The sequence below is a fragment of the Mobula hypostoma genome, chromosome 5 (assembly GCF_963921235.1).
Source record: "Mobula hypostoma chromosome 5, sMobHyp1.1, whole genome shotgun sequence".
In the NCBI taxonomy this organism is placed as follows: Eukaryota; Metazoa; Chordata; class Chondrichthyes; order Myliobatiformes; family Myliobatidae; genus Mobula; species Mobula hypostoma.
In genome coordinates, this window is record NC_086101.1 from 13,803,068 (window position 1) to 14,091,425 (window position 288,358).

At 43.7% G+C, this 288,358-nt stretch overlaps 2 protein-coding genes and 1 long non-coding RNA gene across 10 annotated transcripts; 2 read left to right on the top strand and 1 right to left on the bottom strand.

Moving 5' to 3' along the window:
• Positions 1 to 5,042: 5,042 nt before the first annotated feature.
• On the bottom strand, positions 5,043 to 44,408 carry nfkbil1 (nuclear factor of kappa light polypeptide gene enhancer in B-cells inhibitor-like 1). Of its 5 annotated transcripts, none has more exons than XM_063048067.1 (6): positions 44,276 to 44,379; positions 40,915 to 42,078; positions 35,152 to 35,438; positions 25,405 to 25,517; positions 15,862 to 16,018; positions 5,043 to 7,008 (listed from the first exon to the last, which is right to left on the bottom strand). In XM_063048067.1, exons 2-6 carry the CDS (start codon positions 40,971 to 40,973, stop codon positions 6,476 to 6,478), a joined length of 1,149 nt encoding a protein of 382 aa, XP_062904137.1. In that variant the 5' UTR covers positions 40,974 to 42,078; positions 44,276 to 44,379; the 3' UTR covers positions 5,043 to 6,475. The 5 variants fall into 5 exon arrangements, with proteins under 5 accessions (XP_062904137.1, XP_062904135.1, XP_062904136.1 ...); XM_063048065.1 differs by having other exon boundaries at positions 5,044 to 7,008; positions 15,862 to 16,021; XM_063048066.1 differs by having other exon boundaries at positions 5,044 to 7,008; positions 15,862 to 16,021; positions 40,915 to 41,601; positions 44,276 to 44,377.
• Positions 44,409 to 44,435: 27 nt separating this feature from the next.
• On the top strand, positions 44,436 to 121,486 carry csnk2b (casein kinase 2, beta polypeptide). 4 transcript variants are annotated; one of them, XM_063048071.1, is made up of 8 exons: positions 44,442 to 44,585; positions 79,757 to 79,858; positions 85,840 to 85,922; positions 90,897 to 90,999; positions 94,729 to 94,844; positions 100,408 to 100,483; positions 104,789 to 104,978; positions 120,232 to 121,486. In XM_063048071.1, the coding sequence occupies exons 2-8, from the start codon at positions 79,849 to 79,851 to the stop codon at positions 120,320 to 120,322; spliced, it is 669 nt and encodes a 222-aa protein (XP_062904141.1). In that variant the 5' UTR covers positions 44,442 to 44,585; positions 79,757 to 79,848; the 3' UTR covers positions 120,323 to 121,486. The 4 variants fall into 4 exon arrangements, with proteins under 4 accessions (XP_062904142.1, XP_062904141.1, XP_062904143.1 ...); XM_063048072.1 differs by lacking the exon at positions 79,757 to 79,858 and having other exon boundaries at positions 44,436 to 44,585; XM_063048073.1 differs by lacking the exons at positions 44,442 to 44,585; positions 79,757 to 79,858 and adding an exon at positions 45,328 to 45,471.
• A 45,471-nt stretch (positions 121,487 to 166,957) lies between these two features.
• Positions 166,958 to 175,262, top strand: LOC134346115 (uncharacterized). The gene is made up of 3 exons (XR_010017833.1): positions 166,958 to 167,067; positions 169,968 to 170,075; positions 172,352 to 175,262. It is a non-coding gene; the product is annotated as an uncharacterized LOC134346115 (long non-coding RNA).
• The last annotated feature ends 113,096 nt before the right edge of the window (positions 175,263 to 288,358 follow it).

The window sequence follows — 288,358 nt, forward strand, 5'->3', positions numbered from 1 at the left end:
GGACCGAAGGTGGACTAACCGCCCTGAAAAGGATGCAACATGTTCCCCCACCAGAGGTGCTACCCCTCCCTGACACCCCATACACTGAAGGTATACACACACAAAATGCTGGAGGAACTCATACATTATCTGTGAAGAGGTACAAGGAGCCAATGTTTCAGGCCTAGTCCCTCCATCAAGACTAGAAGGGGAGAAGCCAGAACTTCTTGAAAGTGGGTTCCCTCCCATATCCCAAAGACAGCTGGTAGCTAAACTGATGGTATAGAGATTTAAGTTCCAAAGGGCAGAGGTGGCAGGAGGAGAAATGTTTTAAACCAATAGATATCTGGATCTAGATATAGGATACAAATCCAATATTATTCTTCAAAATGGTACTGCATAAATACTTTACATGCAAAGGCCAGAAGAGCGAGGAGGTGACACTACCTTTGTAAGAGCCAGTGCAGTCTACATTGTCAGACTATCCACCTCCTGTGTCACATTACTGACCTCTTGAGGCTGTTAATACTGAAAATGGATGGGGTGGTCAGATCCAAATGAATAAATATATTGTCTGTTAAGATTCATATTCTCCTCTCTGTGCTTCCCCTATGACACCTTGCCTCTATTAATGAGGCTTTTGACTGCTTGCTGTGGGTGGTGGGAACAATAGGAAGGAGAGATGGTGGGGAAACAACACAATACACAGTGGTTCATGGGGTATGGGGGAAGAGGAGGACAAGAGGACTTAAAGTGTGTGGGGATACAACCTTACAGGGTGGTACAGTGATGCAGTGGTAGAGCTGCCTCACAGCTCCGGTGACCCAGGTTCTATCCTGACCTCACGTTCCACCTACGAAGTCTGTACATTCTTCTTGTGACTGTGTAAGTTTCCTCTCACATCCCAAGGACATGCAGTTTGGTAAGTAATTATCTGCTGTAAATTGTCTGTCGAATGTAAGTCAATGGTAGAGTCTGAGTGGTGGAGAGATGGAGAGAATGGGATTAGCCATTAATTCATCCAGCATGAAAACAAACCCTTCAGTCTAACATCCATGCCATCCGAGGTGTCTTCCTGGGCTGATTTTATTTGGCTCCTGCATTTGGCCTACATCTCTCCAAACTTTTCCTATCCATATACCCATTCAAATGTCTTTTAAACACGGTAAATGCACCCACCCAGCACCTGATTTAGTTTATACTTAGTGAATGGAAAATCCTCCAAAAAGTAGAGGATACAGTCCAGTCCAGTCCATTGCAAGTAAAGCCCTCCCCACCACTGAGCGCATCTACACAAAATGTTGTCATAGAAAAGCAGCATCTGTCATCAGGAACCCCCAACACCCAGGCTATGCTCTCTTCTCACTGCTGCCAACAGGAAGAAGGTAAAGGAACAGTTATTACCCTTCAACCATCAGGCTCTCGATTCAAAGGGGATAGATAGCTTAACTCAATTTCACTTGCCCCATCATTGAATATTCCCAGAACCTATGGACTCCCTTTCAAGATCTCTTCATCTCATGTCCTCTATATTGTTAATTAATTAATTATTATTCTTTCTTTTAGTACAGTATTTGCACATTTTGTTGTCCTTCGCACACTGGGTGAATGCCTAAGTTGGTGCAGTCTTTCTTTGATTCTATTATTGTTATTTTATTATGCATTTATTGAGTATGCCCACAAGAAAATTAATCTCAGGGTTGTATATGGTGACATATGCACTTTGTTAATAAATTTACTTTGAACTTATGAAATTTGAAATGGCTAAGGATTGATACAGACTGGGCCGGCAGCAGGGACTGTTTTCACTACTGTACAACTCCATAAAATTAATATATGAAGGTATCAACTTTACCTTAAAAGGGCGAACTGGAAAACCTGGAAGCCAAACAAGGAGGAAACCATCCATGGTTTCTGCAAGTTTTGCCAAGATCCTGAAGAAATACCAGATTAATACCATCCACAAATCTGTAATATGCTCAAGTCACAGCATCTATGGGTCAAAAATTACCTGGGACCGAGGACGGCTTGAACTTATAGGATTCCCAATGAATGCAGAGCAGCATATAATCAGCCTGGTGAGACTCATGGTGGAAATCTGCATTAAAAAGCACAGGTGGTGTATCCGTTTGGGTTAACCAGAGAAATCAGCAGTAGCAGAGCATTGCATTCACAGTGGTCATAGTATTGACTTGGCACAAAACTACTGTGCCAAGCCAGTGGCTTTTGGGACTGCCTTGTGAAGAAAGCCATTGAAATAAAATGACAGGAAAGTAATTTTAATAAAGACAAAGGTCTTGCTCCAAGAAAGAACTGGAATCCAATTATAAACAAGGTGGCACAGCGGAAACTTGATTGGATGAAAACTAACCAATCAGGCAGAATGGATGATGGGGGTATAAACACTACCGAACTAGATATGCTCAGGCATCATTCCCAATGAAGATGGCAGCGTTTGTCATCGAATGTCAGCTAAACTTACTACCTGTACCTGACTGGAAGTCTAAGAGTTTATCCGTCATGTACGCCAGGAAAGCACTAGATCCTTTTCCATACATTGTTTTGTAGATGGTATTAGACAAAAATACTGTGTGTGGTTCTTCTGCATAATCAGTTGAAAGTCCAATATAATTAAAGTGGAGCCAAAAAAAACAAGATGCTGTAGGAATTCAGTGGGTCAGGCAGCATCTGTGGAGGGAAATGGACAGTCAAGTCCCAAAAATCTTGGCTGTTCATTTCCATCCACAGATGCCGCCTAGCCAACTGAGTTTCTCCAGCATCCTAGGATTTTTTTTTTGCTCCAAATACCAGCATCTGCAGTCTCATGTCTCCACAATTAAAGTGGAACATGATTTATTGGCGGTTAATTCATGACTCTGGTTATAGATGAATAGGTGGGGCAGGGCAGATGGAGGAAAAATGGGATCATTTGGACTTCTCTATCAACCTTCATGCAATGAGATTCAAGCAGAATAGCGCACCCTTGCTTCTTAAGCACAGGGGCAATTGTGAAGCGAGATACAAGACTGCAAGTGCCAGAATCTGGATCTGCCAGAGGAACTCAGCGGATCAAGCAGCATCTGTGGAAGGAAAGGAATTGTCAACATTTTGGGTCAAATCCCTGCAACAGCACAGTCATGGAGGTTTTTGTTCAAACAAAGGTTTATTCACTAAAACACCATACAATAATCTGAGCTTCATAAACTATTTACATTTTCAAATTAAAATACGATTATTACTATCTACAAGCCCGGGGGGTCCACCTTTTTTGGAAATCCCCCATTGTGCCCACACATACCGTGTGCTCCTTCTCCAAGGTATGTACATAGCCCTAGAAGAAGGGCAACACTTGGCTGACTACTGCTTTTTGGACTGGTGAATGGCCAGCTTGACAAGGCTCAGGAGCAAACCAACCAGGAGATGTCTCAAGTGGCCTTCTCCCCTTTGTACTGGATGAATGTAATTCAGGAGTGTGGGGTTGCAGTGTAACCAAAAGTTGAGGAACAGCCCCATCAAATATTCAAATAGAGACTGCAATGTCTCAGATTCCATGTACACTTACTCATCCCGGCCAAGGAAAGGATAGATGGCTGAGAAGTCAGTAAACTGACTAAAAAATCTGTTGCATGGCACTGCTCTATACAACACTTTTCATCCCAGTCCACTATGTACAGGGAGAAAGACCCCTGCATAAAGAGACATCCACTGAGAACCTCTCTTATAAAGGGTTTTGACACTGATGATCAAAGGTTTAATGTAACTGCACAAGGGAACCAGGCAGGGCTGAAAAATTATCTTATGAGATGACTACCTATGATGTGAAATGTATTCACCAGAGAAATTCCACAGCAATGCCCAAAAAATGGAACAGAAAGGCAATGAAAAAGTACAGAAAGACTAGGGGAAAACACCCATATATCAGTTCCAAGCACAGGCTCAAAGGTTAATAAGAAAACTGAAAGGGTAGCTGATAAAGAAAGTTTAATTTCACTACGCACATTTCACAGGTCAATATCCTCTCCTCCCAATGAATCAGGGCGGACTCATGCTAATGTTGATCAGCACCTGCCAGCTTGTACTCCTCCTCCCACCTTCTAGCTTCTACTTTCTTCCTTCCCAGTCCCGATGTTGGGTCTCAGCCTAAACTATTGACTGTTTGTTCCCCTTCAGAGATGCTGCCTGACCTGCTGAGCTCTTCCAGGAATTTGTGTGTGTTACTCTGGATTTTCCAGCATCTGTAGGATCTCATGTTTCTCAAATACCTCCAGCTGCTCCTGACCGTTCTGAGCTGAGGGTCCTACTTCCCAAAGTCAAAAACAGATGCATCTTGTTTGTTGCCAGATCACAACTTATAAACAAGTTTCCCCAGCTCCGGGAGTTTGGACCATCACAGGGCAGCCTCAATGCTCCAGGTAAATAGACAGCGCTCTCTGGAGGAAGGATGTATATTTACAATGCACCTCTTGTGCAGTCAGGGTGACTGACATGCTTCACAGTGATTCAAATCCTGAAGGCAGCCACTGTTGTAACATGGGAAAATGCAAAGGCCAGTTCATGGCTAGCAAGCTCCCCCAAAGAGCAAAGTGAGAGTGCCCAGATAATCGCTTTTAGGGATGTTTGTAGATAGAGGGAGAACTATGGATTCAGAAAACTGGGGGTGGGATGACTGAAGGAAGAGAAAGTTATTAACATTCACCCAGTGGAATAGAACAGTACAGCACAGTACAGGCCCTTCCACCCACAATGTTGTGCCGACCCTTAAACCCTGCCTCCCATATAAACCCCCCCCCACCTTAAATTCCTCCATATACCTGTCCAGTGGTCTCTTAAATTTCACTGAAATAGCCCACCATCCAAACGATGGCACTCTACCCTCAGTCTATAGTTTGATCTGAAAATCCTGTAAAACCTAAAACCAAAAACCATCCATCACCCAATCAGTCAGAAGAGATATTGGAAGAGGTCCAAAACTGTACATCTCCCTGGGTTCTCAGACAATAAACAGGGACATTTATTTTCTACTGGATCACAAGAAACAAGAAATTCCCATTTCTCCCCCCCCCCCCACCCCCTGAGACTCTGGTACCATGAGCTTTCTCCCACCTTTCCAGGTAACAGCAGACTTTAGAGGTCAGAATGAACAAATCAGTCACATTCCAGAAAGAACCATGAAAGAAAATCCAAGGACCAAAAACTCATCAGAGGAAGGTGAAATTATTTTTTTCTTAATTGCATGACATCTCGTAACTAGGAAGAGGATGGTCAGAACTGTGGCGGTCTAGGATATGATAAGACATCATTTAATATCGAAGTACTGTCACCACACATCAGGACATATTTAGTAGTGATAGAGACAATACAGAAAATATTTATCGGGGGAACAAACAAACCTGCTTGTAGGAGATTTGACCAGTTTGAGTGGCATCTGTGGGGGAATAGAATTGTCAAAGCTGGAATTTGAAGACTTTTCCTCCACAGATGCTGTTTGGCCCATTGAATTCCTCCAGCAGACATCTTGTTGCTCCAGATTCCAGCACTGTTTGTCTCATGTCTCTGAGATCCATCACAAAGTTGCTTGGAATGGACAGCTTCAGTTAAAGGAAAACACTAGATAGGCTGGGTTTATACTCATAGCAATGGTGAAGGGTGAAGAATGACCTTATAGAGGTTTATAATATTATTAGGAGCATCGATAGGATGGATAGTCTTTAGCACAGGGCAGTGAAGACTATAACTAGAGGGCACAGTATTAAGGTGAGAGGGGAGAAATTTAAAAGATCTGAGGGGTAGATTTTTCCCATACAGAGGATGCTAAATATCTGACAAGAGGCCAGAACAGATGGTGGAAAGCACATGCAATTACAACAGTTAAAAGGCATTTGGACAAGTAGTCAAGCATATTGTCAGGAACAATGCAATGGAAAAAGCTTAGCTACATCACAGGTATGTGGGTTCAGATAAAACACAAACATAAATTGTACAAAACAGTAATAACTGTCCAAAACTAGTCCTTAGTGCAAAGAAACCACGATCAGACAAGTCCATGGTAGTGCAAGAGGCGCTCCATAGTGTTCTGTTGTTGAAGTTACGGTTTGGTTGTGCAGTTCAGTTCAAGAACCTGACGATTGTAGGAACAGAGCTGTTCCTGAAACTGGTGGGGTGACACTTCAGGCTTCTGTACCTCTGCCCGATGGCGACAGTGTGGCCCTCTAAGTGGGAGATCTTTGATAAATAATGCCACCTTCCTGAGGCAGCAGTTCCTGTCGATGATGGGGAGTGGGGGGAAGAGTTGGATAGGAAAGGAATGTAGGACTCAGGCGGCCTGAAAGTAGATAGGAACTCTGACATTGTCAAAATGGGCTGTTCATGTTCTGAACAATTTAATGACTAGGTTTGGCCCAATGAAACATGACATCCTTAGCTGATGAAAACACAACAGCGGCGAAGCTCCTGCTCCATGATGGAGATGGGGAATGGGAAGGGGGGGCTGATGGTTTTAGCGGATGCTGTCGGCTAGCCTGTTGAGAGCCTGTGAGAGGGCCATCACAGTGTCGAGGACCCGCTGTCGGTCGGCCTCCAGCAGCCGACCTCCGCACCTCTGTGCGAAGCGATCGGGGTGCCAGACCACCTGCTGCTGCCTCAGGTAGCGACGGAAGGTGCCTGGCTGGCTCCGGTCCACCCCGTGCAGGATCACCCCCACCATGTCGTCCACCGTGCCCCGCGGGTCGGGCCAGGGGATGTCGGAATAGGCGAGCAGGCTGCCCCCCACCCCACTGAACACCTCGGCGCAACCCTGCTCGTAGCGCTGCTTGCGGCTGCCTGCCAGCTCTTCTGCCTTTCGGGCGCCACGTTCCAGATACTGCCGGTGCTCCTCCTCCAGCCGCCGCTGTAGCCCCCCATCCTGCTCCATTTGGGGTCTCCTCCTCTGGCTTCCCTTTGCCTGGGCACGTTTCGCCGCATACTCTCTCGCCAGTCGGTCGGCCCACTCGTCATACGTCTGTGGCTCAGCATCTGGCAGGGAGTAATCCTCTTTATCAGAGAGGAAAAGACTGTTATTAAGTTTGTAGCGGACACTAACACATTGATAGTATATTATAAAATAGACTTTTGACCTCACAATCTAACTTGTTACGGCCTTGCACATTATCGTTTACCTGCACTCTGTAGCTTTTACACTTCATTCTGTTTTGTTATTGTTTTACCTTATTCCAGCTCAATGCACTGTGCAATGATTTGATCGGTACGAACTGAAGGTGGCCATTGGTATTTACAGCGGGAGCTTGATTAGCTATCTAAGTGGACCAAGAAATGGCAAGTGGGGTTTAATTTGCACAAGTGCTAGATGTTGTAATTTGGGAAGACAAATCTAGGTAGGGCTTTCACGGTGAACAGCAGAACCTTAGGGAGTGTTGCAGAACAGCTGCCTCCTACCAGGATGCTCTAAGTGGACACATTATTGGTTGATGGGAGGAAGCAGATGGGGTTGGTAGAAGTTTACTACTTTGGACTGGGGTCCCATGACCAGAATGGGCCCATTGTTGTTCAGCATATATGGTCAATCTGAATGAGCACATACAAGAAAAGGTTAACAAGTCTGCAGTGACAATTAAGGTAGGCAATGTTATTGACAGTGATGATGGTAATCAGGATTTAAAGTGGGATGATGATCAGCTGCGTAAGTGGGGTGAGGAATGGCAAGTCAGGTTTACTTCAGACCAGAGCGAGGTATTGTATTTTGGGATAACAAATGAGGGTAGGACATCCACAGTGAATAGCAGGGCCCTGGGGAGTGTTGTAGAACAGAGGGACCTAAAAGCACTGGTACATGATTCCCTGGAAGTGGTATTGCGGGCAGAAAGGGTAGTGAAAAGCTTTTGGCACTCTGGCCTTCATCACTCAGGCTGTCATATTGGTAGTTGTACAAGATGGTCCTAACACCACATTGGGAATATTGTGTTCCAGTTTGGTCATCTTGCTATTGGAAATATGCCATTAAGCTGGAAGAAATGCGAAGGACATTGCCAGAAATGGAGGGACTAAATGGAGGTTGAGCAAGTTACCTCCTTTCACATTGGAGCATCGGAGAATGAGAGGTGATTTATTTAAGGTGCATAATGTCATTAGGGACAATGTGCAGTCTTATTCCCACAGTTGAGAAATCAAGAACTAGAGGGTTATAGGTTTTAGATGAGAGGGGAGAGATTTAACAGGAATCTGAGGAGAAATATTTCATCCAGAGTGTTGTCAGTATTTAGAATAAGCTGCCAGAGGATGTTGTTGTGGTAGGTGCTGTACAGTAACGAGACATTTAAAAAGTACTTGGATAGGAAAGATTTAGAGGGTTATGGGCCAAGTGGGACTAGCTTAGATGGGAATCAGGTGGCCTGAGGGGCCTGTTTCTTTGCTGTTTGCCTCTATAGTTGAGAGTGAGAGAGTCCTACAGTATTGGAACAGGCCCCTTGGCCCAACTGGTCCATGTCAAGCAACATTTCCTCTTACTCTGTCCATTCCTTCCTGGTTTTCAGGGAGAAGCTTTCCGTAGTCACACCCATTGATATGTGGTACCCCTTCAACTCCAACACTATCCTGACTTGGATATATTCCTTCACTATTGCTGAGCCTGAACCCTGGAGCTCCCTCTACACCGGAACAATGCGGAAGCTCAGTCATTAGTTGCATTCTTGACTGAGATTTGGGTGGGAGAGGAATGTGTGTACACCTTAAGATACATGAGCAGAATTAGGCCCTTTGAATCATGATTGATTTACTTTTCAACCCCATTCTCCCACCTTCTGCCTGTCACCCTTAACACAAATACCAGGAGGGTGGAGCTTAGGCAAGATGGCGCTAAATGGCAATTCCTTTGCTTACATTATTGGAAACAGCTCTATTTCCATCTTTAATATCTCTATTTTTCCCTTTCAAGGTTCTTTTGAAGACCCTGACCTGGAGATACATACTGACTTTGGTTCTTCGCGGGAATGGGACCCGCTCTCAGGGTTTCATGACTGGCCGTTTTCCAACATGCCAAGGGTGTGGCCTAAGAGTTCGGCTCACCTTTGGAGGCCTAGGATCTTGGGGCTCTGGAGACGGGTGGATCAAAGGTTGGTGTCCCAACAGACCGGTGCGCTGTGGGAGCCAGGAGATCTTTGGCTGTGTGCCCAGAGACCTGAGATCTTCGGGCGCAGAGCTTGGAAAAAAGTGACGCAACGGACTTTTAACATCCTAAACCAGCTCCCCTCTCGCTGTGAAACGGAGACATCTCTTTCTCTCTTACTAGGGACAGAGCATGCCTGTGGTATGTTGAATACTGGGTGAACGCGTAGTCTTTGGAGTACTGCAAGTCTGTGTCTTTGCTGTATGCTTGAGTGCTCAGTGGCGGGTGCCGATGCTTTATTTTGCCGATGGGGGTGGGGGAGGAATCGTTGATTGCTGCTGTTTATGCGCGAGAGGGAGGGGAACTGGGGGGGGGGGTCTTTGAGATTCTAACATTTAACTGTCGTTCATTCTTTGGGGGCACTTCTGTTTTCATGGATAGTTGCAAAGAAAAAGCATTTCAGGATGTATACAGTATACATTTCTCTGACATTAAATGTACCTTTGAAACCTTTGAACCAAGACGCTAACGATTCCTATTTAATTATACCCAATGACTTGGACTCCACAGCCCTCAGTGGTACAGATGTCCCCCGCTTTTCGAACGTTCGCTTTACGAAACCTCACTGTTACGAATTAATTAGCATGTTTATTTCGACTTTTTTCTTAAAGATGTGCTGGGTGCGTCCCGGCTACCGCTGCACCCCTGTGTGCTTCGCGGCAATGTATCCGTCGGCAGCCCGGAGGGTGGGGGCCACTGCACCACCCCAATCTGCGATGACTCAGCCTAACACACCATCATCAGTGTGCTCGGCACTGTCCCGATTCCAGTAAGTGATACTAAACTGTACATACATTATTTCTACTTTATATCGGCTGTGTATTTTTACGCGTTATTTGGTATGATTTGGCAGCTTCATAGCTTAAAGGTTACTGGACAGGGTGTTTTTGCCAACAGCGCTTGCGTGAGATTTTCGCTATGGAGAACAGTGCCAGCAATGATTGTGGAAAAGTATTTCTACTTTATATAGGCTGTGTATTTATCATACCATTCCTGCTTTTAGTATATGTTACTGTTATTTTGGGTTTTATGTGTTATTTGGCATGATTTGGTAGGTTATTTTTGGGTCTGCGAATGCTCACAAAATTTTCCCATATAAATGGTAATTGCTTCTTCGCTTTACGACATTTCGGCTTACGAACCGTTTCATAGGAACACTCTACCTTCGGATGGCGGGGGAAACCTGTAATAGATTCCACAGACTCACCACCCTCTGGCTGAAGAAGCTTTAAAGAGCCATCCCTTTACACTGATGCTGTGCTCTCAGATTCCAGACTCTCCTACTGATGAAAGATTAGTAGTATAATAAAGACATCCTCTTAATGCCCACTCTACCCAGGACTTCAGTATTCATTGGGTTTTAATGAGATCCCTCACGTCGTCCTGAATTCTGTTGCGTATGGGCCTAGGGCAACAAACCTTGGGTGGAAATTCCACAAATGAATCTCATTCAGGCTAAGACACTCATTGCAAGTCCATCTCCACTGCGTTTCCCACTGAGGATGCCTGCCCTCTGCAGCCTGTTTCTAGGGAAACAGACCGAGACAAACTTTGACTGATGATAGAAAATCATCAACACATGTAGATAGGGTGGTAAAGGCGGCCAATGGCATTCTTGCCTTTGTTGCTCAGGATACTGAGTACAGGAATTGGGAAGTCGTGTTGAAAAATCTTGGCGAGGCCACACTTGGAGTATTGTGCGTAGTGTTTGGTTGCCCCATTACAGGATGAACGTGGAGGCTTTGGAGAGGGTGCAGAAGAGATTTACAACACCACTTCATGGATTCACAAACATAAGAATATCCGCAGATGCTGGAAATCCAATGCAACACATGTAAAATGCTGGAGAAAACCAGGTCATGCAGCATCTAGGAGAACAGCAAATCCTGTCCTGATGAAGGGTCTCGGCCCGAAACCTCAACTGTTTGCTCTTTTCCATAGACCTGCTGAGTTCCGACAGCATCTTGTGTGTCTGTTACTTCATGGATGAGCTAGTATTAACTTGTAATGAGAGGCTGGACAAACTTGTATTGTTTTTCTCTGGGGAATCAGAGGCTGACAAGAGGTTTATAAAATTATGAATGACATTGATAGGGTGGAGATAGGGTTTTCCCCCAGGGTTGGTAATACTAGAAGATATTGTTTAACAGTAAGGGAGGGATAGCTTAAGGAAGATGTGTAAGGCAATTTATTTTTAAAAAACAGAGAGTGGTCGTTACCTGGAATGCACTGCCAGGGATGACGTGGAATTAGGCATGATACTGGCATTTAAGAGACATTTAGACAGGCATGTGAACAGGGTGGATGAGAAGCAAACTTATCACGTGTAGCTTTACTTTAATTCGTCATCATAGGCGGCACAGATATCATAGGCCAAAGTGCCTGTTCCTGCACTGCACCACGCAACTTGGCGAAAAATGCTGACACTTACTGGCGTTCCTGTGTAGGATGACTGTAAGGGAATGTGAAGGACACATGGAAACTCAGTGCAGCCAACGCAAAGGCTCTGTAGTGGAAAGACTACAGTCACTCAGGGTTTGGGTCCTTTACAGCAGCCTCCCACATGATTCATAGGTTCATTGCTCAAACAGAAAATAGGCGTGGCATTGATTCACTCTAAAAGAATGGTAGCAACAAATGCAAGGGGCAGCATGTCCCAATAACAATCCCAACAATTATGAAGAGTGAGAAACAAATTGCTGGAGGAGCTCAACAGGTTGAGCAGCATTTCAGGAGGACAAGAAACAATCAACATTTTTGGGACTGACGAATTTCAACGCCCATTGTAAGTTGCTTCAAGTAGGTAGGTAGGTGGTGGAACCTGTGGGGAGATGATGGGAACGTGTCTACAAAAGTTTGCAAGGAATGGTATGAGGAAAACTCTATTTACCATATCTGGGCCTCACAATTTTCTGAAGCCCCTTATCAGGGGTGAATAAAAATAGATAAACTATGAGTAAAGTATATTATTGAAACCAAAAACATTGTCTGCGCCCATCCATTCCAATGGCCATAAGGTATCAACGAGCTCCAGTTTAGAATTAAGGTCAGTAACCAATTTCCCCCGGGATCAATAAAGTATGACTATGACTAAACAATTTGCAGTCAATATGCAACCAGGGAACACTGTGTTTGTTTCTGGTTGACTTATTAAGCAAGGGATCTGGAAACTTTATAGAGGGTGCAAAGGATATTCACCAGGATGCTGCCTGGATTAGAGAGCAAGTCTCCTGAGGAGCAGAATTACGCCATTCGGGCCATTAAGTCTGCTCCTGGGATCAGGGACAGGTAACTGCTCTCAATCCAGTCTTCGACCACCGGGTCAGATTGATAATTATTTTAAAAGTAATTCTGCATTTAAATGTGACTCATTACAATGACACACAATGTCAGCTGGCATGGTGTGTGCTGAAACTTTGTGTCACCCTTCATGCAATTACAGAATAAAGAGGAAGAATTAACCATTGAGTAATACATCATGGAAACAGGCCCTTCAGCTTAACTCATCCATGCCGTGTTGCCCAGTGAGTCATCTGCCCTTTGTACCTGATCCTTGTTCAAAAAACATCATGGGGGTTCATCTTCTACATCAGAGCTATTTTCCTGCACTATCCACATATCCCTTCATGGCTCGAAATCCGTTGGTTTCCATGTTGACTGAATACAAAGAATGAGCTGCCACAACTCTTCAAGTGCTAGACTGTATCCTGAATGACGAGATTGCTTGTGACAACAGTTAGGACAGCAGTTGGCAGGCAAGGCCTCCAATTCTACCCTCCACGATCTGAGATGAAGAAGTACTTTCCCCTAAATGATCCAAGGGTTCTCCCCTTCTCACCTGACAGCAAATTCCCCTTTCCCACAGGGCTGGAAACGAGGAAGGAATGCAAGACAGAGTCATGGAGGCAAACACAAGAGAGCACAAGTTATGAGCTATGATTCCCTGCCACCAGCAACATAAGGCAGGCTTGATGGACTCGCTTGTTTGATACCAGTCACATTCAACTGCTGGTAAATAGCAAGGTGGGGGACTTTCTGATGATGGGTAAGCCCCCTCGGTATTCTGGAAATGACTGCCTTGAACGCTTTCCTTTTGTGTATTGACACAGATTTCTCCTCAGCTTCTGCAGGTCCCTGAATTTTGAGGATACATTTTAAAAAGTTTGTAGAATTACCACCCTGACTAGGGGTTATGTTTGGACTTTCTGGGGAAAGTGTGAGTGTGCAATGGAACCGAATCATGCTTACAGTAAATTTCAAGGTTCTATCATGTCCGCACTTTGAACAGAGTAGCAGCTGGTAGAGCTGTTGCCTCACAGCTCCAGAGACCCAGCTCCAATCCCTGATGCTGACATTGACCCTCGTGGAGTTTGCACTTCCTCCTCGTAACTGTGTGTGTTTCCACTGGGGTCTCTGGCTTCCTCCCACACCCCAAGAATGTGTGGGTTGCTCACTGTAAAATTGTCGCTTGTTGAACCAGAGAACCCACAGCACAATACAGGCCATTCGGCCCACAAAGCTGTGCCGAACATGTCCTTACCTTAGATATTACCTAGGCTTGCCCGTAGCCCTCTATTTTCCTGAGCTCCATGTACCTGTCCAGGAGTCTCTTGAAAGACCCTATCATATCCGCCTCCACCACCGTCGCTGGCAGCCCATTCCATGTACTCACCACTCTCTGAGTAAAAAACTTAGCCCTGACATCTCATCTTAACCTACTTCCAAGCACCTTAAAACTGTGCCCTCTCGTGTAAGCCATTTCAGCCCTGGGGAAAAAGCCTCTGACCATCCACACGATCAACGCCTCTCATTATCTTATACACCTCTATCAGGTCACCTCTCATCCTCTGTCACCCCAAGGAGAAAAGGCCGAGTTCACTCAACCTATTCTCATAAAGCTTGCTCCCCAATCCAGACAACAATGTGTTGAGGAGAGGTGAATCTGGGGAAACGGATAGGCACGTGTGGACAATATGTCACAGGGAAAATAAAGTGATGAATGCTACTGCCAGCACAGACTTGATGGGCCCAAAGTACCTCTTCTTACAGAAAAAAAATGTAGAATTTGAGAGGATCAATAGGGTAGACTGCAGGAGATTTAATGAGAATCTCAAGGGGACCTTTGTCACCCAAACAGCTGCACGTACCGGGAATACAAAACAGTGTGCAAGTAGAGTTGCTGACACCACTTATCAAGTGTCCAGAGCAGGGGTTCCCGACCTTTCTTATGCCATGGACCTCTATCATTAAAGCAAGGGGTCTGTGGACCGCAGGTTGGGGACCCATGGTAGAGAAAATACTTGAATCATTTAAACATGAATGACTATAGGCAATGTGCTGGGAGATTTGATTAATATATCACCTCAGTTTTTCTCTCTTCTGATTGTTCACCCCTCTCTTTTTGCACAATTAATTTAATTTAATTTTCCTCTTTTACTTGTTATTGTAACTTATGGATTTTATTGTTATGTATTACTGCTGCAAAACAACAAATTTCACGACATACGCCAGAGATATTAAATCTGGCCAGTGTGGGTATGGTGGGACAAATGGCCAGTTTCTATGCAGTATGACGTGATGACTATGACTTTCACCAGTCCTGATGAAGAGTCTTGGCCCAAAACATTAACTGTATACTCTTTTCCATAGACGCTGCCCAGCCTGCTTAGTTCCTCCAGTATTTTGTGTGTGTGTTACTGTAAGTGTGTTGCACCCCAGTGTATTCCTTCCCCTCCTCTACTGCTGACCCAAGGTCCTACTGAGATCTGATACCATTCTCCTTGGAGCAGAGAAGGGTTTATGTTGGGTAGAGCAAATGGTAAATTACGGAGGAATACATAACCAGCAGATAGGGACATAGGTTGTTCACAAAAAGTTCAAGAGTGAAAGGTGGAACTGAATACAACAAGGAGTGTGTGAGCTGAGCAACACAAAAAGATAGTTAAACACAGGAAGAAGAAAAGGTGACAGTGATAGGGTGGGAAGAGGTTTGCATGAAATAAAATCACTAGCATATACTGGGCGAGCCTAATTGTCTGATATTGTGTTATAAATACTGTACATTTGCACAGCTTTAAGGTGTGCTAGCTGCCTGGAATAGGCTGCCAAGGGTGGCGATGGAAGCAGATACAATAAAATCATTAAAAGGCCTGGATAGAGTGGATGTAGACAACAAATTTCCAATAGTGGAGAATCTAAGACCAGAGGGCACAGCCTCAGAATAGAAGGCCATCCTTTTCAAACAAAGTTGAGAGGGAATTTCTTTAGTCTTAAGGTGGTGAATTGGTGGAATTCAATGCCACAGATGGGTGTGAAGGCCAAGTTACTGGGTATAATTAAAGCAGCGGTTGCAAGGTTTTTGATTAGTAAGGGTGTCAAAGGTTATGGAGAGAAGGCAGGAGAATGGGATGAAAAGGAAAAAATAAATCAGCCATGATGTAATGGCTGAGCAGACTTGATGGGCCAAATAGCCTAATTCTTCTCCAATGTCTTATGGCATTCAAGAGGCTCTTAGATAGGCATGTGAATTTGCAGGAAATGGAGGAATATGGACCATGTGCAGATAGAAGGGATTAGTTTAAGCTGACATTATGAGCTGCACTGTTCTATGTTCTGTTTGGCGCGTGGTGGAAACTGATGGTACATTCCTCCAGACCACACTCCATGGGCTCAGTCTAACATACTCCATTGTTCCATAGTCATTACCACAAATAATCTGCTCTCACCTTCGTAACGACCGCAGTTCTGGTAGAATTCATCCTCACATTCACCAAACAGCTTGCAATACCACTCCCTGTCAGCAATGTTCTTCTGTGTGTCAAAGGCCTGCTCTTCCGCCTGCACTGGATTGTCACTTGCCTCAACTACTTTTGTTCCAGGGTCCTGCTGAGAGGTTTGGAAAGTAGAAGTTTAGAAAGTAGAACTGTTGGGTGCAATAAGATTTGCTCCTTCAACAAACATTGATTATTTGTTAATACATATTGGAAAACCATAAGCAACAGCCTTACTTTTGCAGAGCAAACTAAGAGGTGCCACTGCCAGTTTTGTAGAATGGGCTCCTCCTGGTCTCATTGTATGGTCTGCTGTTAGATGTTTTACACAGAATAAATATTGGATAAGACACAGAGGAAGAGTAATTTACTTTCTTTACAGTTCTACTAATGTCACCATTTTCTTCACAGACACATCCCTCCCCACAATCTACAGCAGGCGCTGTCTCCAGAAGGCAACATCCATCATCACAGATCCCCACCAACCAGACCACGTTATCTTCTCACAGCTACCATTGGAAGCGTGAGGTCACACTCCACAAGGCATAAGAACAACGACACCCCTTCAACCATTCGGTTGTTGAACCACCGGACACAAACCTAATCACTACAGTCTGGCAATACTCAGACCACTTTGTACGTTATAATTTACACAGTACTGTGCAAAACTCATAGGCAAATATACAGTGGCATGCAAAAGTTTGGGCACCCCTGGTCAAAATTTCTGTTACTGTGAATAGCTAAGTAAAAGATGACCTGATTTCCAAAGGGCATAAAGTTAAAGATAACATATTTCTTTAATGTTTTAAGCAACATTACTTTTTTATTTCCATCTTTTACAGTTTCAAAATAACAAAAAAGGAAAAGGGCCCAAAGCAAAAGTTTGGGCACCCTGCAAGGCAGTACTTAGTAACACCCCCTTCGGCAAGTATCAGAGCTTGTAAGTGCTTTTTGTAGCCAGTTAAGAGTCTTTCAATTCTTGTTTGGGGGATTTTCACCCATTCTTCCTTGCAAAAGGCTTCTAGTTCTGTGAGATTCTTGGGCCATCTTGCATGCACTGCTCTTTTGAGGTCTATCCACAGATTTTCAATGATATTTAGGTCAGGGGACTGTGAGGACCATGTCAAAACCTTCAGCTTGCGCCTCGAGGTAGTCCATTGTGGATTTTGGGGTGTATTTAGGATCATTATCCTGTTGTAGAAGCCATCCTCTTTTCACCTTTGGCTTTTTTACAGACTGTATGATGTTTGCTTCCGGAATTTGCTGGTATTTAATTGAATTCATTCTTCCCTCTACCAGTGAAATGTTCCCCGTGCCACTGGCTGCAACACAAGCCCAAAGCATTATCGATCCACCCCCGTGCTTAATAGTTGGAGAGTTGTTCTTTTCATGAAATTCTGCACCCTTTTTTCTTCAAACATACCTTTGCTCATTGCAGCCAAAAAGTTCTATTTTAACTTCATCAGTCCACAGGACTTGTTTCCAAAATGCATCAGGCTTGTTTAGATTTTAACTGATGAAGTTAAAAAGCATTTACAAGCTGTGATAATTGCAAAAGGGGGTATTACTAAGTACTGCCATGCAGGGTGCCCAAACTTTTGTTTCAGGTCCTTCTTTTTTATTTTGAAACTGTAAAAGATGGAAATAAAATAGTTTTCTTGCTTAAAATAGTAAAGAAACGTGTCATCTTTAACTTTATGCCTTTTGGAAATCAGGTCATCTTTTACTCGCTTAGCTATTCACAGTAACAGAAATTTTGACCAGGGGTGCCCAAACTTTTGCATGCCACTGTATATAGCTCGGGAGTCTAAGACCTTTACTGAAGCAATTTTATGTGTTGCACTGTACTGCTGCCACAAAAAAAACCCAACAAATTTCATGACATGCGAATGATTCTTATATGGATCTCCTTTGTGGACTGAGAGTGGGAAGGGGACAGGGAGAATGAGAAGAGAGAGGGGAGGCAGTGGGAAGCACCAGAGGGACATTCTGTAATGACCAATGCACCAGTTGTTTGGAATCAATTGACCTTGCCTGGTATCTCAGGGCTGGGTGTATCTACACTGTGCCATCCCCCCCGGTCCGGCCACTTCTTCTCTACCAGCTGTCCCTCACCCCTCCCACAGTACTCTACCCTCACCATTCCCACCCGATTTACAAACACAAAACTGTGCAGAAGTCATGGCTGATCCTTTCTCCCCCTCCTCAACCCAATTCCTCATTCTCCTCATAACCTTTGATGCTATGTCCAATCAAGAACATACCAATCCCTGCCTTAAATACACCCAACGACTTGGCCGCCACAGCTGCCTGTGGTAACAAATTCCACAAATTCACCACACTCTGGCTAAAGAAATTTCTCTGCAACTCTGTCTTAAATGGATACCCCTCTATCCTTAATTTATGCCCTCTTGTCCTGGACTCTCCCACCATGGAAAATTCCTTTCCACATCTACCCTGTCTAGGCAACATTCAAAAGGTATTAATGAGATACTCACTCAACCTTCTAAATTCCAGCGAGTATAGATCCAGAGCCTTCAAATATTCCTTGTATGATAACCCTTTCATTCTGGGAATCATCCATGTGAACCGCCTTTGGATCCTCTTCAATGCCAGCACATCAGTTCTTTGATGAGGAGCTCAAAACTGTTCACAATGCTCAAGGTGAGGCCTTACCAGTGCCTTATAAAGCCTCAGCATCATCTTCCTGCTCTTGCATTCTGGACCTCTTGAAATGAATGCTAACATTGCATTTGCCTTCCTCACCAACAACTCTACCTGCAAGTCAACCTTTACGATATTCTGCATAAAACATAGAAACATAGAAAACCTGCAGCACAATATAGGCCCTTCGGCCCGCAAAGTTGTGTCATCATGTCCCCACCTTAGAAATTACTAGGCTTATGTACAGTCCTCTATTTTTCTAAGCTCCATGTACCTATCCAAAAGTCTCTTAAAAGACCCTATCGTATCTGCCTCCACCACCTTTGCCGGCAGCCCATTCCACGCACTCACCACTCTCTGAGTAAAAAACTTACCCCTGACATCTCTGTACCTACTCCCCAGCACCTTAAACCTGTGTCCTCTTGTGGTAACCATTTCAGCGCTGGAAAAAGCCTCTGACTATCCACACGATTAATGCTTCTCATCATCTTATACACCTCTATCTGGTCACATCTCGCCTTCCATCGCTCCAAGGAGAAAAGGCCGGGTTCACTCAACCTGTTTTCATAAGGCATGCTCCCCAATCCAGGCAACATCCTTGTAAATCTCCTCTGCATCCTTTCTATGGCGACCAGAACTGATCACAGTACTCCAAGCGGGGTCTGACCAGAGTCCTATATAGCCGTAACATTACCTCTCGGCTCTTAGACTCAATCCCACGCTTGATGAAGGCCAATGCACCGTATGCCTTCTTAACCACAGAGTCAACCTGCACAGCTGCTTTGAGCATCCTATGGACTCAGACCCCAAGATCCCTCTGATCCTCCACACTGCCAAGAGTCTTACCATTAATACGATATTCTGCCATCATATTTGACCTACCAAAATGAACCACTTCACACTTACCTGGGTTGAACTCCATCTGCCACTTCTCAGCCCAGCTTTGCAACCTATCAATGTCCCACTGGAAACTCTGACAGCCCTCCACACTAGCCACAACACCTCCAACCTTCGTGTCATCAGCAAACTTACTAACCCATTCCTCCACTTCCTCATCCAGGTTATTTATAAAAATCATGAAGAGCAAGGGTCCAGAACAGATCCCTGAGGCACACCACTGGTCATCGACCTCCGTACAGAATATGACCCGTCTACACCACTCTTTGCCTTCTGTGGGAAAGCCAGTTCTGGATCCATAAAGCAATGTCCCCTTGGATCACATGCCTCTTTACTTTCTCAATAAGCCTTGCATGGGGTACCTTATCAAATGTCTTACTGAAATCCATATACACTACACCTACTGCTCTTCCTTCATCAATGTGTTTAGTCACATCCTCAAAAAATTCTATCAGGCTCATAAGGCACGACCTGCCCTTGACAAAGCCATGCTGACTATTCCTAATCATATTATACCTCTCAGGATCTTCTCCATCAACTTACCAACCACTGAAGTAAGACTCACTGGTCTATAATTTCCTGGGCTATCTCTACTCCCTTTCTTGAATAAGGGAAAACATCTGCAACCCTTCAATCCTCTGGAAACTCTCCCGTCCCCATTGATGATTCAAAGATTACTGCCAGAGGCTCAGCAATCTCCTCCCTCGCCTCCTACAGTAGCCTGGGGTACATCTCATCCGGTCCCAGCAACTTATCCAACTTGATGCTTTCCAAAAGCTCCATCACATCCACTTTCTTAATATCTACGTGCTCAAGCTTTTCAGTCCGCTGCAAGTCATTACTATAATCACCAAGATCCTTTTCCATAGTGAGTACTGAAGTAAAGTATTCGTTAAGTACCTCTGCTATTTCCTTTGGTTCTATACACACTTTCCCACTGTCACACTTGATTGGTCCTATTCTTTCACCTCTTATCCTCTCACTCTTCACATACTTGTAGAATGCCTTGCGGTTTTCCTTAATCCTGTCCGCCAAGGCCTTCTCATGGCCCCTTCTGGCTCTGCTAATTTCCTTCTTAAGCTCCTTCCTGTTAGCCATATAATCTTCGAGATCTCTAACATTACCTAGCTCTCTGAATCTTTTGTAAGTTTTTCTTTTCTTCTTGACTAGATTTATTACAGCCTTTGTACACCACGGTTCCTGTACCCTACCATAACTTCCCTGTCTCATTGGAATGTACCTATGAAGAACTCCACAAAAATATCCCCTGAACATTTGCCACATTTCTTCCGTACTTTTCCCTGAGAACATCTGTTCCCAATTTCAGCTTCCAATTTCCAGTCTGATAGTCTCATAATTCCCCCTACTCCAATTAAACGCTTTTCTAACTTGCCTGTTCTTATCTCTCTCCAATGCTGTTGTAAAGGACATAGAATTATGATCACTATCACCAAAATGCTCTCCCACTGAGAGATCTGACACCTGACCAGGTTCATTTCCCAACACTAAATCAAGTACAGTCTTTCCTCTTGTAGGCTTATCTACCCATTGTGTCAAGAAACCTTGCTGAACACACCTGACAAACTCCATCCCATCTAAACCCCTTGCTCTAGGGAGATGCCAATCAATATTTGGGAAATTAAAATCTCCCATCACAACAACTCTGTTATTATTACACCTTTCCAGGATCTGTTTCCCTATCTGCTCCGCGATATCCCTGTTACTATTGGGCGGCCTATAAAAAACACCCAGTAACGTTATTGACCCCTTCCTGTTCCTAACTTCCACCCACAGAGACTCAGTAGACAATCCCTCCATGACGTCCACTTTTTTTGCAGCCGTGACTGCAAAAGGACTCTCAAGTTCCTTTGCTTCTGTGATTTTTGGGTTTTCTTCCTGTTTAGAAAATAGTCTGTACATTTATTTCTACTACCAAAGTGCATGACCATGCATTTTCCAACATGGTATTTCATTTGCCACTTTCCTGCTCATTCTCCTAATCTATCTAGTCCTTCTGCAGCCTACCTGTTTCCTCAACACTAAATGCTTATCCACAAATCTTTGTATCATCTGCAAACTTGGCAACAAAGATGATTCCATCAACTAAATCATTGATATACAGCATAAAAAGCAGTCCCAACACCAACCCCTGTGGAACACCACTCTCAGCCAACCAGACAAGTATCATTTTATTCCCACTCGCTGCTTCCTACTAATCAGCAAATGCTCTAAACATGTTAGTAACTTCCCTGTGCTACCATGGGCTCTTAACTTGGTAAGCAGCCTCATGTGTGATACCTTGTCAGATGCCTTCTGAAAATCCAAATATACAACATCCACTGCATCCCCTTGATCTATCCTACATAAAATCTCCTCAAAAAATTCCAACAGGTTTGTCAGGCAAAATTTTCCCTTAAAGAAACCATGCTAACTTTGTCTTATCTTGTCCTGTGTCAACAAGTACTCCATAACCTCACTCTTAACAACTGACTCCAACATCTTCCCAACCACTGAGGTTAAGCTAACTGGTCTATGATTTCCTTTCTGCTGTCTTTCTCCTTTCTTAAAGAGTGGAGTGACACTTGCAGTTTTCCAGTCCCTTGGCACCATGTCAGAGTACATTGATTTTTGAAAAGATCGTTGCTAATGCTTCCACAATCTTTCGTGCCACCTCTTTCATAACCCTAGGGTGAAGATCATCTGGTCCAGTGACTTATGTACCCTTAGGTCTTTCAGCTTTTTAAGCACTTCCTCTTATAATAGTAACTACACTCCCTTCTCTTCCATCATACACTACAACACCTGGCACACTGCTAGTGTCTTCCACAGTGAAGACTTGATACAAAATACTTACTTACTTCATCTAGCATCTCGCTGTCCTCATTACTATTTCTCCGGCCTCATTTTCTAGCAGTTCTATATCCACTCTCATCTCTCTCTCTCTATTTATTTATTTATACATACATACGTACTTGAAAAAGCTTTTACTATCCACTTTGACATTGTTTGCTATCTTACTTTCATATTTCATTTTTTCCCTTTCATTAATTTTTTGTTGCTCACTGTTGGTTTTTAAAAGCATCCCAATCCTCTACCTTCCCACTAATTTTTTCTTTGTTGTATGCCCTCTCTTTTGTTTTTACAGTAGCTTTGACTTCTGTTGTCAACCATGGTTGTTTTACTTTGCCATTTGAGTATTTCTTTGTTTTTCTGAATACATCTGTCCTGCATCTTCCTTATTTTTCCCAGAAACTCATGCCATTGCTGCTGTGCTGTCATCCCTGCCAGCAGCTCCTTCCAATTTACTTCGGCCAACTCCTCTCTCATACCATGGTAAATTCCTTTACACCACTGAAATACTACTTTCTCCCTATCAAATTTCAAGTTGAACTCAATCATATTGTAATCACTGCCTCCTAAGGGCTCTTTTACCTTAAGCTCCCTAATCACCTCCAATTCATTACATAACACCCAATTCAGTATAGCTGATCCCCTAGTATGCTCAATGACAAACTGCTCTAAAAAGCCATCCTGTAGGCATTGAACAAATTCACTCTTTTGGGATCCATTACCAACCTGATTTTCCCAATCGACCTGCGTGTTAAAATCTCCCAAGACTATCATAACATTGTCCTTTTGACATGCCTTTTCTTTTTCCTGTTGTAATCTGTGGTCCACATTCCAGCTAATGTTGGGAAGCCTGTAAATAACTGTCATCAGGGTCCTTTTACCCTTGCAGTTCCTTAACTCAACCCACAAGGATTCACCACCGATCCTATGTCACACTTTTCCACTGATTTGATACCATTCTTTACCAGCAGTGCCACGCCACCCCCTCTTCCTACCTTCTTATCCCTTCGATACAATGTGTAACCTTGGACATTCAGCTCCCAACTACAACCATCCTTCATCCACGATTCAGTGATGGCCACATCAAACCTGACAATCTGTAGTAGTGCAACAAGATCATTTACCTTATTCCTTATACTCTGTGCATAGAGATATAACATTTTGAGTGCTGTATTTGCTACTCTTTTTGATTTTGCATCCCTAATCCACTGATACTCACCTTTCTGGCTGCAATTTCGTCCTAACATCTGCCTGTCCTTTCTGACAGTCTGACCGCATCCCATTTTCGCTTTTTCACCATCCATCCCTTCATTCTGGTTCCCACCCACCCCCCATCAAATTGTTAAACCCTCCCCAACAGATCCAACACACCTGCCGGCAAGAATATTGGTCCCCCTCTAAGTCTTGTATGCCTTAGACTTTTGCACAGTAATGTAACTGAACAATGCTTTTTCTTGTGAATTCTGCTTATATGTTACTATGTGCCTGATGCTGCTACAAGGTTGTTCATTGCACCTATGCACATACGTGCTTGCGCATCTAACAATAAACTGAACTTCGACTTCAGAACTGTTTCATTGTATCTGGTCTGTGCTTTATTGTTGAATAAATCAATAGACAACAGACAATAGGTGCAGGAGTAGGCCCTTTGGCCCTTCGAGACAGCACCGCCATTCACTGTGATCATGGCTGATCATCCACAATCAGTATCCAGTTCCTGCTTTATCCCCATAACCTTTGATTCTGCTATCTTTAAGAGCTCTATCCATCTCTTTCTTGAAAGCACCTAGAGACTTGGCCTCCACAGCCTTCTGGGGCACAGCATTCCATATATCCACCACTCTCTGGGTGAAAAAGTTTTTCCTCAACTCCATTTTAAATGGCCTACCCTTTATTCTTAAACTGTGGCCTCTGGTTCTGGACTCACCCATCAGCGGGAACACGCTTCCTGCCTCCAGCGTGTCCAATCCCTTAATAATCTTATATGTTTCAGTAAGATCCCCTCACAGCCTTCTAAATTCCAGAGTATACAAGCCCAGTCGCTCCAATCTTTTGACATATGACAGTCCCACCATCCCGGGAATTAACCTTGTGAACCTACGCTGCACTCCTTCCATAGCAAGAATGTCCTTCTTCAAATTTGGAGACCAAAACTGCAGACAGTACTCCAGGTGTGGTCTCACCAGGGCCCTGGACAGCTGCAGAAGGACCTCTTTGCTCTTTTACTCAATTCCCCTTGTTATGAAGGCCAGCATGCCATTAGCTTTCTTCACTGCCTGCTGTACTTGCATGCTTGCTTTCAGTGACTGATGAACAAACGTTGTACAAGAACACCTAGATCTCGTCATACTTCCCCTTCTCCTAACTTGACTCCATTTAGATAATAATCTAAACGAACTTTCCTGTGTAAAATACCAAAGAAATGATTTGAAAATGATTTTAATCCCCTTGTGAAATTCCCCTTGTTAACTTTGATACTAAGGGAACTGTGGGATAAAGTGCACAGACAGAATGAAAGAAACACACAAAACTCAGCAAGTCAGGCAGAACCTAAAGAGGGAAATGGATAGTCGACATGTTGGGTCTTGATCTTGAAATGTTGACTGCTGAGGTGCCGAGACCCTCCTGCCGCATTCTGGGTGCTGCTCAGATTTCAGAAACTGCAGTCTCTCCTGTCACCATCAAAAGAACTGGGCTTCATAGTGGTACTTTATCGGACCCGCTGCCTCTTAGCTCCAGAAACCCAGGTTTAATTCTCATATCCAGTGCTGTCTGAATGGAGTTTGCACGTTGTCCCTTATACCATTTGGCATTCCTCAGGGTGTTCCAGCTTCATCTCACAAAATGTGCGGATTGGTGGGTAAATTACCCTTGCTGTGAAGGTGAGTGATTAGATCTGCCGGGGGGTGGGGGTAATTGATGGGGATGTGGGGAAAATAGAATCAGTGTAAAGACAATTACTTGATGGTTGGCATTGATGATGTCTGTTTTCATGCTGAATCCCTCTGAGAGAACTTCCATGTCCTAAGCTTCCAAATTCTGGTTAGCAAGTCTAGGGTAGCCCAGACCTTCAGAAACAGTAGTTACCTGATACGTCATCATTAATTTGAGTATTTCCCTTGGAGTGAGCCCATCCTCATTCAACACATCCATGGCAGCTGGGCAACACTTCCTTAAAGGCTCCACGAGATCCTCGTACACTGAGAAAGAACAAGACCATGTTACACCAGGCAGTAATACTCTTTCCTCTTTTACTGACACTGCTTCCGATCATTGCCAGATGTTGAAGGGTGTGAGAGAAGAGAAGTGAGTGCAGTAGCTATTACAAGGGAGAAGGTGCTCAAAAAGCTGAAAAACCTTTGGGTACATAAGTCATGCGAACCAGATGAACTGCACCCTAGGGTTATGAAAGAGGTAGCACTAGAGATTGTGGAAGCATTAGCAATGATCTTTCAAAAATCACTGGATTCTGGCATGGTGCCAGAGGATCGGAAAATTGCAAATGTCACTCCACTCTTTAAGAAAGGAAGAGGGCAGCAGAAAGGAAATTATAGATCAGTTAGCCTGACCTCAGTGGTTGGGAAGATGTTGTTGTCAATTGTTAAGGATGAGGTTATGGAGTATTTGATGACACAGGACAAGATAGGAAAAGTCAGCATTGTTTCCTTAAGGGAAAATCTTGCCTAATGAACCTGTTGGAATTCTTTGAGGAGATTACATGCAGGATAGATAAAGGGAGTGCAGTGGATGTTGTATATTTGGACTTTCAGAAAGCCTTTGACAAGGTGCCACACATGAGACTGCTTACCTAAGAGCCCATGGTATTACAAGAAAGTTACTGGCAAGGTTAGAACATTGGCTGATTGGTAAGAGGCAGAGACTGGGAAACAAATGATCCTTTTCTGGTTGGCTACCAGTGACTAGTGGTGTTCCGCAGGGATCGGTTTTGGGATTGCTTCTTTTTATGCTGTATATCAATGACTTAGACGATGGAATTATCTTTGTTGTCAAGTTTGCAGATGATACAAAGATTTGTGGAGGAGCACTTAGTGTTGAGGAAACAGGTAGGCTTCAGAAGGTCTTAGACAGATTAGGAGAATGGGCAAGAGAGTGGCAAATGAAATACAATGTTGTAAAATGCATGGTCATGCACTTTGGTAGTAGAAATAAATGTGCAGACTATTTTCGAGATGGGGAGAAAATCTAAAAATCTCAGATGCAAAGGCACTTGAGAATTCTTGTGCAGAACATCCTGAAAGGTTAATTTGCAGATAGAGTCAGTGGTGAGGAAGGCAAATGCAATGTCAGCATTCATTTCAAGAGGTCCAGAATACAAGAGCAGTGATGTGATGCTGAGGCTTTATAAGGCACTGCTGAGGCCTCACCTTGAGTATTGTGAACAGTTTTGGGCTCCTCATCTAAAAGACGTGCTGGCATTGGAGAGGGTTCAGAAGATATTCACAACGATGATTCCGAGCATGAAAGGACTATCACATGAGGAACGTTTAATAGCTGTGGTCTGTACCACTGGAATTTAATATGAGCGAGGATCTCATTGAAACCTTTCTAATGTTGAAAGGCCTAGACAGAGTACATGTGGAAAGATATTTTCCTATGGTGGGGGAGTCCATAACAAGAGGGCATAACTTTAGGATAGAAGGGCGTCCATTTAAAACAGTTGCGGAAATTTTTTTTAGCGAGAGGGTGGTGAATTTGTGGAATTTATTACCACAGGCAGCTGTGGAGGCCAGGTTGATGAGTGTATTTAAGATAGAGCATGATAGGTTCTTGATAGAACATGGCATCAAAGGTTATGGGGAGAAGGCCGGGGAGTGGGGCTGAGGAGAGGTAAAAAAGGATCAGCCATGATTGAATGGTGAAGCAGACTTGATGGGCCAAATAGCCTAATTCTGCTCCTATGATTATGGTCTAGACCCTATGGTGCAAGAGCAATACCTAGGACATGTGGATACATATTTGGATAGGAAAGAGTAGAGAGATGTGGGCCTAATGCAAGCAAGTGGGATTAATGTAGACAGACATCATGGTTGGCATGGGCGAGTTGAGCACATTTCTGTGCCCTGAATTAAGGCCATGTATCCTTAAAGCTTACAGAGTTCAATAGGTGTAACTTTTTTAAAAGCTCATTTAAAGTATGTTGGAGATTTAATAGGAGCAACATTGAATAATTGGGGAAATCTGTCGGTTCCACATTACCAAAACCCCAGGAATGCCAGATTGTCACAGTTGCCCTCTGCCATCAGATTTCTGAATGGACAATGAAGATATGTACATCACTACCTCTGTACAGTGGTGACAGAAAGTTTGTGAACTCTGTAGAATTTTTTTATTTTTGCATAAGCATGATCTAAAATGTGATCAGATCTTCATGCAAGTCCTAAAAAGAGAACCCAATTAAATAAAACAAGAAATATTATACTTGCTAATTTATTGATTGAAAAAACTGATCCATTATTACATGTATTTGTTGGAAAAAGTATGTGAACCTTTGCTTTCAGTTACTGATGTGACCCCTTGTCCAGCCATAACTTCAGCCAAACATTTCCAGTAACTGTTGATCAGTCCCGCACATTGGCTTGGAGGAATTTTAGGCCATTCCTCTCTACAAAACTGCTTCAACTCTGGGATGTTGGTGGGCTTCCTTGCATGAACTGTTTGCTTCAGGACCTTCAACAACATTTCTATAGGATTAAGGCCAGGACTTTGACATGGCCATTCCAAAACACAAATTTTCTTCTTTTTAAACCATTCTGTTGTTGATCTACTCTTGTCTTTCAGATCATTGTCTTGTTGCATTATCCAACTATTAATCTTCAGGTGATGGACTACTATCCTGACATTCTCCTGTAAAATGGTCTTAACACAATTTTAACATAGAACATGGAAATCTACAGCACATTACAGGCCCTTCAGTCCACAATGTTGTGCCAACCACGTAACCTACTACAGAAACTGCCTAGAATTTCCCTACCACATACCCTCTATTTTTCTAAGCTCCATGCACCTACCTAAGAGTCTCTTAAAAGACACCATCGCATCCGCATTATTTTGAATTTATTGTTTCCTCAACGACTGCAAGCTGTCCAGGACCTGGGACAGCAAAGCAGCCTCAAACCATGAAGCTCCTTCCACCAGGTTTTGGTGTTGGTTTGCAGTGCCCTTTTTCCACCAAACATAGCAATGTGCATTTCTGCCAGAAAGTTCAACTTTTCTCTCATCTGTCCACAGAACAATGACCCAAAGGTGTTGCAGAACATCTAGGTGGTCTTTTTGTAATGCTCTTTTTGGAGAGCAGTGAGTCCTCCGTGGTGTCTTTGCATGATCACCATTCTTGTTCAGTGTTTTTCTAATAAAGGACAGAAGAACAAAGACTAGCAAGTTCTAGAGCTTTCTGTAGGTCCTTTGCTGTTACCCTTCATTCTTTTTCACCTCCTTCAACATTGCACATCATGCTCTTGGTGTGGTCTTTGCAGGATGCCCACACCCTAGGGGGAGTAGCAACAATACTGAATTTCCTCCATTTGGAGACAATTCCCTTACTATGGACTGATGAACACTCAGGTCTTTAGAAATGCTTTTGCAGCCTTTTCCAGTTTCATGCATCTCTACAATTCCTCTTCTATGGTCCTCTGAAAGTTGTTTTGATCAAGGCATGGTGCACATGAACAGATCTTTCTTGGGAAGAGCAAGCTTTGTCAGTAACTTGACTTCTTTTAATAGGGCAGGACACCTTTACAACCCAGAGCTCAAATCTCATCTCATTGATTGCAACACCAGACTCCAATTAGCTTTTACAGAAGGCATTACCTCAGACGTTCACATACCCCACCCCCCACAAGAAATACATGTAATATTGGATAATTTTTCGCAATAAATAAATGAACAAGCATAATGTCTTTTGTGTTATTTATTTAATTGTGTACTCTTTATCTAGCTTTAGGACTTACGTAAAGATCCGATCACATTTAAAGTCACATTTAGGCAGAAATAGAGAAACTTCCACAAAGTTCACAAACTTTCTAGCACCACTGTATATAGTTTGCTAGTTTGTTATGTGCTGTGTCGTAGGCAATCGTGGTCCTTCCATGAGCGTGATTGTTATGCACAATTTTTTCTACAGAAATGCTTTGCCATTGCCTTCTTCTGGGCAGTGTTTTCACAAATCAGGTGACCCCAGCCATTATCAATACTCTTCAGACTGTCTGCCTGGCGTCAGTGGTCGCATAACCAGGATTTGTGCAGCAGCTGCTCATACAACCATACACCCTCTGCTCCCATGGCATCACATGACCATAATTGGGAGGCTAAGCAGGTGCTACACCTTGCCCAAGGGTGACCTGCAGGCTAATGGAGGAATTACACCTCCTTTGGTAGCAACGTATCTCCACTCTGGTCACCTAGATATTGTAATTTAGTTTTTTTTTCAAATTATGTATTGCACTGCACTGCTGCCACAAAACAACAAATTTCACAACATACCAGTGATATTCAACTTGATCCTCATTCTATTCCATTGCCCTCCTGATTTGACCTAGGTAATTGGGAGTAAAAGACTTTGTAGTGTCAGGAGGCAAGCTGGCTACCCCTTGACCTGATCTTGCGGTCAAAGTGATAGCTTTGGTTGATATGAGTTTCTGGACAATGCTAATGTCCAGTATGTTAAAGACAGGATATTGCCACGGCCATTTGCAATGCATTGGAGCAAGTAAACTAAAAACTTTCACCTCAAACCTCATCTGTGGAAAGGTTTGGCTTGTGGCTGGTCTGAGATCTGGGACATTGTCATCAAGAAGAATCTTGTGATTTCCAGTATCTGTAACTTTTCTGCATTTTGATTGCTTTTGTTAGGTTAAACTCTACTGTTAGAGTGAAACTCAAATCCTGACACAGATATAATATGGCTAGCCTGTTTCACATAACTGCATGGAGAGAGTTTTGCTCTGTGTCTAACCCATTCATCACTGCCCTGGGAGTGTTCAATGGGAGAGTGTAAAGAAAGAATTACTCTACAAATAAGGCTCTATTGTTTTGACTACTTTCAGTCTGGTATCCTCAGGAATCAATCTGGTGCAAATTACATGGTGTTGGTGTCTCTTATCCCTCTCTTCCCCACAAAGTTGATCTCTACAAACACAGTGCTCAGTTTGGTCAGTCCATAATCTAGTCTCTCTTTCCAGATTAAACATAGAACAGCACAGCACAGGAACAGGCCCTTTCGCCCACAACGTTGTGCCAAACCAGCTAAAAAGGTAAATCAACCCTTCCCCACAAAACTAATCTCTCTTACTTACACAATATCTACTTCCTTCCTCACATTCATTGCCAATCTAAAACACCTCTTGAAAGCCTCGAATGTATTTGCCTCTACCACCATAGCAGGCAATGCATTCCAGGCATCCATCACTACTCTGAGTAAAATACTTAACCCTCACATTGAAACCTTCTTTCAATCTACCCCCTCTCCTCTCACCTCCAATGCATGCCCTCTGGTATTAGACATTTCTACCTTGGGAAAAAGGTGCTGTCTACTTTATCTACGCCTCTCATACTCTTGTAAACCTCCATCAGATCTCCCCTGAGCCCCCACCACTCCAAAGAAAACAACCAAGTTTGTCCAATCTCTAGTTATAGCACATACCCTCTCATTCAGGCAGCATCTTGGTAAACCTCTTCTGCACACTTTCCAAAGCCTTATCTTTTCTATAGAGGTGTATGCAATACTCCAAATGTGGCCGAACCACAGTTTTATAAAGTTTCAACATAACCTGTTGACTTTTGAACTCAATGCCTTGACTAATAAAATCAAGCATTCCATAAGCCTTCTTAACCACCGTATTGATCTGTGTAGCCATTTTCCTAGAGCTATGAATTTGGACCCCAAGATCTCTTTGCCCAGCAATACTTACGTAAGGGACAATTTTACCTTGAATGAGTTCTAAAAATGGACATGAAGAAACATTCAGTTTCCTCTTTAGTCCCCATTACTAACACAGAGGACAGCAATGTTATGGGAGTGTGGTAGCAGAGCACAGGGGGAGCTTTTGTAGAGATGAATTCTTGATCTCCCAATTTTACCTCATTATTGGCCTTGCATTTTATTTGTTTACTTACAATGCACTTACTCTGTAGCTGCTACACCATATTTAACATTCTGTTTTCCCTTTACTACCTTGACCTACTTACGTTTGGCACAATCTGCCTGGATGGATGGTACATTGATGAAGTTTTTCCACTGTATCTCTGCATACAGTATGACAATAAGGAAGCAATTCCAATACTTTGTACTTAACCAATATTGTCCCTGCACCATCAGTCTTCAATGTACCAATGAAAGTTATCTCACTATTCTGCTCTCTTTTTGCACTTCTTATTTAAATTTAAAATATATTATAAACTATATCAATATATATTATGTATTGCACTCTACTGCCATGATAATAAACCTGATTCTGTCCCAAACAATGTAAAGGAGTAGGGGAAAGGGAGATTTACCCTGTACCTAACTCATGTTACCATGGCCTCCAACCAACAGCGCTCACCTCAGCACTGAACTGGCTCCATGGCTGTGGCCTGTAGACATCAGGCTGCAGTCCTGAACTAGCTTTGTGGATATGGACTCACGATCAGGGACTCTGTAGTTCATGTTCTGTATTTGTTTGTTTGCATGATTTGTTCTTTTTATTTATATGTTGGGTGTTTAACAGTCTTTGCCATGTGTTTTTTTAAAAAAAAGTAGGTTCTATTGCATTTCTTTGTTTTGTGGTTGCCTGCAAGAAGATGAATCTCAAGGTGTACATATTTTGATAATAAATGTCCTTTGAGCTGTGATGTTCTCTTTACACTGGAAGAGCTTGAAGGGACAACACAGAGGGAGATGCGCTCTGAATTTAACCTCTGCAATCCCTGCTTGGGAATATGTGATGGGACATTGTAGAGGGAGCTTCAATTGGTGTTCAATTCCTCCTGACAGTGGTTAAAATGGCAATAATCTTATCTTGATCTTTTAATCTACCTCACTGTGGCCCTTGAACTTTATCCACCTGAACTGCCTGTTCTCAGTAACTGTATCATCTTGCTCTGCATTCATCATAAATGGCTGTGGTGGCTCACTCCTAGAGAGCTCAATGCCTTTATTGCACACTTTGAAAGGGAGAATAAAACTACACCTGTGTGAATTCCTGCAGCATCTGGTGACCCTGTGATCACTGTCCTGAAGGCCAAATTTCAAACATTTTTTGAGAAAGTGAACCTTCAAAAGGTGGCAGGCCCTGATGGTGTACCTGGCAGGGCTCTGAAAACCTGTGCTAACCAACTGATGACTGCCATAGTCAGAGGTTCCCATATCTTTCCAAAGGGGGACAATCATACCAGTGCCCAGGAAGAGCAGGGTCAGCTGTCTCAATGACTATCACCCAGTGGCACTCACATCTACAACCAAGAAGTTGGTCATGGCTAGAATCAACTGCCAAAGTGCAGACATGGACCCACTGCAACTTGCCTATCACCACAATAGGTCTACAGTGGATACAATCTCACTGCCTCTCCATTGGCCTTGGATCACTTGGATAACATCATAGCTACATCGGGCTGCTGCTTACTGACTACAGCTCACTGTTCAACACAATCATACCCTCAGTTCTAATCAACAAGTACCAAAAACCTGGGCCTCTGTACCTCTGGACCTATGACTTCCTCACCAGATAACATAGTCTATGCAGATTAGAAATAATATCTCTTCCTCACTAACAATCAATGCTGGCACACCTCAATGATATGTGCCTGGCCCACTGCTCTACTTTCTCTACATCTACAACTGTGTGACTAGGCACAGCTCAAACGCTACCCATAAATTTGCCAACGACACAACTATCGCTGATGGAATTTCAGATGCTGACAAAGAAGCGTATGGCACGATCCATCAGCTGTTTGCGTGCTGTCGCAGCAGAACCTCGCACTCAACGACCGTAAGACCAAGAAATTGATTGTGAACTTCAGGAAGTCGAGGGAAGACATCATCTGTAAGTCCTCATCGATAGATCAAAAGTGGAAAGGGTGAGCAGCTTCAAGTTCCTGGGTGTCATCATCTCTGAGTACTTATCCTCGGGCCATGAGATTGATGCAATTAAAAAGAAGGCACAACAGTGGCTATATTTCATTAGGAGTTTTAGGAGATTTTATATATATCAATGGAAAAAAAGAAAAAAAAAACCCCAAAAAAAAACCCACCGTGCAACTAACTAAAAGCAAAGCAAAGCAATGGGCTAACTTGAAACCAAACAGAGTTAAACTTAAAATCACGTCCTCAATCCCGACCTCCATTAAAACAGTGAAGAGAAAACAAGAAGGGTAAATATTACATTAAATGAAAATATCGAATAAAAGGTCCCCAAATCTGTTCAAATTTAAATGAAGAATCATAAAGGTTACTTCTAATTTTCTCCAGATTCAAACATAAAATCGTCTGAGAAAACCAAAAAAAGGTAGTTGGAGCATTAAGCTCTTTCCAATGTTGTAAAATACATCTTTTCGCCATTAAAGTAAGAAATGCAATCATTCTACGGGCTGAAGGGGAAAGATTACTAGAAATTTTAGGTAGTCCAAAGATAGCAGTAATAGGGTGAGGAGAGATATCTATATTTAATACCTTAGAAATAATATTGAAAATATCTCTCCAAAAAGTTTCCAAAGTAGGGCAAGACCAAAACATATGAGTTAAAGAGGCTATCTGCCCCGAACATCTATCACAGAAAGGATTAATATGCGAGTAAAAACGCGCTAACTTATCTTTGGACATATGTGCTCTATGAACCACTTTAAATTGAATTAGGGAATGTTTAGCACAAATAGAGGAAGTATTAACTAGTATACTATTATGTTATCTTGGTTTCTTATGCTTAAATTACATTGTTTGTAGTATTTTCTTTTTGGTATTGTTATCTTTTGGAATTTTATTATACTTTAACATTGTATTAATGTTTATATGGCTTACCTTTTTTGTATACTTACTCAATAAAAAGATTTAAAAAGAAAGAAAGAAAGGAGTTTTAGGAGAACTGGTATGTCACCAAAGACTACGAATTTCTACAGATGTACCATGGAGAGCATTCTAACTGGTTGCATCACGATCTGGTATGGAGGGGCCACTGCACAGGATCAAAAAAAGCTGCAGAAAGTTGCAAACTGAGCCCCTTCAGGACATACGCCCGTGATATTAAACCTGGTTCTGATCCTGTTATCATGTTCACTACTCGATGTACTTACAGATGCAATGACCTATCTGGATGGCATGCAAACCTTTCACTGTAGCTCAGTACAAGACACAATAATTGGTGTTCATTTTGGTTTCTATTTGTCATAGTTTCCAAGATAGTGAAAAGCTCATCTTGGATACTGTTCATACAGATCAGAGCATTGAGCTGGAATGAGGTAAAACAATAACAAGGCAGAATAAAGATCATATCAAGGAAGATTGAGGCTGAGAGTTCATCTTACTGTACAAGAGGGCAACTTGAGAGTCAGATAGCAGTGGGATAGAGCCTGACGGTTTGGGCTTTGAGGCTTTCTATCTTCTGGTTGAGAGGAGTGAGGAGACGAAAGAATGCCCAGGGTGCATGGGTCTTTGCTTATGTTGTGTGCTTTACTGAAGCACGAGAAGTACAGACAGTCTATAGAAGTGAGGCCGGTTCCATGCCAATATCGTGCAATCCTACCCGTGGTCCATTTGAACGAAACATCAAATTCCACTGCCCACCCCCCACCCCCATATCTTTGATACCTCACCCTGGGCCTGACTCCCTCCTACTTCCACATTACCTCTCTTTCCCTTCCTCACCGCCTCCCTGGCTGCCAGGTGCAGCGGAGTATTTCCTCTCTGGTCTCGGATCATCGGGTCAGCTCCATGCCTCAGCAGCAGACGTGCAGCCGTGCCCTCCCTCCGCTTGCAGGCCACGTGCAGCGGGGTGCGGCCTTTCCGCCCGGTAAATGACACTGGCAGCAGCCGGTGCTTGCGGAGGTAGGACTTCAGCTTTGGGATGCTGCCCTCCTCCACGTAACGCAGCAACCTCTTCTGCTTCCGGGAAAACATGGCCATGGTCCGAACCCTGGCACGGTATAAAATCCATTGACAAATAAGCAACTGCTTGAAAAGTGTCCCAAATACAAGAGCAAATACAATTATTTGAAATGAAAGCATCATTCTGCAATGACACTGTGCACCCCAAATGGCCAGGATTAGTAAGTACTTAGTGTAGTAAGATAGACCATTTCATCCAATCAGTCCTGGTATTTATGCTCCATGTGCATCTCCTCTAAATGTCTTCTCTCCCACCCCCACCATCCCATTCCACCAACCCCTCTCATTAAGCTCCCCTTTAAACCTTCCTCAACATCTCCCTATGGGACTGAGTTCCACATTCTCAGCAGTCCTCCATTAAAATTCAAAGTAAAATTTATTATCAGAGTACATATATGTCACCACATAAAACCCTGAGATTCTTTATCCTGCAGGCATACTTAGCAATCTATAGAACAGTAACTGTAAACAGGACCAATAGATGACAAACTGCGCACATACAAAAACAAATAAATAGCAATAAATAACAAGAGCATGAAATAACAAAATAAAGAGTCCTTAAAGTGAGATCACTGGTTGTGGGAACACCAGAAATAGAATGAGTGTAGTTATCCCCTTTTGTTCAAGATGGTCGAGGGGTAGTTACTGTTCTTGAACCTAGTGGTGTGTGTCCTGAGACACCTGTACTTTCTACTGTAAACGTAACTTTGCTGGATCAAATAACGACAGCACAAAAAGATCATTACTTATCTCTTCACCCATTTATTTCTTCGAGCTCAGCTGGCGAGTGAACTTGGACCCGACATCAGGGAGAGAACCTTTCTCATTTCCCCGGCGGTTCTACAAGTTCACTGCCTGATGTCAGAATCATCAGAAGTTATAAGGCCACCGATACAAAAGAACAATCAGTTTGATAACCATTCCGGTCAAGTCAATGGACTATTGATACAGAGAACCATCAGTTTGATAACTATTCTGGCCAAGTCAATGGACTATTGATACAAAAGTACCACCAATTTGTTACACTCCAGCCACCTTAACTAAAGAAAAGAATGCCCTACCTGGTTTGCTGGAGCTACAACTTAATTACAAAGATAAGAACATCTGTCAAATTTATGCTTGAATTAAGAAAGGAATGTTCTAATTTCCATCAGGTACTGCTTTTTGTCAAAATCAAAAGGTGTGAAGAGCCCAGAGACATCTGATGTGGGTCTGAGTGAACTTTAACCCTTATCTTGCTCCAAAGAAAGTAGCTGAGAGACATTATTCAAACACACTGCAGTCACAGACATAGTCAATACTGAATCCATTGTTTACAGGAATCTGAGAATCCCCCATTCCCTTAAAACTTTATCACTACCTGATGGCAACAGTTAGAAAAGAGCTCGGCCTGGGTGGTGAGGATCTTTAGTGATGGATGCTACTTTTCTATAGCAACATTTCATGTAGGTGTGCTCAATGGCTGGGAGGACTTTACCCGTGATGTACTGGGTTAGATTCATTACCTTTTGTAGGTTTTTCCATTCAAAGACATTGGTGTTCCCATACCAGGCCATAACGCAGCCAGTCAATACACTTTCCACTACACATCTATAAAAGTTAGTCTTGGTTTTCGATGACCTGTTGAATCTCTGCAGACTCCAAAGGAAATAGAGGGACTGTCATACTTCTGTAATCCTCTCACCGGGCTCATAAACAAACTTGGCTTATTATCTAACAGCCACGTGACTCAGCAGTTCAAGTATAATGTGGAATATTTTGGATTGGAAACAAGAAACCTTAACGCAGAAGGAACTTAACCAATAAACGCAAGCACTAAAGTAACCAGGAATCAATAATGAAGAATTTGAAAATAGCAACTAATGGGGCTACACCTACAGTGACATCAATTGGAGATCCATTCCCATCGCTGTTTATAACGAGTTAGTGCATTCTCCATTTCCTCTGGCACTGCTAATCAGGATAGTATCACAGCTGCAGAAAAGGAGGTGGTCATGGAGGGATTGTCTACTGAGTCATTGTGGGTGGAAGTCAGAAACAGGAAGGGGACAATTACTCTATTGGGTGTTTTTTTTTATATAAAGTCCCCAATAGCAACAGGGATATCGAGGAGCAGATGGGGAGGCAGATTCTGAAGCAGTGCAATAATAATAGGGTTGTGATGGGTGATTTTAACTTTCCTAATATTGACTGGCATCTCCTGAGAGCAAGGGGTTTAGATGGGGTCTAGTTTATTAAGTGTGTTCAGGAAGGTTTCCTAACACAATATGTAGATAAGCCTACAAGAGTAGAGGCTGTTCTCGATTAGATTAGATTAGATTAGATTCAACTTTATTGTCAGTGTGCCGAGTAGATACAAAGCCAAAGAAATGCAGTTAGCATCTGACCAGAAATGCAAAGAATGGTGTTATTTACAAAATAACTGCGAATAAAAAGTAAGTGCTACAGCACACAAATATAAAAGGACTGAGACAATACTGCTTAGCACTGTGATGTGAGGTTCAACAGGGTCACAGCCTCAGGGAAGAAGCTCTTCCTGTGCCTGCTGGTGTGGGACTGGAGGCTCCTGTAGTGCCTACTGGATGGGAGGAGAGTAAAAAGTCCATGGTTAGGGTGAGATGCATCCTTGATAATGCTTTTCGCCCTGCCCAGGCAGGAGCTCAAGAATGAAATGAGGAGAGCTGGAAGGGGCCATGAGGAGGCCTTGGTGAGCAGGATTAAGGAAAACCCCAAGGCTTTTTACAAGTATGCGAAGAGCAAGAGGATGAGTCGCGTGAGAATAGGACCAATCAGGTGTATGGAGCTGCAGGACGGAGCGGAGGTACTTGATGAATACTGTGCTTCAGTATTCACCAGGGAAAAGGACCTTGGCAATTGTGGGGATGACTTACAGTGGACTGAAAGGCTTGAGTGTATAGAGATTAAGAAAGATGATGTGCTGGAGTTTTTGAAAGGTATTAAGTCAGATAAGTTGCCAGGACTGGACGAGATATACACCAGGCTACTTGGGAAGCGAGGGAGGAGATTGCTGAGCCTCTGCCGATGATGTTTGCATTATCAATAGGGACAGGAGAAGTACCAGAGGATTGGAAGGTTGCAAACGTTGTTCCCTTGTTCAAGAAAGGGAGTAGAGATAACCCACGAAACTACAGACCAGTGAGTCTTACTTCAGTGGTGGGCAAGGTGTTGGAGAAGATCCTGAGAGGCAGGATTTATGAGCATTTGGAGAGACAATCTGGTTTTGGGTAGGTGGGGTTTGTCAGCTTGGACAGCAGCCCACCTAGAAGGAAAACTCTTGATTTTAAACCTCTGCTGCCTTGCGGTCATACCCACCCACGGAAAGGGCTTCGGGATTAAACCCAGACGAAGAAATCTGGAGTCAGGGTCCCCAAGGCAGTTTGATGTTGTTTAAAACTTTACTCTGGCAGCCTCCGCGACGACACTGGTGCCAAGCTGTATCGGCGTTTGCCCTTCCCTTGGACTACATCAGTGACGTGGAGAGGGGGAACCCACTACATGGACAACAGCCGGTTCTTCAAATCTCGTCCAGGCTTGTGCCCTGGAGAGGACACAGTCCACTGGAGGCGCAAACCCATGATCCCCTGGGATCAACAGCTGCCAACAGTAATCTGATTGGGGATAGTCACCATGGCTTTGTCAAAGGCAGGTCAAGCCTTACGAACCTAACTGAAATCTTTGAGGATGTAACAAAACACATTGATGAAGGTAGAACAGTGGATGTAGTATATGTGGATTTTAGTAAGGCATTTGATAAGGTTCCCCATGCGAGGCTCATCCAGAAAGTGATGAGACATGGGATCCAAAGAGACTTTGCTTTGTGGATTCATAATTAGCTTGCATACAGAAGGTATAGCGTCGTTGCAGATGGTTCGTAATCTGCCTGGAGGACGGTGACCAGTGATGTTCTGTAGGGATCTGTTCCGGGACCCTTGCTCTTTGTGATTTTTATAAATGACATGGACGAAGAAGTAGAGGGGTGGGTTAGTAAGTTTGCTGATGACACAAAAGTTGGGGGTGTTGTGAATAGTCTGGAAGGTTGTCAGAAGTTACAGCACGACACTGATAGGATGCAGAGCTGGGCAGAGAAGTGGTACATAGGGTTCAACCCAGATGAGTGTGAAGTGGTTCATTTTAATAGGTCAAATTTGAAGATAAAATAAAATATTAATGCTCACCTCACTACAGGAAGGATGTGGATACGAGACAGAGAGACAGATTTAAAAGGATGTTGCCTGGATTGGAGAGCATGCCTTATGAGAACAGGTTAAGTGAACTTGGCTTTTTCCCCTTGGAGTAACGGAGGGTGAGAGGTGACCTGATAGAGGCGTATAAGATAATGAGAGGCATTGATTGTGTGGATGGCCAGAGGCTTTTTCCCAGGGCTTAAATGGCTAACATGAGGGGACACAGTTTTAAGGTGCTTGGAAGCAGGTACAAGGGGGATGTCAAGAGGTAAGTTTTTCCGCAGATAGTGGTGGGTGCATAGAATGCACTGCTGGTGAAGGTGGTAAAGGCGGATACGGTGGAGACTTTTAAGACACTCTTGGGTAGGTACATAGAGCTTAGAAAAATAGAGGGCTATGCAGTAGGGAAATCCTAGGCAATTTCTAGAGTAGGTTACATGATTGGCACAGCTTTGTGGGCCAAAGTGCGGTCGTTTTCGATGTTCTATGAATCTGGAGTAACACACGATACGCTGGAGAAACTCAGCAGTCAAGCAGTATCAATGGAGGGAAATAGGCAGACTAGATCAGGGATCCCCAACCTTTTCTGCACTGCAGACCGGTTTAATACTGACAATATTCTTGCGGACTGGCCGACCCGGGGGGGGGGGGTAGGGTTGCCAACGGACAAGAGTAGCACTCAAATACATTGTGTTTACCCTGTGAAAGACTACAATGACCATGAGGCCTTGCGCGGGCACCTGTGTGTGCATGCGCGACTTGCGCTTGCGTGTACCTGCCGATTTTTTTCTAAAAATCGTTTTTGGCGATTCTGCTCGGGGAGGGGTGTTAATCACAACTGGAATATAGGTAATAAGTGGCTAATACACTCAATTTCATTTCTAAAAGGGTTTATCTAACGAATTTAATATTAAACACACACTGTATATTTTCCTCGCATGAATATAGTGATAAGTCAATTATCAAGGGAGGACAGGGCTTGAAGTAAGTGTTGAACGAACTTCCAGTAGAAGTGGTAGAGGCAGGTTCGATATTATCATTTAAAGAAAAATTGGATAGGTATACGGACAGGAAAGGAATGGAGGGTTATGGGCTGAGTGCAGGTCGGTGGGACTAGGTGAGAGTAGCGTTCGGCACGGACTAGCAGGGCAGAGATGGCCCATTTCAGTGCTGTAATTGCTATATGGTTATATAAGTCACTTATAATCAATAGCATCATAACAATTTAAGTAACGTTTGGATATTAAACACACAGCACATATTTTCCACGCATGAACATATAAAATCATTGCAACACACCAATATCGTTGAATCAGTGGGAGCCCTGGGCTTGTTTCCCTGCAACAAGACGGTTCCATCGAGGGGTGATGGGAGACAGCGATACTCGAAGGGGGTTCCTATGTCCAGTCTATTCCGCAATTTAGTTTTCGTTGCATTTATTGCAGGGATATGCTGGAAATGGAAGCAACGTTTTCAGTGCTTTCATGCCTATCTCAGGATATTTAGCCTTGACTTTGATCCAGAATGCCGGCAGAGATGTTATGTCAAACATACTTTTCAGCCCGCCGTCATTTGCAAGCTCGTGGAGTTGATCTTCTTCCTGCGTTGACATGGATGATGCGCTGGTAATGACCGTGTGTGCGTTCAAGCTCAACAGTGGGTGTGACAGGGAATGAGGAAAGGTTTCCTCGCGGCCTGGTAGCGCATGCTTTGCGGCCCGGTGGTTGGGGACCGCTGGACTAGATGAAGGTTTTGACCTGAGAAGGCAATTGTTCTTTTCTTATGCAGACATAGCCTGACACTGAGCTCTCTCAGCAGAATGATGCAGTCCAAACTAAAAGGATTAATTTTTCTAATTGATGATGCTTTGTGACGATGCTGAATGCAGCCTATTTAGTGTTTCTAACATGTACTTTGTTTTTGTTTTAATACTTCCACTATCTGCACATTTCTTGAGCAACAAACAAGATGTGGGCCAGGCAGCATCTGTAGAGGGAAACGGGGAGACAATGTTTCCAGTCAGGATTCCTTCAAGCAAGGACATCACCAGATTCAAGAATAGCCACTCGTTTTCCACCATTCTGTTCTTGAACCAGCATGCAGAACCCCAGCCACTGCCTCAGTAAAGCAACACCAAGACCACTTGGCACTGCAATTGATTAGGTTTTTTGTTCCAATTGTGTTCTCACACATTTGTTTACATTTTACTTGTGATTGCTGCATATACAATGCTGCCAAAAGTAAGTTTTTCATTGCAGCTAGGCATCCGTGCACTTGTGCAGATGACCATAAACTCAATTTCGCATTGTATGCTGCTGCATATTCCAACACCAACAGTCCCTTGTGTCTCCCTCAGCAGATTTCTGCTTAGTTTACTCCGTTGGGAGCTGGCATGGACTTCAAAAGTCGTGAGACTACAGTTGCTGAAACTTGAAATCAGGAACTCTGCTGGTCGAGCAGCATCTACGGGAGAGGAAAGGCACTGTCAAACTCAAGGTGGACTTTGTTGGAATATGCACAAACACATGTGTACAGGTGCAATGAAAGACTTACTGGCGGTGGCATCACACATACGGATTGAGATATCAACATTCACTAGAAAACATTAATTTAAACTTAAACCATCTACAGTTCTTACAAGAGAGAACACAGTTAGAACAAAAACACAAAGTTATCAACATTGTGGGTCAAACTTCTGTAGATGCGTAGTGGGGAGTATATTGACTCACTGCTTCTTGGCCTGGTATGGAAACATCAATGCCCCAGAACGGGTAATCCTACAAAAGGTAGTGGATTCTGCCCAGTACAACATGGGTAAAGTCCTCTCTACCATTGATACATGGCTCTGGTGGAGGACTTTGTCAAATGGTGCAAGCTGAATCATTTGCAGCTCAACATCAGTACGACAAAGGAGAAGGTGATGGACTTTAGTAAGATTTAAGACTGCACTACTCCCTGATACTATTGATAGTGAGGACATGGATGTGGTGAGGACCTACAAGTATCGGGGGGTGCACCTGGATGACAGACTTGAGTGCAGCACCAACACCGAGGCCGTGCACAAGAAGGGCTAGAGGCACTTCTGCTTCCTGAGGAGACTGAGGAGTGTGCAGGTCTCTACTTCACGTTCTACCAGTCTGTTGTCGCCAGTAGAATTTCCCATGCGGTGGTGTGCTGGGGCACAAGTGATGCCAATCGGCTCAATAAACTGATTAGAAAGGCTGACGCTGTTATAGGAGTCAAACTGGATACTGGAGGCTGTGGTAGAACAAAGGACCCTACTGAAAAGCCTGGCAATTCTGGAGAATGTTTCTCACCCTCTGCATGCCACCTTGGCTGAACAAAGGAGTACTTTTAGAAATAGACTAAGACAACTCCCTAGCTCCAAAGAGCGCTGTATGAGGTCATTCTTACTCTCAGCCATTAGGCTCTATAATGAGTCAACCTATAGCCGGGGAAGTGATAACCCCCTCCTGTTAGACTGTTTGTGATAACTTATTTTTTTATTCTTCCTACTAATACTTATATATGTACACTTGCAATGCTACTGTAACACTACAATTTTCCTTTGTGATCAATAAAGTATCTATCATGAAACACTGTCATAGGGAAGCAGCATCCATCATCAGAGATCCTCACCACCCAGGTCATGTTCTCTTCTTGCTGCTGCCATTAGGTAGAAGGTACAGAAGCCTCAGGACTCACACCACCAGATTTAAGAACAGTTACTTCCCCTCAACCATCAGGCTCTTAAATAAAAGCAGATAACTATACTCTCTTGCCCCATCATTGAAATATTCCTACAACCAATAATCTCACTGTAAGGACTCTTCTTCTCATATTTTCGTTATTCATTGTTATTTATTTATATTCGCAGTTGCACAGTTTGTCTTCTGCGCTCTAGTTGATCTTTCATTGAACCCATTATGGATTTGCTGAGTATGCCCACAAGAATATCAGAACCGGAATCAGATTTAACATCACCAGCGTTGTGTCGTGAAATTTGTAACTCAGCGGCAGCAGTACAATGCGATACATGATAATATCGAAAAAAATGAAGTCAATTACAGATAGCATATATCTGCATATTACATTATAGAGCAAAAACAGAAATATTAAAAAAGTACAGTTCCGCCGAAGGGTTTCGGACCGAAACCTCGACTGTACTCTTTTCCTAGATGCTGCCTGGCCTGTTGAGTTCCTCCAGCAGTTCGTGTGTGTTGCTCGGATTTCCAGCATCTGCAGATGTTCTCGTTTGTAAAAAGGTGAGGTACAGTAGTGTACATGGGTTCAATGTCCATTTAGGAATCGGATGCGAAAGGGGAAGAAGCTGTTCTTGAATCGCTAAGTGTGTGCCTTCGGCTTCTATACCTCCTTCCTGATGGTAACAGTGAGAAGAGGACATATCCTGGGCGGTGGGAGCCCTTAATAATGGACGCCGCTGCTTGAAGAGGTCTTGGATATTCATGATGACGTATATGTACTTTGATAATAAAGTTTACTTTGAACTTTGAATCTTTACCAATTTATCTCCCCCCCCCCCCCAAAGATGCTGTTCGAGCCGCTGAGTTCCAGCAGTTTAGTACTGCAAGGACTCAACAGCCCAGTGGCTCCCCTCTAATGACTGAAGATGAGGAATATATTTAAAACAAACATCTACCTTAGTGTGTAGGGTCTTGGCGTTCACGAATTAAACCATCCCGAGATAGAAGGAGGTGCAATTATCTTCATCCGTCAATGAATCCCCATTGCTTCGAGCCTGCGGCCTCCTTACACCGGTTGCCAAGGTCGACGTCACTTCCTGCCCGGGGCCCGGAAATTGGGCCTGCCTGGAGTGGTGGGGAGGCAATCGCGCCGACCGTGGACTAAGGACAATCCGGGGAACAGCGGACCCTCTCAACGCATCCACACAGCGCGCATACACAAACATTGTCACGACTCCATTAAAAAAAAGCAGCGACTCGGAACTGGTAAATATTTTGTCTTCCAATTCTAGAAAAAATCTAAATGCATTCCACTAGCATGCCCATCTGATGGCCAGTGGTAGCCATTTAGATCGGAGAGCTGCGTTAGCCAAAGAAGGTAGAAGTGTTTTTCTGTTTTAGGAGGGGAAACTGAAAGAAGGAAATATTTGTACATGTTGATGAGGGGGATACCATTTGAGCTAGGCCGCGTTGCTACGGGGCATGGGGGGTGGGGGAAGCTGAGACGACCTAATATGAAGTGGGCTGTCCTTCCTTCCCGTTTAATCCTATCAGAAGATGAAGCTGAAGGCAGTTCAGACGCTGATGGTGAAGCACGTTGTCAATCAATGTTCGCGCGCTTCCGGCTCCGAAAGATTGGTTGACCCGTGTGGATCATCGCCGGTGCGTGGAGATTAAACGTTTTATTCGATTGCCAGTAATGATAACGAACGGGTTTTTGGTCACACAGACGTAACATTATTCATTATTTATGTTCTGGAAAGCCATTTCAGTCTATCTAGTTTTGTAAATGATTAAGTGGAAGGTGAAGGCGATGCTGCTTCTGCAAAGGAAGCTGGGAGGCTTGTAGTCTCGTGTTTAGACCGGCAAGCCTGGGTGCCATCACTGACGTCAGTTTTGGACTACAGATCCCAGCGGACCGAACGGTCAATCGCGAACAGGCGCAGTGACGGCTGAAGCCGCATTCCACCGCCTGTCCCTAATCCGTACAAGGCGAGCGGGGGCCACATTTGAAGCTGTTGCACTGTAGTTAATCCGACTCTTGTGTGCCAAAACAGCTTCCTGTCGCGTATAAATAGGACAATGTGTGGAATCTAGACGCTGATCATCTGCAGTCTGATATTGTTGGGGTTTCCTGCTGCCTTTTTGTCAGGTACCTGCTTTTCTGCACCGGTTTCATCAATTTCCGTTCCAGGTGTATTAATTACTTTTTTCCCCCGTGATTTTTGAAGGCGTGATACTGAGTACCCTTATATTGGACCATGTAACTAGAATAATTATTAGGAAAATCATGTTACAGATTGAGGTTAGGCGTAGGTTTTTCATTTCAAAGCAATTCAAGCCATTTTGTTAACACATGTATTTGATCATTTTGTAGTCTCCCTAGGGTAGAAAAATACTGCAAGCTGATAAACGATATCTGCAATTTTTTTTTTTGCAGTTTCGTTATTTGTGTGCATTCCATTAACTCTTGTTTAAATCTGAATTTTTAAATTTCAATTGCTTTAATTGTAAAATCAAATGGTACAACACGTCATTTGGTCTGTCATGAGTACATAAAGGAATAGTCTAATCCCTCTCTTATTTTTAAATCCATTTCAGGTCATGTTTTTTCTCATTTGCCTTTCTTTATTATCATTTCATCTTTCTCAGCACATGGCTTATAACAACTATCTTTATTCTATAGCAATTATTACAGAAACCTGTCAGATCTCCACTTAGATCCTGTATCTGTAGGGTGCCCGTGCAGCCGTGCCCTTCTTCCCAGGAATGTCTCTTGCACTCCATTTCACATTTTTGCTTCCTTCCTCAAGAGCAAAACATTCAGCACGTGGTGTAGTTGCTGAATTAATGCCCTCTTGTATTCTGTGCTCCTGTTGCAAAGCCCAGAGCTTAACTTGGAGGATAGTCAAGGGGATGAATTTCCCAGTTCTCTCCAGGTTACGTGTCCAACTTGTGGACTGCCATTGCAGGATACACCCTGAGCTAGTGTGCAGAGGACAGAATCAGCTTTATTATCACTACCATGCCAAGCAGTGCCATACTATGAACTGCGATTAGAAATAAATAAACAAGTGCGCGCGTATATATGCACGCACCGCACTCGCACCCTGAAAGAAGCTGTTCCTTACACATTGTGTGTACCTCCTCTCTGATTATAGTAATGAGAGGAGGACATGTCCTGGGTGGAGGGTGGATCATGCTTACCGCAGCAATGTACTCTATGTTGTCCATTTGGTACGCTCTCACACTTAGTGTCACGCCATACAAACATGTCCTACCCAGGCATAATACTGTAAGCTCCCACAGTGATGTACAGCCAGTCCCAGTGTGAAGGAGACCAGTACCAGTACTACCGTAAGGCCACAGTGCACATTGCAACCAGACTGACTCTCATGGGGATGCAGAGAAGTGTATCCCAGCATTGTAATGAAAAGTCACAAGAGGGGGACACACCCAGACATAGTGTCAGGAGGACACAGTCAGTCGTATTCCGGTGCTGTACTTTAAGATCACAGACCAGGACACACCAGACGCAACATCCTCAGGGCATACACCAGCCTTACCCTGGTACAGTGCTCTAAGTTCGTAGAGCGGAACATAAGCAGATCCAGTGACAGTGGGACATGCCGCAGACCTATCCCACATTGTACTCTCGGGTCCCAGAACAGTACATGGACCTAGTATCTTGGGTACAGGGATTGTGTACATCCATCTATTGATGCTTCTGGACACATCTTCAGTGATGTTCCTGGAATCATTGGGTGTTTTGGGTCTTTCAACATCATACAATCTCCTCCAGGTGACCCAGCCGGGGCTGATCAGACCCCAGCCTGTGTCCAGATGGCTAGCTACTTATGACTCCATGGCTCCCCTCTTTTGAGCCACAGCCATCTTGAGGCACTCTCTGCCGCAGCGGTGGTACTGCGGATGGCTCTCCTCTTCCTCTGCCCCTCAATGCCCAAATTGCTGAAGGCTCTAACTAAAGAATCCCCTACAACCAACCACAAGTCCTATTCCAACATTATACTCAAGTCACACAGTATGGCAGTACATAGGACTTGAGCATTTGGGAGAGGGGCAGAATGGATGGGGATTCACTTGCTACTGGTGCTGGGCTTCAGGTACCTTCTACCGAGTGGGTTCTAGGCACTCTGGATGTTTCACTTCCTCCCTCACTGAGTTGGTGGGGCTGACTTCAAGTTGTGAACATCACTTAAGAAGGTTCTTGGGAAACTGAAAGGTTCAAAGGAAGTTAAGTTACATAGACCTGATGGTATACATCCCAGATTTCTGAAAGAGATGGCGTTAGTAATGTTCATTTAAGAATCGCTAGATTCTGGAATGGTTCCGGAAGACTGGAAAATGTCGCTCCTCTCTTCAGGAAGGGAGAGAGGCAGAAGAAAGGAAACCATAGGCCAGTTAGTCTGACTTCAGTGGTTTTGCTGACGTTGGAGTAGATTATTAAAGATTGGGTCTCGGGGTACTTGGAGGCACATGATTTCCTCAAGGGGAGTTTCCAGCATGGATAAAGCAGTAGCTGATTGGCAGGAGGCCAGGAGTGGGAATAAAGGGAGTGTTTTCTGGCTGGCTGCCAGTGACTAGTGATGGGTCCATGTTTGGACCGATTCTTTTTGTTATACGCCAATGATTTGGATGATGGAATTGATGTCTTTGTTGCAAAGTTTGCAGACAATATTGTTGGAGGGGCAGGTAGGTTTAAGGAACTAGGCTACAGAAGGACAGACAGATTAGGAGAACGAGTATAGAAATGGCAGGTGGAATATAATGTTGGGAAGTGTATGGTCGTGCACTTTTGATAGAAGAAATAAAAGGGTGGTTTATTTTCTAAATGGAGAGAGAATTCAAACATCCTTGTGCAGGATTCCCTAAAGGTTAATTTGCAGGTTGTGCCTGTGGTGAGGAAGGCAAATGCAATGTTGGCATCCATTTGAAGAGCCCTAGAATATAAAATGAAGGATTTAATGTTGAGACCTTAAAGCACTGGCAAGGGCTCACTTGGAGTGTGTGAGCAGTTTTGGGCCCTTTGTCTAAGAAAAGCACTAACATTGCAGAGGGTTCAAAGGAGGTTCACAAAAATGATTGGGCCATTCAGTTGGCTTGTCATATGAAGAGCGTTTGATGACTGGTCCTGTATTCGCTGGAATTCAGAAGAATGAGGGGTGACCTCATTGAAACCTATCATATGGCGAAAGGCCTTGATAGAGTGGATGTGGAGCAGTTTCTCCTATGGAGGGAGAGTCTAAGACCAGAGGAGACAGCCTCAGAATTCGAGGGGCGTCCTTTTAGAACAGAGGGATTTATTTAGCCACAAAGTGGTGAATCTGGAATTCTTTGCTACAGGCAGTAGTGGAGACGGTTTTCATGTATATTTAAGGCAGAGGTTGATAGGTTCTTGATTGATCAGGGCATGAAAGGATACGGGGGAGATGGGGGCTAAGAGGTGAAATGGAGGAGCAGGCTCGATCGGCCAAATGGCTTAATTCTGCTCCTATATCTTATAGTCTTGTGGTCTTATTCTACAACATTGTTAAGGATTACATTGTTTGGGCAAGGTGAAGCCTTTCTTGATCGATTGAAAAGTAGAGCGAGCTCATAGTTGCTCCTTCATCTTTTTTTGTATATTCTTGTGATCTCAACTTGTCCTATCGTTTCCATTAACTCATACACTGATACACTTAGATTCATTTGCCTTGTGTTTCCTTCACATACCAATACCATCGTCCCGCAGAGACTAGTGGAGAAACTGTCGCTGCTTGGCCTTAGCACTGCCATGTGTCGCTGGACTCTGGATTTCTTGACAGGGAGACCACAGTCAGTCCGTGTTGGCAGGAACATCTCCATCACACTGAACACTGGATCCCCACAAAGCTGTGTGCTTAGCCCATTGCTGTTTACACTGCTAACACATGACTGTGCAGCCAGATTCAAGGAGAACTTGATTATTAAATTTGCAGATGATACCACAGTGGTGGGACTCATCAGCAAAAATGATGAAACAATGTACAGGGAGGAGGTCAAACACCTAGAGAGCTGGTGCAGGGATAACAACTTGATGCTTAATGTCACCAAAACCAAGGAGATGATCCTCGATTTCAGACGGTCTCAGCCTGAGCACACACCCCTCAGCATCAGTGGCTCCACAGTGGAGAGAGTGGAAAACATCAAATTCCTTGGGGTGCAGATCTCGGACAATCTCACCTGGTCCAGGAACACCACTGGGATTGTGAAACGGGCCCAGCAGAGATTGCACTTTCTGAGGAAGCTTAAACAAGCATCACTCCCCACTAACATCTTAACTACATTCTACAGAGGCGTAGTTGAGAGTGTGCTGACCTTTTGCATCACAACCTGGTACTCCAGCTGCAGTGCTGTCGACAAAAAAGCCTTGCAGAGGGTGGTTAGGGGAGCAGAGAAGGTTATTGGGGTCTCCCTACCTTCCGTCCAAGACCTCTCACACCCTCTCCATGAACTGTTCTTCTGCCATCAGGCAAACGTTACAGGAGCATCAAAACTAAAACCACAAGGCTACTAAACAGCTTCCTCCCACAGGCGGTCAGACTGCTAAATAGCTGCTCTACCTGACTCTGCTTTGGACACTTTTAACTTGCACTGGACACTTATAACTGATTTTAACTGACATGTGGCTGTTGTGTTTTACTATTTATTGTTATGTTTATTATTTAGTGTTGCGTTTGTTATGTTATGATTGCACTGCCCCTGAGAAACGCTGTCTCATTCTGCCCTGCAGAGCTGATGTACGGTTAGAATGACAAAGTTTTTTTTGAATCTTGAATCTTGAACATAATATTTCCTTTCATGGCTCTTCCTGTGACTGAGACTTGTCACTATTCACTACACACTGCATTTAGTTGTTTTGTGCACTCCTCATCTTCATCTGTCTCTCTTCCAGATGCCTTTAGGCTCAGACCCAGGGAATAATTGTCAAACACAGTTTACTTAAAATAACATACCACTTATTAGCAAGTTTGCATCGCTCAGTTGAACTACAGAGCCTGGGAAAATCTGCAACCCAAGGGAGCACCCCAGTACTGTCTGGGCTGCTGTTAGACAACAGTTATCACATACATACTTTGCTAAGGGTAGACAGAGAAGCTTTCTCATGCAATAGCCACCTCTTTATTCATACATTATTCTCACAGCACAACTTGTCAAGCTGCCAATAAGTCAGTTAGGTTTTAGCCCTTTTAATTCTGCATATAATTCCTCACCCACACCGAATCATTAATAATAGATGATGAGAACAGTACTGTGAAGCCTCTGCATTTTCCAACTCCTCACCAATTTTTGCTATAAAAGTGCCCTATCTAAATGCATCATGCTTTGGTTCAGCCTGGCAACTGCTCTGCTTGAGACAGCAAGAAACAGTCGCAGGGAAAGAAGCTGCCCTTCTGTGGACTGCCTACACTTGTGGTTGCCTCAGTAAAACTGCCAAGATAATCAAGTAACACCCCCCCCCCCACACACACACTCCATGAACAATTGGGCAGAAAATTCAAAGGCCCAAGTAAATGTATCGCCAGGTTGAAGGACTGCTTCTACCCTGCTGTCATAAGGCTACTGAACAATCACTAGTACATTAAGATGGACCTTTGACCTTCATCTACCTTGTTTCCGGCCTTTACACGCTGATTGCCTGCATTTCTCTGAAACTGACATATTATTCTCTCTTTCCTTGTGCTGTCTCAATGCACTGCTGTAATACGATCTATGTGAATAGCATACAAAACAATTTTGCACTGAACTTCATACATGTGACAATAATAAAATAATTTCTCCTGTCTGAAAAACTGATCAAGTTTGCTACTGAGACCATCCTTGCCATTGCTGCTCCTTTTGTTCCACTCTTCTATTTTGTGGTACTTTTGCAAATCTCCATGCACAATATCAAACCCATTTCCTTCTGCAGTCACCAAATCCACACACTAGCTTTCTCCACACTAAGTTGCAATTAGTTCCATCCCAGATTCTTTTTTGTGGCTTCCCTACCACTCAGGATAGGTGGACTGGCCTGTCGTTGCATAATATCTTTAACGAATGAGGGTACGCACTCAATGGCCACTTTATTAGGTACAGGAGTGGAAACTGGTGCAGTCTTTTGCTGCTGTAGGCCATCCACTTCGACGTGTTGTGTGTTCAGAATTGCTCTTTTTTTGAGTTACAGTCACCTTGAACCAGTCTGGTCATCGTCCTCTCATTGACATTGCGTTTTTGCCCACAAAAGTGTCCCTTACACCATTCTCTAAACTCTAGAGATCTGTGCGTGAAAATCCCAGGAGATCAGCAGTTTCTGAGATGCTCAAACCACCCCATCTGGCACCAACAGTCATTCCACGGTCAAAGTCATTTTGATCACATTTCTTCCCCATTCTGATGTTGGTCCGAACAGCCACTGAACCTCATCACCATGTCGGTATGCTTTTACGTATTCAGTTGTTGCCACATGATTGACTGTTTAGTCATTTACATTAGAGCAGGTATATCTAATAAAGTGGCTAATTCACCAGGCCTCTAGGACCACAGGAGAAAGGGAAGATTGCCAGATGTATTCCTGCAGTTTCTACTTCCATATTTTACCTGCACATCTCTCTCTTTTTAACCTAAAACTTTCCTCAACTCCCTTCTCTTTAAACATTTGAAGTTTTGTACAGTTTTCGCCTCAGCCATACTATTTTCCATGAGAACATGAGACATAGCAGCAGAATTAGGCCACTTAGCCCATTGAGTCTGCTCTGCCATTTAATAATGGCTGATTTACTTTCCCTCACAACCTCATTCTCCTGCCTTCTCCCTATAACCTTTGACACCCTCACTAATCAAGAACCTTGATTACTTTTGGATAAATACATAGGTGGGAGGGATGTGGGAGACCATAGCTCAGTTGCACGTCGATGGGATTAGGCAGAATAATTGCTTGGCATGGACTAGATGGCCCAAAGGCTCCATTTCTATACTAGTGCTCCACGACTCTGACCTGTCACCCTCCCTTTTAAATATACCTAATAACTTGGCCTCCCAGCCATTTGTGGCAATGAATTCTGTAGATTCATCACATTCTGGCTAAAGAAGTTCTTCCTCATTTCTGTTCTAAAGGGATGTCTTTCTATTCTGAGGCTATGTACACCCTCTTGTCCTGGACTCCCCACTGTTGAAAACACAATCTCCATATTAACTCTTTCAGCCTTTAAATATTTGGTAGGTTTCTATGAGATTCCCCCCGCCCCCCACCATTCTTCTAAACTCCACCCAGAATCATTGAACGCTGCTTGTACATTAACCCCTTCAAACCCAAGATCATACTCATGAACTACCTCTGGATCCTCTCCGATGCCAGCACATCCTTCCTTAGATAAGCCCAAACTGTTCACAATACTATGTATGGTCTGCCCAGAGCCTCATAAAGCCTCAGCATTACAGTCTTGCTTTTGTATTCTAGTCTCTCAAAATGATTGCCAACATTGCTTTTGCTTTCTGTTCTACCGACTGAACCTGCAGGTGTTAACCTGTAGGGAATCCTGCACAAGGACTTCCAAGTCCCTTTGCACCTCTAATGTCTGAATTTAGAAAATGGTTTACGCCTTCATTCCTTCTAGTGCATTATCATACACTTCCCTACACTATCTTCCATCTGCGTCTTGGCCCATTCCCCCCATCTGTTGACTCCCTGCTTACTCAACACCACCTGTCTTTGTATCATTCACAAATGTGGCCACAAAGTCATCAATTCTGTCACTCAGATCATTAACATATAATGCAAAAATTAACCAACCTAACACAGACCCTGCAAACACTACTAGTCATTGCCAGCCAACCAGAGAAGGGCCCCTTTATTCCCATTCTTTGCCTCCTGTCGGTTATCCATTCTGTTACATCTTTCCTGTAATACCATTGGCTTCTACCTTGTTCGGCAGCCTCATGAGCAGCCTTCTAAAAATCCAACAAATTTGTCAGACAACATTCTCGCTTGAGGAAAGCATGCTGATTTCGGCCTATTTATCATGAACCTCAAAGTACCCTGAAACCTCGTCCTTGCTGGAAACACTCAGTAGGTCATATGGCATCTGTGGCGAGAGGAAGAGTTAATGCTTTGCAGTTGAAGACCCTTTGTCAAAATGGATGAAAGTGATCTCCTCGAAACAAGTGATGTTCTTAGAAGGATTGAAAGGTGCCTGGAAGCAGGTTCATGGTTTCAAAATACCATTCAGAACTGAGATAACGAAAATAAATTTCTTCACCAAAGGGTGGAGGGTCTTTAGAAGTCTTCTCCTCTCCCCCCAAAAAAAAGCTCTGTGATTACTGAGCGTGTTTAAACAAGAAAGTGAGGGCCCTTTAGATTTTAAGGGATAGTGTAGAAGAATGACATGTTATATCAACCTCAATTTTACTGACTGGGAGAACAGACAGGAGGAGTGGCATGGCTTACACCTGCTTTTTCTTATCTTCTTTTGGCTGGGAATTTTTCGTGCTGAATGAATTCATCAAACATCAGTCTGAATATAACAATAAAAAGGTTGCTGGTCCTCTATCCTGCTAGTTTTTAACTGGCCAGTTTCCAGAACCATGGCAAACTAGATTTGCAGGGGGATGGGAACCAGAGTGCCAGAGCTGACAGTGTGGCTGGGGTGAAAATAAATGTTGTTAAAAGTTCAAGCAAATCCGCTAATAGAAAGGTTGTGAATGGTGGTAAAAATCTGAGGTGTACATATTTCAATGCTAGGAGTATTGCGGGGAAGGCGGATGAGTTGAGGGCGTGGATTGACATGTGGAATTATGACGTTATAGCAATTAGTGAAAAACTTGGCTACAGGAGGGGCAGGACTGGCAGCTTAATATTCCAGGGTTCTGATGTTTCAGATGTGATCGAGGCAGAGGAATGAAAGGTGGGGGAGTAGCATTGCTTGTTAGGGAAAATATTACAGCAGTGCTCAGGCAGGACAGATTAGAGGGCTTGTCTACTGAGTCCTTATGGGTGGAGCTGAGAAACAGGAAAGGTATGGCCACAGTAGTGGGATTGTATTACAGACCACCCAATAGTCAACGAGAATTGGAAGAGCAAATCTGCAGGGAAATAGCAAGCAACTGCAGGAAACATAAAGTTGTGGTGGTAGGGGATTTTAATTTTCCATATATTGATTGGGACTCCCATACTGTTAGGGGTCTAGATGGTTTAGAGTTTGTAAAATGTGTTCAGGAAAGTTTTCCAAATCAATATATAGAGGGACCAACTAGAGGGGATGCAATATTGGATCTCCTGTTAGGAAACGAGTTAGGACAAGTGACGGAAGTCTGTGTAGGGGAGCACTTTGGTTCCAGTGATCATAACACCATTAGTTTCAACTTGATCATGGACAAGGATAGATCTGGTCCTAGGGTTGAGGTTCTTAACTGGAAGAAGGCCAAATTTGAAGAAATGAGAAAGGATCTAAAAAGCGTGGATTGGGACAGGTTGTTCTCTGGCATGGATGTGATCGGTGGGTGGGAATCCTTCAAAGGAGAAATTTTGAGAGTGCAGAATTTGTATGTTCCTGTCAGGATTAAAGGCAAAGTGAATAGGAATAAGGAACCTTGGTTCTCAAGGGATATTGCAACTCTGATAAAGAAGAAGAGGGAGTTGTATGACATGTACAGGAAACAGGGAGTAAATAAGGTGCTTGAGGAGTATAAGAAGTGCAAGAAAATACTTAAGAAGGAAATCAGGAGGGCTAAAAGAAGACATGAGGTTGCATTGGCAGTCAAAGTGAAGGATAATCCAAAGAGCTTTTACAGGTATATTAAGAGCAAAAGGATTGTAAGGGATAAAATTGGTCCTCTTGAAGATCAGAGTGGTTGCCTATGTGCGGAACCAAAGGAAATGGGGGAGATCTTAAATAGGTTTTTTGCGTCTGTATTTACTAAGGAAACTGGCATGAAGTCTATGGAATTAGGGGAAACAAGTAGTGAGATCACGGAAACTGTACAGCTCGAAAAGGAGGAGGTCCTTGCTGTCTTGAGGAAAATTAAAGTGGATAAATCCCTGGAACCTGACAGGGTGTTCCCTCGGACCTTGAAGGAAACTAGTGTTGAAATTGCAGGGGCCCTAGCAGACATATTTAAAATGTCGCTGTCTACAGGTGAGGTGCCGGAGGATTGGAGAGTGGCTCATGTTGTTCTGTTGTTTAAAAAAGGATCGAAAAGTAATCCGGGAAATTATAGGCCGGTAAGTTTAACGTCGGTAGTAGGTAAATTATTGGAGGGAGTACTAAGAGACAGAATCTACAAGCATTTGGATAGACGGGGACTTTTTAGGGAGAGTCAACATGGCTTTGTGCGTGGCAGGTCATGTTTGACCAATCTACTGGAGTTTTTCGAGGAGGTTACCAGGAAAGTGGATGAAGGGAAGGCAGTGGATATTGTCTACATGGACTTCAGTAAGGAGGTTAGTTAGGAAAATTCAGTCGCTAGGTATACATGGAGAGGTGGTAAATTGGATTAGACATTGGCTCAATGGAAGAAGCCAAAGTGTGGTAGTAGAGAATTGCTTCTCCGAGTGGAGGCCTGTGACTAGTGGTGTGCCACAGGGATCAGTGCTGGGTCCGTTGTTATTTGTCATCTACATCAATGATCTGGATGATAATGTGGTAAATTGGATCAGCAAATTTGCTGATGATACAAAGATTGGAGGTGTAGTAGACAGCAAGGAAGGTTTTCAGAGCCTGCAGAGGGACTTGGACCAGCTGGAAAAATGGCAGATGGAGTTTAATGCAGACAAGTGTGAGGTATTGCACGTTGGAAGGACAAACCAAGGTAGAACATACAGGGTTAATGGCACTGCACTGAGGAGTGCAGTGGAACAGGGATTTGGGAATACAGATACAAAATTCCCTAAAAGTGGCGTCACAGGTAGATAGGGTCGTAAAGAGAGCTTTTGGTACATTGGCCTTTATTAATCTAAGTATTGAGTATAAAAGCTGGAATGTTATGATGAGGTTGTATAAGGCATTGGTGAGGCCGAATCTGGAGTATTGTGTTCAGTTTTGGTCACCAAATTACAGGAACGATATAAATAAGGTTGAAAGAGTGCAGAGAAGGTTTACAAGGTCGTTGCTGGGACTTGAGAAACTCAGTTACAGAGAAAGGTTGAATAGGTTAGGACTTGATTCCCTGGAGCGTAGAAGAATGAGGGGAGATTTGATAGAGGTATATAAAATTATGATGGGTATAGATAGAGTGAATGCAAGCAGGCTTTTTCCACTGAGGCAAGGGGAGAAAAAAACCAGAGGACATGGGTTAAGGGTGAGGGGGGAAAAGTTTAAAGGGAACATTAGTGGGGGCTTCTTCACACAGAGAGTGGTGGGAGTATGGAATGAGCTGCCAGATGAGGTGGTAAATGCGGGTTCTTTATTAACATTTAAGAATAAATTGGACAGATACATGGATGGGAGGTGTATGTAGGGATATGGTCCAGGTGCAGGTCATTGGGACTAGGCAGAAAATGGTTCGGCACAGCTAAGAAGGGCCAAAAGGCCTGTTTCTGTGCTGTAGTTTCTATGGTTCTATGGTTTGCAAAGCTGTCCTACTCTTTGCCCTCAGTTTGGTTTGCTAAAGTATACATGTTAAAGTGGAATCTGAATAAAACTCGGGAGACCAACTTCTTATAGTTACAACAGTTTATTGCGCACCCTCCTGCAGGACTTTGAGACCCAGTTGTCAGAGGGAAGGCACGTAAGTACTGCCACCATCTGACAAGTGGGCCCCCTCTCTCTGGTTACAGCCATATATTTATACATTACGTTACCGTGGCAAGATATCATTTGAACTGGTATGCCCACCAAGTCTGTTGGTGAGAAACTTAGTTACACATAAGAGAGTCTGCTAGATCAAGGCTTAATTACAGATGGATGTGCTGTCCAGTCCTTATCAGTTATTCCCTTTGCTAGGCCCTGACTTAATTACAGATGGATGTTCATTCCGATCCTTATTAGTGAGTCCTCCCCTTCCCTACTCAAACGAGGGTACAGTGTACAATGTTCTCAAACTCTCAATGTCTCTCTGCAAACCAAGGGAGAATTAGTATAAGCCGGTTTTTGCTAACTGCTGAAGACAGAGTTTACTTCAGTTCAAAAATTCCTATTCAGTCCCAATTATTCTTTTAGCCAGAGGTTACATAGGTTCAAAATGATTTTTTAATATCCTCAATTCCTCATACATTTCTTCGCCTTTAAAGCAAAGAATTTCAGCTGTGCAGCTATTTTTTTGATAGTGTCGGCCCCCATTACGGCGACTGTCACATCAAGCTCCCTTTGATTAAAAATAATGGATAGCAGTGTTATATAACTTGAATTTTATGGTTGAAAAGATCACAACTTCTGAGCCAGCAGCATAATATTTCATGGACTGTCAATAATAAAGCATTTTTTCATTATTTCTTGTCTCATTCCATTTTGTAATCAGTGAAGGATGTCGCCAATATAATGCAGGGAACGGGGCAATCTGTTGCAGACAGCTGGTAGAAGTGTAACGATGGCAAGCTTGTGATGTTACTTCATGTATAGATTTATGAACAGGACTCAATTAAATCTCCAGTTGGGATCTTTTCTGTCTAGCTGAGAGTATTAATTTAACATCTCACTGGTAAGGCAGTGCCTTCCAAATCTCCATCTGAACATCATGGGATTATTAATATCGATGTTTGGGACCACAGTTTCAGGTGGAACCAAAATGTTTTCATTCCAGTGAGTCTACTGCCAACTGAATAGATAATACAAATTTGTAGTTGAAGGATGATATGTGAACAGTGTCATGTTGAAGGCAAACAGAAATCAGAGCAGAGGGAGTAGTTATGTTTTACAGTAGCAGAGTCTGCAGTGTGTGTTGGATTTATGGGCTTTCAAAGGCATTTTGACAGAATGCTATATGTTAATATAATTGGAAGCCATGGGATTGAAAAGCAACGTGGATGTTGGCACGCGTGGAAACTCTGAAAGGTAGCAAACAACAGGTAGATGAGTAACAGGCTTCAAATGGTTTAAGCTACATTGCACAGAACTTATCACTAGAACTGTACTGTGTTCTCCCAGGTGTACCGAGGAACATTAGTATGTACTAAATAAGGCAATGTAAGATTTGCAGATACTTCGGAGATCTGGAGCTGTACATATTCAAACCTAAGAATGTCATTGGTCAGTTAAACCATAGGGGTTCCCTGACTTGAAAATTGTTCAATTTTTCTCAACACATGGATGATAGAAAAATGGAAAGTAATGTGGGAGGGAAGGGTTATATTGAACTTAGAGTAGATGAAAAGTCAGCACAGCATTGTGGGTACAGTAATGTTCTCTTTTAATTTCCAGGCTGTGGAGTTCTGTTGAATTCTATCATCATGTTAAGCCTCAGCTGGAGTTCAACTCTGGTGTTCTTGAGCAAATAGGGCTGTCCTTGAAGTAGGCGCAGATGTCTACCTAAAAGAAATATCTCAAGGAATCTGGAAGTTTTCACTATCTATATTACTTGTTGCTAACATTACACTCTGTTTCTTATAAGAGTTTTGATGTGTAGCCATTGTTATAAATAATTTGCAGTGAGTTTATACTCAGCAATCCCTAAACCAGCAAAGGGATAATGACCTGAATACATTTTTGACATCATTGCAGTTCCAGCAGGATGGAATTGTTTTAATGGCACAAATAAAACAGCTAATATGTTTGGGGCCTTTTTTTAAAAAGAAAATACATAGAGTAAGTGATCGATTAGTTGAATGTTTGGAAGCAAATTTGCAAGAATTTTTTCCATACGGTAGTAGGATATATACTCTACCCAGCGACACAGAAGAAGCAGAGGTTTTGTGAGAGCCAGTGTAGACGAGTTCTTGTGCTGTTGGATTTCCCGATACTGGAGCAAGAGCACCACTCATTTGTCAGTAATAGAAAAGGTAAGGATTAGCTTCATTTGTCACATGCACATCAAAACATGTGGTGAAATGCATCTTTTGCGTCTCGACCAGCACACTCTGAGGATGTGCTGGGGACAGCCTGTAAGTGTGGCCATGCTTCCGGTGCCAGCAGAGCACGTCCACCCCCACGCCTGTACTACATGTGTTTGGAGTGTGGGAGGAAACTGGAAACCCACACAGTCCAGTCATGTGGAGAACTCCTTACAGACAGCAATAGGAATTGAAGTTCAGGTGCTGGCGCTGTAACGCCAATCGCCATGCTTCCATGGTGTGAGAGTTCAATGTTGCAGTCAATGTGTTTAAATGATGAAAAGGTTGGTTCATAATCTTAGTATTAATGCTGTCTACTGTAAATGTTGAAGCCAGTGATATTGGAAGGAACTTGTTGAGCTGGCAAGAACGAAAGGAGACAGGACGGGGATAATAGATAATCATTGGGATCTCACAAGGATCGGTGTTTAGGTTCCCAGTTATTCACCAGTGACATTGGAATAGATAGTTGAATAACACAATTTGCTAACCACTCAAAGATGGGTGGCATCGTGACAGTGTTGGTGGATGTATTAAATAAATTCGGATGAATAAAGTGGTGGGGAATGTAGGCAAATATGAGGCCATTCAGTTTGTGTCCAAGAAGACTTTTTTTTCAATGATGAAAATAAGGAATCAGTAGATATTCAGATAGACAAGTCAAAAAGACTTGAGGGTTCATTTGTGATTTGTGTACCACCTTGCAGCTGTAAGATCAGGGTTTGATTCCTGCCAATGTCCTGTGAGAAGTTCCTTGTCAGCGTCTGGGTTCCCTCCTGGTGCTCTTGTAAACGTAACTTTGCTGGATCAAATAACGACAGCACAAAAAGACTGTTACTTACCTTTTCACCCATTTATTTCTTCGAGCTCAGCCGGCGAGTGAACTTGGACCCGACATCAGGGAGAGAACCTTTCTCATTTCCCCGGTGGTTCTACAAGTTCACTGCCCGATGTCAGAATTGTCAGAAGTTATAAGGCCACCGATACAAAAGAACAATCAGTTTGATAACCATTCCGGCCAAGTCAATGGACTATTGATACAGAGACAATCAGTTTGATAACCTTTTTTAAAGAAAGGGGCTTCCCTTCCTCCACTATCAACTCTGCTCTTAACGCATCTCCCCCATTTCACATACATCTGCTCTCACTCCATCCTCCCGCCACCCGACTAGGAATAGGGTTCCCCTGGTCCTCACCTACCACCCCACCAGCCTCCGGGTCCAACATATTATTCTCCGTAACTTCTGCCACCTCCAACGAGATCCCACCACTAAGCACATCTTTCCCTCCCCCACCTCTCTCTGCTTTCCACAGGGATCGCTCCCTAGGCGACTCCCTTGTCCATTAGTCCCCCCCATCCCTCCCCACTGATCTCCCTCCTGGCACTTATCCATGTAAGTGGAACAAGTGCTACACATGCCCTTACACTTCCTCCCTCACCACCATTCAGGGCCCCAGACAGTCCTTCCAGGTGAGGCGACACTTCACCTGTGAGTCGGCTGGGGTGATATACTGCGTCCGGTGCTCCCGATGTGGCCTTTTATATATTGGCGAGACCCGACACAGACTGGGAGACCGCTTTGCTGAACACCTACGCTCTGTCTGCCAGAGAAAGCAGGATCTCCCAGTGGCCACACATCTTAATTCCACATCCCATTCCCATTCTGACATGTCTATCCATGGCCTCCTCTACTGTAAAGATGAAGCCACACTCAGGTTGGAGGAACAACACCTTATATTCCGTCTGGGTAGCCTCCAACCTGATGGCATGAACATCGACTTCTCTAACTTCCGCTAATGCCCCACCTCCCCCTCGTACCCCATCTGTTACTTATCTTTATACACACATTCTTTCTCTCACTCTCCTTTTTCTCCCTCTGTCCCTCTGAATATACCTCTTGCCCATCCTCTGGGTTCCCCCCCCGCCCCTGTCTTTCTTCCCGGACCTCCTGTCCGATGATCCTCTCGTATCCCTTTTGCCAATCAACTGTCCAGCTCTCGGCTCCATCCCTCCCCCTCCTGTCTTCTCCTATCATTTTGGATCTCCCCCTCCCCCTCCCACTTTCAAATCTCTTACTCACTCTTCCTTCAGTTAGTCCTGACGAAGGGTCTCGAGCTGAAACGTCGACTGCACCTCTTCCTAGAGATGCTGCCTGGCCTGCTGCGTTCACCAGCAACTTTGATGTGTGTTGCTTGAATTTCCAGCATCTGCAGAATTCCTGTTGTTTGTGTTTGATAACCATTCCGGCCAAGTCAATGGTCTATTGATACAGAGAACAATCTGTTTGATAACTATTCCGGTCAAGTCAATGGACTATTGATACAAAAGTACAATCAGTTTGTTGGACACTCCAGCCACCTTAACTAAAAAACGGAATGTCCTACCTGGTTTGCTGGAACCACAACTAATTACAAAGATAAGAACATCCGTCAAATTTATGCTTGAATTAAGAAAGGAATGTTCTGTCTGATTTCCATCAGGTACCGCTTTTGTCAAAATCAAAAGGTGTGAAAAGCCCAGAGACATCTGATGTGGATCTGGGTGAACTTTAACCCTTGCTCCAAAGAAAGCAGCTGTGAGACATTATTCAAACACACTGCAGTCACAGACTTCGTCAGTACTGAATCCATTGTTTACAGGAATCTGGGAATCCCCCATTCCTTTAAACTTTATCACTCTGGTTTCCCCTCACATTCCAAAGCTGTACAGTTAGGATTGGTAGGTTGTGGGTCATGCTATGTTGGCACCAGAAGTGTGGTGATACTGGGTGCTGCTCAGCGCAATGCTTGCTGATTTGTTTTGATGAAAATGGCATATTTCACTGTATGTTTCAATATATGTCAAAGGTTACAGGGCAAAGGCAGAAGAATGGGGTTGAGAGGGATAATAAGTTAGCCGTGGTGGAACGTTGAGCAAACCCGATGGACCGAATGGTGTAGTCTGCTCGTGTCTACCCCTGATCCAGGTGTACATGTGATGAATAAAGCGAATCTTTAACCAATATTGCATGAAATTGTATCTAAAGCAGGGGTTCCCAACCTTTTTTATGCCATCGAGCCCTACCATTAACCATGCAGTCTGCGGACCCCTGGTTGGGAACCCCTGACCTAAAGGAATAGCATTCAAGAGAATTGAAGTTTTAGTGCAGTTACAAAAAAGGCTGGTTAGACCACATTGGAGCACTGTGAACAGCTCTTGGCAATGCTGTCGTCAGAAGGATATGGTGACATGCAATGTAGGTTTTCTGGTGATGCTTGGATGCCAAAGGTTAAATTCCTTTGGAGATTGCAGAAAAGAAAGATTGTTTGCCATGGAATCTGGGTGGTTAAATGGCAGTCTGATATTGAGAAGCAATGTGATTAGTTAAAAGTAGCTGGGAGGAGGTACTGAAAAATTAGCCCACCTACCAGGAAACAGTTCTGGCTACAGAGAATACAGTGCAAGTTTTCATCAGGTCAGTTAATATTGAGGGAGCTCTGCATGAAATTTTTTAATCCTCTCTATGGCTAATGAGTACACTGGAGGATATTGTATCATTGTTTAAAATTGGGGGAAAGAATAAACAGTAATTAAAGGCTTGTTAGCGTTAACTTCAGGTCAGGCAAATTACTGGCATTAATTCTAAAAAGTAGTATTATAAACATAAACCTATTGGAAAGGAATTGATTATTCTGTACCTTTCCAATGGAACATTTATGTTTATAATACTACTTTTTAGAATTAATGCCAGTAATTTGCCTGACCTGAAGTTAACACTAACAAGCCTTTAATTACTCAGTTTAATCAATTGATTTCATCAAATTTGACTTACTGAACTTGTTTGAAGAAATGAGGGCTGGTGCAGTGAATGCATTTGGTGTGAATTTTAATGAAAGGCCTAGGTTGAGCAGTATCTATTTCCACTACCAGAAGGGTCAAAAACCAGGCCTCAGTGGTTTACAGAAATGGGCAGATTCATGGTGAGATGAGGACTGGATTTCTCATTTAGAAGGTGGTAGGGATCCTGAAATCTGCACAAAAGAGTGGTAGTGATAGAGGCCTTTTTCACATGGATGGTTGTGAAGGCCAGTCATTGGGTATCTTTAAAGTGGAGATTGATGGATTTGTAGTTAGTAAGGCTGTCAAAGGTTATAGGCTGGAGAATGGGGTTGAGAGGAATAATAAATCATCCATGATCAAATGGCAGAGCAAACTTGACGGGCTGAATAACCTAATTCTGCCCCTACGCCTTGTGGTTTTGTGTTTTAAAAAAAAAGAGAATTCCTGCTATATACTTTGGGTCTGCAACTTGGTTTGCAGTTCTTTCATAGGCCACGGATGTGATAGCTTGCTTTCTGGGTTGTTCTTTCATTTTTAAAACTTGTTTTTGTTGACCCAAGGCAAAAAAAACATGGGAAACATAGTCAGCAAAATGAAATTAGATCACATACTACCCTTGAATGACAAAGGTTGGAGGAACTAAATGATTTTCGGTTCCTGAAGCAGAATGTTTGAAATGCTATTAGTAGGTCTGTCCACAGAGCTTCCATAGATTAAATAGTTTGTAAGTGAAATGGTGGCATTTAAGGTAAAGAAATTTGCAGCACAGAAGCTGGTTATTCAGCCATGACTGTTTCTGCTCCACACCCTCCTCCCACCCTTCAAGCTTGCAGTTTGTCCTCTTGTGCATACAGCTGCCCTTTATGCTGTTAGCTGCAATTATTGCTTGCCATTTAGTGCCTTGGGGCTGACATCCTTGTACAAAAAAGGCAAATATAAACATTTTAAATTTTATCTCAAGTCAGCTTTTCAGTTTCTGAAGGGTAATGATCAATTTATTTTTCATCACTTTCAGTGTCTTGTTTAGTTTCGGTGTGTGTTAAGCGGCCTTGTTTACTGATTGCGATTCAGTAGTATTGTGGGAATAGCAGAGGTTTTGGTGGGCCAGTTAGCCTCTGTTCTCCATTTACAAGCTGCAGCTGCAGGCCTGTATCACAGCTGTGCATGTAGCAAGCAGAGGCTTGGAGTAAGGTGGGCAGCTTTTTAACCATCAGTTTCCCAAGGGTTTGTAAACTGTTTCCTTGTACATTAGCGGTGTACTTTGCTGCTTTTTCTTGTTCCTCTCTGTTCTAATAATGGTTGTTATACTACCTGTTACTGAGTGTAAATGCTGAATTTGGAGATACAGCATGGCCCAAAGAGCTGTGGTGCTCAGCAACTCACCTATTTAGCACTAACCTAGTCACAGGATAATTCACAACAACCAATTAACCTACTAACTGGTACGTCTTTGTGCTGTGGGAAGAAACGGGAACACGAGGGGAAACTCACTTGGTCACAGGGAGAAGGTGAAAGCTCCTTACAGATGCTGCCGGAATTGAACTCTGAATTCTGGTGCCCTGAGCTGTAATAGCATGCACTAACTATTATGTTACAGTGGCATCCAAACAACAAATTTCACAACATGTGTCAGTGATGAACTAGATTCTACTTCTGATTTTAATTAAATTCCCCAATTCCCATTGTGGGATTTGATCTCAGGTTGCCAGTTAGAATCTATGTAGTGCTTATCACATTCTGACATTCAGAACCCAATATTAAGTTAGTTCAGGCATCTTGGGTGTGGACAAATTTTCTGCAATGTCTCCAGCTGCTTTGAACCTCTCGAGTTCCTTCTTGAGCAGAATTAAATGCAAAATGCAGAAGTCCTTGTATTTTGTTTTTAAAAAGGCACCAGGCACGCTAATAAAAGATTGGTCTAGTTGTGGATAGCTGCGGTTTACAATTGGCTGAGAAGTGGTCGATACCTTCAATCAAGAAAAGTGTGAAGTGACTCACTTAAAAGGTGTTGTAGCGTGGATGAAATTACCGGAGAGAGAGTCACTGGTAGCACTGGTAGATACAAAGCAGCTTCTTTATTCGACACAACAAGGTACAGAAGGCATCTTACGGACGGAGACGCTTTCCGCAGAAATGTGGGCTCGATATTTATATGCTAAACATAAAGGCAATTGCTACTTAAAAAGTTACAGACAATGCTTCCTTTTGAAGTTACATACAAACATCACACCTTTGGATTTCATCCTTTCCTTCTGACACCAATATGTGTTGGTATCCACAATACATTTATTTGGCATTTTACTTGCTAACATAGAAGACAATTAATATTTATAATGTATAGATAAGACTGTCTTCGAAACTACAGCAACACACATCAAAGTTACTGGTGAACGCAGCAGGCCAGGCAGCATCTGTAGGAAGAGGTGCAGTCGACATTTCAGGCCGAGACCCTTCGAAACTACAGCATCAGGCACCAGAAGCATCTGGTATTTACACCTTTTAGGAAGCACATTGTGGTGGACTCAATCCATAGTCCTTTGTCAGTTAAAATAGAAGTCTGGTGGCCAAAGTCATTTAAGTGTTAACAAATCATCTACCCAAAAAGAAATCCACTCTAACAGAAGGGTTAAATTTGAAGGCAGAATACAGGGTTAATGGCAGGTTTCTTAGGAGTGTGGAGGAACAGAGGGATCTTGGGATCCATGTCCATAGATCCATCAGAGTTGCCACACATGTTGATAGGCTGGTTAAGAAGGCGAAGGTGTATTGGCATTTATTATTAGGGGACTGACTTCAAAAGCAGCGAGGGAATGTTGCAGCTCTGTAGAACCACACTTGGACTGTTCGGTGTTGGATGCCTCGTTATCGGAAGGATGTGGATGCTTCAGCGGGAGTGCAGTGGGATTTACCCGAAGGCTGCCTAGATTAGAGAGCATGTCTTAAGCGGATAGGCTGAGCAAGCTGGAGCTTTTCTCTTTGGAGCGAAAGAGGGATGAGAGCTGACTTGAGATAAGAGATGAACTTGATGATAAGACGTATAGATAGAGTTTACAGCTGTTGACTTTTACCCAGGGTGGAAATGGCTCAGACGAGAAGGCATAATTTTTAGGTCGTAGAACACTACAGTACAGAAACAGGTCCTTTGGCCCATCTAGTCTGCCAAACCATTAATCTGCTTAGTCCCATTGATCAGCACCCAGATGATAGCCCTCCATACACCTCCTATTCATGTACCTCTTCAAACTTCTCTTAATGTTGAAGTTGCATCCACAACTTGCACTGGCAGCTTATTCTACACTCCTCACCCTCTGAGAGAAGAAGTTCCCCCTCAACATTTCACCTTTTACACTGACCCATGGCTTACTGTTGTTATCTCACCCAACCTTAGTGGTAAAAGCCTGTTATCAAAACTCCCCTCAATCTTCTAAGTTCTCGGGAATAAAGTCCTACTCTATTCAACTTTTCCCTATAACTCAGGTCCTCGAATCCTGGCAACATCTTTATAAATTGTCTCTGTACTCTCAATCTTATTCACATTTTTATTGTAGGTAGGTGGCCAAAACTGGATGTGATACTCCTTATTAGGCCTCACCAAAGTCTTAGACAATTTCAACATAACATCCCAATCCCTGTATTCACTACTTTGATTTATGAAGACCAATGTGCCAGAAGCTTCCTTTATGACCCTATCGACCTGTGACACCACTTCCAAAGAATTGTGGACCTGTGCTTATCCTCTGCCTCGGAGTCAATTTGTCTCCATATTCTTGAATCCCTTGATACCCAGAAACTTGTCAACCTCTCTTTCAAATAGGCTGAGTAAATGAATCTCCATGGTCCTGTGAGCTACAGAATTGGAAAGTTTCACATCCTCTGAAGGTAGGAATTCTTCCTCCATCTCAGTCCTAAATGGCTGACCTATAATTCTGAGTTTGTTTCTCCGGGGTCTGGCTTTGAGGGAATATCGTTCATGTATACAATCTGTCAAGCCCTGAACAGCCCTGAGCTTTATTTCTCACACGTACATCGAAGCATACAGTGAAAGGTGTCGATTATGTCAGCGACCGCAGAGTCTAAGATGTGCTGGGGACAGCCTGCAAGTATTAACCTGCTTCCAGCACCGACATGGCATGCTCATAGCTCACTAGCTTTGGAATATGGGAGGAAACTGGAACACCTACCAGAAACCCATGGTCATGGGAGGACATACAAACTCCTTACAGACAGTGGCAAGAATTGAACCCCAATCTCTCAGCACTTTAAAGATTTAGGCTACCATAATGTCCCATTTATGCTCTGAGCAGCTCAGCTGAATGTGTTTCTAGAATCAAGATGTTTGTGCTGTTTGCTAATTTTGCATACGGCAGCTCTGGGTAGGACATCATTAATGCTAATCACTAATGCCCTGTAGCTCAGAACTATTGCCATGTAATGTGGCACTCAGCCAGTTTTAAACTGGTGGAAAGGCCAAAGTATTAATGAAATCAGGGTCAATAGTCTAGCAGGATATTATTTGCAATCTGGATGCCTGTGTGAAAAGCTACTTGATCAGCCTTGTTCCTCAGCAGGTGGTGATGAGACAAAGAATGCTGAAACAAATTGCTCTGTTTTCTTTGTACTGGAGTGAAAATTAAGTTTGCTCAGAGTTGCGTCAGCAGCAGAAATCGGGCATTGACTTTGTCACTTTATGAGTACATTTTAGTAGGTGGTTTCTGCAAGAGGACCACAACCTCATTCTGGTTTGGAGGCCTGCATGCCTCAGTGATCTGCAGTTGTTTGGAGTCTGGGCTTTACACTTTGACTCTTAGAGTCACTCATGCTGAACAGGTCAGAGGCAGACCAAGAGTGGTTCAGGGATTCAGATCAGGGCTAAGAACTCTGACTGGTAAAACAAATTTGTTACGGAAACAGCAATGAAGAATCCTCTTGCATCTGAGTGTGACAGTATTCTGAGTCTCCACCCGAGGCTTGCCTGGACCGGCAGTAGTGAAAACCAAGAGGAGGCTACTGTCACGATGAAGGAAGCCCTGAACACTGCCAGAGATGGAGGATCTTCATTGCTGCCCTAAATCCCAGCATAGTAGCAGACAGTAAGTTTAGTAGGTGTTTGGTAACTACAGATCAGTGATCAGAAGTTCAAAGCAACAAGGAGATATCCACAGTTTAAGTAGCAGTTAGCGTAATTGCTTTACAGGCCCAGTGATCGTCAATTTCCACCACAGAATCAATTTCTCCCCTTGACTGTGTGGGTTTCCTCCAGGTGCCCCACTTTCCTCATGTATTCCAAAGACGCATGGTTAGGGTTCATTGTTTGTTGTCGGCATGGTATGTTGGTGCTGGAAGTGTGGCAACCCTTGGAGACTGCCCTGCACAATCCTCACTGATTTGATTTAAACGAAACATTTCACTATGTTTTGATGTTTCTTTGTACTTGTGACAAATGAAGCCAATCTTTATAAGGGAACCATTTCAGAGAGCTATTGACATTGCTCAGCACCAGTTATCATGACATGGCAGATGGAGTTTAATGCAGACAAGTGTGAATTGTTGACAGGACAAACTAGGACACGGCATGGTGATTGGTAGGGTACTGAGGAGTGTACTGGAGTAGAGGGAGCTGGGAATACAGATTATAATTCCTTGAAAGTGGCGTTACAGGTCAGTAGGGTTGAAAAGAAAGCTTTTGGCACATTGATCTTTATAAATTAAAGTATTGAGTAAAAGAGTTGGGATGTTATGCAGAAGTTTAATCAGATTTGGTGGGGCCAAATTTGCAGTACAAGTGCAATTCTGGTCACCTAACTACAGGAAAGATGTAAATAAGATTGAAAGGGTGCGGGTCTTGCCGGGACTGGAGAACCTAATTTATAAGGATGCTGAGCTGACTTGAAGGGCTTGAGAGCGGCTTTGGGCTGGGTGATGAAATCTGGGCCCAGAGCAAGTCACTGGGCAGCAAGGTCTGGGCCTGAGGCCTTTCACAGCAGCGATGCCTGGGTCCTAGTGCTAAGTACAATGCGCTGTTTAGACATTTTAAATGCTGGCCCAGTTCAGAGGCGAGTGCTGAGTTTGCTTGCTTTCCGCAATGTTCACTCCTCTCTCCAGGCCGCCAGAACCCTTTTGCTGTCCGGTATTGGGTCAATTTAAATGCTGACCCAGATAGACCAAGAAGGCAGGGTGTCTGTCAGGATGAGAGTTGATTTTGCTTGTTCTCCGAAATGGTCATCTCTATGGCACTGAGGTTATGAAGACAGCCCTGGCTGCTGTGAGCTGTGCCTGTTAATATGCTGAACTGATAAGTGAAGCTTTGGGTCTGTACCAGTTTGGATCTGAGGATTCAATTTTGGTTCGGAATGCTGTTGTTCGTTTTGATTGCTTGTGTGACTTATATTTATTTTTTCTTTCTCTTACGTATGGAGTGTGGTCTTTTATTTTTTTTTCTTTAATTGTGTTCTTTCATGTTTCTTGCTTTGTGGCTACCTGTGAGCAAGCAAATCTCAGGGTTGTATAATTTATACTTTCTTTGATAATAAATGTATTTGGATCTTAAGTATGTGGATGAGATGGGTAATGAAGGACTATGTTCCAGAGGTAGATCAATGGGGCTAGGTAGAATAATAGTTTGGCTAGACAGGCTGAAGAGCCCATTTCTGTTATGTAGTGCTCTGACTTGAGGACATTACTGCAGTCAGCTGACTGCATCAATCACCTGTAAGCACTGTGACATTGCTACACTCCACTGCAAGCAGTTATGACCTCGTAATCAGTTGGTGACATCACTGCGGTCATCCAACACTGTGACATCATTCTAATCAATTGGTGATGCAAATGACTGCTCTTCTTTGCTGTTGGTAACTGCATAAGAGGAGGTTGCCGTTTTTTCACTTTCAATATCCAGGGATAGAACCATGGACTCTTCATTTCCAGCAGATGGTCACTTGCTCCCCAGTGAAAGACGCAGTGGGTATTTTTTAAAATATGAAAGTCAAATATGTATGAATGTTTGATTTATTGTTAAATTAAACATAAAGGCAAAATGGTCAGAACTTTTTCTTTATCATCTTGTGAGTCTGCACTTGTCAGGCTGTCTCCCAGCAGCCTGTTCCACAAATAAGAGCACGGCAGAGTGGTGTAGTGGTTAGCACAACCACTACACCACTCTGCTTTACGAGACCAGCAATCATTGATTGGGGTTTCATTTCCAGCTGCTTTCTGTATCAAACTTGCACATTCTGCCTGTGCCCACATGGGTTTCCTCTGGGTGCTTCAGTTTCCTTCCACGTTCCAAAGCAGTACAGGTTTGGTTTAGTAAGTCGTGGGCATGCTGTGTTTGTGCCAGAAGTGTGGTGAAGCTGGGACTGAGCTGGTCGTTGACATATTTCACAGTATGTTTTGATGTGCGTGCGACAAATAAAACCAGTCTTAATATCTGGCTCCCTGAGGCTTAAATTACAGCAAGTGCATGAGAACGCTGTCAAACAACACCTGATTGTTCCTTACTTCTGTATTACCAAGGCAAGGTTCCATGTTCACAACGGCAGTACAGTGGAACTATCTTCAAGGCAATCGCACTGAAGACCCACTGCTGTATTTTGAAGGGAAACCTGTAATGGGGTTATTCTTATTGTAACCCATTCCAGAAACTCATCATGACAATGATTTGATAAAGCAGTGTCATTGGATTCAGTTCATAAAGTACTACCCCACGTTGGGGAATTGCATTTGGTTTTATCACTGGCTAAATAGTGTGTGCTACTGTATTATTCTTTAAAGATTATTTGTAACTACAAGAGCTACATATAGAAAACAAAAAGCACCTGTTAACTCTGTATATCATTTATAGGGTTGAATAAAGTTTAAGGGAAAGGGGATTCTCAAGATTCCTGTAAACAATGAATTCAGTACTGACTATGTCTGTGACTGCAGTGTGTTTGAATAATGTCTCTCAGCTGCTTTCTTTGGAGCAACATAATTAAAGTTTGCCCAGATCCACATCAGATGTCTCTGGGCTTTTCACACCTTTTGATTTTGACAAAAAGCAGTACCTGATGGAAATTAGACAGAACATTCCTTTCTTAATTCAAGCATAAATTTGATGGAAGTTCTTATCTTTGTAATTAAGTTGTGGCTCCAGCAAACCAGGTAGGACATTCTTTTCTTTAATTAAGGTGGCTGGAGTGTAACAAATTGATTGTACTTATGTAACAATAGTCCATTGACTTGGCCGGAATAGTTATCAAACTGATTGTATCAATAGTCCATTGACTTGGAAGGAATGGTTATCAAACTGATTGTTCTCTGTATCAATAGTCCATTGACTTGGCCGGAATGGTTATCAAACTGATTATACTTTTGTATCGGTGGTCTTATAACTTCTGACAACTCTGACATCAGGCAGTGAACTTGTAGAACCGCCGGGGAGATGAGACAGGGTCTCTCCCTGATGTCGGGTCTAAGTTCACTCGCCGGTTGAACTCGAAGAAATAAACAGGTGAAAAGATAAGTAACGATCTTTTTGTGCTGTCGTTATTTGATCTAGCAAAGCTACGTTTACAGGGTCTCATTCTACAGCACTTCCTTCCACCAGAAGCCAAAAGAAATGCTTCTGCAGATAAGTTGACAAGCTAATGGGTGACTACAACTGTTCTTCGTTTCTCCTTTGGGATGTGGGTTGTCACAGCAAAGCCAACACGTAGACTCTGTTCCTAAATGCCCTTGAGAAGGTGATTCTGATTTACCAGGTGATCGACTGCAACCTCTCTGGTGAAGGTGCAGGAGTTCCAGGATTGGGACCCAGTGACAAGGAAGGAGCAAGTCGGGGAGGTGTGTCGCCACTTGGTGCTCTCAAGTTCCTGCTGGTCTTGTCTTTCTCTGTGGTACAATATAGATTGTTACAGCACAGTACAGGCCCATGAGCCCACAAAGTTGTGTTAACTTATAAACTTACTCCAAGATCAATCTAACCCTCCTCTCCTACATTACCCTCCATTTTCTTTCAACTATGTGCCTATCTAAGAGTTTAGTAAATTACTACCATCCCTGGCAGAACATCTGTTTATATACCTGTGTGTGTGATGTGTAGGAACCAGCGTTACGTTTTGTAAACAGTACATGCTATCGCCATGTTTAGGATGGTGACTGACCTGGCAATCGCATCGGCTGCTTCGATCAGGATGGTATTCAAAATCGAACATAGTACAGTGAAGGAACAGGCCCTTTGGCCCCCGGAGTTGTGCTGAACTAGTTACATTAGTGATCAATCCCTAATTTTTTTGTGGCGGGGGGAGGGTGTAGGAAGGGGTTTTGCTGTTGTCTGTCATGTTTTATGTTGGTCGTGTGTTGTTCTGAACATTGTGGGTATGCTATGTTGGTGCTAGAAGCTTAGCGACATACAGGCTGCCCCCAGTACATCTTCGGATGTGGTTGGTAACGTAAGATACGCATTTCACTATATTTTTCCATGTACAGCAGGGTAGAGTGCCACAGGTGTGTGGGACAGGTGGCAGAGAAGTACCAGGGGCAGGGTCATTTGATTCCAAACAATTAGTGGATTGATCATTACAGAATGTCTTTTTCGATATTTTTGGATTATGAGGACACGCAGTCCTCTTTTATTGTCATTTAATAATGCATGCATTAAGAAATGATACACTGTTTCTCCAGAATGATATCGCAGAAACACATGACAAACCGACTGGAAAAACTGACAAAAACCACATAATTATGACATATAGTTACAACAGTGCAAAGTAATACCATAATTTGATATAGAACAGACCATGGGCACGGTAAAAGTCTCAAAGTCTCTTGAAAGTCCCATCATCTCACGCAGATGGTAAACCTTCAGCGCCGCCAACTTGCCGATGCAGCATACTGGAAGCATCCGACCACAGTCCGACTCCGAGTCTGTCCGAAAACTCCGAGCCTCCGACCAGCTCTGCCGAGCGCTTCAGCCCCGGCCCCGGCAACAGGCAGTAGGCAAAGCTGAGGATTTGGGGCCTTCCCCTCTGGAGATTCTCGATTGCACAGTAGCAATGACAGCGAAGCGGGCATTTCAGAAGTTTTTTCCGGTGTTCCTCCGTGCTTCTCACGGCTGTCTCCATCAAATCAGGATTGTGCACGGCATCATAGAAACATAGAAAATAGGTGCAGGAGTAGGCCATTTGGCCCTTCGAACCTGCACCGCCATTCAGTATGATCATGGCTGATCATCCAACTCAGAACCCTGTACCAGCCTTCCCTCCATACCCCCTGATCCCTTTAGCCACAAGGGCCACATCTAACTCCCTCTTAAATATAACCAATGAACTGGCCTCAACTATTTCCTGCGGCAGAGAATTCCACAGATTCACCACTCTCTGTGTGAAGAAGTTTTTCCTCATCTCGGTCCTAAAAGGCTTCCCCTTTATCCTTAAACTGTGACCCCTCATTCTGGACCTCCCCAACATCGGGAACAATCTTCCTGCATCTAGCCTGTCCAACCCCTTTAGGATTTTATATGTTTCAATAAGATCCCCCCTCAATCTTCTAAATTCCAACGAGTATAAGCCTAGTCGATCCAGTCTTTCATCATATGAAAGTCCTGCCATCCCAGGAATCAATCTGGTGAACCTTCTTTGTACTCCTTCTATGGCAAGAATGTCAGATTAGGGGACCAAAACTGCACACAATACTCCAGGTGTGGTCTCACCAAGGCCTTGTACAACTGCAGTAGTACCTCCCTGCTCCTGTACTCGAATCTTCTTGCTATGAATGCTAGCATACCATTCGCCTTTTTCACCGCCTGCTGTACCTGCATACCCACTTTCAATGACTGGTCTATAATGACACCCAGGTCTCGTTGCACCTCCCCTTTTCCTAATCGGCCACCATTCAGATAATAATCTGTTTTCCTGTTTTTGCCACCAAAGTGGATAACCTCACATTTATTCACATTAAATTGCATCTGCCATGAATTTGCCCACTCACCTAACCTATCCAAGTCACCCTGCATCCTCTTAGCATCCCCCTCACAGCTAACACTGCCACCCAGCTTCGTGTCATCTGCAAACTTGGAGATGCTGCATTTAATTCCCTCATCCAAGTCATTAATATATATGTAAACAATTGGGGTCCCAGTTCTGAGCCTTGCGGTACCCTGCCATTCTGAAAAGGTCCCGTTTATTCCCACTCTTTGCTTCCTGTCTGCCAACCAATTCTCTATCCACATCAATACCTTACCCCCAATACCGTGTGCTTTAAGTTTGCACACTAATCTCCTGTGTGGGACCTTGTCAAAAGCCTTTTGAAAATCCAAATATACCACATCCACTGTTTCTCCCCTATCCACTCTACTAGTTAAATTCTCAAAAAATTTTATGAGATTCGTCAGACATGATTTTCCTTTCACAAATCCATGGTGACTTTGTCCGATGATTTCACGGCTTTCCAAATGTGCTGTTATCATACCTTTGATAATTGACTCTAGCATTTTCCCCACCACCAATGTTAGGCTAACCGGTCTATAATTCCCCAGTTTCTCTCTCCCTCCTTTTTTAAAAAGCGGGGTTACATTAGCCACCCTCTAATCCTCAGGAACTAGTCCAGAATCTAAAGAGTTTTGGAAAAAAGTATCACTAATGCATCCACTATTTCTTGGGCTACTTCCTTAAGCACTCTGGGATGCAGACCATCTGGCCCTGGGGATTTATCTGCTTTTAATCCCTTCAATTTACCTAACACCACTTCCCTATTAACATGCATTTCCCTCAGTTCCTCCATCTCACTGGACCCTCTGTCCCCTACTATTTCTGAAGATTATTTATGTCCTCCTTAGTGAAGACAGAACCAAAGTAGTTACTCAGTTGGTCTGCCATGTCCTTGTTGCCCATGATCAATTCACCTGTTTCTGACTGTAAGGGACCTACATTTGTCTTAACCAATCTTTTTCTTTTCACGTATCTATAAGAACTTTTACAGTCAGTTTTTATGTTCTCTGCCAGCTTTCTCTCATAATCTTTTTTCCCTTACCTAATTAAGCCCTTTGTCCTCCTCTGCTGGACTCTGAATTTCTCCCAGTCCTCAGGTGTGCTGCTTTTTCTGGCTAATTTGTATGTTTCTTCTTTCGAATTGATACTATACCTAATTTCCCTTGTCAGCCACAGGTGCACTACCTTCCCTGGTTTATTCTTTTGCCAAACTGGGAGGAACAATTGTTGTAGTTCATCCATGCGATCTTTAAATGCTTGCCATTGCATATCCACCGTCAACCCTTAAGTGTCATTTACCAGTCTATCTTAGCTAATTCACGTCTCATACCTTCAAAGTTACCCTTCTTTAAGTTCAGAACCTTGGTTTCTGAATTAACTATGTCACTCTCCATCTTAATGAAGTTCCACATCCTAGTTACACATATGATATCATTTGGAACGGCCGCGCGCCCTGCGTTGCGCCGCCATCTTCTCCTCCCTCCTCTAGAATGTCTCTGTAGTACTTTGCGCTCCCTCCCCTCTCCCTTCCCCCTTCCCTCTCCCTTCCCCCTTCCCATTCTCATTCCACAAAAGAGACCCATTTCAGAATCAGATTTATTATCACTCACTTATGTCATGGAATTTGATTTTTGTGGCAGCAATACACAAAATTGCTATTGTACTGTATGCAATGTCCAGACCTTTGCATTTTCTGACATACATGTGCTTACGTAAGAGCCTCATGAGCACCTCTATCATATTTGCTTCTGCTACCACGCCAGGGAGTGTCGTCTCAGGCATGTTAAAGTCGAATCTGAATAAAACTCGCGAGGCCAGCTTCTTATCGTCACCACAGTTTATTGTGCACTCTCCTACAGGCGTTTGAGTCCCACTTGTCAAAGGGAGGTGCCACCATCTGACAACTGGACTCCCTCTCTCTGGTTACAGCCATATATTTATACATAGTAAGTCCCAGACATTACTGTTGCAAGATGTCATTTGAACTGGTACGTCCACCAAGTCTGTTGGTGCAAAACTTAGTTACAGATTAGAGAGTCTGCTAAAGCAAGGTTTAATTACAGATGGATGTGCTGTCCAGTCCTTATTAGTGAGTCTTCCCCTTCCCTACGCAAACGAGGGTACAATGTACCATTTATCGAATTCCCAATGTCTCTCTGCTAATTAAGAGAGAACTAGCATAAGCCAGTTTTTTTAGCTAACTGCTGAAGACAGAGTTTACTGCAGTTCAGAATTTCCTGTTCAGTCCCAATGATTCTTTTAGCCAGAGGTTCAAAATGACTTTATTTTATCCTCAATCCCTCAGGCACACACCACCCTTTGATAAGCTTGGCAGCTGATTTTAGGACCTGTGGTTGCAATCATGAAACTTTTAAAGGAGCTTGAGTATCCAGTTTGAAGATCTAAAGAGACACTTGAAGGTTTAGAGTTATGGTTATTAACTCTCACTGAGGGAAAGGCATGTGTAGGTTGACTGCCAAAGCTGTTTGGGCCACTTCATTAAGTTATGGTCATGAGTTGAATTGACTTTATTTCTTACACCCTTCACATGAAGAGTAAAAATCTTTACGTTATGTCTCCATCTAAATGTGCAATCATAGTAATTTTTAATAAATAGAACAGTCAATGTAATATAGAGTACACTCAAATCAGCGTGAGTTAATCAGTCTCATGGCCTGGTGGAAGAAGCTGTCCCGGAGGCCTGTTGATCCTAGCTTTTATGCTGTGGTACTGCTTTCCAGATGGTAGCAGCTGGAATAGATTTTGGTTGGGATGGCTTGCATCCTCAGTGGTCCTACGGGTTCTTTTTACACACCTGTCCTTGTAAATGTCCTGAATCGTGGGAAGTTCACAACTACAGATGCGCTGGGCTGTCCGCACCACTCTCTGCAGAGTCCTGCGATTAGGGGAGGTACAGTTCCCATACCAGGCAGTGATACAGCCAGCCAGGATGCTCTCAATTGTGCCCCTGTAGAATGTTCTTAGGATTTAGGGGCCCATACCAAACTTCCTCAACCAGTGGTAGCTGTGTGGAACGAGCTTCCAGCAGAAGTGGTTGAGGCAGGTTGGATGTTGTCATTTAAAGTTAAGTTGAATAGTTATATGGACAGGAAAGAAATGGAGGGTTATGGGCTGAGTGCAGGTCGGTGGGACTAGGTGAGAGTAAGAGTTCGGCACGGACTAGAAGGGCCGAGATGGCCTTTTTCCGTGCTGTAATTGCTATATGGTTATATGGTTATCTGAAGTGAACAAGGCACTGTTGTGCCTTTTTCACCACACAGCTGGTGTGTACAGACCATGTGAGGTCCTTGGTGATGTGGATGCTGAGGAACTTGAAGCTGTTTACACTTTCAACCCAGATCTATTGATGTCAATAGGGGTTAGCGTGTCTCCATTCCTCCTGTAATCCACAGCCAGCTCCTTTGTTTTTTTGACATTGAGGGAGAGATTGTTTTCTTGATACCACTGTCAGGGTGATGACTTCTTCCCTGTAGGCCACCTCATTATTGTTTGAGATAAGGCCAATCAACGTAGTGTCATTGCAAATTTAGTTAGCAGATTGGAGCTGTGGGTGGTGATACAGTCATTGGTATACAGGAAGTAAAGGAGGGGACTCAGTACACAGCCTGAAGGGGCTCCTGTATTGAGAGTCAGAAGGTTGGAGGTTGAGTAAGATATACTAAGATGTACTTTATACTTTATTGTCGTCAAACAATTAGTACTAGAACATACAATCATCACAGCGATATTTGAATCTGCGCTTCACACTCTCTGGATTACAAATATTAAATATTAAAAATAGTTAAAATCAGTAAATATTAAAAATTTCAATTATAAATCATAAATAGAAAATAGAAAAATGGAAAGTAAGGTAGTGCAAAAAAACCGAGAGGCAGGTCCAGATATTTGGAGAGTACGGCCCAGATCTGGGCTAGGATTTGTTCAGCAGTCTTATCACAGTTGGAAAGAAGCTGTTCCCAAATCTGGCTGTACGAGTCTTCAAGCTTCTGAGCCTTCTCCCGGAGGGAAGAGGGACAAAAAGTGTGTTGGCTGGGTGGGTCATGTCCTTAATTATCCTGCAGCGCTTCTCCGACAGCGTGCAGTGTAAAGTGAGTCCAGGGACGGAAGATTGGTTTCTGTGATGTGCTGCGCCGTGTTCACGATCTTCTGCAGCTTCTTTCGGTCTTGGACAGGACAACTTCCATACCAGGTTGTGATGCACCCTAGAAGAATGCTTTCTACAGTGCATGTATAAAAATTAGTGAGGGTTTTAGGGGACAGGCCAAATTTCTTTAGTTTTCTCGGGAAATAAAGGCACTGGTGGGCCTTCTTGGCAGTGAACTCTGCTTGGTTGGACTAAGTCAGGTCAATTGTGATATTGACCCCAAGGAACTTAAAGCTTTTGACCTGTTCCACTTGCGCACCACCGATTTAAGTTGGGTCGTGCGGTCCACTACTCCTTCTGAAGTCAACAACCAATTCCTTCGACTTGCAGACGTTGAGGGATAGGTTATTGTCTTTCCACCATGCCACCAGGTTCTTAATTTCCTCTCTGTACTCAAACTCATCATTTCCCGAGATACGGCCTACAATTGTTGTGTCATCAGCAAACTTATATATTGAGTTTGATGGAAACTTGGCTACACAATCATGGGTGTACAGTGAGTACAGCAGGGGGCTGAGTACACAGCCTTGTGGGGTACCGGTGCTCAGAGTGATTGTAGAGGAGAGCTTGTACCCTATTTTTACAGCCTGGGTCCTGTCTTTGAGGAAGTTGAAGACCCAGCTGCAGATCTGAGTGCTAAGGCCCAGGTTCCGGAGCTTAGGAATCAGTTTATTTGGAATGATCGTATTAAAGACAGAGCTATAGTCAATGAAAAGGAGCCTTATGTATGCGTCTTTATTGTCCAGGTGTTCTAAGGAGGAATGTAGGGCCAGAGAGATGGCATCTGCTGTTGACCTGTTGCTCTGGTAGGCGAATTGCAAAGCGTCGAGGTTGACCGGTAGGCTGTGATTGATGTGTGCCATAACCAATCTCTTGAAGCACTTCATAGCAATTGATGTCAGAGCCACAGGTCGATAGTTATTCAGGCATGAGTATGAAGGCAGCTGAGTTCTTGGTCCTATTCAATTTATTCCATTCCTCTGCTTCCTTCAAGTTGAAAGTAGAGTTCATTGTCATGTGCACAAGTGCAGTGAAAAACTTGCTGCAGCGAAGCAGGCAAATCTCAGTCCTGAAGAAGCATTCCACGTTTTGGTCTTAGCCCAAAATAATGACAATTTATTCCTCTCCATAGATGCTGCTTGACCTGCAGATTTCTTCCAGCATTTTGTACCTGTTATTCACTGGCACCTAGCATTAGAGGCACAACATTCACGAAAAAGAAAATTAAACAAAAGGTATCCAAGAAAGAACGTAATGAGAACAAATGCTGGGGGGGAGGGTGCGAATAGTGGTTTAGTGTAAAGTGGCCTAGTGTTACTACACTGAGATAGTCATTTGAGTTTTGCCAGTTGGTTCTTGAACCAAATGCTTGAAGGGAAGTAGCTGTTCCTGCCTGAAGGTAGCTGCGAGAGATGGCATGGTCCTGGTGGGGTTGGGGGTGGTTGGGATTTTTGTTGCTGACTTTTCCATCTTCCCCCTCCACACCAGGCCTGGTTCCTGTCAACTGATCCGAGAGAGACAGTGGGGCAGTAAGATTGGGAGCATTTCCCCCTGTTGCCCATCCTCCCAGCTAAAAGAGGATGTGTGGTGGTGAGTTCAGTCATGGTGTAAGGGTGAAGAGATTACGGGAATTAATCAGGGTTTCCAATCATGCAGTTCCTCGCTGCTAATCAATATAAAAAAAATTGTCAAGTTTCCACATGCTCTCTGTAACCAATACATGTCGTGTTAGTGTGTTTTTGTAATTAATCATTCCACGACTGGAAGAGTTGAAATAAAAATTAATGGCAATAAAATTGAGCTGAGCCAGTAGTTAAATTTTTACGCTGTCACTGCCTTGCATGCTACCTTGTCTGTTTGCCCTCAGTGATGCTATACTTTCTGCTTCTTGGCGTCATCCAGTTAGCAAAGAGCCCATTCTGATCAGTGTTAACGTCTCCTCGTGTAATTTGTCTAAATTTTCCTGTCGGCATGCTCTGAATGTGGATAATGGGAAGGTTTTTGTTTGTTTGGTTACTGTTTCTTTAAGTGTTGCCTGACTGGGTTGACTGCTTGTTGGGTGGTCTCCATGCAGTGGCCATCTCCAGACCGGCCAGTGGCTTGAATTGGCTGTGAGCTGCAGTACCACCAGTCTAGCGCCTGTCCAGCTGATCTGCAAGTTCAAGTTTATTGTCATCCAACTGTATACATGTATACTGCCAAACAAAACAACGTCCCTCTGAATCAAGGTGCATAGCACACTACATAGAGCTCACACAGAACGCACAAAGTCAGGCAACCCCAAAATAGATAACAAATAATAAAATATATTCCAAAAAAATATGCATGGGGAGGGAGAGGGGAATATTTGGAATTGATTTTGACTCAGTGATATCTACTTTTTTTCTTTTCCCCAGCCCTTAATCTGTTCTCAGTATAGTGTTAAGAGTGTACAAGAGATGTGCATTTTAATAACAGTTTTCCTCCTGTTTCTTCACTGCACAGCTTGTTTGTTAGGAAATATCAATAAAAGAGGCTCTTCAAAGTTAGGTCTTTAACTAAATTGCAGAACTCCTGTTTTGCTAGTGGCAGATATTGTTCCTCCAGCAAATGAAGTTTGTGAACTTTGGTATTGAATATATTTTAGCGATGGTTTTGGAGCTGTTTCTTGCTTGGGATGCAGTCTCTGTGGTATGCATGAAACAGATCAGATGTGCTTCAAAGCCAGTTGAAGCCATTGTGAATATGGTAGAAGTTTCTCAACTTGGGTGTTGGGATGACAATGATGTGCAAATAATGGACTAGGCAAACCCTCCGGTGAAGCCCAAGAGTGTTCCTGAGAAATGGTGGTGTTTCACTGGGAGCAGATGATGAACTAAGCCCTTTGGACCATAAGACAAAGGAGCAGAAGTCAGCCATTCGGCCCATTGAGTCTGCTCTGCCATTTTATCAACAGTTGATCCATTCTCCCATTTAGTCCCACTCCCCCGCCTTCTCACCATAACCTTTGATGCCCTGGCTACTCAGATACCTGTCAATCTCTGCCTTAAATACACCCAATGACTTGGCCTCCACTGCTGCCCGTGGCAACAAATTCCATAGATTATGATCGGCTACCTGAAAAAGATGGTTAAGTTATGAGGTAGTTTAGAAGCCATATGGTGTGTTGGTTTTTCTTTAGTTTTATTTAGTTAGGGATACAGTTTGGAGTAGGCTCTTCCGAGCCACGCTGCCCTAGCTATCCCCAACAAACTTGATGAAGCCTAACCTGATCACGGTACAATTTACAACGACCAATTAACCTACCTGATACACCTTTGGACCGTGGGAGGGAACCAGAGGATCCGGAGAAAACCCACACATTCCATGGGGAGGATGCTCAGGGACTCCTTACAGTAGATACCAATAAAGGCAGCATGACTGCAGACTGCCTGGTTCTCAGGACTGTGTTAATACTTGTACTGGCTGACCCCTTGAACTGTGGCAGCACAATGGAGTTGAATAACTCACCTGATGTCATAGAATTTCCCTTCTTGTCAGTAATAAATGCAGACTTCAGTTTTAAAGAACTAGGCTGCAGCCTTTTAAAGCCTATTAGTGTGTTTAGTTGCCAAAGTGCTTGGGCACAGAAGGAATTGATAAACTGTCTGATGCCCAGGGTTACCCTCTCTCTGTTCGGAGCAGTTGGTCTAACACTGACGACAAGAGTTTGGTGCTGAGTTAGTCCTTTTCACGTGCTGTAGTCTATGCAGTGTGGATTTACTGGATTTGAGCCAGGATTTATCAAGTAAAATTCAGTTCTGGGAGTATTATCTTAAAGTGTGAATAAAATTCACTGGAGCTTGCAGTACGAGAGGTGAGTTGTGTGCGGTCATGTGCAGGATAAACAGTGCTCTTTGTGTACTAATGCTGACTCCAGAGCTAAACAGTATATATGTCACGTTAAGGAGCTGGTCTTTGGAACGTGGTGCAATGCTTTTTTACACGTGAATTTACTGCATTTCAAATTTGAGCAGTCACTCAAATTTGTTTAGAGGTTTATTTTCTCTCTTCTGTGTTCTCCCCATAACCGTTGGCACCTTTATCAGCTGATTGGTGTTAGGCTAACCAGGAAGCTGGAGTGGGGTTGGAGGATGATGGTGGGTATCGGGATTGGGCAGAGAGTGGAATGGAGTTGGGAATCAGCCAAGGTCTTACTGGATGACAGAACAGCCTCGAAAAGCCTATTTAATTCCCTTCTCCTTCCCCTTTACCTGTGGTTCACTCGCTCCTATTAGATTACTTCTTCTCCAGCCCTTTGCCTTTTCCACGGATCACCTCCCAGCCTCTTACTTCATCTCTCCCCCCTCCTCTTTCCCCTCCCCCCAGTGTCCATCCACCTTTCCCTTCGTGTGATATCGCCTATCCCCAGCCAGCTTGTACTCTAACAACAGGAATTCTGCAGATGCTGGAAATTCAAGCAACACACATCAAAGTTGCTGGTGAACGACTTTCAAATCTCTTACTAACTCTTCCTTCAGTTAGTCCTGACGAAGGGTCTCGGTTGGAAACGTCAACTGTACCTCTTCCTAGAGATGCTGCCTGGCCTGCTGCGCTCACCAGCAACTTTGATGTGTGCAGCTTGTACTCTTCTCCCTCTTTCCCCCCACTCCCCAACCATCTTATTCTTGCTTCTATTCTCTTCCTTTCCAGTCCTGATGAAGAGTTTCGGCCCAGAATATCAATATTCATTCTCCTCCGTAGATGCTGCTGGACCTGCTGAGTTCCTGCAGCATTTTGTTTGCGTTCCTTTTAAGCATCTCCTTTTTCTGCGTTTAATGGCAAAGATCACCACCCTGCCTACATATTGCCTGCATTCTATTGGTGACTGAAGGGAAGTCCCATTTAATGTTACTTCTTAATGCATTGTAACCTACTTCAAAGTGAGACGGGTTTAACCTGTTTGCCTACCAAGAAGAATTGTAAATTACAATGACAAGAGTAGTTCCTGCTTCTGCTGCATAACTCCAGTGAGCTGGGCTTTGATCCCTGGTGGGTCTTGCATGCCCTTCCTCTGAAGTCATGTGGTTTCCTCCCCCAACCCAAGTGCATGTCCGTTAATGGGTTAACTGGCTGCCAGAGACTGCCCTCTTGGTTTCCAGCAGCTCGATGGGTGCCAGGAAAATTAAGGGAAAGTTGATTGGAAAGTGTGAGAAACTGTTCCAGCGATATAAAGGAGCCAGTGCGAATGTCTAGGAGAGTGGCATTGGCTGAATGACCTCATTCTCTGCTGTAAATAAATATGACAAAATAAGATGAGAAATGGTTGTTTTATCTGTTGGAAATTGCCACAATTCCAGCTGATGCTAACAGACTTTGTGCTATCGCTTCTTTTACACAGCTGTCCCCACCACCACCAAGAGATCAGTAAGAAAGTCCTCTGAAAGCTGCAATGAATCATATAGCCTCTTGTAATTTTGTACAGTTAGGTTCAGGGTTTGAATCCTTCCTCCTGTTGCTTTGTGATAAATCACGGGCAATGTCTGTTTTTTTTAAACTGTAGAGTTGATCTCCCTGAGATCCTGGCTAGCTTTCTGCATAAACATTTCCCGCCATATTCACAGATTGCTGAATCCCTGAAACACCCCAAAAATACTGATCTGTCCTTTAAGGCGTTTTCCAGATGAAGAAATTTCTCCCGGTCCCTTTAGCTCTGGAGTCTGCGTTGCTTCACTCCAACCCTTGCAACACCCCTCCCTCTCTCCAAGGACTGAGGCGGATACAGAACTTTTCAAAATTATGCACAACAAGCAAATTCTACATGAACACAAGAGATTCAGCTGATGGTGGAAATCCAGAGCAACACACACAAAATGCTGGAGGAATTCAACCCAAGTTGTTATGTATATTTAAAGCAGAGATTGATAGGTTCTTGAGTAGAACCATAGAACATTACAGCACAGAAACAGGCCTTTTGGCCCACCTTGGCTGTGCCGAACCATTTTTCTGCCTCGTCCCACTGACCTGCACCTGGACTATATCCCTCCATACACCTCTCATCCATGTACCTGTCCAAGTTTTTCTTAAATGTTAAAAGTGAGCCCGCATTTACCACTTCATCTGGCAGCTCATTCCACACTCCCACCACTCTCTGTGTGAAGAAGCCCTCCCTAATGTTCCCTTTTAGTAAGGGCTTCAAGGATTACAGGGAGAAGACGGGAGAATGGGTTTGGAAAGGATAATAAATCAGCAATGATGGAAGGGAAGACTGGGCTGAATGGCCTAATTCTGCTCCTATTCTTATGGTCTTGTGTACCACTGACCAAGTTAGTTGTACTGTGGGCTGCAATACTCGTGCCAGTCCTGCACAGTGAGAGCTGATCATAGCTGAGGTGGTAATAGCCTTTAGCGGAGTGAATCCACTCACAAATGAAAGCAAGCACTTCCACATCATCAGCATGTTGTTCACCTGCAAAATATCCTGGAACTCTTCCAGCCAGTGTTATACCTCTGACGGAAAAAAATGCAGTGTATATATAGTCAGTTGCATAATGGTGAGGTTCCTAAGGTGTTCCTATATCTTTTTTTCACAGCACTACTTAGAACTTCCTTGTTCTTTGGGAAGGGTGCCCTGGGATCTTTTATAGTCAGTCGAGCGGGCAGATTGAAAATTATCTCTCAAATGATTCAGGAAGTAACACTTCCTCAGAACTGCACTGAGAGAATTAGTCCTAGCTGTGTGTCCTCTGCTGTCTGAAGTAGGAGCTGAATCTGTATCTGAATTGAAGTCAAGAATGTGCCTGCTGAGCCTGTGTTCTGGTAAGCTTGGCTAGCTCACCCTCTTGGTTATCCTAGTGAACTTTCGGTGATTGGGAACGAGCAAGAATATGTTAAATAGGATGCGGTTAGAACTGAGGCCTAGTATGCTAATTCAGACACCAAGAAGTGAGATTTGAAGTTTGAACTCATTACAGTGCTATTTACTAATCCGAGTGAACAAATGACGAACTTCGGAGTTAGTCATTAACAGATATAATATTGATTGAGTAAGTTGAAATGATCAGAGTTGGCAATAACTTTTGCACAAATCTTTGTTTCAAATATGTGATTCACTGTGCAGAGCAGTAAGAGGAAGAAGAGGGTGCTTGATGGCCACCAGCGAGGTGGCACAGTGAGCGCAGTGTTTTACAGTGCGCTGGCTGTAAGATCGGGGTGCAATTCTTGCCGTTACATCTACAGGGAGTTTGTACACTCTTCCCCATGACCACGTGGGTTTCCTCCAGGTGCTCCGGTTTCCTCCCACAGTCCAAAGACGCACACTGAAGGTTAGCGAGTTGTGAGGTTAGCACCAGAAGTGTGCCAACAATTGCAGGCTGTCCAACGTGATCCTTGCTGATTACATTTGTTCAAATGATGCATTTCACTCTGTTTCGATGTACATGTGACAGATAAGCTAATCTTTGCATCTTTTTGAACTTTGGCTTCTAAAGGCACACAAGCAATGGAGGTGTGGTGTAGATGAGATTGAGGAGTAACAGGCTGCATGTGTTGGAAAAGGTCTCCATTCCTGTGTAACTCTCTCTCCCTTTCTCTTTGTCTGTCCCCGTTTTCAGAGGATACGAAGATGAGCAGCTCGGAGGAAGTGTCGTGGATCTCCTGGTTCTGTGGGCTGCGTGGCAATGAGTTCTTCTGCGAGGTAATGAGTGACTGGCTTCCCCAGGGGCAGCGGCCAGGTGTCCAAGAAGATAGCACTGGGGATTTACTCCCTCCCCTTGAAAGAGGGGGGCGCAAGCAGTGATTTGGTTCCTGAAGGCGTTTTGGTTATTTACATTAAATGGCTGGTTGCTGGAAATTTGTAAATGTGTCAGTGATGAATAAAAGTGCGTCTCTTTAGTCATAGTGTGAGAATGGGGAACCACGAACAACCAGCACTCTGGATTTTGGCTTGAGCATTAAGTGAATGAACAGTCTGTCGGAATTGCGTTTACTATCACTGACATATGTAGTGAAGTTTGTTGATTTGCGGCAGCAGTACAATGCAAGATGAAAAATGCTATAAATTACAATATAATTTATAATTGTTAAATAATAAATAAATACCGAAAACCTGGAGAAGAAACAAAACAGTAAATAGACTGATGAAGGGTCTCAGCCTGAAACGTCGACTGGTTATTCATTTGCACAGATGCTGCCTGACCCGCTGAATTTCTCTAGTGTTTTGTGTGAGTTGCGGTGGATGTACGCAGCAGGTCAGACAGCATCTGCAGAAAGAGGAACAGGGTGAACAGTGAGGTTGCCTAACTTACCCAGCACATAAGCTTTTCCCCTTTATGCAGGCCAAATAGATATATTTTGTTTTCATTGCTATTAACCTTGACTACACGTGGAGGCACCTCACACTTTTCAAAGTAACCAGATTCGGATGCCCTCCACTGGTTACCTTCACTGTAACAATCCAAAGTTTGGGATTAACCAATATTGAGGAAAGTGGCACCGAAATTGAAGAGTGGCCATAATGTTGATGAATTGTGCAACAGCTTCGTAGGGCCTTCCCTTGGCCCTCTTTCAATCTTGCTCACTGCTGCTGCACTCCCTTGTGTTACGATCTTCATCTTGCAGTTTGTGTCACTTGGCTGTGAGTGCCTGCACTCGAACTGCCTCTATTAGTCTCTAATTAATCCTTTAGTGGCTGCCTTTCTTGTTTTGCCCTTCTATCATCAGACTGAGATGAGAAGTAGACAGAGGCTATGGCACAGCAGCTGCACAGCTCAAGAATCTGGGTTTTAATCCCAATCTCTGCAGATTGCATGTTCTCCCTGTGACTGCGTGAGTTTCTTCTGGCCAGCTCTGGTTGCCACCTGTATTCTAGAGTATTCAGTGTCATTTATTTGTGAAATATACTGTTTACCAACACAACTTAAAGATGTGCTTTGGGCAAGTGTTGCCCTCCGCACGTTCTGGCACCAGCCGAGCATGCCCACCATGTTCAACAGAGCAACACAACAGCAAAACAAGACCTTTTCCCATCCTGCCAGTCACCCACATACTCTCGCACACTGACAGGACTCCAACCAACCCATTCTCCTGCCTGCATGGATTGCCAACATGAGGATTCGCCAACATCAGTCATTGACCATGGGGATTTGGGCCCTCAGCCCCTGCCGATCAACTACTGCATATTTCCTTATTACAGTATGAATAAGGAGATGCACTGTAGTCAGGTTAATTAGCTGCTGTACATTGCCCCCTATTGTCTGGTGACTGGTAGGATCTAGGAGGATACGATAGATATGTGGAGTGAATAGTTCACTGCGAAAATTCGTGACGGTATAAGATGGCACAAACTCACTTGTCCGAATGGCCTCCCCTGTGTCATGAGGAAATGTGAACATATCAGCAACAAACAGTCTGCTGGAGAACTCAGGTTGAAAGTATTGGGATGACCATATTTGAGACTTTGTCTTTATTTAGGACCATCTGCCCACCGCCACACCAGCGATGGGATTCCTCTTGTCCTCGCCCACCACCCTACTAGCTTCTGCATCCAGCACATAATTCTCCATAACTTCCACCATCTCCAGCGAGATCCCACCAAGCACGTCTCCCCCACCCCACTTCCACTTTCCGCAGGGATCCCTTGTCCATTCGTCCCTTCCCACCGATCTCCCTCCTGGCACTTATCCTTGCAAGCAGAACAAGTGCCATACCTGCCCCTACACCTCCTCCCTCACTACCATTCAGGGCCCCAAACATTCCTTCCAGGTGAGGCGATACTCCACCTGTGGGTGTTGGGGTCACCTACTGTATCTGGTGCCCCCAGTGTGGCCTCCTGTGTATCATAAGTCATAGGAGCAGAATTAGGCCATTTGGCCCATTGAGTCTGCTCTGCCATTGAATCTCAGCTGATCCTTCTTTGCCTTCCTCTGCCCCACATCCCGGCCTTCTCCTCATAACCTTTGATGTATCCAATCAAGAACCTATCAAGCTCTGCCTTAAATACACCCAGCCACCTGGCCTCCACAGCTGCCTGTGGTAACAAGTTCACCACCCTCTGACAAAGAAATTTCTCCACGTCTCCATTTTAAATGGGCGCCCCCATCCTAAAATGATGTCCTCTTGTTCTGGACTACACCACCATGGGGAAAAATCCTTTCCACATCTACTCTTTGTCTAGGCCTTTCAACATTCAAAAAGTTTCAATGAGATCCTCCCTCATTTTTCTAAATTCCAGCAAGTACAGATCCACAGCTATCAAATGTTCGTCATATGATAATCCTTTCATTCTCGGAATCATCCTTCTGAAGCACCTCTGAACCCTCTCCAATGCCAGCACAGCTTTTCCTCCCCGTCTCCTCATGGATGAGGAGCCCAGAACAGTTCACAATACTCCAGCTGAGGCCTCTTGTATCCTCGACCTCTTGAAACGAATGCTAACGTTGCATTTGCCTTCCTCACCACTGACTCAACCTGCAAGTTAACCTTCGGTGTTGTGCACAAGGACTCCCAAGTCCCTTTGCATCTTAGGTGTTTGGGTTTTTCCCCGTTTAGAAAATAGTCTGCACATTTATTTCTACTACCAAAGTGCATGACCATGCATTTTCAACATTGTACTTCATTTGCCCATTCTCATAATCTGTCCTCCTTCAGCCTACCTGTTCCCTTAACACTACACGCCTTTCCACCAATCTTTCTATCATCTGTAAACTTGGCAACAAAGCCATCTGTTCTATCATCTAAATCACTAATATACAGCAGCGGTCCCCAACCACCGGGCCGCAGAGCATTTGCTACCGGGCCGCGAGGAAATGATATGATCTGGCGATATGAGTCAGCTGCACCTTTCCTCATTCCCTGTCACACCCACTGTTGAGCTTGAATGCACGCGAGGTCATTACCCGCGCGTGGTCCATGTCAGCGCGGGAAGGAGATCAACTCCTCGAGCTTGCAAATGACGGCGGGCTGAAAAGTATGTTTGACATAACATCTCTGCCGGCATTCTGGATCAAAGTCAAGGCTAAATATCCTGAGATAGCCACGAAAGAACTGAAAACGTTGCTTCCATTTCCAACATATCTCTGCAATGAATGCAACGAAAACTAAATAGACTGGACATGAGGAACCTCCTTCGAGTATCGCTGTCTCCCATCACCCCTCGATAGGACCGTCTTGTTGCAGGGAAACAAGCCCAGGGATCCCACCGATTCAGCGATACTGGTGTGTTGCAATGATTTTATATGTTCATACGGGGAAAATATGTGCTGTGTGTTTAGTATCCAAACGTTACTTAAAATGTTATGATGCTATTGACTGATAAGTGACTTATATAACCATATAACAATTACAGCACGGAAATAGGCGATCTCGGCCCTTCTAGTCCGTGCCAAAAGCTACTCTCACCTTGTCCCACTGACCTGCACTCAACCCATACCCATCCATTCCTTTCCTGTCCATATACCTATCCAATTTTTCTTTAAATAATATCAAACCTGCCTCTACCACTTCTACTGGAAGTTCTTTCAACACTTACTTCAAGCTCCCCGTCCTCCCCTGATAATGGACTTATCACTATATTCATGCGAGGAAAATATGCGCTGTGTTTAATATTAAATTTGTTAGATAAACCCTTTTAGAAACGAAATTGAGTGTGTTAGCCCCTTATTACCAATATTCTGGTCGTGATGAACCCCCCCCTCCCCCCGCCAAACAGAATCAGCAAAAACGATTTGCAGAAAATAATATCCGCAGGTCACACATGCGTGCTGGTACCCGCGCAAGGGTTCATGGTCATTGTAGTCTTTTTTTGACTGCTACTGTTGTCCGTTGGCAACCCTACCCCCCACTGGGTCGGCCGGTCCGCAAGAATATTGTCAATATTAAACCGGTCCGCAGCGCAAAAAAGGTTGGGGACCCCTGATATACAGCATAAAAAAAAAGGTGGTCCCAACACTGACCCTTGCAGAACAACACTAGTCACTGGCAGCCAACCAGAAAAAGATCCTTTGATTCCCAGTCACTGTCTTCTGCCAATCAGCCAATGCTCTAACCATGTTAATAACTTTTCTGTAATACCATAGGCTCTTAACTTGGTAAGCAGCCTCATGTGTGGCATCTTGTCAAAGTCCTTTTAAAAGTCCAAGTATACAACATCCACTGCATCCCCTTTATCTATCCTATTTGTAATCTCCTCAAGGAATGCCAACAGATTGCTCAGGGAAGATTTTTCCCCTTAAGGAAACCATGCTGGCTTTCTCCTGTCTTGTCCTGTGTCACCAAGTACTCCATAACCTCATCCTTAACAATTGACTCCAACATCTTTCCAACCACTGAGGTTAAGCTAACTGGTCTATAATTTCCTTTCTGCTGACTTCCTCATTTCTTAAAGATGGTCTTCTGACTCCTATCGGATTCCCCCTTCTCTCCCCAACTTCCCAGCAATTTACTTCACCCCAACCCCTCTCCAGTATCACCTATCACCTTCTTCCCCCCCCCTCCATTTCCTTGCTTTGACTTCTCATCTTTTTTTTTCTCCAGTCCTGATGAAGGGTGTAAGGCCAAAACATCGACCGTACTCCTTTCCATAAATGCTGCCTGGCCTGCTGTGTGTGTTACTTGGATTTCCAGCATCTGGATATTTTCTTGTGGTTGTTTAGTCTCTGTCTCTGCCTCCTAGGTCGATGAAGATTACATTCAAGACAAGTTCAATCTCACCGGGCTGAATGAACAGGTGCCTCATTATCGCCAAGCGCTGGACATGATTCTTGACCTTGAGCCCGGTATGTCACAAAGCATTCTGTGATGTGGTTTAGATGTGGGGCCAGTGGAATTTCGGTGTGTACCAATTGTTGGGTTGACTGCTCTGTTTCTCTGTTTGCCCATTGTCAGAGCTGCCTGGTTGTCCTCATCATCAAGGACTAGTGTGGGAACAGTGTTTGAGCTCATTGTGGAAAGCAAACCTGTCATCTCTTTCCGAACAAAGTGGAATAGACAATTTAATCTCTTTCCCAAATGACCCCAGCATGTACTGGGATAAGTGGCAGAAAACGCATGCTTTAAAACAGGGGCTCCCAACCTTTTTTTTATGCCATGGAGCCTTGCCATTAACCGAGGGTTCGGTGGACCCCTGGTTGGAAACCTTTGCTTTAAAATCTTAAGGGGCATAGACAGGGTTAATGGATGCAGTCTTCTCCCTGGGGTTGGGGAAGCAAGAACTAGAGGTTGAGTGGACAGAGATTTAATTGGAAACTGAAAGGAAGCATTGATCATCATGTAGAATGAGCTGCCTGAGGAAATGGATAAGGCCGATGTGGTCCCAACATTGAAAAGACATTGGGACTGGTGCATGGATAGGAAAGATTTAGAGAAACATGGGCTAAACACAGCTCAAAGGGACTAGCTTAGATGAGAATTTTGGTCGACACAGACCAGTTGGGCTTATTTCTACTCCGCAACTCTGCAGGATTATTGAGGCTCAAGACCCTGAACAACTGCAATACTACCTTCCTTCCAGTGGATGGTGCTGCAGCCATTAAATTCAGTCTGCCTGTTCAAATTCAAAGTGAATTTATTATCACGGTACATATATGTCACCATATACAACCCTGAGATTCGTTTTCTTGCTCAGTAAATCAAATAACCACGATAGAATCAGTGAAAGAGGACATAACCAGTGTGCAAAGGCAACAGACTGTGCAAATACAAAAGAGAAAATAATAGAAACACAGAATATCTACAGCACAATGCAGGCCCTTTTGGCCCACAAAGTTGTGCCGGACATGTTCCTACCTTAGAAATTACTAGGCTTACCTATAGCCCTCTTTTTTTTTTTTTGAAGCTCCGTATACCTATCCGAAAGTCTCAAAGCAGCGGTCCCCAACCACCGGGCCGCAAAGCATGTGCTACTGGGCCGTGAGGAAACGATATGAGTCAGCTGCACCTTTCCTCATTCCCTGTCATGCTCTGTTGAACTTGAACATAGGGTTGCCAACTGTCCCGTATTGCCAGGACATCCCGTATATTGGGCTAAATTGGTTTGTCCCATACGGACCGCTCTTGTCCCGTATTTCCCCCCACTAAGGTAGAGCATTCCTATGAAACTCTCGTGCAGAAATGGAGTAAAGCACAGAAACAATTACCATTAATTTGTATGGGAAAAATTTTTGAGCGTTCCCAGTCCCAAAAAATAACCTTCCAAATCATTCCAAATAACACATAAAACCTAAAATAACACTAACATATAGTAAAAGCAGGAATGATAAGATAAATACACAGCTTATATGAAGTAGAAATAATGTATGTACAGTATAGTCAGGAAGATTAAGTCAAAACCGATTTGTGGGGAAAAAACTGCACGTGCGCACATGTGCACGTCAGATATGCAGATGTCACGCATGTGCCTGTGCGGGTCTTCATGGTCATGGTAGTCTTTCTCGGGGTAAACACTGTCCCGTATTTGACTCACAAGCAACACACAAAAGTTGCTGGTGAACGCAGCAACTTTTATGTGTGTTGCTTGAAATTGCAGCATCTGCAGATTTGCTCATGTTCCCGTATTTGACTGCTACTTTTGTCCTTTATTTGGGAGTGAGAAAGTTGGCAACCCTAACTGTAAAAGACATGTTGAGGTGAGTTTAACCCTACTTGAACACCGCCCCCCCCCCCCCCCCCGGTCCGGTCGGTCCGCAAGAATATTGTCAATATTAAACTGGTCCGTGGTGCAAAAAAAGGTTGGGGATCCCTGTCTTAAAGGACCCTATCATATCCGCCTCCACCACCGTTGCAGGCAACCCATTCCACAAACTCACCACTCTCTGCATTTAAAAAAAAGTATTCCTTTGTTGTTGTGCAGCTGGAATAAAGCCAAACAAGAAAATGAATGGTTTTGTTTATTGTACTGCAATTAATTAAATATATGTGACTTCAATTTTCATTCTAAAGTGCTGTGGAATTTTCAGTCAAAAAAAAATTCCTGCTCAGAGCAATAGTTGGCCCATGCGGATGTATATTTAACAAACAATTAGAAGGAAAGTTGCCTTCCTCCTCCCTTCATCCACAGATTCAAGATTCTTTATTAAAAGCGAGTTTTCTTTGTCACATGTGCATTGAAACATACAGGTGTCACAGTAGCGTAGCAGTTAGTGGGATGCTGTTGCAGCTCAGGACGTTGGGTTTCAGAGTCCAATTCCAGCGCCGCCTGAAAGGACTTTGCAAGTTCTCCCTGGGTTTCCTCTGGGTGCTCGGGTTTCCTCCCACAGTTCAAAAATGTACCAACTAGTAGACTATTTGGCCATTGTAAATTGTCCTGTGGGTAAAATGACGTCAACTCAGGCCTGAGAGGTCAGCGTTGGGCTGGATCGGAAGGCTGTGTGGGGCACCACTCCTCACACAGACATTTTGCAGTATTTTTCTGTATTTTATGAGGTCAAGTTGCAAGCTGAACACTCAACCCGGCACAGATAGAAAGCGTACTTGGGAACGGCCTGACTGGAATCGAACCCGGGGACCTCCATTCCAGAGTCCGTTGCTGATGTCACTGCGCCACCAGCCTAGGGTTAAATTAGTGGGTTGCTGGATGTTACAGCCTGTTGGGCCAGAAGGGCCTGTTCTGCACTATATCTCTCAGTAAAATTAAAGTTAATGCATTATTCACGTTAACAACCAACACAGTCAGTGGATGTGGTGGGAAAAGCCTGCAAGAGTTGCCACGCATATGCTGCCAGCATAACAAGTAGCTAACTCACTATCCTGTATGTCTTTGGAATGTGGGAGGAAACTGGAGCACCTGGAGGAAACACACAGTCAAGGGGAGAAGATACAATCTCTGAGACGGTGATGGGGATTGAAGCTCACTGACAGTGTAATAATGTTACATACCATGCTGCCCTGGTTGAGATGCTGCTCGGCACAATGAGTTTCTACAGCAGGTTTTTGCTCCAGGCTCCAGTATCTTAAGTCAATTGTCTATGTTGTTCAAGTGTGATTTCTCAGTCATGCCATCATCCCTAGCATCTGGCCTGTGCTTAAGAGCAACACTTCAACCCAATGCTCGTGCCTTGTGCTGGAATGAGCTGTCAGCACAAGTGATGTGTGCGAGCTCAACTTCAGAGCTTAAGAGAAGCTGGGTAGCTACTCGAATGGCAGGGTTATGAAGGGCAGGTCGATGGGCATAGGCAGTTTAAATGGTTTTGGCATGGACTAGATGGGCCGAAGGGCCTGTTACTGTGCTGTGCTTCTGACTCTATGTCTGCCCAGTTTGGTCAGTGTAGGGTGAGGTTGATGGGACTAGTCAGAATAATAGTTTGGTACAGGCTAGATGGGCCCAAAGGTCTGCTTCTGTGCTGTAGAACTCTGACAAACTTGTACGTTAATTCACTTAGTAGCCTACTGGTTGGTTCAGTGAGGTTCTCCATGCCTTTGCTAAAGCAGGCAGGTGATAGAGCTGTCTGCCAAGGAGGGCCACTGTATCAATGTGAGGTACCTAATGTTTTCTGCATTCTCCTGAGCAGATGAGGAGCTGGAGGATAATCCAAACCAGAGTGACCTGATTGAGCAGGCTGCTGAGATGCTGTATGGACTAATCCACGCCCGCTACATTCTCACCAACCGAGGGATTGCGCAAATGGTATGTCTGGCTGTGGACATCTTGCAGGGTTTGGTTGGGAGGCGGGAACAGTGCTTGGAACCTGTGACTTGAAATATTGTCTCTGCATTGGGAAAGAATCCAGACTCTCCTACCAGCTCAGGTGAATGCACACAGTTTCTTTGTCCAGGGGTGGTATTTAACTGGGCAACAAGGGCCAGAGGAGAAGTAACTGGCAAAGAGGAGAAACAATATTAGCGCCACATCTCCAAGGTACAAGGAGCAGCAGGTTGGGAGATTACATTTAAAGGTGACAAACAACCCAAGCAGAAGAGGAGGTGCTTTGCATTGAGCTACCTTTGAGGGGGCAGGACAGATGCGATGGATTGAATGGCCTAATTCTGCTCCTCTGTCTTATGGCCTTGTGTACAGGAGGCTAGAACGGGAGTCAAGTGCAGTATGGGAAGAGTTACAGAGAGAGGTTGGGCAGATTGGGACTGTTTTCAGTGGAGTGTAGGAGAATAAGGGGTGTTCTTATAGACCTGTCACTAGGGCATTGTGTGAATGAGTGCAGTCATTTGTACCCCACCACCACCACTGTTAGGAAATCGATAATTAAAAGGTATAGGTTTTGGGTGAAAAAAAAGAGATTTAATCACAAGTTGAAAGGCAACTTTTTGCCACTCAATGGTCAGTATGTGGAATGAGCTACTAGAGGAATTGCTTGAGCCAGGTGCAATAATGACTTTTAATAGATGGTTGGATGGGTTACATGGAGTAGGAAGTATCTAGAAGGTTATGGGCTAAATGCTGGCAAATGGAACTAGCTTGGATGAAGCATCTTGGTTGTGGTGGACCATTTGGGCGGAAGGGCCTCTTCCCATGCTGTCTGGACTCCTGACAGCCAATCCTTCCAGAGCACCCTACTTATTTTGTAGGCATGATTGCTATGCCTGAAGTTGAAGAGAGAAAATTTAACATTAATGGAAATCTTTTTAGCAAAGTACTGTCCATATATGTCTAAGGGTGTCAACTGTTTGGACAGAGAAACACTGTTTTGCTCAAAGTTCCAAGCACGTTTGCATGCAGCCTTCCTTGGCTAAATATGTCTGATATTTTCATTTTCCTTGAAGAATCTTTTTCGGACACTGATTGCTACTGCTTGGTCTACATAGACTGGCATCTTTGAGTACCTACTCACCAACCCAGTCCCCTCATCAGCTCTCTGAGTTTTCTGTTACCTGAACCTCCCTGCAATCTGTAAGGTTAGCAACTCTCCACAATACCCACCAATGCAGATATTTGTGGCTGAAAATTCAATAATCTCCTCCCCACCCTTCCCAGTGCAAAGTAAGTTTATTACAGAAGTATGTATACCATACATAATCTGGAGATTCATAATCCTGCAGGCAGTCACGAAACAAAGAAACTCATTAGAATCCACAAAGAACCCACCCAACTAATAGTTAAAGGAGAAAATTTAATTAAAGTGCACAACTGAATTTTGTATGCGGTGAATTTGCATCGACAGCTTCCTCAAACACTTACACAGTTATCCGTATCTTCGTGCCACATGTTTACAACTGTCGTGCAGGCCGTTCACAAGAAAGCCTACACAAGTTCTCATGGCCCAAAGCTTATGCCTTGCTGGGATGGGACTCACAGAACCAGAGCTTTTTTAAATAAAAGAATTAAAAAGTGCATTAAATGAAGCATTAACAACTGAAGATACAGCTGCTGAAGAGCGAAGGCACTCGGAGCAAAAAACTTCGAAGTTAAAGCTTGCAGATCAGGCTTTGAGTAATATTGCTTGGGTTTGGTTCATTTCTGTGTTAAGAATACCAGCTATGTTTTTCATTTACTCATCAATCATTTTCCACCAGGGAGTTGCTTGATGTCAGCAGTGGCAAATAAAAGCCGAATGAAACAGACAATTATGTCGTGTTAGTTAAAGGTTACCTTATTTGACACAGTGAAGTTTATTGATTGCGTCAATGACCAACACCCTTGGGATGTGCTATGTCAGCCTTCTAGTGTCACCATGGCAACGGCTCCAACATACTGCCCACAACTTACTGATCTTAACCCATGCACCTTTGGAATGTAGAAGGAAACAGGAACACTTGGAGGAAACCCATCTGGTCGTGGGGTTAACAGTGGCGGGAATTAAACCCTGATCTTAGAGCTGGCACTGGAAAGCGTTAATGCTAACCACTGTGCTACTGTGCTGCACTTGCTGAGTTTAGTAATAAATTTGGGTAGTGTTCTTAAAAAATGTCTGTCACCACCAACTAGTGGACAGCTTTGACAGCCAATTCATCTGTAATAAAGCTTACATCATAATGTTTTTGAGAGCTTGTGCGCTGAATCCAAATGCATTAGCAGAATTTATTTTCCTGCTGGTAAGGTTTATTGGTGATTACTGGTAGCTCCATGGTCAGGGAATGGCATCCCTACACCAAGTGCATTGGGACAGAGTCCAGTACACACACACACACAGCAGATCATTGGCAGAAGAATTTAATCCTGGCAAGTGCAAGGTGATGCATTTTGTGAAGTTGTACAAATGTGGAACATGTGTAGTAACTGGTAGGGCACTAAGAAATGCTGATGAGCACAAGTTCTCTGTACAAACAGTGTAGAAACTGGCTGCATGCCTGCCATCATAGATCGTGGCAAAGGATATAAAAGTTGGTACGTTAAGTTGATGGGGTGGTTACGAAAGCATAAGGTCATCATTCATAAAAGTTGCTGGTGAACGCAGCAGGCCAGGCAGCATCTCTAGGAAGAGGTGCTGTCGACGTTTCAGGCCGAGACCCTTCGTCAGGACTAACTGAAGGAAGAGTGAGTAAGAGATTTGAAAGTGGGAGGGGGGAGGGGAGATCCAAAATGATAGGAGAAGACAGGAGGGGGAGGGATGGAGCCAAGAGCTGGATAGGTGATTGGCAAAAGGGATATGAGAGGATCATGGGACGGGAGGCCCAGGGAGAAGGAAAGGGAGGTAACCTCCACTACTTAATTTGGCAGAGAATTCCACATATTCACCACTGTCTTGGGAAAAGCCGTTCCTCATCTCCGTCCTAAATCTACTCCCCTAAATCTTGAGGCTACGTCCCCTAGTTCTAACCTCGCCTACCAAAGGAAACAACTTTCCTGCCTCTATCTTATTTATCCCTTTCATAATTTTATATGTTTCTATAAGACATCCTCTCATTCTTCTGAATTCCAGTGAGTACAGTCCCAGGCGACTCAATCTCTCCTCATAGTCTAACCCCCCCTCTGGAATCAGCCTGGTGAACCTCCTCTGCACCGGCTCCAAAGCCAGTATATCCTTCCTGAAATAAGACCAGAACTGCATGCAGTATTCCAGGTGCAGCCTCGCCAGTACCCTGTACAGTTGCAGCATAACCTCCCTGCTCTTAAATTCAATCCCTCTAGCAATGAAGGCCAACATTCCATTTACCGCCGTCATAGCCTGCTGTACCCGCAAACCACACTTTTGTGATTCATACACAAGCACTCCCAAGTCCCTCTGCACAGCAGCATGCTGCAATATTTTTTACCATTTAAATATAATCTGCTCTTTCATTTTCCCTTCCAAAGTGAATAACCTTGCATTTACCAACATTGTACTCCAGCTGCCAAACCCTTGCCCACTCATTTAACCTGTCTATATCTCCCTGCAGACTCTCCGTATCTTCTGGAACAATTGCGGGCCCAGCACCAACCCCTGTGGCACACTATTCACCACTGATTGACAACCAGAGTAACACCCATGTATCCTTCCAACACTCTTGCTCTCTATTAGATAACCAATCCTCTATCCATGCTAATGCAACTCTATGCATCCTTATCTTATGGCTAAGTCTTTTATGTGGCACCTTATTGAACGCCTTCTGGAAATCCAAGTAAACAACGTCCATCTGTTCCCCTCTATCCACTGCGCTTGTCATCTCCTCAAAGAACTCCAGTAAGTTTGTCAAATAGGACCTGCCTTTGCTGAATTCATGCTGTGTTCTGCCTGATGGATCCATTCCTTTCCAGATGCCTCTCTATTTCTTCTTTAATGATAGCTTCAAGCATTTCCTATCTACAGGTGTTAAACTAACCGGCCTATAGTTACCTGCCTTTTGCCTACATCCTTTTTTGTACAGTGGTGTGACATTCGTGTCTTCCAATCCGCCGGGACCTGCCCAGAGTCTAGAGAGTTTTGGTAAAGCATCACCAAAGCCTGTACTATAACTTCTGCCATTTCGTTCAGCACCTTGGGATGCATTCTATCAGGACGAGGGGACTTGCCTATCTTCAGGCTTACAAATTTGCTCAGCACTACTTCTTTAGTGAAAGCTATTGTATCCAGATCCTCTCCTCCCTTCGCATCCATTACAGCTCTCTTTGGTATGTTAGATGTGTCTTCCACCGTAAAGCCCGACACAAAGTAGTCATTTAAAGCCTCGGCCATTTCCTCATTACCTATTATCATTCCCCCTTTCTCATCCTCTAGGGGAGCTACATTCATTTTAGCCACCCTTTTCTGCTTATATAATTATAAACACTTTAATATCCATTTTTATATTTTGTGTTAGTTTATTTTCATAATCTAGCTTCCCTTTCTTTAATGTTCGCTTAGTGGTACTTTGTTGCTTTTCAATGTTTTCCCAATCTTCCAGTTTCCCACTACTCTTGGTGACTTTGTATGCACGAGCTTTTAGTTTGATGCCTTTGAGTGCAGAGGAGGTTCACCAGCATGTTTCCTGGATGGGAAGGCTTCAGTTAGGGGACTAATTAGATAGGCTGGGTTTTTCCCTGGAGTGAAAAGGGCTGGGGAGTAACCTGATGGAGGTGTATTTCAGAGTCATCAACATAGTAGATAGAATCTTTGTCACATTAGGGGTAACAAAAAGCAAGAGAGTGTATGTTAAGGGTAAGGAGTTTTAAAGAGTGTTTCAGATGAGTGTGGTTAATACCTGGAACTCCTCCAGAGGAGGTGGTAGAATCAGTTCTACCACTGGGTTTAAAAGGCGTTTAGCCAAGACACTTGAATGGGCATGGTAGAGAGGGATGCACATCTAATATAGGCTAATGTGATTGGTGCGGATGGGCAAAAAGGTCAGCGTGCATATGATGTGTCAACGAGCCTGTTTCTGTGCTGTATAACTGACTCGACGGCTCTTAAATGTTCCTGTCTCTCTTGCTCCATATGTGCCTCCTCCCCACTGTCTTTGTATGTTTATCTCCACTTTGGTGGGGTTTGGCAGCCATCAGGGACCCCTTAGTCACTCAGTGGGGGATTGGTTGTTGTGTCAGGTTAATGATCCATCGTCTACCCAGAGTGCAGTCATCATACCCATTCAGAAAGGTTTAAAAACCAAGTGGACTGAGATAGGATAACTGCAGGAGTCTATTCAGCTCCTCAGGCCTCATCCAGTATCGAATAGCATTGCTGCTAAGGATTGTCTGCGTTGTTGTACTATCCCTTAATACCCTTGTTAAGCAAAACACTATTGATTGGAAAGGTTGTAATCGACCTGGACTCGGGCCATATTTTCTATAACTGGGACGTGTTTGTTGCTGTGTTTAATTGGACTGGTTTGTTTGTTTTCAGCTGGAGAAGTACCAGCAAGGAGATTTTGGCTACTGCCCTCGAGTGTACTGTGAGAATCAGCCCATGCTTCCCATCGGTAAGTACAGAAAGAACTTTCTTCATGTACAGGTGAGGCCCACGTCGTGGGGTGGAAGGCTCTGTTCATGGTAATTGGTCTGTGTGGGGATTTTCTGTAATGCAAAGTGCTGCCGTCCGCTGTGCTCGAGAAACCCTCGTTTGGGGTGGGGAAGGGAGGATATTTTATTAAAAATTTCAAGATTTATTCTCAAATTTTTGCACAGTGATTTTCCAATATTCAAAGCTGTAACATGGGGGTGGTTTCTCAGCCCAAAAGAACAGTAGCCAAAACTGTCACATTTTGAAACAATGATGATGTCAAGTAATGCAGCATGGAAACAGCCCTTCAGCCCCTCTGGTCCCTGCTGACCCAGTATCCTGTGTTCGACCTATAACCCGCCAAGCCCCTCCCCTCCATATACCTATGCAAAAAAAGTTACCTCTCAGGTCCCTTAAATCCCTCCTCTCTCATACCTGTGCCATCAGGTTTTTTTTTCTGGGACAAAGATATTACTGATGATTTTATGAACTTGTGAGGTCACGTGTCATTCTCCTGCGCCCCAAGGGATAAAGACCGAGCGTGGCCCACTTCTCCCTGTCACTCAGGTCCTCTAGTCCAGGCAACATCTTCTGCACCCTCTTCAGCTTGACCATGTATGACTATGGATATTATCCACCTACAGTTTTCAACTATGGTAATCTAGTCAACAGCAGTAAGGTCAGAAGGCAAGCAGAGGGCTATCATCAGTTATAGGGAGAAGGCAGGAGAATGGGGTTGGGGGGAAAACAAATCAGCCGTGATTGGATGGCAGACTGGATGGGCTGAATATCTTATTCTGCTCCTAGGTCTCAAGGCCTTAACATAATGGGTCAGAGGGCTTGTTCCTGCACTGTACTGTCCTATAACCGGTGTAGTTTAAAGACTGTTTTGACAGTGAGAGGTTGTGTTAACCCTCACACCCATTGTGTTCCTGAGTGCCATATTATCTTGTGATTCCTGAGCCCAGGTTAGAAGCAGATCTGGTTTGTCAAGTTTGTCTCACAATTGTACTCCAAAAATGTGTCTGTTCAACCTGTTCAGCTGGAAGGTTGATAGATAAGGCTTTAGTATTTGATAGGAAAGGCACAGGTTATGTGGTGAAAATAATTGCAGGACAGTTGAGTCTGATCCTTCTGAAAGATGATAGACTAATCCCCGTGTTGTCACACAAGGTGTTATTATTCAGAATCAGATTTGTATCGCTGCCACCTGACATCCCATGAGCCACTGCATCCAACATGTGTTCCACAACTTCTGCCATCTTCATCAGCATCCTACTACCATCTTTACCTCCCTTCCCCTCCCCTGCTCCCCCCATTCTGCTTTCCGCAGGCATCGTGCTCTCCGTGATTCCCTTGTCCGTTTGTCACGCCCCCTCTAATATCCCTCCTGACACATACCAATGCAAGTGACAGGAGAGCTAGTCTTGTCTGTTCAGTGCCCTGAACAGTCTTTCCAGCTGAGGCTGCACTTCCCCTGTGACTCTGTTGGGGTTGTCTATTGTATCTGGCGCTCCTGATGGGCCTCCTCTACATTGATGAGACCCAGTGTAAACTGGGGGGGCTGCTTTGTCAAGCACCTCTGCTCTATTTGCCAAAGGTGGATTTCCTGGTGGCCAACTGTTTTAATTTTTATCCCTCCTCATGTTCAGCTATGAGCAGCACTTCATATTCTGTCTAGGTAGCCTCCAACCTGTAGGCATGAGCATCAGTTTCTTCTTCCGGTCGTTTTTTTTCTCCTCGCCCTTCCCTCTCCCACTGTCCACTCAGACACCTCTTACCTGTCCTCTCCTCCTCAGCTGTCTTGATGTTCCTCCTCCTCCCCTTTTTCTCATGGTCCACTCAGCTCTCCTATCAGATTCCTCCTTCTCCAGCCCTTTATGTTGCCTATTCATCTGACTTCACCTATCACCTCCTATCCCTCCCCCACCTTTTTATTCTGGGGTGTTCCTTTCCAGTCCTGAAGGAGCACGACCTGAAATGTTGAACTGTTTATTCATTTCGATTGTTGCTCCCTGACCTGCTGAGTTCCTCCGGCATTTTGTGTGTGTTATCACTAGCCTATGTCATAAAATTTGTTTTGTGGCAGGAGTAAGTCATAACGCTTAAAAATATTGCAGATTTCAATAAGTATATAAAAGATAATGCAGAAAGTGTGAAATAGTGAAGTTTGGTCTATAGGCCAGTCAGATGATGAAGGGGAAGAAGCTGTTCCTAAAACTTTGGTAAAGGATGTATTATCTGGCTTGTTGAGTCCATTCTGGTCCTCTGCAGAGCAATAAACTCCACAACCAGCCAATGCCATTCTCTTATGAAGGCCTTCAGTAAGACAACATCTACTACACAAGTTGGTAGCTTGGACTCAAAAGGTTGCAAACGGGAAGAGTGTGCAGTGAACTTTTTTTTAGTGCTCTCTTCAGCACACTGATTGTGCTGCTTGCTTGGTCCTCCTTGGTGGTGGGAGCTCAACATTGAAGCGATGAGCCTCCTGCAATCTGACCTCTTGGGGGTAAAGGTGATGTACTATAAGACATAAGAGCAAAATTTGGCCCGTCAAGTGTGCTCTGCCATTTGATCAAGGCTTATTCACTCTCAACCTCGTTTTCCCTTCACCTGGTAGCCATTGATGCCCTTACTAATCAAGAGCCTATCAAGCTCCTCTTGAAATATCTAATGACTTTGCCTCTACAGTCATCTGTGGCAATCAATTCCACAGATTCACCATCCTCTGGCTAAAGAAATTCCTCCTCACTTCTGTTCTAAAGTAATGTCCTTGTATTCTGAGGCTGTGTCCTCTGGCCCTGACTCCCCCACTATTGGAAACGTCCTCTGTGCCTTCACTCTATCGAGGCCTTTCAGTCAGATCCTCTCATTCTTAAAACCCAGAGCCAGCAATTGCTTATACACACATTAACCCTTTCATTCCCAGGATCATTCTTGTAAACCTCGTGTGGATCCTCTCCAGCACATCCTTTATTAGAAATGGGCTAAAAGTTCATAATACTCCAAATGTGGTGTGACCAATGCCTTACAAAGCCTCAGCATTTTTTTTTTTGATTGGGGTTGAACATGGACGTTGCATCCTAGCTGCCTACATCATTGTACAAACCGTGGCAGTATGCTAGGGAGAGCAAGTGGTTGCCAGGCGGCATTACATCCATGCTTTTTAATTCCTAACATAGGTCTCCAAGAGGCAGAAAACCCTGTCACCCATAGTGGGCTGTATCAGAAACTATGAGCCGGTGTACAGAAAGGAGAGGAGAGAGAGGCAGAGGGATGATATCACATAATGACAGCAACCTTTCCCTCAATGTCAACAAAACACAAGAGCTTTGACTTCAGGGTGGGGGGCAGGGTGCAATGCCAATGCCCCTGTCTACATAAACGATGTTGCCATTGAGAGGGTAAAGAGCTTCAAGTTCCGAGGAGTAAACATCACCAATATCCTGTCATATTGACGTCTAGGCCCAGATGCTTCCTGACTTGCTGAGTTCCTCTGAATCAGAATCTGGTTTAATATCACTGGCATACGTCATGAAGTTTGTTAACTTTGTGGTAGCAGTAGGCGTCAATACATAATAGGGAAAAAAGAAACTGAATTACAGTAAGTATGTGTGTGTATGATAGCTAAGTAGTAGCGCAAAAACAGAAATAAAAGTGGGGAGGTAGTGTTCATGGGTTCAGTGTCCATTCAGAACTTAGATGGCAGAGGGGAAGAAACTGTTCCTGAATCATTGAGTGTGTATTCCTTTTTCCTGATGGTAGAAATGAGAGAGCATGTCCTAGGTGATGGGGTCCTTAATGATGGATGCTGTCTTTTTTTTTAAAAAGGCATTGCTTCTTGAAGATATCCTGGAAATTACAGAGACTAGTGTTCATCTGTGGAAATCTGCGAGTGTTTTAGATGACGTACCAGACCTCCTCAAATTCCTAATGAGAAATAGATGCTGTCTTGCCTCCTTTATAGATTAGATCCTCAAGAGGTATTGGCACCCAGGAATTTGAAATTGCTCACTCTCTCCACTTCAATGCCATCCGCATCAGAAACGGAAAAGGAAATGTGATTGTGTATGATTTGAGAAATACACTTAATGGTGGAGGGTGAAAACCTTTTGTGCGCAGTTTAAATTTTGTGCGTATTGCAAATGATTAGCTGATTTGTTCGAAGGGCTAGCCACAGATCAGATGATGACTAGGTTTGTGATGAATGATTTTAAGATATCGGCAACAGTTATTTTTGCTGCTCAGTGTTTGGTTCCTAATTGCTCAGTCTTCCCACCACCAGGTCTGTCTGACATCCCCGGTGAGGCCATGGTGAAGCTGTACTGCCCCAAGTGCATGGACGTGTACACGCCAAAGTCCTCGCGGCATCATCACACGGACGGCGCATACTTCGGCACGGGCTTCCCCCACATGCTGTTCATGGTCCACCCAGAGTACAGACCCAAGAGGCCAGCGAACCAGTTTGTTCCAAGGTAAGGACGGATGGTTGTGACCAGTGTTCCCTTGAATTTGTAATGACTGGTGTGCGCAAAAAAATCGTGTGCAATTTTTGTCCAGTGACAACATTTGTGCACTGAATAATTTCAATAAAAACAGTACAGATAAACCAGTCCTAAGACCTGCAGAGAAATCATCGCAACCTCCACGTTGTCAACGCCATCCGCATCAGAAACTGGAAAAGGAAATGTGATTGTGTGTGATTGAGAAATATACTTAACATACCAAAGTGGTAGAGGGTGAAATCCTCTTAAGCGCAGTTTAAATTCCTTTGTGGGCTAGTAGCAAATGATATGTGTGCGTGCACACCTTAAAGCGAACATGGGTAGTGACGGCGCTCCAGTCAGTAGGCATTTGAGGAGACACAAGAGGCTGGAATCTGGAGCCCCTCACACAACAGTGGAGGACTTCAGCAAGTCAGGGCAGCACTGAGCCTCTACTCAGTGGAACTCAATGGGTCAGGCAGCATCTGTGGAAGGAAATAGACCGTCAACGTTTCGAGGCAAGTCCCTTCACCTGGACCAGATACACCCACCACCTGTTTCCCTCCCCGCCCCCCACCACCACCACAGATGCTGCCTGATCCATTGAGTTCCTCTAGCGTTCTGGGAGTAAACACTCACTGAAGCCTCTGGAGAAATGAGCTGCAATATTTTCACTGGCTATCTGTTTCTGTCTTAATATACCAGAGAATTGCTGTTAAGGAACAGTTCAAATCCTGATGGGCTGCCAAGCTCATTGTTCCCATCTTCAGGTAAGCAAGATATGCCAGCGTTTTACCTGCTTAACCGGAGTGTGCCTCTTCACTCCATTGAGCCTTCCAAACAACCAGATTCCTACCCTTCGGAGACCAGCACTGCTGCAAAGTGTGCCCACTGCCCCCGCAGCAGTTCACAGCTGTGCAAATAAAACAGGCCTGCTGATTCCAGGGAGAGGAACATGCTGCCATTACGGGACTGCGTAGAAGTTCATTTGCTTTATTTCACTTCAAAGTTCCAGAGTAAATTTTATTATCAAGTATGTGTGTGTCACCACATACAGCCCTGAGATTCTCTTTTCGGTGGGCATTCTCAACAAATGCGTAAAATAGTAACTAACAGGATCAATGAAAGCATAGAAGGCAACAATTGTGCAAATGCAAATATAAATAAAGGGCAATAAAAAACGAGAACATGAAATAACAACATAGTCCTTAAAGTGAGATCATCTCAATAGATGAGTGTAGTGATCCCCCTTTTGTTGAAGAGACTGATGGTTGAGGGGTGGTAACTGCTCCTGAACCTGGTGGTTAGAGTCTTGGGTCTCGTACCCAGCAGTGAGAAAAGAGCATGGCCTGGGTGGTAAGGACCTTCCGATGCAGCTTTCCTGTGACAGCATTTCAGTGGCTGGAAGGGCTTTGCTCGTGATATACTGGGCCAAATCAACTACCTTTTGTCCCAAATGCCTTATTTCTAAGTGCGCTGATGATTCAATTGTGCCGGAATGTGTTTGAGCATGCCGAAGCTAATTTAATTGGGGGGAGGTGTATAAAATTATACGGCCCCTCAATGCAGTGCAGTCGTGGTAGCTCTTCTGATTGCAACCTGGTGTTTGCTTTCCTGCCCATTTCTCATCACGTGCCAGTGATAATAAACCTGATTCCGATTCTCATTCACGTCAGGAGCTTACCTACCTCGACTTCAGAATCATTTTAAGATCATCCGTATCAACTGTTGAGAAAGAAGTCATCAACTTTTGTGACTGAGAGGTAAAAGATCTGCATCCAAGGCTGATTATTTTTTTAAACAGTGACAAAGCCCCTCAGAATCTCATGTTTGATCATCCAGAATCAGGTTTATTTTCAGTGTGATATTGTACTTGTTGTTTTCTGGCAGTGGTACAGTCCAGTGTGGAAAAGCATTACTCTCAATAACGATAATAGTGTTCATAAGCCATCCAGAAATCTGATTTTGGAGGGGAAGGAATCGTTCCTTCATCGTTAAGAGTGCACCATCAGCCTCCTGTACCTCCTTCCTGATGGTCGTAATGTGAAGAGGGCATGTCGTGGGTGGTGGGGCATCCTCGGTAATGGATGCTTCCTTCTTGAGGTATTGCCATAATGAAGTTGGCTGAGTCTACCAATGGCTGAAAAATTTTTACGATCCTGTGCTGACTGGCTGCATTACGGCCTGGTTTGGGAACACCAATGCCTTTGAGCGGAAGATCCTACAAAAGGAAGTGGATTTGGCCCAGTACATCACGGGTAAAACCCTCCCAACCATTGAGCACATCTACATGAAACATTGCCGTAAAAAAAAAAAGCAACATCCATCATCAAAGATCCTCACCACCCAAGCCATGCTCTTTTCTCGCTGTTGCCATCAGATAGAAGGTAGACGTGCCTCAGGACTAGCACCACCAGGTTCAAGAGCAGTTGCTACCCCTCAGCCATTAGGCTTTTGAATGAAAGGGGATAACTACACTCATTTAGGGACTCTCATTTTATTGTTTCATGCTCATTATTTATTATCTGTGTTTGCACAGTTTAGGAATTCATGATGTTTACTGTTTACAGTTACTGTTCTATAGATTTGCTAGGTATACCCACAGAAAAAGAATCTCTGGGTTGAATATACATCAAAGTTGCTGGTGAACGCAGCAGGCCAAGCAGCATCTATAGGAAGAGGCGCAGTCGACGTTTCAGGCCGAGACCCTTCGTCAGGACTAACTGAAGGAAGAGTGAGTAAGGGATTTGAAAGCTGGAGGGGGAGGGGGAGATGCAAAATGATAGGAGAAGACAGGAGGGGGAGGGATAGAGCCGAGAGCTGGACAGGTGATAGGCAAAAGGGGATACGAGAGGATCATGGGACAGGAGGTCCGGGAAGAAAGACAAGGAGTGGGGGGTGACCCAGAGGATGGGCAAGAGGTATATTCAGAGGGACAGAGGAAGAAAAAGGAGAGTGAGAGAAAGAATGTGTGCATAAAAATGAGTAACAGCTGGGGTACGAGGGGGAGGTGGGGCCTTAGTGGAAGTTAGAGAAGTCGATGTTCATGCCATCAGGTTGGAGGCTACCCAGACGGAATATAAGGTGTTGTTCCTCCAACCTGAGTGTGGCTTCATCTTTACAGTAGAGGAGGCCGTGGATAGACATGTCAGAATGGGAATGGGATGTGGAATTAAAATGTGTGGCCACTGGGAGATCCTGCTTTCTCTGGCGGACAGAGCGTAGATGTTCAGCAAAGCGGTCTCCCAGTCTGCGTCGGGTCTCACCAATATATAAAAGGCCACATCGGGAGCACCGGACGCAGTATATCACCCCAGTCGACTCACAGGTGAAGTGATGCCTCACCTGGAAGGACTGTTTGGGGCCCTGAATGGTGGTAAGGGAGGAAGTGTAAGGGCATGTGTAGCACTTGTTCCGCTTACACGGATAAGTGCCAGGAGGGAGATCAGTGGGGAGGGATGGGGGGGACGAATGGACAAGGGAGTTGTGTAGGGAGCGATCCCTGCGGAATGCGGGGGGGGGGAGGGAAAGATGTGCTTAGTGGTGGGATCCCGTTGGACCCTCTACTGTAAAGATGAAGCCACACTCAGGTTGGAGGAACAACACCTTATATTCCGTCTGGGTAGCCTCCAACCTGATGGCATGAACATCGACTTCTCTAACTTCCGCTAAGGCCCCACCTCCCCCTCGTACCCCATCTGTTACTCATTTTTATGCACACATTCTTTCTCTCACTCTCCTTTTTCTCCCTCTGTCCCTCTGAATATACCTCTTGCCCATCCTCTGGGTCACCCCCCCCCCCCGTCTTTCTTCCCGGACCTCCTGTCCCATGATCCTCTCGTATCCCCTTTTGCCTATCACCTGTCCAGCTCTCGGCTCTATCCCTCCCCCTCCTGTCTTCTCCTATCATTTTGCATCTCCCCCTCCCCCTCCCCCTCCAGCTTTCAAATCCCTTACTCTTCCTTCAGTTAGTCCTGACGAAGGGTCTCGGCCTGAAACGTCGACTGCGCCTCTTCCTATAGATGCTGCTTGGCCTGCTGCGTTCACCAGCAACTTTGATGTATGTTGCTTGAATTTCCAGCATCTGCAGAATTCCTGTTGTCTGGGTTGAATATGGTGGCATTATGTACTCTGATAATAACTATTATCCTGAACATTGGTGCCTCTGTATCAAATGGCAGTGACACAGCCAGTCAGAAGGCTCTGCACCATACATCTGTAGAAACTTGTTTTCAGCCATTCTTCTAAAAAGCCAGAAATTTAAGTATAACCTGTCCAACCTGCCTTTCCCCCACCATCCGAAGGTAGAGCGTTCCTATGAAATGGTTCGTAAGCAGAAATGTCGTAAAGTGAAGAAGCAATTACCAATTATTAATATGGGAAAAATTTTTGAGCGTTTCCAGACCCAAAAAATAACCTACCAAATCATGCCAAATAACACAAAACCTAAAATAACAGTAACATATAGTAAAAGCAGGAATGATATGATAAATACACAGCCTATATAAAGTAGAAATACTTTTTGCAATCGTTGAAGTACTGTCTAGCGCAGCGAAAATCTCACGCATGCTCTCTCGGCCGAAGCACTCTCTCCAGTAACCTTTAAGCTATGAGGCTGCCAAATCGTACCAAATAACAAATCATACTAAATAACACAAAAATACACAACCTATATAAAGTAGAAATAATATATGTACAGTGTAGTTTCACTTACGGGAATCGGGATGGCGTGTTAGGCTGAGTTGTCGGAAATTGGGGTGGTGGGAGGTAGAGGAGACTGGGGTGTCATCCCATCGTAGTCTGTTTCCAATAGGGCAGCCAGGTCATCTTCTTCTATGTCTGCCTGCCTCGATGTTGAAGGTCAAGGTTCGACGCCTGCTGTGGCTGATGTGCAAGGCTTGAAAAACGACAGTATACTTGACTGCTGAGCCTTGTGCATTTTTAGATCATACAGTTCTTTGTAAGCACTCAAAACATCCTGCAAACCTGCCCTAAACCTACGTGCCCTTTCAAAATTAAAGTCATACTTTTCTGCAATCATTGCAGCGCTGTCAATCGCAGCGAAAATCTCACACAACAGCTTCACGCTCAGTCCCTGGACGACTTCATTTTCGCTACTGCGTTCGGTTTCGATTGTTATCCTTTCCTCTTGCAATTGCATCAGCTCTTCATCTGTCAATTCTTGGTCATGGGATGCCAAATCCTCTTCAACATCATCTTCGTCAATTTCCACAAACCCAGCCTCCTTAGCCAAGCTCACTATTGTCGTATTATTGTTGATGGTTCGAAGCCTTTAAAATCGTTCACTGCTTTGGGACATAGTTTCCTCTAAACGCCATTTCTCATCGAGACTGTTAGCCTATCAAGAGCATCTCCAATGTTGGTGATTGCCTGTTTTATATTGTAGTCTTTCCAGATCTCTCGCAAAGATGCTTCGGAGTTGCCCTCTCTGTCAATAGCACTTACAATAAAACGCATCACATCTTGCGTATAGTAAGCCTTATTTGTGGCTATTAGGCCTTGGTCACACGGCTGCGGCAACGATGTCGTATTTGGCGGTAAGAACGCAACACGAATGTTACCGCCATACTCGGTAATGTCAGGCGGATGAGCAGCACAATTATCGACAATCACAAGACACCTATTATCGAGGTTATTTTCTCTACAGTATTTTTCAACAAAAGAACTAACGTATTTGCTCATGTACTCAGAAAAAAGCACTTGGGTGTTCCAACTGCTTGGATGTGAACGGAACACAACGGGAAGTGTTTTCTTATCAACGCCTTTAAGTACCCTCGGATTTTCTGAATGGTACACTAGTAGAGGCTTAGTGGTGTTAATAACCGGCATTAGGGAAAACCTGTCATTCGATGCCTTGTGTCCCTTAGCCTGCTTTTCTTCTTTCGAAATAAATGTCTTACTCGGCAAATTTTTCCAATAAATTGTAGTTTCGTCACAGTTAAACACTTGCTTATACGGATAACCACCTTCTGTAATTATTTTCTTCAGTTCTGCTGCGAACCTTTCAGCAGCTTCAGTATCAGCCGAAGCACTCTCTCCAGTAAATGTTAAACTGTGAAGCTGCCCTCGCCTCAGAAACTGATCAAACCACCCGTGACTACCTTTAAATTCCACTTTCGCAATACTTTCATCACCATCGGCCAGTGCTTTCTGTTTCAGCTTATCAAAAAGACTGACTGATTTCTCTTTAAGTATAAGATAACTTAAAGGAACACCACATTTTGTACACCCATCAATCCACTCAAGCAACAGACTTTCCATTTTATCCATTACTGGATGCCGACTAAGAGAGAGCACTTTGCTACGAGCAGAACCAACAGTAACATCGGCAGCTTTGAAGATTTTTTCTCTCTGTGTATAAATAGTGCGAATGGTGGATGCAGGCAAGTTCAACGCACAATGTCCTTGCTTCGTTCACCATGATTGAAACGCTTAATTATGCCTAGTTTTATGCTAAGTGTAACACCCTTACGAGCTCTTTTAGGCTTTTCCGATACCTTAGAACGCATCTTGCTAACGGATGCACAAAATAAATAGAGATAAAGCACGTGTTTAAGCAGTGGCGGCTAGAATTCAGTTCCGGGAGAGGAAAATGGCTGCTCGGGGCGCATGCCGCCATTATTCGCGCGCTGCTTTTTTTGTAACAGTGAAAAAACCTTCTGTTAGCGAAAACAGGGTACTAATGTAGGTCTTTCGTAACAGTGAGGTTTCGTAAAGCGAACGTTTGAAAAGCGGGGGACACCTGTACATAGTTCACGGCTATTGTTTTGCTGCTGTCAGTGCCATTCCATTGTTACACCCAACTTGCTCATAAGTCCTGTAGGTCTTTGATTAGCTGAAGGAGAGCGACACGTCACTCTCCTTCTCTCCCCCCCCCCCCGGAGAACACTTGATTCTGATACCTTTTGGCACAGTCGCTTTTAGAATCAGTTTATTATCACTGACATATCTCACAACATTTGGTGTTTCTTGGTAGCAGAATAAGATTGCTGTAAATTACATCAGGAAATATAACACAAAAAAATAAGGAGGTAGTGCTCATGAACCTTTCAGAAATCTGACGGCAGAGGGGAGAAGCTGTTCTGAAAACCTTGAGTGTGGGTCTTCAGTCCCTCCTCGCTGTAGTAATGAGGATGAGTGCATGCCCTGGATGGTGTGTGTCCCCAGTGATGGATCCCTCCACAGATGCTGCCTAACTCACTGAGTTCCTCCAGCATTTTGTGCATGGCTCCAGAATCAAGCATCTGCAAGTTAAGTTGACAGTTGACTGCTGTGAACTTCAGCACTGTTTGGGTTAGCAAGCAGAAATAAAACATAGGTTGGAGGAAATGGGTTGCAGAAGAAATCTTCCACTAGCTGTTAAGCTTTCTGCCTAGCCTTTGAATCCTATTCTGTGCAGTGGGCTCATGGTTGCAGCCGTCCTTCAAGTCAGGCCCACCACTGGAATGCAGCAAAACCTTTGCTTCCAGGTTCAGTAGCTGTGAAGTATGTACTTGTGCAAGATCTGTGACTGGAAAAGGCGGGTTGGACAGTTTATACATGAATGTCTGGCATTTTTAGAATGCTCAAAGCAAATTTCTACAGATGTATGGTGGAAAGCATTCTGACTGGTTGTATCACTGCCGTTTGTATGGATTAGGCAGCATCTGTCAGGGAAAATAGGTGGTGGATGTATCTGATCCATATGAAGAGTCTTGAGCCAAAATGTTGACCCTGCCCTGCCCCCCCCCCCCCCATTTTTCTCTACAGTTGTGCTAGTAGTGAGATGAGTGCATCTCCTTGATGGTGAGTCAATGATGGCATGTCAATGATGGATGCCACCTTTTGAAGATATCCTCAGTGGTGGGGAGGCTTGCTCCCTGTCTGAATTTATAACTCTGCTTTTTTTTTCCTGATCCTGTGTATTGAAGTCCTCATATCAAAAGGTGATGCGACCAATTGGATTGCTCTTTATGGTACATCTGTTGAAATTTGCTAGTCTTTGGTGACGTAGCAAATTTCCTCATACTCCTAATGCCATATAGACACTGGTGTGCTGCCTTTGAGATTGCATCAGTATGTTGGGCCCAGGACAGATCCTCTGAGATGTTGACATGCAGAAAGTTGAAGCTGCTCAGCCTTTCCTCTGCCGACCACTCGATGATGACGGTTGTGTGTACCCCTGACCTCCCCTTCCTAAAGTCCACAATCAGTGTGTTGCTCTTACTGATGTTGGGTGCAAGGTTGCTGTTGCAACAACATTCAACCAGCTGACGTACCTCACTCCTGAACACCACCTCATTGCCCAAAGCTATTTTCAATAGCTGATTTCACAATTACTGTTGTAAGTGGGGAAGATCCAGTTATGGAGGTGGAAATTCCAGAATGAGAAGGTGGGACTCTTTCACAATTGGTGGAGGAGCTGAACACGGCTAACATAAGCACAGCACAGGAAAGGGCCCCTTGCACCTGGAGTGCCTTGTGGCAAGCAAGGTGTCAACTTAAAGTAATCCCTGTCAGCATATGATCCATATCTTTCCATTCCCTGAATGTTCATCAACTTGTCTAAAAGGCTGTGGTATCTGCAAAGGAAGTAAAGAATGCAAGGATATGTTGCTTGGGTGAGGTTGGTAGATATTAGCATGTCCCAAGCCAATAGCATAGGGCTAATTTGCTGAGGTTTTCTATGCCAGATTAAAAAGTCCTCCCTATGTGGCAGGAGAGGTGGTGCAGTTAGTATAGCTGCTGCTTCACACCGCCAGAGACTTGGGTTCAGTCCCAACCTTGGGCCCCGCCTATTTGGAGTTTGCATGTTTCTGTAACCCAGTAGGTGCCTCTCCACCTCCACCCACCACAGTTCCTTCAATCTCCTCCCACAACCCAAAGACATTGTGGGTTGGTAGAGTAACTGGCTACTGTCAGTTGTCCCTCATATGTAGGTGTAGTTCATGATAATGACAGAGGGGATAAAACAGGATTAGTGTAAATGGTCAGCACAGACAGTGGGCTGAATGGCCTGTTTCTATCCTGTGTGGCTTTCTGCCTTGGGCTCTACCACTTTGGAAGATGTTGCAGCTTTTGGTCTCCCCAAATATTATTCTCCTCTCCCACTCCCCATGTTAACTCTTGGCAAACTCTGAGACAAACTGCAACGAAGCAACACCCCAGTGTGATGTCACCGCTTGATACTTCACCCCCACTGCCTGAGACTATTGACTGATTCCAAAGCAGGCTGGTAGGGCTGAGTGTGTCCTCTTTCTTTTTACAAGTGCCGTGCCATCTGTGAAATTAGTTTGAGACTCTTCAATCCATTGAGTACTGGGTGGAGCAAGAAACTGGTGTCGCAGTGGGACAGTGGAAACTGCTCCTTAAAAGACTAGTCTGAGGTAGCCTTACAGTACAGTCATGGGTTCTGTAACCTTACCCCTTCTGCCTTCCCCCAATTCAGTGCTGGATACTGAGCACCTAGGAGAGACCCTAGAGAGTGCCGTGTGTTCGCCACTTATGAGCCATAGCATCAAAGTCCAAAGTAAATTCATTATCAAAGTTACGTATACAGTCTGACACCTTGAGATTTATTTTCTTGCAGGCATTTACAGGAAAATGAAGAAATGCTGTATAATTTATGAAAGCTATAAATAACAAAGAGGGTCAATGTGCAAAATAAGTCAAATCATACAAATAATAAAAACATAAATAAAATTTATTGAGTTGTAGAGTCCCTGAACATGGGCCTATAGGTTGTGGAGTCAGTCCAGGCTTGAGGTGAGTGAAGTTATTCACACCTGTTTAGGGCCTGATGGTTGTAGGGTAATGAACTGTTCCCAGACCTGGTGTTTTGGGACCTAAGGCTTCTGTACCTCCTGCCCGATGCTAGTAGGAGCGAAGAGGGCATTGATGGATGCTACTGTCTTGTGGCAGCAGTCCTTGTCAATGTGCTCAGTGATGAGGCTTGGTCTATACTGGACTGGGCTGTATCCACCACTTTTTGTAGACCTTTCTGTTCCTGGGCACTGGAGTTTCCACACCAGTCGTGATGCAAAATGTTAAAATGGCTATTTTGTATAGACTTCCCTCATAAAATGCTGTCTTATTGTTTGGCAGATTTTCACTGCATCTTCTTGAAGCCGGGATCATTTTGCGCAGTTCTTGGGGCGGAAAGTAGTGTTCAGGGTGAAGATCAGCGTTCAGGGTGGAGATCAGCATTACTTGCTCCTCCCGAGAAGGCCAGCATTCCAACAGTACTTAGTCAGCACTCCAGCACATAAACAAGCCCTTCAACCCATCTAATCCATGCCAGCCTGTTCTGCTTAGTCCCATCTACTTGCACCTGGACCATAACCCTCCATACCCCTCCCATCCATGTACTTGGCCAAACTTCTTTTAAATGTTATGATTGAACTGCATTCATTTTTGCTGGCAGCTTATTCCACACTCATACCACTCTCTAGGTGAAGAAGTCCCCTCTCAGGTTCCCCTTAAATATTTTCCCCATGTAATTTAAACCTATGACCTCTAACTGTTTTCTCACCCAACCAGAAGGGAAAAACCTGAATGGGTTCACCCTATTATACCCCTCATTATTGTGTACACCTCTGAAAGATCTCCCCTCATTCTCCTGTGCTCCAGTGAATGAAGTCCTAACCTATTCGTGGGAAGTGTATGGTCATGCACTTTGGTAGAAGAAATAAGGGTAGACTATTTTCAAAATGGAGAGAAAGTTCAAAAATCCAAGATGTGAAGGGACTGCGGGCCCTTGTGCAGGATTCCTTAAAATTAATTTGCAGATTGAGTCTGTGATGAGGAAGGCAAATGCAATGTCAGCATTCATTTCGAGAGGACTAGAATATAAAAGCAACAATGTAATGCTGAGGTTTTAAGGCACTGGAGAGGCCACACTTCAGTATTGTGGGCAGTTTTGGGCCCCTTAGAAGGGTGTGCTGACATTGGAGAGGGTTCACAGGAGATTCATGGGAATGATTCTGGGAATGAAAGGGTTACCATATGAGGACACTGGGTGGTATTCACTGGAATTCAGAAGAATGGGGGGGGGGGCGGTGGGTGGAATCTCATTGAAACCTACCGAGTATTGAAAGGCCTTGATAGAGTGGATGTGGAGAGGATGCTTCCGTTAGTAGGGGAGTCTAGGACCAGGGGAAATAGCCTCAGAAGGTTGTCCTTTTAGAACAGAGATGAGGAAGAATTTCTTTAGCCAGTGAGTGGTGAATCTGAAATTCATTGCCACAATGAAGGTGGAGGCCAGATCGTTGGGTATATTTAAGGCAGAGGTTGCTAGATTTTTGATTAGTCAGGGCATGAAGGGCTATGGGTAGAAAGCAGGAGACTGGGGCAAAGAGGGAAATGGATCAGCCATAATAAAATGGCAAAGCAGACTTGCTGGACCTACTTGCCTAATTCTGCTCCTATATTTTATGGTCTATTCGGTCTCTCCCTATAACTCAGATCCTCGTCTTGGCAACATCCTTGTAATTTTTCTCTGCACTCTTTCATTCTTTCACCTTTCCTGTAAGTAGGTAACCAGAACTGCACATGATACTGTAAAGCTGGCCTCACCAATGTCTTGTAGAATTTTAACATAATGCCCAACTCCTATACTCAATGCCCTGATTTATGAAAGCAAGTGTGCAGAAAGCTCTCTTGTTTTGTGCTAATATTTCATCCCTAAACAAACTATTAGTGATCTTGCAAATGCCATACTGCAGCAATTCTGCACCGGCGATCTTCAAGATCCACCCTTCAAGAAGGGAGTGATGCAGAAGAAAAGAAATTATAAGCCAATTAGTCTGATGCCAGTGGTTGAGAAGATATTGGAGTTCATTGTTTTGAAGTACCTGGAGGCACATTGTAAAATAGGCCATGCTTTCCTGAAGTGAAAATCTTGCTGACAAATTTGTTGGAACTCTTTGAAGAAATAACAAGCAGGACAGTCAAAGAGTCATTAGATGTTGTGTACCTGGATTTACAGAAGGCCTTTGAAAGGTGCTGCACATGAGTCTCCTTAAAATGTTAAGAGCCCATGCTATTATAGGAAAGATTCTAGCCTGGATAATTCTGTGGCTGATTGGCGGGAGGCAAAAAATAGAAATACAGAGAGACTTTTCTGGTTGGCTGCCAGTGACTAGCGGTGTTCAGGGGTCTGAGTTGGAACCATTTATTCTTGTGTTATATGTAAATTACTTGATGGTGGAATTGATGGCTTTGTGGCACAATTTGCAGACAACACGAAAATAGTTGGAGGGGCAGGCAGTTTTAAGGAAGTAGAGAGGTTACAGAAGGATTTAAGACAAATTATGAGAATGGGCCAAGAAGTGGCAGATCGAATACAGTGTTGGGAAATGTATGGTCATGCACTTTGGAAGAGATAAAAGGGTAGACTATTTTCTAAATGGAAATAAAATTCAAAAAAACTGAGCTGCAAGGGGATTTGGGAGTCCTTGTGCAGGATTCTCTAAATGTGAATTTGCAAGTTGAGTTGGTGTTGAGCAAGGCAAATGCATTGAGCTAGAACAAGGTAAGATAACAAAGCAGAATAAAGTGTAAAAGCTGGCTACAAAGAAAATGCAGTGCAGGAAAACAAAAAGCAAAATCATAAGGTGGAATGAGGCCAAGAGTCCATCTTATCATACAAAAAGTCCAGTCAACAGTATGATAGCAGTGGGATAAAAGCTAATCTTGAGCCTCGTGGCGTATGTTTGACCTTACAGAGGTGTCTAAAATAATGAGAAGCATAAATGAGTGTAGATAGTCTCCTTCCCCAATCCCTGCTCTGAGTGGAAATGTCAAATACGATAAGGCATTTCTTTAAACTGGAAGGGAAAGCTTGGAGGAGATTGATTTTTTTTAATATAATACAAGGCTCTTGGGTGCCTGGAACACTGTCAGGGGAGGTGGTGGAAGCAGATACAAATGTTTAAGAGGCAATTAGATCAAGCCAGGAATTGAAGAATACACAGTTTAGACAGGGATCTTGGCCCGAACCAGTGCACTGTGTGGGTGTGGCTGTGGCTGATTCTCTGCGGTACAAATTCAAGGTGACTGGGTCAGGTTTCAAGAGGAGCTTGTGGATGTGCAAAGTGTTTAAAGGGCAATTGAGAAAGTTTAGCTGAAAGGTGTGGTCTGAAGAAGATTGGAACGTGCAAGGCTCCCCACCCCAATTCTGACAACTCTCTGCAGAACTCTGGGAGTGTACTGTCTGGCTGCATCAAAGTAAATTTATTTTCAGAGGACATGTATGCCACCATATACAACCCTGGGATTTATTTTCTTGTGGGCATTCACAGTGTTACGTACCCCGTAACTGGGTTGCCAAACCAGCAGAAATGGACCACTTAGTTGGAGTCTGGATTACTGGAACTAAGGAAGTTTTATTAAAGAAATAAGTAACACAGTACTCTAATAGTAAGGATATAAATGCAACAGGTTAGCAATGAATAAACACACATGTACACAGAACTAGGATAATAGGATCAATCAAGCTCTATCGCAGTCTAGGAGTAAAATGATCAGACACAAGTGACAGAGTTCAGTTTAGTTCAGTTCGCAGTAATCACCGTCGTGCCGTTGGGGGGAGAGAGAGAGAGAGAACGAATGAATATGCAAATCGGATTCCAAACAGACCTTCGATATTCCTCGCAGTTAGCTTTTGGGTGAGCCCTTTGTAATGTCTTCTGAGCTCACCAACTGTGACCCCTCCATTCCAGATACGATCGTTCTTCTGCGGTGAACCCGGCACCCAGGCAAGGGCGGACACACACACCAGGTTCCCGCCGACCCGTACCTTTCTACCCTGTGCATCTATGGTTGGTCCCGCGATCAGACCTCCAAAACTCCCACCAACTTGTGGGGGCACACCGCTTCCGGGGTCTCGTTACCTCGTGGAGTCGTGTGTCCAGGGGTGCAGGAGCATCAGGACTCGGACAGCCAGACTGAATAACCTCTTCTTCCCTCGGGCTGTGAGACTAATGACTACCCTGCCACCAGGGTCTTGTCACCAGGAGTTTATTAGCTACCTCTACTATCCAATACATGCATTTTTAATGGTATTTTATTAACTTGCGGTGATATTGTTTCACGTGCAGTGTGTGATGTGTTTTATGTGTGCACTGTGGTCCAGAGAAACATTGTTTTATACAATTTGTTTATATATTTATAAACATACATAAAATAGGACGACAGTAAATTAACTTGAACTTGAATCCAGGGATCTATCAGTGAATCGCCCAGCTCAAAGAACAAGGAACTTCTGCTTTACAAAACATTTTATGGCTTTTCTGGACACCAGCTATTGAGACACGGGATTCTATAGATGCTGGAGTATCTAGTATCTAGCGCGCGCACAAACAGGCAGTGCTGGAGGAACTCAGCATGTCAGTGTCTGTGAGGGAAATAGGACAGTGTTTTAATCATCAACTGTTTACTTTCCGTCATGGATGCTACCTGACCGACTGAATTCCTGCAGCATTTTCTGTGTATTGCATAAGCTGTTGACAGTTTGCGGTGACTTACTGGAATGATGGGAGGAAGGAGATGCAATGCAAATCAACCACAGCAGCTGTGTGTGTGGGAGGTGTGCAGTGGGGTGAGAGTATGGCACTGGGATTAGTCTGGGAGCTTCTCTGCCTCTTTATTGGTGCAGTAAATTACAAGATTTTTGTCTCTTCTTCTTCACACCCTCCCCCCAAAACTCCAGGTGAAAAGGTAGATATTTTGCCCAAATATTCTGTCCTTTGGTAATTTAAAGTGCTCACAGATGATCGTCTGTGCCCTGAGCAGCTGGTTGGTTGGATCACTGATCCTCCGTCTGAAACCACCACTCCTCTCTCCATTCTTGCAGCCTGCAAAATGCTGACAGATTGATGGTGAGCAGCCTTGAGTCAACAGCCCAGAGGGGGAGAGTGGAAGACTAACTAACAATCTCCTTGTCGTGGAGAAAGTTGTGGGGAAATGTTTGAGAAGGTTGAAGGACCTTTGAGAGAGTGTGATGAGGCAGTTCTGTTCCCATTGACAGAAATGAGAGAGGAGTTTTTTTTTCCCCATATGGAATGCCATGTGTTGTGTTCTGACTATGCCAGCTAAAGAAACATAACTTTCATAGCTGAGAGGAGATAGAGAATAATTAGGCCCTCACACAAGCATGCCTCCCCTGTGCTCCTTTTTTAACCTTTGGTCCAAGCCTCCAACCGCTTTGTGAATTTTAACTCTCTCCCTCCTTTCCCACTGCCAGGCTTTATGGCTTCAAGATCCACCCCATGGCTTACCAACTCCAGCTCCAAGCTGCAAGCAACTTCAAGAGCCCTGTCAAGACCATCCGCTAGAGAGAGATGGGCAACCCCTCCAGACGACCACATTTAACAACGTGTCAGCAGACAAAAGAAATGCCGCAAGGCTGTAGACGGTGTTCACTTTAACAAAAAGAAACAGTTTTGCCCTCCCTCCATCCTTCCTCCTCTTCCTTCCCCCCCACCCCCTCTAAAGCAACATTATTTTGTTGTCCAGGGTTTCCACTTGTGTGCCCTGCATGAACTGAAGTTGGTGCCAATGGATTTCTTTCAGTGGAAAAAAATTACTTAAAATGTCTCATCAACAAAAAGCGTGTGTTTGTGCGTGTTGGCCAGAGTGATTTATTCTCAGTTTAGATCTGTACATCCATTCAGCCAGCAGTCGTGGATGGCTTTGAGTGACCTCCATGCTCATGTTTCAGTTTCCCAAAGCAGACTTTGTTGCTGGGCTTCCCACCAATGTGACAGAAGGGTTAGGGGTCCTGGGCTGGGGCTGGATGGTGTTAATAGTACCCACCCTCCACTTCAGCGTTGATTCCCCTGTGCCTGGAGAGGATCTGTTTCATCCTTCCTGTCTCTGTGTGGAGATTGTACTTACAGTCCTGGTGCGGAGACAGTAATTTGGAGTGAAAAGCATCACGTCAGTTGAGTATCGAGCAATGATCTACAATGTACCATTGAACTGCCATTTTCTAACAACTGACTGGTACTTATAGACCAAGTGATGGTTCAGAGGAATGGTGTTGGGAGTTCAGAGGCCATAACATTTTGTGATCTCTGGACACCTATGTTTTAACAGCATCAGGATCCTTGATTTCCCCCCACCCCTACACCCTCTCTGTATAGTCCATCGAATGTAGCATATTTGTGTGGAAACTCATGTTGAAGAGATCCTGAGCATCTGCATCCCCGTGAGGTAATCCTGTATTACCCAGGCATGGAATTTTATTGATCACCTTGCCCAGCGCGAAGACTCTGGCTTCCTTTCTCCCTCCTTGCCCACCCACCCACCCACCCCTGTCTACTCCAGGTAAGTTAAGGTCATTCACTGTATTGTATGTATTGTATAAAGAATATTGACTTGGTGAAAGCTGCCTGTGTGTTTTTTTTTAAAGAACATGTTTAATCGGTTTAGGGATTGTTACTAATGTTTATTTCTGAATAAACGCATACTTGATCGAAGTGGCGATGGATTTGAGTTTACCGATTCTGTTGACAAAGGGTATGCCTAATCAGATGTTGTTGAACTGGGAGGAGTGTGGAGTTTATAGGGAATTAGAATCTCTTTCCCACACCCCACCTCTTGGAGGTTATTTTTCACACTTTGGAACCTGAAGAACCGTGGAAGAAAGATACATTGGGGTTGCACAAGGTTGGATTAAGGCCAACAAGTGGATATGAAGAAGATCCTGTTCTGTATTGCGACACGGCCAATGTTGAGTGCCCATTTGCAGCTAGTGCATCAGAGAACCCTCCACTGCAGGGTGGAATCATACTGATTAGATTTATTTGTCCCATGTACATCAAAACATAGTGAAATGCATTGTTTCATTTAAGGTAGCCCACACAGTGTGGTGCCAACATGGCATGTCCGCGAGGTTTAGCAGAACAGCATGTTGCAGATTTTGTGTACTTTATCTGCTGCCACAAAAAAAAACTCATGACAAGTGAGTGATGAACCTGATTCTGATCTGGGTCTGTATTGTGGACTGAGAGTGGAAAGGGGGCAGGGAGAGGGGAATCATAGTTGGGGAAAGGAGAGGAGAGGGAGCGGGAAGCACCAGAGACATTCTGTGGTGATTAATAACCCACCATTTGGAATCAAATAATCTTGCCTGGTGTCTCAGAGCTGGTGTGCCACTCTTCCCCCCTCCTCACCCAGCACTCCTGTGCCACATTCCACACCCCTCTTGCAGTGCTCCACTCTCGCCATTCGCAACATCCTTTGCTCCACCAGATTTACAAGCTTGCTCTCCGCTCCACATTGACAAATGAAGTACTGTGCAAAAGTCTTAAGCAGCCTAGCTATATACGTGCACCAAAGGCTTGCACAGTCCTGTTCAATAAGCAACAATAACAACAAAAAACACGTCCCTTTCCCACCCTCTCACTTGAAGAAGAAAATCTAATAGGAGAGGACAGCAGCATAAAGGTGGAGAACCAGGAAAGGGTGATCTGCAGGGAATAATGCTGGGGGAGCAGAAGAGAAAGGGTGAAAAGGCCACTTCCCCTCAACTGCCAGCTTGTACTCCTTCCCCCCCGCCCACCCTATTCTGGCTTCATTTCCCATTCTTTCCAGTCCTGATACTAGACACTAGAATACTACAGCACAGTACAGGCCCTTTGGCCCTCGATGTTGTGCCGACCCATATATTCCTTTAAAAGAAGGTGGTAAACCCACACTACCCTGTAACCCTCTATTTTTCTTTCATCCATGGGCCTGTCCGAGAGGCTCTTAAATGCCCCTAATGTTTTAGCCTCCACCACCATCCCTGGCAAGTCATTCCAAGCACCCACAACCATCAGTGTTTTTAAAAAAAAACTTACCCTTGATGTCTCCCCTAAACTTCCCTCCCTTAACTTTGTACATATGCCCTCTGGTGTTTGCTATTCGTGCCCTGGGAAACAGGTACTGGCTATCCACCCTATCTATGCCTCTCATAATCTTGTAGATCTCTATCAAGTCCCCTCTCATCCTTCCAAGATCCAAAGAGAAAAGTCCCAGCTCTGCCAACCTTGCCTCATAAGACTTGTTTTCCAATCCAGGCAACATCCTGGTGAATCTCCTCTGCACCCTCTCTATAGCTTCCACATCCACCCTATAATGAGGTGACCAGAACTGAACACAATACTCTACATTGGTCTCACCAGAGATTTGTAGAGTTGCAACATGACCTCTGTACTCTTGAACTCATTCCCCCTATTAATGAAGCCTAGCATCCCACAGGCCTTCTTAACTATCCTATCAACCTGTGCAGCAACCTTAAGGGATGTATGGATTTGAACCCCAGATCCCTCTGTTCATCTACACTCTTAAGTAACCGACCATTAACCCTGTACTCAGCCTTCTGGTTTGTCCTTCCAAAATGCATCACCTCACACTTACTGAATTAAACTCCATCTGCCTAACTCTGCATCCTGTCTATATCCTTCGACAACCTACAGCTCCATCCACAACTCCTTCAATCTTCGTGTCATCCGCAAACTTACTCGCCCATCCTTCCGCCTCTACATCCAGGTCATTTATAAAAATCACAAAGAGCAAGGGGTCCCAGGACAGATCCTTGCAGCACTCCACTAGTCACTGACCTCCAGGCAGAATACTTTCCTTCCACTACTACCCTCTACTTCCTGTAAGCCATTTTTTTTTATCCAAACAGCCAAGATTCCTATGATCCCATGCCTCATGACTTTCTGGATGAGTCTCGTGGGGGACCTTGTCAAATGCCTTGCTAAAATCCATGTGGACCACATCTACTGCCCTACCCTCATCAATTTCCTTTGTTACCTCTTCAAAAAAGTAGGCTCGTGAGGCACGACCATCCCTTCACAAAGCCATGTTGACTATTCTTGTGTAGACTACTTCTCCAAATGCTTGCAGATCCTATCCTTGAGAATCCTTTCCAATTGTTTGCAGACCACAGACGTAAGACTCACCGGTCTATAGTTCCCAGGATTCTCCCTATTACCTTTTTTAAACAAGGGAATTACATTTGCCATTCTCCAATCCTCCAGCAGCCAAAGAGGGTTCAAAGATCCTAGCTACTGCTCCAGCGATCTCTTCTCTCACTTCCCACAGCAAACCTGGGGTATATCACGTCCAGCACTGGGGACTTATCAATCTTGATATTTTAAGAAGATCCAACACTACTTCTTCCTTAATCTCCACATTGTCCAGCACACAGGCCTGTTCTATTTTGACCTCACCCTGATCAAGGTCCTTTTCACTTGTGAATACTGAAGCAATGTATTCATTTAAGACCTCTCCAACCTCCTCCGCCTCCAGGCGCATGTTGCTTTCTTTATCCTTTAGCGGCCCCACCTTAGTTCTTGTCACCCTTCTGTTCTTCACGTACACATAGAACACCTTGGGGTTCTCCTTAATCCTACATGCCAAGGCCTTCTCATGCCCCCTTTGAGCTCTCCTAAATCCTTTCTTAAGCTCCTTCCTGGCTACCCTATATTTTTCATGAGCCCTTCCTGCTTCTTATATCTAATATATGCTTCCTTCTTCCTCTTGGCCAGTTGCCTCACGTGTTTCGTCAGCCACGGTTCCCTTTTCCTACCATTTTTTCCTTGTCTCAGTGGGACAAACCTATCCTGAACCCAGCACAAGTGATCCCTAAACTTCCTCTACATTATTCCTGTGCTTTCACCCTCGAACATCTGTTTCCAATTTACTTTTGCTAGTTCCTGCCTCATCCCTTCATAATTAGCCCTTCCCCAGTTAAGCGCTTTCCCATTTTGTCTGTTTTATCCTTTTCCATAGCTATGCTGAAGCTAAGAGAGTTGTGGTCACTCTCACCAAAATGCTTCCCCACCAAGAGGTCTGCCATCTGACCAGGTTCATTACCCAGAACTACAAACGTAGATCCAGTATGGCCTCCTCTCGTCGGCCCATCCACATACTGTGTCAGGAATCCTTCTTGAACACACCTGACAAGTTCAGCCCCATCTATCCCCCTTGCAGTCCGGAGGTGCCAGTCAATATGAGGGAAGTTGAAATCACCCATAACTACAACCCTGTATTTCCTGCACCATTCTAAAATCTGCCTGTTTATCTGCTCCTCTGTGTCCCAAGGGCTATTTGGGGGCCAAAAGACTACTCCCAGCACAGTGATTCATTCCTTCCTATTTCTGACTTCCACCCACACCGACTCAGTGGACACTCCCTCTGCAGCTTCCTGATGAAGAGTCTCTGTCTGAAATGTTGACTTCTTATTCCTCTTGATAGATACTGCATAACTTGCTGAGTCCCAGCATTTTGAATATGTTGCTCAAAGATTTACTCATCTACAGAATCCCTTGTGTTTATGAAGTGCACTATTTAACTTGCTGAATCTGGGGAGACAGAAAAGCGGACATGTCTCTGGCGTCTAGAAAGTCAGTAAAGCAAGTTGACAGAGTGGGTGAGGAAGGTATGATATGGAACAGGAGCAGGCTTGGGCAATAAAATTCCTTTCAATGCCAGTTGAGATTTACGGGAAGATTGCTACCTGCTGAACCTCCCAACAGTGCCCTTGGGTCAGCTGCAGGATCATCAGCTAGGGACCACCATTGGTTTATGTTTCGCTCCCTTGGCCTTGGCACATCTGGTGGTGCAGCAGTGGCAGGGATGCCTTCTTGCACCCCCACCCCCCCCCCCCATCTTCTGATTGGGTGAGTTGGTCCCCCAAACTTGCAGTTAGAGATGGGAATCAATTGAACCCTTGGGAACAATGAGAGGCAGAACAGGGAACTTACTGGAAACATAAGCAAGATTGTTGAAAATGGGTGGATCTGGTAATTGCTACTGAACACGTATACAGAGGAGAAACAAAACCTAACATGCCACTGGCCTATTAAAACAAAAAATTCACACCATGGTAAAAGATTCCTCATTGCAATTAATCAATATGATCAACCAGTATAGTTAGCCCACACCCTCCTGTTTATTACATCAGTCACTGCACTTTAAAGCAATTTTTATAATACTGTTTACATTGTAAATCCATGATGGTATTTGTGTACATGTTGTTCCACATCCATTCTTTAACCTCTTACTATATAGTGCATATCAAAATGTCTTAAAAGTCCCTAATGTATCTGCATCTACCACCGCCGCCAAGCAGCGGATTCCAGACACCCACCATTCTGTTTGCCCCTCACATCTCCTTTAAAATTACCCCCTCTCACCTTAGGTGCATACCCTCTGGTATTAGATACCAGAGGGAGAAGGATGCTGTCTAATCTATCTATGACTCTCATAACATAATAAACCTCTTATCAGATCTGTCCTCGGCCTCTGCCACTCCAGAGAAAATGATCCAAGTTTGTCCAATCTCTTGTATAGCACATGCCTTCATATCCAGGCAGTAAACCTCATCTGCACCCATTTTGGGTGTACACAATAATCCAGATGTAGCCTAACTAGAGTTCTATAAACTCCTGACTGCAACATAAATTCCTGACTTTTGAACTCAATACCTTGACTAAGAAGGCAAGCATGCCATATGCAGTGGCATGCAAGAGTTTGGGCACCTGGTCAAAATTTCTGTTACTGTGAATAGTTAAGTGAGTAGAAGATGAACTGATTTCCAAAAGTCATAAAGTTAAAGATGAAACATTCTTTTCAACATTTTAAGCAAGATTAGTGTATTATTTTTGTTTTGTACAATTTTAGAGTGGAAAAAAGGAAAGAAGCACCATGCAAAAGTTTGGGCAACCCAAGAGATTTGAGCTCTCAGATAACTTTTACCAAGGTCTCAGACCTTAATTAGCTTGTCAGGGCTATGGCTTGTTCACAGTCATCGTTAGGAAAGGCCAGGTGATACAAATTTCAAAGCTTTATAAATACCCTGACTCCTCAAAACTTGTCCCAACAATCAGCAGCCATGGGCTCCTTTAAGCAGCTGCCTAGCACTCTGAAAATTAAAATAAATGATGCCCACAAAGCAGGAGAAGGCTATAAGAAGATAGAAAGCATTTTCAGGTAGGCGTTTCCTCAGTTTGTAATGTAATTAAGAAATGGCAGTTAACAGGAACGGTGGAGGTCAGGTGGAGGTCAAGTTGAGGTCTGGAAGACAAAGAAAATTTTCCTAGAGAACTGCTCGTAGGATTGCTAGAAAGGCAAATCAAAACCCCCATTTGACTGCAAAAGACCTTCAGGAAGATTTAGCAGACTCTGGAGTGGTGGTGCACTGTTCTACTGTGCAGCGACACCTGCACAAATATGACCTTCACAGAAGAGTCATCAGAAGAAAACCCTTCCTGCGTCCTCACCACAAAATTCAGTGTCAGAAGTCTGCAAAGGAACATCTAAACAAGCCTGAGGCATTCTGGAAACAAGCCCTATGGACTGATTAAGTTAAAATAGAACTTTTTGGCCGCAATGAACAAAAGGTATGTTTGGAGAAAAAAGGGTGCAGGATTTCATGAAAAGGACACCTCTCCAAAACTGTTAAGCACGGGAATGGATCGATCATGCTTGTGTTGCAGCCAGTGGAATGGGGAACATTTCACTGGTAGAGGGAAGAATGAATTCAATTAAATACCAGCAAATTCTGGAAGCAAACATCACACTGTATGTAAAAAAGCTGAAGATGAAAAGAGGATGGCTTCCACAACAGGATAATGATCCTAAATGCACCTCAAAATCCACAATGGATTACCTCAAGAGGCGCAAACTGAAGGTTTTGCCATGGCCCTCACAGTACCCCAACCTAAACATCATCAAAAATCTGGATAGACCTCAAAAGAGCAGTGCATGCAAGATGGCCCAAGAATCTCACAGAACTAGAAGCCTTTTGCAAGGAAGAATGGGCGAAAATCCCCCAAACAAGAATTGAAAGACTCTTAGCTGGCTACAGAAAGTGTTTACAAGCTGTGATACTTGCCAAAGGGGGTGTTACTAAGTACTGACCATGCAGGGTGCCCAAACTTTTGCTTCAGGCTCTTTTCCTTTTTTGTTATTTTGAAACTGTAAAAGATGGAACTAGAAAAGTAATCTTGCTTAAAATATTAAAGAAATATATCATCTTTAAATTTTTGCCTTTTGGAAATCAGGTCATCTTTTACTCGCTTAGCTATTCACAGTGACAGACATTTTGACCAGGGGTGCCCAAACTTTTGCATGCCACTGTATTTTTCGAACAGCCCTATCACACTGTGTTGCCACTTTCAGGGAGCTGAAAGATTCCTCTTATCAACAATACTAAGGGTCTTGATGAATGTTGTTTTTCTTCCATGTTGGTGTCTTTTTTTTGGGGTGGGGCTGCAATAATTGCAAGTAGTCGTTTGTCAGTGTGGCAGAGTGAAATTTAAAAACAACTCAGAGTCTTTCAGAACTTTGCAGTGGGCTGCAATGATAACAATTTCCTAGACACTCAGCAGAGAACAATAAAAAGGAGCGAGATGTAAGAGTGGTCATTGTTGGAGTGGACAGTGTTAGATGGCCGGGCTTAGACCAGAACAGATGCAGGCTAGAAGTTTAGCTTGAAGTTAGTGATAACAAGTGTAGGCAGGTTTATAGGTAAGACAATGGACTGTTCATCCTGTAAGATGCGAGACTGCTGAGTACCTAACAGTCCCACTGATGACCACTGTACATCTACAGGAATTCATCCAACTTGAGCTCCTGTCTGACAAGGTCAAGGAACTGAAGCTGGAGCTCTATGTATTCAGGACCATCCAGGAGGCTGAAAACCTCCACAGATGAGACTTTTACTGACATAGTCACACTCAGAATGAAGGCTCATACAGTAGTAGATTGGTAACCTTCAGAAGAAGTAAGGAGAGTAATCAGTCAGTGAAGTCCCCCTGTGGCCATTCCCCCTTCAATAAGTTTGGATACTACTGGGGAGGGGGGCAGAAATAGCCTATCAGGGCACAGCAGCAGCCAGCTGGCTCTGAGGCTCAGCAGGGAAGGGCAGATAGGAGACTCAGTGGTTAGGGGGACAGGGAGAAGATTCTGCCGCTGCGAAAGAGGCACTAGGATAGTGTGTTCCCTCTCAGGTGCTAGGGACTTGGATGTCTTGGAATAGCTGTAGACTGGGTAGCCAGAGGCTGTGGTTCACATTGGCACCAATGACAGGTAGAATGTGTGATGAGGTCCTGCACCATGAGAATAGGAAGTTATAGGAGAGGCTGAGCAACAGACCCTCCAAAGTACTAATCTCTCAATTATTCTCACATGCTAGTCAGGACAGGAATAGGATGATCATACAGATGAATGGGTGGTTTGGGGGCAGGGTATCAAATTTCTGAATCACTGGGATCTCTTCTGGTAAAGGAATGATCTGTACAAAATAAAAACAACAGGAATTCTGCAGATGCTGGAAATTCAAGCAACACACATCAAAAGTCGCTGGTGAACGCAGCAGGCCAAGCAGCATCTATAGGAAGAAGTACAGTCGACGTTTCAGGCCGAGACCCTTCGTCAGGACTAACTGAAGGAAGAGTGAGTAAGGGATTTGAAAGCTGGAGGGGGAGATGCAAAATGATAGGAGAAGACAGGAGGGGGAGGGATAGAGCCGAGAGCTGGACAGGTGATAGGCAAAGGGGATACGAGAGGATCATGGGACAGGAGGTCCGGGAAGAAAGACAAGGGGGGGGGTGACCCAGAGGATGGGCAAGAGGTATATTCAGAGGGACAGAGGGAGAAAAAGGAGAGTGAGAGAAAGAATGTGTGCATAAAAATGAGTAACAGATGGGGTACGAGGGGGAGGTGGGGCCTAGCGGAAGTTAGAGAAGTCAATGTTCATGCCATCAGGTTGGAGGCTACCCAGACGGAATATAAGGTGTTGTTCCTCCAACCTGAGTGTGGCTTCATTTTTACAGTAGAGGAGGCCGTGGATAGACATGTCAGAATGGGAATGGGATGTGGAATTAAAATGTGTGGCCACTGGGAGATCCTGCTTTCTCTGGCGGACAGAGCGTAGATGTTCAGCAAAGCGGTCTCCCAGTCTGCGTCGGGTCTCACCAATATATAAAAGGCCACATCGGGAGCACCGGACGCAGTATATCACCCCAGTCGACTCACAGGTGAAGTGATGCCTCACCTGGAAGGACTGTTTGGGGCCCTGAATGGTGGTAAGGGAGGAAGTGTAAGGGCATGTGTAGCACTTGTTCCGCTTACACGGATAAGTGCCAGGAGGGAGATCAGTGGGGAGGGATGGGGAGGACGAATGGACAAGGGAGTTGTGTAGGGAGCGATCCCTGCGGAATGCAGAGAGAGGAGGGGAGGGAAAGATGTGCTTAGTGGTGGGATCCCGTTGGAGGTGGCGGAAGTTACGGAGAATAATATGTTGGACCCGGAGGCTGGTGGGGTGGTAGGTGAGGACCAGGGGAACCCTATTCCTAATGGGGTGGTGGGAGGATGGAGTGAGAGCAGATGTACGTGAAATGGGGGAGATGCTTTTAAGAGCAGAGTTGATAGTGGAGGAAGGGAAGCCCCTTTCTTTAAAAAATGAAGACATCTCCCTCGTCCTAGAATGAAAAGCCTCATCCTGAGAGCAGATGCGGCGGAGACGGAGGAATTGCGAGAAGGGGATGGCGTGCAAAATAGATGGGTTACACCAGAATCCAAGGGGGAGCAATATCCTTGAGGGCAGATTTGTTACAGTTGTTGGAAATGGTTTTAATTAATTTGGCAGGTGGCTGAGAAACAGTGATAGGTCTGAGGATATGGTAGTTGGTATACAAGTTGATGCAGTGTGTAGTGAGACTGTGAGGAAGGATAGGCAGATGATATGGTAAAACTGCAGTCATTGGGATGAGGCGAAGTGTAACATTGGGGCAAAACTGAGAAAGGTAATGAACACAAGACTGAAGATGTTATATTTGAATGCACACTGGGAGCCCGCACCCGGAGTATTGCATACAGTTATGGTCTCCTTACTTGAGGAAGGATATACTGGCTTTGGAGGCGGTGCGGAGGAGGTTCACCAGGTTGATTCCAGAGATGAGGGGGTTAGACTATGGGGAGAGATCGAGTTGCCTGGGACTGTACTCACTGGAATTCAGAAGAATGAGGGGAGATCTTATAGAATTATGAAAGGGATAGATAAGACTGAGGCAGGAAAGTTGTTTCCATTGGTAGGTGAGACCAGAACTAGGGGACATAGCCTCAAGATTCGCGGGAGTAGATTTAGGACGGAGATGAGGAGGAACTGCTTTTTCCAAAGAGTAGTGAATCTGTGGAATTCTCTGGCCAATGAAGCAGTGGAGGGTACCTGAGTAAATATATTTAAGACCAGCTTGGATAGATTTTTGCATAGTAGGGGAATTAAGGGTTATGGGGGAAAGGCAGGTAGGTGAAGATGAATCCATGGCCAGATCAGCCATGATCTTATTGAATGGTGGAGACGGCTCAAAGGGCCAGATGGCTTACTCCTGCTCCCATTTCTTATCTATTAGGAATAAGGGAAATGTTCTTGTAATGCAGTTAAAGATTGGCATGCGTGACGTGGGCATCACTGAGTCATGGTTGAAAGAAGATCATAGTTGGCAGCAAAGATACACATTGTATCGAAAGGAAAGGCAGGTAGGAGAAGGGGTGGCATAACTATGTTAGTAAAAAATGAAATCAAATCTTTAGAAAGAGGTGACAGGATTGGAAAATGAAGAATCCTTGTGGGTAGAGTGAAGAGACTGCAAGAGTAAAAAGATCCTGGTGGGAGTTGTATACAGGCTTCCAAATTATTTGCCCTTGTTACAAGGGCAATGTTATGATGGTCATAGGTATTTCAATATGTAGTCAGATTGAGAAAATTAGGTTGATGCTGGATCCCAAGAGAAGTCATGTGTAGAATGCATATGAGATGACTTTTTAGAGCAACTTTGATTGAGCCCACTAGTGAAAAGGTAATTCTGGACTGGGTGTTATGCAATGAACCAGATTTAGTTAGGGAAATTTAAGTAAATGAGCTCTTAGGAGGCAGTGATTATAATATGATAGAATTCACCCAGCAGTTTAAGAGGAGGAAGATAAAATCAGATGGATTAAAAGGAATGCCAGAGGCCTGAGAGTGGTCCTGGCCAAAGTTGACTGGAAGGGAACATGAGCAGGGCCGAACAGCAGTGGTTGGAGTTTCTGGGGGTAAATCGGAAGCTGCAGGATAAATACATCCCGAAGTACTCTAAAAGGAGGGTGAAGCACAATGGCTGACAGGGGAAGCCAAAAACAGAATAAAAGAAAAATAGAGGGCATATAGTATTCGTAGTAAAAATTAGTGGGAAGGCAGAGGATTGGGAAGTGTTTTTTTAAAAAAAGAAAGCAACAGACGGCAACTAAAATACCGTAAGGCGAGAGAAGTTGTTAATTGGGATTGCTGGGCTGCGAGGCTGGGAGGGTCCATTCCGCGCTGTATCTCAATAAGTAAATAAAGCTAGCCTATGATAGACTGTAAAAGAGAATTGCAAAAGTTTTTTCCCCCAGGTATATAAAGTGCAGAAGAAAGGTGAGAGTGGATATCAGACCACTGGAAAATGATACCTCGTCCGCAGAAGTAGTAATGGCGGGCAAACTTAAGTATTTTGCATCAGTCTGACCGTGGAAGACACTTAGCAGAATGCCAGAAATTCTAGAGTGTCGGGGGCAGAAGTGAGAGTCGTTGCTATTACTAGGGACAAGTTGGAATGTCATTTAGAGATGATCATGCTGCCCAAGAATGCAGTGCGGTCCCCGCCCACCAGAGCATCTGTTTATTTCCTCATGTTATTTCCTTCTAGGATTACAAGTGACAGATTTGCATTTAGTTAAATATTATGGATTGGAAACTTGTCTGGGTACGTGTAACTGTGAACCTGCTGGATTGTAGAGAGAGGACCCATCCGATTCATTCTGATCCTTCGGGAATGGCTGAGCCCTGGTCTGGAACCGTATGCAACTTCAAATCCTCAGTTTGCTCCCACATTCCAAGGACAGCAGAGTAGCATAACGGTTAGCACAAAGCTATTACAGCACTGGCGACCTGGGTTCAATTCCCACAGCTGCTTGCAAGGGTGCTCCGGTTTCCCCCTACATTCCAAAAATCATAAGATTATTTGGCCACATGGTACATCTGTTATTGTGCTTTATCTCTAAATAAATTAAAAAAAAATAGAGATGGTTGGGGAATATCTCAGATCTGAGAATCTGAGTAGCAAATTAACATCTTGCATGTTTTATGTAAATGAATAGCTATTGTAAATATATGCAATTAAATCATTAATTAATTTGGATTGATAACCATTGGTGAGGATTCTTAGGGGTAGGATTTGCACACAATTAGAAGAGCATAAGGCTATAAGATATGGAAGCTCTGCTCCACGATTCCATCAAGGATGATTTATTATCCCTTTTAACCACGTTCTCCTGCCTTCTCCCCATACCCTTTGATGCCCTGACTAATCAAGAACCTATCAACCAACACACATCAAAGTTGCTGGTGAACGCAGCAGGCCAGTCAGCATCTTAAAACGTAAACAACAGGAATTCTGCAGATGCTGGAAATTCAAGCAACACACATCAAAGTTGCTAAGAACCTATCAACCTTTCTTTTAACTATACCGAATGACTTGGCCTCCACAGCTGCCTGTAGCAATGAATTCCACAGATTTGTTACCCTCTGGCAAAGGAAATTCCTCCCCACCTCTGTTCTAAATAGATGTCCCTCTATTTTTGAGGCTGCGCCCTCTGTTGCTGAACATGGCCTGATTGAAGACCGTCAGCATTGCTTTGTGCAGGGAAGGTCATGTCTTCCTAAGTGAAGTGTTTTTTGAAGGTGACAAGCGGGAAGGGGAGTGGATGTTGTGTACATTGATGTTATTGAAGAGCAGTTGACAAGGTCTCATGGTAGGCTGATACGGAAGATTAAGATGCAAGAGATCCATGGTCTTGCCCATTGCAGACAGAGGGTAGTGGTGGATGAGTGTTATTCTGGCTGGAAGCCCATGACCAGGGGTGTAATACAGACATAGAGAAGTATAGCACAGAAACAGGCTCTTTGGTCCATCTAGTCCATGCTGAACCATTTAAATTGCCTAGCCCCATCGACCTGCACTGGGAACATAGCCATCCACACCCCTACTATCCATATACATATCCAAACTTCACTTAAACATTGAAATCAAGCTCACATGCACCAATTGTACTGGCAACTGGTTCCACACTCTCACATTCCACAGGGATCGATGCTGGGCTGGCTGTTTATAAATAATATAAATTATGCAATATATTATAATATATAATGCAATATATACATATAACTAATGACTTCGATAACAATGTAGATCAGGGATTAGCTTTATTTGTCACAATTTGTCACGATGTTTGCATCAACGTCCAAAATAGCACAAGGGTGTGCTGGAGTCAACTCGCAATAATCGCCATGCTTGGGTACCAACCTAGCATGTTCACAACACTCCAAAGTTGCAAAGGTTAAGAATTTTGCAATGTGGTAGGAAATCGGAATACCCAGAGGAAACCTCCGTGGCCACATGGACAATGTACAAACTTACAAACAGCAGTGCGAATTGAACCTGGGTCACCGGCACTGTAAAGCGGTATGCTAACTGCGACAATGAATGGTTTATGATTGTCAACTTCACGAAGGGTAACACAAACCAATCCTCATGGAAGGATCCCAACTGGAGAGAGTGAGCAATTCCAATGTGCTTGTGTTTTTGGAAAGCATCAAGTTGGATAAGTCTCTGGAACCAGATGACATGTATCCCAGGCTACCGTGGGAAGCAAGGGAGGAGATTGCTGAGCCTCTAGCAACGATCAATGGAGATGGGAGAGGTTCTGGAGGATTGGAGGGTTGCAGATGTTGCTCCCTTATTCAAGAAAGGGAGTAGAGATAGCCAAGGAAATTATAGACCAGTGAGCCTTACTTCAGTGGTTGTTAAGTTGATGGAGAAGTTCCAGAGAGGCAGGATTTATGAACATTGGAGAGGCATAAAATGATTAAGAATAGTCAGCATAGCTTTGCCAAAGTCAGGTCATGCCTTGCGAGCCTGATTGAATTTTTTGAGGATGTGACAAAACACATTGATGAAGGTAGAGCAGTAGATATAGTATATATGGATTTCAAGCAAGGCATTTGATAAGATACCTCATGCAAGGCTTATTGAGAAAGTAAGGAGGCATGGGATCCAAGGGGGCATTGATTTGTGGATCCAGAATTGGCTTGCCCACAGAAGGCAAAGAGTGGTTGTGGACTGGTCATATTCTTCATGGAGGTTGGTGACCAGTGGTGTGCCAATAGGGATCTGTTCTGGGACCCCTTCTCTTTGTGATTTTTATTAATGACCTGGATTAGGAAGTGGAGGGATGGGTTAGTAAATTTGCTGATGACACAAAAGTTGGGGGTGTTGTGGATAGTGTGGAGGGCTGTCAGAGGTTACAGCGGGACATTGATAGGATGAAAACTGGGCTGAGAAGCGGCAGTTGGAGTTCAACCCAGATAAGTGTAAGGTGGTTCATTTTGGTAGGTCAAATGTGACGGCAGAATATAGTATTAATGGTAAAGCTCTTGGTAGTGTGGATGATCAGAAGGATCTTGGGATCCGAGTCCATAGGATTCTCAAAGCTGCTGCGCAGGTTGACTGTGTGGTTAACAAGGCATACGGTGTATTGGGCTTCATCAACCATGGGATTGAGTTTAAGAGCTGAGAGGTAATGTTACAGCTATATAGGACCCTGGTCAGACCCCACTTGGAGTACTGTGCTCAGTTCTGGTCACCTCACTACTGCAAGGATGTGGAAACTATAGAAAGAGATTTACAAGGATGTTGCCTGGATTGGGGAACATGCCTTATGAGAACAGGTTGAGTGAACTCAGCCTTTTCTCTTTGGAACAGTGGAGGATGAGAGATGACCTGATAGAGGTGTATAAGATGATGTGTGATAGTAATATAAGATGATACTGATCATGTGGATAGTCAGAGGCTTTTCCCCAGGGCTGAAATGGCTAACAATAGAGAGCACAGTTTTAAGGTGCTGGAAGTAGGTACAGAGGAGATGTCAGGAGTAAGTTGTTTTAGACAGAGAGTGGTGAGTGCCGGCAATGGTTGTGGAGGCAGATACAATAGGGTCTTTTAAGAAGCTCCTGGATAGGTACATGGAGCTTAGAAAAATAGAGGGCTATGCGTAAACCCAGATAATTTGTAAAGTAAGTACATGTTCAGCACAGCATTCTGGGCCGAAGGGCCTATTGGGCTGTAGGTTTTCTATGTTTTTATGTTTCAAGTTCTGAGGCTCTGACCAGGCCCCAACATATCGATGCACTTATAAAGAAGGCAAGACAGCAGCACTATTTCATTAGGAGTTTGAGAAGGTTTGGTTTGTCACCTAAAACACTGGAAAACTTATACAGATATACCATGGGAAGCATTCTGACAGGCTGCATAGCCGTCAGTCATGGGGGGAGGGGCTACTAGACAGGATTGAAAAGATTAGTCAACTCCATCTTGGGTACTAACCTCTGTAGTATCCAAGACATCTTCAAGGAACGATGCCTCAGAAAGGTGGCATCCATTGTTCAGGACTCCCATCACCAAGGACTTCTCATTGTTACTGTCAGGAAGGAGGTACAGAAGCCTAAAGGCACATACTCAGTGATTCAGCCACAGCTTCTTCCCCTCGGCCATTCAATTTCTAAATAGACAGTGAACTTATGAACGCTACCTTACTTTTTAAATTATTTCTGTTTTTGCATTACTGTTTTTAAATGTAACTGTTTAATATATATATAGTGTTACTTGTTGTAATTCATTTATTTTTTTTCTATATTTATCATGTATTGTATTGTACTACTGCCGCTAAGTTAACAAATTTCATGACATATACCGGTGATATTAAACCTGATTCTGAAGTTTTCAAATGACTAAGTTTGGTGGCATTGTAGACAGTGTGGAGGGCTGCCTAAAGATACAGCAGTCGATCAGTTATAGATATAGATAGAAAATTGGCTGATGGAGTTTAATCCAGGCGAGTATGACATGCTGCACTTTGGAAGGTCATATGAAAGCAGCAAATATACAGTTAACGGCAGGACTCTTAATAGGACTGATATACAGAGGAATCTTGGGGTCCATGTCTATAACTCTTGAAGGATGGCCACGTAAGTAGATAGGGTAATAAGAAAGGATATGGTTTGCTTGTTTTTATTGGTCAGGAAACTGAGTTTGGCGTTTGATGTTCCAGCCATTGTTTTCCATATGTGTGATCTGTTAGCTTTTGTGTGAGGGAGGGGTTGTGGTTTCAGGTTTGTAAATTTTGTTTCTTTTTCCTTTTCATATAGGGAGGGATTTGATGTCTTTTCTTTCAACGACACTCGTGAATTTTTCTGTTTTTGGTGACTATCTGGAGAAGATAGATATCTGAGTTGTATTGTACATACACACATTGACAATAAAATGAATGTTTGAGTATCAGAGGAAATCATGTTGCAGCTGTATGAAACTAGTTGGTCTGTACTTGGAGTACTTTGTGCCTAGTCACCCCATTGCAAGGAGGCTTCGGAAAGGCTGCAGAAGGATACTAATGTCAAAGTAAATTTATTTACTGATTTTTTTTACATATACTACCTTGACATTTTTTTGCAGACACTTACTGGAGAATATAGAATTTATAAAAATCTATACAGAAACAGAGACTGACAAAAGACAAGCCATGTGCAAAAGAAGGTTGATTGTACAAACACAATAACAAATAAATAAATAACAGAAGACTGGTACTGATAATTAACTGATGAGCTTTTGGATAAATTTGGGTTGCTTTCTCTAGAGTGTTTCAGACTGAGGGGAGACCTGAGAAGTCGATAAAATCGATGTATAGACGGGGTAAACAGTCAGAATCTTCTTCCCAGGGTGGAAGTGTCAAGCACTAGAAACACATTTAACAACCAAGGATACACATTCAAAGGGAGACATTATAGGAAAGGTACTGGCATGGATAGAAGGTTTACTAATTGGCAGGAGGCAAAGAGTGAGAATAAAGAGGACCTTTTTTGATTGGCTGCTGATGACTGGTATTGTGCTGCAGGCATCTGTGTTGGGACTGTTTCATTTCACATTATATGTCAATGATTTGGATAAAGGAAGTTGTGGCCAAGTTTGCAGAAGATACAAAGGTAGGTGGAGGGGCAGGTAGTTTTGTGGAAGAAAGGTGTTTGTAGAAGGACAAGGACAGACTGGGAGAATGGGCAAATTTCAAAGTTCAAAGTACATTTATTATCTAAGTATGTACACATTATACACCCTTGATATTCATCTCCTTACAGGTGGGATTTAAGGATGGTGTGTTGCCTCCCTGGTGCTAGGATCCAGGACGTCACGGACCGATTGCAGGGCATCCTCAAGCCAGAGGTGGTGGTGTATGTCGGCACAAATGACGTCGGGAAGAAGATGAGAGATATTTTGCAGCGTGACTTCAGAGAACTCAGAAGAAGTCTGAAAAGCAGGACCTCCAGGGTGGTTATCTCGGTTTGCTTCCAGTTCCTTGTGCTGGAGAGGACAGGAACAGGGAGATAGGGGATCTGAATGAGTCGCTGAGGAGCTGGTGCGGGGAGCAGGGATTTAGATTCTTGGACCACTGGGATCTGTTTTGGGGTAAGGATGAATTGTGCAGAAGGGACCGGTTGCACCTTAACAGACGGGGGACCAGCGTTCTGGCAGGCAGGTTTGCCACTGCTACACGGGTGTGTTCAAACTAAGTAGTTGGGGGGAGGGGATGAACAGGAAGTATAAGAATGGAGTTAAAGGGAATGAGAGAATAAGTAAAGTTAAGAAAGACAACAGAATTAAAGGGGCAGAAAGCTCAGGAAGGGATCGGAGCATATGGGCAAGTGCAATAGGAATCGATGTGAAAGGTGAGGGGTGTAAAAGTATTACTTTAAAAGGATTGAAAGTATTATATATGAATGCACGGAGTATAAGAAATGAAGTGGATGAGCTTGAGGCTCAGTTGGAAATTGGCAAGTATGATGTTGTGGGAATAATACTGCAAGAGGACCAGGGCTGGGAAATGAATATCCAGGGATATACGTCCTATCGAAAGGACAGACAGGTTGGCAGAGGGGGTGGGGTGGCTCTGTTGGTGAGGAATGAAATTCAGTCACTTGCGAGGGGGGGACATAGAATCAGGAGATGTAGAGTCAGTATGGATAGAACTGAGAAACTGTAAAGGCAAAAAGACCCTAATGGGAGTTATCTACAGGCCCCCAAACAGTAGCCTGGATATAGGGTGCAAGTTAAATCAAGAGTTAAAATTGGCATGTCGCAAAGGTAATTCTATGGTTGTTATGGAGGATTTCAACATGCATGTAGACTGGGTAAATCAGATTGGTACTGGACCCCAAGAAAGGGAGTTTGTGGAATGCCTCAGAGTTGGATTCCTAGAGCAGCTTGCATTAGAGCCTACCAGGGAGAAGGCAATTCTGGATTTAGTGTTGTGTAATGAGCCAGATTTGATAAGGGAACTCGAGGTAAAGGAGCCATTAGGAGATAGTGATAAGTTTTAATCTACAATTTGAGAGGGAGAAGGGAAGATCAGAAGTGTCAGTATTACATTTGAACAAAGGGGATTATGGACACATAAGGGAGGAGCTGGCCAAAGTTGACTGGAAAGATACCCTAGCAGGGATGACAGTGGAACAACAATGGCAGGTATTTGTGGGCATAATACAAAAGGTGCAGGATCAGTTCATTCCAAAGAGGAAGAAAGGTTCTAAGGAGAGTAAGGGGCGACTGTGGATGACAGGGGAAGTCAAGGACAGTATAAAAATAAAAGAGAGGAAGTATAACATAGCAAGGATGAGTGGGAAGTCAGAGGATTGGGAGACTTTTAAGGAGCAACAGAAGATAACTAAAAAGGCAATACGGGGGGGGGGGGGAATAAGATGAGGTACGAAGGTAAGCTAGCCAAAAATATAAAGGAGGATAGTAAAAGCTTCTTTAGGTATGTGAAGAGGAAAAAATTAGTTAAGACCAAAGTTGGGCCCTTGAAGACAGAAACGGGTGAAGTTATTATGGGGAACAAGGAAATGGCAGACGAGCTGAACAGGTACTTTGGATCTGTCTTCACTAGGGAAGACACAAACAATCTCCCAGAGGTAATAGTGGCCAGAGGACCTAGGGTAACAGAGGAACTGAAGGAAATTCGCATCAAGCACAAAATGGTGTTGGATAAACTGATGGGACTGAAGGTTGATAAATCCCCAGGGCCTGATGGTCTGCATCCCAGGGTACTTAAGGAGGTGGCTCTAGAAATCATGGACGCATTGGTGATCATTTTCCAATGTTCTATAGATTCAGGATTAGTTCCTGCGGATTGGAGGGTAGCTAATGTTATCCCACTTTTTAAGAAAAGAGGGAGAGAGAAAACAAACAATTATAGACCAGTTAGTCTGACATCAGTGGTGGGGAAGATGCTGGAATCAATTATAAAAGATGTAATAGTGGCATATTTGGATAGCAGTGGCAGGATAGGTCCGAGTCAGCATGGATTTATGAAGGGGAAATCATGCTTGACTAATCTTCTGGAATTTTTTGAGAATGTAACTATGAAAATGGACATGGGAAAGCCAGTGGATGTACTGTACCTGGACTTTCAGAAAGCCTTTGATAAGGTCCCACATAGGAGGTTAGTGTGCAAAATTAGAGCAAATGGTATTGGGGGTAGGGTACTGACATGGATAGAAAATTGGTTGGCAGACAGGAAACAAAGAGTAGGGATTAATGGGTCCTTTTCAGAATGGCAGGCAGTGACTAGTGGGGTACCGGAAGGCTCGGTGCTGGGATCGCAGCTATTTACAATATACATTAATGATTTAGATGAACGGATTAAAAGTAACATTAGCAAATTTGCAGGTGACACAAAGCTGGGTGGCGGTGTGAAATGTGAAGAGGGTGTTATGAGAATGCAGGGTAACTTGGACAGGTTGGGTGAGTGGGCAGATGCATGGCAGATGCAGTTTAATGTGGATAAATGTGAGGTTATCCACTTTGATGGCAAGAACAGGAAGGCAGATTACTATCTGAATGGTGTCAAGTTAGGAAAAGGGGAAGGACAACGAGATCTAGGCATCCTTGTTCATCAGTCACTGAAAGTAAGCATGCAGGCACAGCAGGCAGTGAAGAAAACTAATGGCATGTTGGCCTTCATAACAAGGGGAATTGAGTATGGGAGCAAAGAGGTCCTTCTGCAGCTGTACCTGGCCCTGGTGGGATCACACCTGGAATATTGTGTACAGTTTTGGTCTCTAAATTTGAGGAAGGACATTCTTGCTATTGAGGGAGTGCAGCGTAGATTCATGAGGTTAATTCCCGGGATGGCAGGACTGTCATATGCTGAAAGATTGAAGCAACTGGGGTTGTATACACTGGAACTTAGAAGGATGAGAGGGGATCTGATTGAAACATATAAGATTATTAAGGGATTGGACATGCTAGAGGCAGGAAACACATTCCTGATGTTGGGGGAGTCCAGAACCAGAGGCCACAGTTTAAGAATAAGGGGTAGACAATTTAGAATGGAGTTGAGGAAAAACTTCTTCACACAGAGGGTTGTGGATCTGTGGAATGCTCTGCCTCAGAAGGCAGTGGAGGCCAATTCTCTGGATTCTTTCAAAAAAAAGTTAGATGGAGCTCTTAAAGATAGCGGAGTGAAGGGGAGAAGGCAGAAAAAGGGTACTGATTGTGGATGATCAGCCATGATCACAGTGAATGGTGGTGCTGGCTTGAAGGGCTGAATGGCCTATTCAGGCACCTATTGTCTATTGTCTACCACAAAACAAAGAAACCCAAAAGAAACCATTAAAAAAAAACCATCAAACGCCCAATGTGCAGAGAGAGAGAGAGAGAAAAAAATCATACAAAAAATAAAAGTAAGCAAATAGCATTCAGAATAAAAATGAGTCTATAGACATGAATCCTGGAGCAGCCAGACTATCTCCATCTGGTATGGGAACAGCAGAGCATTGGACCAGAAGTCCTTACAGAGGACTGTGAGAATGGCTGAGAGGATCATAAGGGTCTTCCTACAATTTATGGGGGACATTTATCCAAAGCGCTGCATACACAGACCCCTTAGTATTATCATGGATCCCACCCATCTATCCACCATTGTCTCTGATATTCTACCATCAGGCAAAAGATAAGAAAGGTCAGGACGGCCAAACAACGTCTTCCCTCAGGCCATCAGGCTTCTGAATTTCCTGCCACATCACATTCAGAGTGTCACCAGATAATATTTAATTTATGCATTTTACTTTGTTTATCTATGTGTAATTCATTTGTAGATTTAATTCTTACTTTCCTAAGTTATTGTGTGTTATATTTATAAGTTATTGAGATGTCAGGGGTAAGTTTTTTATGCAGAGAGTGGTGAGTGCGTGGAATGGGCTGCCGGCGGTGGTGGAGGCGGATATGATAGGGGCTTTTAAGAGACTCCCGGACAGGTACATGGAGCTTAGAAAAATAGAGGGCTATTGGTAACCCTAGGTACTTTCTAAAGTGAGGACGTGTTCAGCACAGCATTGTGGGCTGAAGGGCCTGTATTGTGATGTAGGTTTTCTATGTTCTATGTATGTGCTTTACACCCTCGTCTGGAGAAACGTCTCATTTGGCGGTATACATGTATATAGTTAAATGACAATAAACTCAAGGTCAATTGTTCAATTGATGAGAAACATTCTAAGACTCAGGAGCTCCAAATACTCTAACAAATAACTCTCCATGAAGGGTCAGAGATGGTAGTAGGGTGCACACCGGTAGTTAGATTGTGAACCCACGTGGTTTTTAGGTGAGACAGTAAAGGTTATTTGTTGGTAAATACAGATCCTCTGTGCGTCACTCTTTCAATATTACAAGGGGTGATTTTTGTAACAGAAATGGCAACCTTGGGTGGGCTCCAGGGCAAATATCTTTGTTCAGCGGCAGTCTCGAGTCAGACCATATGGGTGAGGTACAGAGAGATCTGCGGCTGGTAGGGTAGCGGTTACTAACCCAGAATGAAGAACTCAGGAAATTCTGCAAGTCCGAAGGATTTGGATTGTTTTGAATGGAGGAGGGTACCACAGAAGTACGTGTTGGGAACGTGGCCGCAATATGAGGAGTTTGTCAGTCACCCTGGCGGTGAAGGAAAAACCGCAGCAGATGTCCTTTGGAAAATCGCCCAAAGGAATCTGTCGGGCAGAAACAATTACAAAAACCAGAAGCAGTTGGCTGTTTGAGGATGTGATAGAATTACGGCAGAATGCTAAGGTGAACCGCACAGATTAGAAACCGACAAAAAGCAGAAGTCGAGCGAAGGTTTAGAAGGAGAACACAAAAGGAGGTAGAAACCTTTAGAGAAAGAGTTACTGATCTACAGGGTCAGAGAGTTATGAACTTTATGCATATGAACCGGTTTCGGTTGAAATGTGAGAAATTACTTAAAGGAAAAAGTAAACGAGAGGAAGCAGCCGAAGGATGAAGTGGAAGGATTAAAGGAACAGTGTCAAGTTATGATAGCAAATGATCCCAAGGGTCCATTTGTATCAAAACAAAAAGGAGGGGGTGGAAGCAGATCAGATAAAGTAATGACCGAGAACAAAGACCCTTTATTAAGAAAGGAAAAAGAAAAACCCTGTATTCAGATCTTGTAGATGGCTCCTCATCAGCACAGATGAAAGAAGAACAGGATGTGGCTTATATGTAGAGGATACATGGCCAGGAAAGGTATAGTACAGCTTTAAAGTTATCCGAAACCATAAATGTACAGGTAACAGAATTGGCAGCTGTGGTTAGCCACCCAGAATGCTTTCTACCTGGGTCAGTCATACACTCTGGTAGTATGTATGTTTGTAACAGCCTTACAGAACTTTTGCCTCTGTGGGAAGACAGAGGGGTTGTTTCAGCTGACGGGAAGCCCCTCCCATCTGCTCATTTATTGCAATATACATTTGGGGAGGCAAAGTGAAAAGAACATGGAGTCATAAAAGTAAAAGCCCACTCTAAATTATCTCCTGAGGGAAATAGAAAGGCTGATGAATTGGGGAAGCAAAGTGCTTTAACTGGGCAGGAATGGCAGCCACAGATTGGGAAGAAGAGGGAACAACAGGTCAAGGTTATCGATTTAACCGAGGAGCAGAAGAAATATAAAGAATGTTTTTAAAAAATTGATGGAAGGAGCAGGGTCTGACATATACAAAGAGCACAAGGGAGTGTTCGTCCACGATAAAGTTGTCCTTCGTGAAGGAAAGCTTGTGGTTCCAGGGGGAGGAAGAAACCAGATGATCCATTGGTGCCATGATCTACGGGGACACGAGGGGTGTGAAAACACCCTGGGAAAGATCAAGGAAGATGGCTGGTGGCTTAAGATGAAGGATGATGTGGAGCACTATATCAAAAATTCCTTGGTCTGTGCTCAATATAATCCTGACAGAAATGTAAATAAAGGAGCCCTTCGACACACCAGACCAGTGGAAAGGCCTTGGACTAATTTGCAGGTAGATTATTTTGGTCCCTTACCCACCCCCCCCCCTACTCCTGGAGGGTACAAATATATTCTGGTAGTAATAGATACCTTTACGAAGTGGGTGAATGCTTTCCCAGCTGAGACAAACACAGCTAGGCCACTGCAAAAATCTTACTGGAAAGGAAAATTCACTTGGTGCTGTGCACATACATCTATTGATGCTTCTGGACACATCTTCAGTGATGTTCCTGGAATCATCGGGTGTTTCGGGTCTTTCAACATCATACAACCTCCTCCAGGTGACCCAGCCGGGGCTGATCAGACCCCAGCTTGTGTCCAGATGGCTAGCTACTTATGACTCCATGGCTCCCCTCTTTTGAGCCACAGCCATCTTGAGGCCCTCTCTGCCGCATCGGTGGTACTGCGGATGGCTCTCCTCTTCCTCTCTCCCTCGATACCCAAAATGCTGAAGGCTCTAACTAAGGAACGGGCTATGAATCCCCTACAATCAACCTCCACTGGGAGACACCTCGCTCTCCATCCAGCCTGCTGACAGTTGCTGACCAGTCCTGCGTACTTGGAGAGCTTCCTTTCAAAGGCCTCTTCCAAGCTATCTTCCCATGGGACTGTCCGCTCCAGCAGCACCACTTGCTTAGTAGACTCAGACACTAGGACAATGTCTGGTCGCGGGGTGGTGACTGCGACATGGTTGGGGAACTTCAGCTGCCCTTCGAGGTCCACCAACAGCTGCCAGTCCCTTGCAGAGGTCAGAATGCCTGCAGATGTTCTTTTGGCAGGTATTGGCTGCTCCCCAGCTCTGACAAAGGCAATGGTCTGCTTGGAGGGTCGGGACCGCTTCGCCCACTCAACTCCTGAGCTGACGGCTTCAGCGATGGTCTTCAGGACCTGATCATGCCTCCACCTGTACCGTCCCTCACCAAGTGCCCTTGCACAGCCGCTGAGGATGTGCTCCAGGGTTCCTCGCTTGGAGCACAGTGGGCACGCAGATGACTCTGTCTTGCCCCATGTGTGCAGGTTTGATGGGCTTGGAAGACTACCCTGGAGTATCGAATTAAATCAAGGCACACATTTCACATTCCAGATAATGCAAGACGTCATGGCGCTTTTAGGGATGAAGCAGAGATTTCCTATACCCTGTAGACCACAGTCTAGTGGAATTGTGGAAAAGATGAATGGAACACCAAAGCTATGATTGCAAAAAATAGTGCAACAACGTGGAACAACATGACAGGTAGTTTTACCTTATGCCTTGATGATAATAAGGAATACAGTGGCGTTGTGTTGCCCTTAAGGCATTTATTTGACTTTTTTGGGTCTATGCTTTAAATGATTTGTTTGTAACTATTTTCTAGTTAAAGTTAAAGGTCGATAATTATGTTGCAGTCTAACAAAGGTAAAGCCACTGTCTATGGTACATCTTCACTTCACCTTCGGAGCAGCATGGTCGTGAAGAGCTCCGTGTCTACCCACAAAGAAACATTATAGAAGCAACGCCGTAAGTTCATTAGAATGTATTTGAAGTAAAAATATTAACGCTAACGTTAATATTAACGTTAAGGAAGCGGCGGTTGGGGCGGCGCGCGTGCCGGCTTTTCAATTTCAAGCGCGGGGTGGGCTCGAGCCCGGCGGTTTGACGGGACCCCCTCGCGCGCGACTCGGGGCGGCTGGAGACACTCGCTAAAAGGAGAGAGCGCCTGGTCTCCAGAGTGAAACAGACGCTGTATATGTTTGTCTTTTTTATCAACAGTTTTCACCATACGATATTAATGTGGAAGAATGCACAGTAAATGGTTAACCTTACTACGACTCTTGTCTTCATTGGCTCCGGTTTAACTTGTCAGACACGAGAACACTACAGGCATCTTCAACAGGTTACAACCCTTAGAAACTCATGACCTGAAGAGACACGAAAGGATTGGAGGAGTTGTTAGGATTAGATTTGTCAGAACCTGTAATAATTGGAATTATGTCAGAAAAGTGGGAACAACAATTAGTAGAGACCGTGAAAAAAGGACAATTATATGGCAGCCCACCAAATAGGAAAGAAAAAAGCAACAGAGTAAAACTCAAAAGTCAGTCCCATAGAATTGAGCCCAGGACAAAGAGTAGTGATTAGAGTACACCAACCTGCCTCATTTTTAAATCCGAGGTTTGCAGGGCCCTATGAAATTACAGACAAAGCAAGCCTTTCAGTGTACAAAGTGCTGACTTCTCCAGATAAAAGTGAATGGTATCATATGAACTAGCTGAATCGGTGGAGGGGTAACAGGAATGTTATCACCATCGGCAGATAACAATTGATGGCTCTGATCTGGGAGACCTGAGGATGAAACAAATGTTCCAAGAAAACGGGGACAGGTCCTATCAAGGGGGTGATTTTCAGTTCTCTCATCCTGAGAACCAGGGGAGTTTTGTCAAAAAAAAAATCAAAGGAAAAGGAAAATATTCCATTTCTTCTCTCTCCTAAATTGGGTGAGGAAAAATGGATGCCTTGAGTCCAAAGACAAATGGGAGTCCGAACTTGATGGTCCAGAAAAACAAATAGAAAATATGGACTTAAAATAATTTAAGATTTAAACTGGAAATAAGAGCAGAAATTACCCTTGTGTGTTCCAGGTTTAATTCAACTTGAAGAGAATAATAGATATTGTTGCAATGGAATTAACCATGACTGGGGCCATGGTTCTCCGCCTTGCTCCAGAGCCATTACAGCAGACAAATGTGTCAACAGCGAGGTCATTGCTTGGAGAACAGTCAGTGAACAAAAATGGACACAGGTAATGCAGACTAACTATGCTGTTACTGAGTTGCCACCATTTCCTCATTTGACTGCAGACTGGACACGTGTTGTGAAGGGGGCAAGGGAGATAATCCATCAATTGACGAAACACACTAAAGTTATTAAAGCACACACTGGTAAGGCAAATGAAATAGTGAGTGAATGACCTGGGCTTTTGGAGTAAGTTTTGGAATTGGGGAAACAAATATTCAAATGCATCTGTGGGGGAGGATAGTATCACGTGCTGCTGTAATACTAATTTTATGTACCCTGATAATTGTATTGCTCAATGTATATCAACTGAGAAGATGGAAGGATGAAATAATGGAAAAAATAGAGGATAATGTTTACATGAAACAGCAGAGATGATTGTCAGTATAAAGTGGGTGAATTTAATAGAGTGTAAGTGTTGCACTTTGGGCAGCTGGAGCTTGTCAGTCTTGGATGGCAGCCCGCCCAGGAGAAGGGAAACTCTGACTTTAATCCTCTGCTGCCTTGCGGCCTTACCCACCCAAGGAAAAGGCTTCGGGAGTAAACCCTGAGGGAGAAATCTGGAGTCAGGGTCCCTAAGGCAGTTTGATGTTGCTTACAACTTCACTCTGGCAACCTCCGCGACGACACTGGTGCCAAGCTGTATCGGCGCTTGCCCTTCCCTTGGTCTACATCAGTGACGTGGAGAGGGGGAACCCACAGCATGGGCAACAGCCGGTTCTTCAAATCTTCTCACCCAGGCTTGTGCCCTGGAGAGGACACGGTCCACCAGAGGCACAAACTCATGATCTCCTGGGATTGACGGCTGCCTACGAGTAAGTGTTGCACACCTACTGGGGATCCATGGCAGTCCTATGTACAGTCAACTGAATGAAAGGAGGATAATGATCCTAAGATAAATATCTTTTAATCAAGAGGAGGGAGATGTTGGCCAGAAGAAACTCAGTATGAAATTAGTGGATTTGATGAATCTAAGATGGGGGAAGCAGATAAACAAGTTGTTTTTATTTCCAATGGCAAACAAGAGAAAATTTGCAGATGCTGGAAATCCAAGCAACACACACAAAATGCTGAAGGAACTCAGCAGGCCAGGCAGCATCCATAGAACAGAGATGAGGAAAATTTTCTTTAGCCAGAGAGTGGAGAAACTGTCACAGACAGCTGAGCAGCCCAAGTCATTGGCTGTATTTAAGACCCAAGGTGATAGATTTGTTACTAATCAGGGTATCACAGGTAATGGGGGCAAGAGAGGAGAATGGTGTTGAGACAGATGATAAATCAGCCAAGATGGAATGGTGGAGCAGACTCGATGGGCCGAATAGCCTAATTGTGTCCCTATTGTATGTCTTATGGTCTAATACTGAATGCCCTCAATGGAGTGGATATGCAGAGGATGTTTCCAATTGTAGAGGAGTCTAGGACCAGAGGACACATCCTCAGAATAGAGGGACCTCCATTTAGAAAAGAGATGAGGAGGAATTTCTTTAGCCAGAGGGTGGTGAATCTGTGGAATTCATTGTCACAGGTGGCTGTGGAGGCCAAGTCACTGAGTATATTTAAAGTGGAGGTTGATAGGTTCAAAAGTAGAAAGGATATCAAAGGTTACGGGGAGAAGGCAGGAAAATGGAGTTGAGAGGGATAATAAATCAGCCAAGATGGAATAGTAGAGCAGACTCAATGGGCCGAATGGTCCACTTCTGCTGCAATGTCGTATGGTCTTAAGATGAGGGTGGAGGTAAAGGTAAAGTGTGGAGAAAGTTTCTCATGCATGGAACAGAGTGGGGGAAGTGATTCTCCACCTCCAAAAGGATCTCACCCCCAAGCACGTTCCGCCCCCTCCCCCACTTTCTTCTTTTCGTAGGGATCGCTCTCTACGCAGATCGCTTGTCCATTCATCCCTCCCCACTGATCTCCCTCCTGGTACTTATCCTTGCAAGCAAAACAAGTGCTACAACTGACCCTACACCTCCTCCCTCACTACCATTCAGGGCCCCAAACAGTCCTTCCAGGTGAGGTGACACTTTAACTGTGAATCTGTTTGGGGGTCATCTACTCTATCTGGTGCTCCCGGCGTGGCCTCTTCTATATCTGTGAGACCTGACATAGCTTGGGAGACCATTTCACCGAGCACCTACCAACCAGAAAAAGCAGAACTCACAGTAGCCACCACGTTAATTCTACTTTCTATTCTCACTCTGACATGTCAGACCATGGCCGCCTCCACTGCTGCGATGAGGCCACACTCAGGTTGGGGGTGCAATAGCTTATATTCTGTCTGGGTAGCTTCCAAACTGATGGCAAGAACATTGATTTCTCAAACTTCTGGTAATATCCCCCCTCTCTCCTTCACCATTCCCTCATTCCCAATTCCCTCTCTCACCTTATCTCCTTACCTGCCCATCACTACCCTCTGGTTCTCCTCTCCCTTGCCTTTCTTCCATGGCCTTCTGTCCTCTCCAACCAGACTCCCCCTTCTCCAACCCTGAATCTCTTCCACCTATCGACTTCGCAGCTCTTTACTTCACCCCTCCCCCTCCACCCCTGCGGTTTCACCTATCACCTACTACACTGTACTTCTTCAACACCGCCCCCCCCATCCCACCTTCTTGCTCTAACTTCTCATCTTTTTTCCCAGTACTGACGAAGGGTCTTGGCCCGAAACGTCGACTGTTTATTCATGTCCGTAGATGCTGCTTGACCTGCTGAGTTCCTCCAGCGTTTTATGTGTGTTGCCGTGATAGTGATGTTTAAGAAGTTGTTCAATACATACATGAATATTCAGGAAATGAAGGGGGAATGGGGGAATATTCACGTATGACCTGGCAGTAGGGATTTGGGTTAATTTGCCTTTGTTGGCCAAAGGCCCTATTCACATGCTATTCTATTTTCTGCCTAATGTGCCTGTCAGTCCTCAGTACTAACACAGGGTCTCATCCTAAAATGTCAATTATCCTTTCCCCTCCACTGATTCAAATCAGGTTTATCATCACTGACAGATGCCTTCAATCTGCGGCAGCAATATGTAAAGAACCTACCATAATTTACGATAAATAAGAAATGTAAAAAGGTAGTGCAGAAAAGAATCCTAAGCTGAGGTAGGGTTCACTGTCCATTCAGAAATCTGACAGCGGAGGGAGAGAAGCTGTTCCTGAAACACTGAATGTGTGTCTTCAAGCTCCTGTACTTCATCCCCTGATGGCAGTAAGAGGGCATGTCCTGGATGTGAGGGTTTTGAATGCTGCTCGAACCGCTGGGTTCCTCCAACAGTTTGCTTTTTGCTCCAGATTGCAGTCTCTTACTCTTGAATAGGTTGAGTTATCAAACACTTGGACGAGTTTTTGGAGTGGGAGGGGGCAAGTCTGGACTTAGCACCATTTCAGACTACGCAATGCCATTATCCAAATGGCTCCAGCATTTTTAATAGTCACTATTACTGAGAATAGCTTTCCACCTCTACTCCCAGCATCATGTTTTATAATGCCAACAAGCACAGTTCTATTCCTGCTGCTGTTCATAAGGAGTTAGTATATTCTCTCTGTGACAGGCGTTTCCCCTAGGTGCTCTGGTTTCCTCCTAAGTACATTTCAAAGATTTCCAATTGGTAGGTTATTTCGTCATTGTAATCCCGTGATTAGGCTAGGGTTAAATCAGGGATTTCTGGCCATATAGCTCAAAGAGAAACAGAGAAAAGGAAGAAGTCATGGAGAGATTGTCTACTGAGTCTCTGTGGGTGGAGGTTAGGAACAGGAACGGGTCAACAACTCTACTGGGTGTTTTTTTATAGACCATCCAATAGTAACAGGGACATCGAGGAGCAGATAGAGACAGATTCTGGAAAGGTGTAATAATAACAGGGTTGTCATGGTGAGAGATTTTAATTTCCCAACTATTGATTGGCATCTCCCTAGAGCAAGGGGTTTAGACGTGGTGGAGCTTGGTAGGTGTGTTCAGGAAGGTTTCCTGACATAATACGTAGATAAGCCTACAAGAGGAGAGGCTGTACTTGATCTGATATTGGGAAGTGAACCTGGTCAGGTGTCAGGTTTCTCAGTGGGAGAGCATTTTGGAGATAGTGATAACGATTCTATCTCCTTTACCATAGCTTCGGAGAGGGATAGGAACAGACAAGTTAGGGAAATGTGTAATTGGAGTAAGGGGAAATATGAGGCTATCAGGCAGGAACTTGGAAGCATAAATTGGGAACAGATGTTCTCAGGGAAATGTACGGTAGAAATGTGGCAAATGTTCACGGGATATTTGCGTGGAGTTCTACACAGGTACATTCCAATGAGACAGGGAAAAGATGGTAGGGTACAGGAACCATGGTGTACAAAGGCTGTTGTAAATCTAGTCAAGAACAAAAGAAAAGCTAACGAAAAGTTGCAACAACTAGGTAATGATGGAGAGCTAGAAGATTATAAGGTTAGCCGGAAGGAGCTTAAGAATGAAATTAGAAGAGCCAGAAGGGGCCATGAGAAGGCCTTGGCGAGCAGGATTAAAGAAAATCCCAAAGCATTCAACAAGTATGTGAAGAGCAAGAAGAGTAGACATGAGAGAATAGGACTTAACAAATGTGACAGTGGAAAAGTGTGCATGGAAACGGAGGAGATAGCTGAGGTATTTAATGAATATTTTGCTTCAGTACTCTCTATGGAAAAAAATCTTGGCAATTGTAGGGATGACTTACAGTGGACTGAAAAGCTTGAGCATATAGACATTAAGAAAAAGGATGCACTGGAGCTTTTGGAAAGCGTCAATTTGGATAAGTCTCCGGGACTGGACGAGATGTACCCCAGGCTACCGTGAGAGGCAAGGGAGGGGATTGCTAGGCCTCTGGCAATGATGTTTGCATCATCAACGGGGACGGAAGAGGTTCTGGAGGATTGGAGGGTTGCAGATGTTGTTCCCTTATTCAAGAAAGGGAGTAGAGATAGCCCAGGAAATTACAGACCAGTGAGACTTACTTCAGTGCTTGGTAAGTTGATGGAGAAGATCCTGAGACGGAGGACTTATGAACATTTGGAGAGGCATAAAATAATTAAGAATAGTCAGCATGGCTTTGTCAAAGGCAGGTCGTGCCTTACAAGCCTGATTGAAGTTTTTGAGGAAGTGACTAAACATGTTGATGAAGGTAGAGCAGTAGGTGTACTGTGTATGGATTTCAGCAAGGCATTTGATAAGGTACCCCATGCAATGCTTATTGAGAAAGTAAGGAGGCATGGGATCCGAGGGGACCTTGCTTTGTGGATCCAGAATTGGCTTGACCACAGAAGGCAAAGTGTGGTTGTAGACGGGTTCTATTCTGCATGGAGGTCGGTGACCAGTGGTGTACCTCAGGGACCTGTTCTGGGGCCTCTACTGTTTGTGATTTTTATAAATGACCTGAATGAGGAAATGGAGGGATAGGTTAGTAAATGTGCTGATGACACAAAGGTTGGAAGTGTTGTGGATAGTGTGGAGGGCTGTCAGAGGTTACAGCGGGACATCCATAGGATGCAAAACTGACCTGAGAAGTGGCAGATGGAGTTCAACCCAGATAAGTGTGAAGTGGTTCATTTTGGTAGGTCAGATAGGATGGCAGAATATAGTATTAATGGTAAAACTCTTGGCAATGTGGAGGATCACAGGGATCTTTTGGTCTGAGTCCATAGGACCGTCAAAGCTGCTGCGCAGGTTGACTGTGTGATTAAGAAGGCATACAGTGCATTGTCCTTCATCAACCGTGGGTTTGAGTTTCAGAGCCGAGAGGTAATGTTACCTCTATATAGGACCTTGGTCAGACCCCACTTGGAGTACTGTGCTCAGTTCTGGTTACCTCACTACAGGAAGGATGTGGAAACTATAGAAAGGGTGGACAGGAGATTTACAAGAATCATAGTCATAGTCATAGTCATACTTTATTGATCCCGGGGGAAATTTGTTTTTGTTTCAGTTGCACCATAAATAATAAATAGTAATAGAACCGTAAATAGTTAAATAGTGATATGTAAATTATGCCAGTAAATTATGAAATAAGTCCAAGACCAGCCTATTGGCTCAGGGTAACTGACCCTCCAAGGGAGGAGTTTTAAAGTTTGATGGCCACAGGCAGGAATGACTTCCTATGACGATCAGTGCTGTATCTCGGTGGAATAAGTCTCTGGCTGAATGTACTCCTGTGCCCACCCAGTACATTATGTAGTGGATGGGAGACATTGACCAAGATGGCATGCAACTTAGACATGTTAGACATGCAACTTAGAATGTTGCCCGCATTAGGGAGCATGCCTTATGAGAATAGGTTGAGTGGCTCACTCAAAGAAGGCTTAAAAAAGTAATTTCGATAAATTAAACTATAAAGTTTAAATTTTTTAAGATTAAAAAGATTGCGGAACTGGAGCCAAGTTTGTAAAGAATACTTCATCACAGGATATAGGTTTAAATTAACAACTTTAGCTAATTGCATAGGTAAAGCAGTTCCCAATAACGAGGTTAAATAAAACTGTTTTACAACTTTCTGTTCCAGGTCTACCCAAATTGGCCGATCACTCTTATCAACCCAATATAACCAAAAAGACATGTATCGCACATTAACAGCCCAATAATACATTCTTAGATTAGGCAAAGCAAGACCTCCATCCTTTTTCAATTTTTGTAAGTGACATTTACTAATTCTTGGTCTCTTATTATTCCAAGTAAAAGATAAAATAATAGAATCAATATGATCAAAAACTTCCTAGTCAAAAAAACAGGAGTATTCTGAAATAAATATAAAAATGTTGCTAAAATCATCATTGAGTGATCCAATTTTTTTACTTTGGAAAAATAAAGGTATTAATTCTTTTTGGATTTATTTAAAGAAGATACATTGATGTCTTTTGAACAATTAATTGATAAATATTCTCTTTCATACTCACACTTTCTGCAATACCTTCAAGTTAGACATATTTTACAAAAATATTTAAGTAATTTTCCTTACATATTGGAGGCTGGCCTGTTAGATACTATTATGAGTACGAATCCTTCGATCAAGAGTTCTATTGGAAGAATTTATTATTTATTATTACAATAGGATAAGCGTCCTTTATCTAAGATTAAACAGGATTGGAAAAAGGAACTCAATTTGACTTTTATGATGGAGGATTTGATGTGGATTTTGAAGTTGGTTAACTCTTCTTCAATTTGTGCTAGCCATTCATTGATTCAATTTTAAATTGTACATCATTATCATTTGATGAAGGAGAGACTTTCTAAAATCTTTTCTAATGTTGATAGTCATTGTGATAGATGCAAAACTGAGATAGCTACACTGACACATACGTTTTGGTTTTGTTCTATATTGGAACAGTTCTGGAAGTCGGTTTTTTCAACAATTTCTAAAACACTTAAAATTGATCTACAACCTAATAATTTAACTGTGCTTTTTGGATTAATTCCTCAAAATATTCATGGTACTAGAATAGGTTGAGTGAAGTCAGCCTTTTCTCCTTGGAGCGGCGGAGGATGAGAGGTGACCTGATAGAGGTGTATAAGGTGACGAGAGGCATTGATTGTGTGGATAGTCAGAGGCTTTTTCCCAGGGCTGAAATGGTTGCCACAAGAGGACACAGGTTTAAGGTGCTGGGGTGTAGGTACAAAGGAGATGTCAGGGTAAGTTTTTTACTCAGAGAGTGGTGAGTGCGTGGAATGGGCTGGCGGCAGTGGTGGTGGAGGCGGATATGTTAGGGTCTTTTAAGAGACTCTTAAGTAGGTAGATGGAGCTTAGAAAAATAGAGGGCTGTGGGTAACCCTAGGTAATTTATAAAGTAAGTACATGTTCGGCTGTGGGGCAAAGGGACTGTATTGTGCTGCAGGTTTTCAATGTTTTTATGTTTCTATGTCAAAGAGCTAGAAGGGCCTATTCTACACTGTATCTCAATGAAAATAAATAGAAAGCTGTGGGCCTGCTATGTCGGTGCCATGGCAACACTCACTCATTGCGTTGGTCATTGACTCAATTTCACTGTATGGTTGGTCACAAATAAAGCTAGTGTTTAAAATCCCCATTATTTGTTTAGGCAAATGCAAATTTAACAGCACAATGCAAGTAAACACAGCAGGGAAATCAGACACAAATGAGGAGGCATTTGGAGGGAAGGAAGTGGTTGAATGGCCTTGTAAACAAATTGTCTTCCTGCAGGCTAGGAAGAGGCTCAGCGCACTCATGACTGCTGCTGTGTGGTCATTTGCATCCATCCGAAATAGGAGCTATCTGCAATACTCTCTTCTCTTCCTCCCATTATTCCAGATTGCGGACATGCACTATCCACAGCATGGACGAAGGCCGTACAGCCCCTCGAGTCCATGCTGTCCACTAACTCCTCCCCCCCTCCTCAGTTTACACTAACTCCATTTAATCTCGTCAGTGCCATCATGGGCCCTAGTCTCTGGAGTATCCAGGAACTGAATTGACTTTATTACTTACATACTTCATATACATGAGGAGTAAAAATCTTTATGTGTCTGTCTAAATGCGCAATGTGAAATTTATAGTAATTTGTAATATATAGTATGTTCAACAGGACAGTCAATATAACATAGAAATACAATTGTATCAGCATGAGTTAATCAGTCTGATGTCCTGGTGCAAGAAGCTGTCCCGGAGCCTGCTGGTCCTGGCTTTTATGCTGCGGTGCTGTCTCCCGGATGGTAGCAGCTGGAACAGTTTGGGATTGGGGTGACTCGGGTCCCCAATGATCCTTTAGACCCTTTTTACGCACTTGTCTTTGTAAATGTCCTGAATAGTGTGACATTCACATCTACAGATACGCTGGGCTGTCCGCACCACTCAATGAAAAGGCCTGAGGTTGAGGGAGGTACAGTTCCCGTACTAGGCAGTGATACAGCCAGCCAGGATGCTGTCAATTGTGCCCCCGTAGAAAGTCCTTAGGAATTGGGGGCCCATACCAAACTTCTTCAACTGTCTAAAGTGAAAGAGGCGCTGTTGTGCTTTTTTCACCACACAGCCAGTATGTACAGACCACATGAGACCCTCAGTGATGTGTATGCCGAAGAACTTAAAGCTGTTCACCCTCTCAACCCCAGATCCATTGATGCCAATAGGCATTAGCCTGTCTCCATTCCTCCTATAGTTTCACAACCAGCTCCTTTGGGCCTCAAAAAGGTGGCGTCGATCATTATGGACCCCCACCACCCAGGACATGCCCTCTTCTCATTACAACATTGAGGGAGGAGGTACAGAAGCTCAAAGGCACACACTCAATGCTTCAGGACTGAGCTTCTTCCTCTTTGCCATCTGATTTCTGAATGGACATCGACCCCATGAACACAACCTCACTTTTTAAATTTCTAGTTTTTAGCACTGCTTATTTGATCTAACTACTTGATATGCATATACTTACTGTAATTCACATTTCTTTTGCTCTATTATTATGTATTGCATTGTACTGCCGCAAAATTAACAAATTTCACAACATTTGCCAGGGATATTAAACCTGATTCTGTTTCTCTTTCTCACCGATTTCCGAAGCAGAGAGCAAATTCAAAAATCTGAGGTGCAAAGGCATGAGAGTCCTCATGCAGGATGCCCTAAAGTTTAATCTTCAGGATGAGTTGGTGTTGAAGAAAGCAAATGCGATGTTAATATTCATTTCGAGAGGACTAGAATATAAAAGCAAGGATGTGATGCTGACGCTTCATAAAAACTGGTCAGACCACACTTTGAGTGTTGTGAAAAGATTAACATATGAGGAGTATTTGATGGCTCTGGGCCTGTACTCACCGGAGTTTAGAAGATTGTGGGGAATCTCATCGAAGCGTTTTAAATATTTAAATGCCTGGATAGAATGGACATGGAGAGATGTTACTGAAAGTTGGAGAGTCTACAATCGGAGAGCACAGCCACAACATAGAAGACATCCCTTTAGAACAGAGATAAGGTGGAATTTCTTCAGCCAGAGGTCAGTAAATCTGTGGATGCCTGTGGAGGTCAAATCATTGAGTGTACTTAAAGCAGAGGTTGATTGGTTCTTGATTAGTAAGATGTCAAAGGTTACAGGCAGATAGCAGGAGAATGGGTTTGAGAGAGATAATAGAACACCATGGTGGATTGGTGGGGCAGACTCGATGGCCAAATGGCCGAATTCTGCTCCTCTGCCTCATGAGGTGAGATGAAGGCCTCTGTCAATCAGAATTGCCCATGGATATTGTGACATAGCAAGCCTGGGCAGTATGATATCGAGAGCCAGCTGTTGCCCATGTAGCAAGCTCCCTCTCTCCATGCATCTGATGAACCAAACGGAACAGCAGAGACCAATACTGTTTGGCACCAGCAGCGTCGCAGGAGTTGCCAGTCAGCGTTGAACTCAATGTAGGACTGCTTTAGGGACTCCTGCTCCAGATTTTTCCCTCAGGGTTTACTCCTGACGCCTTCCTCATGAGTATTTGTAGCCACAAGGCAGCAGAGGTTTGAGATCAGAGTTTTCCTTCTCCTAGTTGAGCTGCCAACCACAGCTAATGAGCCCCATTTGCCTGAAGTGACAGGTTTTAAGGCACCAGTAATCTGTCTTTGCCCCTTCTCCCGTCAGTAGAAATGGTTCAGCTGGGCTTAGCAGCTAAACCACATGTGAAAGCCAGGACCTGGACTCGATTGTCAGCGGCTATTTGAGGCACACACCATTGGGAGTACTTAATAGGTAGTGGGAGCTTGTCCCCATTACCACGCCAGCCCTAACAACCTTAAGGAACCTCCTGTTTCTTCTGGTCTTATGGCAGAAAGTCCCATCCTGAAACAAAGCGACCATAGGTCAATTATTGACTTGAGGTTTAAAAGGAATTTAATGGGCAACTTTTTCCATGCGGTGGTGAGTGTACAGAATGAGCTGCCTGAGGTACGTGGTTGAGTCAGGTACAATAGTATTACAGTATTTGTTATGTGTGGTTACTTTTCTCCAGCTGTAGTACTGTCACATCAGAAAGGATAGGCACGGGTGTGAGGGCGATCTGGCTGCGACATCTGTCACCCCATTGATCGCTAGGGTTGATTCGGCTGATCTGGCTGGATAGGCGGGTGTCCCCCTTCCCTCACAGCTCCATGTGCGTCCCTCCCGAAGCTCAGCGCTCGGTCGCAGAGGATGGCCCCCTAGAAGAAGACCGCTCCGCCGGTCTGGGTATATGACGTAGCTACTCCCCTGCTAGACTAAACCTCCAAGACCATTTGTAGGATCACGTAGGGAAGTCAAGCTCCAAGACTTCAGACACATCCAAGTAAGGCACTGCACGTGGCAGTCTGCCGTTCTTTTTTAAAGAAAAAAAAAGAAAAAAAAAAGAAAAAAAAGAAGAAAAAAAAAAGGATAGGCACAAGGTGAGAGGGGTTTGGTTTGGAGGGATATGGTCCGAGATTATGCAGATGATCAGGTCAGCGTGTTCTTGATACCCAAAGGGCCTGTTTCAGTGCTGTCAGACTGTATGGGGCAGCACAGTAGTGCAGCAGTTAGCATTACACTATTACAATGCAAGCGACCAGTGATTGGGGTCCAATTCCTGCCAATGTTTGTAAGCAGTTTCTATGTTCTCCCCATCATCGCATGGGTTTCCTCTGGGTGCTACGGTTTCCTCCCACAATCCAAAGATGTGGGTTAGGTATAGTCAGTTGTGGGCATACTATGTTGGTTCCAGGAGCATGGCAACATTTGCGGGCAGCACCCCCAGGACATATTTGGACTGTGTTGGTCATTGCATAAATGATTCATTTCACTGTACATCGAACAAATAAAGCAAACCTCTTTTCATATTTGATTCTGTAGTATTTCGGGGTAATCCTAAATTGAGCGCCACATGGTTAAAGGGTTGTCTCAGTGGCTGGGAGAGTAAAACAAGACCCCTTCTTTTTACGGGTGAAGATACAAAATACTGCAGAATTTGGGAACTGGAGAATCAGAATCAGGTTTATTATCACCGGCATCTGTCGTGAAATTTGTTAACCTAGCAGCAGCAGTTCAATGCAATACATAATATAGAAGAATAAGTAAATATAAAAAATAAGTCATCAATTACAGTGTATGTATATGGAATAGATTAAAAATCATGCAAAAACAAAAATAATATATATTAAAAAAGTGAGGTAGTGTTCACAGGTTCAATGTCCATTTAGGCTTCGGATGGCAGAGGGGAAGAAGCTGTTCCTGAATCACTGAGTGTGTGCCTTCAGACTTCTGTACCTCCTACCTGATGGTAACGGTGAGAAAAGGGCATGTTCTGGGTGCAGGAGGTCCTTAATAACGGGTGATGCCTTTCTAAGATATCACTTCTTGAAGATGTCCTGGGTACATGGGATGCTAGTATCCAAGATGGAGTTGACTAAATTTATGACTCTATGCAGCTTCTTTTGGTCTTGTGCAGCAGCCCCTCCATACCAGACAGTGATGCAGCCTGTCAGAATGCTCTCCACGGTACACAAAACTTATAGAAGTTTTGAGTGTTTTTGTTGACATACCAAATCTCTTCAAACTCTTAATGAAATACAGTCGCTGTCTTGCCTTCTTATTTATAGCTGCATTGATAAGTTGGGACCAGGTTAGGTCCTCAGAGATCTTGACACCCAGGAAGTGCTCACTCTCTCCATTTCTGATCCCTCTAAGAGGATTGGTATGTGTTCCTTCGTCTTACCCTTCCTGAAGTCCACAATGAGCTCTTTCGTCTTACTGACATTGAGTGCAAGGTTGCTGCTACAGCACCACTCCACTATATCTCGCTCCCGTGTGCCCTCCCATCACCACCTGAGATTCTACCAACAATGGTTGTATCATCAACAAATTTATAGATGGTACTTGAACTATGCCTAGCCACACAGTTATGAGTATAAAGAGAGTAGAGCAGTGGGCTAAGCACACGCCCTGAGGTACACCAGTTTGCTGGAGGTACTCGGTATGTCATCCTCACCCCCACAGCAGAGTGCAGCAACAGTACCTCTTTGTTTTCCTGCTTATCTCCTGCCAGATGTTTTCTCCAACCTTCACCATTCCACCCCCCCCAACTCACTCCATCCATTTTTGTTTCCTTATGTTGGAGGAGCGACACCTCATATTCCATCTGGGTAGGCTACAACCTAATAGCAAGAACATTGACTTCTCAAACGCCCAGTAATTTCTCCCCCCACTCTTTTTTTCCATTCATGGTTCCGACTCTCCTCTCACCCCTTCTGTTGTCCTCACCTCCCTCTGGTGCTCCTCCTCCTTCCCCTTCTCTTCTGGTCCACTCTCCTCTCCTATCAGAATCCTTCTTCAACCCTCTTCCATCTTGTTACCTCCTGGCTTCTCACTTCATCTCGCCTCCCCCACCAACCTACCTTCCTACTCACCTGGTCTCACCTATCAGCTTGTCCAGCTTCCTTCCTCGGACCTTCTTATTCGGCTTCTTCTCCCTTCCTATCCAGTCCTGATGGAAGTTCTTGGCCTGAAACCTCGACTGCTTATTCCTTTCCGTAGATGCTGCCTGAGCTGTTGAGTTCCTCCAGCGGTTTGTCTGTGTAACTTTGGATTGCCAGCATTTCCAGAATTTCTTGTGTTTATCACATCCTTAGTTTGTGCTGGTTGTTAACACAAATGATGTACTGTACACCCGATGAATAAATTAATCTGAACCAAAATTTTTGTCTTTATTTTATGTTTTAAATTCTATTTAGAGATACTGCTTGGACCAGGCCCTTCCATCCCAACGAGCCATGCCACCCGTAACCCACCGATTTCATCCTAATCTAACACAGGACGATGTACAATGGCCAATTCACCTACTAACCAGTACATCTTTGGAATGTGGGTGGAAACCTACCTGGTTCATGGGGAGGACGTACAAACTCTTTACAGACAGTGCCGGAGTTGAACTCCAAAGTCTAGAATGCTCTGAGCTGAAACAGTGTCGCAATAACTACTGTGCTACCACGCCGCTCTATGAATTTGAATCTGAACTTCTGTCCTTGCCTCCATTTACTGGGCATTGATGCCTAAAATGATAAACTTCCAAGCATGCACTGGTTGAGAAGCAGTGAGGTAAACTGGAATATGCACAACACGCTGGAGGAACTCAGCAGGTAAACTGGAATGATAGTGTGTGCTTTTGCGTCAGTCGTAACACTGATGTTTACTTTTGGAAATGTTTACATGCCAACAGTTAGGTGTGACTGGATCTCTGTTTTGTCCTTCAGCTTACAAAAGGTATCAATGTATATGGGAAGTCCAATGCCCCACCCAGCTTAGATCGATCTACAATGCAGTCACGTCACAGCAGACCTATCACAAGAATCTGAAATAGTCGAGTGCTGGAGAGAAACAATCAACATTTTATTTCCATAAACTCTCAGCATCTCTCTGGTCTGCAGGAGAACGAGGGGAGATCTTATAGAGGCTATCCAAATAATGAGGGGTATAGATAGGGTTTGGGTGGCAGGGTGGAGATGTAAGGCAGTCCTTCCCTCCACAAGCAACACACATCAAAGTTGCTGGTGAACGCAGCAGGCCAGGCAGCATCTCTAGGAAGAGGTACAGTCGACGTTTCAGGCCGAGACCCTTCGTCAGGACTGGTGAAGGGTCTCGGCCTGAAACGTTGACTGTACCTCTTCCTAGAGATGCTGTCTGGCCTGCTGCGTTCACCAGCAACTTTGATGTGTGTTGCTTGAATTTCCAGCATCTGCAGAATTCCTGTTGTTTGCCTTCCCTCCACAAGCCTGCAGGTCACCCTTGGGCAAGGTGTAGCATCTGCTTGACCATGCCCCTCCCCAATCAAAGCCATGTGATGATGGGAGCAGCTGGTGTACAAGTCCTGGTTATGCAACCACTGACACTAGGCACGACAATCTCTGAGGAGTATTGATAATGGCTGGGTCACCTGTCTTCGAACATGGAACACTGCAGCACAGTACAGGCCCTTTGGCCCAGCCCATAGCGTTGTACTGACCTTTACACCTACTCTGGATCAGTCAGAAGGTTTTTGGTTGAACAGATCACAAAGATCCCAGATTAAATCCTCCCATGTGGTATAGAATTATTCTGAGTGATTTTATTTCATTTCAGAGATACAGTGCAGAACAGGCCCTTCCTGCCCTTTGAGCTGAACTGCCTAGCAGCAACCCACTGATTTAACCCTAGCCTAATCACAGGACAATTTCTAATGACCAGTTAACCTACTGACCAGACTGGGGGAGGAAACCAGAGCACCTGGAGGAAACTCGTGCACACATGGGAAGAATCTAGAAACTTTCTTACAGAGGACGATGGAATCGAACTCTAAATTCCAACACCCTGAGCTGTAATAGTGTTGCGCTAACCGCTACCCTACTGTGCCACGTTAAATTATTTGGTGGCTAAAGGCTAGAAAAATGCTAAAATTGGCACTCGGGACTGATGGTGGAAAGCAGATGTGAGAAGTTTGTCTAGAATGGGGTTGGGTTTGATGTCCATTATGCCACAGTGTGGTAGAAATGGTTAAAACTAGTGTATGATGGGATTACTTGACCATTCTGGAACAGCTGGGCTTAAGACTGTTGATGCGTGTCGAGAATAACCTTGGATGATAAGCGCAGTCCCAGGAACTCCCCCTGAAACCAGGAGCGAAGATGCCTCTGGGGGTAAATTATTTGTCCTGATAACAGGAAGCAGGAATAACTGTTGGACTCGCGCTGAGAGATAATTGACATGTCTTTTAAACGATTGATCATGTACTGACCGTGGGATGCCAAACAAAGTGATGTGAAGTTGTTTGTCTTGTTGTATAAATATGAGCTTTGTACAGCCTATAAAGCGATTGTTCTCATTGCTACGCTACCGTGCTTCCAAAAGACTGTGGGCATTCACCCTAGCTGTCCTCTTGTAGTTTTATACACCTCTGCTGGATCACTCTTCTACAGTCTGAGGAATAAAGACCCAATGTGCCCAACCTCTCTCTGTAAGTCAGTCCCTTAGTACTGGAAGGATCTGTGTAACCCTTTTCTGCTCTCTCTCCCGATGGTCTGAAGGGCCTGTTTCCCTGCTGTAAAAGTCTGTAACACTCTCAGAACAAAAAGAGGCCCTTCGCCCAGGATGTCCATGCCAAACATTGTACTTATTGAAGATAGACCAGTCCAGCACAGAAACAGGGCCTTTGGCCCGCAATGTCTGTGCCAAAAACGATGCCGATAAACTAAATCCCTTCCATTTTTCTGTTCAATGGCCTCTTGAATGCCATTATCATATCTGCTTCCACCAGAACCCCTGGGGGTTCCAAACTGTCTGTCTACTCCATCTATGCCTCTCATTGGGTGGGAGGAGAAGATGGCGATGCGCCTGCACGTGCGCAGTCCTCCAGTGAAAAATGATATCGTATCTGTTAAATAGGGGCCATGGCCAATTCTGATTTGATTGAGGATGGACGTGAAAGCACAGAGGAACATCTGGAGAAATTTCTGAAACGCTCGTTCGCTGCTGTCGTTACTGCGTGGTCAGGAATCTTTCGGAGGGTAGGCCTCAAAATCCCCGGCCTTACCTGCTTTTGGTGACCGAGAAGGAGGTCGAATCGTTCGGACAGAGATGGCGCTCTGTCGGAGAGCTGATCAGAACTCGAAGTTTTCTGATGACTCAGAGTCGGATTGTGGTCGGCATGATAGGGAGAGTTTTTCTTCCTTCTCCCGTCTGCGTGAGATGTGGGACATTTGAGACACTTTGAACTTTACTGTGCTCATGGACTTCTTCATCAAGTTATGGTATTGTTGCACTGTTGTAACTATATGTTATAATTATGTGGTTTTGTCAGTTTTTTCAGTCTTGGTCTGTCCTGTGTTTCTGTAATATCACACTGGAGGAATATTGTATAATTTCTTTTTGCATGCACTACTAAATGACAATAAAAGAGGACTACATGTCCTCATAATCTAATAATCTTATAAACCTCTATCAGACCTCCCCTCAGCCTGTTCCAGGAACCCATCACTTGCTGTGTATAAAAAAACTTGCCCCATGTATCTCATGTAAACTTTCCCCTCTCACTTTAAATGCATGTCCTGACCTGCAGTTACATGCTGACTACGGTTCTTTGCGGGAATGGGACCTGCTCTCGGGGTTCCACAATCGCAAACAACAGGAATTCTGCAGATGCTGGAAATTCAAGCAACACACATAAAAGTTGCTGGTGAACGCAGCAGGCCAGGCAGCATCTCTAGGAAGAGGTACAGTTGACGTTTCAGGCCAAGACCCTTCGTCAGGACTCCACAATCGGCCACTATTTGGCATGCCGAAGGCTTGGCCCAAGATTTCTGCTTGGATTCGGAAGCCTGGGATCTCGAGGAGCTGGAGACGGGCAGATCAAGGGTCGGTGTCACCACAGGAGACCCGTATGTCGTTGGGGGAAGTCAGATCATCTGCTGTGTGCCTGGGGACCCGGGATCCTTGCGACCTCCAGGCACAGAGCTCGAAAAACGCAACATAACAGACTTTTAACATTGTAAGCCAGCATGTTGTTTGTTATGTCTCCCCGCTTGTTGGAAAATGGAGTCACCTCTTTCTCCCTTATTAGGAGAGAGAGAGCCTGCAGCATGTCAAATTATCGGGTGTAATCTGTGTCTTTGCTACTGCTTTGTTCACGCTTGAGTGCTGGTAGCGGGTATGCTTTATTTTTGCCGGTGGGAGGAGGGGGATTGTTGCTCACTGCCGCTAATGCGCGGGAGGGAGGGTAGTTGGGGGGGGACTTTGGGGTTCTAAGATTTAACTGTTGTTCATTCTTGGGGCACTCCTCTGTTTTCGTGGATGGTTGCGAAGAAAAAGCATTTTAGAATGTAGATTGTATACATTTCTCTGACATTAAATTGTACCTTTGAAATCTTTGAGATGTCAGGGGCAAGTTTTTTACACAGAGAGTGGCAGGCTCCTGAAATGCACTGCCTGGGGTAGTGATACAGGCAGATACATTAGGGTAGACATTTAGATAGGCACGTGGATGTGAAGAAAATGGAGGTAGATGAACATGCGTAAACAGACAAGATTATTTTAGTTGGCTAAGTAATTACTAATGTAATTGGTTTGGCACAACATTGTGGGTCGAAAGACTACTCCTGTGCTGTATCGTCCATGGGAGAAGGCAGCAGAATGGAGTTGAGAGGGTAAATCAGCCATGATCGACAGGTAGAATGGAGTTGACGGGCTGAATGGCCTTATTCTGCTCCTGCTGTATGTCTTTGACCTTATGTGTGAGTTCAAAGGAGATGGGTGGTGCAGTTTGTTTCTAACACAGAATGTGGTGGGTGCCTCAAATCTGCTGCTACGTTTGATGGTGGAGCCAATGGCAATGGGTATGTTCACGAGGCTCTTAGAGTATGCAGTGAATGGAGGGATATGGATCAGGTGGAGGTGGCAGGGATGAGCTTGTTTAGATATTTAACTACTAGTATAATGGCTAAATAAGGGGAGGGAGGGAACATCGACTCAGACCATGAGAGGCCTGCATCGGGCATTTTCATGCCTTACAAGGCGCAGATTGGAAGTCTGTGTGGGGCGCCACTTCTCGCACAGACTAGAACAATGTGTGATTAAATGCCTTGCTCAAGGGCACAAACACGCTGCCATAGCTGAGGCTCGAACTAGCGACCTTGAGGTAACTAGACGAACGCCTTAGCCACTTGGCCACATGCCCAACACAAATAAGCTCCTTCTTTAAAGCCCCTTCCTGCACCAGTGACGCTGCCTTCACCCGCATCTCCTCCATTTCCAGAATGTCTGCACTCACCCCATCTCCCACCCCCTTAACAGTGACAGAGTTCCTTTTATCTTCACCTACTTCCCCATCAGCTCCACAGTCAACAGATTATCCTCTGCAACTTCCGCTATCTCCAAAATGATCCTACCATCAAACATATCTTTACCTCTCCTCCCCTCTCTCTACTTTCTGCAGCAAACACTCCCTTGTGATTTCTTTGTCCATTTGTCCCTCTCCACTGATCTCTCTCCTGGCACTTACCCTGCAAGCAGCTTAAGTACTACATTTGCCCGTTCACCCCTCCCTCACCTCCAGGGCCCCAAACAATCCTTCCAGCTGAGGCAAAATTTCACCTGCGAATCTGCTGGGTTATCTATTGTGTCTGGTGCTGAAAGCAGAACATCCTGGAGGCCAAACATTTTAGTTCCACTTCCCATTCCTGCTCCGACATGTTGGTCTATGGCCTTCTCTTACATGAATATTGACTTCTTTTAGTAAAGTAAAATCCCTCCCCTCTTCTTCTGTGCCACTCTGGCTTCTTACCTCTCCCGGGTCCCTTCCTCCTGTGTTTCACTATTCTCTCCCATCAGATCCCTTCCTCTCCAACCCTTTATCTTTCCTATCCACCTGGCTTCACCTATCACCTTCCAGCTATCGTCCTTCCCCTCCCCTCACCTTTTTATTCTGGCATCTTCCCCTTCCTTTCCAGTCCTGAAGAAGGGTCTCAGCCTGAAATGTTGACTGTTCCTTTATTTCCATAGATTCAGCCTGAGCTCCTGAGTTCCTCCAGCATTTTATGCACATTGTAGTGTCTAACTACATCACTGTGGGCCAAGGGACCTGTTCCTGTTTTGTACAGTTGTATGTTCAGTGGAGTAAACACTAGCCTAAAACAGGAACAGCTGAGAGAGCAAAGGGTAGCAAAAGGCAAATGTGGAATAAATGATCTGAGGTGTGGGATGGTACGTATTGAGTCATTTGATTACTTGTCTCCTCCCTTAGGCTTTATACAACTGCTCCGCTCAAGAGTGGTTTTCAGAAGCAACGGAGGTCCTCAGTTACTGCCCTGGCACCCTGCTCTGCTCCTCCCAGTGAAGTCAAAAATGAAGCATTTCCTTCTCCTTGTGTGTGGTCTCGCATTCTGCATGTCCTTGGGTAAGAAAACCGACTAACTTTGAAACACTTTCCACGTACATTATCTTTACCTTGATTTTATTGATTATAAATGAAGCATTTTGCATGTAAAACAAAACCCAGTTGATAGCGTGATTAGCAGGTGTATGGGTGTTGGCTGTTATTAGTCAAGAGCCGTGATGAAACGTTATAGCTCTATACAACCCTGGTTAGACCACTCTTGCTCACCTCATTATAGGAAGGGTTCAGATGCTTTTGAGAGGGTGCAGAGGAGATTTACCAAGACACTGGCTGTATTATTGAGGAGAGGTTGAATGCAGTAGGGGGATAAAAGGTGAATGAATAGAGGTGCACAAGATGATAAGAGGCATTGACAGAGGGAACAGCCAGCACCTTTTTCTCAGGGCGGAATGGCTAATATGAGAAGGCATAATTTGATTGGAGGAAAGAATGGGGGGGATATCAGAGGTAGGTTTCTGTACGGAGAGTGATGGCTGTGTGGTGGGGTAGGGCAGATACATTAGGGGCCTTTAAGGAAGTCTTAGATAAGCACAAGGATGATAGAAAAATGGAGGGCTCTCTAGGAAGGAAGGGCTAGATTGATTTTAGGAGATTGAAAGGTCAGCACAACATTATGGGCCAAAGGACCTGTCCTATGCTGTAGTATTCGGTATGTTCTACAAGAAGAGAACTAATGGAACACTACCCCTAACTCAATGGGACTTGCATAGTGATGAGAGAGGGAGGTTATTCTGGAGCTGCATACAACATGCAGTGCTAATCGTAATCTTTCAGAAAGATTGGTCTGCAAGATGATAAGAGGCACAGATAGAGTGGACAGCCAGTGCCCTTTTCCCGGGATTGAAATAGCTGATGCAATAGAGCATAAATTTAAGGTGACGGGAGAATAGTATGGGGGGAATGTCGGAAGTATGTCTTTTATACACAGAATTGTCGGAGTGTGAAAAAGTTGTTAGGGGTGGAGGTAGAGGCAGATTCATTAGGGACATTATGAAATTCTCAGATAGGCACATGGATGATTAAAAATAGATGGATATGTGGGAGGGAAGGATAGATTAATCTTGGAGCTGGTTAAAATGATGGCAAAACTTTGTGGGCTGAAGGGCCTGTATTGTTTTAAGTGATGCATAAGGAAGAGGTAGATAAACGTTTGATTGATCATGGTCTATCTTATCGTAGAAGGGGACCCATACCACCAGACGCAAGGACTATTGCATAGTTCACTAGTATGTCAAGGTGGATTCATGACCTTGCAATTGACTTTATGATCTTGCACCTAAATTGCATTTCTCTGTAGCAGTTAGTCTATTTTGCATTGTTATTATTTTATCTTGTTCTTCATCAATGATTTGATCTGTATGAACAGTCAGCAAGACAAGCCTTTCACTATCTTGGAACATGTGACAATAATTAACCAATTCTAATTTAATAGTTTTATAAGCTGTCTTTGAGCCTGGTGGTATGTGCTTTCAGCCTTTTGTATCTTCTGCCCAATGAGGGAGAGGAGAGAGAATGGGTGAGGTCTTCGATTATGCCGGCTGCCTTCCCAAGGCAGCGAGATATATAGACAGGGTCCATAGAGGTGGGGCAAGCTGCTTTCCATGACGTGCTGAGCTGTGTCCACAACTCTGTGGTTTCTTGCGGTCTCGGGCAGAGCAGATGCTGTACCTAGTTGTGATGCATCCAGGCACGTGGGCAAGGTACTAGTTAGAGGGACAAGGGTAGGGAAAGCACGGGGAACACCACCCCCCTGGAAGCTGTCCTCCATGACACACACCATCCTGACTTGCAGGTATGTCGCTGTTCCTTCACTGTCACTTGGTCAATGTCGTGGAGATCTTTCCCAGACAGCACTGTGTGTGTACCTCTAACACACATCTCAAGGACTGCGGGGGTTCAAGAAGACAGCTCACCAGTACTTTATCAAGGACAAACAAGGACTGGGCAATGAAACAGTGAATCAGCCCACATGCACTGAATAATAAAACTACTGTTACGTACCCCCGTAACTGGGTTGCCAAACCAGCAGAAATGGATCACTCAGTTGGAGTCTGGAGTACTAGAACTAAGAAAGTTTTATTAAAGAAACAAGCAACACAGTAATCGAAAGGATAATAAATGCAACAATTCAACAATGATAACCACACATGTGCACAGAATTAAGATAACAGCATCAATCAAGCTCTATCGTTGTCTCGGGGTAAATGACCAATTTCAAAATTACTCAAAGTTCAGTCCAGTTAGTAGTTCAGTTCGCAGTAATCATTGCCATGGCGGTGGACAACGTGGGGGAAGAGAGACATAGAACAGGAACAACTGATCATTCAGAACGGCTTCACTCACAGACCAGCAAGATGGCTCACAGACCAGCGAGATGGTTCACAAACAGCTTTTGGGCAGGTCCTTGGTGATGTCACCTGAGGTCACCGACTGTGACCCCTCCTCCAGATGCGGTCGATCCTCTGCAGTGAACCCGGCACCCAGGCAAGGGCGGACACACACCGGGTTCCCGCTGATCGTACCTTTCCACCCTTGTCGTTGTCTGGTACTTCTCACCCACTCGTGAGAAGCGCACCGCTTCCAGGGTCTCGTTACCTCGGGTGGCGTGTGTCCCTGTCTTAGCGAACCTGTCCCTTTTTATCCCCCTGCTGGGGTATCACCTATCCATCACTTCAAACAGTTCAGGGTTCAAAGGGGGGAGCCGCTCCAGACAGCTCTCTCTCCCACATCCCTTCATTACACATCTCCAGAAGCTGCTCCATTGTTCCTTATCTCTCCTTCCCCTGAGGGCAGGTGGCAGACCAACTGCTGATGCCACTGATGCTAGCCCAGGCCAGCAAACATCTTAATTTTATGTGTATTCTCGTAACACTACTTTCTCACCTGTTCTTGATGTACAGGTCGCTGCCTGCAGTGTTACAACTGTACGACAAAGGCCCATTGCAAAGACAGCCACAAGAACTGCACCTCTGAAGAAGACTGGTGTTACTATGGATTTTCAAGCCAAGGTCGGTAAGAATTGAAGGGGAGCAACACACACAAAATGCTGGAAGAACTCAGCAGGCCAGGCAGCATCTATGGAAAAAAGTAAACAGTTGATGTTTTGGGTTGAGGTCCTTCATGAGGATGCTTCATCTCTGCTGATGAAGGGTGTTGGCCTGAAACATTGACTGTACTCTTTTCCATTGATATGTCCCGCTTGGTGGCACAATAATATCAGCACCGGACTCCGGAGCGAAGGTTCCCGAGTTCAAATCCAAGTCGGGTTGAGCGTCGAGCTAGCAACTCGGCCTCATAAAACAAGAATAGCTTGCTACGGAAACACCGTCAAAAGACGGTGCCCCGATAACTCCACTGCTGAGTAATTCTTCTTCTTTTCCATCGATGATGCCTGAGTTCCTCCAGCATTTTGTATGTTCTGCTGCAGAATAGAGTAGTGACAAGTGACCCGGGTTCAGTTCAGCCCGTCTATAAGGAGCCTGTGTGTTCTCCACAGGGCTGCATGACTTTCCACTACACATCCCAGAGCTTGTAGGTTAGTAGGTTAATCAGTCACATGGGTGTAATTGGGCAGAGTGTGCTCATTGGGCTGGAAGGGCTATAACTGCAGAATAAAAATAAGATCAGGGAGTATGTGTGCAAAGATGAACAGAATTAAAGGTTCCGATCAAAGATCCTTGGTCAGAAATGGGAAAGAGAAAGCAGCTTAGTTAGAGAGGGTGACAGGCTAATAGACAATGGATTGGCAGGTCAAAGGGAATAGTTGGAATAGCTGGAAAGGAAATTTACAAAGATGCAAAACACAAGAGATTCTGCAGATGCTGGAAAGCCAGAGTAACACACATAAAATGCTGGAGGAACTCTGTAGGTCAGGCAGCATCTATGGAGGGGAATAAACAGTCAACGTTTTGAGCCAAGACTATTCATCAGTACAGGAAATGAAGGAGGCAGAAGCCAGAATAAGAATCGAATCACAAACAAGAGAAATCTACAGATGCCAGAAATCCAAGCAACACATACAAAATGCTGGAGGAACTCAGCAGGCCAGGAAGCATCTATGGTCAAAAGTACAGTCCACGTTTTGGGCTGAGACCCTTTGGCAGGACTGGTAAAAAAGAGAGTAGATTTGAAAAGGTGAGAGGAGGGGAAAGAGAAGCACAAGGTGGTAGGTGAAACCGGGAGGTGTGTGTTGTGCGGGGGGGGGGGGTGCGGTGAAATAAAGACCTGGGAAGTTGACGGGTGAAAGAGATACAGGGCTGAAGAAGGGGGAGTCCGATAGGAGAGAATACTAGGCCATGGAAGAAAGAAAAGGGTGGGGGGAGCAGCAGAGGGAGGTGATGGACAGGCAAGGAGATAAGGGGTGAGACGGAGAAGTGAATGGGGAATGGTGAAGGAAGGGGGGCATTACTGTAAATTCAAGAAATCGATGTTCATGGCATCAGGTTGGAGGCTACCCAGACGGAATATAAGGTGTTGTTCCTCCAACCTGAGTATGGCTTCATCTTTACAGTAGAGGAGGCCATGGATAGACATATCAGAATGGGAATGGGATGTGGAATTAAAATTTGTGGCCACTGGGAGATCCTGCTTTCTCTGGCGGACAGAGCGTAGGTGTTCAGCGAAACGGTCTCCCAGCCTGCGTCGGGTCTCGCCAATATATAGAAGTCCGCATCGGGAGACACATTTTAAATTCATGTCCCATTCTGATATGTCTGTCCATGGCTTCCTCTACTGTCAAGATGAAGCCACACTCAGGTTGGAGGAACACCACCTTATATTCCGTCTGGGTAGCCTCCAACCTGATGGCATGAACATTGACTTCTCTAACTTCTGTTAATGCCCCACCTCCCCCTTGTACCCCATCCGTTATTTATTTATTTATTTATTTATTATATATATTCTCTCTCTCCTTTTCCTCCCTCTGTCCCTCTCACTATACTCCTTGCCCATCCTCTGGGCTTTCTTTCTCCCTAGTCCTCCCGTCTCATGATCCTCTCATATCCCTTTTGCCAATGAACTTTCCAGCTCAAAGCTCCATCCCTCCCCCTCCTGTCTTCTCCTATCATTTCGGATCTCCCCCTTCCCCTTTCAAATCTCTTACTATCTCTTCTTTCAGTTAGTCCTGATGAACGGTCTCAGCCCGAAACGTCGACTGTACCTCTTCCTTGAGATGCTGCCTGGCCTGCTACGTTACCATATCAAATGTTAGGGCAGGCTTGAGGGGCTGAGTGGCTCCTCTTTTCTTGTGTGATGTTTTAACCATGGGTTCTTTTTATCTTTGCAGGTGAAGGAAATTATTCTGCTGGCTGTACCTATAATACCTTGTGCTCCCACAACAAGAGTGCATTTATGATAGAAAATGTCACCTACAGTATTACCTGCTGCAAGACTGACCTTTGTAACGAAGGCAGCCTCATGAAGGTGTCTCCTTTATTCTGCCTAGCTCCACTCACACCCTGGTTTGCACAGCTTCTCTGAAGCGGGACCTGCTTCAGGCGCGTGCCTGAACTTCTCGGCAGTATTTCCCTCTGCCATGACAAGCCTTTCTGATACGAAGTGATTTCTCCACTTAAAGTAATGAAAATTAAAAGCACAAACCCTTCACATGAAGGAGTCCACACTGTCTGCATCATAGAACAACTCTTTTAGTGTAAAAGCTCCAAATATTTAGTACAGCAAGTGTTTTTATTTTCTGGTCAATGCCAGCTCACAGTGCAAACCCTTTTCCCCACTGGTTTCCCCTACATCTCCATCAATCTACCAAGGATAATTAACTTCCAATGAAACTTCTTATTTCACCCCCAGCCCTCCGAACAAACCACCTCCTCCCCTTATTTGGTCTCATCTATCACATGCCAGCTTGTATTCCTTCTTCTCCCCTTCCTTTCCAGCTGAAAAAAGGGTGTTAATTTCCTTCCACAGATGCTGCATGACTTGCTGAGTTCCTCCAGCATTTTGTGCGCGTGGCTCAATATTTCCATTTTCCCTGGACTGGACCCGATGGTTGCAGGGTGAATCTATGACCCATGTGTACACACACACACACACGCACACATACTCACTCACACCCACCCATCCACACACTGCTTCAGTGATGAGTAATATACATTCACTGTCAGGGAGAACAGACACATATTCTTACACTCACTCAGACACACTCTCACTCACACACACACACACACACACACACACACACTCTCTCTCTCTCACACACTTATACTCTCACACAAATAACTCTATCTCACACACACTGACACACACTCACTCACACACAAACTCATTCTCTCACTAACACTCACATTCTCTCACAAACATTCACACTGTCTCACACTCATTCAAACACTCACACTATCTCACACACTCTCACACTCACTCACATATACTCTCTCACTCAAACACACGCTCACAGACACTCACACACACTCACACTCACTCACACACTCACTCACACACAAACTCATTCTCTCACTAACACTCACTCTCTCATACACTCACACACACTAAGACATTCACACAGATCGAACCTGGATCTCTGTAACTGTGAGAAAGCAGGTCTATCTGCTGCACCATTGTACTGCCCTAACTGACTGGGGCAATTCTTACTTTTAATCGCGTGAGTTGACAATGTATAGAATGGTGCATCACAGAATATCTTAATTTTTAAAATACAATGTGCTTTTAAAAAAACTTGAGCACAAACTACAAGAACTGAAAATGTGCGGATTGGCGCTGGTGTGCAGTCAGCTCCACCTCAGTCAGGGCATTGTTGGTGAACAGAGGCTCCGGTTTTGTTAAAACTGCTCTGCCCTCTGTGGCCTTCCATGGTATAAGGGACACGTTGCGTTCCGATGATACTACCATCCTTTTACAGTTCCCAGCCCTGTCTATTAGTTGTGGAACCCCAAAGGATACAGCTTTCCTCATGGAAAGATGAGGTACTGTTGCTTGGAGCTTGGAGATAATCACAGATTATGGTATCTGGCTGCGGGATGGTGGAAGTGCTTGAAGTCTGGATACATAAACTGCGGGGAACTGAGGGGAGAATGACACCATAAGACATAGAAGCTGAATGAGGCCATTTTGCCCATTGACTCTGGTCGGCAATTTGATCATGGTTAATTTATTATCCCCTCTCATCCCCATTCCCCTGCCTTCTCCCTGCAACCTTTGACACCCTTACTAATCAAGACCCCATCAACCTCCACTTTAAATATACACAATATCTTGGCCTTCACAGTCATCAATGGTAATGTATTCCACAGATACAGCACCCTCTGGCTAAATAAATTCCTCCTCATCTCTGTTCTTAAGAGATGACTTTCTATTCTGAGGCTATGGCTTCCGATCCTGGACACTCCTACCATTGGAAACATCTTCTCCATGTCCACTCTATCTAGGCTTTTCAGTATTTCGTAGGTATAGCAAGATGGGATTACTCTTTTGCAACAAGATGGGCCAAATTGTCTTAAGTAAGCTTATAGTAGTCAGAAGCAAGTTAATATACACTGAGAGATATCAAATGTAACCTCATAGCAGGAACAATAGTTTATCTTCTTTAAAGGTTATGGGGAGAAGGCCAGGGAGTGGGACTGAGGAGGGGAAGGATCAACTATGATTAAATGGTGGAGCAGACCTGATGGGCCAAATGGCCTAATTCTGATCCTATGTCTTATGGTCTTATCTACTCCTATGGAACCCTCATTTGCTCCATTTTCATCAGCACAGGTGGTTCGTATCTTCGATTGTTTAAATATGCTTTGGGCTGGACGCATTGTTTCACTGGTCTTTTGCCAAATCTGGATAAACTACTGATGTGCCAAACATGAGCTGTTTCTTTCTTTTCCCCAAATCACCTACTTTGCTTTATACCCTTTTATAAAATAAAGCATTCTGCTATAGTTATTCAGCCAGATTACCAAACAACGTCTGTACGCATTACCCAAGCTCCATCACGGCTGAGGGGAGAGGCAGAGTTAACATTTCACCCTGCCATTGCCTTGACTGGTTTCCAAATTTACCTAGATTTATTATAACTGGAAATATGTAAAATGTATAAAATTTACTATTCTTTAAATCAATTAAGTTTGAAACATTAATATTAAATAACTGAAGCTAAATAATATAATCTTATAATCCACTGTGTTGGACCTTTGTTTTTCTCTGTTTGCTTTTCTGTTCATGTAACACTTAATAAAATTGCTAGCAACAAGCCTTATGCCTCATTCTTGCTTCATGCTAAACCCATCAGGATCCAACAATGGGGTCAAGGCTCAAGTTTAAAATATTGTCTCTATTATTTATTCCCCCTTCCCACTCTCTCTCATCTTGTTCTTCACCTGCTTTCCTCTCTCATAGTCAGCATGGCTTTGTCAAAGGCAGGTCGTGCCTTATGAGCCTGACTGAATTTTTTGAGGATGTGATTAAACACATTGATGAAGGTAGAGCCGTAGATGTAGTGTATATGGATTTCAGCAAGGCATTTGATAAGGTACCCCTTGCAAGGCTTGTTGAGAAAGTAAGGATACATGGGATCCAAGGGGACATTGCTTTGTGGATCCAGAACTGGCTTGCCCACAGAAGGCAAAGAGTGGTTGTAGACAGGTCACATCCTGTATGGAGGCCGGTGAACAGTGGTGTACCTCAGAGATCGGTTCTGGGACCCTCCTCTTTATGATTTTTATAAAAGACCTGGATGAGGAAGTGGTGGGATGGGTTAGTAAATTTGCTGATGACACAAAGGTTGGGGGTGTTGTGGACAGTGTGGAGGGCTGTCAGAGGTTACAACGGGACATTGATAGGATGCAAAACTGTGCTGAGAAGTGGCAGATGGAGTTCAACCCAGATATGTGTGAGGTGGTTCATTTTGGTAGATCAAATATGAAGACAGTATTAATGGTAAGACTCTTGGCAGTGTGGAGGATCAAAGGGATTTTGGGGTCCGAATCCATAGGACACTCAATGCTGCTACGCAGGTTGACTCTGTGGTTAAAGCGACATACGGTGCATTGGCCTTCATCAATCATGGGATTGAGTTTAAGAGCCGAGAGGTAATGTTGCAGCTATAAAGGATCCTGGTCAGACCCCACTTGGAGTACTGTGCTCAGTTCTGGTCGCCTCACTATAGGAAGGATGTGGAAACCATAGAAAGGGTGCAGAGGAGATTTACAAGGATGTTGCCTGAATTGGGGAGCATGCCTTATGAGAATAGGTTAAGTGAATTCGGCCTTTTCTCCTTGGAGTGACAAAAGATGAGCGGTGACTTGATGGAGGTGTGCAAGATAATCAGAGGCATTGATTGTGTGTATAGTCAGAGGCATAGTTTTAAAGTACTTGGAAGTAGATACAGGAGAGATGTCAGAGGTAAGTTTTTTACGCAGAGAGTGGTGAAGGCGTGGAATGGGCTGCTGGCAGTGGTGGTGGATGCGGAAACGATAGGATCTTTTAAGAGACTCTGGTTTGCTACATGGAGTTAGGAAAATAGAGGGCTATGGGTAAAGCCTACGTAGTTCTAAATTAGTGACATGTTCGGCACCGCTTTATGGGCCAAAGGGCCTGTATTGTGCCGTATGTTTTCTATGTTGCTGTCAGTAATCTTCTCCCTCCCCAATTGTCCCTCCCTCACTGTCTCCTCCACATTTGTCTGTCTCCCATATCAACCCATTCCAACATCTCTCTCCCCTTTTCTGGCTTCACCACTTCTCACATCTCTTCTCATTTCAGCCCATACCAACACCTGTCTCCCCTTCACCTCTCTTCTCCTCATCAATCCCGAACATCTCTCTCCTGTCCTCTCTATCTAAGCTCCTGTCCTCTCTATCTAAGCTTTTATAGATATGTAAAAAGGAAAAGACTGATAAAGACAAATGTAGGTCCCCTGCAAACAGAAACAGGTGAATTGATTATGGGGAGCAAGGACATGGCAGACCAATTGAATAATTACTTTGGTTCTGTCTTCACTAAGGAGGACATAAATAATCTTCCAGAAATAGTAAGGGACAGAGGGTCCAGTGAGATGGAGGAACTGAGCGAAATACATGTTAGTAGGGAAGTGGTGTTAGGTAAATTGAAGGGATTGAAGGCAGATAAATCCCCAGGGCCAGATGGTCTGCATCCCAGAGTGCTTAAGGAAGTGGCCCAAGAAATAGTGGATGCATTAGTGATAATTTTTCAAAACTCGTTAGATTCTGGACTAGTTCCTGAGGATTGGAGGGTGGCTAATGTAACCCCACTTTTTAAAAAAGGAGGGAGAGAGAAACCGGGGAATTATAGGCCGGTTAGCCTAACGTCGGTGGTGGGGAAACTGCTGGAGTCAGTTATCAAGGATGTGATAACAGCACATTTGGAAAGCGGTGAAATGATCGGACAAAGTCAGCATGGATTTGTGAAAGGAAAATCATGTCTGACGAATCTCATAGAATTTTTTGAGGATGTAACTAGTAGAGTGGATAGGGGAGAACCAGTGGATGTGGTATATTTGGATTTTCAAAAGGCTTTTGACAAGGTCCCACATAGGAGATTAGTGTGCAAACTTAAAGCACACGGTATTGGGGGTAAGGTATTGGTGTGGGTGGAGAATTGGTTAGCAGACAGGAAGCAAAGAGTGGGAATAAACGGGACCTTTTCAGAATGGCAGGCGGTGACTAGTGGGGTACCGCAAGGCTCAGTGCTGGGACCCCAGTTGTTTACAATATATATTAATGACTTGGATGAGGGAATTAAATGCAGCATCTCCAAGTTTGCGGATGACACGAAGCTGGGTGGCAGTGTTAGCAGTGAGGAGGATGCTAAGAGGATGCAGGGTGACTTGGATAGGTTGGGTGAGTGGGCAAACTCATGGCAGATGCAATTTAATGTGGATAAATGTGAAGTTATCCACTTTGGTGGCAAAAATAGGAAAACAGATTATTATCTGAATGGTGGCCGATTAGGAAAAGGGGAGGTGCAACGAGACCTGGGTGTCATTATACACCAGTCATTGAAAGTGGGCATGCAGGTACAGCAGGCGGTGAAAAAGGCGAACGGTATGCTGGCATTTATAGCGAGAGGATTCGAGTACAGGAGCAGGGAGGTACTACTGCAGTTGTACAAGGCCTTGGTGAGACCACACCTGGAGTATTGTGTGCAGTTTTGGTCCCCTAATCTGAGGAAAGACATCTTTGCCATAGAGGGAGTACAAAGAAGGTTCACCAGATTGATTCCTGGGATGGCAGGTCTTTCATATGAAGAAAGACTGGATGAACTGGGCTTGTACTCGTTGGAATTTAGAAGATTGAGGGGGGATCTGATTGAAACGTATAAGATCCTAAAGGGATTGGACAGGCTAGATGCAGGAAGATTGTTCCCGATGTTGGGGAGGTCTAGAACGAGGGGTCACAGTTTGAGGATAGAGGGGAAGCCTTTTAGGACCGAGGTTAGGAAAAACTTCTTCACACAGAGAGTGGTGAATCTGTGGAATTCTCTGCCACAGCAAACTGTTGAGGCCAGTTCATTAGCTATGTTTAAAAGGAAGTTAGATATGGCCCTTGTGGCTACAGGGGTCAGGGGGTATGGAGGGAAGGCTGGGTTCTGAGTTGGATGATCAGCCATGATCATAATAAATGGCGGTGCAGGCTCGAAGGGCCGAATGGCCTACTCCTGCACCTATTTTCTATGTTTCTATGTTTCTATGTTTCTATCTCCTCATAATTGTCTCCCTCACTGGCTTCCTAAATCTCACCCCAACATCTGTCTCCTCTTCCTCACTGCCCCCATCTTTCCCCTCATGCCTCTCTCCCAAAATGAACCCACCCCAAAATGAACCCACCCCAAAATGACTGTCACATCATCTCTCCCTTTACAACGATCCATTCCAGCATCTGTCCCCTCTTCCCAACTGTCTCTCCATTATCAATCAACCCTGATATCCGCTTCGCTCCTTCACTTCCTTCCTGCATCTGCCTCCTATACATATCTCTTTCTAGATCAAGCCACCCCAAAACTACCCCCACATTTCTTCCTTGCTCAACAATCCATCCAAACTTCTGTTCCCTTTCTTACTGTCTCCCTGCATCTCTCTCTACATTAATCCACCCTGATATATTTTTCCCTTCCTCATTTCCTTCCCACATCTGTCTCCCATTCATTTTCCTCCACCCTCCCCAAATTAACTCACCCCGTCTGTCTCCTCTCCTTTTCTGCCTCCCCACGTTAACCTATCCTGACACCTCCCTCCTCTTCCTGCTGCCTCTGCACTTCAGTCCCCCATTCACAACTCTCTCCCATGAATCCATCCCAATGCCCCCCCACTCTCCTACAACTCTCTCACTTTCCACACTGCCCTCCTCCCCTTCCCACAAACCTCCTCCATATTATCTCCACATCTGACTGCCTCCCCAACTCCCTCAATACATCCGCCCACCCCTCCCTAACTTACTATAATCTCTCTACCCTCCTGCACTGTCCCCTTTAACTGTCAATCAAGCCCTTGCCCATTCGCTGACCATGGCCTGATCTCACTGAAGTCTCTCATCGCCCACATGAACCCCTAGTGTCTCCCAGCTTTGCACCACTTTCCTTGAGGTAGACTGACAAGGAGAGTTCCCCAAAGTAAATCAGTAGGCCATCAGATTACTGGGTTATCCCTGTAGCTTAACCCAGAATCCCTTACAGAATATATCGCAACTCAGTTTTATTTGCAGAATGGGAGCATTTCAGATCTTGGGCTGAATAAACCGTGTAGGCTCCTCCTATTGTATATACGGCTGCAGAGAGTACTGAGCACAGCCCTCCCTACCGCTGACACCATCTACAAAAGGTGCTGTCTCAACAAGCAGCCACCTACCATCAAGGGCTCCCCACCATCTGGATTACATATTTTTTGTTGCTGCTACTGTCGGGCAGGAGGTAGAGAAGCCTCAAGTCCCACACCACCAGGTTCTGGAACAGCTACTCTTCTATAGCCATCAGATTCTTGAACAGACCTTCTCAATCCGCATTTTATCTCAGGTATGAAATGCTGCTGACCATCTCTTTCTCTATCAAAGATTGTCTCTGATTGTGTGTCAATCACAAGAAAATCTGCAGATGCTGGAAATCCAAAGCAACACACACAAAATGCTGGAGGAACTCAGCAGCATCTATGGAAAAGAGTAAGTGGTCGATGTTTTGGGCCAAGACCCTTCATCAGGGCTGGAAAAAAGATGAGGTCAAAGTAAGAAGGTGGGGGGAAGGGAAGGAAGAAGTACAAGGTGGTAGGTGATTGGTGAAATGGAGGGAGAGGAAGGGGGTGAAGTAACAAGCTAAGTTGATTGGTGAATGAGATAAAGGGCTGGAGGAGAGGAAATCTGATAGGAGAGGGTAGAAGACCATGTTAAAAAGGGAAGGAGAAGCAGCACTAGAGGGAGATGACGGGCATGTAAGGAGATAAGGTGAGAAAGGGGAGAGGGAAACAGGAATGGAGAATGGTGAGGGGCGGGGTGACACAATTACCAGAAGTTTGAGAAGTCAATGTTCATGCCATCAGGTTGGAAGCTACCCAGACAGGATATAAGGTGTTGCTCCTCTGACCTGAGTTTGGCCTCAGCTCAGCATAGAGGAGGCCATGGACTAAAATGTCAGAGTGGGAATGGGAAGTAGAATTGAAATGGGTGGCTACCGGGAGATCCTGATTTTTCTGGCAGATGGAATGTAGGTGCTTGGTGAAGCAGTCTCCCAATTGACATTGGGTCTTACCAATATAGAGGAGGTCACACTGGGATCACTGGATACAGCAGATGACCCCAACAGACTGATAGGTTAAGTGTCGCCTCACCTGGAAGGATTGTTTGGGGCCCTGAATGGTAGTGAGGAGGAGGTGTAGATGCCATCTCCAATGGGTTCACATCTTTCTTCCCTCACCACTTTTCATTTTCCGCAGGGATTGCTCCCTATGCGACTCCCTTGTCCACTTGTCCCTCCCCACTGATCTCCTTCCTGATACTTATCCTTGCAGTTGGAACAAGTGCTACATCTGCTCCTGCACCTCCTTGTGTCCCATGTGGGAAGTCTCCAACCTGAAGGCATGAACATTGATTTCTCAAACTTCTGGTAATCCATGACCATTCCCCATTCCTGTTTCTCTCTCTCTCACCTTATCTCCTTCCCTGCCTATCACCTCCCTCTGGTGCTCTTCCTCCTTCCCTTTCTGCCATGGTCTTCTACCCTCTCCTATCAGATTGCCCATCCTCCAGCCCTCTATCTCTTTCACCAATCAACTTCCCATTCTTTATTTTATCCCCTCCCCATCTCCCGGTTTCAGCTATCACCTACCATCTTGCACTTTTTTCCTCTCCTCCCTGTAATGTTCGATCAGGTTCGCAGTTCCAGCAAGTGAGACAGGAAATGCATGGACTTCAAATAGGTATATTAATCATTTATTTACAAACAGCAACAATTTGATCAAACATTCATGTTCCCCAAATTACAGATGCTACAAAGAAGAGAAAATCTGCACATGTTGGAAATCCAAGCAACACACATAAAATGCTGAATACCCAATAGACTTACATAGAAACATAGAAAATAGGTGCAGGAGTAGGCCATTCGGCCCTTCGAGCCTGCACCGCCATTAATTATGATCATGGCTGGTCATCCAACTCAGAACCCTGCCCCAGCCTTCCCTCCATACCCCCTGATCCCCGTAGCCACAAGGGCCATACCTAACTTCCTCTTAAATATAGCCAATGAACTGGCCTCAACTGTTTTCTGTGGCAGAGAATTCCACAGATTCACCACTCTCTGTGTGAAGAAGTTTTTCCTAATCTCGGTCCTAAAAGGCTTCCCCTTTATCCTCAAACTGTGACCCACATTCAACATTCAACATTCAACAAACATACTTACACTGTAGTTGAAAGTGTGTGCAGAGCATACCTTCCCAATGGTGATGTCTTAAACAAAGGTGGAAGAGAGCAAGCCCCTTCCATGTGCTATTTTATATACCCAAGATATTTGAAACTGGATACTAGGCATCTATCCAATGGGAAAGCAGCTGCACCTTTTAAACTAACCAATCACCATCAGAATAAGGCATGCACCCGCCCCCGCCACCACAGGACACTTCTCCCCACCTTCTTACTCTGAGATTTGTTTTTACAGTCCCATTGAAGGGTCTCAGCCTGAAACATTGACTGGTTACTCTTTTCCATAGATGCTGCCTGGCCTGCTGAGTTACTCTGATTGTGTCTCTTTGTTTTGCATGAATGTCTTGTTTTCACATTCTTTATTTTCTCTCTCTCTTCATCGTCTTTATGTTCTGTGCGGTCTGTACATGAAAGAATATGATGCAAGCTGCCAGCAAGTTTTCATTCATTTTCACATGTGATAATCAGCTCAACTTGATCACTTCCTACTGTGGCACAGGACGCTTTAAACATTTAACCTGAGCTGGGCCACAAAACCATTGTAAGTCAAAACTTGACACTGCTGTGCTTAAGGTGCTAGTCGCATGTTAGAATGCTAGGTTTTCTTACCCTGTAAGAAAAGAGCAGGCTATTCAGCCCTTCAAGCTTAGGACAGCTCCCAGATCAACCACGTTTCCCTGTAACTTATTCTCCCTGCTCTAAGTCATCCATCGTGATGTTGGCTCAGTTCTTTCTCTCCCTGTAAGTACATTCTTATCTTCCATTAGCAAGACATCCATCATTAAGGTCCCTCACTACCCGGGATATGTTTCTATCATCAGGAAGAAGGGACAGGAGCCTGAAGACACATACTCAATGTTTTAGGAACATCTTCTTCTCCTCTGCCATTAGACTTGTGAGCAGTCCATTAACCCATGAACTACCTCGCTATTCCTCTTTTCCACTATCTATCTATGTGATGAAAGGTCTCGAGTCATGGAGCAGCTGCTGTACCAATTGCACATTTAGTTCTGATGTCTTCAACATTCTGATTAGATCTGCCGCTCTGGTATTTCAGGTTTTGTCTGTGTAATAACAATTCACTTCCTTCCTCAGCCAGCCTTTATAAGACTGCTCCGATGAGTCCACTGGTCAGAAGACAAAAGGATTTCAGGAACTCAGGTCAGATCTTGAAAACAGCAATTTCTCTGTTTCTCGTTAGTGTCAAAAGCTCAAGCAAATCAAATCAGAAGCAAGATGAAGTACCTCCTTCTCCTAGGATGCGGTCTCCTTCTCTGTGCCTCTAATTATTTTCCCCATCTTTAGTTTGAGATTTGCAATGCCAGGGGTTTTGCACAGTGCTCTCACCATTTCGGGGAGCATCCTTGGTTCAAACCAGACCTCAGCGGCTTTCTGTGTATGGAGTGTCCATTTCCTCTGTGTCTGCGTGGGTTTCTTCTGGGCGCTCCTGTTTTCTCCCACATCGCCAGGACGTGCTACAGGGTTCATTGTCCCTTTAGGGTTGAATCAGAAAGCTTGTGTGTGAGAAGTAAATCGGAGGGGCTATTAGGAAGTGAGGAGAAAAGGGACAGATGAGCCACTGTGTTGCAGTCCACTGGGTTGTACAGCCACCTCCTGTGCTGAAGAGGGAGAATTTACAGAACATCGTTCATTAATTTGGAATTACAAAAGACTGGTATTATGATTATAGTTGTTTTTCGCGTAGTTTAAACTGTTAAATTACTTTATTATTGCCACACACAGCAAGGTATGGTGAAACATTTTGTTTTGTGAGCCATCTGTACAGATCTCAGCTGATCAGTACATTGAAGTATTACAAGCAATAAGTAGTAACAGAAAATTCAGAAGGAAGCTTTACAGTAACAGAGAAAGGAGAGAATAAGGTTCAAGCCCGTATCGAGGTAGACTGTGAGATCAAGAGTCCATTTGATCACGTTACAGAACTGTTCAATGGTCTTCTATTAGTGAGGTAGAAGCTGTCCTTGATCCTGCTGCTATGTGCTTTCAGGCTTTTGTATATACGGTCTGATGGGATATGGGAGAAGAGGGAATGTCCAAGATGGGTTGAGACTTTCTTAATGTTGGCTGCTTTCCCGAGGCAGCTGAAAGTATCAACTGAGTCCATGTACGAGAGGCTAGTTTCCATGATGTCCTAGGTGTGTCCACAACCCTCTGTGGTTTCAGGCAGATCACGCTGTTTGATAGGATGTTTTCTATGTCTGTTTAAGTTTATATTAACATGCTGTATGTTAGTCATGTGCTGTGTTGCTGTCACAGGAAACTAGTTTTCAGGACTTTCATATCCCAGGCATGTACATGCATGACATTAAACTTGTCAACTTCTCTCATATTCACCAGCTATGGAAGAAAGAGGGGTTGCCATGGTAGTGAAGTGGTTAGCACAGCACCATTATAACCCACAGCACTGGAGTTCGGTGTTCAATTTTGACTCTGTTTGTGATCCTTCTTGTGTGCATGTGGGTTTCCTCTGGGTATTCTTGTTTCCTCCATGGTCCAAAGACGTATTGGCTAGTAGATTAATCGGTCATTATGTAAATTGCCCTGTGATTAGGCCAGGGTTAGATAAGTAGGTTGCTGGGTGGAGCGGCTCATTTACTGGGAGGCCTGTTCTGCACTGTATCTTTAAAGAAAACTTGAATCTCACGTAATCTGTTGTGTTTGTTTATTTATTGAGATACAGCATGGAATAGGACCCTCCTTCTCAACAAACTTGGGTTGTTTTCTCTGAAGTGGTGGAGGCTGAGGGGAGACCTGATGGAAGTTTATAAAATTGTGAAAGCCTTAGATAAAGGAGGCTCTGTGTACTTGGCTTTTAGAACTTGCTTTGAGGAGGCATGTACCGGTTTGCCGAGGTTGAATTTACAAGAGCAAGGTGCGTGCTTGTAATCTCCTGTGTACGATGTATTAGGAAGATTTATTTCTCACATGTACATTGAAACATATGGCGAAATGTGTTGTTTTGTATCAATGACCAGCACAGTCCAAGGATTGCGTTTGGGGCAGCCCGAAGTGTTGCCTCACACCCAGCACCAGCATAGGATAGCCACAAGTTACTAACCCTAAACCTGAACATTTTTGGAATGTGGGAGGAAATTAAAATACCTGGAGGAAATCTATGCGGTCTTGGGGGAGAACATACGAGTTCCTTATGCACAGAGACACAGATCAAACCCCGAATGATGATCACCCTATGCCCTCTAAGCCAGGCAGCAGCCCGGTGAACCTCTTCTGCACCCTCTCCAAAGCCTCTAAATCTGTCCTGTAATGGGACAACCTGATTGTGCCTGTTCAAGGTCATTGTCACAGGCATATTTACCCCAGGATCTAAATGTCATAAAAATAAACTCTTTGTAGCAGCAGCTCAGTATATTACAAACACAAATTAACATAAACATAAATGAACATAAATTATACATAACTTACACAAGAAAGTAAAAATATACGTACTGCATATGTCACCATATACTATCCTGAGATTCATTTTCTTGCAGGCATTTACAAGAAATATAATAGAATTTATGAAAAACTATACATAAACAAAGACTGACAAACAACAAATGAGCAAACACAAAATACTCTGCAGATGCTGGGGTCAAAACAACACTCACAACACGCTGGAGGAACTCAGCAGGTCGGGCAGCATCCGTGGAAATGATCAGTCAACGTTTCAGGCCGGAACCCTTCGTTAGCACTGTAGAGGGAAGGGGCAGAGCCCCTGTAAAGAAGGTGGGGGGAGGGTGGGAAGGAGAAGGCTGGTAGATGCCAGGTGAAAAACCAGTAAGGGGAAAGATAAAGGGGGGGGAGAGGAAGCAGGGAGGGGATAGGCAGGAAAGGTGAAGAAGGAATAGGGGAAAACATAGTGGGTAGTAGAAGGAGGCGGAACCATGAGGGAGGTGATAGGCAGCTGGGGGAGGGGGCAGAGTGACATAGGGATAGGGGAAGGGAGGGGGAGGGAATTACCAGAAGTTGGAGAATTTTATATTCATACCAAGGGGCTGGAGACTACCCAGATCGTATATGAGGTTTTGCTCCTCCAACCTGAGTTTAGCCTCATCATGGCAGTAGAGGAGGCCATGTATGGACATATCTGAATTGGAATGGGAAGCAGAGTTGAAGTGGGTGGCTACCGGGAGATCCTGTCTATTGTGGCAGACGGAGCGGAGGTGCTCGACGAAGCAGTCCCCCAATCTGCGTCGGGTTTCACCGATGTACAGGAGGCCGCACCGGGAGCACCAGATGCAATAGATGACCTCAACAGACTCACAAGTGAAGTGTTGCCTCACCTGGAAGGACTGTTTGGGGACCTGAATGGTGGCAAGAGAGGAGATGTAGGGACAGGTGTAGCACTTGTGCTTACAGGGATAAGTGCCAGGTGGGAGATCCGTGGGGAGGGACGTGTGGACCAAGGAGTCACGGAGGGACCGATCCCTGATCAATGAACCAATCAGCAAAAGAAGACAAACTGTGCAAATATAAATAATATTGAAAATATAATTTGTAAAAAGTTCATAAAAGTGAGTGTGTAGGTTGTGGAATTAGTTTAGAGTTGTGGTGAGTGAAGTTCTCCATGCCAGTTCAAGAGCCAGATGATTGTAGGTAATAATTGTTCCTGAACATGGAGGTGTGAGACCTAAGGCATATGCACCTCCTGCCTGATGGTAGTGGCGAGAAGAGGGCAAGACCTGGATGGAGTTGGTCTTTCATGATGGATCCTTTCTTGTGGCAGCACTCCGTGTAACTGTGCTCAATAGTGGGGAGGGCTCTGCTGTGATTGACTGGTGTTTCTGGTGACCATACCAGGCTGTGATGCAACCTTGTACGATACTCTTCCCTGCGCATCTATAGAAGTTTGTCAAAGTTTCTATCCACTTATCACCCACCAGCTTTTGCTTCACCCCCTGTCCAACCACCTTTTTTAAAATCTCTCTTTCTTTGCAGTCCTGATGAAGGGTTGGTTTCCATCATGGATGCTGCCTTACATGCTGAGTTCCTCCAGCATTTTGTGTTGCTCCAGTCATCTGCTCCTGTGCCTATTCACACATACAATAAGACCATTTATTTTCCCTCTCAAACTTATTCTCCTGCCTTTTCCCTTTGATACCCTAACTAATCAAGAATCTTTCGACCTCCATTTTAAATATACACAATTACTTGACTTCCGCAGCCCTCTGTGGCAATGAATTCCACAGATTCATCACACTTTAGCTAAAGAAATTCCTCTATCTCAGTTAGGGGGCAGTGCAGTTCTTCTGGTGATGTGGGGGAGCTTGTTGGAGTTGTGATTCTAGAATAGAAATTACTATGACATGCACTGCAGTGATATAACTTAGAATTATACTATGCACATGGGAGAAAAATATTTTGAGCACTTCTACCCAGGGGCTGGTTCAGAGAAGGGGAGCCAAGGGAACAATGCTGCCAGATCTAAACAGTGTTATCATACTTAAAGACATACAAGTAGTTCAGGTGCTGGGATTCTGTCATATCAACATAGGGTCTACACCTTGCCAATTAGTCATAAATCACAGAAAAAAGCTTTTCGGCCCAAGTGGTCCATGCTGAACACGATGCCCATCCGTGCTAGTTCTATTTGGCAAAATTCCTTTAAATCTTCCCTATCTGTGTACCTGCCCAGCAAGTACATATATACAAGTATGAGACTGCTGGAGCATTTGTACAGAACGTAGTCAAAGGATTGGGAAATGGGGCATGAATACGATAGTTAATAGTTGCCCATGGCGTCACAGACAATGGTCTATCATAGAATTCATGAGGGCCTACTCTCAATTTCTTACCTATTTCAGTTCGACTTCCCATTGCCATTCTGACATGTCAGTCCATGCAACCAGGAGGCCAAACTGGATTGGAGGAGCAACGGCTAAAATTCAGTTTGGGTAGTTTCCAACCAGGTGGCATGAGCATCAATTTCTCAAACTTCTGGTAATTTCTATCCCTTCTCTTTATTTTCATTCCTTATTCTAGTTTCCCCTTCCATCCCTTCTCTTCTCCTCACCTGCCCATCACCTTCCTCTGGAACCCCTCCTTCTTCCATGGTCCACTGGCCTCTCCTATTATTTGCTTGACAGTCTTTGTGTGTAGTTTTCCATTGATTCTATTCAATTTCTTTGTTCTACTGCAACTACCTACAAGAGAATGAATCTCAGGGTTGTATCAGTACTTTGATAATAAATTTAATTTAAGCTATTATATTCCTTCTTCTTCAGCAATTTATCTCTTTCATCTATCCTCTCCCAGCTTCTTACTTCATTCCGCCCTCCCCTACCCACCCACCTTCCCCTTCACCTGGTTTCAGCTATCGCTAGGCAGGTTGTACTCCTCCTCCTCCCCCCACCTTCTTAATTTAGCTTCTGCCACCTTTCCAATCCTCATGAAGAGTCTCAGCTAAAACCATCTACTGTTTATTCTTCTCCGTAGATGTTGCCTGAAATGCTGAGATCCTCCAGCATTTTGTGTGTGGTGCTCAAGATCTCCAGCATCTGTAGAATCGTTTGTGTTTCTCAATTTCTCATGCCATCTTGCTAGAACATAGAACAAAGAATATTACAGCATAAGAACAGGCTCTTTGGCACCCAAACCAATTAAATTAATAATCAAATGGCCAACTCTTCTGCCTACACAATGTCCATATTCTTCCATTGTCTTCACATTTATGTGCTTATCTAAACATCTCTTAAAAGTCCTTAATGCATCTGCCCCTACCACCACCCCAGGCAGCACATTCCAGGTACCTATCACTCTCTTTGTACTAAACCTGCCCCTCCCATCTCTGAAATTACCCCCTCTGTTTGCTGCTGGTGCCATACACAGTGAGGACAGGAATAGGATGATTTGGCAGATGAATGCATGGCTGAGGAACTGGTGCAGGGGGCAGGGTTTCAGATTTATGGATCACTGGGATCTCTGCTGGGAAAGGTATGACTTATCCAAAAAAGACAGGATACACTGGGGACCGATATGCTTGTGGGCAGGTTTGCTTGAGTTGTTGGGGAGGGTTTAAATTAATTAGCTCGGGGGATAGGAACTGGAGTGTTAATGCTGAGGATGAGGTAGTTGCTTTACAGAGGAAGGGTGTAATGAGATTGCCAATAAGGAGAGGCCGATGATAGGGCAAAATTTTAGTCAGTAGGATGGGTTTCAGTATAAAACGGGGACAACATTGAAAAGGATGACAAATATAAGATGGACGGTCTTATATTTGAATATAAGCAATTTATGGAATAAGGTAGATGATCTTGTAGCAGTGTTAGAGATTGGCAAGTATGACATTGTGGATATCACGGAATCATAGCTGAAAGATGATTTTAGATGGACAATAGACAATAGGTGCAGGAGTAGGCCATTCAGCCCTTTGAGCCAGCACCACCATTCACTGTGATCATGGCTGATCATCCACAATCAGTACCCCGTTCCTGCCTTCTCCCCATATCCCTTGACTCCGTTATCATTAAGAGCTCTATCTAACTCCTTCTTGAAAGCATCTAGAGAATTGGCCTCCACTGCCTTCTGAGGCAGAGCATTCCACAGATCCACAACACTCTGGGTGAAAAAGTTTTTCCTCAACTCCGTTCTAAATGGCCTACCCATTATTCTCAAATTGTGGCCTCTGGTTCTGGACTCCCCCAACATCGGGAACATGTTTCCTGCCTCTAGCACATCCAATCACTTCATAATCTTATATGTTTCAATCAGATCCCCTCTCATCCCTCTAAATTCCAGTGTATACGAGCCCAGTCGCTCCAATCTTTCAACATATGACAGTCCCGCCATCCCAGGAATTAACCTCGTGAACCTCCACTGCACTCCCTCAATAGCAAGAATGTCCTTCCTCAAATTTGGAGACCAAAACGGTACACAATACTTCAGGTGTGGTCTCACCAGGGCCCTGCACAACTACAGAAGGACGTCTTTGCTCCTATACTCAACTCCCCTTGTCATGAAGGCCAACATGCCATTAGCTTTCTTCACTGACTGCTGTACTTGCATGCTTACTTTCAGTGACTGATGAACAAGGACACCTAGATCTTGTTGTACTTCCCCTTTTCCTAACTTGACACCATTCAGATAGTAATCTACCTTCCTGTTCTTGCCACCAAAGTGGATAACCTCACATTTATCCACATTAAACTGCATCTGCCATGCATCTGCCCACTCACCCAACCTGTCCAAGTCATCCTGCACTCTCATAACAACCTCCTCACATTTCACACTGCCACCGAGCTTTGCGTTATCTGCAAATTTGCTAATGTTACTTTTATTCCCTTCACCTAAATCATTAATGTATATTGTAAATAGCTGCGGTCCCAGCACCGAGTCTTGCGGTACCCCACTAGTTACCGCCTGCCATTCTGAAAGGGACCCGTTAATCCCTACTCTTTGTTTCCTGTCTGCCAACCAATTTTCTATTCCATGTCAGTACTACCCCCAAAACCATGTGCTCTAATTTTGCCCACTAATCTCCTATGTGGGACCTCATCAAAGGCTTTCTGAAAGTCCAAGTACACTACATCCACTGGCTTTCTCTTGTCCATTTTCATAGTTACATCCTCAAAAAATTTCAGAAGATTAGTCAAGTATGATTTGCCCTTCGTAAATCCATGCTGACTCGGACCGATCCTGTCACTGCTATCCAAATGTGCCACTATTTCATCCTTTATAATTGACTCAAGCATCTTCCCCACCACTGATGTCAGGCTAACTGGTCTATAATTCCCTGTTTTCTCTCTCCCTCCTTTCTTAAAAAGTGGGATAACATTAGCTACCCTCCAGTCCTCAGGAACCGATCCTGAATCTATAGAACATTGGAAAATAATTACCAATGCGTCCACAATTTCTAGAGCCACCTCCTTAAGTACCCTGGGGTGCAGACCATCAGTCCCATCAGTCTATCCAACACCATTTTCTGCCTAATGTGAATCTCCTTCAGTTCCTCCGGCCACTATTACATCTGGGAGATTGTTTGTGTCTTCCCTAGTGAAGACAGATCTAAAGTACCTGTTCAACTCGTCTGCCATTTCCTTGCTCCCCATAATAAATTCACCTGTTTCTGTCTTCAAGGGCCCAACTTTGGTTTTAACTAGTTTTTTCCTCTTCACATACCTAAAGAAGCTTTTACTATCCTCCTTTATATTCTTGGCTAGCTTGCCTTCGTATCTCATCTTTTCTCCCCCATATTGCCTTTTTAGTTATCCTCTGTTGCTCTTTAAAAGTTTCCCAATCCTCTGGCTTCTTGTTATACTTCTCTTTTATTTTTATACTGTCCTTGACTTCCCTTGTTAGCCATGGTTGCCCCTTACTCCCCTTAGAATCTTTCTTCCTCTTTGGAATGAACTGATCCTGCACCTTCTGTATTATTCCCAGAAATACCTGCCATTGTTGTTCCACTGTCATCCCTGCTAGGGTATCTTTCCAGTCAACTTTGGCCAGCCCCTCCCTCATGGCTCCATGGTCCCCCTTGTTCAACTGCAATACTGACACTTCCGATTTTCCCTTCTCCCTCTCAAATTGTAGATTAAACATCATATTATGGTCACTATCTCCTAATGGCTCCTTTACCTCAAGTTCGCTTATCAAATCCGGATCATTACACAACACTAAATCCAGAATTGCCTTCTCCCTGGTAGGTTCCAGTACAAGCTGCTCTAAGAATCCATCTCGGAGGAACTCCACAAACTTCCTTTCTTGAGGTCCAGTACCAATCTGATTTTCCCAGTCTACCTGCATGTTAAAATCCCCCATAACAACTGTAGCATTACCTTTGCTACATGCCAATTTTAACTCTTGATTCAACTTGCACCCTATATCCAGGATACTGTTTGGGAGCCTGTAGGTAACTCCCATTAGGGTCTTTTTGCCCTTACAATTTCTCAGTTCTATCCATTTCTCAGTTCTATACATCTCCTGATTCTATGTCGCCCCTCGCAAGGGACTGAATTTCATTCCTCAGCAACAGAGCCACCCCATCCCCTCTGCCCACGTGTCTGTCCTTTCGATAGGACGTATACCCTTGAATATTCATTTCCCAGCCCTGGTCCTCTTGCAGCCATGTCTCTGTTATTCTTACAACATCATACTTGCCAATTTCCAACTGAGCCTCAAGCTCATCCACTTTATTTCTTATACTTCGTGCATTCATCCAAGGATACACAGTCTATCAAAAGGATCAGCAAGTAGGCACAGGAGGAGTGGCTCTGCTGAAATGAAATCATATCATTAGAAAGAGGTAACATAGGATTGGAAGATGTAGAATCCTTGTGGAACTGCAAAAGTAAAATGACCCTGATGGGAGTTATATACAGGGCTATGAACGGTAGCCAGAATTATGGACTACAAATTACAGCAGGAGATAGAAAAAGCATGTCATAAAGGCAATGTTAGGTTAGTCATGGGGGATTTCAATATGAAGATAGATTGGGAAAATCATGTTGATGCTGGATTCCAAGAGAGAATTTGTGGAATGTCCCTGAGATGGCTTTTTGGAGTAGCCTATAACTGAGCCCACTAGGTGATCACCGATTTTAGATTGGGTGTTGTGTAATGAATCAGATATGATTGGGGAGCTTAAGGTAAAGGATCCCTTAGGAAAGTGATCTTAATACTATATGTTAGAACTCACCCTGCAATATGAAAGGAAGAAGCTGAAGTCAAATGTATCAGTATTGAAGTGGAGTAAGAGGAATTACTGAGGCATTAGAGAGGAGCTGGTCAAAGTTGATTGGAAAGGGACATTGGCATGGATGAAGCCAGAACTGCAATGCTGGAGTTTCTGGGAACAATTCAGAAGGCACAGGATAGATAGATCCCAAAGAAGAGGAAGTATTCTGTACGAAGGATGATGCAACTGTGGCTGACAAGGGGAGAGAAAGCCAACATAAAAGCAAAAGAGAAGGCATATAATAGAGCAAAAATTAATAGGAAGTTAATGGATTGGGAAAATCTTCAAAATAAATGGAAGGCAACTAAAATACCACAAGGGGGTTAAATCATTGGGTACAGTATATTTAAAGTGGAGCTTGATAGGGTCTTGATCAATAAAAGCATCTAAGGTTATGAGGAGAAGATAAGAGAATGGGGTTGAAGGGGAAAATAAATCAGGCATGATTGAATGTCAGAGCACTAGATGGGCCAAATGGTCTAATTCTGCTCCTACTGTATGACTAAAGATCTTATTAAAGTGATTTTATGTGGGATCTACAAAACTACAGGGGGAACCTTGATAAGCTAGCCAGCAATATCAAAGAGGATACCAAAAGTCTTTTCAGATATATAGAGTAAAAGAGAGGCGAGAGTGGATATTGGACTGCTGGAAAATGATGCTGGACAGATAGTAACGGGAGACAATGAAATGGAAGATCAGTCTTCACTGTAGCAGACACTAGTAGTACACCTGAGGAGATCTGCAGATGCTGGAAATTCAAGCAACACACACAAAAAATGCTGGTGAATGCAGCAGGCCAGGCAGCATCTATAGGAAGAGGTACAGTCGACGTTTCGGGCTGAGACCCTTCTTCAGGACTAAGTCTCGGCCTGAAACGTCGACTGTACCTCTTCCTTTTGATGCCACCTGGCCTGCTGCGTTCACCAGCATTTTTTGTGTGCGTTACTAGTAGTACACTGGAAGTTTGAGAGTGTCAAGGGGCAGAAGTGAGTGCAGTTGTGATTACTATGGAGAAGGTGCTTGGGAAATTGAGAGGTCTGACGTTAGATAAGTCATCTGGACTTGATAGACTACACCAGAGGGTTCTAAAAGAAGAAGCTGAAGAGATTGTGAAGGCATTGGTATTGATCTTCAAGAATCACTAGATTCTGGAATGGTTCCGGATGACTGGAAAATTTCAAATGTCACTCCACTCTTCAAGAAGGGAGGAAAGTAGAAGAAAGGAAATTATTGGCCAGTTAGCCTGAGCTCAGTGGTTGGGAAGATTGTTAAGGATGTTGTTTTGGGGTACTTGGAAGCACATGACAAAATAGGCCAAGGGAAAATCTTGTCTACCAAATCTGTTGGAATTCTTTGAAGAAATAACAAGCAGGATAGACAAAGGAGAATCGGTGGATTTTCAGAAGGCCTTTTGACAAGGTGCCTCACGTGCTAAACAAGACAAAAGCTGATGGTATTACAGAGTAACTCTTGGTTCGGCTAGTGGCTTAATCTAGAGGATGATAGCCCCTGGCCCGGCCAACCTTAAGAAATCTCATTTGGGTGAATGCTGCACGATGTGTCCCGTTACAAATCAGTACCATGAAATAACAAACAGTACACAATATGTGATTAAACGATTGAGTTTTATAATTCTTATTTTGACTATATGGTTGGTAAAGAAACAAAAAAAGAAAAGGGCCCATTCTCATGAAACAGTCTAATGCACAAACGTTGGAGCTTACTAACAAGGCTGCTCATCCACCATCTACCTCCTCCGATTGTCGCCGACCTTTGGACCCTCGCTTCAAGTCCACTCCATCTGGCGGTCCACCAATTCTCTCATCTCTCCCCGGCAAAAGACTGCGAAATCGCTCTCCCAAACACATAAGAAAGAACATCCCGCTCATTGGCTAACACGCCCCGTTATCTCTGGTCATAACCCAAACATTGTTGCTACAGAGAAACCATGACCTTAGCAGTGGAACATTAAAGAACGGCCATTACATTAGCCTTAGCAGTGAAGATTACAGAGAGGCCATTACATTAGCAATGAAACCTTACAGCGTGTTACAAGAGGAAAGATACTAGCATGGATAGAGCATTACATAATTGGCAGGAAGTAAAGAGTTAGTTGGCACGTGGCCAAGTGGTTAAGGCATCGGTCTGGTGATCTGAAGGTTGCTAGTTCGAGCCTCAGCTGAGGCAGTGTGTTGTGTCCTTGAGCAAGGCATTTAACCACAACATTGCTCTGCGATGACACTGGTGCCAAGCTGTATCGGCCCTAGTGCCCTTCCCCTGGACAACATTGGTGTCATGGAGAGGGCAGACGTGCAGCATGGGCAACTGCCGGTCTTCCAAACAACCTTGCCCAGGCCTGTGCCCTGGAAACCTTCCAAGGCGCAAAACCATGGTCTCACGAGACTAACGGATGCCTATTTATTTTAAAGAGTGGGAATAAAGGGAGACTTTTTAGATTGGCTGCCAGTGACTAATAGTGCCTCATAGGGGTCTGTGTTGGGACCGTTTCTATTTACATTGTATGTCAACGATTAGGATGATGAAATCAATGGCTTTGTGGTTAATTTTGTGTACGATTTGAAGATAAATGGAGGGGCAGATAGTACTGAGGAAGCAGAAAGGCTGTAGAAGGACTTGGACAGATTAGGAGAATGGGCTAGGAGGTGGCAGATAGAATACAGTGTTGAGAAGTATATGGTTATGCACTTTGGTAAAAAGAATAAAAGCATAGACTATTTCTAAACAGGGAAAAATTCAAAAATCTGAAGTGCAAAGGGACTTGGGAGTCCTTGTGTAGGATTCCTTAAAGGTTAATTTGCAGTTTGAATCAGTGGTGAGGAAGACAAATGCAATGCTACCATTCATTTTGAGGGGACTAGATGTAATATTGATGCTGTATAAGGCACTGGTGAGGCCTCCCTTGAAGTATTGTGAGTAGTTTTGGTCCCCCTATTTAAGAAAGGACGTGTTGACATTTGGAAAAGGTTCAAAGGACATTCACAAGAGCGATTCTGGGAATGAACGCCTCACCATATGAGCAGCGATTGAGGCTCAGTACTTGCTGAAATTTAGAAGAATGGTGGGGGGGCAGGGGAGTGTAATCTCATTAAAACTATCGAATGTTGAAAGGCCCAGATGGAGTGGATGTGAAGAAGCTCTTTCCTTTGGTGGGGGAGTCTAGGACCAGAGGGAACAGCCTCAAATTATAGGGACGTCCATTTAGAACAAAAATGAGGAGGACTTTTTTTAGCCAGAGAGTGGTGAATCTGTGGAATTCATTGCCACAGGCAGCTGTGGAGGCTAGGTCACTGCATGCATTTAAGGCAGATGTTGATAGGTTCTTGATTAGTCTGGGCATGAAAGGTTATGGGGAGAAGGCAGGAACATGGGCTTGAGAGGGAAATTGACCAGCTATGGTGAAATGGTGTTGCTTACTCGATGGGCCAAATGGCCTAATTCTGCTCCTATTTCTTATGGACTATCAAATCTCCCCTCAGCCACCACCATTCCAGTGAAAACAACTCAAGTTTGTCCAACCTCTCGTTAGTACGCATGCCCTCCTGGTAAAACTCTTCTGCGCCCACTTCAAAGCCTCAACATCCTATCTCATGGGGCAACCAGAACTGTATGCAGTACTCCAGATGCGGCCTAACTAGAAATTTTTAAGCTGCAAAATAACTTCTTGACTTTTGAAGTCAATGCCTCAACTAATGAAGGCAAGCATGCAACATGCCTTCTTGGTCACCCTGTAAACATGTATAGCCACTTTTGGGAAGCTATAAACTTGAACCCCAAGATCTCTCTGTTTATCAACACTGTCAAGGGTTGTTTTAACTTGCTCTTGAGATTATTATCACTGATCTGGATTAATTCATGTTTTCCGAATACTGATACAAATCATAGCTCACTTTTAACAACAGTACAGAAATAAGGGAGATACAACCATTTCCCACTCAACCTTGTCTCCTCTCTTCTCAACATACAGGTACCTCTCTGGAGTGTTTCAGTTGCACAGCCTCACAGACGAAGTGTACATCTGATACGGTTAACTGCACCAAAGATAACGAGAAATGCTTCCTTCAGGTTGGGAAAACCAGTAAGTGAGAACCAATTTGCGATACACAGTTCAGGTCATGTTGTTCTAATGACAGATTTTCCAGACAGTAAGTGCTTAATTCAGCAGCAACACTGGAGAGGAGACACATTTAGGAATTCATTGGCTTGTGTTATTGTAGAAACAGGATGTTTCAGGTTCTCAGTTCGAAATGTCAACTGTTTATTCCTCTCCGTAGCCGCTGCCTGACCTGCTGAGTTGCTCCAGCAAATCATGCATGTCGCTCAACATTTCATTTCATGGAGTCGTATATTCGTATAGCGCTACAGTACAGAAACAGGCCCTTTCACCCACCTAGTTTATGGAGCTATGTTATTCTGCCTAGTGCCAACAACATGCACGCCTGGACCATATCCCGACAATCGATGAGGACAGTTTTAAGGCCAGGGCTGAAATGGCTGATATGAGAGGACACAGTTTTAAGGTGCTTGGAAGTAGTACAGAGGAGGCGTCAGGGGTAAGTTTTTATGCAGAGAGTGATGAGTGCGTGGAATAGGCTGCTGGCGTTGGTGATGGAGGCGGAATACAGTAGACTCCTGGATAGGTACATGGAGCTCAGAAAAATAGAGGCAACCCATCATATGACGCTCAATGGAAAAACATTGAGGAGAGGATACTTTTCATCCTCATACAGGCAATTTTGGCTGATAACAACCTATAAAGTTACATAAATACTATTGATAACCAGTGGGTGAAATGGATTCTTAAAATATGGAAAACTATTATAAAAGAATATAAACTAGAGAGAGACATTGCAAATCTTAAATGGTGTGCATATGACTCGGATTTTACACCGAATAAACTGGATGCTAGATGAAAGGACTGGAGAGCTAAAGGATTAACAGCTATTTGCAATATAATGAAAGAAGGAACACTGTTTAGTTTTGAAATGCTCAAAGAGAAACACTTATTAGAAAAACAAGGCTTTTATCGATATTTACAGATATGCCAGTATGTTAATAGGCGGTTAAAAATGTAACCAAGGCAAGTACACATCTGATAGAGCTATTTAGAAAAGCATATAATTCAGACAACGGTAGTAGAATCATTTCAAGCGTGTATAAGGGTTTGTCAAATTTTAAAATACATTCGACTTCATACGTTAAAACAAAATAGGAGAAGGAAGGAGGGATAATAATATCTGAGGAAGAATGGACAATAATATGGAGGTATCAATGGAAGTGTACCAGTTCACAGAAATGGAGGGAGTTCGGGTCAAAAAACTTGATAAGACATTTTATTACACCCTCTCAGAAATCCCATTACGATAATAACCTCCCTGTTTGCTGAAGAAATTGTGGAAATCAAAATGCAAACTACTATCATATTTTCTGGGAATGCCCCGTTATCAAAGACTATTGGAGTGGGATACATAATGCCCTACAAAACATCTTTAAATGTGAAATACCCTTAGAGAGTATGACCATATATTTTGGGTACATACCTCAATAATGGTTGAAAAGATAAATATTTAATGAATATACTGCTGGTGGCTGGTAAAAAGACCCTTACCAGGAAATGGTTATCACAGGAGAGCCCAACTTTAAATGCTTGGATGGAAATTACAAAGGACATTTACAAAATGGAGACGATAACAGCATCTGTAAATCATAAATTGGAACAATTTGATTCATACTGGGAAAATGGTTTAACTACGAAACACCTCATAGGCCTGATTTTATTCTCACAAGTCAATGAATATGTTGTAAAAAACATATGTTTGTACATGGTTTTCTTATTTCGATTGTTCCTTCTTTCCTCTCCTTTCTATAAGTGCATACCTCAGATAAATATTATGAGATTTGTGAAAAATATGATTATATGATATATATGTACAGTATCTGAAATACATCTTATGGAAATGTTTGTTTGATGATGAACTTCAATAAAAAATAAATTACAAAAAAAAAATAGAAGGCTATGGGTAATCCAAGGTGATTTCTAAAGTAAGTAGACGTTCACACAGCATTGTGGGCCGAAGGGCCTGTATTGTGCTGTAGGTTTTCCATGTTTCTATGAAATACCCCACATCATTTAGTAGTAGAAATCTTAACCAGGGCATTACATAAGAAAGGATCTGCTGGCACTGGAGAAGGTCCAGAGGAGGTTCGTGAGAATGATCCCAGGAATGAAAGTGTTAACATATGAGGAGTGTTTGAATGCTCTGGTCATGTACTTGCTGGAGTTTTGAAGAATGGGAGAATGAAACCTACAGAATATCGAAAGGCCTAGATAGAGTGAACATACAGATGATGCTTCCAGTAGTGGGAGAGTCTTGGACCAGATGACACGGCCTCAGATTAGAAGGATATCCCTTTAGAACAGAGATGAGGAGAAATTTCTTCAGCCAGAGAGCAGTAATGTGTTGAGTTCATTACCACCAATACCTGTGGAGGCTAAATCATTGTGTATATTTAAAGTGGGGTCTTTATCAGAAGTAAAGGTATCTAAGGTTATGGGGAGGAGACATGAGAATGGGGTTGAAAGGAAAATCAATCAGCCATGATTGAATATCAGAGGACTTGGGCCAGGTGGCCTAGTTCTGCTCCTATTCTATGCCTTATGATCTTATTAAAGTGATTTTATGTTGGATCTACAAAATTACAGGGGGAATTTGATCAGCTGAAAGAGTAGGCCATGAAGTGGCCAATGGAGTTTATTTTGGACATGTTCCACTTTAGAAAGCTAAACCCAGGTAGGACTTTCACAGTGAATGGCAGAGCCCTGGGGAGTGTTGTACAACAGCTGGCCCTCAGAATACAAGCATACAGTTCACTGAAAGTCAAATCACAGATAGACAGGGTGGTAAAAAGGATTTTGTCATGCTGGCCTTCATTAGTCAAGGCATTGAGGATAAAAGTTAGGAGGTCAAGGTAGGTTTGTACAGGTGAGTATTGCATTCAGTTTTGGTTGTCGACCTACTAAAGGAACAATGTTATTAAGTGAGTAAAAGTGTAGAAATGATTTGCAAGTACTTTGTCAGGACTTAAGAGTCTGAGTTATAATGAGAGGTTGGGCAGGCTAAGGCTTTATTCCTTAAAGCATAGGATTTGGATTTTATCCATGTACCCGTCCAAGTACATTTTAAACACTGCTAATGTACCTGCTTAACTACTTCCTCTGGTAGCTCATTCCATATAAGACCATATGACAATAAGACATAGGAGCATAATTAGGCCACTTGGTCCATCAAGTCTCCTCCATCATGGCTGATTTATTATTCCTCTAAACCCCATTCTCCTGCCTTTTCCTTGTAACCTTTGATGCTCTGACTAACCAAGAACATATCAACCTCCACTTTAAATATACTCAGTGACTTGCCTCCACAGCTGTCCATGGCAATGAATTCTACAAAATTTCTTCTCATCTCTGTTCTAAATGGGGTAGAAGGGTGGGATGGCAAGTTTGCAGACAACACAAAGGTTGGTGGTGTTGTGGATAGTGTAGAGGATTGTCAAAGATTGCAGACACATTGATAGGATCCAGAACTGGGCTGAGAAGTGGCAGATGGAGTTCAACCCAGAGAAGTGTGAGGTGGTACACTTTGGAAGGACAAACTCCAGGGCAGAGTACAAAGTAAATGGCAGGATACTTGGTAGTGTGGAGGAGCAGAGGGATCTCGGGGTACATGTCCACAGATCCCTGAAAGTTGCCTCACAGGTGGATAGGGTAGTTAAGAAAAGCTTATGGGGTGTTAGCTTTCATAAGTCGAGGGATAGAGTTTAAGAGTCACAAGAAAATGAGGCAGCTCTATAAAACTCTGGTTATGCCACACTTGGGAGTACTGTGTCCAGTTCTGGTCGCCTCACTATAGGAAGAATGTGGAAGAATTGGAAAGGGTACAGAGGAGATTTACCAGGATGCTGCCTGGTTCAGAGAGTATGCATTATGATCAGAGATTAAGGGAGCTAGGGCTTTACTCTTTGGAGAGAAGGAGGATGAGAGGACACATGACAGAGGTATACAAGAAATTAAGAAGAATAGATAGAGTGAATAGCCAGCGCCTCTTCCCCAGGGCACCACTGATCAATACAAGGGGACATGGCTTTAAGGTAAGGGGTGGGAAGTTCAAGGGGAATATTAGAGGAAGGTTTTTTTACTCAGAGAGTGGTTAGTGCGTGGAATGCACTGCCTGAGTTAGTGGTGGAGGCAGATACACTAGTGAAGTTTATGAGACTACTAGACAGGTATATGGAGGAATTTAAGGTGGGGAGTTACATGGGAGGCAGGGTTTAAGGGTCGGCACAACATTGTGGGCTGAAGGGCCTGTACTGTGCTGTACTATTCTATGTTCTATAAATGGATGTCCCCCAATTCTGAGGCCGTACCCTCTGGTTCTAGACTCACTCATCATACAAAACATCCTCTCTACGTCCACTCTGACTAGGCTTTTCAACATTCAATAGGTTTCAATGAAATCCCCCCCTCCCCAATTCTTCTAAATACCAGTGAATATTGTTTACATAATTAGTGCGTTTTTCTCTCTCTTTCTCTGCACAGTACTTTTTGGTCTTTTTTTAAAAGTACGTTATTCAGGTTTTTGCTTTGTGGCTGCTGGTAAGCAAATTCCAAGGTGTATAATTTATACATTCTTTGATAATAATGTGCTTTGAATCTTTGAATCTTGAGTACAGGCCCTGAGCCATCAAATAGTCCTCATACGTTAACCCTTTCATTCCCAGAATAATTCTTGTGAACCTCCTCTGGACCCTCTCCAATGCCAACACATGCTCGCCTAGATCAGGGGCTCAAAAATGCTCAAAATACTCCAAAGTGTAGTCTGACCAATGCCTTAAGGCTGATTTATACTTGTGTGTTAACCCGACGCCGTAACCTACGCAAGTGGCCTATGCGCGTTGTGAGCATTTATACTTGTGCGTTGGTGTGTCTGCGCTGCTCTGCAATTCGTACACATCGCACATGCGCACACACCTGCCCACACAAGGCTTCATGGTCACGGTAGTCTTTCTCGGGGTAAACAAGTTTAAAGCAAGCGTCTTTTTTCATAATAGTGAAATGGGTCCTCCATAATTTCGGAGGTCTGTAAAGCTTTATGGAAAGCATTGCAGCCAGAGTTCCTTCCCTGCCCTTCAGTCGGCCAATGGGAAGCTATTGCAGTGTAGGAGGAAATGCGATGCTACCAGGCGGACCAATCACATTTGTTGCGGTCTGCATTGCTGCAACGCGTAGTTACATTTTGGGAGAGGTGCACGTCAGGCTATGGCGTAGGGATCCACGTAGGGTTTGTGGCAGCACTGTACCTACAGCGTCGAGTTGACGCACAAGTATAAATCAACCTTTATAAAGCTTCAGCATCACATCCTTCCTCTTATATTCTAGTCACTAGGGAAGAAGACCAAAAGACATAGGAGCAGAATTAGGCCATTTGGCCCATCAAGTCTGATCCTTTTTTACTCCTCCTCAACCCCATTTCCCAGCCTTCTCCCTGTAACCTTTGATGCCATATCCAATCAAGAACTTGTCAATCTCTGCCTTAAATACACCCAACGACCTGGCCTCCACAGCTGCATAGAAACATAGAAAATAGGTGCAGGAGTAGGCCATTCGATCCTTCGAGCCTGCACCGCCATTCAGTATGATCATGACTGATCATCCAACTCAGAACCCTGTACCTGCCTTCTCTCCATACCCCCGATCCCTTTAGCCACAAGGGCCACATCTAACTCCCTCTTAAATATAGCCAATGAACTGGCCTCAACTGTTTCCTGTGGCAGAGAATTCCACAGATTCACCACTCTCTGTGTGAAGAAGTTTTTCCTCATCTTGGTCCTAAAAGGCTTCCCCTTTATCCTTAAACTGTGACCCCTTGTTCTGGATTTCCCCAACATCGGGAACAATCTTCCTGCATCTAGCCTGTCCAATCCCTTTAGAATTTTATGTGTTTCAATCAGATCCCCCCTCAATCTTCTAAATTCCAGCGAGTATAAGCCTAGACGATCCAGTCTTTCTTCATATGAAAGTCCTGCCATCCCAGGAATCAATCTGGTGAGCCTTCTTTGTACTCCCTCTATGGCAAGAATGTCTTTCCTCAGATTAGGGGACCAAAACTGCACACAATACTCCAGGTGTGGTCTCACCAAGGCCTTGTACAACTGCAGTAGTACCTCCCTGCTCCTGTACTTGAATCCTCTTGCTATAAATGCCAGCATACCATTCGCCTTTTTCACCGCCTGCTGTACCTGCATGCCCACTTTCAATGACTGGTGTATAATGACACCCAGGTCTCGTTCCACCTCCCCTTTTCCTAATCAGCCACCATTCAGATAATAATTTGCTTTCCTGTTTTTGCCACCAAAGTGGATAACCTCACATTTATCCACATTAAATTGCATCTGCCATGAATTTGCCCACTCACCTAACCTATCCAAGTCACCCTGCATCCTCTTAGCATTTTCCTCACAGCTAACACTGCCACCCAGTTTTGTGTCATCCGCAAACTTGGAGATGCTCCATTTAATTCCCTCGTCTAAGTCATTAATATATATTGTAAACAACTGGGGTCCCAGCACTGAGCCTTGCATGTGACAAGAAACTCCACAAATTCACCACTCTCTGGCAAAATAAAATTTTTCTGCATCTCTGTTTTGAATGGATGCCCCCTCTATCCTGAGGCTGTACCCTCTTGTCCTAGACTGTCCCACCAGGGGAAACATCCTTTCCACATCTACTCTTTCAACATTCAAAAGGTTTCAATGAGATTCCCCCCCTCCCCCATCCTAAATTCCAGCGAGTACAGATCCAGAGCCATCAAACGTTCCTCGTATGATAATCCTTTCACTCCTGGAATCATCCTCATGAACCTCCTCTGGACCCTCTCCAATGCCAGCAGATCTTTTCGTAGATGTGGAGCCCAAAACTGTACACCATACTCAAGGTGAGGCCTTATAAAGTCTCAGCATCACATCCCTGCTCTTGTATTCTGGACCTCTTGAAATGAATGCAAACATTGCATTTGCCTTCCTCACCACCAACTCAACCTGCAAGTTAACCTTTAGGGTGTTCTGCACAAGGACTCCCAAGTCCCCTTGCTTCTCAGATTTTTGGATTTTCTCCCTGTTTAGAAAATAGTCCACACAGTTATTTCTACTACCAAAGTGCATGACCATGCATCGTCCAACATCATATTTCATTTGCCACTTTCTTGCTCATTCTCCTAATCTGTCTAAGTCCTTCTGCATCCTACCTGTTCCCACAACACTACCTGCCCCTCCACCAATCTTCATATCATCTGCAAACTTGGCAACAAAGCCATCTATTTCATCATCTAAATCTAATCTCGGGATTACTGCCTGTGCCATGCAATAGTGAGTAAGGGAACGGAGTGAAGTGGAGGATAAGTACGAGGCTGAGGGATTGGAGCAGGCGGGGCAGGGATTCAGATTTCTGGATTATTGGGACCTCTTTTGGGGCGGGTGTGACCTGTACCAAAAGGACTGGTTGTACTTGAATCCAAGGGGTACCAATATCCTGGCAGGGAGGTTTGATAAGGCTATTGGGAAGAGTGTAAAATAGAATTGCTGGGGAGTGAGGACCGAACTGAAGAGATGGAGGAAGGGGCTGTTGCTCTCAAATAGAAAAAGCTTGGGAGACAGTGCGAGAGGGAAGATAGGCAGATGACAGAGAAGGGATGTGCTCAGTCTGATCATTTGAGATGTGTCTATTTTAATGCAAGAAGCATCATGAACAAAGCAGATGATGCTTTAATTAGAGCGTGGAACAGTACTTGGAGCTATGATGTTGTGGCATTACAGAGACTTGGATGGCGCAGGGAAGGGAATGGTTACTCAAGAGTGCCAGACTTGCTATGCTTCAGAAAGGACAAGGAGGGAGGCAAAAGAGGTGGGGGCGTGGCACTGCTATTCAGAGATAGTGTCACAGCTGCAGAACAGGAGGAAGTCATGGAGGGATTGTCTACTGAGTCACTGTGGGTGTTATAGGAAGGGGTCAATGACTCTACTGGCTGTTTTTTTATCGACCACCCAATAGTAAAAGGGACATCCAGGAGCAGATAGGAAGACAGATTCCGGAAAGGTGTAATAATTACAGGGTTGTCGTGGGTGGGAGATTTTAATTTCCCAATTATTGATTGGTACTCCCTAGAGCAAGGGGTTTAAATGAGGTGGAGTTTGTAGGTCTGTTCAGGAAGGGTTCTTGACATAATATGTTGATAAGTATACAAGAGACTCCTCTTATAGAGGAGACTGTACTTGATCTGGTCTTGGGAAATAAACCTTGTCAGATGTCAGCTCTCTCAATGGGAGAGCATTTTGGAGATAGTGATCACAATTCTATCTCCCTTACCATACATAGCATTGGAGAGGGATAGGAACAGACAAGCTAGGAAAGCATTTAATTGGAGTAAGGGGAAACATGAAGCCATCAGGCAGGAACTTGGAAGCATAAATTGGGAACAGATGTTCTCAGGGGAATACAAGGCAGTAATGTGGCAAATGTTCAGGGGATATTTGCATGGCATTCTGCATAGGTATGTTCCAATGAGACAGGAAAAGGATGGTAGGGTACAGGAACCAATGTGCACAAAGGCTGTTGAATATCCAGTCAAGAAGAAAAGAAAAGCTTATGATAGGTTAAAAAAAACTAGGTAATGATAAAGATCTAGAAGATTTTAAGGCTAGCAGGAAGGAGCTTAAGAGTGAAATTAGGAGAGCCAGAAGGGGCCATGAGAAGGCCTTGGCGAGCAGAATTAAAGAAAACACCCAAGGCATTCTATAAGTATGTGAAGAGCAAGAGGATAAAACGTGAGAGAATAAGACCAATCAAGTGTGACAGTGGAAAAGTGTATGGAACTGGAGGAGATAGCAGAGGTACCTAATGAATACTTTACTTCAGTATTCACTATGGAAAAGGATCTTGGTGATTGTAGGGATGACTTGCAGCAGACTGAAAAGCCTGAGCATGTAGACATTAAGAAAGAAGATGTGCTGGAGCTTTTGGAAAGCATCAAGTTGGATAAGTCTCCCGGACTGGATGAGATGTACCCCAGATGTACTGTGGGAGGCAAGGGAGATTACTGAGCCTCTGACAGTGATTTTTGCATCATCAATGGGGATGGGAGAGGTTCTGGAGGACTGGAGGGTTGCAGATGTTGTTCCCTTATTCAACAAAGGGAGTAGAGATAGCCCAGGAAAATATAGCCCAGTGAGTATTACCTCAGTGGTTGGTAAGTTGATGGAAAAGATCCTGAGAGGCAGGATTTATGAACATTTGGGGAGGCATAGTATGATTAGGAACAGTCAGCATGGCTTTGTGAAAGGCAGCTCGTGCCTTACGAGGCTGATTGAATTTTTTGAGGATGTGACTAAACACATTGTTGAAGGTAGAGCAGTAAATGTAGTGTATATGGATTTCAGCAAGGCATTGGATCCAAGGGGACCTTGCTTTGTGGATCCAGAATTGACTTGCTCAGAGAAAACAAAGAGTGGTTATAGTCAGGTCATATTCTGTATGGAGGTCAGTGGTGTGCCTCAGGGATCTGTTCTGGAACCCCTTCTCTTTGTGATATTTATAAATGATCTGGATGAGGAAGTGGAGGGATGGATTAGTAAATTTGCTGATGACACAAAGGTTGGGGGTATTGTGGATAATGTGGAGGGCTGTCAGAGGTTACAGCGGGAGATCAATAGGATGCAAAACTGGGCTGAGAAGTGGCAGATGGAGTTCAACCCAGATATGTGTGAGGAGATTCATTTTGGTAGGTCAAATATGATGGCAGAATATAGTATTAATGGTAAGACTGTTGGTAGTGTGGAGGATCAGAAGGATCTTGGGGTCCGAGTCCATAGGACACTCAAAGCTGCTGCACAGGTTGACTCTGTGGTTAAAAAGGCAACCGTGAGACTGAGTTTAAGAGCAGAGAGGTAATGTTACAGCTATATAGGACCCTAGTCAGACCCCACTTGGAGTATTGTGCTCAGTTCTGGTTACCTCACTACAGGAAGGATGTGGAAACTATAGAAAGGGTGCAGAGGAGATCTACAAGGATGTTGCCTGGATTAGGGAGCATGCCTTATGAGAATAGGTTGAGTGAACTTGGCATTTTCTCCTTGTAGTGGCAGAGGATGAGAGATGACCTGATAGGGGTGTATAAGATGATGAGAGGCATTGATCGTGTGGATAGTCAGATGCATTTTCCCAGGGCTGAAATGGTTAGCACGAGAGGACACAGTTCGGCACAGTACTGTGGGCTGAAGGGCTTGTATTGTGCTGTAGGTTTTCTGTGTTTTATATACAGCATAAAAAGAAGTGGTCCCAGCACCGACCCCTGCAGAACACCACTAGTCACCGGCAGCCAAGCAGACAAGGATCCTTTTATTCCCACTCGCTGCCTTCCTCCAATCAGCCAATGCTCTAACCAGCTTAGTAACTTCCCTGTAATACCACAAGCTCTTAACTTGGTAAGCAGCCTCCTGTGTGGCACCTTGTCAAAGGCTTTCTGAAAGTCCAAATATACAACATCCACTGCATCCCCTTTGCCTGTCCAAATCGTAATCTCCTCAAAGAATTCCTGCAGGTTCGTCAGGCAGGATTTCCCAAGTACTCCATCAACTCATCCAAAACAATTGACTCTAACATCCTCCCAACTACTGAGGTCAGGCTAACTGGTCTATAATTTCCTTTCTTAAAGAGTGGAGTGACATTTGCAATTTCCCAGTCCTCTGGCACTATGCCAGAGTCCAAAGATTTTTGAAAGATCATTGCTAATGCCGCCACAATCTCTAACGCTACCTCTTTCAGAGACCTAGGGTGCAGTTCATCTGGTTTGCGTGACTTATGGACCTTTAGGTCTTTCAGCTTTTTGAGCACCTTCTCCCTTGCCACAGTAACTGTGCCCACTTTTCTTCCTTCACACACTACAACATCTGGCACACTACTTGTGTCTTCCACAGTGAATGCTAACATTCCATTTGCCTTCCACCACTGACTCAGCTTGCAAGCTTAACTTTAGGAATCCTGTACAAGAGCTCCAAAGTCCCTTTGCAAACCTGATTTTTAAATTTTCTCTGTTTAGTAAAGTCTACATCTTTATTCCTTCTACCAAATTGCATGACCATACAATTCACTACACTATATTTCATCTGCCACTTCTTTGTCCATTCTCCCAATCTGTGCAAGTCCTTCTGCAAACTCCCTGTTTCCTCAACAGTACCTGCACCCCTACTTATCATTTTATCATCTGTAAATTTAGTCACAAAGCCACCAATTCCATCATCTAAATCGTTAACATATAACATGAAAAAAATGGTTGCAATTCTGACTCCTGTGGAACACCAGTTGTCACTGGCAGCCAACCAGAACAGGTCCCATTCATACCTATTCCTTGCCTCTTGCCAATCAGACAATTTTCTGTCCATGCCAGTATCTTTCCTGTAATACAATGGGCTCTTACCTTGCTAAGCATCCTCATGTGCACACTTTGTCAAAGTCCTTCTGAAATCCACTGACTCTCCTTTGTCTATCCTGCCTGATATTTCCTCAAAGAATTCCAACAGATTTATCAGGCAAGATTTCCCCTTGAGGAAACCATGCTGACTTTGGCCTATGTTATTATGTGACTCCAAGCACCCCAAAGCCTTATCCTTAATAATGGACTCCAACATCTTCCAAACTACTAAAGTCAGGCTAATTGGCCTACAATTTCCTTTTTTCTGCCCCTCTCCCTTCTTAAAAAGTGGAGAGACATTTGCAATTTTGCAATCCTCTGGAGCCATTCCAGAATCTAGTGATTCTTGAAAGATCAGTAATAATCTCTCCACTATCTCTTCACCTACCTCATTCACAACCCTGGGGTGTAGCCCATCTTGTCTAGGTGATTTTATCTACCTTCAGACGTTTCAGCTTCACAAGAACTTTTTCCTTCGCAATAGCAACTACACTCACTTCTGCTTCCTGACACTCTTGAATTTCTGGCATACTGCTTGTGTCTTCCACAGTAAAGACTGATGGGAAGTATTTATTAAGTTTGTCCACCATTTCTTTGTCCCCCCATTACTACCTCTCCAGTGTCATATTGCAGTGGTCCAATATGCACTCTCACCTCCCTGAAACATATGGTAATACTGATACATCTGACTACCTTCTCTCTCTCAAACTGCAGCATGAATTCTATTTTATTATGATCACTGCCTCCCAATGGTTCCTTTAAATCAAGCTCCTAATTAAATATGGTTTATTACATAACACCCAATCCAGAATTCACTTTCCCCTATTGGGCTCAACCACAAGTTGCTCTAAAAAGCTATCTCATAGGTATTCTGCAAATTCTCTCTCCTGAGATCCAGCACCAACTTGACTTTCCCAATTTACCTGCATATTGAAATACCCCACGACTATCATAACGTTTCTCTTATTACATACCTTTTCTATTTCCCTCTGAAATTTATATCTCATGTCCTGACTACTGTTCAGAGGCCTAACTCCCATCAGGCTCTTTTTGCGCTTGCAGTTTCTTAACTCTACCCACAAGGCCACTACAACTTCCAGTTCTATGTCGCCTCTTTCTAAGGATTTGATTTGATTTTTTACTAATAGAGCTGCTCTACCCCCTCTGCCAACTTGCCTGTCCTTTCAATATAAAGAGTATCCTTGGATGTTAAGCTCCCAACTATGATCCTCTTTCAGCCATGTCCTAGGTATGCTCACATATCTGCCAATCTCTAACTGCGCTACAAGATTATCTAACTTACTCTGTATACTGCATATATTCAAATATAACACCTTCAGTCTTGATTTCACCACCCTTTCCAATTTTGCCCCCATGTTACATTTCACCTTATTCAAATGACTGCAATTTTGTCCTATTAATTGAAAGTCCTCCCTCACAGTCTCACTATACAATGCATCGACTTGTATACCAACTGCCCCATCCTCAGCCTGATTACTCTGATTCCCATCCCCTTGCCAACTTAGTTTAAACCCTTCCCAACAACTCTAGCAAACTTGTTGACAAGGATATTGATTCAGGTGTAAGCCGTCCTTTTTGCAATGTGATCCCAATGATCCAGAAATCTGAAATTTCCCCTACACCAGTTCCTCAGTCACTCATTCATCTCTACTGCCATCCTATTCTAGCACGGGGTACTGGGAGTAATCCAGAGATTACTACCTTGGAGGTCCTGTTCTTCAGCCTCTTCCACAACTCCCTATACTCACTGCGCAGGACCTCTTCCTCATTCCACCTGTGTCATTGGTGTCAATTTGAACCATGACCTCAGGCTGCTCACCTTCCATCTTGAGGATTATCTGCAGCCACTCTGAGACATCCAGGTCACTAGCACCTGGGAGGCAACAGCCCATCTTGACTTCTCTTTCATGGCCTTGGAATCTCCAGCCCGTCCCGCTGACTATTGAGTCTCCTATCACTATCACGCTGCCTGACTTTACCCTTTCCTGCTGAGCCTCAGAGCCAGCCACAGTACCACTGGCCCGGCCGCTGCTGCTGTGGCCTGATAGGTCATCCACGCCCCTGCACCCCAGCAGTATCAAAAAGAACATACTTGCTACTGAGGGGAATTGCTAAAAGGGCATCTGGCAGTGACTGCTTATGCCTTTACCTTTCCTGCTGGTCATTCATCTATTATCTGAAGCCTGCACTCTGAGTGGGACCACTTTAGTAGAAGACACATCTGTGAAGTTTTCAGCTTCCCACATGGTACTGAGTGCATCCAGCTCCAGTTCCTTGACCTTGTCAATCAGGAGCTGAAGTTGGGTGCACTTCCTGTAAATGTACAGTAGTCATCAGGAGGACTGTTAGATACCCTTGAAATCTCATATCTCGCAGGAGCAGCATTCCACTGTATGAACTAGCATCCTGCCTACACTTCTTATTCCTCTAACTTCTCAAACGTTACGCTACCGGCTTACTTTTGTCCTTGTCTGAGAAAGAAGACCACTATTTCAACTGATGCTGGAAAGGAGCGGTAGTCGTTTAGTATTTAGATATTGCTTTCAACTGCGGTGTTGGCATTTTACTTTCAGTTTAAGGATTTTAGTTAATGGCCCTGTTAACTTAGTATTTATTGTTTTCCTTTCCCTTAAAATTCTGCAAAGTTTGCATTAAAGTCAGCGAACTGTTGACTTGCGTCAGTATTTCTCTCTCCACACTTGGGCCATATCTGAATCTTCTGACAGCAAGTCCTGACCAGAAAAATGGACCCAACAGAGAAAGAACAGCTGACCTTGGCCCTGAGATACATTGGCCAGGTAGGGGATAAATTACTGAAGAAATGTGGCAGATAATCTTGTGTCGGCAAAGCCAGTCTCATCTGGAGTAACAAGTATCATACCTTGCAGCAACTTTTCAGCAGCTCACCACAGACAATCGGAGTCAGGTGTCTCCAATTTTCACTCTCATAGTGGCAGTCCACAAACTTACGGACAGCCAGCATTGTCGTCAGATCATTCAGATATGGCCCAAGTGTGGAGAGAGACACAGTAGCGCATCGACAGTTCACTGATTTTAATGCTAATAGGGTAATTAACTAAGACTCTCAACTGAAAGTAAAATGCCAACACCATGGCTGAAAGCAATATCTAAATACTAAATGAATAGCCCTCCTTTCCAACGCCAGTTGTAATGGTAGTCGTCTTCTCAGACAAGGACGAAGATAAGCAGGGAGCGTAACATTCCTGTGTTTTGCTCCATTCTCGACAAGTCTGCAATGAAAAGGGTATTAAATACCACCATAATGAAACAGTAATTAGCTGGAACGTCCATATTCACGTGTGCAATTGCCGATCCTGCTGTACAGCTCGCATGCACAAGTGCATAGAGTCTGTGTCAGATTGAAATAATGAAGCATTTTAGAAAACCTGTTTAAAATTGTTAATATTAATCTTTTAAAGAGACAATTAAAATTACATATTTTAAATAGTACTGTCATTATGATAAATTACTATCAAAATACTGATATGTACATCAAGTCTCTGAGGCTTCAAAATGTACCATCCAACGTCATGCGTTCTCATAACTTTCGAGATAGTGCCAAGCCAGGGTGTAAAAAATAATTCACTGCAGTGAAAATAATCATGATTTATCTTTGTATTATGGATGGTGTTTAACGAATAGAGAGGCAGCACTGAATGCCGTGTGCCAAAAAAATGTTTGTGTGTGCCATCTTGGGCACACGTGCCATAAGTTTGCCACTCCAGCAATTGGTGGAACAGGACTACTTGGTTAATTCTTGCATAGCGTCAGGTTTACTATGGTGGGGCAAACAACTTTCTTCTGTGTTGTCAGGGTCAAAATCAGAGCCAAGTTTTTGCCACATGCACAAGTGCAATGTGACAGGTGCAACTGAAAACTAAACTTGCAGCAGCATTACAAGCGCCTCGCATCAAATAAGCAGCATTGACAAGAAAATCCATAAATGAAACATAAACTATACACATTTTTAACAAGAACACAATTATAACAAAAATATCAAAGCCCATTTTAGTGCAAAGTGATCCCAATGGTGCTGTACTACAGTAGTAAAGTGATTAGGGTTGTGTCAGTTAGCTCAAGAAGCAAATAGCTGAAGGTAAGTAGCTGTTCCTAAACCTGGTGGTGTAGGGCTTCAGGCTTCTGTCAAGTGAATTAATTTCTGATGAAATTACAATTGGTGCTGAAGCAATGCACAAACTATCAGTAATGATTTAACTGTGTACTCTTATTTTTACACTTCTTTTTTCCAGGTGGTTTACAGGGCAGGATGCTCCACTCCTGAGATCTGTGGCCAAAACTTTCAGCAAACTTTTCTCGGACAAACGGTCTCTCTGAAGACTAGCTGTTGTGATACTGACCTCTGCAATGGAAGTGATTACATTAAGCTATCTCTTCTGCTGTGCCTTATTGTGGTTGCATTCTGGCTTCTCTGAAGCAATTACCAGAGCGCTACTAATTGTGCTTGGGGATCAGGGATAATGAATCTAACAATGGGATTTCTCAAAGATGAGCTATGTAATCTAATATGTATAAAATTGTTTTAATGAAGAAATCAGTACTTAGTCAAGGCCAGGAACCTGTTCAGTTGCTCATGACCATAATTTGTTCATTAACATTCTAACATGAATATGATGTGTTGCTCCTCCAACCTGAGTTTGGCCTCATCATGCAGAAGACAAGGCCATGGACAAACATGTCAGAATGCTAATAAACAAATAATTAATTCATAATCACAAAGTGGCTAGTTCTACTAATTCTACAAATTTTTGATCTTTCAATTTAAAAAAAAGAAGATTTCAATTAAGTTTTGTAAATGGCTATGCATTCAGATTTAGTACGTACCATTGTTTATTAAAATGTGAGAACCATGCAGCTCAGAGAGGGTTATGGTTTGGATATTATTGCTGGTGATGTCAGTAGATGAATTTGTCTCCCATTGTCTGTAGCCATGGTCTCAGAAGTACTAATGGCAAAAGGGCATCCTGATTTCCTTCACACTGCTTTCCCTTGAGTGACAGAGAAAAGGAATGAACATATACAAGAGATTCTGTAGATGCTGGATGTCCACAGCAACACACACAATGCTGGAGAAACTCAGCAGGTCTGGCAACATCTATGGAGAGGAATAAACGTTTCAGGCCGAAACCCTTCTTCAGGACTGCTTCATCATAAGATGCTGCCTGACTTGCTGAGTTCCTCCAGCATTTTGTGTCTGCCTATACATTGAGGAAAGAAGCCAGAATAAGAAGGTGGGAGTAGGTGGGGATGGAGTTGAAGCAGGGAGATGATAGGTGAAACCAGGTAAGGGAGAAAGTGGGTGGATGGGGGAGTGGGTATGAAATAAGAAGTGGGAGGTGACAGGTGTTAGAGGCGAAGGACTGAAGAAGAAGGAATCTGAATGGAAAGGAGAATGGACAATGGGAGAAGGGGATGGAGGAAACGTACAGAAGGAGGTGATGGACAGGCAAGAAGGGGTAAGAGGAGAGCCAGAACAGGGAATGAACAACATGAAAGGTCTGGGATACTGCCGAGAGATGGACTGACTGATTAAAAACAAAAATGAAGGTGCAAGACCAGAGAGGGTGACATGTAATGGGGCAAATGGAGAAACAAAGGACCAGAAATGTTGTAAATGGCAAAAGGGGAAACAATATCAGTGCTCACACTCCAAGACCAAAGGAGAGGCAGCTTGGAAGTTAAATTGCTGAAATGATATTGTGTCAGCAAGGCCTAAGCAAATGAAGAGATGCTGCTCCTTAAGCTTGTCTAGGCCATAGGCAAGCAGGTCACAATGGGAATGTACCATTATACAATTTGCAGTCTGTAGCATTTTTCTGTTATTTGTTGCTTAATAAACTCCTGGTTCCGAAAGAAAAGCGTTTCTTCCATTTCTTCAAAGCAGGCACATTCATTAACTTTTTGCTGACACACTGGGAAGGGAGTTAATATATACGGAGAGGAAGTGGGTGGATGGGGTTGAAAGCCAAAAAGAGGAAAAACAGCCATAAATACAAGAGATTCTGTAGATGCCGGAAATCTACAACAGACAGAAATGCTGGAGGAACTGAGCAAGTTAGGTAGTAACTATGAAGGACAATAATCAGTCAATGTTTTGGGCCGAGATCCTTCAGCAGGACTGGAAATGAAGGGAGTAGAAGCAAGAATAAGAAGTTGGGGGCAGGGAAGGAGTGGGAGGGAGGAGGGAATTACTTGAAGTTAGAAAGGAATATGAGGTGGTGCTCCTCCAACCTGAGTTTGGCCTCATCATAGCACAGGACGAGGTCATGGACAAACATGTCATAATGTTAATGGGAAAAGTCAAATTGAAAAGGGTAGCCACTGGGAGAACCTGTCTCCTCTGGCAGACAAAATGGTTCCCTAATTTTGCAATCTGTATCAGGTTTCACCAATGCACAGGAGGCTGCACTGGGAGCATTGGAAACTTTTAATGTCCCCAACAGATTCACAGGTGGCATGTCGCTTCACTTCAAAGACTGTCTGACTCTGGATGGTGGTGAGGGAGAAGATATAGAGGCAGGTGTCCTGCCTGGAGGGATAAGTGCCAGGAAAGTCATCAGCCATGATTGAATGCGGAGAGACCGGATGGACTGAATAGCCTTATGGTGCCTCTGTATGGCTATGAATCTCATTTGGCTGTGTTGTCAGAAGTTGTGGTACACAATATGGGCAGTACCAGTACTGGGCACATCACTGCAGTGGACTATCCTGGAATCTTCTCTGTCTCCCCTACCTGTCGTCATAGAACCATGTCAATATAAAGTATACAAAACCATTGCCTAAAAATTCCAGTGCATCCACGTGGGTGAGCTTGAGAGGCATCACAGACACTTTAGACCATAAGACACAGGAGCAGAATTAGGTCATTTGGCCTAATGGGTCTGCTCTGCCATTTCATCACACTGATCCATTACCCTCTCAATCTCATTCTCCTGCCTTCTCCCTGTAACACTTCACACCCTGTTTAATAAAGAACCTATCAACCTCCACCTTGAGTACGTCCAATTCCAGATTCACCTCCCTCTGGTTAAAGAAATTCCTCCTCATCTCTATTCTAAATGGATGCACTTCTGTCTATTCTGAGGCTTTGTCCTCTGATCCTAGGCTCCACCACCATAGGAAACATCCTCTCCACATCTATTTTATTTAAACCTCAGAACATTCTTTAAGTGTCAATGAAATCCCCCCTCATTCTTCTGAATTCCAGTGAATAAAGGCCCAGAGTCATCAATCGTTCCTCATACCTTTCATTCCTGGAATCATTCTCATGAAACTGTGAACCCTCTCCAAGTCAGCAGATCTTTTCTTAAGTAAGGGGACCAAAATTGCTTGCAATACTCCATGCAACCTCAGCAGTGCTTTATAAAGCCTCAGCATCACATCCTTGCTTTTATATTCTGGACAGATCAAAATGAATACTAACAGTGCAGTTGTCTTCCTTACTACCAACTCTATCTGCAAGTTAACCTTTCGGGAATCCTGCATGAGGACTCTCAAGTCCCTTTGCACCTCAGGTTTTTGAATGTTCTCCCTGTTTAGAAAATGTTTTTATTCCTTCTACTAAACTGCATGACCATACACTTTCTGACACTCTATTTTATTTGCCACTCATCTGCCCATTTTGCTAATCTGTCCAAGTCCTGCTGCAGCCTTCCTCTTTCCTCAACACACCTGCCCTTCCACCTATCTTCATATTGTCCACAAAATCATCAACTCCATCATCCAAATCATTGGCATACAATGCAAAATAAGTGATCCCAACGCTGTCTCCTGTGGAACACCATTAATTATTGGCATCCAATCAGAAAAGGCTCCCTTTATTCCCATGCTTTGCCTTCTGTCAATCCTCTATCCATGCTTGTATCTTTCCTTTAATGCAGGGGTGGCTAACCTTTTAAATTCCATGCGTCAATTTTTTCACGCACGAGTTCAGATGCGATTTTTTTCACACATTAGTTCTATATTAACACATTTTTACAAGAATTTAATGGGGGTACAAGAGCTGTATGGCGCATTTGAACTTTGCGTGAAAAAAAATAACGCACGGAATGTAAAAGGTTGGCTAATGCTTTAATGGCATGGGTTGTTGTTTAGCAGCCTCATGTGCGGCACCTTGTCAAAGGCCTTCTGAAAATCCAAATACACAAAATTCACTGAATCTCTTTTGTCAATCCTGCTTGTTATTCCTTCTAAGAATTCCATTAACTTTACCAGGCAAGAATTTCCCTTAAGGAAACCATGCTGACTTTGGTCTCTTTTGTCATGTGTCTACAGGTACCCAGAAACCACAGCCTTAATCACTCTTCTCAACCACCGAGGTCAGAATAACTGGCCAACGATTTCCTTGTTCCTGCCTTCTTCCCTTCTTGAAGAATTGAATGACATTTGCAATTTTCCAGTCCTCTGGAACCATTCTAGAATCTAATGCCTCCATAATCTCTTCAGCTACCCTGTAGTGTAGTCCATCTGGTGCAGGTGACGTCTACAGACCTTTCAGTTTCCCTGGCAACTTATCCCTAATAATAGCAACCGGAATCACTTCTGCTCCTGTCACTCTTAAACTTGCAGCATACCACTAGTATCTTCAACAGTGATGCAAAATACTTATTCAGTTCATCCATCATTACTAACTCCCCAGTGTCATTTTCTAGTGGTCCAATATCTAGTCTCGCCTTTTACTCTATATACGTGAAAAAAAAAGTTTGGTATCCTCTTTAATATTGTTGGCTAGCTTACATTCACATTTCATCTCTCCTGCCCCCATGGTTTTTTAGTTGCCTTCTGTTGGTCTTTAAAATTTTGGCAATCCTTTAACTTCATTCTTATTTTTGCTTTATTATGTGCTTTCTCTTTTGCTTTTATGTTGCCTTCAACTTCCCTTGTCATCCTGCCTTTCTAGTACTTTTTCTTCTTTGGGATGTATCTATCCTGTGCCTTCTGAATTGCTCTCAGAAACGCCAGCCTTTGCTGTTCTGCTGTCATCCTTGCCCATTTCTGCTTCCAATCAACTTTAGCCAGTTCTTCTCTCATGCCTCTGTAATTCCCTTTCCTCCACTGTAATACTGATACATTTGACCTTAGCCTCTCTCTCTCTCAAATTGCAGAGTGAATTCCATCATATTTGTAGCCCTGAAGAAGGATCGCAGCCTGCAACATTGACAGTATATTAATTTCCATAGATGCTGCCCGACCCGATGATTTCTTCCAGCATTTTATGTGTGTTGCTCCATCATATTATGATCACTGTCTCCTAAGGGTTCCTTTACCTTCAGCTTCCTAACCAAATCCAGGTCATTAAACAAGACCCAATCCAGAATAGCTGATCCCCTAGTGGGCTCAACCACAAGCTGCTCTAACAGGGCATCTCATAGGCATTCTACAAATGCTCTCTCTTGGAATCCAGCACCAACCTGATTTTCCCAATCTACCTGCATATTGAAATCCCCCATGACCAGCATAACTTTGCCCTTTTGACATGACTTTTTTATTTCCCATTGTAATTTGTAACCAACATTCTGAGTCCTGTTTGGAGGCCTGTCAATATCTCCCATCAGGGTCTTTTTACCATCGCCCTTCTCCTGGCTATATTGGACCCTTTCAGTTCGCATATCACTTGAATTGATCCACTGATGATGCCCTCCACTCTGTTCTGTCCCACCTGAAAAATGGGGTCTTATATGTCAGGCTGCTGTTGAGAGACTTCAGTTTGGTGTTTAACACCATCATACCTCAAAAACTAGTGGGGAAACTGTCGTTGCTGAGTCTCAACACCTTGCTCTGTAACTGGACCTTGGACTTCTTTACAGAAAGGCCACAGTTATGGGCTACAACGTCTCTAGTCCCATTAAGCTGAACACTGGCACTCCTCACACTGATGCATAAGTGTGTTGCAGGATTCAGTTCAAACCATGTCATCAGGATCACAGATAACACAACAGTGGTTGGCCTCATCAATAACAATGACAAGTTGGAGTACAGAGAGGATGTGGAACAGCTGGTGGACTGGTGTGAGAAGAACAACTTAAGTAGGAATGTGGAGACCAAGGCAAGATGAACCATTCCTCTCTGCACATACGTGGCTCCTCTGTAAATGGAGAAGTGCACCAAGTTCCTGGGAATTAATATCATGGACGGCCTCACCTTGTCCCTTAATATCACCTCCCCAAATAAGAAGGTACAGCAGCACCTCCAAGTCCTAAGGAGATTGAGGCAAGCAAGACCCTCCCCCGACCATCTTCACAGAATTCTACACCATTGAGAGCACTCTTACAAGCTGCATCTCCCTTTGGTATGGGAGTAGCAGAGCATTGGACCAGAAGTTCCTATAAAGGACTATGAGAATGGCTGAGAGGATCATTGGAGTCTCCCTGTCATTCATCAGGGACATTTATTAGGAGCACTGCATACGCAGGGCCCTTAACATTATCAAGCATCCCACCCACTCATCCAGCATTCTCTTTGACTCGCTACCATCAGGCAAGAGACTCTGATGGGTAAGGACAAAAACAGTCTCCTGAGCTCGCTGCTGCATTACATTTAAAGTGTCATGGGTTTAAATTTGTATCCTGCAGAATTTCATTTCTGTGCTTTATTTTGTTTATTTATGCATTAATTCATTTGTAGATTTAATTCTTACCTACCTAAGTTATTGTGTGCTATGTGTATTACTGTGCTTTGTATCCTGGTCTGGGGAAACGTTTGTCTTTTTAAGGTATACAGTACATATATATAGTTAAATGACAACAAACTTGATTTGACAATTTCTTAACTCTACCCACAAAGTTTCTACATCTTCTAGTCTTATGTCAGCTCTAAGGATTTGTTTTCATTTCTTCTTAAACGAGCAGAGCCACGCCACCCCCTCCGCTGACCTGCCTGTCCTTTTGATACAAATATCCGAGAATGTTAAGCTCCCAACTCTAATCTTCTTTCAGCCACAATTCAGTGATGTCCACAATCTCCATTTGTGCTACTATTGAGGACAATATGAGTGAGGTTGATGTTCTGGAACATGTTGATATTAAGGGAGAGGAGGTATTGAAGTTATTAAAATACATTAGGACGGATAAGTCCCTGGGGCCTGACGGAATATTCCCCAGGCTGCTCCACGAGGCGAGGGAAGAGATTGCTGAGCTTCTGGCTAGGATCTTTATGTCCTCGTTGTTTGTGGGAATGGTACCAGAGGATTGGAGGGAGGCGAATGTTGTCTCCTTGTTCAAAAATGGTAGTGGGGATAGTCTGGCAACACACATCAAAGTTGCTGGTGAACGCAGCAGGCCAGGCACCTGACGAAGGGTCTCGGCCTGAAACGTCGACTGTACCTCTTCCTAGAGATGCTGCCTGGCCTGCTGCGTTCACCAGCAACTTTGATGTGTGTTGCTTGAATTTCCAGCATCTGCAGAATTCCTGGGGATAGTCTGGGTAATTTTAGACCAGTGAGCCTTACGTCTGTGGTGGGAAAGCTGTTGGAAAAGATTCTTAGAGATAGGATCTATGGGCATTTAGAGAATCATGTTCTGATCAGGGACAGTCAGCATGGCTTTGTGAAGGGCAGATCGTGTCTAACAAGCCTGACAGAGTTCTTTGTGGAGGTGACCAGGCATATAGATGAGGGTGGTGCAGTGGATGTGATCTATATGGATTTTCGTAACGCATTTGACAAGGTTCCACACGGTAGGCTTATTCGGAAAGTCAGAAGGCATGGGATCCAGGGAAGTTTGGCCAGGTGGATTCAGAATTGGCTTGCCTGCAGAAGGCAGAGGGTCGTGGTGGAGGGAGTACATTCAGATTGGAGGATTGTGACTAGTGGTGTCCCACAAGGATCTGTTCTGGGACCTCTACTTTTCGTGATTTTTATTAACGACCTGGATGTGGGGGTAGAAGGGTGGGTTGGCAAGTTTGCAGATGACACAAAAGTTGGTAGTGTTGTAGATAGTGTAGAAGATTGTCAAAGATTGCAGAGAGACATTGATAGGTTGCAGAAGTGGGCTGAGAAGTGGCAGATGGAGTTCAACCTGGAGAAGTGTGAGGTGGTACACTTTGGAAGGACAAACTCCAAGGCAGAGTACAAAGTAAATGGCAGGATACCTGGTAGTGTGGAGGAACAGAGGGATCTGGGGGTACATGTCTACAGATCCCTGAAAGTTGCCTCACAGGTAGATAGGGTAGTTAAGAAAGCTTATGGGGTGTTAGCTTTCATAAGTTGAGGGATAGAGTTTAAGAGTCGTGAGGTAATGATGCAGCTTTATAAAACTGTGGCTCGGCCACACTTGGAGTACTGTGTCCAGTTCTGGTCGCCTCACTATGGGAAGCATGTGGAAGCAATGGAAAGGGTACAGAGGAGATTTACCAGGATGCTGCCTGGTTTAGAAAGTATGCATTATGATCAGAGATTAAGGGAGCTAGGGCTTTACTCTTTGGAGAGGAGGAGGATGAGAGGAGACATGACAGAGGTATACAAGATATTAAGAGGAATAGATAGAGTGGATAGCCAGCGCCTGTTCCCCAGGGCACCACTGCTCAATACAAGAGGACATGGCTTTAAGGTCAGGGGTGGGAAGTTCAAGGGGTATATTAGAGGAAGGTTTTTTACTCAGAGAGTGGTTGGTGTGTGGAATACACTGCCTGAGTCAGTTGTGGAGGCAGATACACTAGTAAAATTTAAGAGACTTCTGGACAGGTATATGGAGGAATTTAAGGTGGGGGGTTATATGGGAGGGAGGGTTTGAGGGTCGGCACAATGTGGGCCGAAGGGCCTGTACTGTGCTGTACTATTCTATGTTCTACTAAATCATAAGAGAAGACCATAAGACAAAGGAGCAGGAGTCGGCCATTCAGCCCATCGAGTCTGCTCCGCCATTTTATCATGAGCTGATTCATTCTCCCATTTAGTCCCACTCCCCCGCCTTCTCACTATAACCTTTGATACCCTGGCTACCCAGATACCTATCTATCTCTGCCTTAAATACACCCAATGACTTGGCCTCCACTGCCGCAAACTTAATCAGTAAACTGCGTACATTCAAATATAACACCTTCAGTCCTGTATCCATCACTATTTTTGATTTTGTCCCCCTTTTAGACTGCAACTCATCTCACTGACTGTAATTTTGCACTACCATCTCCCTGTTTTTCTGACAGTCTTACTTGCCTCTGCTTGTAAGCCAACAGCCCTATCACTCCGGTTCCCACTCCCTTTACCAGATTTGTTTAAACCTTCCCCAATAGCTCAGCAAACCTACTTGCAAGGATGTTGGTCCTCCTCAGGTTTGGTTGTAACCTGTTTCTTTTGTACAGGTCATACATTCCCCAGAAGAGGTTCCAATGATCCAGAAATCTGAAACCCTGCCCCCTGCACTAGTTTCTCAGCCACCCATTAATTTGCCAAATCATTCTACCCTTACCCTCACTGGCATGTGGCATCAGTGACAATCCAGAGATTATTACTCTGAAGATCCTGTTTTTCAGCTTTCTACTTAACTCCTTTAATTCTCTCTTCAAGATCTCCTTGCTTTTCCTACCCATGTCACTTGTGCCAATACGTACCAAGACTTCTGGCTGCTCACCTGCCCCATTGATTGAATGTCATGGACCTGATCCTGGCACCTGGGAGGCAACATACCATCTGGACGCCTCTATTGCATCCACAGATTCTCGTGTCTACTCCTTTATTAAATCCCTTATCACTACTGCAGTCCTCTTCTCCCCTTCAGTCTAGCGAGTCCCTAGAACCTCCTCTCTGTCCCTCTGTGAAATACCCTACACTATTGCAGTCCTCTTCACCCCACCACCAACCCCCCCACCCTGGTAAGTAATCCCTCTCTACTGCCTCCTGCAACTTAGGGATGACTACCTCCTTGTAGCTCCTATCAATCATCTTCTCAGTTTTCCGTATGTCGAAGGTCTTTGAGCTGCAACTTCAGTTCCTTGACACGCTCTCTGAGGAGCTGCAGCACGGTGCACCTGGTACAGATGTGTTTATCCAGGAGGCTGGAGGTCTTCCAGAATTCCAGCATATCAAGTGGTCAAGTGAAGAACACAACACAATCCCTGGACCCATCCGCACTGCTCTAACTATGCACTAACAGACAAACAATGAAGAAGAAACTTGCCAGTTACATACCTCACCCAGGCCTCCTCACTCTAACACTGATCCACTCACACAATGGCTGCTCTGTTTGTCCCTGTCTTATTTTTATTTGCTCTTGTTAATTAATTGCGATTGCACAGACAAAATTTCATGACAGCTGTTTTTTAAAAAATCTCTTGCTCCTTGACCTGCGTGAGCTTCCTGCGTCGATTTGACTGTGACTTCACTGCCGGAATCACGCAAAAGCTCCTTTTTAAAAATCTCTCAATTCCAAATCTGCACGAGGCCTCCTGTGCTGATACATTTAGAATATAGAACATAGAAATTTGTAGCACATTACAAGTCCTTTGGCCCACAATCTTGTGCCAACCACGTAACCAAATCTAGAAACTACCTAGAATTTCCCTACAGCATAGCCCTGTACTTTTCTAAGCTGCATGTGCCTATCTAAGAGGCTCTTAAAAGAGCATATTGTATTCGCTTCCACCACCGCCGTTGGCAGTGTATTCCACGCACCCACCACTCTCTGTGAGAAAAACTTATCCCTGACATCTCCTCGGTACCTATTTCTAAGCATCTTAAAACTATGCCTCCTCATGTTATTCATTTCAGCCCTGGGAAAAAGCCTCTGCTATCCACACAATCAATGCCCCTCATCATCTTATGCACCTCCACCAGGTCACCTCTCATCCCCCATCGCTCCAAAGAGAAAAGGCCAAGTAACTCAAACTATTCTCATATGGTACGCCCTCCAATCCAGGCAACATCCTCGTAAATCTCCTCTTCACTCTCTGTATAGTATCCACATCCTTCCTGTAGTGAGGTGACCGGAACTGAACACAATACTCCAAGCTCTTATATAGCCGTAACACTACCTCACAGCTCTTGAACTAAATCCCACAGTTGATGAATGCCAACACACCATATGCCTTCTTAACAACACCATCAAACTGCGCAGCAGCTTTGAGTGTCCTATCGACACAGACCCCAAGATCTCTCAGATCCTCCCCACTGCCTATTATATTGTCTTCAAGTTGGACCTACCAAAATGAACCACTTCTGGGTTGAAGCCCATCTGCCACTTCTCAGCCCAGTTCTGCATCCTATTGATGTCCTGCTGTATCCTCTGACAACTCTCCAGACTATCCACAACATCCCCAACCTTTGTGACATCAGCAAAAGTACTAACCCACCCTTCTACTTTTTCATCTAAGTCAATTATAAAAATCACAAAGAGGAGGGTTCCCAGAACAGATCCCTGCGGAACACCACTGGTCATCGACCCCCATGCAGAATACAAACGATAGGTGAAGATGAGAGTGATATGGAGGGCTATATTCCAGGTGCAGGACAATGGGACTAGGCAGAATTAAGTTTGTCATGGATTAGATGGGACAAAGAGCGCTTTTCAGTGTTTTATCATTTTACTGAGTGTCAAGTCACAGGTGCAATGGGTACTTGTGCACACAAGGTCCAATTTCATGTCTGCTGTCATAGTTCATTGGGAAAATAAAGGATTAATTTACAATTGAATAAGGCTGAGAAAACTAGATTATACAAATGAACTGTCAGATGTAGGCTTTCCTCTTCAGGATGCACAAGATTGATTTTATTATTAGTGTTTTTTCAAGGATGCTCCTAGCATTATTGTATGCTGAATACTTTACATAAGTATTGCATAATCAGAGGGCAGGTTGAAGTTTCAAGTGCATTTTGAATTATATTTTATTAACTTATTTGTGGTATTGTTTTATGTGTTGTGTGTGATATATATATTGTGGGTGCATGCCAGACTGGAGGAATATCATTTCATTTGATAGTATATATGTCCAGTCAGACAACAATAAATTTGAACTTCAACTCTAATAGTTAAATCCTGCCTCCAGATCCAAGACTACCAAAGTACATTTGCAGTTTCAGTCTTAATTTCAGTCAAAGACCATAATGCAAAGAAACAGGCCTGGTAAAGCATCATGTCAGCAGGTACAAACAATATGGTGGTTGTGCATCATAAATTTGTAGTCTCATAACTTTGTTCCAAGAGGAAATGATCCAAATCCTATAAATACAATAAAGAATCTGTTCATTGTATTAAAAAGTAAGAGAATTTTTTGAAACATAAAAAATCTACAGCACAATACAGGCCCTTCAGCCCACAAAGCTATGCCAAACATGTCCTTACCTTAGAAATTACCTAGGGTTACCCACAGCCCTCTATTTTACTAAGCTCCATATACCTATCCAGGAATCTCTTAAAAGACTCTATCGTTTTCGCCTCCACCATTGTCACCGGCAGCCCATTCCACGCACTCACCACTCTCTGCATAAAAAACCTATCCCTGACATCTCCTCTGTACCTACTTCCAAACACCTGTGCCCTCTTGTGCTAGCCATTTCAGCCCTGGAAAAAAAGCCTCTGACTATCCACATGATCAATGCCTCTCATCACCCTGTACACCTCTATCAGGTCACCTCTCAATCTCCTTTGCTCCAAGGAGAAAAGGCCAAGTTCACTCAACCTATTCTTGTAAGGCATGCTCCCCAATCCAGGCAGCATCCTTGTAAATCTCCTCTGCACCCTTTCTATGGTTTCCACGTCCTTCCTGTAGTGAGGCGACCAGAACTGAGCACAGTACTCCAAGTGGGGTCTGACTAGGGTCCTATATAGCTGCAACATTACCTCTCGGCTCTTAAACTCAATCCCATGATTGATGAAGGCCAATGCACCGTATACCTTAACCACAGAGTCAACCTGCGCAGCAGCTTTGAGTGTACTATGGACTCGGACCCCAAAATCCCTCTGATCCTCCACACTGCCAAGTGTCTTACCATTAATGCTATATTCTGCCATCATATGTGACCTAGCAAAATGAACCACCTCACACTTATCTGAGTTGAACGCCATCTGCCACTTCTCAGCCCATCCTATCAATGTCCCGCTGTAACCTCTGACAGTCCTCCACACTATCCACAACACCCCCAACCTTTGTGTCATCAGCAAATTTACTAACCCATTCCTCCACTTCCTCATCCAGGTCATTTACAAAAATCACGAAGAGTAGGGGTCCCAGAACAGATCCCTGAGGCACACCACTGGTCGCCAACCTCCATGCAGAATATGACCCATCTACAACCATTCTTTGCCTTCTGTGGGCAGACTAGTTCTGGATCCACAAAGATCATCACCACAGGCTCAGCAATTTCCTCCCTCGCTTTCCACAGAGCCTGGGGTACATCCCGTCCAGTTCTGGTGACTTATCCAACGATGCTTCCAAAAGCTCCAGCACATCCTCTTCCTTAATATCTACAGGTTCGAGCTTTTCAGTCTACTATAAGTCATCCCTTCAATCAGCAAGATCCTTTTCCGTGTGAATACTGAAGTAAAGTATTCATTAAGTACCTCTGCTATCTCCTCCGGTTCCATACACACTTTTCCACTGTCACATTTGATTGGTCCTATTCTCTCACGTTTTAGATTAGATTGAAGACACACAGTCCTCTTTTATTGTCATTTAGTAATGCATGCATTAAGAAATGATACAATGGTTTTCCAGAATGGTATCACAGAAACACATGACAAACCAAGACTGAAAAACTGACAAAAACCACAAAATTATAACATATAGTTACAACAGTGCAAAGCAATACCATAATTTGATAAGAACAAACCATGGGCATGCTACAGTCTCAAAGTCTCTCGAAAGTCCCATCATCTCACGCAGACGGTAAACCTCCAGTGCCGCAAATATGCTGATGCAGCATCCCGGAAGCATCCGAACACAGTCCGACTCCGAGTCCGAATCCGAATGAAAACTCTGAGCCTCCAACCAGCTCCCCGGCACCGATGCACCAAGCACCATCTCCGCTGAGCGCTTCGACCCTGGCCCCAGTAACAGGCAAGGCCGAGGATTTGGGGTCTTCCCTCCGGAGATTCTCGATTGCACAGTAGCAGCGGCGGTGAAGCAGGCATTTCAGAAGTTTCTCCGGATGTTCCTCCGTGTTTCTTCACATCTGTCTCTATCAAATCAGGATTGTGCACAACATCCTACTTCAAAGATACAATATCAATTCGGAACGGCCGCGCGTGCTGCGTAGCGCCATCTTCTCCTCCCTCCTTTTCCCTCTTAGCCTCTTGCTCTTCACATACTAGTAGAATGCCCTGAGGTTTTCTTTAATCCTGTCTGCCAAAGCCTTCTCATGGCCCCTTCTGGCTCTCCCAATTTCATTCTTAAGCTTCTCCTGCTGGCCTTAAAATCTTCTAGATCTATACTACTACCTAGTTTTTTGAACCTTTCATGAACTTTTCTTTTCTTGCCTGGATGTTCAACGGCCTTTGTGTACCACGGTTCCTGTACCCTCCCATTTTTTTCCCTGTCTCATTGGAACATACCTAAGCAGAATGCCACGCAAATATCCCCTGAACATTTGCCACATTTCTTCTGTACGTTTCCCCGAGAACATCTGTTTCCAATTTATGCTTCCAAGTTCCTGCCTGATAGCCTCATATTTCCCCTTACTCCAATTAAACATTTCCCTAACTTGTCTGTTAAAGAGGTCCCATTTTATAGCAAATGTAACAGCCAACTTCATAAACTACAATTATTTATGGAAAACAACTGCAATGTAAACAGTAATGTGGATGTCAATGTTATACAGTGATAATGTTTAACCTGTACAAAAAGGACGGGTTGCACTTGAATCCCAGGGGGACCAATATCCCGGCGGGGAGGTTTGCTAAGGCTACTGGGGAGAGTTTAAACTAGAATTGTTGTGGGGTGGGAACCAAACTGAAGAGACTGGGGAAGAGGCGGTTGGCTCACAAATAGAGAAAGTTTGGATACTGTGTGTGAGGGAGGAGAGGCAGGTGATAGAGAAGGGACATGCTCAGACTGACGGTTTGAGATATGTCTATTTTAATGCAAGGAGTATTGTGAACAAAGCAGATGAGCTTAGAGCGTGGATCAGTACTTGAAGCTAGGATGTGGTAGCCATTACAAGACTTGGATGGCTCAGGGACAGGAATGGTTACTTCAAGTGCTGGGTTTTAGATGTTTCAGAAAGGACAGGGAGGGAGGCAAAAGAGCTGGGGGTGTGGCACTTTTGATCAGAGATAGTGTCACCTCACGGCTGCAGAAAAGGTAGAAGTCATGGAGGGATTGTCTATGGAGTCTCTGTGGGTGGAAGTTAGGAACGGGAAGGGGTCAATAACTCTACTGGGTGTTTTTTATAGGCCGCCAAATAGTAACAGGGATATCGAGGAGCAGATAGGGAAACAGATCCAGGAAAGGTGTAATAACAACAGAGTTGTCGTGGTGGGAGATTATAATTTCCCAAGTATCCATTGGTATCTCCCTAGAGCAAGAGGTTTAGATAGGGTGGAGTTTGTTAGGTGTGCTCGGGAAGGTTTCTTGACACAATATGCAGATAAGCCTACAAGAGGAGAGTCTGCACTTGATTTGGTATTGGGAAATGAAACTGATCAGGTGTTAGATCTCTCAGTGGGAGAGCATTTTGGACAGGATAAGATGTGAAAGAATAGGACCTATCAAGTGTGACAGTGGGAAAGTGTGTATGGAACCGGAGGAAATAGCAGAGGTACTTAATGAATACTTCACTTCAGTATTCACTATGGAAGAGGATCTTGGTGATTGTAGTGATGACTTGCAGCTGACTGAAAAGCTTGAGCATGCCGATATTAAGAAAGAGGATGTGCTGGAGCTTTTGGAAAGCATCAAGTTGGATAAGTCACCAGGACCGAATGAGATGTACCCCAGGCTACTGTGTGAGGTGAGAGAGGAGATTACTGAGCCAGTGATGATCTTTGTAGAGGTTCCGGAGGATTGGAGGATTGCGGATGTTGTTCCCTTATTCAAGAAAGGGAGTAGAGATAGCCCAGGAAATTATAGACCAGTGAGTCTTATTTCAGTGGTTGGTAAGTTGATGGGGAAGATTCTGAGAGGCAGGATTTATGAACATTTGGAGAGGTATAATATGATTAGGAATAGTAGGCATGGCTTTGTCAAGGGCAGGTGGTACCTTACGAGCCTGATTGAATTTGTTGAGGATGTGACTAAACACATTGATGAAGGAAGAGCAGTAGATGTCGTGTGTATGGATTTCAGCAAGGCATTTGATAAGGTACCCCATGCAAGGCTTATTGAGAAAGCAAGGAGGCATGGGATCCAAGGGGACATTGCTTTGTGGATCCAGAACTGGCTTGCCCACAGAAGGCAAAGAATGGTTATAGACGGGTCATATTCTGCACGGAGGTCAGTGACCAGTGGTGTGCCTCAGGGATCTATTCTGGGACCCTTGCTCTTCATGATTTTTATAAATGACCTGGATGAGGAAGTGGAGGGATGGGTTAGTAAATTTGCTGATGACACAAAGGTTGGGGGTGTGGTGGATAGTGTGGAGGGCTGTCAGAGGTTACAGTGGGACATTGATAGGATGCAAAACTGGGCTGAGAAGTGGCAGTTGGAGTTCAACCCAGATAAGTGTGAAGTGGTTCATTGTGGTAGGTCAAATATGATGGCAGAATATAGTATTAATGGTAAGACTCTTGGCAGTGTGGAGGATCAGAGGGATCTTGGGGTCTGAGTCCATAGGACACTCAAAGCAGCTGCACAGCTTGTCTCTGTGGTTAAGAAGGCATACAGTGTATTGGCTTTCATTAATCGTGGAAATGAATTTAGGAGCCAAGAGGTAATGTTGCAGCTATATAGGACCCTAGTCAGACCCCACTTGGAGTACTGTGCTCAGTTCTGGTCGCCTCACTACAGGAAGGATGTGGAAACCATAGAAAGGGTGCAGAGGAAATTTACAAGTATGTTGTCTGGATAGGGGAGCATGCTTTATGAAAACAGGTTGAGTGAACTCGGCCTTTTCTCCTTGGAGTGACGGAGGATGAGAGGTGACCTGAGAGGGTGGTGTATAAGATGATGAGAGGCATTAATTGTGTGGATAGTCAGAGGCTTTTTCCCAGCATTGAAATGGTTGCCACAGGAGGGCACAGGTTTAAGGTCCTTGGGAGAAGGTACAGAGGAGATGTCAGGGTAAGTTTTTTTTACGCAGGGAGTGGTGAGTGCGTGGAATGGGCTGCCGGCAATGGCGGTGGAGGCGGATACGATAGGGTCTTTTAAGAGACTTTTGGATAGGTACATGGCGCTTAGGAAAATAGAGGGTTATAGGTAAGCCTAGTAATTTCTAAGGTAGGGACATGTTTGGCACAAATTTATGGGCCGAAGGGCCTGTATTTTGCAGTAAGTTTTCTACTTTTCTATCAGAAAGCTACCTTAATATTTTCATCTACTGTAGTTTGATATACACAAAAATTTTGAGAAAAGTATGGATAAGAAACACTGGCTAAATCTGAGCTTTGGGTATGACAGTAAACAAACTATCATCTGGTTCAAAGTTTCAAGAAGAAAGTATGGTGATCGTGTTCTGGGTTGGGGTGGAGTAAGTGATCAAACAAAAAAACTCAGCCTAATCTGGCAATTGATGACAATAACTGTTGGTACATTTAATAAGACCTTCTGGTTAATTTTCCACAACATCTTTTAACTTAGTAAGAGGAGATACTGACTGACATAGTGTGGAAGAAAATTAAACCTGAGAATTAAGGGTTAACAAAATTATGAGAATAGCAGGGTAGAAAGCAGATGGGGTCTGTCATTCTCATTCTAACGAACAATGTCCTGCTAGAAATTAAAAACTATTAATGCATGAATGTTGTGTTCAAGTAAGAACCATTGGCCTCAAGGCAACATGACAAACGGCTTGTTTTCTTATTGGGGAAACTGATCATGCACGTGAGGGACCCTATGTCTAGTTTTGTGTAAGATATGGAAGCATTTGGAACCTTGCTGATAAGAGTTAAAAAGGAACTTGTGACCTTTGCAAACTGCTGAATTGCATGCATTCTAATGTATAAAATACCATACTTATACTTGCTTAAGCTGTCGTAGCTAGCTCTCCATGATCAGGTAATAAAATAGTTAAACCGAATACTGGTGTCTGTGTCTTTTTTAAGTTTAACTGGTGGTAGTAAATTTCCCTGACATATACTCGCAGTAGTCTGTGCAGAGGAGTCAGTGTACAGAGGACTGGTGGACAAATTTGTGGAGTGGTGCAGCAGGAATCACCTGCTCCTGAATGTGGTCAAAACCAGGAAGATGGTGATTGATTTTAGGAGGAAGAGAACTGTAACAAGTCCTGTATACATTCTGGTGGTGGTGGAGGAATACAAATACTTGGGTGTTCACCTCAACAACAGACTTGACTGGAAAACCAACACACCAAGGTTGATTACAAGAAGGGGATGAGCAGACTCTGTATTCTACGAGTGCAGCAGGATGTTGGAGATCTTTTACCAGTCTGTGGTAGCGAATGTAGTCTTTGCGGCTTTATATTGGGGGTGCAGCATCGGTGCTGGTGAAGCAAAAAGACTAAGTAAACTCATCAAAAAGGCTGAATCCATTCTTGGCTACAATCCAGACTCCTTTGAGTTAGTGTTGGAGAGGAGGTCACTAAACAAACCATTATCCATTATGGCACATCCTCTCCATGACCGACTGAATAAGCAGCAGAACACCTTTTCGAATAGACTTATCCAGTTCTGCTGTCACAAGGATTGTTACAGAAAATCTTTCCAACCAAATGCAATAAGCATATACAACAGGTCATCTCTGTGCGACAGAACACACATCACAGTACAATAGTCTCTGCATTATTATTTCATACATTATTATTACACATTGGTGAATTATTACTGTGTATATTTTTATTCTGTACTGCATTATTAGTTAATTCTGAACACCAAGTGTGTTTTTAAATGCTGCTGTAATGAAATAATTTCTCACTCGGGATCAGTAAAGTACTTATTATTATTACATGGAAGGATATCACCTTTGTAATTAAACTCAATGGAGGGTGAAGTGCTTTATTTTTTAAAGTTATTCAGTATATAGTATTTAAAAGTAATATATTCTGAATATATTACTTTTTACAGGGTGGAAATAACTAGCATGCTTATTATAAGCTAATAATATAATATTAGCTAATAATCAGCTAACATAATAGCTGAAAATGTTAGTTATTTAATATATGGTGTTTATATAGTTAGTATAATCAGAATATCACTTTAAGGCATTGGAGGAGCGTCTAGAGGGGAGGAGGATGTCAGAAGTAAGTTCTTTACACAGAGAGTAGTGGGTGCGTGGAACCAGAGGGGTGGTGGTAGAGGCATGTAAGGAACACTTAGGTAGGGATATGGATGATAGAAAAATGAAGAGCTATGTAGGAGGGAGAAGTTAGGTTGATCTTAGGGCAGGTTTAAGGGTCGGGACAACAACGTGGGCCAAACGGCTTGTACTGTGCTATAATGTTCTATGCTCTATAATGAATAATCAAACGCACAAGAGGCAGTTAAATCCTTAACAATTTTGCACTTCATTTTCATCAGAAATACATTTTCCTTTTACCACAAACCACATGCTCATGCAATGTACAGAGTGTAGACGTGATTACATATTAAGGTATATGAACCAGACAAACATTAGCATAGAACCCAGTGCAAGCGAAAGCATCGTATCCTTGCTTCCATTACAGAAGTCCTTTATACAGCAAAATATTTTCAAAGTAACTGGCAATCCTGCAAATTTTGTTGTAATACTCTTCTGGCAAAGTTGAGGGATGATGCATCCACGATCTACAATCATACTTTTCTCTGTACAAGGAAAAATGATAGTTATCTATGGAAAATTGCCCATTCCTAACAAACATGCACAAGGAGAGACCATTTTACTAATGGAGCAAAAAATGTTCCATCACATTGAACCTCCACTGATCAGAACTGAAATAAGGGACTGAAGCAGCAAGTGGGAGGAGCTATGTGAAGCCGGCAAAAGTGGCATCAATGAGTTTCTTCTGCACTCCCAGTGAAGGAAAGACAATGGAGTAGAAAGTCTCAAGATTTTCCTAGTCACTCTCATTATTTTGTTAATAGGATAATGAGAGTCACCAGGAAAATCTTAAGACTTTCTACTCAACAGCCTGTTAATAGTTGTGAAGGGCTACTCCACCTCCCACCATCCATCCCACTGTATAGGAACGAGGACTGTTAGGCTGATTAATAGCTTCTTCCCCAAGGCTGTGAGACTTCCTGCTATCACCTTGTACACAGTGTTTATGACAGCGCCAGAAACATTATGTTGTTGCATATTTAACTATATGTTGTATAACCAAATGTCAACTTGTACACCTATAGAATATAGCTTTACTATCTGTTAATATTATTTTATGCACTGATGTGATATACAATATGTACTGTATTTTGCACCCTGGTCCCAGAGCTTTTGTTTAGCTGTCTACAGTTTAACAACAATACACCTAAACTTGACATTGAACTAGTTAGTCTTATCTCCACTGTTTTGTAGAGCTGTAGGCAAATTGACCACAACTTTAAATAAGGGTGTGGGTAATTTTTTATAAAGATGTATTAAAAAGTAATTTCATGAGCTTGTACAGTCTGGGCTATTCAGATTCAAATTTATTTATCACGTTATTGAAAAATACAGTGAACTACATCATTGGAGTTAACAACCAACACACCCGAGGATGTGCTGGGGGCAGCTCACACTTCTTGCCATACACTCTGTCGCCATCATAGTATGCCCACAAAGTTCATCAGAGCAACACAAGCAGCAACAACAGAACAAAACAACTAATTCTTTCCCACCCACCTACTGCCTTATACACACACAGACCGGCAACCTCCAGGTCTCCAATCCTTGGCCCTGGACTCGCAGACTTGACCTTTAGGTCTCTAACTGCGCACTTGCCGACTTCGGCCTTCTACTCCAGGCTTTCCACCTCCGGACTCACCGAGCTCTGGAGTTCAATCAGCTACAACCAAACATTTCATAAATCTATGAATACCATCATCAACCCAGAATCACATCACCCTTTGCAGTAGGTCATTTTGTAGACATCAGTTTTCACTTTGACACTAAAGAAGACAAATTAAATCCACTGTGACTCAATGTTATAAAACAATAAAACATGAAAACTTCTGGGGGGAGGGAATACTTTTTATAGGCACTGCATCTCAGAATTTTGAAAACATCTTCTGTCAGCATTGAGGACAGCGGCAGCTCGAACTCAGTCCTTATGTGGGGCCTTCATCCGCTGAGACATGACCTCCTGACCTCTAGCCTGACACGGCCTCCCGTGGGGAGTGACGTCCAGCCCGAAGGGGTCTCTCCATGGGGAGTGACTTCCGGCCTGCCTCAGCCTCTCATGGGGAGCAACCTCTGGCCTGATGCAGTCTCTCGTGGTGAGCAACTTCCAGCAAGACGCGGCCTCTCAAACTCAGGGCCAACCCATGAAGAGCAACCACCAACCCGGCCTCCTTCGCATTCGCCTCGATGCTTCGATCGGCGAGAAATGGAGACAATCATGGCCCTGTGCCCCATCTCTGACTCCTGTTTGGGGCAGCTCATGCTCCTGACTGTCTCCTGGAATTTTCTTGGGGACAGCTTAGCACCAGATCACACGATTGAACTCCAAACTCTAAGTCAAAGGCTCCAACAGCTTCCAAAACACAACTAAGATAAAAAGAATAAGTAAGAGGCACAGATAAAGTGAAATAATTGACTATCTGGAAGATGTCACCTGAGGGATTATAGTTCGCTGGCACCATCTTACAATTCTAATAAGCTCAAAATTTTGTTAAGAAATTTTGTACCCTAACCGCTTTATTTTCTACTCAGTATGTATTTCTATTCAAACCAGCCTAAGTATTCTGAAATGTGGAGGAATCTGAGCTCATATTTCTGAAGGAGTTTCTTCTGCACTCCCACTGAAACAAGGACACTGTAGTAATAAATATGAGGATTTTCCTGAACATTTTCATTTGTTAAAGGAACATTTCTAAACATAAACATGATATTCTGCCAAAGCTGGAAATCTAGAGTAATACACAAAGCACACAGAGAAATTCAGCACGTCAGGCAGCTTCAAGGGAAAGGAACATAATGGTAACAGATCGGGCCAAGACCTTCACAGTCCTGATGAAGATTCTGGGCCCAAAACGTTGATTGTTTATTCCTCTCCAAAGATGTGCCTGACCTGTTGAGTTCCAACAGTATTTTGTGTGTGTTGCACAGAGTTTTTTAATGAACTGTCATCAAGTCTTATTCCTTACCACCGGATAAGAGAGATAGATACTTTATTGATCCCAAAGGAAATTAGTGTTGCGGTAGCATTACAAGTACACAGATATAAATATTAGAAGAGGAAAGAATAAACAATAAGTTACCTCAAACAGTCTAACAGGAGGGGGGGTCAGCACTTCCCCAGCTATAGGCCAGAGGGTAAGAATGACCTCACATAGTGCTCTTTGGAGCAGGGCAGTGGTCTTAGTCTATTACTAAAAGTGCTTCTCTGTTCAGCCAAGGTGGTATGCAGAGGGTAAGAAACATTGTCCAGAATTGCCAGGATTTTTTGTACGGTCCTTTGTTCTACCACAATATCTAGTGTGTCCAGTTTGACTCCTACAACAGAACTAGTCTCTCTAATCAGATTATTGAGCCTATTGGCATCATCCGTGTTGATGCCATTGCCCCAGCAAACCACCATATAGAAGATTGTACTGGCGACAACAGACTGGTAGAACATGTGAAGGAGAGGCCTGCATACTCCAAGGGACCTGTCTCCTCAGGAAGGAGAGGCAACTCTGGCCCTTCTTGTATACAGCTTCTGTGTTGGTACTCCATTCAAGTCTGTCATCCAGGTACATCACCAGGTACTTGTAGGTCTTCACCACATCCACGTCCTCTAGTGATTGATCACTTTAAATTTCATTTCTGGTTACTCCTTTCCTGGTCCCGACTCCAAAGAATAGATCACATACTGGAAAGGAACAAACTGAAACTTATTGCCTATCAAGCGTACCCTGTATCATTTGTTCTTTTTTAACCAAATAATTGTCATTTTTCAACATCTGGTCTTTCTTGGCAAGGCCAGCATTTAAGAAAAACATTGTGAAGCACATATCTCAGTGGAAACAGGATATTGTAAAACTCTTGACAATCCATCATTCTTGTTCAGAGATCCTGATGGTTTGGCAACTGTCTCACTGGGGCCTGTTTCTAGCATTCCCTTTAAACTCACCTGTCCTGCTCAACCTTTAAACTCACGGGACCCTATTTCCCACACCGCCCTGAATCTCACTCAGTTCACTGAAATCTTTATTCTAGTATTTAGAAAAAAAACACTTTAAAAGTTGCTGGGGCATCAGTAAAAGTAATCTGCAACAAATCCAGAAAATCTCAAGAGTCCAAAGGTGCTGGGTTACCAGAATTTCACTGTACTTAAGTTTTGCTTTTTCTTTGAAACAGGGAAATAAATCTAACAAAACCTAAACAAAATCAGAAAACTGCAGATGTTGTTCCCTGGGGCCAAGGACTAGAGGTTGGAGGCCTGATGTCAGCAAGTTTGTGAGCCCAGAGTCAGGGAATGGAGTTCAGAGGCTTGCAAGTCCACACCAAGGACTGGAGGTCAGAGGTCAAGAGGCAGCCTGTTCTGGGATTGGACGCGAGTGTGTGGGAAAGGAGCTTGTTTTACGTTATTGTTGTTTTGTTTTGTTGTTCCTGTTGTTGCTTGTTGTATGTTGACTGTATGTTGTCTGCTGAACATTGTGGGCATGCTATGTTGGTGCTGGAATGTGTGGTGGCAATTGCAGGCCGCCTCCAGCACATTCTTAGCTTGCGTTGGTTGTTAATGCAAATGGCACATTTCACTGTATGTTTTGATATACTTGTGATAAATAAATTTGAATCTATTCCAGAAACAGCTGTGAACACTCAGCAGGTCAGGCGGTATCAGATGCTAAACCCTAGACCTAGGCAGATATAGTAACGCGCTGCCAATACAGAGAAGCTACTGTTCATCAAGCTAGATCTCAGCAGTGATCGGATTTCAACAAGGAGGAACAAAGGTGGCCCAAGGTGACTTATCAGTTTTCTTCTGTCCACTTGTCCGTATCATACTCAATCTCCATCCCGAGAAAAGAATTTCTTCCCCAGCAGTGAAATAAATGGAACCTTATCAGAGGAATTACTACATTGATTTATGTTCACTTTAAAAAGTTAAAACCCAGATGATTTACTTACTTATTTTACCAGTCCTTTTGAAGCACCGTTCAGTACTGTTACAGATTATTTCATTCATCTTGCAATTTAAAGGAGTTAGGCTACTCTGATAGCACTGCAGACTACTCCCTGTGGGTTAACATCAGAGAATGTGATTTAGTGCATCATTCATAATGGGTTAAACCTCTCCTCGTAACTCAAGCACTCTAGTCCAGACAGCATCCTCGTAAATTTCTTCTGCTCCCTCTCCAGACTGACAACATCCTTTCTGTAACAGGATGACCAAAAACTGTACACAATATTCCAACTGCAGTCTCACCAACTACTTTTATAACTGAATCAGAATCACGTTTATTATCATTTATATCTGAAGAGACTGCAGCAAGGAGTGTATGTTCCATGTACAAAAAGTACATACCTCAGTACAAAAAGCAAATTGTACAGAGGATGTGGAGAGTCAGCAGAGGGATATAGATAGGTTAAGTGAGTGGGCCAAGGACTGGCAGATGGAATACAACGTGGGTAAATGCAAGATCATCTACTTTGGAAGGAATAGTAGAACAGCAGATTATTATTTAAATGGTGAAAGATTGCAGCATGCTGTTGTGCAGAGGGACTTGGGAGTGCTTGTGCATGAATCGCAAAAAGTTGGCTTGCAGGTACAACAGGTTATTAAGAAGGCAAACAGAATGTTAACCTTCATTGCTAGAGGGATTCAAGAGCAGGGAGGTCATGTTGCAACTGTACAGGGTACTGGTGAGACCGCACCTGGAGTACTGTGTGCAGTTCTGGTCTCCATCCTTGAGGAAGGATATACTGGCTTTGGAGGCAGTGCAGAGGAGGTTCACCAGGTTGATTTCAGGGATGAAGGGGTTAATCTATGAGGAGCGATTGAGTCGCCTAGGACTGTACTCTCTGGAGTTCAGAAGAATGAGAGGGGATCTTATAGAAACATACAAAATTTTGAAAGGGATAGATAAGATAGAAGTAGGAAAGTTGTTTCCATTGGTGGGTGAGACTAGAACTAGGGGATATTGCCTCAAGATTCAGGGGAGAAGATTTAGGACGGAGATGAGGAGAAACTGTTTTTCCTGGAGAGTGGTGAATCTGTGGAATTCTCTGCCCAGGGAAACAGTTGAGGCTTCCTCACTAAATACGTATATTTAAGAAACAGTTAGATAGGTTCTTACATAGTTAGGGAATTAAGGGTTATGGGGAAAAGACAGGTAGATGGAACTGAGTTTACAGACAGATCAGCCATGATCTTATTGAATGGCAGGGCAGGCTTGATGGGCCGGATGGCCTACTCCTGCTCCTATTTCTTATGTTCTTACATGACCTTGTTCAAGGTCAGTGAATACATCTTCATCTCCTTTACCCCTAACACACCTCTGGCTTCATGTCATCCTTCCCATAAGCCAAGATATGATTCAACTTTAGTTTTATTACTTGCACTTACCCAGTCTGATGATGCTGACAAGAACAATTAGTAACCACAGGTATTTCATATTTACTTTGAGGAACTGCAGCTGTCCTGTAACGTCTGGTCAAACTTGAAATATACCCGTCTTAAATTACAGGGCATCCAGCAAATCTTTCTAATAAACATATGAAATAGATATTTTAAAAACCGACAGTACCATGAAGCCTTAAGGAAAAATTCAAACATTGGGAGTTACTTCAGAATTCTGAGGATTTTCAAAGATGAAAAGTACGAGAAACTCCAGTTATTGCAGGCAATGGAATCTTGTAAATACATGTTTCAACTCTGCACAAGGGAGAGGATACCCATGGTACTCTTTGAGATATCAATCACTATCCTAAAGAATATACCTGTCTTGAAAGTGGTGTGGAAGAGGTTTATTAAATTAATACCTGTAATAAGAGTTGACCAAAGAGGGGAGATTGCCTATAGGCTTATCATAATCAATGTTCAGAAGGAACAGAAGACATTATGACAGATTCAGATTCAAATTCATAACACAATAGACAATAGGTGCAGGAGTAGGCTATTCGGCCCTTCGAGCCAGCACCACCATTCACTGTGATTGTGGCTGATCATTCACAATCAGTATCCAGTTCCTGCCTTATCCCCATAACCTTTGATTCAGCTATCTTTAAGAGCTCTATCCATCTCTTTCTTGAAAGCATCCAGAGACTTGGCCTCCACTGCCTTCTGGGGCAGAGCATTCCACATATCCACCACTCTCTGGGTGAAAAAGTTTTTCCTCAACTCCGTTCTAAATGGCCTACCCCTTATTCTTAAACTGTGGCCTCTGGTTCTGGACTCACCCATCAGCGGGAACATGTTTCCTGCCTCCAGTGTGTCCAATCCCTTAATAATCTTATATGTTTCAATCAGATCCCCTCTCATCCCTCTAAATTCCAGTGTATACAAGCCCAGTCGCTCCAATCTTTCAACATATGACAGTCTCTCCATCCCAGGAATTAACCTTGTGAACCTACACAGCACTCCCTCAATAGCAAGAATGTCCTTCCTCAAATTTGGAGACCAAATCTGCACACAATACTCTAGGTGTGGTCTCACCAGTATATAGGAGCAGAATTAGGCAATTTGGCATACTGAGTCTGCTTCACCAGTTCATCACTGCTGATCCATTTTCCCTCTCAGCACCAACTCCTGCCTTCTCCCTGTACCCCTTTATGCCTTGACTAATCAAGAACCTATCAACCTCTGCCTTAAATATACCCAATGACTTGGCCTCCACAAGCGCCTGTGGCAACAAACTCGAGATTCACCACTTTCCGGCTAAAGAAGTTCCTCCTCATTTCCATCCTAACAGGATGCACCTCTATTCTGAGGGTGTGTTCTCCGGTGTTAGACTCCGCCACCATTGAAAACATCCTCTCCACATACACTCTATCAAGGTTTTAAGAGGTCACTCCTTATTTTTCTGAAGTCCAGTGATTAGAGCCTTTCAATCCCAGAATCATTTTCATAAACCTCCTCTGAACCATCTCCAATGTCATCACATCCCTTCTATTACTAGGGAGAAGGTTCTTGGGAAACTGAAGGGGTTCAAAACTGCTCACAATACTCCAAGTGAGGCCTCACCAGTGCTTTATAAACTCTCAATATTACATTCTTGCTTTTATGTTCTATTCTTCTTGAAATAAATGCTAACAGTGCATTTGCCTTCCTCACCACCAACTCAACCTGCAAATTAACCTTTCGGGAAACCTGCACAAGGACTCCCAAGTCCATTTGCACCACAGATTTTTGAGTTTTCTCTCCATTTAGGAAATAGTCTACGCTTTTGTTTCTTCTACTAAACTGCATGGCCATACATTTCCTGACACAGTATTCCACCTTCCACTTTTTTGCCTATTCTCCTAATCCAAGTCCTTCTGTAGCCTCTCCACTTCCTCAAACTATCTCCACCCCCCCCACCTATCTTTGTATCATCTGCATATTTGGCCACAAAGCCATCAATTCCATAATCAGAATCAGGTTTCTTATCATCAGCCTATGTCACGAAATTTGTTAACTTAGCAGCAGCAGTTCAATGCAATATATAATATAGAAGAAAAAAATAATAATAAATGAGTAAAAAAATAATAAATAAGTAAATCAATTACAGTATACATATAGATTTTTAATAGATTAAAAATTGTGCAAAAACAGAAATAATATATATTTAAAAAGTGAGGTAGTGTTCACGGATTCAATGTCCATTTAGGAATCAGATGGCAGAGGAGAAGAAGCTGGTCCTGAATTTCTGAGTGTGTGCCTTCAGGCTTCTGTACCTCCTACCTGATGGTAACAGTGAGAAAAGGGTATGCTGGAGGTCCTTAATAATGGATGTTGCCTTTCTGAGATATTCCACCCGAAATGTCGATAGTATTTTTTACCCTAGATGCTGCATGGCCTGCTGAGATCCTCCAGCATTTTGTGTGTGTTTATCTAAATCACTGACATACCAACATAAAAAGAAACGGTCCCAACACAGACCAATGTGGAACACCACTAGTCACCAGCAGCCAACCAGAAACATCTCCTTTTAATCCCACTCTTTGCCCCTGTCAATCAGCCAATGCTCTATCCATGCTAGTATCTTTCCTGTAATACCATGGGCTCTCAACTTGTTAAGCAGTCTCATGTGTGGCACCTTGTCAAAAGCCTCCTGAAAATCCAAGTGCATATCATCCAGATTCTCCTTTGTCTATCCTGCTTGTTATTTCTTTAAAGAATTCCAACAGATTTGTCAGGCAAGACTTTCCCTTGAGGGAACTATGCTGACTATGACCTATTTTATCAGGTGCTTCCATGTACCCTGAAATCATATCCTTGATAATCAACTTTTTTCAACCATTGAGGCCAGACCAACTGGACGATAATTTCCTTTCTTCTGCCTATCTCCCTTCTTGAAGAATGGAGTGACATTTGCAATTTTTCATTCTTCTGCAACAATGCAAGAATCAAAGATTATTACTAATGTCTCCACAATCTCTTCAGACATCTCTTTCAGAACTCTGGTCTATGTGACTTACCTACCTTCAGACCTTTCAGTTTCCCAAGAACCTTTTCCCTAGTAATGGCAACTTCACACACTCCCCCTCCCTTCCTCCCTCCTCCCCCCACCCCCGACACTCTTGAACTTCTGGCATACTGCTCGTGTCTTTCACAGTGAAGACTGATGCAAAATGCTTGTTCAGTTCATCCATCATATCCTTGTCCCCCATTACTACCTCTCCAGCAGTCCAATACCTAGTCTTGCCTCTCTTTTTACACTTTATATGTCTGAAGAGACTTTTGGTATCCTGTTTAATATTACTGGCTAGCTTACCTTCGTATTCCATCTTTTCCTTCTTTATCCCATCAGTAAGGAAGTACAGGAGCCTCAGGATTCACGGCACTAGGTTCAGGAATAGTTATTACTCCTCAACCATTAGGCTCTTGAACCAAAGGGGACTAACTTCACTTGCCCCATTACTGAAATGTTCCCAGAACACATGGACTCAGTTTCAAGGACTCTTCATCTCATGATCTCAATATTTATTGCTGTATTAATTATTATTTCTCTTTTTTTGTATTTGCACAGTTTTTTGTCTTTTGCACAATGGTTGTACGTCTTTTGTGTTAATTGATTCTATTGCGTTTCTTTTTACTTACTATGAATGCCAGCAAGAAATTGAATCTCAGAGTAGTATATGGTGACGTACATTTTATGTACTTTGAAATTTGATTATGCTTCATTTCTAGAGTGCAGGATCCTCATACTTGTTGGACAGAGTATGAGAGCCAAGACTTCTGTCTCCTTTCTGGATTTCCATATCTGCCTCAATTGTCACTACACCCTCCCTTCTCCGCATTTCTACTGAAGTTACAAAGTGATGTAACTGTGCAGCAGGGCTCTCCAGTCAACATTTAAATAGAACAGGGAGAGCACTGCAATTTAGAAACTGACAGAAGTCCTTTCAGATGTTGAATTCATGTCCTTTCAAGGTGTTGAATTCATGGGGCCTGTATGACAGGAATGAATCATGACAACACTGACTTCAAAGGTTCTTCGAATTTTTATCCAAATCCTTCACGCAAATTTTCTGCCACACCTACTGAGATCAGATAATGCTCACAGTGTGCTGTACCACAGCAAATCTATTACTCTGTTATTAGAACGCATTCTGCCTTCCTGTTTGTGCTCTACATAAAGCTGATTCACCTTTTTACAATTAGCCTTACCTACGTAATGGAACATAGTACAGCACAGTACAGGCCTTTTGGCCCACAATGTCTTATTTATATATTTAGCGATGCAGCACAGAGTAGGTCCTTCCGGCCCTTCAAGCCATGCCGCCCCAGCGAACCTGATTAACTCTAACCTAATCATGGGACAATTTACAATAGCCAATTAACCTACACAGTATGTCTTTGGACTGTGGGAGGAAACTGGAGGTGTAATGTATGGATCTATTTCTTTTAGAGCAATGACCCCCCCCTCCCCACTTAGCACTACGTATTGATCTGTTGTCTGCAGATGAGCTGCTGTCTATGCACACGCATTGTTCTTGCACTCTCTCGCTGCAGCGTGAATACACCAGTTAAAAGCATCTTCCACTTGCGTGTTTTTATTTAATTGATATGTAGCTGTGCACAGACACGACAGGAGGACCTGGAGAAAACCCATGGGGAGGAAATAGAGAGACTTCTTAGAGCAGGGGCTCCCAACCTGGGGTCCACGGATCCTTTGCTTAATGGTATTGACCCATGGCATAAAAAAGGCTGAGAAACCCCGTCTTAGCGAATGGCACTGGAAATGAATTCCAAACTCCCGGAAACCCCTAGCTGTAGTAGTGTTGTGCTAACCGCTACAAAACCATGGTACCCTAATTGGTGCCAACCTTTTAAACTACTCCAATATGAATTTAAAGCTTCCCTGTCACATGGCCCTCCATTTTGCTACCCACGACGCTACCATGCCACCCCATAGAGACAGCAATGGGAAATTAACCTAGATTCCTGGCGCTGAAAAGCATAATGCTAACCATTACATTACTGTGCCTATCTAAGAGTCTCTTAATTGTCCCTAATGTCTCTGCCTCTAACACCACATCTGGCAGTGTGTTCCACACATCCACTATTCTCTGTGTAAAACAACCTACCTCTGACATCCTCCCTGTACTTTTCTCCAATCTCCTTACAAGGTTCAATTCATTTGCCTTCATGTACCTAGCACAGCTTCATTAATACATGTTTATAAGATGACGGGGGGGTGGTGATGGGGAAGGGTCTGCATTTATTTCCCATCTTAAATTACCTGACTTGTTGAGCCTTTCAGAGAGGAGTCACTTGGCCAAGGGAAGACAAGTTCCATTTAACGAGTCTTAACTCTTTTCCTCTCTCCCATCCGGCAGAGCATGTATCACCAGGCTCAAGGATAGCTTCTATCCCAGTTTTCAGATTCCTAAACAGATCTCTAACCCTATAAAATCAACTCTTGGCCTCACAATCCACCTAGTTATGATCTTGCAAATGACCCTTTACCTGCACTGCACTTCTTCAGTAGTTTACGCTTTATTCTGCATTGTTACTGTTTATTATGCACGGTGTAAAGTTTTGATCTGTATGAACAGTATGCAAGACAGGCTTTTCACTGTATTTTGATACATGGGACAACAATAAATCAAAACTAAAGAACCTGTCTATACCGCTTGACAATACCTCTTCCCATCTTGACTCCTGTAAAAATACTCTTCCCTTTCTTTCAATTCCTTCGTCTCTACCACATCTGTTCCCAGGATGCAGTTTTTCTTTCCAGCACTTCAGAAATGTCCTTCTTCTTCCAAGAATAGGGTTTCCCTTCCTCCTCCATTGACTCTGTCCTCACCCGCATCTCCTCCATTTCCCAAACGTCTCCACTCACCCATCTTTCCGCTGCCTTAACAGTGATAGAGTTCCTCTTGTCCTTACCTACAACCACATGAGCCTCCGCATCCATCCAGCACATCATCCTTCCCAATATCCGCCATCTCCAAAGGGATCCCACCACCAAATATTTCTTTGCCTCTCCCCGTCTCTCCATTTTCCACAGGGATTTCTCCCTCTGTGATTCCCTTCCCCATTAATCTCCCTCTCAGCCCTTATCTCTCCAAGCAGCCTAAGTGCTACACCTGTCCATTCACCTCCTCCCTCACCTCCATTCAAGGCCACAAACAGTTCTTCCAGGAGAGACAACACTTCATCTGTGAATCTGCTGGGGTTGTCTATTATGTTGGATACTCATGATGGGGCCTCCTCTGCATTGGTGAGACCTGTCATAAATGGGGAACAGCTTCGTTGAGCACCTATGCCAAAAGTGAAAATTCCCAGTGGCCAAACATTTTAATTCCCATTCCGACAATTACAGGAAGTTTAAGAAATTGATATTCATGCCATCAGGTTGGAGGTTACTCAGACAGAATACTTTATACTTTATTGTCGCCAAACAATTGATAAAAAGAACGTACAATCATCACAGCGATATTTGATTCTGCGCTTCCCGCTCCCTAGATTACAAATATTAAAATATTAAAAATAGTAAAAATTAGTAAATATTAAAAAATTAAATTATAAATCATAAATAGAAAATAGAAAAATGGAAAGTAAGGTAGTGCAAAAAAACCGAGAGGCAGGTCCGAATATTTGGAGGGTACGGCCCAGATCCGGGTTAGGATCCGTTCAGCAGTCTTATCACAGTTGGAAAGAAGCTGTTCCCAAATCTGGCCGTACGAGCCTTCAAGCTCCTGAGCCTTCTCCCGGAGGGAAGAGGGACGAAAAGTGTGTTGGCTGGGTGGGTCGTGACCTTGATTATCCTGGCAGCACTGCTCCGACAGCGTGCAGTGTAAAGTGAGTCCAGGGACGGAAGATTGGTTTGTGTGATGTGCTGCGCCGTGTTCATGATCTTCTGCAGCTTCTTTCGGTCTTGGACAGGACAACTTCCATACCAGGTTGTGATGCACCCTAGAAGAATGCTTTCTACGGTGCATGTATAAAAATTAGTGAGGGTTTTAGGGGCCAGGCCAAATTTCTTTAGTTTTCTCAGTAAGTAAAGGCGCTGGTGGGCCTTCTTGGCAGTGAACTCTGCTTGGTTGGACCAAGTCAGGTCATTTGTGATATTGACCTGAGGAACTTAAAGTTTTTGACCTGTTCCACTTGCGCACCACCGATGTAAATTGGGTCGTGCGGTCTGCTACTCCTTCTGAAGTCAACAACCAATTCCTTCATCTTGTTGACTTTGAGGGATAGGTTATTGTCTTTGCACCATGCCACCAGGTTCTTAATTTCTTCTCTGTACTCAAACTCATCATTACCCAAGATACGGCCTACAATTGTTGTGTCATCAGCAAACTTATATATTGAGTTTGATGGAAACTTGGCTACACAATCATGGGAGTACAGTGAGTACAGCAGGGGGCTGAGTACACAGCTTTGTGGGGCACCGGTGCTCAGAGTGATTGTAGAGGAGAGGTTGTCCCCTATTTTTACAGCCTGGGTCCTGTCTGTGAGGAAGTTGAAGATCCAGCTGCAGATCTGAGTGCTAAGGCCCAGGTTCCGGAGCTTAGGAATCAGTTTATTTGGAATGATGGTGTTAAAGGCAGAGCTGTAGTCAATGAAAAGGAGCCTTACGTATGCGTCTTCATTCTCCAGGTTTTCGAAGGAGTAATGTAGGGCCAGAGAGATGGTATCTGCCGTTGACCTGTTGCTCCAGTAGGCAAATTGCAAAGCGTCGAAGTTGACCGGTAGGCTGTAGTTGATGTGTGCCATAACCAATCTCTCAAAACACTTCATAGCAATTGATGTCAGAGCCACAGGTCGACAGTCATTCAGGCATGCCACCTTGCTCTTCTTCGACACTGGGATTATTGTTGCCTTCTTAAAACACTAGGGGATCTTAGACTGAAGCAAGGAGCAGTTGAAGATGTCAGCAAACACGCCAGCTAGCTCGCTTGCACAGGCTCGGAGAACCTGTCCTGGGACGCCATCTGGGCCTGTCGCCTTCCTCAGATTTATCTTCAGGAAGGCCCTTCTAACGTCCTCCTCGGTGATGATGAGTCTCGATGCCACCAGGTCCGGTTCATCCGGAATATAAGGTGTTACTTCTCCAACCTGAGTGTGGCCTCATCGTGGCAATAGAAGAGGCCATGGTCTGACAAGTTGGAATGGAAATGGGAAGTAGAATTGAAATGGGAAGCCGCCGGGAGATCCAGCTTTTTCTGGCAGATGGATCGAAGGTGCTCAGTGAAGCGGTCTCCCAATCTACGTCAGTTCTCACTGATATAGAGGAGGCCACACTGGGAACACCAAATGACCTCCAAACAGACTCACAGATGAAGTGTCGCCTCACCTGGAAAGATTGTTTGGGTCTCTGAATGGTAGTGAGGGAGAAAGTATAGGGGCAGGTGTAGCACTTGTTCAGCTTGCAAGGATTAGTACCAGGAGGAAGATCAGTGGGAAGGGACAAATGGACAAGAGAGTCACACAGGGATCAATCTCTGTGGAAAGTGGGGGGGGGGGGTGGGAATGGAGGGAAAGGATGTGCTTGGTAGACAAGAGTTGTGTACCATCAACGCTACCCTAAACCACAAACCACATCTCTTCCATTTCGCACATACCTGCCCTCACCTCATTCCCCCATCACTACACCAGGGACAGGGTTCCTCTGTCCTCACCTACCACCCCACAAGCCTCTACATCCAGCACATAATTCTCCATAACTTCTGCTACCTCAAATGAAAGGGAATACAAGGAGGCCACAGTTAGTGGGAAGATAGAGGACTGGGGAGCTTTTAAAAACTTGCAGAAGGAAACTAAGAAGGTCATTCGGAAAGAAAAGATGAATTATGAGAGGAAGCTGGTGATTAATATCAAAGGTGATACTAAAAGTTTTTTTAAGTATATAAAGGGTAAAGGAGAGTCGAGGGTAGATATAGGACCAATACAAAATGACGCTGGAGATATTGTAATGAAAGATGCAGAGATGGCAGAGGAACTGAATGCGTATTTTGCATCAGTCTTCACAGTGGAAGACACCTGCAGTATACTGGACATTCAAGAGTGTCAGGGAAGTGAAGTTTGTGCAATGAAAATTACGACTGAGAAGGTGCTCAGGAAGCTTAATGGTCTGAGGGTGCATAAATCTCCTGGACCTGATGGAATGCACCCTCGGGTTCTGCAGGAAGTAGCAGGAGAGATTGTGGAGCCACTAACGATGATCTTTCAAGAATTAATAGCTTCTGGCATTGTACCGGATGACTTGAAAATTGTAAATGTTACTCTGCTATTTAAGAAGGGTGGGAGGCAACAGAAAGGAAACTATAGACCTTTTCTTTCTCTTTTTAAATCTTTTTATTAACTTTTCAAACTATAGACCTGTTAGCCTGACATCAGTGGTTGAGAAGATGTTGGAATCGATTGTCAGGGATGAGATTCTGGAGTACCCGGAGGCACATGACAAGACAGGCCAAAGCCAGCATGGTTTCCTTGCTGGAAAATCCTGCCTGACAAACCTACTGCAATTCTTTGAGGAAATTACAAGCAGGGTAGACAAAGAAGATGCAGTACACATGGTGTACTGTACTTGGATTTTCAGAAGGCCTTTGACAAGGTACTGCACAAGAGGCTGCTTAGCAAGATAAGAGCTCATGGAATTACAGGGAAGTTACTAGAGAAAGTGGAGCATTGGCTGGTCAGCAGAAAACAGAGAGTGGGAATAAAGGGATCCTATTCTGGCTGGCTGCTGGTTACCAGTGGAGTTCCACAGGGGTCGGTGTTGAGACGGCTACTTTTTACGATGTATATCAGTGATTTGGACAAGTTAGTAATGGTTTTGTGGCTAAATTTGCCGATGATACAAAGATAGGTGGAGGAGCGGGTAGTGTTGAGGAAACAGAGAGTCTGCAGAAAGACTTAGATAGTTTAGGAGAATGGGCAAAGAAGTGGCAAATGAAATACAATGTTGGAAAGTGCATGGTCATGCACTTTGGTGGAGGAAATAAATGGGCAGACTATTATTTAGATGGGGAGAGAATTCAAAATGCAGAGATGCAAAGAGTCTTGGGAGTCCTTGTGCAATAAACATTAAAGGTTAATCTCAGGTTGAGTCAGTTGTGAAGAAGGTGAATGCAATGTTGGCATTCATTTCCAGAGGTATAGGATATAAGAGCAGGGATGTGATGTTGAGGCTCTATAAGGCACTCGTGAGACTATACTTGGAGTATAGTGTGCAGTTTTGGGCTCCTTATTTTAGAAAGGATACTGCCTGGGTTTCATCTCCTAAGTTATAGAGAAAGGTTGAACAAGTTATGTCTTTATTCCTTGGAGCGTAGAAGGTTGAGGGGGGACTTGATAGAGGTGTTTAAAATTATGAGGGGGATTGATAGAGTTGACGTGGTTAGACTTTTTCCATTGAGAGTGGGGAAGATTCAAACAAGAGGACATGGTTTGAGAATTGGAGGACAAAAGTTTAGGGGTAACATGAGGGGGAACTTCTTTACTCAGAGAGTGGTAGCTGTGTGGAATGAGCTTCCAGCAGAAGTGGTTGAGGCAGGTTCTATGTTGTCGTTTAACGTTAAATTGGATAGATATATGGACAGGAAAGGAATGGAGGGTTATGGACTGAGTGCAGGTCGGTGGGACTAGGATAGGGTAAGAGTTCTAGGAGGACTAGGAGGGCCAAGATGGCCTGTTTCCGTGCTGTAATTGTTATATGGTTACATGCTATACTGACATTTGAGAGGGTTCGGAGAAGATTCACGAGAATGATTCCAGGAAGGAAAGGGTTACCGTATGAGGAATGTCTGGCAGCTCTTGGGCTGTATTCCCTGGAGTTCAGGAGAATGAGTGGGGGATCTCATAGAAACATTCCAAATGTTAAAAGGCCTGAACAGATTAGATATGGCGAAGTTATTTCCCATGGTAGTGGATTCTAGGACAAGAAGGCATGACTTCAAGATTGAATGATGTCCTTTTAGAACTGAGATGCGGAGAAATTACTTTAGTCAGAGGGTGGTAAATCTGTAGAATTTGTTGCTGTGAGCGGCTGCTGAGGCCAAATCACTGGGTGGAGATAGGCTCTTGATTAGCCAGGGCATCAAAGGGTATGGGGTGAAAGCAGGGGAGTGGGGATAACTGAAAGAATTGGATCAGCCCATGATTGAATGGCAGAGCAGACTCGATGCGCCGAATGGCCTACTTCTGCTCCTATATCTTATGGTCATATGGTCTAAAACCCACCACCAAACACATCTTTCCCTCTCCCCACTTTCTGTCCGAAAGGTCAACTGTTTACTCTTTTCCATAGATGATGCCTGGCCTGCTGAGTTCCTCCAGCATTTTGTGTGTGTTGCCTTGGACTTCCAGTATCTGCAGATTTTCTCATGCTTATGATCAAGATTGAAAACTTGCTTTATCCCCAGGGTTGCTGTGCAATCTAACAATGCGCCTGTACCCACCCATAGTACATTGGAATTATGGACAATCTCTAAGTGCAATACGTGGACATGTGCAGTGTTTGGGTTCAAATGGGGCAGCTACCTTCCTTTGATTTCAGAGCTCTGTGTCTTTTTTCAAACCTCAGCTTCAATTCTTGATGCTATTTTCCATTTAATCTATTTTCTATTTAACATGGGAATGTGGCAGCCACAGTTTATTTACATTTAGTGGTTTGTTTTCAATTCTGTTGTAACTTAGATGCCATTCTAAATAACTCAAGATATTATTTTAAATGTAGTCATTATGTTTTAATTGAATTGTCAGTGTGCTGTTTTGCAGTGAATGGAGTAGCAATGCAGTCTCACTGTTCTCGGCAATGACAGTAAAGCTCTAAGTAAGGTGGGATTGCAATGATAAGTGTAAGTGGCAAAGGTTCGGAAGAAGATGGAATCTGTTTGGACAGTGGACCACAGAATAAAGGGAAGGAAAGGGAACTGGAAGGAAGAGTGTGTAGGTGAGGGGCAGATGGAGAAGGTGAAAGAGGGCAAGATGATTGGAGCTGGTGGGGTAAAGGAAAAGGGACAGAGGGGAGCGGTTAGCTCAATTTAGAGAAACAGATGCTCATTCTATCAACTCAGAGACTTAACAAGGCACAATACAATGTGTTATTCCTCTAACCTGTGTCGAGCTTCAACCTAGCAGCGGAGGAGACCCTACAATCCACAGTGTATTCTTTCCATTCTAACCCAACATGCAATCTAATACAATCTGCTACCTCTAAACCATACCATGCTCTATTATACTTTGGTCCAACACCTTTCTCAATCAAAACCACGCCCCTCCTGTTCTCCTTCTCTTCCAACCCATTTACCTTCCATTTCCCATCCACCCACCCATTCCCCATCCGTTTCTTCTTCCCAGTCCCCATGCATTGCCCACTCCCCATGATATCCCCTCTCTCCTTCATTTTCCATTTCATTTCTCCTTCCCGGTCCACACACACTTCCCCCTCCCTTTCCCAACCCCATTCCCATCCCCCTCCCATTTCCCAATCCCCTTATTTCCCCATTCCCCTCCCATTTCCTATTCCCCTTCTCTTCACATTCCTCTCCCATTTCCTATTCCCCTTCCCTTCACATTCCCTTCCCATTTCCTATTCCCCTTCCCTTCACATTCCCCTTCCATTTCCTATTCCCCTTCCCTTCACATTCCCCTCCCATTTCCTATTCCCCTTCCCTTCACATTCCCCTCCCATTTCCTATTCCCCTTCCCTTCACATTCCCCTCCCATTTCCTATTCCCCTTCCCTTCACATTCCCCTCCCATTTCCTATTCCCCTTCCCTTCACATTCCCCTCCCATTTCCTATTCCCCTTCCCTTCACATTCCCCTCCCATTTCCTATTCCCCTTCCCTTCACATTCCCCTCCCATTTCCTATTCCCCTTCCCTTCACATTCTCCTTCCATTTCCCTTTCCTATTCCCCATCTTTTCACTTCGTTCTTCTCATTCCCTATACCCATGCATTTCCCACTCCCCATCCCACCTCCTGTCCCTTTTCCTTTCCCAATCCCATTGCTCTTCCCATTTCCTTTCCTCATCGCATTCCCCCCCTTTCCCTTTGCTCTTCCCATTCCTCTCATCCCTTTCCCCTTTCTTTCTCGTTCCATTCCTCTCATTCTATCCCATTGTCCGTCACCTAAACATTGGGACCAGGCCCACCTTTCGTTGTTAACATCGACCGTACCTCCCGCTCTCAACGTTCCCTGCCCCGCCAACCGTTTAGCGCGCGCACCAGGTGCGTGCCCGCCCCGCGCCGGGTCATCGCCGATCGCCGGAGGCTCAACCAGTCCCAGCTGCCTACTGGCGGCTATCGGCTTCCCTCGTCTGGCCGTCGGCACTTGGCAGCCCCGGTGTCCTGGAGAATTTTCATTGTGCGGTTTGAATTTTTTTTTCTCGGCTTCTTTCACCCCCCCCCCAAACGTTGCCGGCGAAACCGAAGGGTAGGAGTGTGGGGTAAGTACCAGCTGTTTGGCTGGTTATATCTCGTAATCTCCCCCGCCCCCCCGGTCAAGTGTGAATTTACCGGCTTCTCCAGTTGCGGGATGGGTTGGGTAGGCGGCTATTGGCTTGGGTGTTGTTGGCCAAAATGGTCACGGTCAAAGTGTGGGGTGATGTAGATCAAACTACTAATCCAGAGGCTGGATAGGGTTAAGTTGTGAGGGTTGAAGATTAAATGCAGGTTCAGCTGATAAGTTTTTTTATACTGAGGAGTTAAATCTAGGTGATTGGACTCAACCGGTACATAATACCTACTTAATTAGTCATCTTTGCCTGCATTTGGCACACATCTCTCTAAAGTAGGGGTTCCCAATTTGGGGCACACAACCACTACCATTGTAGGGGGCCATGACATTAAAAAATGATTGGGAATCTCTGCTCTAAAGTTTAGAGTCTAAACCTTTCCTATCTATCTACCTGTCCAAGTGCTTTTTAAATCTTATTATTGTACCTGTTTCATCACTTTCCCTAGCAGCTCGTTCTGTATATGGACCACCTTCTGAGTGAAAAAAAACTGCCTTTTAGATGCTCATTAAATCTCCAGAATTGAATACAATACTCCAAGTGTGGTCTAACCAAGGTTTTATAGAGATGCAACAGTACATCATAGCTCTTGAACTCAATCACCCAACCAATGAAGGCCAACACACTATACACCTTCTTAACAACCCTATCAACTTGTGTGGCAAATTTGAGAGATATATGGATGTGGACATCAAGATCCCCCTGTTCCTCCACACTACAAATTAATTACCCTGCTATCAACCTTGTATTCTGCTTTCATTCTGCTGGGCTGAAGGGCATGTTTCTGTATGGGACAGTACTATGAACAGTGAGTAGTTTAAATCCAATGAACTAAATACATTTGCAAATTAAAAAGTTGGTGTTAATGACAAAAGAAGCACCAGACTGCTATCTAAAACAGATGCCCTGAGCATTGTGGCAAAATCATTCAATTGACCTTGAGGACGGCTGTCTGAATTGGAAATGCTATTCCACGGACTAACCAAGTAACAAATAGTTGTGTTGTACTTTGACAAGGTGCCACAGCCCTCTATTGCAATCACTGGATACATCTTGTTCCTTCTGTAGAATTAGCACACTGGAGATGGCAGCACAATGGCATATAAGTGGGAGAGGATAGCCCTTAATATCATGGACAAAGACACCTGCTAATTACCATCCACCATCCTCCTTCAGCTGATGAATCAAAGTCTTTCCCTCTTTCCTTCAGCTAATGTCAAGAATAAGCTTATTTGACTTTGCCCTCACCAGTTCACCTGTAACAATTCCTAATGGCCCAGTACAGAGTCTGATATTCACAAGCGTTCAAACATTTTGATAACTTTGGCTGCTGGATAGACCAGGGTTTAGTTTCATCAGTGGACAAAGCTTGTCTTGCATACTGTTTGTACAGATCAAGTCATTGTACAGTGCATTGAGCTAGAATAAGATAAAGTGATGGCATGCAGCATAAGGTGTAACAGTCACAGAGAAAGTGCAGTACCTGATTTCTGGCTTTTGTATCTTCTGTCTGATGGGAAAGGAGAAGAGAGGATGTCTGGGCTATGTGGGGGTCTTTGATTATGGTGGCTGCTTTACTGAGGCAGTGCGAAATATAGATATAATCCATAGTGGGGAGACTTGTTCCCATGGTATGCTGAGCTGTGTCCACAAATCTGTACAGTTTCTTGCGGACATGTGAAGAGCAGTTGCTGTACCAAGCCGTTATGCATACAGACAGAATGGTTTTTATGGTACATTGATAAAAATTGTTAAGAGTTGATGTGGACATGCCAGATTTGGCCATGACATCAGTGTGGTTAGTGCAAGACAGGCCATTGGTGATACTCGCTGCTAGGAACTAGAAGTTCTTGGCCTGTTCAGTTTCAACATGTTGATGTAGATAGGAGCATGTGTACTACTCCCTTTCTGAAGTTAATAACTAGCTCTTGTTTTTTTTTTGACATCAAGGTTAGACTTGGCGAGATCTAATGGCATAGAAGGAAGCTATGCAGCCTATTATCTCTAGGCCAATGAAATTGGAGGGAAATTGATTATTTCCATGTTTCGATCACCAGCTCTGCCAAGTCCTTATCCAGGTATTTTCCAAATATTCTGAAAGTTTCAATCTTTACCACTTTTTTCAGTTAATTCCAAATACCCATTAATCCTTGGATGGATTATTTTTTCCCTCAAATCTTCTCCTATCCTTCAACCAATTCGTTTTAACTCATGCCCTTATAAAATAGGCCTTTTAAGTCTTCCAGGGAATTTCATGTGTTTTCTTTCATATAGTCTTCATCTGTCCAACATGATTTTCAGTCCTTTTATGTTGATAATAGTTATTGCATTGTTGGACAATGTTATAAAGTAATGAGTTCTCATCTATTGGACTGGGCCATTGATCAGTGTTGAATTCCACCATGCCACCTGTGTAGTTTGTATTCAGCAATTAAATAAATCTGAAGTTTAAAAATTGCCATTAAAAATTGTTGTCAACCATTGGGTTGTTGTAAAATAACATCATTATAACAATGTGCTTCAGTGAAAGGAATGTCCAGTGCATCCACACCCAGCCCTGAGGCTGACTCTCCACTCAAAGGTTAGAACAAGTGAATACATATGCTACTCTACCCAGTGATTGCCATGGTTGTGTGCACACAGATCTGAGATGATCCTTGTGGTACTGGACAAACTCAATCCACCCCACTACACTACAGCACTTTGTAATTCTGATGAATGGTCATGGGCCTCAAATATTAACTCCACAATGCTGCCTGCTGTGCTGAGTGCATCCAGCAGTTTCTTCTTGTATAAATGAGCCCTGTGTGTGTTTGTAATGCTCTGACAGAGGTGCCTTCATTTGGGTGTGGCTAATCAAAGCTCTGTCATCAGGTGCTATTAATAATCACAGACTAGGCTTGGCCAATTTTTAATGCCTTTGCATTGACTGGTTATCTCCTCCTGTCTTGACTGAAAACATTGACTGTCTATTTCCTTTCAAAAGGATGAAATAAGATTCTTTGGTGCATTCTACTCTGAATTTCCATAGCCTTCTGAGGAACTAGAGGCTTTGCTGAACTTTCTTGTCAACATGGCTGTGGTCAATGTGTTTATCAAGTCCAGTAAGGAGAGAAGACTGTTTAATAGGCCCAGATATTTTTTGCTCAACTTCCAAAACTCATTCTCAGATGCATTCTTGGTGTATTTGCTTTATTTGAACTGCTCTTATTTTTGTTTTGGGTCAAAAGAGGAGAAGATAACCAGTTAATACTGAGGCATTAAAATTGGTCAAGCCTAGTCTTAGAGAGTCAGGAATCATTAAAGAAAGCCTATCAGTGGCACAAGTCAGGGAGCAAAAGGTGGGTGTGAGAAAATGTGCCAGAGGAGAGCAGAATCTTTGAAACACTGAAATCTGAAATGAACAGAAAGAACTGGCAATGCTTAATATCTGAAATCATTGAGTACTCATGCCAGTTATGTGTTCAGTTAGAGAGAGCGAGCGAGCACAGCTTTATTTGTCACATGTACATTGAAACATACAGTGAAGTGTATTGTTTATGTCAATTTCTAGCACAGTCCCAGGATATGCTGGGACAGCCTACAAAGGTTGTTACACTTCTATCACCAACATAGGATGCCCTCAACTTACTGACCCTAACCTATACATCTTTAGGATGTGGTCGGAAGACAGAGCACCTAAAGGAAGCCCACCTAGTCACGGGAAGCACATACAAATGCCTTGCAGTACAGGAAGTGAATCTGCGTCACTGGCGCTGTAATAGTGTCGTGTGAAGTGCTAAATCGTGCTGCCATGTTAAATGAGCTGTTGTTAACCTGAGCATTTTGAAGCTCTGTAAGAGTGTGAGATCAGTGTGGAAGTGGGGAATTAAGCCGTTACTGTTTCCTTCCAGTGAACTATGGGGGAACAAACAAGTGAAGTTTCATTTCAATGAACTGTGATTCAATATCGGTGATTACAAGTGGATCAGGTCATGGGGTGGAGCCTCTGCAGAGAGCGCTGTTGCAGGAAAGCAGCATCTATCATCAACGACTTCCATCCAGACATGCTTTCTTCTCGCTGTTGCCATCAGGAAGAAAGTACAGGAGCCTTAGGACCCACACCATCAGGTTCAGGCACTTGAACCAGAGCATTTAACTTCATTTGCCCCATCACTGAACCTATTCCCCCAACCCACAGACGCACTTTCAAGGGCCCTTTATCTCATGTTCTCAATATTTAAATACAAGAAACACAATAGAATCACTGAAAGACCCCACCTAGCAGGATGGACAAATAACCAATGTGTAAAAGATAGCAAACTGTGCAAATACAAAAAGAAAGGGAAAAAAGAAATAATAAATAAATAAACAATAAATTCTGAGAACATGAGATGAAGAGTCCTTGAAAGTAGGAAAAGTTCAGTGAGTGAAGTTATCCCCGTGGGTTCAAGAGCCTGATGGTTGAGGGGTAGTAACTGTTCCTGAACCTGGTGGTGTGAGTCTTCCAAATGGCAGCAGAGAGAGAGCATGACCCTGGATAATGTGGGTCCTCGATGATGGATGCTACTTTCCTGTGACATGCAGTGTTCTGTGTAGATGTGCTCAATAATAGGGAGGGCTTTACCTATGATGGACTGGACCGTATTCATGACTTTTTGTAGGATTTTTCATTCATGGGCATTGATGTTTTCATACCAGGCTGTGATGCAAACAGTCAATATACTCTCCTTCACGCTTCTATAGAAGTTTGTCAAAGTTTTAGATGTCATGCAGAATCTTTGTAAAATTCTAAGGAAGTAAAGGTATTGCAGTGCTTTCTTCTTAATTGCACTTGTATGCTGGGTGCAGGACAGATCCTGTGATATGATAACACTGACAAATTTGAGAAATTTAAAGTTGCTGACCATCTCCACCTCTGAACCCCCAATGAGGACTGACTTATGGACTTCTCGGTTTCCCTCTCCTGAAGTCAATTATTAGCTCATTGGTTTTGCTGACATTGAGTGAGAGGTTGTTGTTGTGGCGCCACTCAGTTAGATTTTCAATTTCCCTCCTAAATGCTGATCCATCAGCACCCAATTTGGCCGACAACAGTGGTGTCATCGGCAAACTTAAATGTGGCATTGGAGCTATACTTAGCCTCACGGTCGTAAATATAAAGTGAGTAGAGCAGGGGTCTAAGCACAAAGCCTGTGGTGCAGCTGTTCTAATGGAGATTGTGGAGAAGATTTTGTTGCCAAACTGAACTGACTAGGGTCTGCATATGAGGATCCAGTTGCATAAGGAGGTATTGAAGCCAAGATCTTGGAGTTTATTGATTAGTTTTTGAGGAGATGATCAAACAAGAACTTCTAACCTGTAGTATGTATTTAGAATGTGTTTCTGGGATTTGAAGATCCTATGTTGGGATTCTGAAATAACTATAATGCTCAGTGAAAAGGGATTGTAGTGACTGTAAAAGCCAGTGAAAGGAATGGAGAGTATGGCTATAACATCTAATGGCAGAATCTAAAGGTAACACAAAGGAGAACAGCTCACGCTGGAATCTGGAACAGAAAACAAAATATGGAGGAACTCAATGGTTCAGGCAGCGACTGGTGAGGGAAATGGACAATCAGTGTTTTGGATGGAGTCCCTTTATCTGGAAAGTTGGAGGGGTAATAGTCACTGTAAAGAGGGGAGGGGAAAGGGAGGAGCAAGAGCTGGCAGGTGATAGGTGGATCAATTTGAGGAGGGAAGCTAGGGAGGAAGAGTGGAAATAACGACAGAGGCTGGGACAGATAGGTGGAAGGGACAAAGGGGCTGATGAAGGTGTCTCTTAAGAGAGGAAGGTGGAGTAAGGAACCAAATAATGTGATGGGAACAGTTAGGGGAGGGGACCCAGTAGGAGGAGTGTGTAGATAATGGGCAGATAGAGTGAGTAGAGGAGGGGTAAGAAACAGTGAAAGGGTGCTCGGGTGGATACAGGGAGAACTGGATGGATCAGGACGAGGAAGAACAGAGACGGTGGGGGGGGGGAGCAGCTTACCTGAAATTGGAGAGTTCATGTGGTCAGATTGTAGACTAACCAGGCAGAATATGAAGTGATGTTGCTATAATTTGCTTTTAGCTTCATCCTGGCAGTGGAGGAGGCTGAGGATACAGGCTGGTGTGGGAATGGAGAGGAGAATTAAAATGGCTGGCAACTAGGAGTTTCAGATACCCATGGCAGTCAGAGGACAAGTGCTCGTCAAAGCAGTCCCCTACTAGAGCCTCTTGCAGGGATGGATCAGGATGAATTAATATGGGTGCAAAAGAACATGAGAAATGGGAGTAATAATGGGCCATGTAATCCTTCAGGTTCAGAGTAATTTACTTATCTCATGAACATCAAAACATACAGTGAAATACCTCATTTACATTAACGATCACAGACATCCCACCCTGCAAAAACTCATTTCAGGGAGGTAGCATCATCAATTTGCGGGAGACTTCCGGGAGAGGTGGAATGTCTGCAATAAAGTAGCTCCTTAGCAGCTAGCCAGCTAGTTTAAATAACGTTAGCTATGCTAATGAATGAATGACACCTGTTAAACTCACCTCAACATGTCTTTTACATTTTAACCCACCGTGGGCAATAGAAAAGTCACTGTTGCAACAGTGCAGCGAGCAACACTGTCATTATTTTTGACCCTTATTAGGCAGGGGTACGCTTTAGTGTAGTCTGGGGTGACGTACGTTTTATATCTTTTTGGAACACTCTGCCATGGCGCATGCTCTCTCTCTCTCTCTCTCGTGGTCACTCGCTTGCTCTCGCGCTTACTCTCTCGCGCTCGCTCGCTGTCTCGCTCTCGCTTGCTTTCTTTCGTGCTCTCGCTTTCTCTCGTGGTCACTCTCGCACTCTCTCTTGCTTTCTCTTGCTCGCTCGCTCTCAAAAAAATTGATTTCCATGATATTGTATATAATTTGCGGGCATCAGGGAGCCACTATTAATATGCGGGAGACTCCCGGAACTTTCGGGAAAGGTGGGATGTCTGCATCAACACAATCTCAGGATATGCTGAGACAACCCTCAAGTCTCGCTACACGTTCCAGTGGCAACGTAACATGCTCACCATGTTCAGCAGAACAATACAACTCACTGATTAATAGCAACAAAACAACTACTTTCCTCTTGTTGTAAACTTTTTTTGATCTACCCAATGCAAAGACACCATGTACTACGGTGAATGTAACTTTAACTCTTTATTAGCAAGTTACCAGAGAGAACACTCCTTAAGCAATCTCTTGGGCTGCTCCGGAGGTCTCCCTCCTCTAAAGCAAATACAACCTTTTTTTAACACACATGCAGTCATGTACACAGATACATGTGGGTTCACCTCCTTAGTTCTGTACAGATAAGAATTGCTAATTTTATCAGCCCTAAATTGCCACTATGTCTGGATGTAAACATGCCCAGGCTTACCATTCAAAGCCTCCTGCCCTTGAAATAGCCATTCCTTTTACTACTTATCTTGCAGGTGCTATAGTGAGTACAAAGCAGAGTATGTCTCTTACAGCAATTAATCAAGCAATGATACAAGTTACTCTAAGCAAGAACTGAAGTTAAGCACAGGTCTCATACCAAGGATGGTGTCACCTGCTCAGTTTTATCTTATGAGAAAACATTTGTGCTTCTATGCTTTTTTTTTCCAAAGTTTTAGCCGCTATGAGCCTTACAAAATAGCCAGGGTTACAAGAGGTCTATGGGATGCTAACTTCCTAACATTACACTCCCTCCTTTTCCTTCTCCTCAGTCATCCACTCATTCATGCACACCAGGACAGGCCTCCAGCTTCCAGTGGAGTAGCAGACTCCTCACTATGATGGATCTTATCTTTGCCTCATTGCTGTATTCCTGCCCAGTTCCCATAGTCTGTGACTATGTTCAACAACTTTTTAGACTAAAGGGCTTCAGAAGTGCACTGGCCCTAGAGGAGCAATTCTTCCTCATTACTCCTAGATGCAAGATGACCCTTGTCCTGAAGCTACAGTGTTACCCCCAGTTATAAACTTCTCCTTGAACAGAATCTCCCTACACCAGAACTGTGGTTATATGCTTAAGGAGCATAAAGAAAAGCTGCACAGTGTAGAATATGTGATTGTGTAACAAGCTTGTACAAAGTTTAGTTCAAACAAGCAAGAAGTGGCTATGCAAATTAATGCCATGACAAGATGCTCATTCCCATAATTTACATTATTAACAGGGTAGTGGAGGTATAATTTGTCAATCTGTGCTGATCACCCCATCCTTGACTAAGCTGTTCCATTGTAAACATGATCTGTTATGAGTCAACATGATGCTTTTCAGATCAGGTCAGGCATAGCACATACCTCTGCCGCACTGCTCAGGTGTATTTCTGGGGTACAGGGGCTAGCGACCCTTGTGCCTGTTCTATGTACTTGACATATGATTTTTTTGTGTCCTATCACTGAGCAGCAGTGGACCATCTGATTGGCCTATCAGAGTTCTCTTTGGGAACTAGTTGATTTGATCAGCATTTCCGATCTGGCTATTGTTCACGATTGCACTTAATAAAAAAACATATATAATATTTTCAAGGAAAACGTGCTGTTACATGCATGGAAAGGGGAAAGATGCTTCTTTTTGGATAGCTGTATATTGCAGTTTTGAAATATCCAACAGTTTTCGATATTATATCATTAGCAAAATACCACAATCTTATAAGATCTGGAATAAAAAACATCTTTCAGACAATTTCTTGTCAAAGTAAATTTATTATCAAAATATGTATATGTTACCATATACTACCTTGAGATTCAAATTGTGCCAATATAAAATAATACAGAGAATATGAGTTGTAAAGAGTCTTTGAAAGTGAGTCCATAGAGCATAGAATCAGTTCAAAGTTGAGGTGAGTTAAGTTATCCACGCTGGTTTGGGACCCTAATAGTTGAAGGGTAGTTCTGTTCCTGAAGTTGAACTGTTCCTGAATCTGTTGTGTAGGTCCTGAGGCTCCTGTATCTTCTTCCCGATGGCAGCATGTGGGTGTCTTTGATAATGGATGCTGCTTTCTTGTGGTAGCACTTCTTGTAAATTTGGTCAAAAGTGGGGAGGACTTTGCCTGTGATGGACTGGGCTGCATCCACCACTTTCTGTATACTTTTTCATTCCTGGACATTGAAGTTTCCCTACCAGGAGTTGAATAGGACTCTCTCTACTATGCATCTATAGAAGTTCATCGGATTTTCTTTTTTGATGATATGCCAAATCTACACAAACTTCTAAGAAAGTAGAGGTGCTGTTTGCCGCCTTTATCATGGTGATCCCAGGAAAGGTCCTCAAATATAAAAATGCCAAGGAATTTAAAGCTTTTCATTTTTTGTTTCTCCTTCCAGATGCTATCCAACCTGCTGGGTATTTCTAGCATGTTTTTATTTGTCTTATTGCCAATGCCTGAGATAGTTTGCCACTGGATAACTCAGAATGAGTCTCCTTTTAATGGAGGAGAAAGCAGGGTGTCTTAAGGATGGACTAATGAGGGTAGAACAAGACACGTTTCGGGTAAGGGAAGAGGAACTTGAAAGAGGTGGTTCAATTGAATTGACTTGACTTTATTTCTTATATCCTTCAGATACATGAGAAGTAAAAATCTTTATGTTACATCTCCATCAAACAATGAAAGCTCAAGGGAACATCCAGTCAGACTTAACAGTATTGCAAACAGTGATTGTAAGCTTCTGTCCCTTTAGTTTTGGGCGTGTTACCACCACTCTGCATTTTAATCAAAGAATCTCTCAGCAAGTGTTCTCAGGAAGAATTTAAATAGTTTCGAGTCCCCTGTTTCCAGGGACCCCACCTATTGTTAACAATCAACTTTAGAGTGAGTTGTTTAGCTATTAATAGATATCTGGGCCTGAGACCAAGTTGATGATCTCATCAAGAGATCCACATGATGTTAGTAATAGTGGGCGTGACCTGAATTGCTTTTTCTGTACCTGAAAATTTCTCTCATCAGTTCAATACATTCTTTTACAATGTGTTTTTCTCCCTAAACAATGCACCCAATTGAGTGGCTGTACATATGACCTAGCCCTTCAGTACCCAGTGGCAGCAGGTCCCCAGACTGTGGTCCTTTCCCACAGGCCTTCACGGTGGCTGTACCAAGCTTCTTTGCTTCACTCAGCAGTGAATGTGCCAGTTAACTGCGCGCTGTTGCAGACAGCTCCTCAGACTGGAAGTCCTTTGATTTCGGTAGATCAAAGTGCAAACTTCACGCAGTTTGTGAGCTTCCAATAAGAGTTGCCTCAGTAAAGCAGCCAGCGTAATTAAAGACCATACCTACCTTGGTCATTCTCTCTTCTCCCCTCTCTCATCAGGCAGAAACTAGAAAAGCCTTTTCCAAACATCAGTGCCCCTCATATTTTCTCTTTAAACAATGCACCCAATTGAGTGGCTATACACATGACCACTACCGCCAGGTATCACCATGCTCACCATCAGCTGTCATCAAATTCAGGTTCAAATTTACTTGTCAAATACAGTGCAAAGTGTCATTTGTGTTAACACCCAACACACACACAAAGATGTGCTAGGAGCAGCTCGATACTGCCCAGACGTTCTCCCTTCTCTCCTCTCCAATCAGGCAGAAGACACAGAAGCATGAAATCATGTATCACCAGGCTCAAGGACAGCTTCTATCCCACTGTTACCAGTCTCTTGAGTGACAAAACAGATGCTTGACCTCCCAAACAACAGGAATTCTGCAGATGCTGGAAATTCAAGCAACACACATCAAAGTTGCTGGTGAACGCAGCAGGCCAGGCAGCATCTCTAGGAAGAGGTGCAGTCCACGTTTCAGGCCGAGACCCTTCGTCAGGACTAACTGAAGGAAGAGTGAGTAAGAGATTTGAAAGTTGGAGGGGGAGGGGGAGATCCAAAGTCCTCCCAATCCACCTGTTCTGATCTTGAATTTTATTTCTTATCTACACTGCATTTTCCACATAGCTGGGACATGTTATTCTACATTCTGTTATTGTTTCACTTTGTCCTACCTCAGTGCACTGTGTAGTGATTTGATCTGTATGAACAGTATGCAAGGTAAGCTTTTCACTGTATCTTAGTACGTGTGACAATAATAAACCAATACTGATTTGCTTATATTGGTATACGTCCACCTGTCGATCAGAGAGTCCACTTACATAGCTTCTCAGGACAAATCTCAACAAGGACCACTACACCCCTGTCTAAAATATTATTGCATCTGTGATGTCCCATTCTCTCCACTCCTCACTATCCTGTGGCTTGCTGCCTGGATTAAATGGAAGCGAGGCCACATCCATCAGCAAGAGACACCAGCGGAGCTGAATCCAAGGGTGGATTATTGCCTTTAGGAGAGGGCAGGAGCAGTAAGATGATACCAGGGCACTAACATAGCACTAAGTCATGCAACAACCATGAAATTGTTGCTGGTTTAGAAATTTCTTCTTTCTGAATCATGTCCAAGTTGCAAAATACTTATTTGTATTCTTCTAGATTCCAACTTGTTATGGACACGATGTTGTGCTGACCTTTTAATCTACTCTAAGATAAAATAACCCTTCCCTCTTACATAGCCTTCCTTTTTTCTATCATGCACATGCCTATTGAAGAGCCTCTTGAATGTTCCTAATGTAGCTGCCTCTACCACAACCTCTGGCAGCACATTCCACGCACTTAACATTTTCTGTGTTTAAAAAAACAACCCCCTATACTTTCCTGCAAACACCTTAAAATTAAGTCCCCTCCCCCCCCATATAAGCCATTTCCACCCATTTAAGACTGTAAGAAATAGAAGCATAATTTGGCCATTCGGCCCATCGAGTTTGCTACACTATTCCATCATGGCTGATTTATTATCCCTCTCAACTGTATTCTCCTGCCCTCTTGCCGTAACTTTTGATGTCCTGATTAATCAAGAGTCTATCAACCTCTGCCTTAAATATACCCAATAACTAGTTCTGCACAGCCGTCTATGGCAATGAATTCCACAGATTCACCACCCTCTGGCTAAAGAAATATTTCCTCATCTCTTCTAAGTGGATGTCCCTCAGTTCTGAGAATCTGGCCTCTGGTCCTGCACTCCACCTCTATAGGAAACATACTCTCCACATCCACTTTTTTCAGACTTTCAATATTTGACAGGTTGCAATGATACTCCCCCGTCATTCGTCTGAACTCCAGCAAGTACAGGCTCAGACCCATCAAACACTCCTCATATGTTAATCCTTTCATTCTTGGGATCATTCTTATGAACCTCCTCTGGACCTTCTCCAATGTCAGCATGTTCTTTCTTAGATAAGGGGCTTAAAACTGTTCACAATACTCCAAGCGTAGGATGACCGCTCACTTAAAAAGATCCAGCATTACATCCTTTTGTATTCTACTCCTCTCAAAATGAAAGCTAACATTGCATTTGCCTTCCTTACCATCGACTAAGGAAGGCTTAGTAAATGCATTGGGTGAACAAATTGAATCAAAATCAGGTTTATTATCACTGACAAAGATAATGAAATCTGTTGTTTTGTTGAAGCATTACAGTGCAAGACATAATACAAGTTAACATTAAAAAACAAAATAGTGTTAAAGTTTCCACCAGTCACAATTTATGGCTAGGAAGAGCTTGGTTCAATCCTGAACTCTGATGCTGCCTATGTGTGCATAACTGCTCTGGGCCTCTACTCACTAGAGTTTAGAAAAATGATGGGGTGGAGTGGATCTCATTGCAATATCAAATATTGAAAAACCTAGATAGAGAGGACATTGAGAATACAGTTCTAGTAGTGAGTAAGTCCAGGACCAGAGGGTATATTCTCCTTGTGACCATTTGAGTCTCCCTGTGTGCTCTGATTTCCTCACGTATCTTAAAGGCATGCAGGTGAAATGGACTCTGCAAATTGTTCCACACAGTGTGTAGGTAGATTAGCAGAGAGATTCTGCAGATCCTGGAAACCCAGAGCAACACAAATAAAATGCTGTACGTACTCAGCAGGTCAGGCAGCATCTATGGAGGGAAAAGGAGGGTCAGCTTGGAAAAAAACATGTGGGAGAAGCCAGAAAAAAAAATGAGATAGGTGAGAGGTAAAATCTGGGACAAGTTGATGAGTACGTGGGAGAAAATAGGTTACCAGGAAATAAATCATAGAGCACTACCATATAGAAACAGGCCCTTAGGACTTTTTAGTTTGTGCTGAAATATTATTCTGCCTAGTCCCATTGACCTGTCCCTGGACCATAGCCATCCCATCCATGTACTTACCTCAACCTCTTAAATATCACAATCAAACCCACATTCTCCACTGCCGCAGGCAACTTGTTCTACATATGCACCACCCTCTGAGGGAAGTGGGACGATGGGATTGACAGGAGTGGTCCGAGTCTCAACAGAAATGTGGCAAGCCAAATGGCGTCCTTATGTCAACTAATTAACATGGATTATTTCAGGAAAAAAGTCTGAGCTGGAAAGGATCTCTTTTTGTAGATATGCAAATTGGAACCTAAAGACTGTTTACTAGACTTTCTGAATCTAAATTTAACTAGGAATTGAGGGGATAATTAAGCTGAGACATTAGTGGTAGGGAAGTTACTGGAGATAATTCTTAGGGACAGGATTTATGAGCATTTGGAAAATCATGGCCTAATTTGGATGTACCAGCATGGCTGTATACAATGTGAAATGTGTCTTACTAACTTAATTGAGTTTTTTGACAAGGTAGTTAGGGTGATTGATGAAGGTAGAGCTGTGGATGTTGTTTACACGGATGTTGGTAAGACAGTTTTGAATGGAATTGACTTTCATCCTTCATATATATGACGAGTAAAATTTTTACGTTATATCTCTGTCTGTGTGCAATGTGCAATTTATCGTAATTTATAAATATTATGTACAACAGGATAGTCAGTATAATGTAGAAATACAGCTGTGTCAGCATGAATTAATCAGTCTGATGGCCTGGTGGAAGAAGCCGTCCCGGAACCTGTTAGTCCTGGCTTTTATGCTCTGGTACCGTTTCCCAGATAGTAGCAGCTGGAGCAGTTTGTGGCTGGGGTGATTTGGGTCCCCAATGATCCTTCGGGCTAAATCTGTCTGTATAAATGTCCTGAATAGTGGAAGTTCACATCTACAGTTTACAAGGTCCTTCATGGGAGGTTCATCCAGAAGATTAAGATGCGTGGGATTAATGGTGGATTGGTCGTTTGGATTCAGAACTAGTTTGTTCATAGAAGACAGAGGGTGATGGTCAAAGTTCAAAGCAAATTTATTACCAAAATACATGTATGTCACCATGTACTACTCTGACATTCATTTTCTTGTCGACATTCACAGAAAATACCAAGAAACACAATAGGATCAATAAAAGATGATGAACAAGATGAAAAGCAACCAGTGTGCTAAAAACATCAAACTGAACTCTACCCGCGTCACCACCAGTAGCTGAACAAGAAATAGGATCTGCTCAAAACTGAACAAATCCTTTGCAAAGCCTGGATGAACCAGAAATTCTGTTCCAAAGCAAAATACTGCCAAGGCTGGAAATCCAAAATAAAATCAGAAATACTCAGCTGGTCAGGCAGCATCTATGAAGAAGGTAACCAAGTTGACATTATTTTGTTAATGTGTTTCCATTGACTTGAAGCATCAAGTCCCTCTCTCCACAAACGATACCCAAATATTTCTGTCATTTACTTTCTTCGAATGTTTATTAAATCAGAGTGCCAAGCCATTCTCTTGTTGCTGTCTGCAGTGTGCAAGTTACCATATAACAATTACAGCATGAAGACAGGCCAGCTTGGCCCTTCTAGTCAGTACCGAACTCTTACTCTCACCTAGTCCCACTGACCTGCACTCAGCCTATAACCCTCCATTCCTTTCCTGTCCATATAGCTATCCAATTTAACTTTAAATGACAACATCGAACCTGCCTTAACCACTTCTGCTGGAAGCTTGGTCCACACAGCTACCACTCTCTGAGTAAAGAAGTTCCTCCTTGTGTTACCCCTAAACTTTTGCCCTCAACTCATGTCCACTTGTTTGAATCTCCCCCACTCTCAATGGAAAAAGCCTATCCACGTCAACTCTATCTATCCCCCTCATAATTTTAAATACTTCTATCAAGTCCCCCCTCAACCTTCTACGCTCCAAAGAATAAAGACCCAACTTGTTCAACCTTTCTCTGTAACTTAGGAGATGAAACCCAGGTAACATTCTGGTAAACCTCTGTACTCTCTCTATTTTGTTGACATCCTTCCTATAATTCCGTGACCAGAACTGTACACAATACTCCAAATTTGGCCTTACCAATGCCTTGTATAATTTCAACATTACATCCCAACTCCTATACGCAATGCTCAGATTAATAAAGGCCAGCATACCAAAAGCTTTCTTCACCACCCTATCCACATGAGATTCCACCTTCAGGGAACTATGCACCATTATTCCTAGATCCCTCTGTTCTACTGCATTCTTCAATGCTCTACCATTTACCATGTTGTCCTATTTTGATTAGTCCTATCAAAATGTAGCACCTCACATTTATCAGCATTAAATTCCATCTGCCATCTTTCAGCCCACTCTTCTAGCTGGCCTAAATCTCTCTTCAGGCTTTGAAAACCAACTTCATTATCCATAACTCCACCTATCTTAGTATCATCTGCATATTTACTAATCCAATTTACCACCCCATCATCCAGATCATTAATATATATGACAAACAACATTGGACCCAGTACAGATCCCTGAGGCACACCACTAGTCACTGGCCCCCAATCTGACCAGCAGTGATCCACCACTACTCTCTGGCGTCTCCCATCCAGCCACTGCTGAATCCATTTTACTACTTCGATATTAATACCTAATGATTGAACCTTCCTAACTAACCTTCCGTGTGGAACCTTGTCAAAGGTCTTACTGACGTCCATATAGACAACAGCCACGGCTTTACCCTCGTCAACTTTCCTAATAACCTCTTCAAAAAATTCAATAAGATTTGTCAAACATGACTTTCCACGCACAAATCCACGTTGACTGTTCCTAATCAGACCCTGTCTATCCAGATAATTATATATGCCATCTCCAAGAATACTTTCCATCAATTTACCCACCACTGACATTAAACTCACAGGCCGATAATTGCTAGGTTTACTCTTAGAACCCTTTTTAAACAATGCAACAACATGAGCAATATGCCAATCCTCCGGCACCATCTCCGTTTCTAATGACATTTGAAATATTTCTGTCAGAGCCCCTGCTATTTCCACATACTAACTTCCCTCAAGGTCCTACGGAATATCCTGTCAGGACCTGGAGACTTACCCACTTTTATATTCCTTAAAAGCACCAGTACTTCCTCTTCTTTAATCATCATAGTTTCCATAACTACCCTACTTGTTTCCCTTACCTTACACAATTCAATATCCTTCTCCTTAGTGAATACCGAAGAAAAGAAATCGTTCAAAATCTCCCCCCATCTCTTTTGGCTCTGCACATAGCCGTCCACTCTGATTCTCTAAGGGACCAATTTTATCCCTCACTATCCTTTTGCTATTAATATAACCGTAGAAACCCTTTGGATTTATTTTCACCTTACTTGCCAAAGCAACCTCATATCTTTTTTTAGCTTTTCTAATCTCTTTCTTAAGATTCTTAAGTTGTTTGAAATATTCTCTGAAAAGAAGAGCAAGTAAACTTGTATAAGTTTCATCCTGGACGCTGTCTGAAATGGAGTAAAGGGAACAATTTAAGTAGGAACTTGAAGGACAACATTTTACACAGAGGGTGATGTGCATACAAAAGGTATTGCCACAGTTTGTCGTTCCCTCCCCTGTGGTTGAGGCAGGTAGAATAATAACTTTTCTGAATGTCAAAGCTTAGCCACACACAAATACATGCCTGCACAGGTACAATGAAAAACCTGCTTGGAGCAGCATCACAGGCACGTAGCATTAAGGACACTATTCACAAACAAAATAACATAATTTATGCACAATTATTTTCAAGAAAGAACACAATTAGAACAAAAATTGTCCATTGTAGTGCAAAATTTTATAGTGTTGCTATACTGATGTAGTAATTAGTGACTTTTAAGATAATTTGAGCAGGTACATAGATAGGATGGGTAGCGAGTTGGAGATGTCTCTACCAAAGGAGGTGTAAGGTACTCTTTCCCTCTGTTAACCTGCAGGTTGCCCTTAGGCAAGGTGTAGTGCCTACGTAGCCCTCTGAATTAGAGTCATGAGAAGCCATGGGAGCAGATGGCCAGAAGAGCATCCGGTGCATGTCACATGTCCTGGTTATTCGACCACTGACGCTAGGCAGGCAATCTCTGAAGAGTATTAATAATGGCTGGGTCACCTGTCTTGTAAAGATGCTGCCCAGAAGGCGGCAATGGCAAACTACTTCTGCAGGAAAAAATTGCCAAGTGCAATCATGGTTATGACAAATGGAAGACCATGATCGCCCATGTCATATAACACAGCACATAATGATGATAGTGCTAACATAGATAGGAACGGTTTAGAAGGATATGGGCCAAGTGTAGGCAAATAGGACTAGGCTGAATCGACATCCTGGTTGGCAGGGACAGATGGGTTTATTTCTGTGCTATATGAGTCTATAACTACTTGCAGAGAACTGCAGTAAACCTTCAATAATCCAGAACTATTAATGTTCATTTACACATTCCAGATTATTGAATGTTACTCCTTTATATGCCCAATCACCCTTTTGTTTAATTTTATTTTACATATTACAAATTCTACAATAAATTTTCCAGTGATTCTAGAAAGAAAGGGAGCAGAAAATTTACCAGCAAACCCACCATGCCCCTGACTCTGGTGTTTTGGGTCCTAACCCTGGTTGGTACCAGAAGCATAGCGACGCTTGTGGGCTGCCCTGAGCGAGTCCTCAGATTGTGTTGGTCATTGATGCAAACAACACAGTTCACTGTATGTTTCAATGTACAGGTGACTAATACGTCTAATCTAACCTATCCAGTTCATTTTCGTCAGTTGCATCACCTTACACCATCATTCCTTATCCAGTACAGTGGTCGTGAGGGAAGATGCATTACACTTCTGAAGAAGGGTTAAAAAGACATGTAAAGGTTTTTGGTCCAAGTTATCATCAGGGTTGCTAGCTCAGTGTTTGATGATACAGTGGCTTTATTGTGTCTGTGTTGTCTGCCCAGCTAAGTTTGTGGGTGCTCCATCTTGTTTTCAGCCTCCCACCATCAAGACACCTGAAACTCTTCCCAAACTTAGCCAGTGTCATATCCACACAACTGTTTCTGATGAAGAGTAAATATCAACTGTTTATTTCTCTCCATGGATGCTACCTGACTTGTGTGTTCCTCAAGATTGCCAGCATCATCAGAATCCCTTGTGTTTATCATATCCACTCTTTGCTTCTTGGTGCTAGCTCCCAATTAGGCAACACAGAAGGATATGCACAGGGAAAGGCCCTTGCACCAAACATGATACCAAACTAAGCCACATTTTTCTGTCTGCAGATAGTCCATATCCCTCTATTTCCTGCATATTCATGCACTTATCAAAGAGCCTTGGAAAAATCTTATAAACCTTCAACCTTAAAAGACTGTATTTGGAGTAATGTGAGCGACTTTGGGCCCCTTATCTAAGGAATGTAGTGCCTCTGGCTTGCCGCTCATGTTCATCTAGGGGAATCAGCTTTTGGCCCTGCCAAACAGGGTATTCATGTTTGGGTGGATGCTGTGTAATGTACCCCAGTACAAACCCCCAAAACAAAATATCAGACAGTACACAGTATGTGATTAAATGATACTTTATACTTTATTGTCGCCAAACAATTGTACTAGAGCGTACAATCATCACAGCGATATTTGATTCTGTGCTTCGCGCTTACTGGAGTACAAATCGATAGTAAATATTAAAAATTTAAATTATAAATCATAAATAGAAAAGGGAAAATAAGGTAGTGCAAAAAAACTGAGAGGCAGGTCCGGATATCTGGAGGGTACGGCCCAGATCCGGGTTAGGATCTGTTCAGCAGTCTTATCACAGTTGGAGAAAAGCTGTTCCCAAATCTGGTCGTATGAGTCTTTAAGCTCCTGAGCCTTCTCCCGGAGGGAAGAGGGACAAAAAGTGTGTTGGCTGGGTGGGTCATGTCCTTGATTATCCTGGCAGCACTGCTCTGACAGTGTGCGGTGTAAAGTGAGTCCAAGGACAGAAGATTGGTTTGTGTGATGTGCTGCGTCATGTTCACGATCTTCTGCAGCTTCTTCCGGTCTTGGACAGGACAGCTTCCATACCAGGTTGTGATGCACCCTAGAAGAATGCTTTCTACGGTGCATCTATAAAAATTAGTGAGGGTTTTAGGGGACAGGCCAAATTTCTTTAGCTTTCTCAGGAAGTAAAGGCACTGGTGGGCCTTCTTGGCAGTGGACTCTGCTTGGTTGGACCAAGTCAGGTCATTTGTGATATTGACCACGAGGAACTTAAAGCTTTTGACCTGTTCCACTTGCGCACCACCAATGTAAATGAGGTTGTGCGGTCCTGACGAAGGGTCTCGGCCTGAAACGTCGACTGTACCTCTTCCTAGAGATGCTGCCTGGCCTGCTGCGTTCACCAGCAACTTTGATGTGTGTTGCTTGAATTTCCAGCATCTGCAGAATTCCTCGTGTTTGCCTCTTTAAAACCAATTCCTTCGTCTTGCTGACGTTGAGGGATAGGTTATTGTCTTCGCACCATGCCACCAGGTTCTTAATTTCCTCTCTGTACTCAAACTCATCATTACCTGAGATACGGCCTATGATTGTTGTGTCATCAGCAAACTTATATATTGAGTTTGATGGAAACTTGGCTACACAATCATGGGTGTACAGTGAGTACAGCAGGGGGCTGAGTACACAGCCTTGTGGGGCACCTGTGCTCAGAGTGATTGTAGAGGAGAGCTTGTCCCCTGTACTTTATAATTTATATCTCTTACTTTGCTATGTGGTTAGTAGAGAAACAAAATATAAAAGAAGAAGGCACCACTTTTATTAAATAGTTTGTGCACAAAAATCGTTGGAGCTCACGCCTCAGGTATTCCTCTATAAACCGCCGAAACATCACCAACCTCTGGACCCTCGAATTCCCGTATATGCCATCCATTGATCACCGAGTGCTCTCCGCACTCGTCCTTCTTCTTCACTTTCCTCGACCGAAAGCCCGCTAAAAACCCTGCTTCCAGACATACAAGAAAGAATAACATTTCTCCCCATTGGTTAGCCACCTGTTATCAGTAGTTATAACCCAAACATCGCTGCTATAGAAAAAACTATTACCTCAGCAGTTAGCATTACAGAGAAACCATTACATTAGCCTTAGCAGTTAACATTACAGAGAAGCCATTACAGAAAGGATGTGCCTGCATTGGTGAGGATCCAGAAAAGGTTTACAACTATGATCCTAGGAAAATAGGGTTAACATATGAATAATGTTTGGTTGCTCTGGGCATGTAGTTTGGCACAACATTGCAGGCCAAAAGGTCTTTTCCTTAATTAGTTTGGCACAATATTGTTGGCCAAAAAGTCTGTTCCTGTGGTCTCAGTATAGGAACAAGCCCTGTGGCCCACAATGTTGCACTGAACCAAATAAATTAGCAATCAAATAGCCAACTAAGTTAACCTCTTATGCCTACACAATATTGATATCCTTCCATTTTCCTCACATTCATGTGCCTATCTAAATACCTCTTAAAAGTCCCTAATGTATCTGCGTCTTCCACCACCATAGGCAGTCCATTCCAGGCACTCACCACTCTCTGTGTTTAAAAAAGAAAAAAACAACAACTTGCCCCTCACATCTCCTTTGAAATTAACCCCCTCTCACCTAAAATGCAACCCAAAGCTATCCAAGCTCTTGTTATAGCACATGCCCTCTAATCCAGGCAGCATCCTGGTAAACCTCTTCTGCTCCCTCTCCAAAGCCTCGATATCCTTCCTATAATAGGGTGGATATAACTATATGCAATACTCCAGGTGCAGCCTACAGTGACTAGGTTTATAAATCTGCAACATAACCTCCTGACTTTTGAACTTAGTGCCTCAGCTAATAAAGGCAAGCATCCTGCATGCCTTCTTAACCACCCTATCAACCTGTAGCTACTTTCAGGGAGCTATGAACTTGGACCCCAAGTTCCCTTTGTGTACATCGACACTGTTAAGGGTCTAGCTCTTACCAGCTTTCTATCTCTTTATATTTGACCTATCAAGGTGCAACACTCAACATTTCATTGGGTTAAACTCCATCTGGAATTTCCCGCCCATATCTGTAACTGATCTATATCCTGCTGTATTCTTTGCCAGTCAAATGTGCTATCCACAACACCACCAGTCTTTGTCCTTTAAATTCTCTTTAATGGGTGATTTGATTTTACCATAGAATAGTATGACTTTGTTTGTTGTACAATATACTCTATTGTTAGGGTAACGCAATAATGAGAACCATCTCCCATTCTTTAGTTGATTCAATAAGTTAACCTGTTAATGCCCCTTGGAATGTTTTTACCTATGAGTGGAGATGAATGAATTGCTAACATTTCATTGCTAAACATTTAATTAGATCTGAGATAAAGAAAACAGATGAAAGTGCTCAGAACAAACCAGAGTGCTGGAATTCCTGAGTAACACCCACAAGTTGCTGGAGGAACTCAGCAGGTCGGGCTGCATCTATGGAAGAGAATAAACAGTCAACATTTTAGGCCAAGACCTTTTCTCAGGACAGGATACTCAGGAGGAATGATAAGAAGGTGGGAATGGAGGAGCAGTACAAGTTGGCAGGTGATAGGTGAGACTAGGTAAAGGGGAAGGTAGGTGGGTGGGTGGGGGAGAGAAGAAATGAAGGAAGAAGCTGGGAGGTGAGAGGTGAAAGAAGTAAAAGGCTGAAGAAGAAGGATTATTCTTGTTACTCTTACCCTTTCTCTTTTCCTACCTGCTCACCACCTCACTCTGCTGCCTGTTCTCTTTCCCTTTCTTAGTCCACTGTCCTTTCCTATCAGATTCCTTCTCAAGATTTCCAGCATCTGCAGAATCTTCTGTGTCTGCATCTCTAGGTAACTTGATTTCTCTGTCTGTATCAGTCGTCCTTCCCGGAAGTTGCCCTGATGAAGGTTCTTGGCCCGAAACACCAGTTTGTTGGTCATTGTTTAGAAGAACTCACGGTGGAGCAGCTTCCATTCTTTCATTAAGCAATTCCTCTTTAAATGAACTAGCAGTTCTTTTGCACTGCACACCCTTTGCTTCTTTTGAATTTGACATTAGTGAATCAATAATTTCTTCAATAAAAACTGTAAATATGCCATTTCTAAAATCTGCAGGCAGATCATTGCAAACTCCAGATTGTCAACACCCTCTGCATCAGAAACTGAAAAAGGAAATGTGATTGTGTGTGGTCGTGAGATATACTTAACATGCCAACGCGGTAGAGGGTGACAACCTTTTGTGCGCAGTTTTAATTCCTTTGTATGCTGGTAGCAAAACATGTATGCACGCGCACACCTTACAGGGAACTTTGGATCTAATCCTTCCCTTCCATATAGCTCTCTGTTTTTCTTTCATCCATGTTCCTACCTAAGAGTCTCTTTAAGTCATGAATGTATCTGCTTCTTTCACCACCCCTGGCAGCGCATTCCATGCACCCACCACTCTCTTTGTGAAAAAGCTTGCTAGGCAGCATCAATGGAGAGGAATAAACAGTTAACATTTCAGGCCAAGAACATTTATTAGGACAATTTCAGGGATGGATGACCAGTACAGATAAAGAAATAAGGTTACTTAAAGCTGTAGACACAAGAGATTCTGCAGCTGCTGGAAATCTTGATCAACACACACAAAATATTGGAGGAAGTCAGCAGATCAGACAGACAGGACCAAGGGTGCCACAGCCCAAAGCATCAACTATTCACTTTCCTGCATAGACACTGCCCGGCCTGCTGAGTTCTTCCAATATTTTGTGTGTTCTCCTAAAGATGTAGAATGCTGATGAAGTCCAGAAGTTGATATTTGGCCTTTAATTATAACTGACAATAGTTGCATCCATTCTATCCACTGCAACTCGTATCTCTTGAATGGATTAGTCAGCCAGGGATGGTCTGATTGCTAGAATATACTGACATCAGATGGAAATGTTGTCAGTGTGCTGTTTGCCCTTGCTAGAGAAATACTTTATGATTTAAAGGTGTCCATGTTGCCAGGCTGATAGTCCACAGTCCACTTTTAATCTCTCCCTCTCCCAGTGTAGAGTGCCCTCCTGATTTAAAACATCTCAAGCTGGAGTCTTGGTTGCAGTGGATAACCACAACCTCCTCTGTGTCTTATCATTCCCTTTGATCTCCACGAAGCATTGCAGAGCCACCTTCTTGGCAATTCGATCTCATTGTTGATCTCACCCAGAAATCAGCCAGAGCTGATTTCACATGCTAGGACAGACATATCTCTATTTCACCAGGGTATGAGGGCACTAACTACCCTCACCTTGTTTAGCCTGCCTGTTGAAACAGTATATTGAAGTGTGGCTGCTGTTGCATTCAAACAGTTACTTGGATCCACGGGTGTGAGTTGAGCTGAGTGTTCAAAGTTGAGTGAGTTGCCCCAGAATGCACACGACAGGTCCCTTCACCAGAGTTGCTGCCCCTCCTTGGACACCCCATACAAGGCACCACACGCTGGATGAATTCCTCCATGATAAGTATTAGGAACTAATGCACAGTTTTATATTACTAAAGTCGCACTGGTAGTGGTTGTAATTCACTTTGTATATCATTTAAATACTGTACATAATTTGTTACCCAGTGTCCGCATTAACCGGAATCCAGCATACATTGTGAAATGACAACTGTGCAAAGACCAGTGAATTTGAACACAAGAGATTCTGCATATGCTGGAAATCCAGAGCAACACACACAAAGTGCTGGAGGAACTCAGCAGGACAGGCAGCATCTATGGAATTGAATAAGCAGTCAGCAATTTGGGCCGAGACCCAGGATGAGCTTGAAGGCAGAGAGTAGGATTCATGTTAGGGTTCTTAGCAGTGTGGAGAAACAGAGGGATCTTGGCATCCATGTCCATAGATTCCTCAAAGTTGCCGCTCAGTTTGATAGGATGGTTAAAAAGGTGTATGGTGTGTTTCCCTTCATTACCTAGAGCAGGGATGGCCAACCTATGGCGCATACGCCAAAAGTGGCGCATTGGATGATTAGAAGTGATGCATTGCACCCCAGTGATAATAATAAAAAAGTAAGCCTACTCATGCAAAAAGTATTAACCAAAAACCGATTTGTAGAAAAAAAAATCCTATAACAGGAATTCAAGTAGCTTAGAGCTAGAAATGGGTTTTACTGAGAATAAATCTAAAACTTAGCAATTATTTTTAGCAATTTTATTATTTCGTGCACATCTTTTGGCGAATGTTATCTTCTTTCCTGAAACGTCGACTGCGCTTCTTCCTATAGATGCTGCCTGGCCTGCTGCGTTCACCAGCAACTTTGATGTATGTTTCTTTCACATTAATCTGTTTTCAGTTAAAAAAAAAGTTCAATGAGTCAAACTAGGAAAGAAGGACTTTTGTTCTGCAGTCGTTCCACAACTGTTCAATACATGTTTGATACTTGTTTGATCCCGAGGTGCCAGGCGTCTGCACCAGTGGTGCGTCGCAGGTTTTTGCCAGTCAGTTTACAATTGACACTCGTGCGCTACGGAGTTGTGCTTTGTTCGTCCTTTGTGAACATTTGCAGTTTTGTACTTTTTTGAAAATTAAGCCTTGTTTTTACATTCAGTTACCCACCACAGTGCAAAAGAAAATGAGCAAAAGAAAAACAGAAACTGATAGTAAGCGTGAATTCAATGAACAGTGGGAAAATGAGTTCTTATTTATAGCGGGTCCGTCAGGAAAACCATTGTGCATTGTTCATGAAAACACTTCCTCACATCATAGAAGACATGATCTTAATAGACACTATAAAACACAACATCAGACTGAAATAGAAGGAAAACTGAAGCTAGTGCTTGGGTCTGAGTTACAGAAAGAATATGTGAGTAAGAGAAAGGAAGGAATCAAAAGAAGGTCTCCTGCCACGTTTTGTCACCCTGCAACCTTATCCTTCAATCTCTTTGAATTATGGAGGACAGCATGTGTATAAATGTCTCCCTCCAGCAGACCTCATCATGATCATGACTCCAGTATTTCTACTATTCTTTAATATTTCTTAATTGGACACATGAGCAGCAGCGAACCATCTGATTGGCCTATCAGAGTTCTCTTTGAGAACTAGTTGATTTGATCAGCATTTCCGATCTGGCTATTGTTCACTATTGCACTTAATAAAAAAAAAAGACAAAATATATTTGTTAGAAGTCTCATGTATGTAATGTTTATCTTGTTTTTATATTAAATCAATATATCATGTAAAAATGCTAAATATGTCTGTATTAACATATTTTTACAAGAATTGAATGGGGGTACAAGAGTTGTATGGTGCATCTGAACTTGTGCATGAAAAAATTGACGCATGGAATGTAAAAGGTTGGCCTCCCCTGACCTAGAGGATTGAGTTCCTGAGCCATGAGGTAATGTTGCAGCTTTACAGAACCCAGGTTAGACCACCTGGAGTATTGTGTTCAGTTCTGGGTGCATCATTATAGGAAGGATGATTGACTGATTAGATTATTAATGTCACATGTGCCAAGGTATAGTGAAAAATTGTCCATACAGATCAAATCATTAAAACGATGCTTGAAAAGAGCACAAGGTAAAGTGTTAATCAGTGCAGGTAGATTGTAAAGTGCAAGGTCATACCAAGGTAGATTGTGAAGTTAAGAGTCTATCATATTGTTCAAGGAAACCATTCAGTAGTTTTATGGCAGTGGGACAGGAGCTGTCCTTCAGCCTGGTGGTGCTGCCAAGACTTGAGGGCCTGAATTATAGCGGCAGGTTGAGCAGGCGAGGACTTTACTCCTTGGAAGTAGGGGATTGGAGGTGTAACATTATGGAGATGCATAAATCATGAGGGGTGTAGATAGGGTGAATGCACTCTGAGTCAGTGGTGGAGGCAGATACACTAGTGAAATTTAAGAGACTACTAGACAGGTATATGGAGGAATTTAAGGTGGGGGGTTATATGGGAGGCAGGGTTTGAGGGTCAGCACAACATTGTGGGCTGAAGGGCCTGTACTGTGCTGTATGTTCTATGTTCTTTGTCCCAGCCTGGAGGAATCAAGAACTAGAGGCAAAAGTTTAAATGTGAGAGGGGAAATATTTGACAGGAATTCAAGGGGACAACTTCTTTGTGCAGAGGGCTGATAAAGTATGTAAAAGGTTAACACGGTCATTAAACATAGCCTGTTTTTTTCTGCAAAAAACCTTGATGATCAACAGATGTGCTAATTTTGCTATTCAATGCTGAGCAATATCTCTTCTCGAAGTTAGCCAGCTACTGTTTCAGGATGCTTGTCTCTTTGTGCAGTCATGCGCAGAGATAAAACCGCTCTAGTCTGTTCTGTGTATGTGAGCCATTATGCCTATTCTGTAATTTGTCTCTCGAGACTGTCATATACGTAGATAAGTCTGGCTCCAGCCTGTCTTGTGTGGGGGTATCTGAATGACTATATCCATTTTGTAAGGGGAATTGTGAGTTAGTTGATGGATCGGGCAGCAATAGTCACAGACTGTTCCTGTTTGAGCGACTAACCAAAGTGCCCCAGAAGCTTTGAATAAAGAGTTTGTACTTATACGGTCTCTGAGTGACTTTAACCGGATTCGACTTCTACAGGGTGGTGCATATAAGGGACGAGCTGATGAGGAGGTGGTTGAGGCAGTTATTACAAGAACATTGAAAATCCTCACTATGGCAACTTTTCAACACAAAAAGGTTTTACACCTTCCCCTGGTATCGCCCAGCTTCTTACTTCATTCCCGCACCCCACTTCCCTCCTGGCTTCACCTATCATCTAGCTTGTCTTCCTTCTCCTCCCCACCCCTGCCCTGCTTTTTTATTCTGGCATCTTCCCTCTTCTTTTCCAGTCCTGATGAAGGGTGTTGACCCAAAACATCCATAGATGCTGCCTCACCTGCTAATTCCCCCAGTATGGTGAAAGTTCCAGGTGCTAGGGTGATGAAATATACGAAGTTACCATTAGTAGAGAGAAGGTTCTTGGGAAACTGAGAAGTCTGAAAGTAGATAAATGAACTGAATCTGGAGGAGGAATGATGGAACAGAGGAGTTCCAATGCCCTTCCAAATAATTTGGGTATGAGGGTCGATTGCTTCAAGTGCTGAGCTGAATTTGTGAGGTTGAGGACAGTTTCTTTGGCAGTGAAATCCAGGTTGGAAGCAAATTGCTGGGCGGAATGTTCAAGGCCTGGAGTGATTCATGGTGACAAGGCCTGGGTCCCAATGCGAAGTACAATCTGCTGTTTGTGAAATCTAAATGCCGGCCCATAGAGACTGGAAAGGCAGAGTGTCGAGAGTTGGACGAGGTTGGATAGTTCTGGGTGCCGAGCCAACGTGGAGAATTTGAGAACGGCTCCTTGGGCAGTAAAATCTAGGCCTGGAGTGATTCGTTAGCGGTAGAGCTTGGCCCTAGTGCAAGATTCGGACAATTTAAACACTGTTGGTATTCAGGGGACTTCTCTCTCTGCAACACTAAAGGTGTGCGTCTGCCTCCAGCTGCTGTGCTTTGTGTCTGCGAACTTTGTGGCGATTTGCCCCGCTAATATGATAAACTGAATCCTGAGGCTTTGGGCCTTCTCTGGGCTGTTCCAGGGATTTGAATCTTAAGGACTCAGTTTGGTTCAGAATGTTCACTTCTGTTGTTTATATGATTTCTTTGGTGTTTTTTCTCTCTGGGAACTGGGGGGTGGGTGGTGGATGGTTGGCCCTTTTCTTATTGGTTTCTTTTGGGTTCTTTGCTTTGCAACTGCCTGTAAGCAAACAAATCTCAAGGCTGTATAACTTGTACAATCTTTGATAATAAATGCACCTTGACAGATTAGGAGAGAGGACAAAGAAATAGTAGATGGAACACAGTGTTGGGAAGTGTATGGAAATGCACTTTGGCAGAAGAAATGAAAGGGTTGATTATTTTGAGGGGTGACCTCATTGAAACCTATTAAATGATGAAAGGCCTTGATAGAGTGGATATGCAGAGGATGTTTCCTATGGTGGGAACGTCTAAGACCAGAGGACGCAGCATCAGAAAAGAGGAACATCCTTTTAGAACGGAGATGAGGAGGAATTTCTTTAGCCAGAAAGTGGCGACTCTATGGAATTCTTTGCCACAGCTAGCTGTGGAGGCCTACTCTTAATGTATATTTAAGGCAAAGGTTGATTGATTCTTCACTGGTCAGGGCATTAAGGGATATGCGGAGAAGGCAGGAGATTGGGGCTGAGATGAAAATTGGATCAGCCATGATGAAATAACAGTAGACCTGATGGGCCAAATGACCTAATTCTGTTCCCATATCTTATGATCTTATGGACAAGAGGAACTCTATCCCTGTTAAGGCGGCAGGAAATTTCGGTGAGCATGGATGTCCGAGACATGGAGGAGATACGGGTGACAGCAGTGTCAATGGTGGAGGAAAGGAAACCCCATTCTTTTAAGAAGGAGGATATCTCTAATGTCCTGGAAAGGAAAAACTCATTCTGGGAACAGATGTGGCAGAGCTGAAGGAACTGAAAAAGGAAATAGCATTTTTACAGGAGGAATTACAGAGAAAGCATGGTGGCAAGATAGCTGTGGGTATCGGTAGGTTTATAAAACAAATAGGTAGACCTTTGAGAGAGATCAAGAAAGGAGGAAAAGGTATTAGAAATGGACCAAGCGAATATAAGGGCAGGATGGAAGTTGGAGGCAAAATTGACGAGCTCAATGGTACCAGTGCAGTGTCAAAGAGCTGGGGAGCATTACAAGGGAAGGCATGGAAAATAGACTGTTCTATGTAGCCAGTGGTTCCTTGCAGGTGTCCATGACTACCTCCTGAAACATAGAAACATAGAAAACCTACAGCACAATACAGGCCCTTCAGCCCACAAAGCTGTGCCGAACATGCCCTTACCTTAGAAATTACTTTACTTTATTACTTTACTTTATTGTCGCCAAACAATTGATACTAGACCGTACAATCATCACAGCGATATTTCATTCTGTGCTTCACGCTCCCTGGAGTACAAATTGATAGTAAGTATAGTAAAAATTTAAATTATAAATCATAAATAGAAAATAGAAAATGGAAAGTAAGGTAGTGCAAAAAAACCGAGAGGCAGGTCCGGATTACCTAGGGTTACCCATAGCCCTCTATTTTTCTGAGCTCCATATACCTGTCCAGGAATCTCTTAAAAGACCCCATCGTATCCGCCTCCACCACCAACACCGGCAGCCCATTCCATGCACTCACCACTCTCTCTGCGTAAAAAACTTACCCCTGACATCTCCTCTGTACCTACTTCCAAGCACTTTAAAACTGTGCCCGCTCGTGCTAGTCATTTTAGCTCAGGAAAAAATCCTCTGACTATCCACACGATCAATGCCTCTCATCATCTTGTACACCTATATCAGGTCACCTCTCATCCTCCGTTGCTCCAAGGAGAACAGGTGACGTTTACTCAACCTATTCATATAAGGCATGCTCCCCAATCCAGGCAACATCCTTGTAAATCTCCTCTGCACTCTTTCTATGGTTTCCACATCCTTCCTATAGTGAGGCGAGCAGAACTGAAGTGAGGCGACCAGAACCACCTTCTTTGTCTGTGGGGAGTTGATATATGGTCTTTCTGTATTTCATGGCTATCTGGAGAAGACAAATATCAGAGTTGTATTGTACATGCATACTTTGACAATAAGAATTAACCCTTTTTAAACTTTTTATGTTCTTTCTTTGTTTAGTAGCTATCTGGAGAAAACAAATTTCAGAGTTGCATGCAGATAATAAATGAACCTTTGAACCTGTTTTGAACGTTTCAAAAGCTTGTCACACGCCGTCTCCAAATAAACTTGCCTTATGCAATCGTTACCAGTTCAAATGACTGCTGCCCGGTTAAAGGCCAGGAAGGAGCCCATTCCCTCAGTCAAACCAATGCTGGCTCAGTGCTAGGTTAATCCAGCCATTCATGCAAATAGAATGCTGGGCAAGCCTGATTCATTCAGCAGGCACTGCCCATATTTGTCAGGGCAGGTTTGTGGGTTCATCTTTCACTAATTCGCGACCAAAATACTGTGAATAAATCATAAAGGCAGTATTCGTAATGTCTTGTTATTTCTGCCACCTCCCCACCCAACCCCACATTCTTGCTACATACTGAACAAGAAAGATAGTTGAGCTATGACGTTCCTGAATGGGGGACTGGAGCCTGCACCTCCTTCTCTTTCCTGCATTCTTTGTGCCTTGGATTCCATTCACAACTTGGTTTACCCTCTCACCCCTCCTCTTCTCCTCATTTGCTCATCATCCTTCTCTGGTTCCTCTCCTCTTCTCCTCATTTGCTCATCATCCTTCTCTGGTTCCCCTCCTCTTTTCCTTTCTTCCATGGTCCAATGTCCTCTCCTATTAGATTCCTTCAGTCTTGGTTTTACCACATCAGTGGAAACTTGAAACTGGTATCAGTATGAATCCAAAATTCTGTGACTCTATGACATGTTGCAACAAGGAGTAAGTCAGCTTCTTTCTCTCAGTTCCTCTATCTCAGTTGCATCTATACTCAGGAGCAACATACACATAATGCTGGTTGAACTCAGCAGGTCAGGTAGCATCTATGGAAATGAATAAAGTGTTGATGCTTTGGGCCGAGACCTGTCATCATTATGTTGCTCTGAATTTCCAGCATCTGCAAGATCTTTTGTGTTTCTGTTCTCTTGATGAGGCTTTCTATTCTAGAACATCTGAGATGTCCTCTTTTTTTCCCAGAGAATATGGTTTCCCTTCCTGCACCATCTATGCTATCCTTCCTCCATTTCCTATATATCCACACTCAGCCCATCCTCCTGCTGCCATAAGGATAGAGTTTCCCTTGTCCTCACCTACCACTCCATGAGTCTCCATATCCAGCACATCATTCTCCACAACCTCCTCCATCTTCAACAGGATTCTACCACTAAACAAATCTTTCGCACCCCTCTCTCTTCTCTACGTTCCACAGGAGTTGCTCTCTACATGGCTCCTTTGTCCACTTGTCTCTTCCCATTGATTTCCCTCCTGCCACATATGCCTGCAAGCGTGACAAGTGCTCCACCTGCCCCTTTGCCTCCTCCCTCACCATCCTGGGCCGCAAATAATCCTCACAGGTAACAAGACACTTCACCTGGAAGTCATCTATTCTATTCAGTGCTCCTGATGCGGCCTCCTCTACATCAGTGAGACCTGACATAGCCTGGGGAACCGCTTTGTTGAGTACCTTCATTCTGTCCTCTGTAAACAATGGGGTCTCCTGGTGGCTAGCCATTTCATTTTGACTTTCCTTCTCTTTCCAATATGTTTGTCCACGTCATGAAGAGGCCAAACTCAAGTTGGAAGAGCAATACCTCGTATTCCACTCAGGTAGCCACCAACCGTCAGGAGTAGGAATGGGAAGGTGAATAGGCAGTTAATGCAGAGCACCCCTAAATACTGAGTAAACTGTTTTGAATATTGTTGTAGGAATGACCTCTCAGGGGAATGCCACGGAGGCCAGGTTACCGGCACTAGCATGGGTCCATGGTGCAGAAGGGAAAAAGGGAGAATAGAGGAGCGGTATTGATAGGGGACTCAATAGTCAGAGGAACAGACGGGAGATTCTTTGGAAATGAATGGGACATCTGGATGGTATGTTGCCTCCTGGGTGCCAGCATTTTGGAGGGGGATGGAGTGCAGCAATTTGTTTTGGTACATATTGGTACCAGTGACATCGGAAGGAAAAACAATGATGTCCTGAAGAGAGAATTTAGAGAGCTAGGCAGAAAGCTGAGAAGCAGGGCAGTAATTTCTGGATTGCTACCTGTGCCATGTACTACTGAGGGTAGAAACAGGATTGTTTGGCAAATAAGTGCATGGCTCAGAATCTGGTGCAGGGGGCACGGATTCAGGTTCTTGGATCATTGGGATCTCTTCTGGGGGAGGTATGACCTCTAGAAAAGGGACGGGTTGCACCTGAACCTGAGGGGGACCAATATTCTCATGAGCAGGTTTGTTTGAGCTTTTGGGATGGGTTAAACTAATTTGGCAGGGGGATGGGAATCAGAGTGAAGGGACTCAGGACACGACAGATGGTGGAAAAATAAAGATAACATGCAGTCAGATTGTCAGGAAGGGCAGGCGGACGATAGGAGAGTGACTATCAGTGTATTAGGGATGCAGAATCAAAATGGATAGCAAATTCAATATTCGGAGTGTTATATCTCATGAATGGAGTATAATAATTTAGATGGATGATCTTGTTACACTGTTACAGATTGCTGGGTATGATGTTGTGGCCATCACTGAATCATGGCTCAAAGATGGGAGCTGAATGTCCAAGGTTACACTTTGTATCGGAGGGATAGGAAGGCAGGCAGAGTGGGTGGTGTAGCTCTGCTGGTAAAGAATGGCATCAAAAATATATAAGACAAAATTGGATAGATTTTTGCATAGTAGGGGAATTAAAGGTTATGGAGAAAAGGCAGGTAGGTGGGGATGAGTTCATGGCCAGATCAGCCACGATCTTATTGAATGGCGGAGTGGGCTCAATAGGCCTGATGGCCGACTCCTGCTCCTATTTCTTATATTCTTATGTAAATCATCAGAAAGATGTAACATAGGATCAGAAGATGTTGTTGAATCCTTGTGGGGCCGAGTTAAGAAACTGCCAGGGTAAAAGACCCTGCTGGCAGTTATATACAGGCCTTCAAACATTAGCTGGGATGTGGACTGCAGATTACAATGGAAAATAGAAAAGGGTTATCAAAAGACCAATGTTATGATAGTCATGGAAGATTTTAACATGCAGGTAGATTGGGAAAATCAGGTTCGTAATGGATCCCAAGAGAGTGAATTTGTTGAATGCCTGCGAGATGGCTTTTTTACGGCAGTTTGTTGTTGAGCAAGTGGGAATAAAAGGATCCTTGTCTGGTTGGCTGCCAGTGACTAGTGTGTTCCGCAGGGTCGATATTGGGACCGTTTCTTTTTAGATTAGATTAGATTCAACTTTATTGTCATTGTGCCGAGTAATGATACAAAGCCAATGAAATGCAGTTAGCATCTAACCAGAAATGCAAAGAATATAGTGTTATTTACAAAATAACTGCGAATGAAAAGTAAGTGCTATAGCACACAAAGATAAAAGTACTAAGACTGTACAATATGGGTGCAATACTGCTTAGCGCTGTGATGTGAGGTTCAGCAGGGTCACAGCCTCAGGGAGGAAGCTCTTCCTGTGCCTGCTGGTGCGGGAGCGGAGGCTCCTGTAGCGCCTACCAGATGGGAGGAGAGTAAAAAGTCCATGGTTAGGGTGAGATGCATCCTTGATAATATTTTTCGCCCTGTCCAGGCAGCATTTATGGTAGATGTTCTCAATGGTGGGCAATTGGGTGCCGATAATCCGCTGGGCAGTTTTCACCACACACTGGAGTGCTTTATGGTCCGAAGCGGGACAATTGCTATACCACACTGAGGTGCAGTTGGTGAGTATGCTCTCAATGGTACAGCGGTAAAAGTCCGTCAGTATCCTGGGACAGAGGTGAGCTTTCTTGATGCTCCGCAGGAAGTAAAGGCGCTGTTGCGCCTTTTTGATCAGGATGGAGGAGTTCAGGGACCAGGTGAGATCCTCGGAAAAGTGGACACCAAAGAATTTGAAGCTTGATACACGCTCCACTACAGCTCTGTTGATGTAGATGGGGACGTGAGTGTGTCTCCTAGCATGCCTGAATTACTGTATATCAGTGATTTAGATGATGGATTAGGTCGCTTTGTTGCCAAGTTTGCAGATGATACTAAGATTGGTGGAGGGGCAGATAGTGTTGAGGAAACAGGAAAGCTGCATAGGACTTCAGAGAATCTCCTAACAGATCAGGAGAATGGGCAAGAAAATGGCAAATGAAATACGATGTTGGAAAATGCATGGTCATGCACTCTGGTAGAAGAAATAAATATGCAGACTATTTTATAAATGGGGAGCAAATCCAAAAATCTGAGATGCAAAGGGACCTGGGAGTTCTTGTGCAGAACGCCCTAAAGGTTAACTTGCAGGTAGAGTCGGTGGTGAGGAAGGCAAATGGAATGTTAGCATTCATTTCAAGAGGTCGAGAATATAAGAGCAGGGATGTGATGTTGAGGCTCTATAAGGCACAGGTGAGGCTTCACCTTGAGAATTGTGAAGAGTTTTGCACCCCTTATCTAAGGAAAGATGTGCTGGCATTGGAGAGGGTTCAGAGGAGGTTCACAAGGATGATTCCAGCAATGAAAGGGTTATCTTCTGAGGAATGTTTGCTGTCTCTGGGCCTGTACTCACTGGAATTTAGAAGGATGAGGTGGGATCTTACTGAAACCTTTTGAATGTTGAAAGGCATTGACAGAGTAGATGTGGAAAGAATGTTTTCCATCATGGGGGATTCTAGGACAAGAAGGAACAGCCTCAGGCTAGAGGGGTGTCCATTTAAAAACAGTGATGCAGAGAAATGTCTTTAGCTGGAGGCTGGTGAATTTGTTGAATTTATTACCACAGGCAGCTGTGGAGGCCAGGTCACTGAGTGTATTTAAGGTGGAGATTGAGAGGTTCTTAATTGACCACGGCATCAAAGGTTACAGGGAGAAGGCCGGGGGGGGGGGTTGTGCTGAAGAGTGGGGGCAAAAAAAGGATCATCCATTATTGAATGGCAGAGCAGACTCCTATGGCTGCATGGCCTAATTCTGCTCCTATGTCTTATAGTCTTATACTGAGGGCATGCACCTCAATTTCTCTAAGTTATGGTAATTTTTTCCTTATCTCCTCTTTTCTCTTTTTCCATTCCCCATTCTGGTTCACCTCTCACCCCTTCTCTCAATCATGTGGCAGCAATTCAATGCATACAATCATGCAGACAAGGTCAAGAGCTTCAGTTGTTGTTCAGACCAAACATCCGAATGAGAAGAAATATGATCTAAGTGACTGTGACTGTGGAATGATTGTTGGTGTCAGACAGGGTGGTTTGAGTATCTCCAAAACTGTTGATCTCCTGGGAATTTCACACACAACAGTCACTAGAATTTACAGAGAACAGTGCAAAAAACAAAAAACATCCAGTGAGCAGCAGTTGGGCTAAAATGCCATGCTAATGAAAGAGGTTAAAGGAGAATGGCCAGACTGGTTCAAGCTTACAGGATGGGAACTGTAACTCAAATAACTCCACATTACAACTATATTTTCTTTTTATTACCTTGATGTTCTGAAATATGAAATGTTCTGTGTGGATGGTATGCAGAACTGTTACATAACCGGCAACAATGAATATCAATCGAGACAGGTTATATCAAAAATAACCAAACATTTATTAAACACGTATAAACGATGAGGGAAAAAAAAACAAAGGAAAACTTTAACCGGAAAATAACAGATATGCAGCCGTTCACCAACTCCACTCGGCTCTGGTTTTTAAAGTGTTAAATGCGAAAACAGTTCTTAAAGCGATACAGTCAGATATAGTTCTTAAAGCGATAACTTTGAAAGTCCAACGGATTCACACGTTCAATTGGGAGAGACTTCTCTGGAGAAAGATTTCTTCACAGACGCACCTTTACTGCTGGTTTGGTCCACAGGATTCACGATGCCGAAAATAAACAGTTTAAATCGACTGACCTTAAATTCCTTTAGAGAGAGAGAGAGCACCTTTTTGCATGAACTCATTGCCCTTTTGCAAGAGTTACCTCGATGCAAGTTCTCCTCCAATGAAGACTCAGTAAAGTCAATTCTTTATTAAACTGCCAAATGATGCCGACTTCTTTCGATCCTTCACTTCGATGAATTCTTCACTCTCCCTTCAACTGCTGGAATTGAGTAAATTGGCACTTCCAGCCACAAATTCCCAGTCCAAATATACTGTATCTTATAAGAGAACGCACCCTCCATTTTAAAAATGAAACTGTGTCACAAAACCAAACACGCAACAGAAATGGAGATACAGCACATTCTACCTGGAAATCTACAAACTTAAAAACCAACTGCGTCACCTGGGTCGACCCTTATATAGTCATGGGGGCACACGTCATTATGTGACCTCACATCGGTGGGAAAATCACATCAGGTGACCTCCGAAAGACCATTACATCATTCTCACAAAAAAAGCAGATCTCCTTGAGCATGTAACACCTCCCAGAGCAAAATTTTAACAATTTATGCAAAAAAAATACAAAGGCATAAAATTTACAAAACACACAATATATACAATCTTATCTTTCAGCCCGTTACAAACTAATGTACAGTAGGAGTGTTACAAATGTTAAACTATCACTCCAAAAAAAAACCAAATTTTCCTTGTACATTTAACATCTAGACAAACAATCAGCGATCACATTGTCTTTACCTTAATATGAGTGATCAAAATATTGTACTCCTGTAACATTAAACTGGATTATTAAATTCGAGTCTAATTTCCTTAACCCTTTTCCTTAAAAGTCACAGTAGCAACTTGTCTCTCATAATACGGTTTTATCATATTTATATGACACAGCTGTGTTGTCTTCCTCCGATCTGGGTTTTTTACCACATAATCCACCTCATTTACTTTAGATTTAATCTCATAAGGACCATGGAATTTGGCTTGTAATGGGTTTGTTTGCACTGGGAAAAGAACTAACACTTTATCTCCAGGCTTAAATGATCTCATCCTAGCTTCCTTATCATACCACATCTTCATCTTCTCTTGAGCTA

Bases quoted from the DNA above. Each gene is read 5' to 3' on its own strand.
- csnk2b (XM_063048070.1), top strand. From the start codon at position 85,021: ATGTGCCTGCTGAGCCTGTGTTCTG. The intron at 85,046-85,839 runs GTAAGCTTGGCT...CCCCGTTTTCAG, and splicing joins CCTGCTGAGCCTGTGTTCTG to AGGATACGAAGATGAGCAGC. The intron at 104,979-120,231 runs GTAAGGACGGAT...TCCCACTGCCAG, and splicing joins GCGAACCAGTTTGTTCCAAG to GCTTTATGGCTTCAAGATCC.
- nfkbil1 (XM_063048065.1), bottom strand. From the start codon at position 40,973: ATGGAACCGTCTTGTTGCAGGGAAACAAGCCCAGGGCTCCCACTGATT. The intron at 25,518-35,151 runs GTAATGTGGAAG...GTTCTTTCTCAG, and splicing joins GGTGAGGAAGGGAAAGAGAG to TGTACGAGGATCTCGTGGAG. The intron at 16,022-25,404 runs GTAACTACTGTT...CAAACCTCTCAG, and splicing joins AATTAATGATGACGTATCAG to CAGGACCCTGGAACAAAAGT.